This window comes from Cydia pomonella, chromosome 13, assembly GCF_033807575.1.
Source record: "Cydia pomonella isolate Wapato2018A chromosome 13, ilCydPomo1, whole genome shotgun sequence".
In the NCBI taxonomy this organism is placed as follows: domain Eukaryota; kingdom Metazoa; phylum Arthropoda; class Insecta; order Lepidoptera; family Tortricidae; genus Cydia; species Cydia pomonella.
This window is the reverse complement of record NC_084715.1, coordinates 8,137,172-8,402,943: the sequence shown is the minus strand read 5'-3', so window position 1 is coordinate 8,402,943 and position 265,772 is coordinate 8,137,172. Positions and strand designations below refer to the sequence as shown.

Here is a 265,772-nt window from a genome sequence, read left to right as displayed (position 1 = left end):
TAATATGATAATTATGCTTATATACATTAAAGTCTAATGTACGATAACTGTTTTCAGTCTTTGATGTTACCACTCGCTTTAAACAGTCTCAGAAGCCACGTTGTTAGAGCGCCCATAGAACACAGTAATAAATTGATAAGAGAATTATTTGGCAAAGCAAACATAAATCTATCCAAAACCAAAATGTTGGAACTCCATACGAGCTTAATCGTGCCTTACTGCATTTTGTCTAAATAAGCACTTTCCCGCAAACTAGCTGTTAAGAAAACTATACACATTTTTCACTTCTCGGGCTCGTAAAAGATCTCGTTACAACATAGGGGAGGATTAAATTTCTATTCTTGTCCCTAGTGCAATAATATTTTATGCCATCAAAATGAATTGAATACCACAACCATAGCCAAAGTAAAAAAGCCAAAGTATTGTCTTATGAATTTATTACTAAGTTCTAGGGGCGCTTGAGCAACGTGGCTCCTGAAACTGTTTAAAGCGACTGCAAACAACAAATGCTGATAACCGTTATCGCACATTACACTTTAATGTACGTAAGCATATATAATAGTGTTTCAAATTTCTAACGGGCACATACAACATCGATATTCGGCACTTTATGCGTATATATAACAACTATAAGTACATACAGGAACTTTATTGGATAGAACGGAAAGTTAATTTTACATAAAAATTACAATCGCAAATTCCAAAAAATAAAACTAATAAGTGTTCCGCGAACAAAGTTTTGTAAGGAACACTAAAAATGCAAACAAACAAACCGCTCCCTGCCGTCCCCGGTGCGAGGGTGCCCATGATGCTCGCAGCATTTCCACGCTGGATTATCATGGACAGCATATTTTCCAGTTGGCCGTGATTACCGGCAAAGCTGCTGCTGCTGCTGGGTGAGTAATCACCGCTATAACAATAAATGATCTACTTTCACTTGATACCTATACACCGTGTTTTTATTGAATTTCGTTAACTTCGGGGTATCGGTTAGTACGTTTAAAGAAATTTAATGGCATAGTTAATTTTCGAAAAAAAAAAATTTTTTTGTTTTTTTTTACTATTTTTATTTTTATAAAAAGTGACTAAATGTTGCATATAGCGTTGTTGTAATACGGGCATTACATTTAACTCAACCAAACAATTGAAAACTGTGACATATCAATGTCATTTCGAACGTCGATCGTCCGAGATAGTACTTACGTTTAGTAGCAAATGTATGAACTCGCACTAGACACTAATCAATAAGTAAACAGGCCCTAAGGCAAGTGTACACGCTCGTAAGGGCCTTATAAGATAAATATTAATGATTGATTATCTCCGAAATGGAGTTAATTAGAATATCGGTGTCTTTGAGAAAATTACTTAATTTAAGCTCAGGAATGCACCCTCGAAATTAACGCAAATAAAAAAAAACACGGTGTATAACAACATACGGTATATTTTTTTAAGGATATAAGCACTTAGGTAACATAATTTACCGATATTAATACATACGAGAGGAATAATATTATATTATACAACTATGGGTGGACAAGGAATACAGTCAATACAATGATTACACACTATAATTTACTCATTTGAAATAATTTCTAGCGGTACCTATATATTACTTTCTTACTAATATAGTAGCTATCAGATATATCGAAATTCTCAAAAATATCTGAACACATACTCTAACGTATCAAGACAATAGAGGTATGTTCAGATATTTGTGAGCACCTTGGCTGCTCCGATATATCTTTTGGCGACTAAACAGTTATGTAGAAAATACGACTTAGTGACATGTTGTCAAAATCACCTTCGCGGGACTCCTTTTTTTCCGCTCTCAGTGACAAAACTAAACAAAACACTCTGTGGTTTGGCAGAAGTATCTTGTAAATAAATATTTATAAGGCATGAAACGTGAATAAACGTTTTTTTTTTTTTATAAATACGAACCTAACCAACTTAAATACTGATTTACTTGCTCATTTAGACATTGGGATATATCTGTTGTGTTTATTTGGCTAACCTATACCATTGCCTAAAACCTTACCTATGCCCGCAAGTTGAACTGCAAATGTGAAATCGATATCAATTTGAGATTAAAAAATTTCTTACTTTGTCCGACTGCTACGAGTAAGCTTGCTAGCGCGTGTGAAATAGTCCATTGTGCAACTTAACCCCCTAGGTAAGTGAAATATTGGACACGAGGGAATCAAAGACCCGAGTTTGCAATATTCTTACCCCCGGAGTTACACACAAAGTTTTTCATCACACTTGCGAAGAAAAAACTAAATTTTAAGCTAAATAATTCTTAAATACGGTGACATTTCCAACATTCGTCCGCCATATTGTCATTGTTTGTCAGGTTAGGCATCGAAGGCACGGATCTATCTGGCATTCAGCCACGATTGAAAATTGTGTAAACATATTTTAAACGGCTAAATTAAATCTGTTTAAACATGAATTAAAATATTAAATAATATTACATTGGAAACGTCAGTATTTTATACGTAAACTTATATGGTTCGTATGAATTAGTGACAGAATTATAAAAAAAAGCTCATTATCATCATCATTATTTATTTGTTGTAAAGTCATGTACATAATAAATCAAGATGCTATACAATAAAATATAAGTCAGACCATGACACCCTGTATTTTATTTATTTAAACTTTATTGCACAATATAACAAATAAAGTACAAATGGCGAACTTAATGCCTAAAGGCATTCTCTACCAGTCAACCATCAGGCTAAACAGAAACAGTAGTACGTGCAGGCATTAAACAAAAAAAAACAGAATAAGTAATTTTAAACAAGCAAAATAGCGATAAATAATATATACTAACGGCTATAAACTTACATAAATATACTATAATTAAATATACATACATATATATTAATTTATGTACCCAGTGCAAAAAATACTATGACTACGAAGGACAATTAACCAGAGAGCTTGTCGAAAAAGTGCTTGCGTAACATACGCTTAAACGAGAGCTTGGTTTGAGCTTTTCTGATGTTGAGTGGGAGATCATTCCAAAGCCGGATCGCCTGAACGGTAAAGGAGTTAGAGACAAAACCAGAACTATGACAAGGAACAGTAAGCTTGAGACTACGGGACTCGCGAAGGGTGCAACCTGTTCGGGCAGTTATAAAATGAAATTTGGATCTGAGATAGTCGGGTGCTGTTGGATCGAATAAAACAGAGTATAGTGTGCACAAAATTCGCAACGATCTACGTTCACGAACAGGGAGCCAGTTAAGCCGACGGCGATATGCAGATATGTGGTCATATTTACGGAGTCCGAAAATAAATCTGATGCTATTATTAAGAAGCCGATCTAGTTTGTTCAGAGAAACTTGTGTGATATTCGTGTAACATACATCAGCATAATCTACAATAGGTAATACAAGAGCCTGAACAAGGAGCACCTTAGTGCCAATCGGAAGGAAGTGCTTAAGCCGGTATAGGGCTCTAAGTGTGTTAGTGACCCGGCGACATACGTCCGACACCTGCGGTTCCCACGTCAGGCCGCTGTCAAGAATCAACCCCAGGTTCCTCACCTGTGATGCCAGTGGTACAGGAGTATCCTCGAACACAACAGGAGGCAAGTGAGCAATGTCGGCCATGGAGAGTAAGCGGGGACTTCCTAGAACAATAGCCTGGCATTTGGACGGATTCACGGAAATGCCGAAACAACGGGACCAAGCAGAAATGCGATTCAAGTCCTCGTTGATTTTCGCTATAGCAAAATCCAGATCGTTAATACTACTATGGGTGTACAATTGCAAGTCATCGGCGTAAAGATGGTAAGAGCATGCAATGTGAGACGCAATCAAATTAATAAAAATGGAAAAAAGAAGTGGAGATAGTATTCCGCCCTGCGGAACACCAGACGTGAGGTCACACCAGTCAGAAAATGCATAACTGTCAACGCGAACCATCTGACGTCGATCTTGAAGATATGAGGCGAACCATTCAGCCGTTGATGACGTAATATTCAAGTGATTCAACACAGCCAACAAGAGATCGTGATTAACTGCATTAAATGCGTTTGAAAAGTCAATCAAGACCAAAACCGTCAGCTGCGTTGACTCCATAGCTAACCTCACATCTTCAACGATCTTAAGCAAGGGCACACAACATTAACTTACAACTAAACAAAACAAGTCTTCTCATTTAAAAATGACAATTAATAATATTACAAAAAAAACATGTTATTAACTATCGTCATTAAGAAAATCCTTAACCGAATTAATAACATTTATCAATTAATAATTTTTCTAATTTATTTTTAAATACTGTGTTTCGAGTTTCTAGCTTAATATTATTGGGAATTTTATTTGTTATTAAAACTTTAACTTTAACTCCATAGGGAGTTTTTTACAATCCATAACTCCCGCGGGAACAATATAGGCCTTTGTCCTCTCGTACACCTACATGAAATAATATATTTTTCGAGCAAGTGTGGTGAAAGTAAAATAAATGGGCTGTACAAATTTTCAACGAATATTTATTTTGTATTAATATTAATTTAATATATTAAAGTTCATGGTTCTTCCGGGATCAAATAACTTTGGCAAGATAGACAAATAAACAAATAAATTTGGTGTTAGGTATGGTTTTGTTAAGGTTACTTGGAATTGCTTCAACGATAATTTAAAGACGAAGCTCTTTTATCTCGGTTCCCCCAAAAACGTCAACAACGGTTTATTTTAATTTTCATATTTTCTGCGGTAAATTACACGAAAATCTTCAGAGATATCTTATCACTTAAACCAAGATTAGATATGTAACTCCATAATCTTGATACAAAAGTAATAATGGATTGCTTTAGCAAACACGATTTTTGGGTAGATTAGGAAATGTAAATTTGGCTATTTTTGGCAGTACATTTACCCTAACCTGATATAATTAAATTGTTAATTCTACTTATATTGTATGAATTGTGTGGTGCGAAATTGAAATTCAAGAAAATTGGCTCCCCATTCCATTTAATTCTATTGTATGATCCGATCCGTCAAAATCTACCGATCAAATCAGGAGGCGCGGACGCAACAATGACAAATTTTCTATGCTAGTATGAGCGTTTAGGGAATGTTTTGAATTTCGAACGATTGTCATCCTAAATCAAAAATTGTTGATCAAATTTTGTACGTGTGGCCGCTAGATGAGATTCAAGTCAATGTAATTTCTGATTTATTTGTCAATTTGATTGTCCCGTCTGATATTTTTATTGAATAAAGTTTAACCAACAAACGACACAGTTCTATTCTAAATACACAATCATTATGCAGGATCAAAAATAGATATAAGTAGGAATAAAGCGGGCTTTTCCTTGGCTTAATTTTTAGGGTTCCGTACCCAAAGGGTAAAACGGGACCCTATTACTAAGACTCCGCGGTCCGTCCGTCCGTTTGTCACCAGGCTGTATCTCATGAACCGTGATAGCTAGACACTTGAAATTTTGTCAGATGATGTATTTCTGTTGCCGCTATAACAACAAATACTAAAAAGTATGGAACCCTCGGTGGGCGAGTCCAACTCGCACTTGTCCGGTTTTTTCATTCTTCACGAATCTGGCTCACTGATTCGCCTCGGCCCGGATGATTTGAATCATACATTATACATAACTCACAGTAAATCTCAAACGAACCTATTACCTAATACTCAGAAACGTGATACATAGGCGATGATTTGTCAATTAGATTGGACACTTCTCCGCAATCGCCTCCTCGCGCTACTAATGGGAATATCTAAAGTTGGGCTAAAAACAAGCCATCAATCATCACGGCCGTAACGAGAGCTTTATGAAAATTAGGGCTGGATGGGCGAGGAAGACTTTTAAACTGGCGTTCAGTTAATCTTCTTAAAGTCTAACATTTGAAAAAAGTCTAAAAGTCTTGAAAAAGTTTAGAGCTATTTTCGGGTACGGCAAAAAATTGAGTTTACATTAAAACCGCAACTACAAGTACAACTGAACAGAGGGCCTACCACGAACACCAAAGTTCTCAAATTGCGGACATTTTTGTCTTTTACTCCAATTAAGGGCGTAATTATAGTGACAGAGACAGATGCCCGCAATTTACGAACTTCTTTGTTCGCGGTAGGCCTTCAGGGCATCGCCTCTAACAATACGTCTGCTTAGAGAAAAATAGTTTATTAGCAACGCCGACCATCCACGGTAAGTTTGCACTGAGGACTTTTAGCAGTGATAATATATGGCTACGCCATACTTCAAACTTGGCAGTGGACTTAGCGTGAACAAACTCCAGTATTAAATACAGGTGATTCGGGAGACGTGGGATCAAGCCTGCGCATTCATTAAGTTTTAAGTAAGCAACTGTTTCGTACCAGTATGTGTGAGATTAACGTAATTTATTTTTTACTGTTCAAAAAAAGGGATTTTAATTCATTTACGACATTTATGGCCACCCTCTTTGTTTTATCTAAAACAAGTGACAAATTAAAGATCATAAGAGTCTGATTACTGTTGAAAAATCCAATCTCAATCAAGTGTGACATTTTATTTTCTTCATAATCCAAGTGCTGTCGTAACTAATAACGGTTAATGAGGTTCTATCTTTGTTAATTAAGTGTTGTAGTGTGTCCATGATTGCTGACAATCGAATTTGTCCTTACCAAAAAGTTAAATAACAGAAAAAAACGTGATTGTTTTACTTAAATGTGATGGTTAAATGTGGTCGTGTGATGTGATGGACGATTATGAAGGCTTAGTCCTGCTCACGTCTCATGAATCACCCTGTATACTCGTAAAATCTGAAGTTAAGACTGCAATAAATAAAGTTAGCAATAACACTATAAATCTAACATTTGAAGTTTGAAGTACATAGTGCGGTGCCAAATATATTGCATTGCAGTCATTCTAACCTGCTTTGAAAATGGTTTATACTTATTAACAAATGCTTTAAAATCACTGTTCAGAAAAGTCGCTTAGGACAAATGTCTATACAGATGTACTATAAAACTTTTCCAACAGCTTTGGTTTCAAAATAATACTACCAGCAAAACAAGCATTATTTCAAAATCCTGCGTAGCGTTGGTGCTCTGAAGTTGAGAGTGTTGAGACATTGAATTTGTAATCTAGTCAATGTTGCCTAGTCTTCTAATCAACGCGTTGCCATGTTACTTGCATGTGAACTAGGAGTTAGTCTAGATCAAAATATATAAGTCAGCAACTCATGTGTCCTAGTAGTTACATATGTATCGTTTAAAAGTGTATGCATGATCCATTTAAGTGAAAAGTGGATATGTGTCTAGTAAACTGGTCCAGCTTGATGCACATCGGTCCAAAAGCGTATACGTAGTATAGCGTAGCGGTACCTGCAATGATCGTAAAAATAAATCTTAGATAGTAAAATCTACTTCTTTTTTACGGTTTTAAAATAATCAGGTCACGTCAACGTACCTTATTAAATTGATATGCTAACTCCGTGACTCGAGTCTCGAGCTGCCGTTTGTAGATTTTCTTTTATTTGGATATTTTTGTAAGCGGATACTGTAGAGTATGGGTAGTCCTAACTGCGATTTAAAGGCGCATTGCCGATCGATTTATATTATGAACATTAATTATGTTGACAACAACTTACTACAACAAGTGCAAAATGCCGTGAATGAAGTAGTAAGAAACGGGTAGTAATCGATTATATCATGACCGGTTCTCAAAATCATTACCGAAAATTATTTTGCCAAATGTCGTTTCATAATCAATTATTCGAATAACTTGTGAGCATGTGGCAATTCCACACAATAATTCGTATTTTTTCCCAAGCTATCAGCAACTGTATGTTTGAACAACAACTTAAAAATACATTTTTTAAAACGCAATGTTTTAGGTGGCAGAATAACTTCGTACGTCTTATACTATACAAAGTTTATTTTCCAAATTGTACATCGTTCGATGCAAAAATACGGTTCTGGCTTTTTGATTGCACACTGTTTGGTCGCAGTTTACCTAACATGCACCTCCTCACTTCGCGCGCTGTCGCACCTATCGTGATTCTGTAAAATTACTAGACGTTATCATATCAATAAATATTAAGCCAATTGAATGATTTGTCAAAAGAAATTTATTCCAAATGTTGTATCTAATAATAATAAAATGTGAAATTCGGACAAAAAAAAATTGGCGAAAAGGCAGAACACCATCATGACCTAAAATGGATCCGAGATAATCAAGCACACTAGTCAAATATTATTATGAAGTATAATTGATGCAATTTCAACGGATTTGGATTTTTCACGTCTGCCGAATTATGTTTATTTTATTTTATTTTATTTTGATAGGTACAATAACACAATGCAGGCAACAACATTTTAAAATATTCCATATATAAGTATCTTATACACTACCCACACCACGATTACAATTGTACACAACACAACCACGGAACAATTATTAAGCTAAATACAATTTTTCACTATAAAATCTTGTTATTAAAGGCAGTAAAGAATATAGTAAAATATAACAAACTGTTAGTACGATAAAATTATTTACTTACAATTTTGGGACAGCAAAACATTTTTGAACTTAGGTAAAGACACGTTCAAAATATCTAAATCAATATCTAAATTATTATATACACGACACATTCTAAAGACAGGCGCATTATTGGATACATTGTTATTAGAAACCATAGGCAAGGCAAACAATTCTAGATTCCGTGTTCTCTTATTGTTGGCTCTAAGTGAAACATAATCCATGAGGTTACTGTCGAGACCACCATGCACAATTTTATGAAGTGTAACCATATCAACGACATCGCGTCGGGACGATAGTGATTGTAAATTATATGCTAAAAGTCTATCTGAATACTCAGGAAGCGTTCGGCGTGTTTTAGTTTTAGTGGAAAGATATCGTAAAAACTTTGCCTGTATTGATTCCAATCTATCAGAGTGTGTCTTATAAATTGGTTGCCAAACCGACGAGCAGTATTCGAGCGTAGTTCGAACTAATGAGGAGTATAGAACAATTAGGCTATTTGGCCCTTTGAAAGGTTTAGCAGTTCGCTTGATAAAACCAAGCATGCGATTACATTTTGACACCATATGCTCATAGTGACAACGGAACGACAGTTCACTATCCAATAATACTCCTAGATCTCTAATGGAAGAAACCCTAACTAATCGTTTGCCATTAATATTATACTCGTGATTAATCCAGTTTTTTTTGTGAACGTAATTGACTGACATTTTTCGATATTCAAAGACATGAGGTTAGTGCTGCACCAATCAGATATCAACTCAATATCTTCCTGGAGCATAAGGCAATCATTTTCCGTATTAATGACTTTATAGATTTTTATATCATCTGCATATGCGAGACATTGTGATTTAATCCTATTTAAAAGATCATTCACGAAAAAAACAAATAATAATGGGCCCAGATTAGAGCCCTGCGGCACGCCTGATCCAGCCATAAAAGGAATTGAGTCATAACCGTATATGCTAACAATTTGTGAACGTCGATAGAGATAGGATTCAAACCAACGCAGTAAATTTCCATGGATTCCAAGATGATTCATTTTTTTCAACAGTATGGCATGGTTCACCCTGTCAAACGCCTTAGCGAAGTCTGTATAAATGGAATCGACCTGCTTTTTAGCTTGAAAAGTCAAACACAACTCCTGCACGTAAGTAAGAAGTTCTTTACAAACCCATGTTGGCACGGGCTAAGCAAATGGACAAAGTGATTATATACCTGAGTGAAAACGACACCTTCAAATACCTTGGCAAAGCAGTTTAATATGCTGATAGGGCGATAATTTGACACCTTGCTTTTATCCCCACCTTTATAGATAGGAGTAATTTTCGTCAGTTTCCAGAGATCGGGAAACGAACCTTCCTCTAACGATTTACGGAAAACAATGCACAAGGGTTTAGCTAACGCTTCTGCACATGATCTAATAAATATAGCCGGCAAACCATCTGGTCCGGCACCTTTATCAGGATTTAAAGATTTCAGCCTGTTTAGAACGTCCACTTCCGTGAATGCAATTGTGCTCATACAACAATTACTCTCCGGAAAATCAGGTTCGTAGGTAAGATTATCAGAAGTAGTGTAGACAGAGGAAAAGTAGTTAGCGAATAAGTTGGCAACGTCTTCACCATTCTCTGCAGTTGTTTCGTTATACACAAGACGTTGGGGTATCTGGTTAGTGGCCCTCTTTGATTTTGTGTAGCGCCAAAATGCTTTTATATTATTATTCAAATCATTTTCTATACGTGATATGTAGGAATCAAAACAGATAGTGACTAGTTGCTTAGCTCGTTGTCTGAGTACAGAAAATGCGTCATAGTCTCTTGGATTTTTATATTTATTGTATTTCCGATGTAACCTATCTTTCTCTTTAAATAATCTCACCAGATCTTTTGTAAACCAATCCGGATACCGAGTATTTCGAGTTCTAGCCTTAGGAACATTATTTTCTATGGTTAACCATATAGTATTATAAAGCAACTGCAGAAAACTGTCACAGTTCAAATTTGAATGGCTATCCCAGTCTACGCTAATTAACTCCATCGAGCATTTAGTAAAATCGGCTTTACGAAACAGGTAACGAGGAAATGACGCATTTGCCTTAAGTGTGCGTTGCTTTAAGACTGTAATAGCAATATCAAAAGGCGGGTGATGAGAATCAATGCGACTTAAAGGGTTTGTTTGATTAACACTGATATTAATATCCGAGTGAACCAGGGCCAAATCAAGAATGCGATTATTCATATTTTTAATAGTATTAATTTGAACCAGTTCGGTTGCAGCCATGAAATCCCTTAACGCCAAACACTTCGGATCATTTGTTAAATGAATATTTGTGATATCAATGGAGCCATTCTGCCATGTTATATTTGGTAAATTAAAGTCACCTAACACTATTGTTTTAGAATTATTATGAGATGCCATCACGTTGCTCTCGCAATTGTTCAGAAAACATTCAAACAGATCAAGAGGGACGTAAGACGGCAAATATGCCACACAAATGTTTAGCTTCATACCATTATGGTTAACTGTAACCCACAGATCTTCTATTGATGACTGCCACTGTTGCTTATGTTCAGAAGCAAATTTAACGGATACTGCTACAAGGACGCCACCACCATGTCCCTTCGAGAAGTAGTTTTTAAAACTAGCACAACGGTCTCGACGGTAAACCACATATCTATCATCAAATAGTTCATTAGAGTTAATAGATTCATCTAGCCACGTCTCAGTTAGACATATTACATCATAGTTATTTATTAAAACAGAATTAAACAGATCCAAACATTTTGTCCTAAGTCCACGTACGTTCTGATAGTACACAGATAGAGCCACCTTACTTAATAATGAGCGGCAGAGTACAAATCAAATTTACCTAAAACCTACAAAGCAAATATAAATCAAAATTTAACTTTAAAGCGAGTCCAAATTTGACAGATTTTTAATAATTATTGGTGGCGATGATTCGTTTTTCCTGACGTAAATTCTAGCGTTCCGTACCCACACGAATTTATATTGGGCCTCTCGGCATTTAATGCGAGTCGCTGCGTGCAGTCTCTTATTTGATGGCGACAGATGCTCGGACACGAATACTGGTGACCTCTCACCAGCCAGTCCAAGATGGGATGTGTTTAGCTTGTCAGATGGGTGGGCCTTGTTAAATCTGGTAACAGCCGAATAAAACTCGTCACGGCTTAGTCGATTCTTCAGTTTTAAGATCACTGTACGTGGCTGCTTGTTCTCCCGATTCAGCTTTGCCACGCGAGTACAATGAACAATGTCCGATTCCGAAAGCTGATAAGAAACCGTTTCAGCCACCTGTAGAATCACGTTACTCAGTTTTTCACTTGCGTACTCGGTTATGCCGTGAAACTCCAAATTTGATTCACGTAGCTGCTGCTCAAGGTCGTTAACGCGATCCTCGAGGCTCTGAATTGTCGGCTGAATTTGGTTGACAGAAGATCCAATTGTTTCTACTTTCAGGTTTAGCGAGTTCAGAGATTTTTCAAACTCTTCGTGCCTATTGCTATTGAAATCAACTGATTGCTTTAGTTCTTGCAGGTCCTGTCGAATTGGTGCTAGTTCAGTTTTCAGGATGCCTCTGATTAATATGGACACTTCAGTCTTAAGAGCGTTTCTTATTTCAAGGCGGATTGCACTGGTAACCTTTTCGTCCAGATAGACGGTTCTCCGCGCCTCCGGGGCCACAAGCGAGTCCTCGTTCTCAGAGTCAGTGCACGTTTCTGTGTTCGCCTCAATCGCCGGCGGGTTGGCAGTGTTGGTATCAGACGCCGGTCCTCGTGCCGGCGTGCTAGAGTTGTCGCCCACGCGCGGAATTTTTATGGTGCAATCAGGGCAGAGCCAATCAGCAGAAATTTTACTTGCAGGAAGAGTTAGAGTTCCTTTGTAACCTACACACGATTGGTGAAAGCTATTTTTACATTTGGGACATGCTACTCGCAGTCGTTTTATTTCTTCATTATACCCACCACAAAAATACGGCATTATGTTGGGTCGCTTTTTTTTTTGGTGTGCAGCGCTGCAAGCGCTTTAAGGTAAAGCGCGCAAGATTTCAACTCGAACAAAGCGGGTACTCAGCCGACGACTCGCCGGTCAGACGAGAAATTCGTTTTTAAATTTATTATATTTACTCACTGATTACTGGTCCGTTTTGTACAGGGTAAAAAGTATTGAGTAGGTCACTATACACACTACAGATTTTATGGGTAAAATTCTTAAAAAGTCACTTATTTACATTATTTTACAATTAAAAACAACGGAGCAGATGAACAAGGTGTTGTCTTAGCTTTAGCTTGACGGTGACGCCAAACGGTGTTGCCAAAATTGACGGAAGACACACAATAATTTGAACCAATACATATAAGCCACTTAGCAAAACGATCAATAGGTGGCATCAATGAACGTATTTATCAACTATCTTCAATATCGTAACAGCGCTTAAAACTCGCTTTAATAAGCGTCGTAAGCAGCCAATCGCGATTTTCAATCTTACGTGTTTTACAAGCGCGATCAATCATATCGGGACTTCATTAAACGGTTTTCTAAACACCATTATATATATATATATATATATATATATATATATATATATATATATATATATATATATATAATACCATAATACCATTATATTATTTATATTTTGTCTTTTGTGCAATAAAGAGTTTATACATACATACATACCATTAGTTATTAAATCATACCAAAGGTAACGTGGGCGTGTAATGTAAGAAATTATATAGAAATGTCTTAGATCATTATGACCAGGTACGAAATGGTACTGAAATTAAATTCTTTGACTGTACATTCAAAGCGTACGTTGTTATAGTGGTAATAATTTAGTGGTTAGTAATTTAAACAATTAGTAAAGTTTTTGTATGTCCTAGTTTAAGTTAGAGCACTAAAAACATAACGTATCTCTTGCTTTATGTAGTGGTAAACAATACAAATGACATTACGTATTAATTTTGGTAACCCGACTGAAATTAAATAAAACAAATAAATTAGATTTACGGTTGAACTCCCGAATTTTACTCACCGGCTCACAATATTTTACTTAACGTCTACCTCGGTGGCAAAAAAGCATACGGCCCACCTGATGGTAAGCAGTCTCCGTAGCCTATGTACGCCTGCAACTCCAGAGGGGTTACATGGGCGTTGTCGACCCTAGCATCTCCCCCCTCCACGTTGAGCTCTGGCAACCTTACTCACCGGCAGGAACACTATGAGTAGGATATGCCTTATTTGTTTGCCTCAAGGCGAACGGTTCGGTAAGCCTTGTTAATAGCAGCCGAGTAATTAACAAAATATTCTGCGCCATATGCGAGTGGCGGGAACGAAACAAATGACGGTTCTGACACAAAAAACGAAACAAGTTCCTTTAGTGTCTCCTCAATAAGGCGAAATTGGGACTAAGGTTAAACAAAGTATTATACGCTTGACATAATAAAAGATGTAGACTGAATGAGATGGTTGTTATAGCAGTCGTGGCTCACTCCGCGATTTCACCGTACCGCTATAAGTACATGCGCCCTACACCAATTTTGGTGTCTAGCAGTGGTTACCGCGCACCACTACGGAACGAATCATTTTTGATACAATTTTATATAGGCAAATTTGATAGATTTTTTATTTTTATTTTTCATTTTGAAACTGAGATATTATTGCAGTCGGCAAAAATATTTGCCTGCCTTTCGAAAGAGCTCCGCACGTTTAGGCACGTTCTGTCTACCTAAACAGGAGTTTTGTTAAACAGTGAACCTCTAGTCTGTACGTAGTACTATTATTTATTCCGTGGTTATAGTAAGTATACAACTTTAAATAAAACTCACGGAAATTAATACTTCGTTTTTTCTTTTGTCTTGTTCGAGTCTCCCTAGAAAAGTGGGTTGTGTGGGTTGTTGTGTGTGTGAAACTTACAAACAGCTTTCAGCTGCTAAAACCGTGGCTAGAAAACCATACACCATTTTCTACGTGTTATTATCCTAATACTAACTTTAAAAAAATTCTCTTTTATTTTTAAATTAAAATATCATTGGCAGTCAGTTAAACGAAATAAGTAGGTACTTGAAGTATACGCTTTTACTCTTACAACAGGAAAAAAATTAGAATCGAGAAATATAATACTATCCCTTTTTCGGAACCGGGTAAAAACAAATAGGTAAATAATGGAGAGATAATATTGCCTTCGCAATGGAAGCAAAAGACGAATGATTTCATTACGAACAGGAGCATCAATCAATCAACGTTCTGCTTCGGTTAAGAGTTCAAGAAAACAAAACAAAATTGTATCGGGCTGATATGACGAAACAGGGTAAGATTTAATAAAGACAAATTGTTATTTCAACAACAAAGAAAGAAATGAATATGGCAAAACAGAGTACAATATATGCGCAAATCTACACCTTTTTGTGATGTACTTCATTTTCTTACTTATTTACATCTAATTAACCTAAGTGCTTTGCTGGTGAATATGGGCCTCCTCACCTCACTTCCCAATAACGGTCAGTGAACCGTTATTCTCTTTATTGAACTGAAACTTTTACCAGTTTGTGTGGGCTATCTTGCAGTACAGTCTGTCTAGTTAACTGGACCTACATGTTTTTATACTTTAAATTTGACCTCTCTGCGTCCCAGAATCTTAATTTGAAACCAAAGACCAGAACGTGTGGCCAGCTGTTTTACAGCACTGAGACTCCCTCACAATGGGCCCAATACGAAAGCGGAGGTCGTACAGAGGGCAAATAAAAGGGTCGTCCTCAGAGCCCACGTAATAAACTGGCCGATAATTGATCAGAACAAATGAAGCGATCATTGCTCGGCCGATTGGGCTAACACATATTAGTATTTAGATTGATGGTACAGTCAAGGTATTAAATATCGACACGGACAAAGTGCCAAAAATATGTATACACGACTGTATTGCCTATACATTAAACTAGTGTGTACACATTTTTGGCACTTTGTGTCAATATTTAATACCTTGACTGTACAGTTAATCACCATTTATATAATTTTCGATGGCAAGTCAGATGTTTTGAAAACGGTTTATTGTTTACCTTCTCTAACACCCATATTGTTGGGAATGTTAACACTTATGCAATTTCATCTTATTTATTTATCTTTTGTTCTTCTCGTTAAATGTTTAACTTAGTCTCACTCTCAAGCAACATAATTATAAGCATAATAGTTATTATTAATTCTGCAATTTCGCACGTCATGTACTTTATGCAGTTTCTACCTGTGGAAACTTGTAATTGGCTTACTGTTTTTATTTCGAAACCTATTTTGTTACATTAGCTGTAAGTTTTCCCAAGAAATCAAATAAAAAATAAAATAAAATATTGGTATTTCGCGACTGCGGTCGAGGAAAACGGTTGTTTCGGGCTACGAGGAAAATCGTATGTGAGATTGACATATTAGGTTAAATCGTTACGAAAATGCACAACATACCTAAGCAGTTTTAAGGTGATATCCGAAAGTAGCGTTGCTAGTGCAGCGCTGCGTACACGTGAAAAGAAAAAAAAATTAATTAAGTAACGGATTGAAAATTTTAAAGCAATGCAGTAACGTCAGAAACGCAATTTATCAAAGAAATCTACAGTGATATCTCACACGCCAGCTCTGCAGCGCTAACGAGGTAACAGTTACCATTGAATGCAACCATTACGAGAGGAAATGATGCGTGTTTTTAAGATTGCTAGCAATGATTGCCAAGAGTGGAACCGAAAAGTCTTGTATTACCCGATATACTTCCTAATAACTACATAGCACTATATCCATCAGATTCATTGGAGTGGCCAAAGATCTTACACATATCTGAACACGCTTCTAGGCGTCAAGTCAAGGCCTTAGAGTGCGTGTCCAGATATTTTTGAGTACCTCAGATGCTCCCATATATCTTATGGCGTGTACTACAATACTATTCGATTTCTCGTATATATTATATTATAATGCGATATTATGCCGTGCAGATCCTAAACCCCATCCACAGTATCTGGCAATTTTCCGATTTTTGGTTTTTTCGTGATCTATAATCAGTAAACTCAGCTACATAGGTATCTTATTGTATGCAATCGGCTTTCATATACATTAAGAGACTAGTGTTTCCTTCGCAATACTGATTGAAACGCAGTAAACTGCCCTACTGCTACGAATTTTGGGACAATGCAGACTAAAACGTAGTACAATTATGTATAATTTTGCAAACGCTTCAATCTATATTCTTAGTAACATTTGTAGTGACAAAACGAATTAAAATGAAGTTTGCATGTATCATGTCCAAATACGTAAACTGCATTAAGAACCCTTTTGGTTTTTACGTAAAGGTATTTACTACTTTAAACGCAAAAAACAGTTAAATTTAATTTATTAATGACACGCATATTTTCTGCGGTAACTAACTCCCGTAGCACTAAAATTGAATCAAAATACTAGCTAAATCACAGTAGATGGAGCTCTGTTACTGCATTTAAACTGTATATAGCTAAAATTGTTTAAAAGGGTATGCAAGCGTGCAGTAGTTGGACTTTATACTGCGCTTAGTTAAATTACACCTCCTAGGATTGCGGAAACTCGGGATACACCAGTGGTTACACGCATTTAGGGCCAAATTAAGGTAATTAAAACAATTTTCAATTTGTTGGGAATTAATTCTTCGAAAAAATCTAATTTGTTTTTTTTCAGATTTTGATGAAATTTTGTGAATAGATAGATTTCCCTATTCTTCCCTAGAGTTATGAAAACGTATGACATTATCGTAATTCAACAGTAAATCACATAAGTCAATTTTTTGCCCATTATGGAATTTTGTGTTTATTCCGCCCAGAATGAGCAAACTTACCAAATTTTAACAAAATCCGCCAAAATAAAATAGACAACAAAATAAAAACGGCCCATTTATACATATAGGATAATGATTACTAATTTCAGCGTTACCGTTCGGTCTGTAGTAAAACAGGCGTATTTCAATTTTATTCAGTCTCAGTGTAACTCGATTGCTTTTCAGTAGGGTGAGACTGAAAGTATCAAATTAATTTCAAATCAAAACATTTTTAAAATTGGAATGCGGCTTCTGCTATTCTAAAGGCTGAATAGCCTGGTGTGGTGTACGCTACGTGCATACACGAGCTACGTCGGACTATTGTTCCATTCAAGAGTAGCGTAGCGTAGCGTGTGCTGTATTAGCTCTGTACATTTTTATATGAAGCAAACTCGGCCCCTGTAATTTAGGATGTGATTCCGATCGCTTGTCGGTCGCGGAAGAGTGATATTTTGGCTACGATAGAGGAGTTGACTGACTGATTTCGGTGGTTTCAGGCCAGCAACCAAATAGCTGTGTTATAACTATTTTGACGTATAATCTATAATACAACCCTTTTTACAAATACGATTATTGGAAACACACTTCTACTAGTAATAAAGGTCATCATAAAAATGATCAGATGATCCTGATGTCCACGTGATAACTAAGACAAGACTTACCTAGCGATATGAGCGTGATAACTATAATCAAAAAAACTTATCCCAATAAGGCATAGTTTCCCCACTGGGTTGAACTTTGTTATTATATAGTTGCCTAGTGGACCCCCGTATGAGCCATGGCAAAAAGCCAAAACAATGAACGGAAGATTATGCCATGATCAGTAAATTCTAGCATATTTATCATTAATGAACCAGACAATGCGCGCAAGATTATATCATGACCAGATAATTTCAGGATATTTATTATTGATGAACAATACAATTCGCTTAAGATTATATCATGACCAGTACGTTTCAGGATATTTATTATTGATGAACAATACAATTCGCTTAAGATTATATCATGACCAGTACATTTCAGGATATTTATTATTGATGAACAAGACAATGCCTGGAAAATTATGTCATGATCAGTAAATTCCAGGATATTTATTATTGATGAACAGCTAACATCTTTAACTAAGTGACTAACCATTGTCTAAAAGCATTTTCCGTTTTATCTACAGAAGTGCTAGGTTATTGTTATGTATCTCGAGATTCTCGTGGGCACATTACACTGGATTTCACCCCTTACTGGTGTGTGCTTGTATGGTATAAAGAATACGCATCCTGTCCGCCTGTAATCGAATCACGGCCTATAACACGATCTAATGCTCACTAACCCCCGGCATCGCCATGCGTCGTATAGGTATATGCATTAATGTACGTATTATTTTTGGAATTGATAAATAACGATAAGTTTTAATTTATTTGGTTTGATTAACTGCTGACACAGATTTAATTATTGATTATAATATTATGTGTTAAGCCTGAGAAAAATTGAGCCCTAGTTTTTGACAAGATGACGCTCTACGGAGAATAGGTAGGTACATAGACTTATGACAACTAAAGTTGCCTTATAAATTAATAAGTTGTCAATTTTGAAACATTAATTTGACTAAAGTCAATCTAAAACAATCAATGTTTTAATAGGTATTAGATATTTAGTTAAATTTAATATTGTGTGCCCTAACAGGGTGTCCTGAACTGACTAAATTAATTGTAACACCTTATTATGTAACTTCATGCCTGCAATAAATAAATGATAAATGTAAATGTAAAACAATCAATAAATATTTGCTGATATACAGGTGACACTTAATACGTAATACAAAATATGTTTTTCGAACACATTTTCCTGGTGTTATAAACCCCTGCTAGGTCTCCTGTTGTTAAAGTAATCATTAACATTAACATCATTGGTTTAATTTTATCTCTTATTTTTAGGCTCAGTCTAAGCGGCTGGTCTAGGCGGCTAAGAATTGTATAGATTTTTATATTATGATATCGAAAAATGTTACCGAGCTCACGGGATCTGCATTTAAATCGGTTTTTAAAGAAATAAGTAATTTTACGAACATATCATTACAAAATACGATCGATATAGGGGAGTCTGCAATAATATCATTCTTTATAAGAAGCCTACTGCATGCTGCCTTGCTGCCTATGAACGAAGCCGATGGTTCTGGGTTAAAATCCCGGTAGGGACATTTATTTGTGTGATGAGGATATTTATTCCTGAGTCTTGGGTGTTTTCTATGTATTTAAGTATTTATATATATATCATTGTATTAGTATCCTCAGCACAAGCTTTTTGGGGCTTAGTCAATTTGTGTATTGATGTCCTTATAATATTTATTATACATTTATTAATGATATGATATAATTATGATATATTAAATAGTCCCGATAGGTATCTTGCGCCAAAAGATTTACAGTCCTTTTTTGACATTCACAAGTTTAAATATCGTACACAAATCAACTTAAAATTACGAGGAAACTAAACTTATTTGTGATTATTTTAACTTGAAATAACTAAAGTAGCCACATTAAAAATCATATAATAATACTTCAAAGTCATTTATTTGTTTATTTTATTTTGTAAACAAGTTATTGAAATAAACGCTCGCCTAAAGTCGAACTGGGATTCATTATTGGAAAAGTTAATTTCCTCCTATACCAGGAAACGACAAATTTTCGTAAATATTCGGTTGGATGCTCAAATCTATTTGATTCAAATTTAATTATCACAGCTAAACGATATTACTGATCTTGATAATGTTGTCGCACAGATATGCCAATAATTTCCATTTCAATTGGTATCGGCAGAGGCTAGTATATAGAGAAGACTGATAACCATTATACAACACCACGTATTTAACAATTATAAATCATATATAACAATCATAAGTAATACATAAGCAGAGGGTTAGATAATACATAGGTAGGGTAGAAAAGGGGTTTCATTAAAGCTTATTAAATTATACAACACCACGTGAGTCATCATTGTTGCAAGTGGCCTTATTTACTATTTTTACATTTTAGCTTTCTATCGTAAAAACTAGTGCCTACGCCAAATCTTGGGATTAGTTGTCAAGCGGACCCCAGGCTCACATGAGCCGTGTCAAAATGCCGGGACAACGCGAGGAAGAAGAAGCTTTCTGCGTATAAAAAACTGTCATCTTACTGCTATTTATGGCTTGAAACGTAAAATTGGACTTGCCTCGTAGCAGAGCTGGCATAGATATGATGAATATATAAATATTATACGCACATTCTTACACAAATTGACTAAGTCCCACGGTAAGCGCAAGAAGGCTTGTGTTGTGGGTAACAACACAAGACTAGACAACGATACGAGTAATAATAATATCGGTAAGCAGCTTGGGCCCTGCCCCGCTGCTGGCGGCACCCTAGGTTGGGTTTTTAGGGTTCCGTAGCCAAATGGCATAAAACGGAACCCTTATAGTTTCGCCATGTCCGTCTGTCTGTCTGTCTGTCTGTCTGTCTGTCTGTCTGTCTGTCTGTCTGTCTGTCTGTCTGTCCGAGGCTTTGCTCCGTGGTCGTTAGTGCTAGAAAGCTGAATTTTGGCATGGATATATAAATCAATAAAGCCGACAAAGTCGTACAATAAAATCTAAAAATTTAATTTTTTTTAGGGTACCTCCTTTACACGTAAAGTGGGGGTGAATTTTTTTTTTCGCTTCAACCCTAGAGTGTGGGGTATCGTTGGAAAGGTCTTTCAAAACTAATAGGGGTTTTTAAGAAACATTTTTTGATAAAGTGAATATATTCGGAGATAATCGCTCCAAAAGGAAAAAAAAATGTGTCCCCCCCCTCTAACTTTTGAACCATAGGTCCAAAAAATATGAAAAAAATTGTGGAAGTAGAGCTTAAGAAAGACATTAAATGAAAACTATAGCGGACATGATCAGTTTAGCTGTTTTTGAGTTATCGCAAAAAAGTTTTCCCTTCATAGTAAAAAGACTTACTTTAATTAGGTACTGATTATGCAAATTTGCCTATTTGTTTAACTCGGGTGAAAGGTACCATTTACAACACTTTAAGCTCCAGTTTAGCTTATTGTGACGGAAGAGTAACTACGGAACCCTACACTGAGCGTGGCCCGACATGCTCTTGGCCGGTTTTATTTTATATGTTTGTATGTATTTTGTATTATTTTTGTATTTTGCTTTTATATCCATATTATGAAATCCTAGCCTAAGATAAAAGAAAAATAATGAGCATAATATCGGTAATAATGATAAAAAACTAAAAAATACTAATATCTTTATTTTGCATAAAATATGGTATGCAAGATGGACTTTGTAAAGAAGCACATGCATATTTTACCAGCAACTGGCATGCAAAAACACAAACACGCATACATCTATTAACTATGCTAATAAATCTAATATTATACATGTCACTTCTTATAGTTAACAATAATAATTCAGCCTATATACGGCCCACTGCTGGGCACAGGCCTAATCTAAGATATGTAAGTTTATATAGAATAAAATAACTAAAAAGTCTAATTACTTAATATTAAGCACAAATCTACAATAATACGATTCTCATCTTCAGGGTGCCAGTCTTATCTTTTTACTAGCCTTTCGGTATCGAGTGTTAAATAATCTGTTATCGAGGCGCTCTTGGAACAACAGACGGAGACGGAAATGTTATTGTAATATTCCATTTGATTGCCTTAGGTAATGTAAATATAGATAGTGTTGAAAATATGTGCGAGAGATCAGATTGGCTCTAGCTTTTAGTGCCGACGTCAAACCACACATATTATATTTTCGTAAACACTTACTACTTATAAACCTCTTCAATTAATTGATATGGCCCTTTGAAATGTGGAGTACATAACGTATTCATCCATATTCAAACATTTAAAAGACAACATATTTGACAATATCAATATACAAGGTGTAACATAAATAGTTGGGATTCGTTTAAGGGCCTATTCGGTACCATTTTCTGATCAAACAGTCCATAAAAATATATTCATGTCAATACAAAAAAAACATAATACAAACAAAAAAAACGGTTTTGCGCAAATTGCTTTAATTATCAGTATAAAAGTATTTTCATTTATGTCGTAAAATACAATATTCGTTTATTGCGCTATCGTACACAAACATGACAATTTATATTACATTAAAAATTTAACACTCCAGAACTATTAAAATTATTTATGTATACCCATAACACTATGTAGCTGCATTGCCTATGTACTATGTACAGGGGACATTCTCTTAATAAGAAACTCGGAGGAATATGAATTCCACTTTTATCTATTACATTTGTACATAATTTTAATAAGCTTTCGTTTCGCCATACACAATATTAACAATGTCAAACTGATATATTCGCTAGGGTCTGCATAAGTTATTTTCTATACATCTCTCTCCCTCTAATATGCGAGTACGAGCGAGATGCACAGAAAGTAAGTTACGCACACAGTAGCAAATATGTCAGTGTCAAACTGGCGGTAGCCGTACTTATTCATATGCTCGTAAGTCTTCAAGTGGCATTAATCATTTTTGAGTTGTTGGATTTTTGATTTTAATGCAATTAATCAAAGTTCAAATTCAAATGACGTAATCGGTCGGGAGCCGACGGCCTACCACTCCAAGGGTTATATGAAAACAAATTATCATTCGCGATTTGTTTTGCGATTTTTCATTAAATGACAACCCGCATACTCGTACACGCGTCAGTTTTATAACGAGCCGCGCCGAACACCGGTATGAACTTTTTTACGCATATTTACTCATGTTCACGTAATTTATCTAAATCGTTTATTTAACGTAAGAAATAATGCGAAGTTTACGAAAAAGGTACTGACGGCTGACCGAGCGAAATGCATGATTAATGACGATCAAATACCCTGGTTACAGATTACACAATACTTACAGTACCCCTAGTGTAACTTTGATCGACATCATAACCTGACGAACGCGTTTGCGTTAAGTCTCATTTTGTATAGGATTTTGAGTTTCCAAAACGTCCCGCTTGGCGCGCTCTTTCTAAATCCAATACAAAATGAGACTAAACGCAAACGCGTACGTCACGTTTCGAAATCGAATTTATTTACACTAGGGGTACAGATCTACAATGATGAATGTATGCTTGCCCCTGTTTGACTGTTTGCCCGAGTTTTTTTGTTTGTGTAAAAATTTGGAGCAAAAAACAGATTCGTAGAAATTTTTAATTGCTTACTCTTATAATAATTAAAGATTATAAAAATATCTATCCTAGGGGCATAACTGTAGATGATATATAGCACAAAGTGTCCAAATATTTTTAATTACGGCAATATCCAGAGAGGAAAATGACGACTAAGTTTGTGTATACTCTTAAAGGTAATTGAAGTGTGCAAAAGATACCATCGCGTATACAAACATTTTATGAGTGCGAAAGAGACAGGCAACAAATTCAAAAACATAATCACTTTTAGATTTCTGCAGTGGCCTAGCAATCTGCTTGATTGCACCAAAACTTAAGAGTCCGCAGCAAGCTCGGTTCTCCTTACAAACGTAGTTACGCTCTCATTTTAAAACGACTAACTAGATTGCTGTGAAACTTTGTGCATCTATGCCTATAATTAGTTTATGTAGCTTTAGGTAATATTAAAAAAAATACAGCGAAATGACATTTTTCATACAAAACTCGTTTTTCATACAAAGTTTGTTTTATAAGCTGGAGCTATATAAACTAAATTAAAGGCACATATACAGGCTGATCTATTCAAAACGGTCAGTATGGAGAAGTCAGAAACTATGAGAGATAGCCACATCTGTTCTTAGGAAACATGGAATCGATTTTAAATTTAATAATAATGACATTCAATCTTTTTTTTTTATAATCACTTATACTTTCAGGATCAATTATGCAAAAAAATACTATTTACACGCGATTACATAAAGATTGACCAGGTTCAATTCCCGGTTATGTATGACAGATTAAAAAAAGATTGAATGTCATTATTCTTCTCCATACTGACCGTTTCGGATTGATCAACCTGTGTACCTCATGTGGTCGTATTTGCAAAGTTTCATTATCCAATACGCAGTTTTAAAATGAGAACGAAACTCCGTTTGTATGGGATGGTGAAATTCGGCCGAATTTGCTGCGGACTTAAGAGTTAAGAGGGAAGTACTTATACCACGTGATTATGAATACAAAAAGAGAAAAAGTTTTCACTTCTAAATATTTTCCATTCTTCATGATTGTTTTGTATGTTATTTACACAATGAAAGGAAAAACTACGTTTATAGGTTTTCCTTTAATTTAAAATTTGGAAAACAAAAAAAACGAAACGTATAGATCTAGAATTTATTATAATCAAACGATCGACATCAAAATCAAAGTGATTTGGTTAGTGGAAAACGTATTCTCCCGAAATGGAAATTCATAGAAAAAGTGCTGTTATTTCGCTAGGATCGCAAAGCTAATCCCTCTTAAGGTGTTAAGGTTGGCGGACTATACTACACTGTAACAAAGACAAATACTAAACGCATATAATTCTAAATTTCAATAAGTACTTCCAATGACACTTGAAATTATTCCAATTTTAATCATTGTCGAGCAATCCTGTACAATAAAATATTAAAATAGGAAGCCACTAACGAATCAAAACAAATTTATTTCCAACAGTAGCGAAAACAAACACAATTTGTACTTTCTTACTCGACGCGACAGGAAAATTGATTTTGACTCTTGACTTGTACTCGTATTGATCTGATAAATTCGCAAATATTTGCAGTATTCTTTGGAGTTTGATTCGTTTTTCCGTAACGTAGCTTTGTCCAGTGTTTGATATGAATAATTTATTCAATACTTCTTGTTTCTATGTGGTAGTATAAAACAGTTACAAATTTGAAAGATAGTCACTTCTTGATCCTATGTAATGTTCAAATAATTAAGGTTCAAAAGTGACAAACCTTCAAATTCCGTGACTGTACGAGGGCTGTACTGAAAATTTTTAGTTAAACAAAAACTATAAGGAATATAATAAAACTTTATTTACAACTTTTCAAAGTATTCCCCTGCTACATTAATGCACTTATGCATTCGGCTGAACCAGCTTTCAAAACAGGAAAAAAACTGTTCTTGCGGAAGGTCAAAAAAAAGTCGCCTAAATTCGTCCACTGCTTCATCCGCCGTCGAAAATCGTCGTCCACGTAATAATTTTTTTAAGGTGGGGAACAGAAAAAAATCACACGGAGCCAGGTCAGGACTGTACGGAGGGTGTGGTAGTAGTTGCACACCTGATTTGCTCAAAAAGTCCATGGTTCTGGAAGCCGTGTGAGCCGGAGCATTATCTTGATGAAAAATGATGCCCCGAGTTCCAGTACTTGGACGACTGACGTTCAGCTCTTGGAAGGCCTGTGGCAAGCAAACTTCACTGTACCATTGGCTGGTAACTGTTTTGCGATCTTCAAGTGGAATTACGGCTACAGGTCCACTGCGTCGAAAAAAAACAGCAACCATTTTTTTGTTGACGCTTCGGCCGCGAACTACTTTAGTAGGTAAATCATCTTCTTCAAAGACCCATTGTGTTGATTGCTGTTTTGTAAATGGGTCGTAACTATATATCCAAGATTCGTCAGATGTCACAATGTAGGTCACTTGTTGAGAATCGCCATTATCGAATTTCTTCAACATATATTTGCACCAATCGACACGACTATCTTTTTGCTCTTGTGTGAGAAAATGTGGTATCCACCGAGACGAAACCTTCCGAACTTGAAGGTGGTCATGCAAAATGGTAGAAACTGCCCGGGATCCAATCTTCAGTTCGTCCTGAATCTCTCGGTGGGTAATGTTTCGAGATTCCTTTATTAACCACTCCGCCTTGATAACATTTTCTGGAGTAACTGCCGTTGGCGGTCGCCCCGGTCGAGGCTCATCTTTGATGTCGCTCCGCCCACGCTTAAATTCACGGAACCAGTAACTGATAGTGGCAAGAGATGGGGATAATGTCCCAAAAACACTAGTTAAATTTTCATGAGAATCCTTGTATGTTAGCCCTCGTTTATAATCATAATATATCATAGCACGAAATGCTTCCCGCGTTAGCTCCATTTTTGCGAACAAAAAGTGACAGACATGTTTTTTTCTGAAATTCATAAAAAAATTACTGATTGTCACTGGCCAGTGACATTTATACCAAAAAGTTTGTAATGAAATTTGCCTTTAAGCTACAGTAAAATTAAATAAATACAGTTAATAGTACGCCGTTGACTAACTATTAACGGAACAACCCTCGTACATGTGGTTGCTAATATAATGACAAGTGACTATTAATACGACTTTTAGGTTTTAGGTCTCCTTCCTAGGTGATTGTCCCTAACAGGCTGGCAGTGTTTCTTTTTTGAACGGCCAGGCTTAGCCGCTGGCCAAAGTAGCTGCCAGTCCTCTGGTCATCGGACGTATCATAACGTTAATTTTAATATCAATTATTTTATTATTCTATACTAAAATGGGAATTCTAGGTTCCCAATTATAAAATATAAGATATCAGACCTATTTGAAGCATGCTAAGGGAAAGCTGTGTACCTACTATTATTATTATAGTATAGTATCTGCTATAGACCTATGTAATCTGTACCCTCGATGAATCAGCTAGCGCTTAGTTTAAGTCCACTTGCTATAAAAAGGTAGCTACAGTAACAAAAATTCAGAAGAATTTGAACTCTCCGCCTCTTGAGTAAGAATCAAACTGAAAAGTCGTCTATATTTTTAATGGAACCTTATCTTCAGTTCACGAGATAACTTTATTATAAGAAGATGAATTTGTGCATAATGTTATTTAGACTTGATTAAGTGAATAAGGTAAAGGTTGGCCGGTTTCTACAAAAAAAAAAGAGTCACACGACACACCAGCTTTGCAACCAAAGTTCAATCAATGTTTGGTTTGTGGCTCCATCGATATTGTGTTGCAAACGCAATGTATTGAGAATTTTGTTAAAATGTTTTTAAAGCGTGACAAGTAACGTCAAAATTACACTGATAATGGCGTACATTGAAGATAATATTTATTTCGTATGAAAAAGTGTAAGGACTTCATAATTTTTAAAAGGTATTGAATAAAAGTGTCATCGTTTGAGGAGTACAATTTATGTTTAAATTATTTGCTCGTGTATCAGGCCATGGTATAGACTCTACTAAGACTCAAATGTAAGACCTTTATGTACCGATGAACATGTTAAAACAATGGATTAAATTAATATGAATATAAATATATAAGACACCAGAGCCGTCTCTGTGCTTCTGGTGTCTTATATATACCGGGTATATATACAGAGCAGTCAAGCGACATAAGGGTGGTACCCGATCGCACCTGGCACATTTACACAATCATAAAAGACTTACTGCCTTATTTAATACTGTTTATATACCTAACCTGCAATAGACTCAATGGCAATTAATAATAAGCAGGGCCTACCGTCATAAGGGGCTTACCGTTTGCTCGCATACCAAAATTATGTAACTAGGTTTTGGTACAAAACATTATGAACAAACGGCCTGAAGAATTGCTGGAGCAGAATCGCTTTTGAGTGCGGACTACAAGTCGGAAATTCTCATCACAAGAAACCAGAATTTAGTCAAGAAAACCGAGGCCATAGTGAGACCGGTCGGCGTAGAGATCCTTAGAGAACGTTTCATATGATATGACTGAAATCCGTTCTAAGGTTCATTCTTCTATGTGAGTTTTGAAATACGTGCCTGAAATAAGCAATTCGCTTTAAGAAATCTCGTTTCTTTACGTATTTTCTTTTCCCAAGCGACTTTCAAACTTTGCATGCTACTAGAAGCACTTAGTCCCCATTCACTAGAATCGGTTTGAATACACTAAGGCGAGATTTTAGAAATTCATGATATTTGTTATAAGATAAAAAAAATATTCCACTGTCTCGGGGGAACACGCAGCTCAAGGAACCTTTTGGCAGTTCAGAAGGTAGCAGTGAGCGAGTGATACAGGAGGCTTACTCAGATACCTACATATTTTTTGTTATGAAATGGTTATGGATATGACCTGTCAGCTGTCAACAGTGACATTTTTTCAACCAGAATTTTTTTCATAACATTTGCATAAAGATCGATCTCCAGACTTAAAACTGTAATAATAATATGAACAAATCATTCCACCGAAAACATTTTCATGTAAAATGTTACAAAGATGAAACCATAAGGCTCGCACTGTCAAAAAGTTATCAGATCTCATGTAGAGCCAAGCTTCTAACTCTACAAGCCCTAACTTCATAAAATATGTGGCTAGGCCGCTTTTTTACTACAAGAACTATTGTATAACAGAAAAGTAATGAACAGTGAATACATTTTTTTCGCCCATGTGATGGTTCGTTGTCAGCAACGAAATCGTTTTTTTTAGATAGCAATGAAATTTCAAGTATAAGAGCTTATGCAATTGAAACTTTTTATGTTTAATAGGCCCACTATTGACATATCCCGAGAATTTTGTTTATCTGGGATAATCCAAACCTAAGTTATGAAGGTAAAAAAAACCGACAAAACGTTTCGAGAAAATGTAGGTAGCGCCCTTGCGCTTCGCTTGGATCGTATTGGCGATTTACAGAAATAGGTCAATTTTTTTCTCTCGGAAATTTGTTCTGCCACAAACTGTCTAGACATTCCATCATGGTTAAAGTAAAAATCCTGCATTTGGAAATCAATATGTCGGCGGCCGACTGTAAGATCAGGCAGATTGTGAAATTTCTAGGCATATCGTGAAACGTGAAAATCTTTGTCTCGTTCCCCAAGTGTTAAGAGCTACGCGGTGCTTTTATTTCTGGACAATTTGCCCTTCAGGCCTACCAGGCCAACCTATCCTAATTATCTATTGGTTTAATGTGACTACCATCAAAACATTGCAAAGAAACGATCGGCCGTCGACAAATATTTGTGTAAATAACTCAGTACGCCCGTCCTCTTTGCCAAAGGGCACGATTTTTTTATTTTTTTAATCAACTTAGCGCAAAGCAATCTGTAGCCCGTAATTAATTATCATCAGACGCCTGATTTATAACAAAACTTTCTTCTTGCCTTGCCTTAGCGCATTTATTAGGGACTAGCTTTTGAAAGATCGAGCTTAAATAAGGCCTTTATCGTTTATAAGGCTGCTTTGAAAAGCTTAATTCATATTGTTTGATATTTGAATCGATGACTTAACCTGCAAACACAAATTTTCCCTTACTTTATTTACTTGATCATTTCTTTTTTTTATATTCGTGTACATTCGGCAGAACTTTAACTTGAACTACGTAATGTTCATAATTATTATTTTCCTTAAATGTCATAACTTTGTTACGTTAATTTACTGTTATACTAAAAAAATAGTGTAATTAACTAAAATTTTACTGAAGGAGGATTGTGACGTTGCGACTTGAATCGGACTTTAGAACTTGGAAAAATAGATACTCTATGAGTTTCCTAGAATAGCGGATTTACTGAGAGCGACTGGGCCTTATTCATTAACCTACCAATTTACGCTTGACCTTTGATTACTTATAATCACTAAGGATTTAAGGGTCAAGTTCCATTTGCTTGCAGCTTGCAGTGCGGCTATGATTGTGATGAAACGTTTTGTGAAGTTCAGATCACTCACGGAAGTTCTCAGGAAGCAGCCATTACGGTTTTCCGTTGTTTGTCCTCTCTTCCAGGGGCACAAGTGGTTTATTTAGGTTGCGAGTTTTTACTAGTAAACGAGAACGTTAGAATGGACTAGATGGAGACTAGAGAGACGGTAGGGATAAGATGATAATAATAATACAGTATGTTATCTGAACGTAAAGCAATTACGTTTAGGTCATAATGAGAAACTTTTACTACGGGACCTGACCCTATAATTGCGAAAAAAAATTGGCTGTTTCATACTGTTCAAATTCCCTATGGGAGAGTCAATTTTTTTCGCAATTTCGGATTTGGTCCAATAGTAAAAATTTCTCAGTATGACCTTAACATTGACGGGTTTGAGTAATTGCTTTGCGTTCAGATACATACTGTATATCGTAAGTTTTACCTACTGGGAGAAATACCGGAACGTCTTATAAAAGGTAAACAAAATATATTTATCAGGATACAATAATATCTAGTTCTTTCCAAGTTACATTAGAAGGTGCGTTAACTAATAAGACTTTTTGCTCAACATAATTAGGTATTGATATTATATTCATATATGACATTATTCACGATAATAAATGATAATTAAGAAATTTCTCAAACAGATAAATCTTCAATTTAGATTTCTTCCCAGTAGGACAGACACTCTGTTTGTTATTAAGCATGTAAATATGCTAATTAGTTACGTAAATACAGAGTGGAAACAGAATAGTTAAAATGGTAAAGGGCTATGAAAGAGATTCCTCAGTACCTAATTAATTAGGCGTTACTTTGTAAATTCCCAAGTAAATGCTACAAAAATATAATTAGTTTGATATTCTCTAATGTTCTAAATATTGATTAATAGGCCAGGTAATAAGTAAAGAAATAATAATCAAAATCTTTAAAAAAATCCCTTAACTCAATTATAGCTAGTCATTGTAGAACCTTTTGATTATTTTAGCTGTTATCAGTTAAAGTTTAATTTCAAAAATTTAAAAAATATTTCCACAATATTTTTGTATACATATATGAACTTGATAATACATATACATATTAATTTAGAGTTATATTCAGTAGTCTACGGCACTCAAAAAATTAGTAAGACATAAAATTTTGTAATTTGCTGAATGAAAAAAACAATAAGAATGAAATACGTACTCATAAAGGTACTAGATATGAACAAAGGCCTAAAAGCAATGATGTATTTATGTATACAAACAAAATGTAAAATTATGTCAATGTGACCCAAAGATGAACGCGTAGAAGATGGCGTCCAATATACTGAATTAAGGGTCACTTGACCCCAGTGGCTAATTGCTTATTAGTTATAAGTGTTATTACCTAAATCCGTCTAGTGTAAGTAATTGTCATTATAGCTTAGTAAATGCCTCTGAAGCAGATATATTGTGGAATGGCGATTAAATGTCATCCCATCAAAAACATTTTCATGTAAAATGTAGCCAAGACAAGACCATAAGGCTCGCAGTGTCAAAAAGATATCAGATCTCTGGTAGAGCCAAGCTTCTAACTCTACAAGCTTTAACTTCACAAACTCTACTCCTTGAAATCTTAGCGCTACCTATAAAAAAAATACCAAAAGTCAAAAGTCAAAATATTCTTTATTCAAATAGGCCTAGCAACAAGCACTTTTAAATCCATACATGCATTATACCATTCCATTAGATTAAGCTAAACAGGAACTATTAGTATAATGTACATTAACATTATAATCATAAGGGCTGTCTTTGCACGTCCTTTTACTAAGAGAAGAGGACTTTCAAACACGGCTGGACCGATCATGTTTGCTGTTCGCTATAGTTTTACTTTGAAAGTACTTGGTACACTTTTGATTGAGGTATTTATCATATTTTTGGACCCATGGCTCCATCCATGGAAGGAGGGGGGGTGGGGGGCACATATTGTTTTTCTTTCGGAGCGATTATTTCCGAAAATATTCACCTTATCAAAAAATGGTAGTTGGAGACCTGTATTCGTCTTAAAACACCTATCCAACGATATCCCACACTATTGCATTAAAGCAAAACAAATTAAAATAAGTAACACGTTTTGTATGTAAAAAAAACTTTACTTATTATTTTACCCTTCTCTTGCCAGGCATGATTTATGTATCCATGCCTAATTGCAACATTCTAGCACTAACGATCCTAAAACAAAGCCGCGATCGGACGGCAGACGGACATGGCGAAACTATAAGGGTTCCTAGTTGACTGCGGAATCCTAAAAATGGGTCATAAAATAAGCGTCTTCGATGTTGCTTTCACCTGGTCGTATCTCCTCAGTAATTTAAACGTTATTTAACGTTTTACATTAATTAATTAATTGTAATTTTATGTAGTTCAATTTACAGTCAGTAATATTTACTTGTCTGTGGTATGATTTAATAACAAGAAAGAAATCAACAACCTAGCATTATTGTCAAGTAAGCTTATGAATGTCACACTTAGTAATGATTTAGGGGAGGCTCCCAACCCCTAAATCATTACAAAGGGTTTTCCTACACGCCTTCATTTCCGCAAAGCCCGAGGCGACTCTCGACTTACGACACGCAAAAATAGATAATGTATAAATACAGGCTGTTTTTTACGATTCCCTTCATTGGACTTATGTCGTCTACTCTCACAAAAACAAAGTTATTCGTTTGTTTTTAAGAATAAAATTTTGTAATTGGGCTCATAAAATAATTATTACGAGTTAGTACATTGGTTAATTAAAAACTTTCAAGCATTTGAAAACCAGTAGCAGTTAAAAGCTATCAAAAAATAGACGGGCCGTCGTACTTAATTTCCGTATGTGTTTTTTTTTTTATTTTATTGCTAAAATGACTAAAGTAATAAAAATGGTCAAATAAATGCTCCACTTATTTATTACAACAAGCGGTTGTTACTTAATAAATAAATATGTATAATAAGTCATATTCTTAACGATTTTATCTCCGACAAAATTCGCTGTTTTATTTATTTATTTTTAAATTATAAGTAATATTTACAGTTTGATACTTTTTTATTTATGATTTAAGAGGCAAACGAGCAGATAAATAACCTGCTGGTAAGCAATTACCGGCGCCCATGGACACCTGCAACATCAGAGAAGAGGGGTAGCAAGTGCGTTGTTGAACTTTAAGATGGGGGTACGCTTTACTTGATCATTTGCATAACTCATAATATTTAATCATTTCTTCAAATTGTATTTATGTACGAGTATGTAAACATTACACTATGTACTCGTACACTAAATAAGAGACAGGTAAATATATAATAACAAAAATGAATGTTGGCAATGTAGGTACATAGGCGATCTTACCCCTATAAGAGGTTTCTTCGAGTCAACCATTGAGCAATTGAGAGTCAAAATTAAAACATGAAAGAAAACCGAACACTATCTACAAAAAAGCGGCCAAGTGCGAGTCGGACTCGCCCAAGAAGGGTTCCGTACCATTTATGACGTATTAAAAAAAACTACTTACTAGATTTCGTTCAAACCAATTTTCGGCGGAAGTTTGCATGGTAATGTACATCATGTATTGTTTTAGTTTTATCATTCTGTTATTTTAGAAGTTACAAGAGGGGGGGGGGACACATTTTACCACTTTGGAAGTGTCTCTCGCGCAAACTATTCAGTTTAGAAAAAAAAATGATATTAGAAACTTCAATATCATTTTTGAAGACCTATCCATAGATACCCCACATGTATGGGTTTGATGAAAAAAAATTGAGCGTCAGTTCTGAGTATACTTTATTGTTTTTACCCCCATAATTTATTGTTTTTTTTTTTTCTATTTTTGTGTGAAAATCTTATTGCGGTTTACAGAATACATCTAATTACCAAGTTTCAACAGTATAGTTCTTTTCGTTTCGGAAAAAAGTGGCTGTGACATATGGACGGACAGACAGACAGACATGACGAATCCATAAGGTTTCCGTTTTTTGGCATTTGGCTACGGAACCCTAAAAAGTCAAATTTTCATATTGAGTGCGAGTTACAATTAAATTAAATTCAATACTTTATTAATAAAATAAAATATTGTGCTTATACCTAGGTCTTAGAATTTATTATTGCATAGTTGAGAGGCAAGGCTAAGTTAGCGAACTAGTTGTTTTTTTTTTATACATAGTTTTACTCACTTGGTTATCACTTGGTTGGTTGGTTGGTTGATGTTTGGTTGGTTTGGTTGGCTGGTGTTAGGTCTCGTACGAAATACAATGCCTTCGATTTTTTTGTGAAGTAAAGAACACTCTGTACATTACTGTATATTACTATGAAACATATGAAATCTGGGCTTCTATTTAATATGCGGAGAAACTTAACTTTGGACTGTTCTACATCTGGTATGCAAATTATATTAAGACTTACTTCGGAAAGATGACAAATTATATTAATTTATGTGCATCCATTACTTTTAGCCGCCTTAAATTAAAGGTACAGGTGAAATTCAAATTATTTACTATTTATGCTAGGCATATTGTAGTTTTTGAAAATTTCATATATAGTTTTCATTATCTGTGGGCCAATTGACTTAAGAACATGACCTTAGGCAACTTAAGAATTTCACAGGTCGGCTACGACTTGCCACAACACAAAAGTAGCGATATGTAAGCCATCAATACGTCATCCGTCATCACAGATTTCTTGAATCAAGTGAGCCCCTATTTTAATATTTTTTTATCTCTACATCGCATACTTACAATAAACACAAATCATTAGTTAAAAGAAATCACATACCATATAAGTAAAAACATCCGTTAGCATGTAAAGATATAGCCCATTGATGATGCAATATGTCGTTGACAAAATAAGGAAATGAGTTTTTTATTCTAATTTTTTGGCACGTAAAAACAGTCGGTTTTAGTCCAGAATTCATTTTCATTTCCTTCCTTATAAATGACTGGAATAACTGCTCAAAATAATATTTGAAAGATGTCGAACCAGAGATAATATTGGTAAAATATCCTCAAACAGACGATAAGATCTTGTAGAAATGTCGTGTACAAGTTATCGTTTGACCTTGCTCCAATATCGTGATAAGACAAAAAAGGGAACGGAACGTTGTGACTTTGGCAGCGTAAGAAGAAAATTCTAATGTAGGTAATATTTGTATTAACCGTCCAAATAAGTAGGTGGCTATAATTATAACGTCATGTAATATCGTGTTTTTATTATTTACACACCTTTGCTTTGTTTAAGAAAGAACTTGTAATGAGTGCGATTCATAGTTAAGTAGGTAAGTACCTATATGAATTATTGATCTCTCTTTAATTTAAATTGTATTGTAATCACTTCATTTTGCACCTATGAGCCGTTTTCAGGGCTTTGTCAACCTAGCCAAGTTTAACACTATAAAATTACTCTTGTTTTGCTTTGGAGCAGAAGTCAGTCCATTTATTGTATACACGTGGGATTCCTTCAAATGCAGATATGAAAACAAGAATAAAGACTATCAACTTACGAATTTTTAATGCAAAATTGTTCTACATAGTCTCGCTATGGTCTTTTAAGCGTCATAAAAAGTAGTTTTATCACTACCTAAGCACCGGAATGAACGGACTGCTCGCCGGGGGATACTTCAGATAAGAACTAAAGGGCTTTAAGTTGCAGTTTCCTTGTGCGATACCAAGCCTCACACAGTTTTTATTTTACAAAATATTTGATGAGCACGTCCGTACTTTAGATATGTGGTTGGGATCTTACTAAGAAATTCAAATGTGATTGTTGCGTTCCTCTCCATTGAACTAGCGTGGGTTTATTATTCTACTCGTGAGAGGTGGCCTGTATTTAGCAGTAGGATGTTTAAAGGCTGATGATGTGGTAATTATAAGCTTCATAATATATCCGATCAAAATTTATTTTAGGGTGTATTACACAGTTCACATTTAATATAATTAGAGCAAGCTCTAATGGCATTATGGCAGGCCACGAGCCATAATCAAAGTACAACCTGCTGGACAAAAGCCTCCCTTAACCCACTTTACGTTGCCATAATAGCCACGCTTGATAGACTGGGGATCGCTGTAATGATACACCGTACTTTAGGAATATGGCCCATCCTTTGATGGCTGCCATGCGAACAAATTGCTCTTTACTGTCGCTTTCGGTCGCTCGGTATCGTTTTCTTCCATGGAGGTGCCCAATTAAGAGTTTTAGTTATTGTACCCTATTTTGCTGGACTTCATTTGCTTTTGGCAAATATAATTATAAAAAGACGCGCTGTGATTTCAATGCCAAGTCCAAATCAAAAATGTGAACCTATAAATATGTGCTATAGAATAATTTAAAAAGCATACCGTTTTCTACCTGATGGTCTTAAAAGAAGATTAGCGCTGGAGTCAACAGCACCCAGGTCCCGGGGTTTAGCCTCGGATACATCCTTAAACTACGTCCAAAAGATAGGTATGGGCATTGTGAATATCATATTGTGTGGTAGGGTGTGCCCTACACACAGCGGATGTCATACCAGATCTAGAGCAGAACCCAACCGGGGAAGTACCTCCACCTTACAGAAAACCGCAGCCAAATAACACTAGACCCTATACTCAGTGTTGTGTTCCTGCCGGTACTCACCACTCAGGTTGCCAGAGCTCAACGAGGGTGGGGAGTGTTAAGGTCGGCAACGCGCATGTAACTCCTCTGGAGTTGCAGGCGTACATAGGCTACGGAGATCGCTTACCATAAGGCGGGCCGTATGCTTGTTTGCCATCGACGTAGTATTAAAAAAAGCATCATACTGACATGAGGCCACTGCGCGACACTTTTGGCTTTTCTATGTTTATATTTGTGTAACTTTTTCCTTTGTGTTAACGAATAAATGATTTATTACTATTCCTCCTTTTACACGATTGGCGCTGAAAACACAAATTCACAAAACCTTTGTCTAATATTTTAAGGAACAAGTTTGTAAACCGAAGCTCTTTTTGCAACCAAAATACCTACCGCTACTGGAGACAAATGACGGCGTTTTGTCTCTCCTTACATAAAAACAAAACGAGCATTTCATGGCATGGAGGATAGGAATGCTTTGTTTACGTCGCATTTCCTTTAATTTATTATGAAATGTATATTACAATAAACAGGATATATAGTCTCAAAGTATACATAGAAAAGGAACAAAATATATGTTTACAGTACACGCACGCGTGCGAGAATGAGCACTTTCCGTGCATATGTCGAATCTTTAAAGAGCCAAACGTACTCTAAAACGTTGTACGATACACGTGCGAATAGGTAATTCGCAACTCGTGTCGATTTAAAACACTCCCTTCGGTCGTGTTTTAATGATCAATGTATCACCACTCGTTGCGAATTTCCTATTTTCTGCACTTGTATCGTAAATAACTACATACTGGGACAGCAAATATAAAACGATAAATGATAGCCTTAGAAACGATGATTTTTTCTGCGTAAATTACTTACTTACTTAAAGTACCTAAAAAAAAATACTGAAATGACTGCCAGGACTATCAAACCAGCAGAGGTAAACTATTAGATGGACTACTCCGATTTTCTCAATGTTTCCATTTTCACCTAAGAGCAAACGGTAAAATATCAAATGATATTTTGTACTCATGTCTCAAGAAACTTCATACTAACTTAGGTCTCCAGCGCTTAGCTGCAATACTACCAGACTTTAATGAGAAAGTATTTAATAAATTTAAGAAACTTGTTCTGTACCATTTACTATACTTTTATGACGCTGCAAATCTCTCAACAAATTACATAATCATTTCCTTACAATGGAAATTTGTCAGGTAGGTACCTAACCGAAGAGCCAATAAAACACCTTAAAGCTTTTATTTCTTTTTGCGTGAAAATTGCTCACTACTTAAAAAAAATACACTTCGTAAGTACTATCTCAAGATCATACCCGGTGCGAATTGCAAACGTGTCATTTAGGTACACCTTTTTATTAGTCTGATAACTTGCGTCCCGTACTTACAAAGGTACGTGACGTGAGTAAGAGTAAGTAACATTAGCAAGCTAATTGGCTTGCTAGGTAGGACGGTGAATTTAAGATATTTTTTGTGCAATCGTCTAAGGGTCATTCTTTTAGGTTTATTAAGCCTTTTATCGTCGGACAGCTTAATAAAATACTATCAAAATGTGATAAGACATGTTTTGCTATAATACGACATACATACAAATAACAAAAAAAAAAATTAAAAAGGTGGTTCATTGATATTAACACACACACACACACACGCACGCACGTACGCACAAATTACAAATAGTAGTGTATGTAGATATTAAACGACAATAGATATATTTACGAGTACTATTACGTAATAGCCGAATGAATAATAATTATGTACCGAAAGAACGGGTTATCCTGATAGAAGCATAAAATATTTACTTATAAATTAAATGCTTTAAAACTGTTGTGTAACCTAATAAATAGAGAAAAAAAATTTTGGGCTCTAAATGGAGGTGTAAAATAAATTAACACTCACTATAGCGCGTTCAGAGTAGCGTTTTGCTCACGTTTTTGGCAGCATCTTGCTCGCTCCAATATAAGTTTACGGTATTTTTTCAACAAACACCGTGACGTGAATCTTTGAGTCATTATGAAATTACTAAACGACGTTAACTAACCAGGTCGACTCGGGACTCGACAGTCATCAATATGTTCAGGTAACTTTTGATGACGATTTCGAGAGAAGTCATAGAAAATCGTTTATTATGACACGACTGATTCATCTCGCAAAATACGGTCTGACCACTTTAGGACTTAATTGCTATTGTAGCCTTCAGTCAAAAATCCGAAACCTGACACAACTAAACGAAAAAATACCAGCTGCACACAAGATGTAAAATCACTTTGTATAATCTGATAGTCGTGATTCTTGGGATAGTTTTGGAGACAAGTGGACCACAGCGGTTGAAACACTGATAAAAAATTTTTTTACGAATCGCCCTTTTCTGTCTCGTCAGCTAATCGGGCAACTTTGTTAAGCATCCTTAAGTAGTCTTAAGGATGCTTAAGGAGTAGGGTAGTCCCTACTCACTAACTTTTTATTTCGTTACTCGCTCTTGTCCTATTAAGATGAGTTCTGTTGTTCTTATTCAGCGTACTAACTGAAGTTGGGCTGTAAAATGTCGCCGTGAACTTCTTAAGTAATATGTATTTACTCTGTTTTTTGTTTTGTTTATACAACTGTGTTAGGCTCAGCGCAGACGCAACAAGAACGGGACAGTAATTTGTCAGATCTGCCTTATCTATAAGAGCTGCCAAAATTAGAGATTCTGAAACGTCTGATAAACAGTTTACATTTCAACTTGGCCGGTACCATGTTAACTTTACACGTGGGTATAGCTTAAAACGAGAAAAACCGGGACTTTACTTTAAAGATTACCTGCATAAACAAAACCGTATAAAATGGGGTATCTACATACTGGGGTATCTCGTATACAAATAGGATCAACCCGATTCTAAAAATACTCGCATGAAGTTAAATTGTCGTGTGAGAATAAGTGTGTTCGTATACACGAATCGAACTTTTTTTTCTTGTGCCTCTCTTTAGATGTAACATAATTCACATTATTATCACAATTCATAATATACAAACAAATCGACTGATCACTAATGTGTTATTGCCATTAAGGGGAAACATTAGTGGTCATTTTTTTCATACAAACGTTCTCGACATTTTCGCCATAGATGCATATTTTTATAAGAGTTCAATATTACCAGTATCTGTGTCTGTACGTTTTTTACACATATTTTTGTTTTTATAAGAACTAGGTTATTTAAAAAAGCGCTAAAACGGCCAAATAAATGCGCCGTAAACAGACGCCTCGCATACAAAATTGGCAAAAGTAAACACAATTAAACGGTGAGACACAGATTTTCTTTTTCTCATTCCGTTCCCAAAATTTCGTTACGATTGGTTAAGTTTTAGAAAAGGAAAATGTCGAGAAAAAAATACATTTCCTACATCCTACAGGATGTTTACGTGATTTTGCGCCTAAGCTGCAGTTGTCCTTATCGCACTAATTTTAGAAGCCGCCCTCGTCAGTGCGACAAAGGTATTCACCTTAAGTCTGAGAAAGGGCTCAACTGGTATTTGTTCTTAAAACTCACTCCATGTACATAAATAGATCTTAAGGATTGTTATAATTATTTCGACCGTGACATGCGCCCAACAGTATGCTCCACTAAATTATTACTTTATATGAAATTCAAACTTGATACAAAGTGTCGCCCTTTGGCCTCTCGTTCCGAAACTCAATAAATAAACGGGAAATATTGTCGTCGCTAGAATTAATATACGCCAGCCATAGATCACAAAAGGGTCGTTTTCATCAGAGGCAGGAATTATCAGTATTTATGACGTCAAGCCTAGTCAAGCTTTTGCGAGGTGTTTCTACACACTTTAGGCAGTCGCGCGTGTCTTATTATTGTATTGTATTCCTTATTTCTGAAGGTCGTGACTTCTATGAATTCCCTTATTCCGGGTGCGAAGTTATTCGGCACGATAAGCATCTTAAAGAAAACAAAATATTTAAAGTTTTTTCTTTATCTGACCCCGGGAGCGGCATTCGGGTTTCAAAAATCCTGGCAATAAGCGCTTGCGAGATACACTGCGAGTTATGAATCGTAAATCAGTACGTGAGTTAACACTTGTATTTACCGATGTATCTGTTTCAGGGATCGGAACCGGTTTTTTGCAATGACATCGAAATAACCATATATTTCGGTTTTTTTATACTCTAAATGTAGGACTTGTAGTATATTCATAAATATGTATTGGTGTGGGTAGGTTTTTAAAAATAATAAATCAGTCTATATCCAGCTGTCTTTGTGTTTACTTCATGGTGACAGCGGTGCTCGGAAATATCGAATAAATTACATTATTAAGTGTCGTGCGGTGAACTTTTAACTTTAATACAAGTGCACTGTTAGTAAATACGTGTTTTTAACAATGGAGCACGCGCGTCCTCCTACGGAATTAGCTTTAGAAGGCGGCCCGGCGAATCGTGCTGATTCATGGCGCAAATGGTTAAAGCAGTTTAAAGTGTTTTTAAAGGCATCTGGTGTATACAAGGAACCTTCGGATGTACAAGCGAGTTTATTAATAAATCTTATCGGGTCCGAGGGATACGACGTGTACACAACGTTCAAGTTTGATAAAGAGGAGGATCGCGACGACATTGATAAGTTGATTGAAAAGTTTGATCAGCATTTTGGCACAAAAACAAATGTTATTATGCTGCGATTTAAGTTTTTCACACGCAGTCAAGAGCCGGGTGAAGGCATCGATGAATATGTAACCGCTTTGAGAATCATTAGTCAACAGTGCGAGTTTGATAAACTCGAAGATGGCTTGCTACGCGATCGCATCGTGTGCGGGATTAAGGATAGCGTAGTACGGGATAGACTCTTGCGCACAGACGGGTTGACATTAGAAAAAGCTATACGAATATGTCAGTCTGGTGAAATAACGAGTGAAGAGAACCGGGAGATCGAAGGCGTCAAGAAGGAGTCAGTGAGTATGTCGGTAGATGCGTTGAGGAATCGCTCGGGCTGTGGGCGTGGGTCGGTGCGTCGTGGCTGGCGCGGAGGCCGCGGAGGCGGCGCGCGCGCGTCCGGCGGCGGCGTCGGCGGCGCCGGCGCGGCATCCGGCGGCGCGGGAGCGGCCGGGAGCGCTCGGGAGCGATTATGTGCATCGTGTGCTGAAAGCTATTGTGACGGCGGGGCTCGTTGCGCGGCTAAAAGTGTTAAGTGTTTTTTGTGCGGAAACAGAGGTCATTTTAAAAAAGTGTGTCCGGCGCGTAAATCGAACAAAGTGTATCAACTACAGGAGGACAGTGACGACCTGTATTATTTGGACACTATCAAAAACGTCGACCACATTGAGGACTCTGAGTGGTATGAATCATTACCGTTACTTTGTTCAGATAGATTAGTAAGTAAGACATAAATTTAAGCTGGACACTGGTGCAGATCTCAATGTAATATCTAAATCTAATTTTGTGAAATTAGGCTTTAGTCTCTCGGATATAAGCGCCGACAATATAAAAGCGCAATCATATTGTCGCAATTATATTCCCTTTATAGGCTCGTGTATTATTAAATGCATATACAAACAACAGGAATTTATGTTGAAATTTATTATAGCGGAGGGGGAATATCAAAGTATTCTTGGAAAATACGCTCTGAGAGAATTAGGCCTAGTAAAACGTGTCTATTCGCTAAACGTTGACGACTTTACTGATTTGTTCAGTGGCCTAGGTAAACTTCCAGGTCAGTATAAGATACCTATTGAAAGCGACGCGTGTCCATGCATTTGTCCTGTACGCAAAATACCGTTAGGTGTCAGGGATCAGCTGTTGACCGAGTTGACTCGCATGGAGAGTTTAGGTGTCATACGTAAAGTTACGCACCCCACCTCGTGGGTAAATGCTATAGTTATGGTTGCTAAAAAAGATGGGAGTTTTCGAGTGTGCCTCGATCCACGACCATTGAACCGCGTTATACGTCGTCAGCACTACCCGTTGCCTACGGTAACAGAGATAGCGACAAAGTTAAAGGGAGCGCGTTATTTCAGTAAGTTAGATGCCAGGTCCGGGTTCTGGATGATCCAGTTAGACGATGACAGTGCCGATCTGTGCACATTTGGCACGCCATATGGTAGGTATCAATTTTTACGCTTACCATATGGAATTAATTCGGCTTCTGAGGTGTTTCACAGTAAAATAAGACAGCTGCTGGAGGACCTCGAAGGTGTCGATTCGTTCGTCGATGACGTTATCGTCTGGGGAGCCACGGAGGAAGAGCATGACAGTCGGTTACGAAGTTTGCTTGAAAGAGCGAGACAAGTAGGTATAAAATTTAATAAGGAAAAGTGTGAATTTTGTGTGAGTGAGGTAACATATTTAGGTCATACTTTTAATTCGGAAGGGGTTAAAATCGATGACAAAAAATTAAAGGCTATTAAAGAAATGCCGAGCCCTAGTGACAGGCACTCTCTAGAAAGGTTTCTAGGTATGATCAATTATGTTGCCAAGTTCATTCCATGTTATTCGGAACAAGTAGCTCCACTTAGAAACCTCCTTAAAAAAGACAGTGAGTGGTGCTGGGGCGAGTGCGAGGAGCACGTGGTGCGCGCGTTGAAGCAGGCGCTGTGTGAGGCGCCGGTGCTGGCGCTGTTCGCGCCGGATCGTCCCTGCGTGCTTTCCGTAGATGCGAGTAGCCAGGCCCTAGGAGCTGTTGTCCTGCAACAGGAGCGTCCGGTTGAGTTTGCTTCTGCCACGCTCACCGACACGCAGCAACGCTACGCGCAGATCGAGAAGGAGATGTTGGCGATTGTTTTTGCTCTCGAGAGGTTCCATCAGTATGTATACGGGAAATCAGACGTGGTAGTTGAAACGGACCACAAACCCTTGGAAGCGCTGTTTAAGAAATCCCTGGACGCTGTACCGGCTCGGTTGCAGCGTATGATGTTGCGTGTTCAGAGGTATGATTTTTCTGTTGTATACAAACCCGGAAAGTACATGTTCATCGCGGATACGTTGTCACGTGCGGCCCTTCCAGACTTAATGAGCGATAAGATCTCACAGGAAGTTGACGATCAAACCTGTTTCCTGTTGCGGTCGGTGCGCATAAGTGATAACAAGATGGATACAATAAGACAAGTCACTTGCAAGGACAAGGTATGTCAAGTTTTAATAAATTACATCAAAAACGGGTGGCCAACCTCAAAACACGAGTCTGATGAATGTGTGCGAGCATTATGGGACGGCAGGGAATGCTTTGAATACACAGACGGCGTCTTATTCAAGAATAATCTGGTGTATATTCCGACCGGTCTCCGAACAGAGATGGTATCGCGGGTGCACGAAGGCCACCTCGGCATAGACCGGTGCAAGCGGCGCGCCAGGGAGGTAATGTGGTGGCCGGGCATGTCGCGTGACGTCGAGCGCGCCGTGCGCCGCTGCCGCACCTGCGCGCAGCACGCGCCCGCGCCGCAGCGGGAGCCGATGGTGCCGCACCTCATACCGGGCATACCATGGGCCAAAGTTGGTTCGGATATTTTTGAGTACAAGAGTAAAAACTACTTGCTCTTAGTCGACTACTTTTCAAACTTTGTCGAGGTATGTCCCTTAAGATCTATAAACTCAGCCGCTGTAGTGCTAGCACTAAAGGATCAATTTGCCCGACACGGAATTCCAGTGGAGCTCATTTCAGATAACGGCCCAGCCTATGCGTCGAGGGAATTCAAGAAATTTGCAGAAGTCTGGGACTTTAGGCACTCCACGTCATCTCCCAACTACGCTCAATCAAACGGTCGCAGCGAACGAGCGGTAAGGACAATGAAAATGATTTTAAAAAAATCATTGGACACGGGTTCAGACTTTTATTTAGGTTTATTGAATTTTAGAGCCACTCCGCGGGATGGCATCGCTAGTCCTGCACAACTGCTAATGGGCAGGAGATTAAATACGCGATTACCAATTCATGAGGATAAATTAGTACCGGATAGGGACAACACGGTCGATTATGATAACATAGTGCGTAATCAGGCGCGGAGTAAACAATGGCACGACAAGCGGGCGCGAGCGCTGCCGGAGCTGCAGCCGGGTGATGACGTCATCGCACTAGACGGCAGTGGCGGCCGGAGGCGCGCGGCGCGGGTCACGGGGCGGGCGTCACAGCCGCGATCGTACTTCGTAACGGATGCCTCAGGCAAGCGTCACCGAAAAAATAGGCGGCATCTGATTAAGCTGGAATCCGAGATTGCATCTCACGCATCATCTCATCACGAGATATTGGACGGTGAAGATGCAGGGTGTTCAAGCGATGACAGGGTTTACGACGACGTAGGAGAGTCACTCGATACGGCCCCCGACACCGCGGTTCAGGATACGCGTTCTCAGACCGGTCAGCCTGTTGTCTCAGGGCGTAATGAAAATAGCTATCAACGCTTGCCGAGGGCTGCTGCTATAGAGGCCAGAAAAAAGTTAAAGCAATAATAACCCATGTTAAATATATATAAAATAGGTATATTACATATTTACCTATGTCAATCATGTATATCGTAATTGCAGTTCCTCGTGTTAGCAAATATAAACCTTATGTATATGAGAACTTTTATATATGAACGATTATTGCATGTAATAGTTAAAGTATGTACCTAAACAAATAATCTTAATGTCAAGTTGGATCTGATACAAGCAAATTTAAAAATATCTAACTGTTTTAATTTCATTTCATTTATTCCTTGCTTTGTTATTTTAACACAAGTTTGCAATTAAGTTTAGGCATACGTATGATCAAAACAATAATTCATATGGATAGGAAGGATAAACATTATAAATTAGTATGTTATGTTCATAACTGTGCGGCGGAGATTAAGATTATAGATACTGCATCTCACGAAGGTAAGCTGTCTAGCGAAATTAAACTTTGATAACATAGTAATAAAAGTGAAAATCAAGGCTCTTCATGAAATGTACTAGCTATAATTATATACTGTAAGGACTTAGCATAATTACTGTAATCCAAATCGGTTAAAACTTGTAATAATTGGATTACTTCATCAATTCATTAAGAGGGAGATGTAGTATATTCATAAATATGTATTGGTGTGGGTAGGTTTTTAAAAATAATAAATCAGTCTATATCCAGCTGTCTTTGTGTTTACTTCAGGACTCAGTTGTGTTTTCAGATAACGACTTCGTATTATTAGATTGCCTAATTAGAAATGAAGTAATTAACAAAGAACGAAAAAATACCGTTTTCGTTCCCATACAAAAAATACCGGTTTCCGATCCCTGATCTGTTTAATTAAAAATATAACTTTAATAGCTATCAATAGAGTTGATATATATGTAGGGCTTGGCATGCGGTAAAGAGTTAAATAGATAATAATATAAATTGAATTTACGTATAAACTACCTATAGGTAGCTTAATACATAATTATTACAGGAGGCTCGGCTGCCAACAAACTACTCTGTGAATAAACGTTTATTTATTTATTATTTTTATGTGCTGACGATGAGTTTCCGAAACATGAAAAAGTTTCAAAACTTGTAACATTCCCATTTCCAAAATAGAAGTCTCTTTGATTTATGTTAGAAATTTCTGAGAATGCGACTTACAAATCTATAATTCTCATTTAAATGTCGGGCAAAACCGTCCAATATCACGATGGAAGATAAATCTATCAAGATCAAAATTTAACTGTGTGGTGTAACGTTTAACGACAGTTAAAATACTTGTAAAACCATAAATAAGTATCGATATTTTTATCCACAAATTACGGAAAAAAATATTTTGTCCGTAATTACTTAACGGTTTTACGATCCCACTCACCAAGTTTCAATTTAATAAGTTCGAATTTTGTCACATCACTCTTCCGTCGTTTGTCTTCTAATATTAGCCACGCCGACTGGTTGAAGTATAACCATAAACACATTAGCGTTAATGCGACACATTACGACCAACAACTAAAGGGTGACAGACTGCCAGACAACTTTCTCTTTGAGCTCTTCAGTAAATCACTTTTGACAAAGTTATGACGGTCATGTGTATAAGGTCGAAATTACTTTATTAATGGCTTGTACAGTTGACTCTCTCTCTAGGATCAAATTTAAATATGAAGTGGTCAAATATATTGTCAAATGTCTAAAGATGATTGATTATAAACCTGTCCTCTGATCTGTAAAATAAAAATTTGTTTAAATTAAATTTGTCAGGATTTGGCATCGGATTGCCAGCGGTTTATCATACTCTTCTTCTTCTTATTCGTGTAAAGGGATCAAACTTTCTAAACTCAATTTTTGTCTGCCAATGCTTTGCCATTTCTAATCCTGTAGCCCTGGTGTAGCCCTCAGGAGATCTTCCTCGTTGCACATCGTTGACCACAAGCACGCACAAGGAACATTGTCTCATGTGTATTGTGTACTCCACACTCGCAGAATGTGTGATACATTGTCTTCGGTCAATTCCCAATCTCACAAGATTATCTTTTGACCGACCAACTCCCGTCTTAAGTCTGTTAAGGGCTTTCCATAGTGCCCATTTTTCCTTTCCCCCTGAAGGCATGAGTTCCGCAGCCGGTATACGATGTGTCATTGAGTTGTGAGTTCCATGATTTGAGGTGAGCCTCCTGGGGAGCTGAATTTGTAACGAAGCTCTTCCGGGACTTGAGCCTTGCAGTAACTGGTTTGTGGTCGTGCAGGGGGTGACGCGGGTTGTTTTTCGAGCTCCACAGCCACGGCTACGTCTCTGCGTATGTCTGGTGGTGCAATTTCACGTTTGGTGGGTTGTAGGCATCCGGTTACTAAGCGGCAGGACTCGTTGAGAGCTATATCAACCTGAGCAGCGTGTGTAGAATTTTTTTTAGACTGGGCATGCATATTCTCCAGCAGAGAAGTTGAGTGCGAGAGCCGTTGTGCGTAGGGTACGAGGGGTTGCCAGTATTCTTCTGATTCTTCTTCTTCTATCATATATTTTATCGAATGTGATTGTCACCATTACTATAAATATGTAAAATTTTAAAAATAATTACCAACACTCATAAAATCCCATGAGAACTCTATTGAAACTGACATGATTGTGAACTGATTGCGCAACATTAGCTGCACACCTAGCGGAAATTTCTAGAGTCAGACCAAGCTAAGTTGGCAGCGATTTTGATAGCCCAGCCTGTGCAAGTGTTAAGTAGACGCCATAATTTCATAGAAGTATGACATTTAAAATAACACTTGCACAGTATATGCTATCAAAATCGCTGGCAACTTAGCTTGGTCTGACTATACCAATATTGCAAACTTTTTTAATAATATCGATATGAAGAACTCTGGCCAAACTGTGGTAATATTTGTGCATTTTGACTGGTCAATCTAGTCCGCCAAATTAGTGAGCTCAGTGTACGATACCAGAGTCCCAAAATAACAGTTTCGCAGTATCACAGAGCCTCAAAATACCAGATTCGTCGACATCAGAGTCATGAAAATCTAGATTCACAAATCAGAGTCACTAAATACCTACCAGAGTTGGAGGTCCCCAGAGACGAAAAAATTCTAGACGGCTTTCCACATTCTATCAGTTACTATTTAAGATTATATAAACCTTTCGCTCCTAGGTAGAAAACTCCGCTTTAATCCTTGCAAAGTCTGAGTTAAAACTCAACCCACGTAAACGTTTAGTATTCCTCGTATTTGTTTAAAGGGAATCCAAGAGAAGCAACATTCAAATGGAGTGCAAGTCACTGCTCGGTTTCTTGAAAGTTTCCATTGTCGTTGTCTTTATTTTATTTCCTGAGTTTGTAGAATGAAATTCAGAGAATATTTGCATCGCAGATGGATTATATTTTTACTAAAATCCGAAAAATATGAGACAAAATGCACAAAAAACTGAGACAAAGTAGTCAAATATCCACCATGCACGACACAGATCGTCCATTCAACAATCAACATAGCGAGTTTAGAACATTAAAGATCAGGAAATTGCACGTGTCACCAGTAGATTTGCATGTACTCATTGACCATTAGGTTAATTTATCTAACCAAGGAACACATTACCATTCATTCGCCGTGTTGAGTCATCGTGAAAAGCCTTCCTAACATTAAATTTCTTCTTATTCAAAATGTACTCATCCCACAAGATATATTAAAATACCACAAAACTCAATGTCACTATAAAACCTCGACGCTACATTAAAGAAACTAAGAGCAGTTAATCCCTGACCAACCTTAAAGCCCTAGCACCCCTAATGGCCCATCACGACTAAAACATTAACCGTTTTTGCAATTGAAATAAGGTCTGAATTCGTATACATCTTTATGACCAGTTACGGTACAAAGCTAGCACTGCAGACATTCTTCGTTTAAAAGGAAAGTGGAATCTCCTATCGGTGTCAGGGCCTCATGATTTTAAACGCAAACGGTGTAAAAATAAACAGAAATAAAGCGTAATCGCCCGCGAAATAAGTTCTTCGCTTTATGAGCTTAGCGTTTATACTCCGTTTCAGTTTTAACGATCACTGGTCACAGGTGAAATGGGGAGGGACTTTTCACACTAACATTTCATATTAATAGCCATAACAAATTGATTAAATTCAAAATCTGTTATTAGAATCAGAATAAACCTCCGTCGCTAACTAAGCTGCATGTTCTTGGATCGAATGCACATTTAAGTATTAACATAAAGCTTGCAATAACATTTATTTTATGAACCAATAAAACTTATATACTTTTCAATAAGACAGCTATTTATTCTCATACTCGTACTTATGCTAACACGACTAGATTACAGTTGACTATGCTCTCTGTTGGTCTGTGCAAGACCAACTCAACTCGTGAATATTTATTTTCGTCTAGGAAACTGGTTCACTTTGTCATTCTGTTGCGGAAATGCTTACTAACTAAAACAGAATAAATTTAATAATTGTTAAAAGCACGACTGTTCAAATAAAGATCGATGTTTAAATTTAATAGCGTTATGGCTTTATTTTACACATCGATCATCTCGAAAGTTTTTTTAAAATTTGAAATAATCAGGCAACATCAAAAGACACAAATAAATCCAACATTCAACATTATTAGGTTAAATTAATATTTTTGCTAAATTTGCTACTAGCTATCAACGAAATAACCAATGTCCATAACTTCCGGTAACTCAACAATTTTAATTATATTTTTTTAAAGTAATAATTATTCAGAGGGCTTTAAGCAGTTGAATAGTACAGTTACATACTTGTTTCACTTTAACCCTCATTTTATGTATTATAACGGTAAGCGCCTGCGGCTAAGGTTCCTATCAGAATAGTAACTGTCATGTTGATGTTTCTAATGCCGCATAATGTCCCTTACACCCGCAGACCAGTATATAAGTAGATCATTCAAACCTGCACAGCGTCTCTAAAAATATATACTGCTAAGCACCGAGTCACAGAGATGCACGAAACGGTATTTATTTTGATAGTATTTATATCTTTACTCGTATTGGTTTGCTTAATACATTTTAACAAAAAATGGCAGAGGTCCTTGCTAATTCATAATTCAGTTTCGAGAATTTTTTTAATACTAGACAGAGTTCCCTAATTATTGTTCAGAAATTAATTAGTCGTGTGGCTTACAGTTCTCTACTATTTTTTAACATCATCACACTTTAGGTAGGTACCTCTGCGTATGCATTCTTCAATAGGGTTTAAATATCTACCGTTCTTCCGCTTGATGATGGAACACTTAGGTGGTGTACTCTCAGATCCGGATCGCCACTCTGGCATTCCGCTGACTCACACCATCCCCATTTACACTACAAAAATGCACAACTACCTACGCCTATTTTAATTCGGTTTAGCAGACAACGAATGCGTCGAGGTTCCTCAAAGTCTCGCCCCAGCTTCAAGCTCAAATAGGTCCCATTCCGCAATCCGTTGTCCATGAATGTAATTATACATATCTGGTTCTAGTTCGTGATATATTTAATACTGCGGGTACTCGAGACTTCAGTCCGTCGAGTTCCTGGTTAATGGGCAAGTCTTTGTTCGTGATTTTATATGATCGAGGTACTTTTCTCGTGAAATATTTATTATTATCAAATTCGGAAATGAGCTTTATAAATGTAAATTTGTGCGCAAGATAAAAAATGTAAAATATAAAGGATAGGAATTGGTTACATACTATTAATAATTTTCCCAAGTACTTAATCATACGAATGTCTTGCGACGTCTATTTTGGCACAAACGTTTGTCTGTCCTCATACCACATAATGTCTTTACCGCGACATGTTATCGCCAACTGGGACCCTGCAAAGTTCTAATCGCGGTATTTTCAACTCCCCAGAAATGTTAAGTTTTGACAACATTTTTCACTTCTTTTGTTGTTGTTTGGTTTTATAAATTATGAAGTGTATACTCGTATTATTCCAGAACAATTTATTCCTCTTTTTCTCTGTGTATGGTACATTGTCCGTGGGTGGCATCATTAGGCGTGTACTCGTAGTAATAATAAATCCTTTGAATTATTAATATGACGATACTTATGAGATACATATTTATGAGATTATTATGAGAACCGAATTAAAATTGCCTTCCGCGTGAAATTGTTACTGCAAAAAGTGCGTCAACGTTTAAAACTAGACTTCGAAATTGGCTCCTTGAGCAGACGTTCTATGACCACAAAGAGTTGTTTATAAGTAAACCTACATCATAGCATAAGAATAATATTAAGTAATACCTACATAATGTAATACCTATTTGACATGTAATTTTATATTATTAATAAATGATGATTATGATTATGATTATACCTTCTTAATTTGTACGTTGACATGTTTTACATTGGTTTATTTTTAGTATTTTGTAATTACAAAACACCTTAACTTATTTTGAAAGTTTATCTAAAACTGGAATTCAATTTGTATAATCAAGCAGAGATTAACGAAGTTTATGTGTGTGTGTTTTAACACAGAAATAATGAAACAACAATACAATACAAATATTGTGTGTGCAAACATAAATAATATTCTTGCGAATTTTTAGGTACACGCCGTTTCCATTTACAACAGAAATGAAAATCATGCCAGGACGGTACATCGCACAACATATTACGTGTTTGTGTGCACACTGTAATAAATTAAATGCAGCCGGGTTAGGAATTTTCTCTTTTATCCCTTACGGAATTTAGTTGAAAACATTATTACATTATTGCGGGTCATAAATTAGATTCAGAACCTTTTGTAATATTCCCAAAACTCCAATGACCTCCAGGCATGTCTATAGACTGAATTCCGAGCTCTTTCAACTGCGAAACAATATTGTCAATTACGTTTATGAAACGCGATTGAACGTCATTGGTGCTCTCGGTAGAGTGAAATCTAAAAAAAGATATTGCATTCCGTACAGTATCTATAGGTGCCTACTGTACGGAATGCAATATCTTTTTTTAGATCTCACTCTACCAAGAGACACCAAAAACGTTCAAACACTTTTTGCCGAACCGACCGTACCGAACCTGACATACTTACTCGTACTATATAGGTACGCACCATTTGCATGGTTAAGAGGAAAGATTTGTGGTAATTTTTTCATACAAACGTTCTCGACATTTTTCTCTGTGGATTTTTGCCCTAGATGAATATATTTTTATATGAGTAATATTACCAGTACAGTGTCTGTACGTTTTTGATATTCTTATTTTTATAACAACTAAGTTTAACATCGGAGATAAATGGATGGAGGAATGGAATTCCAACCTGCCTACAACCTGCAGCGGCTACAATCCCACTGAAAGACCCAAAGGCTTCTCGGCCCCAAGACGCGAATGGTGCCAGCTTAATAGATTTCGCACAGAGCACGGCCGATCTGGCGATTTCATGTTTAGGTGTGGATGGAAAAACACTCCGGAATACGATTGCGGAGCGCCTATACAATCTATCCACCATATTATTAACGAGTGCCCGAACCGAATGTACCCTGGTGACCCTTTGGACTTAATAGCGTTTAGTGAGAACGTAGCCCAATGGGTAAAGAACTTAGATATAAATCTGTAAAAATAAAACTGGAGAACGACTCATAATCATAATCCCATACGAATAAATAAATAAACAACTAAGTTACTTTGAAAAGCGCTAAAAACGGCCAAATAAATGCACCGCGCCGTAATCAGTCGCCTCGCTTACAAAATCGGCAACAGTAGACGAAAAAATCAAAACGATCAGACACCCATAATGTCTTTCTCATTCCGTTTCTAATTTCGATTGGTTAAGTTCGATTGGAAGTTGTTACAGGAGGAAAAATGTCGATAATGAAACCTAGATTTCTGAGATTTATACGTAGGATTTTTCGCCTAAGCTGCCGTTGTCCATATAGTACTAATTTAGGAGCCGCAGCTTTTAGCGCGATAGAGATATTTTTACATAAAATTCTAAAATCTGAGAAGGAGCTCATCAGGTATTTCCTCTTAACGCTTTCTGTATCTGACCCTAGATCCAGCCACCTAACGAGTCTTTCTCGAGACTTTCGCTATAAGACCGTTCGCTGACACGACTATCGGAACATTCGGAACAATGATCGCCGTATGGGGATTTTGGAGTTTAAAAAACCGCAACCTTCCGCATTTCCGTAGGATGTACAATCTCATAAATTACGAGCCTGGGTATAGGAAACGAAGTGCGGTGAGCAGTAGTCGGGTTAAATATACTAATAAAATGATAAATTTCGTTTATTGACATCTTCTTCTTCTTTTCGTGTCGAGGCTCCTTTTTTATACGATGGAAGCCCAATAGGCAGCGGTGTTGATAGCCCTGGCTGTCGCGTCCCTCAGATCCAGCTCCGAGCAGTGATGCGGGCATGTGGGGCACGCCAGTAGATGTGCCATGGTTTGCGTTGCTGTGTCGCAGGTACATTGAGTCGAGGAGCTACGGAGCAATCCCCATTTGGCCATATTTTGCTTGCAGCGACCAACTTGGGACCTGAGCCTGTTTAAGGACTTCCAAATTGGCCAAGGTTCTTTATGGCCAGGCGGTAGTTGCTCCAAAGCCTGCACGTACACGTCTGGTGGAGGGCACCGGGTCTGCCACAGCAAGCAGCGCACATCGGCCGGCTCACCCTGCAGGGGGCTGGTGCTCCGCATAAAACTCCTGCGGCTTTTAAGACGAGCAGGTGCCTGGCGGGATGTGTCCATGCAGGGGGTGCCGCTGGTCGTTCTCCTGTTTGTGCTTTTCAATAGCGCAGGCTACCTCTCTGCGTATATCAGGGGGAGCCACTCCAGCTAATGGGTAAAGCTTGTTGAGCGGGGTCGGCTTGAGGCAGCCTGAGACGGCGCGGCAGGTGTCATTGAGCGCGGCGGTTACGATGCCGGCGTGCGGGGACCGATCCCAGACTGGGCAGGCAAACTCTCCAGCAGAAAAGCACAGAGCTAGTCCGGTTGTATGCAAGGTGTGTGCGGTTGCGCCCCAGCTTGTTGAAGTTAGCCTACGCAGCAAGTTGTTTCGCGCACTAACTTTCATGCGTGTGTTAGAACAGTGCGCCCTGTAGGTTAGCGCTCTATCCAGCGTTATTCCCAGATATCGCGGGTGGGGGCAATGTTCAAGCGTCGCTCCATCCCACTCTACGCGAAGGGGTCTGTTTGCGTGATGGTTGCGCAGGTGAAACGCACAGGTCTGAGTTTTGCTTGGGTTTGGCCGGAGGCAGTTAGCCGTATAGTAACTTCCGAGTTGCTCCAATGCCTCAGACAGAGTCCCTTCCACATTTTCAAAGGAGCGACACTGAGCTGCGAGGGCTAAATCGTCTGCGTAGAGGAAACGTTGAGTCCCCGGTGGGCTTGGCTGATCGTTCGTGTATAGGTTGAAGAGGGTTGGTGCCAACACGCTGCCTTGGGGTAGACCATTCTTTTGGCGTCGCCATCGGCTTTTCTCCATGTTGACGTTTATTGACATTAAAATTAAAGTCAAATGTAGTTAGATTTATTTATTTAGCGATGTCTCGAATAAACTTTATATAAAGTTTTGCAATTTTAAATCTTCTTCAATTGACAGGCCAAAGAAAACAACTTCGATCAAAATGATATATAAATCATGTTTTTTTTTTATACTATGTCGGTGGTAAACAAGCATAAGCGGCGTGTTATTTAATTTTCGTGCGTCTCGCAATTTGTTAGTTATACATACGTTTCTCAAGTCAAATTGGGCACCCGATATCTTGCGACCTACCCAGATGATCTTACTTTGTCAAACAAAATCGTTGAATAATTCATGAGAAGTAACAACCTCCATTCATCCTGCAATAATTTTACTTCCTTTTTACGATTCGCGGTACCATAAAGCGCTAATGCTATGCCGAAACATCACCAGCAAACATTTATCTTGTATTTACATATCGATTGTAACAAATCATCGTGTCTTCATTGCGTGTGGTCTACTTTATGTCAAGTAGGATTCAGTTGTTAGGCTGCAATGTAAAGCAAACAATTTGAATAACCATGTAATTTGTAAGCCTGTAGTGGAGGAGTTCTCACGTGGTTCAGTTATGGTCCATAAAAGTTCTTTTTGCGTCGCTCTGATCCTGCTAGATACGTACTTGAGTGTCTTTTTATATTTTTATTGTAGTTGTAAAATACTAATATCCTCTCATTGCATATTTTTTATTTCCTTTTAATAATTAAGTAATTTTATCGTAATTATCAGTTATTGAAGAGACTAAGGTCTTTAGAACACGGAGCATAAGCGTAAGAGACGCGTAAGCGCTAGAACGAGAGCACTACGAGCACGAACAACTTTAAACAAGTCCGCACACGAAGCGTCGTCGTAGCGTAGCGTATGAGATTTCTGTCGTCAGTACGACAGGCGTAGCGTAATATAGACGTAAAAAACAAAACTTCTGACATAAAAAAATAATAAGAAATCTTCTTCATCTGACGAGAAAATAAGATCGTCGATCCGTTAAGGACATCAGTACCCCTAGTGTAAATATTTTCGACAGCGAAACGTGACGTACGCGTTTGCGTTAAGTGTCATTTTGTATGAGATTTTTGACTTTCCAAAACGTCCCGCTTGGCGCGCTGTTCAAAAACCCTTACAAAATGAGACTTAACGCAAACGCGTACGTCACGTTTCGAAATCGAAATTATTTACACTAGGGGTACTGTACCTCTAGTGTAAATAAATTCGATTTCCAAACGTGACGTACGCGTTTGCGTTTAGTCTCATTTTGTATTGGATTTCGAAAGAGCGCGCCAAGCGGGACGTTTTGGAACCTCAAAATCCTATACAAAATGAGACTTAACGCAAACGCGTTCGTCACGTTATGATGTCGATCAAAGTTACACTACGGGTACTGATGCCATGATTTCCACTAATTCTATTTTACTTAAAAACTCTACGCGTCTCGTACTCGTAACGTTTTTATTTTACGAAACGCTTATGCGATGCTTACGCTTACGCTCCGTGTGCTAAGCAGTGTTGGCCGAACATTAATTAGAATTGAATAAATATAATTAGGTATGTAACAGAAAATGAATAAAAAGGAGAGCCAAGTTCAATATAAGGTAAGGATATTGCATTTATTGCTATTTTTCCGAAAACATTTGAGATTATTAAGTCAAGTTCGGTAGACAGTGTTCTAATTAATGAAAATTATCATAGATAGTGATATCATGTAATAGTTTTCTTAGTAACGTAGGAAGCGTTAGCCCTATTTTAAGTTCATTTATTTTAGACATATTTTTTGTAAAAGGCTGTCTGTTTTCTAAATAAATTAAAAATAAAAATATTTTGAAAATAAGTTTGGAGAAAAGGGCTTTTTACAAAACTCCTGAAAAAGTCGAGGCAATAATATATCAAACATGTTTCCTGTTACATGTTTTCTTTTCCTATTTTCACGTAGTGAGTAGCGCTGAATGGGTTAACGACTGATTTAGCTTAGTATAGATACTTGTTGGAAGTGACAATGCCTGCGAAACTAGTAGGTTCGGATTTCACTAACGGCGTTTATTGGTGTTATGTGTCACCGTAAGTTTAGGTATATCGTTAAATTAACACCGTTGGTAAATATTATAAAGGAGATGAACGTGTAACATTGTTTTGTTGTGTAAAGTACAAATATAATAAATCAGTTAGTAAACCCGAACTAGTCCTCTCCGAAGGTCGTACCTGGGAAAGGCGGAATTCTACTATTAGTTTTTTTATGTCAGGGACATGTACCAAAGATATTTTGATTGAGTATTAAAGATGTGTATAATCTATGACAATTGCGTGCTTCGAGTTTGACTGATAAACGAGATGGCGCTGTATAGCATTCTACACAGCAAGATACATTTTATTAAATTTATTTAGAAACTAAACAGTCGTATAAACATATCAACAATGCAATACAAATGATGTACCACAAAAGAAAAATACAACAAAAAGACATGGAGGTTCATAAATTATAAATTATGTTCACTGAAATAAATATAGTTATGTAGCTAATGCAAATTTTTGAATCAGATAGAAAAGTAACTGATATCTGTACTTATGCACTAAAACAACTTACGTTTAATCATATTTTTTAGACTAGCTAACGAATTTTGAAAGCAATCTACTTCGAATAGATGTTTATTATAGTAACTAGGAACTCGTCTGAAAAAGGTATGCCTGGAATAGTTTTTGACCGAAAAACTAATATGAAACAGCGATCGAGGGCGTAAGGGGTGATGCGGACAACTGAAAGTAACTAATCTTAGTGGATTAGGACAATTAGTAATATTTTTTAGAATTTAAAAAAAAAACATAACGTCTAAGTATATCCCATAGTTAAAAAGAGAAGGTACCCCAAAATGTTTCGCCGCCGACGTTGAATTTAGAAAATAAGTACCTGTTCTATAACTTAACGATTTTAAGAAAATGTTTTGATTTCTCTCAAAAAAGTCAATATGGACTTGGTATTGTGGTGTCCAAATTACACTCCCGAATTCGAGGATACACCGAACTAAAGAATAAAATAATAATTTATAAGTATTTGGCTGTTTGAAGGGCTGTACGATACGAAGAATCATTCCTAACCTTTTATATGCACGTTTAAATAAATTATCAATATGATCATTATAGTTTAGTTGCGAATCCATAGTGACACCTAAGTCCTTAATGGAAGAACTCGTACTATGTTATTATTAGACAACTTATAATTATAAATTATCGGGTTGTATTTCCGATTAAAACTAATAACAAAACATTTTTTTGTGTTTAAAAACAAATGATTATCAATATAGGACGAAATTATCTAAATATTTTGCAATAATAGGCAATTTGCTTCCGAAGACAAAGCTTTGTAAATCTTTGTGTCATCAGCATATATAAGGTGTTCAGAGCTACGGAAACAAGCCGCCATATCATTGATATACAAGATAAAAAAATAAAGGACCAAGGTGTGATCCCTGAGGTACTCCAGAGGGGATGGGGAGAAAACGAGATGTGTACCCTTTCAAGGCCACAGCTTGACTACGATTAGGCAGGTAAGATTTAATCCACCTCAGGAGGTCACCGTGTATACCGAGGCCGAGGAGTTTCTTGGTCAAATTATTATGATTAATTTTATTAATCAATCAGTTAAATCGGTATACACGACATCCACCTGGCCCCCAGAGGCTAACCTAATAAAAATAAAATCAAAAAATGTAAGTAGATTCGTGTCAACACTTCTATCTTGGCAAAAACCATGTTGACTGATGCGCGATATGTTGACAAAAAGCAGCTGTAATTTTGTTATACAATATTTTTTCTAATAAAAATTTAAATAATTAAATCTAAATTTTTCGAAAATATTTAATGTACTACTGGCCTATACTTTGTAACCAGGTGAGCATCCCCGCTTTTGTAAATAGGCTTAATCAGAGCTCTTTTCCATACCACAGGGAAATAACTCAAATAACCACCTGACAATGATTTTTAATAAATTTTAGTTAGGGGTGCAGCTAACTCTTGGGCACCCATAATAATGAAATAAGGATGGATCATGTCGGTACCACTACCCTTCCCAGCGTTTACTCTCTTCAAAAATCCATAAACACAATCCTCTGTAACATCAATGCAACTAAGATCTATAAGTGAGTCCTCAGGTACAGGTAGACAGTCAGGAGCGACAGAAAGATCAGGCACAAGAACTGAGTTAAAAAATTAATTAAAGTAATTACTTATAGTAAGACCATTGTTGGATGTATCGCTTAGGTAAAACATTTGATCAGGTACATGATTTCTTGGAAATTTAGATTTCATAAAAGACCGAAAATATGATGGATTACTATGTATTTTATCTTCAGTCAGTGAAATATATTTTTTATAACACTCAGTTATCTTATGCTCCCTGGATCTTAAGAGTACAAACTCCGTCCTATCAAGGGGATTTCTATACTTTTTTCATCGCTTATGTACTGATAGTTTTTGTTTAAAAAGCTTTAGAAGTGCACAAGAAAACCAAGGTACCCATTATTCGAGTTAAAACATTTATGTGGAATATAATTTACAATAAGTATTTTTAAAACAGATTATAAACCTTTTTACGGATAGAATTATAGTCGCCGCGGCGGAAATTAGGCTGTCAAACTAAGAGGCATGTTTTTTACCTAGACTTTACCTCTCCATTACAATCAATTCCCTTTGTACGTGAGGTGTGTGTAGTAGTGTAAGATATAGATATACATAAGTTGACGATGTATGTTAGTTGTTACGATGTTAGTGTCAGCGTTTTCGCCGCCTCAGTGTTAGCGTGATTATTACAATATGGGCTGCGTAAGCGACAGTACTGCAGACTATTAATACGATTATGGACAATTTTCGTGTAGAAAAAATACAGTAACTCAGGCGTGATGGGGCAAGGATACAGCAAACAGGAGGAGAAAGAGGTTGTGATCACCCAGAATGCGGTTGGATCGAATGATGCGACGGGCACGAGCGAGCATCACACAAAGGTCAATAACATCCTTATAAGCGTTCTTTTCGTCGTACTCGCCCTCATCGGTTGCTGCGTCCTGTACAAGTTTTTCAAGAAGGCACAGCAAAAATACATACACAAAGAAGTCAGGAGAGAAGTTTGGGCACGATTGCAAGCTAGGCTGTCCATGAGGAAGTCAGTTCCGGCCAAGGACGACGAGGAGGAAGGCGCATAAGCGGTGGATGAAAGCGCGGCGTTCTACGTATAGTGTGTGTGTGAAGTGAAAAGTGTCGGGAGTGAAAAGCGTCGGAAATGTTAAGGGTATGAATTTAGAATTACAGACTATATATAATAAGTTAGAAAATATACGCATACACCTACGAAAATTAGGCGAGGCTAGAAGGCAACTAAAACAAGGTCAGGAAAAAATTGACAATGCACAGTTGATATATGAGGACTATCGATCTTTAATCACTTCTGTTAATTTAGATGATCTGTCTGAGTCCGAGGAGTGTTATATTTTAGAATTATTATGTGAAAAAATAGATAAAGCTTATAGTAAAATTTTACAATATAAAGTTTTAGAGTGTGTAACCGAAAAACCAATTAAAATGGAGAAAAAATTCGAAATAAAGGAAGCGAACAGCTTAATACCTATTTTGGACGGCAAGGAGGAGACCGTGGAAAAAATGATCTCCGGTATTGAAATGCTAGACAGTATATTGAACGAAAGTTGCGAGAAAAAAATACTAATTTCATTTGTCCTTAAAACAAGAATTAATAAAATTGCGCAACTAAAACTTAAATCGAGTTATGAAACTGTTGTCGATTTAGTGACTGATCTACAAAAATATTTGTTGCCGAAGAAATCCGCAGTCTCTTTACTTGAACAATTAAATAACATAATACAGCGCGATATGTCTATTACTCAATATGGTGATAAGATCGAGGAGTTGTTCATTGGCCTAACGATAGCGCAAGCCGACGGGAAGCCCGAGGCGCGCGATGTCCTTAGACCAATCAACGAGTCCTTAGCTATAAAGAAATTCACGGACGGTTTGAGGAACCGCCGTCTTAGTACCATTTTAGCAGCCCGAGAATACACAGAATTAAAAGAAGCTGTCAGAGCTGCCCAAGACGAGGAGCTGGCGCGACCCCAGCCCGAGCCAGTAGTCATGAACATGAACTACGGCTACAGAAGAGGTTTCCAGCAGCCACAGTGCTACGGCTGGCGTGGGCGCGGGCCCACCAGCTACCAACCCAATCGAGCCAGAGCCTACCACAGCCCATGGATACCACGCTATCCCACTAATAGAGGTACTGTACCTAGTAATAATTTTCACAGGGGCCGTGGACAACGTACGAATTTTAGGGGACATCCCAGTACTCGCAGGAGTCGTGGACACCGCGGAAACGTGTATACATATACACACGAGCCGCAGACCCCTCATAGTTCGACAAGTGACGAGACAGACAGAGTTCAGTTTTTTCGAGCATAAAGTTTTAACTATATGTGACGGATTAGACTATGTAAATTTTACTGTAGGTGGAAAAAATCTTATTCTTATGATTGACAATGGCGCAAGTATATCAATTTTACAACAAAGTAACGTTCCCACAGAATCGCAGATATATGAGAAGGGTACTATTATATCAGGAGTAGGTGGCAGTATTACTAGTAAACAAGTGGCGGACGTGACTTTACATGACGGAAATACGATACAGATTAGGCATAGGTTTCACATTTTGCAAGATCAGGATATGCCGTGTCATGCGGACGGAGTACTTGGTTTAGACTTCATGCGAACTTATAATGCGATCATAGACTTAACAAAGGACGAGCTTACTTTGCATTATGGAAATCAAAGGTGTGTGTTACGAATACAAAGAAGTAATGAAAACGAAACTTGTTTATCTTTGCCAGCGAGAAGTGAGTCTATACATTTAATTAGAGTAAAATCATTCGATTTAGGAAAGGATTACGTTATAAACTCCGAAAAATTGGCCGAAAATGTATTTTTGGCGGGAAGTATAAGTAGAGTTAAGCAAAGTAGAATACCAGTGCGAATTTTAAATACAAGTGACGAAAACATAAAATTACCTATTTTTGAACCTATTTTAGATAATTTGAGTGATTATAACATTTGTAACTTTCAAAAATGCGACAACGGAGTAGAAAGGGTTAAAAGGTTATTGTCGTCTTTGAAGTTAAATCATTTAAATGACGAAGACAGAAAACTTATAGAGTCAATATGTGCCAAATACGTCGATGTTTTTTATTTAGACGGGGATAAATTAGGAACTACGAATGTATCGACCCAAAGTATCACTGTGAAACCGGACACGAAACCCATATATACGAAACCGTATAGGTTGCCAGCGTCAATGAAATCGGAGGTTAATAGGCAGGTCGATCAAATGATTAAAGACGATATAATTGAAGAATCTAAAAGCGATTGGAATACTCCGATACTATTAGTACCGAAAAAGTCTGACAACAATACAAAGAAATGGCGTTTAGTCATCGACTACCGAAAAGTAAACAATGTTATCCAGGACGATAAATTTCCACTGCCAAATATTACCGATATTTTAGATTCTCTGTCGGGTGCAATATATTTTAGCCATCTTGATTTACAGCAGTCTTATTATCAAACAGCATTGGACGAAGACAGTAGGAATATAACTTCGTTTTCATCAGGTCAAGGTCAATTCCGTATGAAAAGGCTCCCAATCGGCCTCAAAATCAGCGCCAGTGCATTTTCCCGGGTAATGTCAATAGCAATGTCAGGACTTTCATATGAAAAGTGTTTTATTTACATGGACGATCTAGTTGTTTTCGGCAGAAACATGGACCAACACAATAGAAACTTAATCGACGTATTAGAAAGATTACGTAAGGTCAACTTGAGAGTAAACCCCCAAAAATGTGATTTTCTGAAAAAACAACTACTTTATTTAGGGCATGTAGTATCAGCGGAAGGCGTGTTACCAGATCCGCAAAAAACTAAAGTTTTAGGGAATTACCCAACACCAACAAACAGTGATGAAGTTAGGAGATTCGTAGCCTTTTGCAACTACTATAGGAAATTTATTCCAAATTTCGCAGAAATAACATTACCATTGAACAAATTATGTAGGAAAAATATACAATTTCAATGGACAGAGGAATGCCAAAATTCGTTTAATAAATTAAAAGAGAAACTCATTACTCCCCCTATCTTACAATACCCAGATTTTTCATCAGAAAATGAGTACATTTTGAAAACAGATGCATCCTCAAGGTCAATCGGTTCGGTACTATGTAACAAAGATCAGAGACCTATAGCTTATGCTAGTAGACCCTTGAATAAAGCCGAGTTAAATTACCCTGTCATTCAAAAGGAGCTTTTAGCAATCGTCTGGAGTGTACGCTATTTTAGACCTTATTTATTTGGAAAACAGTTCACAATAATGACGGACCACAGACCACTCTTATACCTATTCAGCATGAAGGATCCGTCAAGTAGATTAATTAAATTTAGATTGCAATTAGAGGAATATGACTATAAAATAGTATATATAAAAGGAAGTTCGAACGTAGTGGCAGACGTGTTAAGTAGAATTTCAATTTCGTCCGACGAATTAAAAAGTATGAGCGAACAAGTTACAGTTATGACAAGGAAACAGAGTAAAAAGTTGAGGCAAGAGGAGGAGTTGTGTGACGAGAGTGTAGGAGATCTTAGTATACCCGAGAATTCAAGGTCTGATCAGCCGAGAATTGCGGAAATATTAAGAAAACCTAATGACTCAATAGAAATGTTGTTTGAATCAGAACACGAGTTAAGAAAATTAAGAAAAAATAAGTTAATAACTAGAGAAAAAGATTGTTTCGCGTACGCAAGGGATAAAAAACGTCTCTACATAAACCTTAACTATATGTCTCATTTCACGCGAGCCGTATTTGTGAATATGTTGAGTGATTTCTGTAGAAATATAAATATAGACGAGTTATGTATGATAAAAAATGATAATAACGCGTTATTTATAAAAACATTGTTAAATGAAATAAAAACGATGAAAGACTGGTCCGGACCGCGAATAAAAATCCTAGGAAATATAATCCGAATAGATGACAAAGACGAGAGACGAGTTATCATTAACGACTATCATTTACTACCAACCAGCGGACATGCCGGCGTTCGCCGAATGGTTAGTAACATCAAGTCTAAATATTATTGGTCAACTTTAGAGAGTGACGTCAGAGACTTCGTGAAAAAATGCAGTAAATGTCAAGTAACAAAGTACTCTAAAAATATACGACAACCTATGGTTATCACGACAACAGCGTCGTCAGCATTCGAGAAAATATACCTCGACTTGCTTGGACCGCTAGACACCGATACGGAAGGTAATAAGTACATCCTAACGTTACAATGCGAGCTAACGAAATATATTGAAGCTTACCCATTGCAACGCAAGGATGCGATTAGCGTAGCAAAAACTCTAGTTAGTAATTTTATATTAAGATACGGTATTCCAGGTATGATATCAACGGACCGAGGTACCGAGTTTATGTCATCCACTATGGAAGAAGTATGTAAGTTACTAAAAATAAATAAGATTAATTCGACCGCTTATCACCACCAATCGATAGGTGCTTTGGAAAATATGCACAAACATTTAGCCGCTTTTATGAGAATTCAGTGCGATGGTCACCCGGACACATGGTGCGATTGGCTACCGTTCTGGTGCTTTGCATACAATACAACAGTACATTCAATTACAAAGTATACCCCATTTGAATTGGTTTTCGGAAAGAAATGTCAAATCCCTAGTAATCTGATTAAAACTGTACAACCACTGTATAATCCCGATAATTATGCTCTAGAATTAAAATACAGACTACAAATAGCTCATAAGGATGCCAAGGAAAATTTGTTAAAATCTAAGGAATTACGAAAAAAATATTATGATAAGTTATCTAACTCAGTGACTTATAAAAAGGATGATCTAGTTTTGATTAAGTCAGAAACTGGAAAAAAAATTGATAATCTTTTTAAAGGACCTTTTAAAGTGATTGAGGACGATGGAGTAAATGTTAAGTTAGAAATAGATGGTAAGATCGATCTTGTTCATAAAAATAGGACTAAGATTTTTAACCAGTGACTCATGTGTCACTGCTCTTTTTTTTTTGTCATGTTGTGTTAACATTAATAGTTTGACTTTATGTAAACATATTTCATAATTGTGTTTTGTTGTACTATCGATATGTTTAGATTTCTTTAAATAAAACAAAATGTTTGATAGTGTATACATAGTTTTATATAAAAAAAAAATTAATTTACATCAATTTTGTTTTCTCAACAACCCCCCAGATGAGGTGTGTGTAGTAGTGTAAGATATAGATATACATAAGTTGACGATGTATGTTGAGTTAGTTACAATACAGACGCTCGCGAGTAAGCACTTGTGTTTGATTTCACCTCTCAGTCCCATACATGCCACATACGTACATATGCCATACGATGAATAAATAAGTCCTCCCCAATGTTCACGTAGTCTGCCCCTAGAGTATTTTTACAAATCCAGAGCCACAGAGAGAGTGCACTTCCTGCCCGCCGTATGAAATGCATGCAAGGCGAGCCGAGGGACTGAAGCTAGTCGCCTCAGGCGACCATAAAGATGAGCGTTATGAAAAATCTTAACATCTGACCCCCAAACTATGTTCTTTTTAGGGCTCTGTTTCTCAGTTGACAAAAATGGAATGCTTTTTCGCAGGAACACGTTAAGGTAAACAAGCTTATAATTACGAGTATGAATATAAGTGGGAATCGAAATGTTTAGTTTTACTTAGGTACCTAATTTGTACGGAGCCCTAGGTGCGCGAGTCCTACTCACACTTGACCGGTTTTTTTTTATTTGAATTCAATGGAAACTAGCAAAAATTAAGTAACCAACAAAGAGTAGAATGGCTCAGGTGCAGGTATTTGTTTGTAACACTACTTGTTTTCAACTCTGCAGTTCTGTTATGTATGCATTTCTGATAAAATGTCATTTAAAAACCGCCCTCGTGTGACTGAATTTGAGTTAGGAATAAGCAATGTCAGCAAGAGACACAAAGGGGCCAATTTTAAAGATTCGAGCGCTCGAAATCGAAAGCGAGTAGTCGAAATTAATCGCACACGAAAACTATCACGACTTTTTTCGCATTCACTTTAAAAATAGAATGGACAGGAATAGGAAGCCAGTAATCACTATGAGAACGCCCATGAGCCCATGACCACTTTATGATCAACCCCATGATCACCCTCCATGACCATTTCCATGATCATGGATCGACCCCACGACCAACCTCATGAAGATTGCTTTTAGTTTTAGGAAGCAGATGGGCTTTTTTCCGACGGTAAAAAAAGGACATATACGTGTATATTGTGGATTTGGCCGCATTGACCTTAGTGAATATGTGAATAGTAAGTTCAATACCGATCTGTGTAGATCCGCGCGTGCAAACGTCAGTTGTATTGTATAATATTATTGCGTCAGTTGTCATGTAGCTTGCGTTACGGGCCCAACGCATTACGCTGTGGGTTATTACTTAGACAGGCGATATAATATAGCATAACATTCATACCGGCATGTACACAGCAAGCTGGAATTGTGCAGCAGCATTACATACATGATTTTGTTCCGCCTTTACAATTGTAACATGTTTCTTTCACTGAATAATATACATCACAAAGTTCTAAATATTTAGGTACTAAGTTTGACATTTGACGCAATAAATAACAAAACTATTTTTGCTCAAATTACAACGTTTGTTGATGAAATCCGTTTTGGAATTGGAAAGGCTTAGGCAATAAGCATATCGACAAAAGGCGACATATTTTCCCTTCAAAGGTTACGCAAAGAAATAAATCAAGTTGTACGACATTGTAAATCTCAAGATTGCTGATGAATAGAAGGAATTTCAACATTCGTTTGAACGCTGGAACGACAAGAACGGGTTGATTGAAGGTAAATTTTCAAACTTAATTCTGATTTGAATTTATTCAAATCGTACTGGTAATAAAAATATTTTTAGGTACTCTGTACTCCTAAAGAAATAAAAATGAAGCGCTCGGAAACCGGGGGCTGCCGGCTGACCAAGCCCAAAGAATAAGGCGCCGCAAATACTCTTTTTCAATGAATGTGTATGAGTTTGCGGCGTCTCTCTATCTGTCACATCCTATTTGATCCGAAACTATACCGGACTCATTAAGTTGAAATCCAAGTCAAGTTAAGCGTCAGTTGGACCTAAGATTTTTTTAGTTAAAACTGCGTAGTAGACTTGCATTTGGCCGGTATTTTACAAGTTACAAGCTTTTATTTTACTTCAGGGTGGGTAGCCAACATGCTAAACGTTTACGCTCCGTAGCGAACGAAATACATCTGTTACTGTCGCACTAATATGGAAGTGTGATATCAAATATCAAACATTTATTGAGCAAATAGGCCACAGGGGCACTTTTACATGTCCATTTTTACAAGCAATAAAAATTACAAAGAAAAATTACAAATATGGAATAGATAGAGAGACTCAAAGCGTTTCGTTATGGTAGCGCAAGCGATTGTCACTTTGGCTAGGTACCCTGTTAGAATGTTAGTATGGGTCAAATTTTGGAAGCTGAATTTGACCCCCTTCCTAATTTTCGATATTGAGATTAAATTTTACATACTCAACTTCTGAGTGCATATAATCGTTCTAATCTATTAATCTACCAACTTTAAAAATAAGCTTATATATCATTACGCAGATTCTTTGAAAGCATCTAAGTACTTATTTATATGGTTCACTTGCAGAAAGTACCTTACCCACACAAAAATCCCCGCATGAGTAACCTGATTGAATTGGGATTAAATTAAGGCAAATAGACGGGCCAAGTTTTCAAACAGAGTTGTACATGTACGCCAGTTTAAAACTTCAAATTAACTTGAACCGGATTGTTATTTCAAATTGTTGTTTCAGAACTGAACGTCGCAGATGTACGATTCTTCCACACTGCTCGTGTGACTGCGCTCAACTAGCAACGAATGAGAATACACGGTGGACTAAAAACGTCAGTATTACCAATAAACAGTTTTTCATTTGATTTTAAATCTAAAGAAAACATAAGTTTTGGATAATTTTGTATTGGATACAAATAATTTCGTTATGGAACAATTTATGGGTTTTTGTATTACTTATAAGTAATACAAAGTTAAGTCAGAAGTACGTGTATTTGATGGCGCCAAAAACTAAGTAATAGGTCCCATAAATATATTATCATAACTAAAGTGCCCATTGAAAAGAAAAGAGAACATTACAAACGGCTCCACTCCAGCGGCCATTGTATTTCGTGTGTTGTATCTCGTTTAGTGACGTAAATATACAGTTACACAACTAAGCTAAGTTCTTTGAAGAATAACATTCCCAGCTAATCTGGAAAACGGAATATGCGGTGGAAACCGTGGAAAGCAAAGCTGAAAGGTATTCATGTTAATACACTGCAGTGCCTGCAGTGTCGTTCAGATTTTTCCTCAAACTTGGTCACATTGTTATATGTATTTCTGGGAACACACTGTAGACGGCTTCCATCTTTACCTTAAGTATTCTTTATATGGCAATAATACAAATCTTGTCCGTGTACTTATATGCATGTGATTGGAAATTCCGGTTTTGTAGCATTTGATTGTGTATACCTATATTTTTAATGATGCTGACACTTACGAGACCTTTACATCTCCAAGTAAATTTAAGTTAATTTAAGCTAGTAATTTTGTGTAGCTATGCCGTTTTTATATAACATACATGCATTAAATTTTGTGTCTCACCGCTACATGTTATTACTATTTAAATATTAAAATACCCCGTTAGCTTGAACATGTCATGCTCGCTTAAAAGTCTTTGCTTGCGGTGGCGTCATTGATCGGGTCGCCACTTTCCCGAATGAAGGTTGAGGGAGGCGATGGCTGAGATACGCGTCATACTCGTGAACGGGTGCTGTTTGTGGAGACTGGTCTGTTTAAGCTAACTTTATTTTTGAGTATAATTACAGTGAGACACCTCATTCGGTTCTCGTATGTTTCTTTTATCCTAACGAATGTTTTAATTATACGGAATTTTGACTCTTAGAGACTCTATACATCTCGAAGGATAATTTAATAGAAGTTTTATTATTATTATTTTAGTTATTTTTTGTAATTCGACATTTAGAGACTTTATAATAAGTAATAATAATAATTCACTTACTTTTTCTTTAAACGATAATACTTTTAAGTAGTTTGCATTAATGTTTTCAAGGAGTAGTATTTTATAATTGTTGATATGCTTGTTTTTGTTTGTATGTAAATTCCATGTTGACGTGTAAAAGTGCCCTTGTGGCCTATTTGCTGAATAAATGTTGAAGTTGAAGTTGAAGCAGCGTGACTAAAAAGGACTCTTATAATTCATAATTAATTTATTTCGTATAGAATATGGTATATACAATTTTGGTGTCGTTGTTTTTTTTTCTACAGAACAGCATATTCTACCATCACTGGCATAGAAATATATACAACAAGAAATAGCAATCGCAAGTAGTATGCAGGACGCTGATATCGTGACCTCTGCTCATGCAGTGTTAGTGCGTAAAATTGAATTAATATTAGTATGAATTACGACAGTTTAATTTCGACTCTTATAATAATGGCTGGTTTATGCGTCGTTGGACTAAAAGTAAATATGGCGATGTATAAAAATGTCTACATATAAAATAAAAATTGGTCCGAGTATTAGAAAGCCAATACTTCAAAATGTTTAAGTCTTATCAAGTCGGAATATAAAAATGACTACTTTCAAAGTACATTGAAACTACTACATATTTACTTTTAGTCTAGTGCCGCAACATATTTATATTTGGTCTAATGTACAGATGCACATTTTTATACTTCGTCCAAATTATATACGCACGAACTTATGCAAGTAGACATTTTTATACATCGTCATATTTACTTTTAGTCCAACGACGCATAAACCTAATGGCTCAGTCATCGATATTGAAGGTATTACTAAAAAAAATGTGTTGCTCTCAAAACCGAACACTTTATGTTTATAACGCCCGTTAAATTGATGCAAAAAATATGATAGTGAAGATTCGATTTCCTACAGATATCTTAAGTCAAACCCGTTTAAAACTCAAATGTTGACTATTTTTATTAAGAAGAGAGACTTACTAGAGTAGTTTAACAAACTGAGTCCAGTTTTAAAAATATGAAAGCTTCAAAGATTCGAGTCTTTGAAAATCTTCGATTGCTTGAGACTTCGACTCGCCTGTCCCCTGAAAGCAATAGGAATGATCCTTACGTAATAAATACACAGAGTATTGCCACTGTTAATCAAATCTAATACATCAGCCTTGAGGTCGGTATAGTAATAGGTACGAGTATTGTGTACAGGTACCTGTTGTTCTACTAAATCGAAATCTAGTTATAATGTTTGACAATCCAATTACTAGAAGGCATGGTGCCGCATAGCGGCGTTTACTCCAGCCTGTCAATTTGTGTCTTTAGGTGGATAGGGGACGACCGCCTCTCCATACAAACGTAGTCCCTATTTTCCTCCCTGGATATCGACATTATGATTTTTTTACACGATTTATTGTATATTAACCTTAGCTTGTATATATCCCGTCACCTGCTTGCTTTGTCAGACCCGGTGCCCTCCACCGGACGTGTACGTGTAGGTTTTGGACCAATTACCACCTGGCCATAAAGAACCTTGGCCAATTTGGAAGTCCCTAAACAGGCTCAGGTCTCAAACTGGTCGTTGTAAGCAAAATATGGCTAAATGGGGACTGCTTCGTAGCCCCTCGACTCAATGTACCTGCGACACAGCAACGCAAACCATGGCACATCTACTGGCGTCCCCCGCATGCCCGCATCACTGCTCGGAGCTGGATCTTAGGGACGCGACCGCCAGGACTGTCAACACCGCTGCCTAAAAAAGGAACCTGAACACGAAAAGAAGAAGAACCGTAGCTTGACTTTTGACGATTTCTTAAGGTGGTTCGACTAGGTTACCCAAAGCTTAAACCTCACTAGATGGCGCCACAATTGCAAATTTTGAGTTTTAATTTTTTTGTGGAGTAGTCTTTGGTATTTCTATACTGTAAATTATGTTTAGCGCACTCTTTCAATAAATATTGAACTATTAAAACAAACATTGAACACTTCATTGTACAAAAACTACCCCTTAATGTCGACAGAATGTTTCTTGACTCTATTTCTAACTATCACTCACACATTCAAACAGTCGTACTGGGATCCTTGTAGTAGACAATTTGGCACAGCGTGAGTAGGCTTCAATAGCGTTGCGGTATGTACGTGGAAATACATGCAAGAGGATGTGGGTTCGAGACTCATTAATTTTTTTTTTGTTATCAGTATTATCAAGTAGTAATTTATTATTAATAAATTATTTTATGAGAAATATGAGCGTTTTTCCATAAAAATATTAAAAATCTGATTCTCACACATGATATTTTTGGGTTCTTCCAACTCAGAATCACTAGCATAATCAATCCTCGTCCTATAAAAACCCGAAAACTTGTATTGAAATTTTAGTTTTACACTGAAATTTCTTTCACACTAAAATGTGACGTAATGGTATGGATATTTTAGGATATCTTTTTTTAATGTGAAAGTCCAAATTTGTAAGTCAGATTTTCCGGTATTTTTTTCAAACAAAAAACGCTGTTTTCCCTTACTGCCCAGCCTTTAAAAAAGGAGGTACTATTTTACAGTAGAATTAAAACTTTTTTTTACGATACATTTAATTAAATTACAGTGAGTTACAAAATTGCATGGCCTTCTATTTATAACCATTATAAAAAGAAATGAGATATTTACCATCTTTGTTTATATTATTGATTTCCCGATATTTTGACACAACTAGAAGTTTCACACAATGCCTAGGGATAGAAAATTATTTATTTATTTTATTTATTGTCAATTTCATTCAACGGATCACATCATATCCAATTTATGTGTTTATGTATTGCATTGTTTTCTACCTAGTTGGTTATTAAATTCTGTTACTGCAATAATCTTTATCTACATAAAATATACCAACGAAAGTTTAATAAAGTATATATTATAAAATAATAAGTAAAATGAAGTACACAAAATCAGGAATCACATATGACAATATCATTCAAAATCACCTCCTCTGGCTTTGACACAGGCCCTGAAACGACGAGGCCAGTCATCAATAGCGGCACGCACGATTGTCATGTCTAATTCCGTCACTGTCTTAACTATGGCCCGCTTGAGGGAGTTAAGATTTGTGTGGGGTTTAGCACAGGCTTTCTCCTCAATAACCTGCTATATGGCATAATCCAGGGGGTTAAGGTCCGGGCTGGAGGACGGTCAGTCTTCGTGGGCAATAAAGCCAATTTTGTTCCTTGGAAACCAGGCTTGAGTTGTTTTTTGCCTTATGTGCAGGAGCTGAGTCTTGTTCAAAGATCCATGGCTGGTTTTGAAATAGGGTGTGGCTTAAGGGCTTCACTATTGGTTCGAGAACGGTTTCCAGTTTCCGGTTTTCACACCTTTTTCACAGAAATGAATCTGTGTTAGCCCTGAGTATGACACATCCAAAATCATGTTTGGCGGGTGCCCACATTTGTGCAACGCAATAGGGTTGTTTCCATCTACAAATCTTAGGGCATAATTGTATCCCAATAAATTCTCTTGGATTGTAAGAACACGTTAAACTACTTTTAGGGGACCTGTAATGACCATATTTTTGTAAATATTGAATTTAAAATATCTTTTGGCACACGTCACGTGACCAAACTTGAAACGTCATTGAAGATTCTGATGACGTCACAACTCTCGGATTGACACTGTTGACAGTTAGGCGATTAACAACAAATGACAAATATCAGTTGACAGTTCGTATCTTCTACGTGTGTATGTAGTTACGTGTCAAACTATAAACTGTGACGTCACACAATTTTCAAAGAGCGTTTTGGGCGCGAAAGCATTTGTCAAAATATATTTTGTTAATTTAACATATTTAAAGCCGTTTTTAGTATAAAAGCTGAATTTTAAGGCAACTTTTAGTTAATATAGAAAGTAATACAAGCGTTTCAAAAAATTGGAATACGATTCTCTTTTAGGCCCCAATTCATTATAGATACGACGAGATAAGCGTTATGTGTGGTATATAATTATAGCTCACAAATCCACCACATTATGTCATTTTTTATTTTTTCGGTAGCATTTGTTTTAACGGGAATAAAGAGGTTGCAAATCGAGTAACAGAACTTCAGAACAGATATCATTTGATATTTACCAGTCGCTTTTCGGTGAAGGAAAACATCGTGAGGAAACTGGACTAATCCCAACAAGGCTTAGTTTTACCCTCTGGGTTGGAAGGTCAGATGGCAGTGGCTTTCGTAAAAACTAGTGCCTACGCCAAATCTTGGGATTAGTTGTCAAAGCGGACCCCAGGCTCCATTGAGCCGTGGCAATATGCTGGGACAACGCTAGGAAGAAAGAAAGAAATCGAGTAACAAAACTTAGTAACCAACTAGGTAGGTATAATAGTTATGATGTAAATGTCCATATCATGTTGGAGTCATATATTAGCCAACTAATTATTCAAGATCAATACACTTAGCTCCCTTAGGTATTCGCCTAAGTACAATCTCGGGCAAAATTGAGTTTTATAAAAATGAACTAGTTTCTAGGTCATATTATTTTCTATGAATTGGTCATTTTTGTAGACTCCAATTACAGTTACACTTTTCCTGGTTTTTCGCGGACCAGAATATCGATGATTTTTGTAACTTGATTTAGACGTTGCTATCATTTTCAATCCAAAAACACATAAAATCACAATTCAGAACATGCGGCAGCGTTGTTTTCTATCAAGTACGTCAAGCACCAGGGCGGCTACCGGGAAAATCGAAATTCGTCAATTTCGGGCATTTATCTCTGTCACTCTAATTACGTCTTAGTGAGAGTAAAAGAGAAAGATCCCCGCAATTTGCGAATTTAGGTTTTCGCGGTAGGCCCCCAGGTCCTGTCAAGTTTCAGCAGAGTTGCCAGGCGAGCGGAAGAGAATTATCGTACTTGAGTGTCAATATTATTGTACCGTTGAAAAAAATATCGTACGCCAATCAAAAAGGCAGCCCCTAAAAATGTCTAGCAAAATAAGCTTAAATTTCCAATTAATAATAAAAAAAAGACAATTTTCGTCTAAATTGCGCAAAAAATCTGTTTATGTTTGTGTATTTTTGGGATAGACTCAAACGGTACCTATACAGGAAATTGAGACATTTTAAACTTTAAACTTACACCAAGGAGCCGAACACCCAAAAGATACTAATTTTAGCCTATTTCTGAGAGAAAGTGTCATATTTTGCTTCAAATTACTAGACTTTTAAGGTGGCATCATCCAAGGGCTGAAATTATAGTACTTTAGTGTACGATAATGCTCTTTGGAACATTATGTCATACCGGGGCCCAAATTATCGTACATGTACGACAATTATCGTACGCCTGGTCACACTGAGTGTCAGTGTCGACAGAGTCAGCTAAAAACGCGTCAAACATCGCAACGTCGCGCCGATGGCCGTCCGAAGCATGGAGTGGCAACGCCGCAATGTATTTGTACACGACATTTGTCACACACACATGAGTAAAATTTATAAAAATATAACGTTCATTATTGCATGATTTCTGTATGAAACAAAGTTTTTCTATTAATTTAGCGCAAATGAATATTGGAAAGTAGATAGATGCGCAATTATTTATGTAATAATATTGTGTAATTAATTAATTAATAGCGATTGTTTTTTGTTTGAGAATCGAACCACCTTAATTATTATTAGAATTAGAAGCGAAAAATAAAACTTTTTATAAGCTCCTACAAGTTAAAATATCAATAAAACATCTATGAAAAACACACGAAGGGGCATTATTGTGGTTATTACACATCAAATTGCGACTTTTTTATACACAGTGTTTTTATTAAATTCCGTAAACTTCGGGGTAGGTATAGGAGACGTTTTATACTAAGTGGCATTGATAATTTTCAACTAAAGTTTTTTTTTTTATAAAAAGTAACTACGATGACGGGACGACTTGGATGCATTCTATCCAAAATGGTGGGATAATGCCAACGACAGGGTCGAGTGCCGAAAACGAGAGGAGGCCTTTGCCCAGCAGCGGTCGTTGTCGTCGGGTGTAGCTTTAACTTAACCCAACAATTTAAAACTTTGACATATCAATGTCATTTAGAACATCGATCGTTCGAGATACTTAGGTTTAGTAGCAGGAGTGTTAACTCGTACTAAACACTAATCAATATGTAAACAGAGTTTCCGGCAAGTGGCCTAATCAGAAAAAAAAAATATCTCCGAAAAGGAGTTAATAAGAAGACCGGTATTTTTAAGAAAGTTACTTAATTTAAGCTCAGGAATGAACACGGTGTCACGGTGAACATGTCAATATCCAGAGAGGAAAATTGGAACTACGTTTGTATAGAGAAGCGGTTTCCCTTTCCTTTTAATATTATGTGCAGCACTTTACGACTCTTACTTATTTTAATTTTCTCGTATCGTAGTCTACGAGTATACACGTATTTGATTCGTGGCAGTTGGACCATTTTTAAATTTATAATAGCCAAAATGAAAATGGATCATGATTTATACCGGAAAAATTTCGGCTTATTTAAAGTCACATGTGTGGGGTTAACCCTAATTTGGTGGTTGGTTCCAATGAGCACATGCATTATGTATCAGCTAGAGTACAGCCTGCGTCCCGAACATGTATTACCTCCCTAAGACCCCACGTTGTGAAACATAATAATACGAAAATCAGCTGTCACAATGCGACGCGTTTACATAGTAAAGTACTTAACTGCTAGATCTCTTATCTACAAAGTTTATTTGTTAACAAAAAGAAGAAGAAGTAAAGATTGTTCACATTTTTAACGCCAGATGAATCAAGTATCGTGCTTTCAAACTACTAAGTATTAATAACAAACGAGAGTCGTTTTTACGCAACCTCTGAAGTACGAATGTGCATGTAGTACGCTGTCAGGGTCGTTATGATGTTTCGTTAACGTTCATATTTTCAGTAAATCATGTCAGTGGTTAAGGGTTAAATGATCCATCTAGTGTCTACGTCATCTGTGGGCTACCTCTATGAATAAATTCCGTGATTGAAACCCTTCGGAATAACCAATTTTTTCCAGAAGCCAGGCATTCACGGACAGATTGCTTTTAGGATTCCTAAGGCGTTGTAAAGGTCTTGGAAAGGTGTTTTCATCTGAGTGTCTACATATGAATAATATTGGAATATTTTTCGTAAAGAAAGACAAAAAAACGAGAGTTCAAAAGAATTGCGCACGAACAGACAAAATAGAAAATTAATTGAACGTCATACCTACGTTCTTTGAAAAGGCTACAGACTCTCTCAACCATAACTATTTTTAGGGTTCCGTAGCCAAATGGCAAAAAACGGAACCCTTATAGATTCGTCATGTCCGTCTGTCTGTCCGATTCTGTCACAGCCACTTTTGCCGAAACTATAAGAGCTATACTGTTCAAACTTGGTAAGTAGATGTATTCTATGAACCGCATTAGGATGTTTACACAAAAATAGAAAAAAAACAATAAATTTTGGGGGTTCCCCATACTTAGAACTGAAACTCAAAAAATATTTTTTCATCAAACCCATACGTGTGGGGTATCTATGGATAGGTCTTCAAAAATGATATTGAGGTTTCTAATATCATTTTTTTCTAAAATGAATAGTTTGCGCGAGAGACACTTCCAAAGTGGTAAAATGTGTGTCCCCCCCCCCCGTAACTTCTAAAATAACAGAATGAAAAATCTAAAAAAAATATATGATATACATTGCCATGTAAACTTCCACCGAAAATTGGTTTGAACGAGATCTAGTAAGTAGTGTTTTTTTAATACGTCATGAAATTAACCTTTAACTGCCGACCTGGTTTTTACGTAGCACTTACACCGATGTGGTGTCTGAGAGACGTACATTTTATTTATACTGATTATTATAATACAATTTAGATGCTACTTTTTTTAGGTTTCTTATTGCGTGAACACTTATTAAAGGTAATTAATTAAGGAATAATATAAATAATACCAGCTTTATTTTGAGAATTAACAGACTTTAATAAAGAGATCACAAAATCTTAACGCTAAATTTTAGGAACATTGATTAGTCTCCATATGTCATATAATTATGAAAAATCTAACAAAAAAACATTATAAGCGCTTACTTCTTGAACTAATTAACATACTGAAAACATAAAATCACCTCTAAATAAAAACATTTAAAAAATGACAACGGTCAGACTTGGCACATTTCATGGCCCAATTCGCACTGCATATCTGAAGGCGGCACGTAAGGCACATACCTAGATTTGTTGCATTTGCATCAAGAGTACTTCGTACGTCTTTTTAGGCGGCTTGGAGATATTGCACAAGTTTTGCGAACCTCTGGTTCCATATTTATGTCGTTTTTAGCTGGGGGCTCGGGCTATCAGCGGGTCCAATGAGTCGCTCTATAGTGAGTCGTAACTCACGGGTCATTCTGTTATTATATGCCCGTAATTTCATCTTAATTTTTTAAGGCCTTACTCGTTTTGGATACCTAGGAGGTGCTCGAGCTGCTTTTCGTTTCCTAGAAATGCTTTGCTTCCTTTTAGGCATTCTGAAATAATAAAAAATACCATCAAAACCGACGTAACGTCAATAAGACACTATGAGTTTGTGCACTAAAACACCGAGGTGACGACTAACTGACGTGCATATTATTTATACATTAACACCGTACTTACGTCTCCCAGACGGCGACAGCTTCCCTAGAGTCACATATGCACTCGCCGGGCTCGTGGCGTCGACTGCCGGCTAGCAACGCGGAATGGGGAAGGTAGCGGGAGGGGGAGCACCGAGAGTCGCGTAGTTTTAAAGTTAAGTTCAAATTAAAAGTAATGACGTCTGTGAGACGTATAGGTCGTCAGTTAAAGGTTAAAAAAAAAAATTTTTTTTCATCATACCCATACGTGTGGGGTATCCATGGATAGGTCTTCAAAAATGATATTAATGTTTATAATATCATTTTTTTCTAAACTGAATAGTTTGCGCGAGAGAACCTTCCAAAGTGAAAAAAGTGTGTCCCCCCCCCCCTGTAACTTCTAAAATAACAGAATGAAAAATCTATAAAAAATATATGATATACATTACCATGCAAACTTCCACCGAAAATTGTTTTGAACGAGATCTAGTGAGTAGTTTTTTTTAATACGTCATAAAATTTTAAAAAAATTTTTTTCATCAAACATATACGTGTAAGGTATCTATGGATAGGTCTTCAAAAATGATAGTTAGGTTCCTAATATCATTTTTTTCTAAACTGAATAGTTTGCGCGAGAGACACTTCCAAAGTGGTAAAATGTGTGTCCAAAGTGGTAAAATGTTGAACAAGATCTAGTAAGAAGATTTTTTTTTAATACGTCTTAAATTGTACGGAACCCTTCATGCGCGAGTCCGACTCGCACTTGGCCGCTTTTTTCTAAAGTGAATAGTTTGCGCGAGAGACACTTCCAAAGTGGTAAAATGTGTGTCCCCCCCCCCGTAATTTCTAAAATAACAGAATGAAAAATCTAAAAAAAATATATGATATACATTGCTATGTAAACTTCCACCGAAAACTGGTTTGAACGAGATCTAGTAAGTAGTTTTTTTTTTAATACGTCATGAAATTAAAAAAAAAATTTTTTTTCATCATACCCATACGTGTGGGGTATCTATGGATAGGTCTTCAAAAATGATATTAATGTTTCTAACATTATTTTTTTCTAAACTGAATAGTTTGCGCGAGAGAACCTTCCAAAGTGAAAAAAAGTGTGTCCCCCCCCTGTAACTTCTAAAATAACAGAATGAAAAAACTAATAAAAATATATGATATACATTGTCATGCAAACTTCCACCGAAAATTGGTTTGAACGAGATCTAGTAAGTAGTTTTTTTTTTAATACGTCATAAAATTTAAAAAAAAAATTTTTTCATCAAACCCATACGTGTGGGGTATCTATGGATAGGTCTTCAAAAATGATATTTAGGTTCCTAATATCATTTTTTTCTAAACTGAATAGTTTGCGCGAGAGACACTTCCAAAGTGGTAAAATGTTGAACAAAATCTAGTAAGTAGATTTTTTTTTAATACGTCTTAAATGGTACGGAACCCTTCATGCGCGAGTCCGACTCGCACTTGGCCGCTTTTGTTTTTTTTATTGTGGAAATGTTACCAAACCAAAATTAACATTCCCAAAACCTAGCAAAGCTAAAACAATGGATACTACTACTACCCTCCTATTAACTCCTGTGAGAAATTTAAACACGTCCTAAGAACCCAAAAAGCCAAACAATACCAACCCATTTTAAAACATAAATATATAAAACAGTGTCTATCGTGAATTTATTCTGTTACCTTTATTTCCGACGTTTCGACGCAGGTTTCATACAGCAGCAGCCGGTTTGCAGGTTGGTTTAAAATGCGATCAAAACGCGAAGGTTTTAAATTCATAATACCAACCCGTGTCATGAATAACATTAAACTAATTCTACGGATTTCACTCACGTGTTTTGAGTCACTCGCGCGACATGTTTCGGAGAGCCTAGGTCTCCTTTCGCAAGCATTATCGAAGCCAGTGAGTGTGGTAACAGTGTAGTAGATATAGTGAGTTTGTGCTGTTTGTCGCTACAAGTGTTAGGTGACCCAAACATAAACACCACACTATGCCTGCCTTTTTTTTTTTTTTTTTTTAAAGAGGGGAAATGCATTACGCATACCACCCAGGCGCGGGGACGGGCCTGGGGTGGTTATGTGGGACTCCCATATAGGCTGATGAGACCCATGGTTTACCCACTAAAACCCCTCTGTTGCCGCGTCAGTGCTATAGGGCGAGGTCCCAGGGACGCCGAAGTACTCTTCCGCGACCTCGCCAGCGACCGTCCGTACTCGGACTCGACTCGTGGAATCACCCCTCCACCTCAGTGAGCGCGTTGATAAACGTCGCGCCCGCCCACGCAGGGACCCTAGTGTAGGCGGCAGATGTCCCCGAGCCTGCCGCCCACAGGTACCCTTATGGGGGTAATCGGCGGTCGTATGCCAACCGCCGCCGCCCCACGCGCTTGCGGCGCATTGGCTGAGAGGCCGGATCCTCCTCCCTGCCGCGCTCCGCCGCCTCCTTCTGCGCCATCACGTCCTCGCAGAAGGAGGCTACAGCTTCCCATCGCCTCTCCCCACCAATCATGGCTCTTACCACCGCAGGCAAGGAAAGGTCTCTACCTACTACAGCCACGAGTGCGGCCCGCTGCTCTGCCCACGCTGGGCACACCGCCAGCGTGTGTAACGCCGTATCTTCAGCGTCGCCGCAGTCGTGACACTGCATTGTCGGTTCCCGTCCCGCCCTCCTACACAGGTATCTCCCGAAGCAACCATGCCCCGAGAGGACCTGGGTAAGGTGGAAGGAGAGGAGCCCCCCCTTTCTTCCGATCCATCTCTCCAGGACAGGTCGAATGGCTTCGATGGTCCAGTGGCCGGCGCTAGGCGCCTCCAGTCGCTCTTTCCACTTCTGGAGGAGCACTCGACGGGAGTCAAGTCTCCACCGTCTGACCTCCTCCAGAGGTGGTTGGACCCCCCTGGCCCGCGCCTCGGTGACACGCCAATAAATATCAGCTAACACCGCTGCGTCGAGGTCCCAAGGCGGAGTCCCCGCCAACACGCACGCTGCCCCGTGGGAGACGCTGCGATACGCCCTCGCCATCCTGACCGCCATTACCCGCTGCGGCCTTCGCAATTGGGCCTTATTTTCGGCGGTCAGGGAATCGGCCCAGATGGGCGCGCCGTACAGGGCCATCGACCGCACCACCCCCGCGTACAGTTTCCTACCGCCCACGTTCGGCCCGCCGACGTTGGGTAGAAGTCGGCTAAGAGCCGACGCCGCCCCTATTAGTTTGGGAGCAAGGCCCTCAAAGTGTTTTTTGAACGTCCAACGGCTGTCAAGGACTATGCCCAGGTACCGCATTGTCGACTTGACCGTGATGGACGCTCCCCCCACTATTAGGCTAGAACCCGCCGGAGGGGCCTTCCGGGGCCCATGGAAACACAGGGCCTCAGATTTGTTCAAAGCCACCTCCAGCTCCAGCCTCCTAATTCGGGCCACAACCGACGCCACTCCCGCCGTGGCCCGAATTGATGCCTCCCTGAAGGTGCTGCCGCGAGCCGTCACCAGAGTATCGTCGGCGTAACAGGTCACGCTGACCCCCGGCAAGTTGGCCCCCCTCAACACCCAGTCGTATCCGATGTTCCACAGGAGTGGTCCTAGAACAGACCCCTGTGGAACGCCACACGACAGCTCCTTCTCCTCCCAATCACCGCGCGCAGGGTACCTGACGGTTCTATCGGTGAGATAATCCTCCACCGTCTTCCGCAGATACTCTGGCACGACATGGCGCCTCAGTGCAGCCTTGATGCAAGCCCAAGGCAGGGAGTTAAATGCGTTGGCGATGTCAAGAGACACCGCCAAAACCACATGACCCCGGGACACTGCTTCGTCCGCCAGATCCTTCACTCTCGCAATTGCGTCAATGGTGGACCTGCCCCGACGGAAACCGAACTGATGGACACTGAGGTCCGGACCCTCCCCCTCAAGATGACGTACGAGACGAGCAGCCACCACGTGTTCCAGAAGCTTGCTAGCCTCGTCCAGTAACACTATCGGCCTATAGGCCGAGGGTGAGTCTGGTGGTCGCCCCTCCTTCCGCAGAAGGACACTATGCCTGCCTACTACGACAGCGCATGACCTCCCCCAACCAGTTCTCTCAGCGCGCACCCAGCGTGCGAAGCTCGCATTGTTAGTGCTCGACAAAGGAGACCTAGGCTCTACGAAACATGTCGCGCGAGTGACTAAAAATACGTGAGCGGAATCCGTAGAAATAAGTTTAATGTTAGTATGTCTCACGACAGTTTAAATTTGATTATTGCAAACCCTTACGAGTAACATGTTTCAATTTTTAAACCTAACTATTTATTTTCTAGTACCGTAGTCTATGCACGTATTCAATACGTGCAGTTGGTGCACTTTAAAAATTTATAATACCTAGTACCGTTGACGGCGTGCACTTCAAACTAGATTTTGTAATGTTTCCGCTATTCGAAACGGATTTTCCGGTCACAATGAAGCGCTATTAACGACCGCAAAGGGGTTAAATTAAATAGGTACACGCTTAGCGGACCATTGTAGGATAGTGCACGGAACTATTGTACGAGAATTCCGGTTGTTCCGGAATTACTTTTGTGCCCGGAATGTACTTATCTGTATTAATGTGAGAATAGATTTAAATTTTAATTAATATCATGAAACTACGGACGTTACCACACTAACCGTTTCCAAATAATATAATTGTTTTCGTCCGATGAGAATTGACTTTAGTCTTCTGCTAAACCTCTCTACTCCTAAACCGCTTAACTGATTTGAGTCCCGGATAAGCACAGGATACTTTTGTCTACGCAGACGATGTCGTGGGAAGAAGCTAGTGCTATCCCCTTTCTAGACTTTACAACGATCTATCAGCCGACAAAAATGAAATCCTTAAAATGGTTATTTATACCGTTTACCGCTGTAAAGAAATAGTTGCCGTCTTCTTATTCAAATTGACGCCAAACTCGTGCACAGCATGCAGCGTCAGACCAGTGACATGCCTTTATCTTCGTGCTTGTATGAGACAAATAATTTTAACATCATAGTAAAACTAAAATCACCTTATTATTAGTGATAGCAACGTTTATTAAAACATTTATACAATATATGACAATAAAGTTAAAAAGATAGAAATCTGCTTTCAACGAAGCTTTAATTTTAATTCTCCACTATGTTCGTTCAAGATCTTCGTAAAAACCGCGATCTAGAAACAAGTTAAATTAAGTTGTTAAATATTGATGATTTAATTCAAACCACTAAGAAAATTTTCTTCACGAACAGCATCTACAATTTAAAATTAAAGTAGTATTCAGTTGCAACGAAACTGATGTAAAGGAAACTGCAAATTAACTCCAATTATTCCAATTTCTGCTTCGTTACTTTCGTAACATTCAACACAACAAGGCAGATTGGTCGCTCTTTCATTAATGCTTTCTTTTATTGTTTTTAGAATATGGCTATATAAGAAACGAATATTCAGTACTAATGTAAGATAAATTTGATACCAACATTAGTGCATCGCTGTCAACATCACTTATTAGTCCAACAAGACCATTTCGTGTTTTTCAATAATAACATTTTAGTACGCGTTATATTTATGAAGTATAAACAGCAGTGAAATTTACAGGATTTATTTATAAAATAATAATAGAATAATTCGGTGCTAAATTTATATCGGAAGGGATTAAAATTACTCTTCCCTAATTGAAATTTGATAAGGAAAATCCTTGTTATCACAATAACAAGTTACAGTAATACAATGCGCGTGATATTGATGAAGTATAATTAGCAGTAAAATTTACAGGATTTATTTATATAATAATAACAGGATAATTTGGGGCTAAATTTATATTAAAAGGGATTAGGATTATTCTTCTCTAACAATAACAAGTTACCATACAGATTTCCCCGACAAAATGCATGGCCTAATAGTAAATTACGATACAAGCAAAGTGTAAAGTAAGTATATAGGAAAAGAGAGCCCTCTTGAAGCATTTTAAGGAAACTAATTTCGAAGCGCTATCTCTATTTTGTATCCGAAACTAGCTATGTATGTGTGCGTGCACATCTACATATGCATCTATATGTGTAGGTACTTTCGTACTACATAATATTAGGTCTACTTGGGCGGCTTACAAGTTAATTTTATGTTTGATTTATTGTAACTTGCAGTTTTTTTTTACAAGATATCAAACGAAACACTAACTTGTAAGCCGCCCGAGTAGACCTAATATTGTATAGAAAAGTTTAAAAAGAGTGGAATTAAAAAAGTACATACTTTATAGTAATGCAAGTATATGTTTATTGCTTTCAATTTGGTATACAAGATAGTAATAGACTAGGTGTTGTAAGACTTGCAGCTTCTGATTCTGTTTGGAATTGTTCTTCTTTTTAATTTTAATCCTCCAGGTTTTGTAACATTGGAACTATTGGGATTCTAATTTCCATATTTGAATTCGACTCTTGTTTAATGCTTGCTCGGATTTTAAAATACTTTGAAATTAATAGAGAAATAATAAGTTCATATCAATCATATCTTTGTTTACATTTTTTGACAGTAAACAACAGTTACTAGGTAACAACATTATGAATAAAGATCGGTCATGAGGTCATGACGTACGTGGTACGAGTATATGCAACCTTCTTAATGTTGTATTCATCATACCTTTAAATTGTACCAATTTTATAGTGATATCTGGTGATGTAGTTTGTATGATCGGTAGTCAACGTTACGCAAAAGTAGGTTACCGGATCCCATTAAGGTGGTTCGATTAGGTTACCCAAAGCTTAAACCTCACTAGATGGCGCCACAATTGCAAATTTTGAGTTTTAATTTTTTTGTGGAGTAGTCTTGGTATTTCTATACTGTAAATTATGTTTAGCGCACTCATTAAATAAATATTGAACTATTACAACAAACATTGAACACTTCATTGTACAAAAACTACCCCTTAATGTCGACAGAATGTTTCTTGACTCTATTTCTAAGTATCACTCACACATTCAAACAGTCTTACTGGGATCCTTGTAGTAGACAATTTGGCACAGCGTGAGTAGGCTTCAATAGCGTTGCGGTATGTACGTGGAAATACATGCAAGAGGATGTGGGTTCGAGACTCATTAAATTTTTTTTTGTTATCAGTATTATCAAGTAGGTACCTATTATTAAGAAATTATTTTATGAGAAATATGAGCGTTTTCCATAAAAATATTAAAAATCTGATTCTCACACATCATGCTATTTTTGGGTTCTTCCAACTCAGAATCACTAGCATAATTGTATTGAAATTTTAGTTTTACATTGAAATTTCTTTCACACTAAAATGTGACGTACCTAATGGTATGGATATTTTAGGATATCTTTTTTTAATGCTAGGGTGGAGAAGAGTCTAAGTAGAATGAACCTAAGAAAGTCCAAATTTGTAAGTCAGACTTTCCGGTATTTTTTTCAAAAAAAAACGCTGTTTTGTTCTAAAATTAAAGCAATCCCTTACTGCCCAGCCTTTAAAAAAGTAGGTACTATTTTACAGTAGAATTAAAACATTTTTTTTACGATACATTTAATTAAATTACAGTGAGTTACAAAATTGCATGGCCTTCTATTTATAACCATTATAAAAAGAAATGAGATATTTACCATGTTTGTTTATATTATTGATTTCCCGATATTTTGACACAACTAGAAGTTTCACACAATGCCTAGAGATAGAAAATTATTTATTTATTTTATTTATTGTCAATTTCATTCATCGGATCACATCATATCCAATTTATGTGTTTATGTATTGCATTGTTTTCTACCTAGTTGGTTATTAAATTCTGTTACTTCAATAATCTTTATCTACATAAAATATACCAACGGAAGTTTAATAAAATATATATTAAAATGAAGTACACAAAATCAGGAATTACATATGACAATATCATTCAAAATCGCCTCCTCTGGCTTTGACACAGGCCCTCAAACGACGAGGCCAGTCATCAATAGCGGCACGCACGATTGTCATCTCTAATTCCGTCACTGTCTTAACTATGGCCCGCTTGAGGGAGTTAAGATTTGTGTGGGGTTTAGCACAGGCTTTCTCCTCAATAACCTGCTATATGGCATAATCCAGGGGGTTAAGGTCCGGGCTGGAGGACGGCCAGTCTTCGTGGGCAATAAAGTCAATTAAGTTCCTTCGAAACCAGGCTTGAGTTGTTTTTGCTTTATGTGCAGGAGCTGAGTCCTGTTCAAAGATCCATGGCTGGTTTTGAAATAGGGTGTGGCTTAAGGGCTTCACTATTGGTTCGAGAACGGTTTCCAGTTTCCGGTTTTCACACCTTTTTTACAGAAATGAATCTGTGTTAGCCCTGAGTATGACACACCCAAAATCATGTTTGGCGGGTGCCCACATTTGTGCAACGCAATAGGGTTGTTTCCATCTACAAATCTTAGGGCATAATTGTATCTCAAAAAATTTTTTGGATTATAAGAACATGTTAAACTACTTTTAGGGGACCTGTAATGACCATATTTTTGTAAATATTGAATTTAAAATATCTTTTGGCACACGTCACGTGACCAAACTCGAAACGTCATTGAAGATTCTGATGACGTCACAACTCTCGGATTGACACTGTTGACAGTTAGGCGATTAACAACAAATGACAAATATCAGTTGACAGTTCGTATCTTCTACGTGTGTATGTAGTTATGTGTCAAACCATAAACTGTGACGTCACACAATTTTCAAAGAGCGTTTTGGGCGCGAAAGCATCTTTCAAAATATATTTTGTTAATTTAACATATTTAAAGCCGTTTTTAGTATAAAAGCTGAATTTTAAGGCAACTTTTAGTTAATATAGAAAGTAATACAAGCGTTTCAAAAAATTGGAATACGATTCTCTTTTAGGCCCCAATTCTTTATAGATACGACGAGATAAACGTTATGTGTGGTATATAATTATAGCTCACAAATCCACCACATTATGTCATTTTTTATTTTTTCGGTTGCATTTGTTTTAACGGAAATAAAGAGGTTGCAAATCGAGTAACAGAACTTCAGAACAGGTATCATTTGATATTTACCAGTCGCTTTTCGGCGAAGGAAAACATCGTGAGGAAACTGGACAAATCCCAACAAGGCTTAGTTTTACCCTCTGGGTTGGAAGGTCAGATGGCAGTGGCTTTCGTAAAAACTAGTACCTACGCCAAATCTTGGGATTAGTTGTCAAAGCGGACCCCAAGCTCCATTGAGCCGTGGCAATATGCTGGAACAACGCTAGGAAGAAAGAAAGAAATCGAGTAACAGAACTTAGTAACCAACTAGGTATAATAGTTATGATGTAAATGTCCATATCATGTTGGAGTCATATGTATTAGCCAACTAATTATTCAAGATCAATACACTTAGCTCCCTTAGGTATTCGCCTAAGTACAATCTCGGGCAAAATTGAGTTTTATAAAAGTGAACTAGTTTCTAGGTCATATTTTCTATGAATTGGTCATTTTTGTAGACTCCAATTACAGTTACACTTTTCCTGGTTTTTCGCGGACCAGAATATCGATGATTTTTGTAACTTGATTTAGACGTTGCTATCATTTTCAATCCAAAAACACATAAAATCACAATTCAGAACATGCGGCAGCTTTGTGTTCTATCAAGTACCTCAAGCACCAGGGCGGCTACCGGGAAAATCGAAATTCGTCAATTTCGGGCATTTTTCTCTGTCACTCTAATTACGTCTTAGTGAGAGTAAAAGAGAAAGATCCCCACAATTTGCGAATTTAGGTTTTCGCGGTAGGCCCCCAGGTCCTGTCAAGTTTCAGCAGTGTTGCCAGGTGAGCGGAAGAGAATTATCGTACTTGAGTGTCAATATTATTGTACCGTTGAAAAAAATATCGTACGCCAATCAAAAAGGCAGCCCCTAAAAATGTCTTGCAAAATAAGCTTAAACTTCCAATTAATAATAAAAAAAAAGACAATTTTCGTCTAAATTGCGCAAAAAATCTGTTTATGTTTGTGTATTTTTGGGATAGACTCAAACGGTATACAGGAAATTGTGACATTTTAAACTTTAAACTTACACCAAGGAGCCGAACACCCAAAAGATACTAATTTTAGCCTATTTCTGAGAGAAAGTGTCATATTTTGCTTCAAATTACTAGACTTTTAAGGTGGCATCGTCCAAGGGCTGAAATTATAGTACTTTAGCGTACGATAATGCTCTTTGGAACATTACGTCATACCGGGGCCCAAATTATCGTACATGTACGACAATTATCGTACGCCTGGTCACACTGAGTGTCAGTGTCGACAGAGTCAGCTAAAAACGCGTCAAACATCGCAACGTCGCGCCGATGCATGGAGTGGCAACGCCGCAATGTATTTGTACACGACATTTGTCACACACACATGAGTAAAATTTATAAAAATATAACGTTGATTATTGCATGATTTCTGTATGAAACAAAGTTTTTCTATTAATTTAGCGCAAATGAATATTCGAAAGTAGATAGATGCGCAACTATTTATGTAATAATATTGTGTAATTAATTAATAAATAGCGATTGTTTTTTGTATGAAAATCGAACCACCTTAATAGAAATCGCCGCTATTTTTACTAATGTTAACTACATTTCTAAGTGTCGCTCCCATGGATACAAGTGTGAAAAGTAGGAAATTCGCAACAAGTGGCGATAAATTACAATACGACCGAAGGGAGTGTTTTTAATCGACACGAGTTGTAAATTACCTTTTCGCACGTGTATTGTACAACGTTTTACAGTACATATGGCCCTTTCAATTTTCGGCATATACGCACGTTTAGTGCTAGTTATTGCACTAGGGCGGTAAATTCGCACCATATGTAGTGTAAAATCTATTATGGACTCACACTCATGTGATCTAAACCTATCAAATTCAGGGAACCAATTTTTGATGTCACTTTAATAAGTTATGTGTCTATTTCAGAATTAGGGTTCTTATCTAAAACATTTAATAATTTTAAAGTGAAGCATCTGTTATTTTCCACAACATACTTTTTGTTTGTGCTGGTAAGCGTATTTTAATTAAAATGTAACAGGTTTTTCAATTACTTTTTTTAATATTATGTGCACTGGCGCAACGCGGAAAGTTCCCTAACAAGGTAGACCAATGATCTGGTCAAAATCGCAAGACAGTGTTGGATGAGAGTGTGTGTGCACACTGCCGGTTGTTGTTCAGATCCTTAGAAAAGTTAAGCAATAAACCTAGGTCACATTATAATTACGATGTGTCAAAAACGTCACTGTATGAAATAACATATTTCGAATTTATCTGTCACTGAAACTGATGGGTGATGGCGGCATACAGCAATAGTTGTGTTATGATATAAGCAATAGACAAAATATGAACATGTCTTGAAAGAAACATTCATGGGCAAAATACAGATATGGTCTTGGTTCCTCAATTTGAGTCCCACACGATCTACGAGGGCACTCAGAAACCAGATGCGATAAAGGACTAACCTTTCAACCAAGGCAATGACGGGGATAACAGGTTCCACTGATCTGAGTGGTCATGCACTTTCCTGCAAAATTAGAGGCACGGGCCGTTTTAAAAGTTTAAAAAGGTTACCACGTGACAAAAATATGCATAAGCAAGATAGAGAACTTACCTCACAACCGAGGTAAGTTCTCAATCTTGCTTACACAGGTGCACCTCCTGGCTAAGCTTGGATCCCACAAGGGCCGCGTGTTCACTTGCGCTCTAGGAAAAGATAGGAGAAAAGGTTTACCTCACAGCCGAGGCAATGACGGGGGCCACAAGTTCCACTGATCCGTGTGGTCATGCACCTCTTGGCTAAATTTGGCGTCGCGAGCGGGCTGAGCGCGCACGTACAGAGCGCCGCGGCACCACGCGCCCGCACCGGCGGCTGCCGCTATGCGGACGCAGCCTTCTATTGGTACTGGGGCGCCTGTCCACCTGACGATGAATCAAAACATTGAATTTATGTCGATTGCTCCCTTCTGCCCATTGCCTCTTGAAGAAACTCAGGGTCCTAAAAAAAGCTATTGAGAACAACACTACAGTAGCGTATTAGTGGCGTAATATAGAAGTGACTGATATCTGGCTGTTTATACAGTGTGTATTTTTGATATAACCGTAAACTTAAACTATACGTATGTTTTAAAGCTGTAAAACAATTCTGAGCGATATTTTTAATTTAATATTAACCACTACTAAAATACTAATAATACTAGAATATTTCGAGCGGCAAAGTAACTCGTACATCATGGTCACTTGTGACAGTTGTGACCACGCGTCATTAAATGCATCGTTTTGAGTTTTAGTGATACATTGTTTACTGAATATTTATATATGCTTTTATTTTATACAGCATAATAAAAATCGTCCATTTTTTATAAAACCTATGAAAGTGTATTACAGCCTACTCCTCATCCTGCCGACTGCGCCATGTTTAGTATGTAAGGGCACAGGGAACGTGAGTCAAAGACGAGCACTGCTTTAACACTGGTTTATTATTTTTCTCCAACAACCCTCCACATGCTAATATATGACAACTAACTACCCATTGATTATGCGGTCGTATCAAAAATACACGCCGTATAATGTATTATTAATGTCAGACTTTCGCACATGGTGAAGGTAATGACTGTATTGTCATGTTCTTGATACTCACGCAGCAGTGTACTGGAGGTAGACACGCTCGCGCTTCCCCGGGACGACACGTAAGTGGCGAGGATACAGTCGCAGTTTCGCACTACCGTGCCACATCACACCTAGTGTGATGGTTGCGCTTACTGTAACAACATAACATATAGACTCAATGAACTAACATTAAGTAAAACTGGGCTATTCATATGGATGCATTCTACCACTGAACTACGCTGTTGCATATTGTTCATCTTCACACCAAGGAAAATTGATTATCGCGCACAATGCGGTATCAGGAAATTTCATTCTGCGAAAACTTCGGACGTTATATGGCCTGCTTAGAATTTCTCATATGCATAAGGTTTGACAACAGATATTTATCATTCCTAGAGTTAAGAGGCGTCTATTTACGGGAACCACTTACCATCAGGCCAGCTGTATGTTTGCCATGCTCAAACAATTCAAAACTTCAGTAAACAAATGTACGAGTAAAAGTGAACGACTTTATTACACCTCCTCTCGGCACTCATTCATCCCTACAACCATTGCATCGTATATTATTCAACCACCACCATTTCATTTGGGGCTGTCATTTCAAATGCTTGCCGAGTCAATCACTCGGATGAATCCAAGGAGCTAGAATAACTTTAGAAGTCTGATTAGGGTTAAAAATAACTTCACGGGTTTTGTAATGTTCCGGTAGCGACTCAACAGTAAAAGGCACTTTTGACAACGCCAAATATGATAGAATTTTATTTTTAACATATCAAAATGTTTATTTACCAATCATAACTTTTTTTAATAACTGGAAATTGTTTATTGCGTAATATTAAAAGCTCAGGGCGGAGTATATTTTTTTACGAAGAAGGGATGACTGTCTGAATGTACAGAAGTAGTGAATAATCCTTTGCCATCGTATTTTCTAGGAAAAGTTCGTATTTGTCATGCTACTTCATTTAAATTTAACACTTTTTGTACTGAGGCCGACTAAAATAGCATAACACGAGGAATGTAACGTTTCCGTCCGTGAAAATACGATGGTAAAATATTTGTTTTTGGAGGCAGTTTGTAATGAGAGGTTTTTTTATGATAAAGGAGGCACACGAGTAGACAAATCGCCTGATGGTAAGCAATTACTGTCACTCAAGGACACCTGCAGCAAAACCAAATTTGTTCTAAGTGCGTTGCCGGAATTTGAGTTGGGAGTACGCTTGGGAGTCTACCTATTATATACTCGTAATATTCCTTCGGTGGGTGAGCTCTGGTTATGGATCTTAATGTCAATTAATACTGGTTGCGTCAAGAGCTCAGTAGGCTACTCTCTCTATACCAATGAGAATTCAGGCCATTTGTCGAGAAAAGGTATCAGAGTAGGGATTTAAAAATTTAAGGCAACCGTAAATAACCACCCTGGCTCCGAAATAATCGTACGGGTGACATGGGACTCAGGGAATTTAGGATGTAAAAGGATATGGGTAATATACAGTATTTTTATTTTATTTATTTATTTAGGAGGCGCCCAAGCTTTGGGGGCCTCCAAACCAAAGCCTGATTAGTGATTACCGATAAAGTGGCTTTGCATTTTTTTCTCAATATGTATATGGGTAATACTTAATGTTTCTATAATGAGCCACTTCGAGATCACGCAGTGAAAGAAAACGTTTATTGTTTGAAAAATACAATACATTAGCGTTTGCGTTACTTAAATCCGGTAATTCTGTTTTTGCAGACTTCTTTATGTATGTATGTATGCATCTATATACTTTATTGTATATAGAAATAAAAACACGAAAGACATAGTTACAGAATAAATTAAATACAACAAAGGCGAACTTATCCCTATATGGGATCTCTTCCAGTTTACCTTTGAGAAAATGAGTAGAACAAAAGTAACAATGAAAGAATGACCAACAAAAACAAAAGTGTACAATCACTAAAATTCATGACATATAGGTTTCGAACACACATTGCTACATAGGTATATACAAACAAAAATAGAACACAGCAATATCGGAATAACAGATATATAATTATAACATAAATAAAAATAAATAAATACTCAATATTTAATATAAATAAATAGGTATTATGAATACAAACCAGAAAATTGATAAAGACATTAAAGAAGTACTCAATTGAGGTAGTATAAGTCGTTACCTAAGTATTGGAAAGCCACAATTTTCTAAGCTTCTTCTTGAGTGATGCTACAGATTGGGATTTCCTATGTTTGTGGTTGGCCTAATGAATAATCCATGAATAAACCACGAAAATTTTATTTATTTTATTTAGCGATTATCACCAGATGTAGACAACCTTAACCCTTTTTTGTTTATTTCAAGGAGATAAAACAGAAGCATATAAGTGTATACCAATATAGGCAGAAAATACGTAACTAGTACAATATAGATTATGATGATAAAAATAGTGTCTTGCGATAAGTGGGCCATGTACTTTCCAAATTGATCCCATGGTTAAGATAATTTGAACGCATTGTCAGAAAGAGTTAAGAAAAGCGATAATGAAACAAAATGTTCAAATTTAATGAACCCGAGACACCTCTTGTTGCCTTAAAAATTAGAACGAACTCTAATTCTGAATGAGGTTGAATGAACATTCCATTAAGGTTTACTGAATTTTCACGTAGTTTGATTAAAAAGGAAAACTTTATTTAACTTTCATAGAGGAATAATTCCGAGAAAAAGTTGATAACTCGTGAGATAAAGTAAAAGAAATATGAACCTTATGTAATTCTATTTTAAGTTAAAATTTCTTCAATGTTATATCTCGAGTTATCAACATCTTCCCGCCGTGTACCGAATCGTCTTGTGACTTTCACTTTGTGACTGAGGTACGTTAGTTTCTTAAACTCGTTACCTATGTTTCTTCGTTGTGTCCCCAGATGTATGGAATGTGATTAACTTTGTTCATGAAATGAACAAGTAGACTTTTCATTCAATGAACTTGGCTATAAGTTGATGACCTAATATCGTCTGATATGAACCTATATAGTTACAGAATAAGTAACAATTTTAAGTATCACACAGAACGGACACGCACTGTATGATACTTACACCCTGTACTGAATGGAATTACCTCACCCCGCGGCACGCGGCAAATCGATGACGGAAAGTTCAAAATGCCGGTGTTATGCCAAGTATGGGTAAGCACCCACAAGCGTCAATTTCAAATAATTAACAAATTTTACCTAAAACGATGTCCGCCAATTGACGTAGTATCGCAAATAGTTGGAACTCCACAGTAGGGGTTTGTCATCAAAGAATTTTGTTATAGGTACTTCTAGAATGATTAGTAGTTAACCTAGAAAAAATATCTTAAGATCTTACCATTACCAAAAATGCGTGTTTGATGCAATAAAATCCCATTTCAGTGATGCTATTTTACATTGTGACCCAGGTAACGTAACGGTACGTAACGATCGCATGACAATTTTAACATGTGCGTCAATACAATAGTTCAAATATAAATTACAATCAAAATCGTTGCAACTGCCAATTCATAAAACAAACAATTAGAATATTTTGAACGAGATAGAGAGAAGCAGTTACCGTTAATCGTACAGTTATTGAGGATATATTATTATCTGTAGTCTGATTGACCTCCATTGCGCTGAACCAAATCCAAGCAATTTCGTGGAATTTTATTTTACACTCGCACATGCAATATGCATTTGGATATCAAATATGTATCTCCTTTTATATGATTTAAGTTATCATGGGCATTCGCTTTTAGAAAGGTGGCAGTTAAACAATATTGGTTCTGAATGGGCCAATATTTTTAACGATATAAGAATATAATATTGTAGAAATGTAGACAATATTATATATCACATTATGTAGGTATACAGGTAACTTACGGCTTGAATGCCATACTGAAAAGTAAGTCTTCCGTGTGTCTCCATGAGTGACGAATCCAAAATCAATGGCTTCTGGTTCGAGAGACAGGCGGGGAAAGTCCACATCTAGTATCAGTGGCAACGTCTGGAGGCATAAATAAAATTATTATTAATATTTTATTGCTTTGCCACTACTTTGTCGATTGGCTGAAAATAATTCAGAAAAGTGGAAACTTTGTCGAACCTTCCTACTTAAAAAGTGGAAAAACGGCGTCATAATCTGAATTTCGTCTAATAGGTATACTGTGTTTATTGCAAATTTAGGCATGGTAGTACTTTTTATTGGCTGGTGTTAATATTCACGCACCTCCAAAATCCCTTCCTCACAGGAGAACACCATTTGACCGGTGACCTCACGTTTAGGGGGATAGCTCGAGAGTATGCACTTCTTGTCCACGTCATTTGCCTCTTCAACTATCGGCCACATTTCTGCGGTATCCACCGCCACCTCGACGCACATCTACAGGAAGCGAATGAGAACATTAGCAGAAAAACCGCCCTCACCTAAAGAGCTTTTGGAGCCGCAAAAACCCGTGAAGGATCACGCGTTGGCATACTCAAAGCGCCCAGAAAAGTATATATTATTTATACTGTACATTTTTACATTTATTTTTTGTTTTTTGTAGGTAAGTAATAATGATATCGGTGACTGCTTGTTAATTTTTCTTGTTGCTGGATATAGATTCAGCGCTAGTTATTCAATAAGATGATATTTAACATGATATAGAAGGCAGGATATAAAAAATCTTGGTATTATAATCTCCTCATGACCTCGGTAGTGACTAGATGCCTTATTCACTGAAAATTAGTTCTATGTACATACAGAACACGGCGTTCATTACATCGGTCTTTAGAAAGAGACAGTTGGCTGTTCAGTTAACGACGATTTCGCAACTTTAGCGACCGTTCATCAATCATCGTTTTTATTAAGTGTCGTTTCATATCAAATAAATACTGCACTTTACAATATTAGTAACCTAACATCAAAGGGGATAATTGCACAAAAAGTCGAAGTGTTACCGCACGGGAAAATCATAAGTTAACCTAACGTCAAATCGATGACATGTAAACTTTAAATATGATATAATTTGACAAAAATCTCTACGGTATTTTGTGACAACACTCTACGCAGCCGAAATTAGCCGAGTCTCTTTCCAAATATCGATGAGCAATATTTATCGCCGGGTACCATAACATACAATATAGATCTCAAGCATCAGTCTTACCGAAGTCGAGCTCCAGGGTTCCACCATTAGCTCAAACTCGTCGTGCCGTTCACCCAGCTCATGTTCGCAGCCACATTCACAATCGTTGCGCTGCTTGTTAACGACGATCTGCCACGGGGCCTCCGTCACACAGTGCACCAGTAGTGGAGCAGTGCCGATGTTTCGCATTCGAAAGCGCTTGCGAACCCTAAACACAAAAAAGTTGATTTTTTGCTCTTGAAAGCTTAATTTTCTCTCGGGATATTAATTTCATAGGGAACGGTTGGAGGCAAGAAAAATAGTGTGTTTACAAGTTATCTTTGTTGTCAAATTACCATTGCAGATAATGCTATACAAATGATCACAAAAATTTTTTAAGGAAGTCATTGAACTTTTATAAATATTATATAATAAAGAAGTACGTAAACAGGATGACCTAACTAATCTAACCATACAATAAGCACCAATATGTATTATTATGGCTTTAGTTTATTACTGTATTTTCATATACTTGTACGGTCAACCAATTTGATTCCTAGGCCACTATAGAACCATGTCAATGACTTCTACGACAGTGCTTATTGAGTGATGCATGTCATGTATAGAGTAGTTAAAGCGACAAGGCTCTATAGTGGCCTAGGATTCAAATTGGTTGACTGTACATAAAAAGAAAATAAATAATCTTAAATCTGAATCTCATGTAGGTATATGTAGGTTGCATGCGAAAATAAATAGAATACAATAGAACATTAATAATTTATTTGTAAGCACAAACACAAAAATAGAAAATTATACAAAACAGAGAAACATAAAAAGGAGAAAATGACACGAAATGTTCTCATCACGAGTACGTTGACAATCAAACCGCAAAATTGCGAATTGTATAATTTGTTGACAACCACACGTTTAACGTTAATAACGTTTGTAATCGCTGAGTAGAATGTTTGGATAACCCAGTGATATTAAATCCTTGAATCAATTATGACCTTTCATTTATTTACTCAAATTACATATATTATTTAGATAGTATGGCAGTTTAAATTCATAAAGTCAGCCTCCTGTATTTACAAATATAACGTAACTAAGACTTTTTTGCAAAATGCATCAGCATCTGCATTATAACATCAGCAAATCAATCTTATCAGTGTCAGCAGAAGCACTTAACGACGCCTCGTACTCTGCTGGTAAGAGCGTTGGCATCGCGCTGAGTACGTGCCACGACTCAAAGTCAGGCGTGGCTTTTGACGACAATGCCTTGCTGTTAATAAACGCGGAGTGCTCTATTCACTCCATTCCTAGGACTCAATCTCAATATTTTTCACGTGCATATCAGATTATAAGACCTTGCTTTCTTGGTAACATTTAAAAAGATCGCCGGGATTTGCTCTATTGAAATATGCTTGTGTTCAATTAAGTTACTTTTATAGAATAACTAGTCGTTCGGTATTAAGCAGAAGAGGCGCTCTCATTGAATCAAGTAGTTTATGTTCAAACACTTACGTAGTCATTTTCTTGTAATGTTGTTATACTAGCCCACCTCCTTGCATTACAAATGAAGAACCGACATACGCATACGCACGTAGGGCGAGTAATTTTTACTGTATTAGAGAGCATAGTTAAAAAAATTGCCATTTGGTAAAGTAATTAATTACTGCAAGTGTTTTTATTTTATTTTTAGCCATCATTTTACCCCCTCCGGATTTGTGTTGAAGTTTTCCTAAAATATAGCGACATTGTAAAAAAATATTTGTTTTGAGTAGTTTTTCTTTCAATTTATTAGCGTGGAACTTTTACCAAGCTATTGGAGCCTATAATGGCATATCTTTTTAGCTATAGCTAGACAATACATAGATATACTCCACAGACCATACAAAATGTATTACCAATGAAATGATGTGAAAACTTTGAAATGGCTCTAGAGGCAGAAAAAGAATTAACAATTATTATTAACAATTTGAAATGCTGTTTATTGGCATTATTACGTAACTTTTTATAACTATGCCCAATGGACAACTAATACCTACTTTATTTTATCCATACACGAGTTACCACCTTAAATGTAGCCCATTTCGCACGCTTAACAGATTCACTGCTGAGCTACTACGGTCGTAGCGCTACGTTGTAGCCGATAACATAAGTCTCCCGGTATGTTGCAAAAAGGCTTTGTAGAGACAAAACGTATCGTGATTAGCGCTGAATCGCGCAATAATAGTTAATACTAAAGACTTGCCTAGCAATTTCGTTGTAATGTAGTTCTAGCGCGCACATATGCGCGCGCACCTCCCTACACGAAAGCCGTAGAACCGGCGCGCGCGGCGCTTGCCGGACGCCCACCCGCGCTGGTGCTGGCTCCCAGCGGAACCAGTTGTTCCTGTCGGAAGGGCAAGGGAGTAAAATTATTATTATGTATTCACTTAATTTAATAAATTGAGATAGACGTTGAAAGTGACCTAGCCGTCCAGTGGCCTCCGGCTTTGGACACGGGAGGGCTACAGTACTAAGGTCACTTTTTCACACTGAAGTGACATTTATTTCAGTCTATTTCTTATACATAGTAGTGTGACTACTTAAAACACAAATACAAATATTTAATCAATAATTATTAATAAATCCTTATTGTGTATTATTTTTAGTTGACTCCGGTGACATTCGAATTGTTGTGTGAGTTGGTGTCAAGGGCTCTTTAAACCATAACCCTGCTTTATGTCATGTTCATGTGTTTCATCTAAATAATTAAACTATAAAGTTTTGTATTTATTTTAATAAATAGTTACGTCTTTTTTGTGCAAATAACTTATAGTTTGTTTTCGTATAATCAGATTTTCCTATTTACCAACGATTCATTTCTCTAAGGAGGTCTAACAGCCTGTCACCAACAGAATCAAACTGCTTATCGCGAAATTGGAACTTTGACAAAACTTTTCTCTTTAAAATAGTTGATGGCATGAGCTGGAAATTGAAAACCAGCGACAAGGAAATGTCCGGAGATTTTAAAATATTTGTTTCGCTTGGAGCGAAGGCAAAGTGCAACTGTGAAACCGAAATGAAACGAGAAATCCAGTGTGGTTTATCCTATTAGATTTATAGTTTTGTATAGCGTAGAGTGAAACGTTATACAATTTTTTTTTATCTTACATAAAGCCTAATCCAATATAGTCTCTGCTTTCTTTCACTTCAAACTTGGCAAACGTACCACCATCAAGTTCAAAGCTTACGAAAGAAAAAAAAAAACAAATATTTGTGAAGTTTGTTGGTTTTTTGTGTTAAAAGAAAAAAAGGCCATATCCGCATCTATTTTTTAATATTATTAAATTTTAGAATGTTTGTATGGCTAAAGCATTAAGATATAGAGCATAAAGAGAAAGAATAAAATACACGAAACTGGCATTTAGAAAAAATATATATTTGTCAATTTCGCTCTTTTGGCTTAAAAAAAAACAAATAAATGATAAATATTCGGGTGGACAATTTTACACAAATCGACATAAACCCAAATTAAGCAAAGCTTGTATTTTGGATACTAGGCAACGATATACATACGTATTTAGATAAATACATACATATTTTTTTTTTTATATGATAGAGGAGGCAAACGAGCAGACGGATCACCTGATGGTCAGCGATTACCGCCGCCCATGGACACCTGCAACACCAGAGGGGTTGTAAGTGCGTTGCCGGCCTTTAAGATTGGAGTACGCTCATTTCTTTTTTTATAAACATCACAATTTTTGGTACTAATAACTTGATTAAAAATTATTTTAGCCAGTCCGCAGAATCGAGATCGACGTATTATATTTTATAGTCTTATATTGGACGAGTGCAAGATATTGGATGCGATACCAATACAAGTACCGCGGTTTTGGCTGGTAACAGAATATGTAAGTTGCTCATTTTTAATGGTCACGTGACTCAAGATAAGCACGTAATTCAAAAGCGCATGGAAGGTCTATTACAACGTGCGGCGATAAATGGATCACACTGTGGCATAATTTGGGTGAAGGAAGCCGCAAGGTTGATCGTGGTAGAAATCCTCTAGGCAGGTCTTAATTCGGTACCCGTTCCACCTGTCTTGTACGTGTTTCGGTTCATACGAGTGGGGTAATCTTTTAAGCAAACATGCAAAGTGGAACCTTACTCTCGGTCATCAACTGGAATAGTTCTTAGCAGCACCACTCCAGGTGGCGCAGTCTCTCCCCCCACCAAGGGGTTTAAACTCACGCGCCACTCCTTCCATTCTCCAGGCGCCACTGAACAAATCCGTGGTTCTACCTGCGTTAAACAGGCAAAACTGCTAACACCATATCAAAATCACGAAACTTGGAATATGGCAAATTGAATAATGGAACTATACATTGTTTAATTTCGATGTGTCATCGTAAAAACTGCTACAGACCACAAATCAGCTTCGTAGCATTATGAAAAGTATTTACAAAAAAATAACCGGCCAAGAGCATGTCGGGCCACGCTCAGTGTAGGGTTCCGTAGTTACTCTCCCGTCACAATAAGCTAAACTGGAGCTTAAAGTGTAGTAAATGGTACCTTTCACCCGAGTTAAACAAATAGGCAAATTTGCATAATCAGTACCTAATTAAAGTAAGTCTTTTTACTATGAAGGGAAAACTTTTTGCGATAACTCAAAAACAGCTAAACTGATCATGTCCGCTATAGTTTTCATTTAATGTATTTCTTAAGCTCTACTTCCACGATTTTTTTCATATTTTTTGGACCTATGGTTCAAAAGTTAGAGGGGGGGGGGGACACATTTTTTTTTTCTTTCGGAGCGATTATCTCCGAATATATTCACTTTATCAAAAAATGTTTCTTGAAAACCCCTATTAGTTTTGAAAGACCTTTCCAACGATACCCCACACTCTAGGGTTGAAGCGAAAAAAAAAATTCACCCCTAATTTACGTGTAGGGGAGGTACCCAAAAAAAAATTAAATTTTTAGATTTTATTGTACGACTTTGTCGGCTTTATTGATTTATATATCCATGCCAAATTTCAGCTTTCTAGCACTAACGACCACGGAGCAAAGCCTCGGACAGACAGACAGACAGACAGACAGACAGACAGACAGACAGACGGACATGGCGAAACTATAAGGGTTCCGTTTTATGCCATTTGGCTACGGAACCCTAAAAACAATTCGCAAACGCCTATGAATTAATTATACATGAATGCTGTCAGTTCTAACTCTCCCCGTATCAAAAAACATCTTGTATTTACTCATGGAATTACTTTTTATAGATATTTCACTAAAGTTTTATTTTGCCTGCCTTTGCTAAAGAAGAAATTAAATGGACTCCAAATTTGGAGTTCTTATTATAAGTTACAGATAATAGCAAAATAAGAAATTATTTTGTAGAATTCTATGATATTGGAGTTTCTTTTACTCTACCTAATATAATATTATTTTATAGTCAATTTTGATTCTATTTTCAACTTTTATGTATTTGTGTCTGTATTCAATGTTATCTATATTCTGTATTCAAAGGGATATCTGATCATACCTTATAATATTCTTCGTCCTGTAGACCGAAATCTTCTGCTAGATACACTTCAATACCAGTATCCATCTTGTCTGAAAACGTGGAAGCTTCCTCGCTAATGTCTAAAGAATCGCCTGGTGGTCAAAGTATTCTAATTTTAAAAATAAATCGAGTTAATAATTTAAATACTATTAAAAGTATTTTTAATGCGAGAAAATATTTTCATGACATTCATAATGTAGGCTATCAAATACGTAGCGCGCCAGCAATTAATTTACTTACAACATTAGAAATCTAGGCCGGCATTGTATCAGAGTGCGTCAAGATCGGCGCTGTATTTATAACTTTTAAGTAATTATTGGCTTTTAGGTTTTATTTCCATGTTTTTTTTTTGAGAAAAGCGCTTTACATATTTCAGGCGGGATAGGAATTATCACATTATTTATAAAATGGCGTCACTTTGCTCGCTCCTTAATATCACACTCGGCAGGAAATTTTCCCGGCCTTTATAAACTGATATAAACGAATGAGACATGTGTCCCTATAACCAAAGCGTTTTTGCTTTTATTCATTTAAAAGCTCATACATTCCCAATAATTTCAGTCTTAATTTTTTTTCCTTAGATAATTAGTCAAATTACAACTAATATTGCATTTCATACATTTTAAATGTAAAACTACAAAGAAATTTTCAAAGAAAATGGAACTAGGTAACAACAGGCGGCGTTGAAAAGCGATCTCAAAAAGACAACGTTTGAGTAGCGGGAAAAGTCGAACTCATACGAAAGTCAACAGGTTTTGCAAAGAGCTAAATATGGAGAATAATAGGTACGTGCCAGTTAATAACTGTTATAGCTGTAACGAACTAATAGCTAAATTAATATTAAAATAATTTGATATGCAGAAGACGGTGTTTTGATACGTACCCTGGGCACTGGAGGCCTTGATCACTTGTCACTCAAATATATAGAGTCTGTGCGGAAAGAGAAGAGTCGTGGAATGTATGGGGGCCAATACATTCCACGACTCTTATCTTTCCGAACAGACTATCAATTAATACTTACTAGAAACATTTTCGGAACAAGGGCAGATGGGCTTCAAATTATCCGTGAACTGCATGTACAGCCGGAAGGGCAAAGTGTCTTGAAAGTGTTCTGAAAAATATACAAGAAAAAATCATCTAAGTTTAAGTCTACGTGAATTAATATTAATGAATCATGTTCAATAAAATAATATAAGAAACAGTATAAAGCACAGTATTTTTTTTTTTAACTTGGGTGCTATTAATAAAATTAGTAGTTTATAATTGAATAATTTCAGCGTGTTCGCTTTGACGACTTAATTGGCGTTTTATGTACAGTTTTTAAAAGATTAAAGAAGTATTTTTAGGTCTAAATAGTTTTATTTAATCTCAAATCGTTATAACTTTAGTGTCAATGAAGCTTTTTGATTTCAATTTTCATGTAATGATGATGTGATTTAATCTTGATTTTAATTGAGTAAAATCTGCAATAATGATACATGGCTACCAATTATCTGTATCGTATAAAACTGTGTATCATATATAAATGGCTCAATTAGATATTTTATATAGTTAAAGCGTTTGTTTATTTAATTATAAAGCAACAATACTTGCATAAATATTGGATACACCCTTATTGGTATATTTGTTTCGATACACTTGGCATATTTATTAAAATATGAATTCATAAAATTCCCTGTCCTGAATATCAAAAAAATACTTGTCGACGATAAACGCGAGTATGAAAGGATATTAAATATATCTTATGTAGGTATCTGATTCTATGCTAATAAACAAAAACGTAGGCACCAAAAGCCCAATTTTATCCTTTTAGATCGTCAGAATCCTACTTAATCAGCTTTTTATCTAACATTACTTGTTAGATAAAAAGCTGATTAAGTAGGATTCTAACGAATCGAGTTTTATTTTAATAATTTCAGTTCCTTTAAAAATTGGCTCTGACTTTAACGACATGCTATATAAGTTAAATTAACTTTTATCTTACAAATTCAACACTCTTTTTAGATGTCTTGGCAAGTATTCAAAAATATCTTAGTTTTAAAATGCGGAACGTTTATTCGAGTGGGCGAAATCATACCATTTTTTCATAAATTAGTTCATTCACTATGTGTGAGGGCCTTCTAGCCTTCTAGTAGTCCTGGGTACAAATCTACTTAAGGGCATTTATTTGTATGCATATTTGCAAATGTTTGTTCCTGAGTTATGGATATTTGCTATGTATGTATTTACTCGTACATATAACTTTAAATCGTATATATTCGTCTAATACCAACAAAACAAGCCTTATTGAGGTTGAGATTACTTTTGAACTAGGTCGGTCCGTGTAAAATTATCCTATAAATAGAAAAGTCGTGGAATATAAGGAAACCAATACATTATTTGACCCTTCTTTTTCCGCATGGACTCTACTCATTTTGCTTACCACTGGCAGACAACAATCGGTTGAACGCAGGTTCTCGGAATTAGAAAGATTTTCCAATTTTGCAGGGTGCGTAGACAAGATACCAATCGTTAACGACAAATGAAACGCAACTAGTCTCAGTCGCACTAATTTGGAAGAGTGATAGAGAGATACGATACGGAGCGTGACCGTCATCTTGTCTACACACCCAGAGCTTCACCTCGTAAGCAGGCAAATGGTGCTCAAAATATTTAACGATTCCTATACAGACGAAGTCGCGAGCGAGTCTAGTAAGAGTATATGTTTCCCATCTATGGTCGTGGCTTTATATGAAATGTCTAAAAAACTCACCAACTTTATATTGCCAATATAAGTTTCAGATCCATAGTCATTATTTGTACCGTAATTCATGTCCATAGAAGTAATATGGCCGTTTTTAAAAACCGCAAACCTTATAGTAAACCGCAGCCAAATAACACTAGACCCTGCACATAGTGTTGTGTAAATAAGGTTCGGTATCCGTGAATAAGGTTGCCAGAGCTCAACGAGGGCGCGGAGTGTTAGTCGGTAACGCGCATGTAACACTTCTGGAGCTGCACTATAGGCTCTGGAGACTACCGATGGGCAATTTCTGAAACATTTTACATATTTCCTTAACGGTGACACATTTCAACTAATGAAAATTACATAATTGATAGGAAATGTTTCTGATAGAAATGTTACCGAATAAATTCACTTAAATTTCATGTAACCTATCTGATACTTCTGACGTCAGTAGAATGGATTGTCATCAAAAAATTGGAGATAATGTGACAGTAGCCGCGTGGCTAAGGGGTAGTCGTAGCCGGTTGTTATACGATGGAATTGAAAGTTCAAGACCACGCCCGCCGCGCCCTATTTTTATTTTTTTATTTTATTTTTTAAACATATCTGCTATTTGTTTTGCTTCGTATTCGTATAAAGAGATATAATGTAGGTAAATTATATGTTTAATCTCTTTTTAGTCTCTCACACATGAAATTTCATTTTACTGTCTCTGCTCTCATATTCGCTATCCTAATAAAACAGTATATTCGTAAAAATTTTATCGAGCATTATAGACTCCGCTTGGCGTTTCATTTTATTTGACACACTGTTAATTCCGATATATAATGTTTATGCTTTGAGACAAGAAAGCAGCCAGAGCTTTAATTATATATCTAAACATAATATTAAATCATAGTCACCCCGCCGCGCCGCGTCTATGTCTGTTCGCTAAAAACTCGAAAACTAAAAAAATAAAAGAAATATAAGCGAAATCTTTGCTTTCTCGTAATTTATATCATAGCAAAACATGAAATAACTGTTATATATATGTATACTTAAATTATTACGTCGAATAAATTCAACCTACTTGAAATTACTTCATGTTTCGTTTCTAGATAAAAGTCCCTCACGCGTCATTTCATTAATAAACAAGTTTCAACTATGTAGTGTTTGAAGTTGAGAGACTCCAGAGACAACTCTACCTTTCGTAATACCCGGTTTCATGTCAGAAAACAGAAAATGTACTTTAGCAGTTCTTGTTTGGAAAATTTAACACTAAAACTACGTTAGTCCACACTGCTGAAGTTTGCACAGAGTGTTGTTCAAACTTTTCTTACAAGGACATCACTCTGTGTCCAAGTCAGAATCAAATATGCCAAACAAGAATGATATTGAGAGACAACTACTCGGCATGTTTTTTTAATTAAAAATAAAAAGTCTTGTACAAGAGCATGCGACTTGCGATCCGGAGATCGATGGTTCAATCACCGGCTCATGTTTTTCGAAACCAATCAGTTTTTCAGAACTGATATACGAAATATCATTTGATATTATATTGAATACCAGTCGCTTTTCGGTGAAGGAAAACATGAGTAACCCGGACTAATCCCGATAAGATCTAGGTTACCCCCTAGCTTGAAAGTCAGATGGCAGTCGCTTTCGTAAAACTAGTGCCTACGGCAATTGGCGTGATTGCTAAGCGGACCCCAGGCCCCATGAGCTCTAGCAAAACATACCGGGACAACGCGAGGAAGATGATTGTACAAATTAAATAAAATGTTTGTGTGCAGTGTTTAATTTTTCAAAAAAAAAAATCATCAACAGCTTACACCGCTGCCTCAACGGCGACACTGGTTTGTCGAGGGACCGTTTTCATAGTAATTTCTGTTCCATCTATTATTTTCAATTACTGAAAATAATAAATGAAAATTTGAGGTTATGTTTACTAATGAAAATATGTTGCAATTAAAATACCATTTCAAATTAACATTAATTTATTGTGTACGCACACACACTGTGGTCTAGAGCTTCCGCATGCAACATAGGCGTTTGACAGTAAATCGTTAGATAATATTAATTATACACTGGTTTGAGATGGTAAGAAGAATTTTAATTAATAGAACGGTAGACGAAGATCAATGAGAATTAGAAATAGAGGTGAATTGTCAAAGAAAATTTTGTAGCCACAGTAAATTTATTGCTATCTTTCGACACATGATTACGAGTACAACATTTAGAACGCTATTTGACTTTGATTTTTAATCTTTCACTGATATGTGTTAAAATATCAAAAAGTGGCGCCATCTTACCGGGCATCGGCTAAAGGTTGTGGCGTCCTCGCTCGTAACGATGCCACTATACCTTCCTATTGGAGGTTGTGGGTAGGTTCTTATTATTCTTTATATGCATGTGGGTAAGGAGATAAATAAAGGAGTGAGTCTTGATCCGAGCACGTAGTTTTATTAACGCATTCCAATACGTTTACATGGCGCAGTCGGTAGGATGAATCGGAATGCACGACTTTGAAGAGTTTGATTGCGCGGTTTGATAAGTTCTTTTTGCCGAAGAAAAATTTAACTATAGAACGGCACAGGTTTTTTACACGTTGTCAGCATGATGGTGAGTCTATCGAGCAGTATGCTTTCGAGCTCAGGAAGCTGGCTGCCACTTGTGAGTTTGGCACACTAATGCAGGATTTGATAAAAGATAGGCTGATTTGCGGCATAAAAGAGGACGCACTTCGGGAACGATTGTTACGTGAGCCGGATCTGACGTTGAGTAAATCTTTGGATATTTGTAATTTGGCCCAGATGTCTAAGATGCAAGCGGGGGCTATAAAGCAAGAGGCTGTGGAACATAAAGCGTATGTTGTAGAAAATAATCCCAAGCATAATACGGAGTATAATTGGATTAGTGAAGGTGGTCAACAGAATCAAATTTGGGGGGTAAGTCACCGAGGAGCGCCGGCGCATCGTGGAACGGCGAGGAGTCGGGGGCGCGGTGGCCGTTATCAGACCCCCGCCCGCTACCCCGTGACCCCGCGCCCGGGTCTTGCTCGGCGAAATCAACTGTTTAATCGACAAGTGCGTGATGTCAATAGTGCTAACAACAGCAGTGCTAATTTATCGTGTTCGCGATGTGGTTTGCCTCATGGCAGTTCAAGGTGTCCTGCCATCGGCAGAAGGTGTTTAAAGTGTAACAGTTATGATCATTTTTCGCGTATGTGCAATGTATACGAGGTGCGAGCTGAGGAAAACAATGATCAGGTAAAAAACTGCTGTACTAGTTCGAGTGATTGGTGGGTCGATTTGTTGTTCGAAAAGGGAAAGATTAAATTTAAGTTGGACACTGGGGCCGATGTAAATATAATACCACTTCGTTTCTTGAATCAAATTGGTATGAATAAAAACGATTTAAGCTCACCAGGTGATACATTGAGCGCTTACTCTGGCGGTGCTCTCATCGTAGTAGGAAAATGTAGCTTAAAAACAAAATACAAGGAACGTACGTATATTTTAGACTTTACTGTTGTAGACACTACTTCACAGCCGATATTGGGTAGGGATTCGTGTGCGGAGCTAGGTATAATAAAGTTGGTTTTAGATATTGAAAGTAATACCGGTAGTGACATACAAAGGCATGTGTATAGGGAATATTCGGATGTGTTTGAAGGAGTTGGGTGTATGCCGGGAGTGTATAAGATTGAATTAAACAAAAATGTTAGGCCAGTGGTACACGCACCGCGAAAATTGCCGGTAGCTTTGAAAGATAGTGTTAAAAATAAGTTGGATGAGATGGTTGGTGATGGGATTATTGCGAAAGTTGAGGGGCCTACGGATTGGGTCAATAGCATGACCGTTGTGAGGAAGGCTAACGGTGACATAAGGCTATGTTTGGATCCAAGGGACTTGAATCAGGCGATTAGGCGTGAGCATTTTAAATTGCCAACGTTGGATGAAATGTCTGTCAATTTAGGAGGTTCCAAATATTTTAGCACCCTTGATGCCAAGCAAGGATTCTGGCAGCTTCGACTTCACGAGGATAGTACCGATTTAGTTACCTTTAATACGAGTTTTGGAAGGTATAAATTTTTGCGTTTGCCGTTTGGAATAACTTCGGCGTCAGAAGTATTCCACAAAAAAATGTACGAACAGTTTGATGATATGGAAGGTGTTTGTTTATTTATTGATGACCTACTCATTTACGGTCGCACGAAAGAGGAGCACGATGCTAGGTTGAAACGAGTACTAGATCGCTGTCGTGAGATTAATTTAAAATTAAATAAAAGCAAGTGTAAGTTTGGCCTATCGGAAATAAAATATTTGGGACATAAGATTACCCCGAATGGCATTTATCCCGACAACTCCTACACGTCGGCAATAAAAAATATGCCTTGCCCAAAAAACACAAAGGACCTTGAACGATTTTTAGGAATGGTCAATTATGTAGGTAATTTTTATACCCAATCTGTCCGACAAGAATCATGCACTTAGGCAACTGCTTAAAAAAGATATCGAATGGCATTGGTCGGAGTCGCATGATAAAGCTTTTAATATGTTAAAACAGTGTTTGACGAGTGTACCGGTTTTACAGTATTACAGTTTAAAAAAGCCCGTAGTGATTTCTGTTGACGCTTGTAAGAATGGGCTAGGTGCTTGTTTACTACAAGATAATTTGCCCGTATGTTATGCCTCGAGATCTTTAACGAAGGCTGAACAAGCGTATGCGCAGATAGAAAAAGAACTCCTCGCATGCGTATACGCCTGTGAAAAATTTTATACTTATATTTATGGTCGAAGTGATGTCACGGTTGAAACCGACCATAAACCATTGGTAAGTATTATTTGTAAACCGATCGCCTCTGCTCCAGCCAGGTTGCAAAGGATGCTCCTGCGTTTGCAACCCTACAACTTTAAACTTGTATACAAACCAGGCAAGTATATGTATATGGCGGACACTCTCTCTCGTGCGGTGGATCCGGCGAGTACTCCAGATGTAGTGCCGCGCGACCAGCTGGACGCGCGCGCACAGGTGTGCGCCGTGCTGCTTAGCAACCCGCTCGTCGACTCGCACTTTGTACGTATACAAAAGTTGACCCAGGACGACGGTGAGCTTCAGGCGCTAATAAAATATATTACAGAAGGCTGGCCGGAGCATAAGCAGGATGTCGATGACCAGGTGACACCCTACTGGGGTTATCGTGATGAATTGACGGTCGCGCATGGTATGGCATGGAAGGGTGATCGGATTATTATTCCAGTAGCTATGCGGAAGGAAATGTTAAGGCGGGTGCATATTGGGCATTTAGGGTTAGAGAAATGCAAATTAAAAGTGCGTGAATCCATATTTTGGCCAAATATAAGTAGTCAGTTAGAGGATTTTATTAAAAACTGTCAAGCATGTCTTACTTTTAAAAACCAGAATGGAAGGGAATCATTGATACCACATGAGATACCGGACAGGGCATGGTCAAAGGTTGGGGTAGACGTGTTCCACTTTAAGGAGAAAAAATATTTATTGATAGTAGATTATTTTAGTAAGTTCTTGGAAGTTCTAGAGTTAAATTGTTTACAGTCTGGTCATATTATTGAGCAGTTAAAAATTGTTTTTAGTCATCAGGGTATACCTGACATTGTGATGTCAGATAATGGCCCCGAATTTTCCTCGAGTCAATTCAAACTATTCTCTCAGCAGTGGTGTTTTGAACATATTACTTCTTCTCCATGTTATGCCCAATCCAATGGGCAAGTGGAACGGAGCGTCCAAACGGTGAAAAATATACTTAAAAAAACTAGTGTGGAAAAAACCGACTTCAGGCAAGCACTGTTAGAATATTTAACCACTCCCATCACTAATCAGCTAGCATCTCCATCAGAGTTATTGAATAATAGAAAGTTTCGTGGAATCGTACCGTATGCACCCCAACTTCTTCATCCTAAAATCCAAATTAATGTCACGGCAGAGTTAGAAAAGAGACAAAATAAACAAAAACAGCAGTACGACAAGTCGGCCCGTGATTTAAAGCAATTGATGCCCGGTCAAAAAGTTAAGGTTAGAGTAGATAAGAAATGGGTTAGTGGCACAATTTTGCATGTTAGAGGTATCCGATCATATTTAATTCAATTGATGCAGGGTGGTACGTTGGTGAGAAACAGGCGTCATCTTATATTAGATTCGGAATATCGCCCGGAGTTACCTGTGTGTCCCCGATCTTATGACGATATCACAATGTCGAGTGATAATGATAACGCATGCGCCCGCCCCGCTACCTCAGTCGCACGCGCAGCGTGCACTTATCGACACGACCCCAGTGTCCGAAAATGCTCCAAATAATAATTATTATGTCACTCGTTCTGGCAGGGTGGTGATTCCTCCTGATTGGTATTAATTAGCAGCCGGGTCGAATAGTATGTGCAGTTTCGAAGATGGATTTTTATATATAACTAAACAATTTGATAGGTACCTATATAAATAATGTGTAGCCGTTATAATGAAATGTTGGCATTGTTTACCTACCTACCTGTAACTGTCGCAGGTCACAAAACACATTAATGATTATGAATGTGTTTTAATAAAATAAAATAAATTATGAAATGTTTGTTGTAAATTTTCGTTTATTTCCTGGTGAAAAGAAATTAGTTTCAATTACATAATGTGTTGCATGATGTTTCATTAGTCATTGTTATCAAATTAAGGATGAAAATAAGCATCTATTTCCGATGCCTGCATTTAAATATTAATGAATGAATGTTATTGATAAGTATATAATCTTTATATAATAAGTATGAAAAAATTATTACAATGATATGTCGTTTTGTATTCTGCCTACCTATATTGCTCAATAGTTTTGAATGATTATTTACTATGTAATAATATATCTTTATGAAATTATTAACAATCTATTACACTGGAAAAGAAAAAATATATATATTATATGTATATATATTTTAACTTGTTCTAGCGATGACATTAAATTTCTTTCAACCTATTACCTAAAAGAACCTACCATAAAAAATGATAATGTAATTATTATAATTTTTTATTGATAGGTTTTAAATATAATTAGTGATTAAAATATTACTATTCTTTGAATGCCTGATTTCTTTTATCTTTAATACCATCACTGTAATTTTGCGAAGTATATATTGTAAACATTAGCGAAACATATTTTTTTTTTTTTTTTTTTTTTGTGAAAAAGAAAAATGTGTAAGCACTTACCTACTTATATTTGTTCTTGTGAATAAAATGCTTAAATGATAATTTGAACCAAATACAAAAATTGTAAAATGAAAAGTATAAAAGGGGGTTGTGGGTAGGTTCTTATTATTCTTTATATGCATGTGGGTAAGGAGATAAATAAAGGAGTGAGTCTTGATCCGAGCACGTAGTTTTATTAACGCATTCCAATACGTTTACAGAGGTTTTTTAATCGTTTCAAAATTTTATTTCCAGATATATTATATAAATTATATAATTGGCACCTAAGGTAAGTGATACCGGTATCCAATTAGTTAAAAAAATTAAATCTGTGACATAACAGAAGAGTCAGTCTAAGCTAACTGTTCACCGACTCGTAACAGAAACCTATATTTTTTTTTATATATAAATATGACATTAATGATGGCGTTGCCACACATTCTCTTTGAAAATGCCATGCAATAGTATCAGACTCTAGTAACGAAATAAGGCTTAGAACTCATTGCGATCAATATTTTTCGGTTTCAGAACCGCAAAAAAGTGTATCGTACGGTATTCTTTATAAGCGCACGCACTTGCAAGGCAGAAACCGCAAGAAATTAATCGCAGTGCGCTCTAAGCCTAATGCTACAAATCTGACGCTGTGAATATAGTAGTGTGTAAGGCTTAGAACGTACTTCAATTAATTTCTTGTGGCTTCAGAACCGCAAAAAGTGTAATGTACGGTTTATAAATGCACGCACTTGCAAGATTGAAACCGCAATAAATTATTTCCAGTGCACTCTCAGCCTAATGCTATAAATCTGACGCTGTGAACATAGAAGTGTGTAAGAACGCACTGCGATTCATTTCTTGCGGTTTTAGAACAGCAAAAATTGTAACGCACGGCATGCTTCATAAGCGCACGCACTAGCAAGACTGAAATCGCAAGAAATTAATCTCAGTGCATTCTAAGTCTTAAACACTATTATGTTCACAGTGTCAGATGTATAGGATTAGGCTTAGAATGCACTGCGAATATTTTTTTGCGGTTTCTGTCTTGCAAGTGCGTGTGCTTATGAAACATGCCGTACGTTACACTTATTTCTGTTCTTATACCGCGAGAAATGAATTGCAGTATTTGCAGTGTGTTCTAAGACTTACACGCTACTATTTTCACAGCGTCAGTTTTTTAGCATTAGGCTTAGAGTGCACTGGGTTTCAGAACCGTATGCTTTATAAGCACATGCGCTTGCAAAATAGAAAACGCAAGAAATTAATCGCAGTGCGTTCTAAGCCTAAGGAAAGATGAGTACGCGATATATTCTTACCTCGCGTCGTACGCTTTGGATCTGACATTGATATATCGTTGCATTGTCCTATCTCTGTAAATAACAGCTAAGTTCCCGTATTCAAGCTGTTTTAGTAATGAAATATGAAGTAGCACTAGAAATCTGATGTTAAAAACCCACTATTCATCTTCAAATGACACGAAATTAGTTGTTCATTGTATGAAGCAACTAGGTATAACCACAGAATATGTAGTACTACCGTTTTTTTTTATATATATACTACGTCGGTGGCAAACAAGCATACGGCCTGCCTGATGGTAAGCAGTCTCCGTAGCCTATGTACACCTGCAACTCCAGAGGAGTTACATGCGCGTTGCCGACCCTAACCCCACCCCCCTCGTTGAGCTCTGGCAACCTTACTCACCGGCAGGAACACAACACTATGAGTAGGGTCAAGTGTTATTTGGCTGCGGTTTTCTGTAAGGTGGAGGTACTTTTACCCCAGTTGGGCTCTGTACTAGATCTGGAATGACATCTGCTGTGGTGTGCCCTACCACACAAGGCGAGATGACATTCACATTGCCCATACCTCTCTTTTGGACGTAGTTTAAGGACATACCCGGGTCCAAACAGGGGTCCGTACAGAAAAGAGAGCGCTGGTGGTCTAGCGGTAATAGCGTGCGACTTGCAATCCGGATGTCGCGGGTTCAAACCCCGGCTTATGTACGAAATATCATTTGATATTTACCAGTCGCTTTTCGGTGAAGGAAAACATCGTGAGGAAACCGGACTAATCCCAACAAGGCCTAGTTTACCCTCTGGGTTGGAAGGTTAGATGGCAGTCGTTTTCGTAAAACTAGTGCCTACGACAATTCTTGGGAGTAGTTGACAAGCAGACCCCAGGCTCTCACGAGCCGTGGCATAATGCCGTGAAATTTCCTACAAAACCAAAGTTTGACAGCGATTCGGCTGCGAATCATGCTGTCCCTTTCTAATGTATGGCCTTTCCCTTTCGGATATTTAGGGTTGCCAAAAATCAAGTCATTATCTTATCTGTGGTTGGGCATGCACATCAAGGTGTGCCAACCTTAATATGCTGAGCTGAACGGAGTTGAGAATGCCTGAATGGTTTTGTCCCCCTGGTATATATTACTTTTGTAAAGCGCGTGAAAGCTTGAGTCTATCAGTAGGACGTAAAGGCTAATTTGTACCTGGTTTTGATTTTCAAGATGAGGACTAGTTCTCACCATGTTCGAGAAGTGTGTAAGCATGTACGGTAAGCCGAGAACGCGATGTGTTCCTTACTCGCAGCGTGCGCTGTGGATCCGATGTTGACAACCTAGAGAAGAGAGTAAATAAGTGTTTAAACTGAACAATATTTACAAAAGTTTTATTTATGCAAGCTAAAGTTGATTATACCAGATGATGGCTAACATGTAGCCTGAAGCCGTTAACGACACCTATACTCAAAGAGAATTTGAAAGAGGTGTATTGTCAAAGAAAACTTTGTAGCGACGTAAGTATACTGCCATCTTTCGACAAATAATTAAAACTTTTAGAACACCATATGACTTTGATCCTTAATAGGCCAAAGGAGCATCGTATCGAGCGATGGCGCCATAACCTTTAGGTAGTGCCGGGTAAGATGGCGACACTTTTTAGGGTTCCGTAGCCAAATGGCAAAAAACGGAACCCTTATAGATTCGTCATATCCGTCTGTCTGTCCGATTATGTCACAGTCACTTTTTTCCGAAACTATAAGAGCTACTACTGTTCAAACTTAGTAAATGGATGTATTCTATAAACCGCATTAAGATGTTCGCACAAAAATAGATAAAAAACAATAAATTTTGGGGGTTCCCCATACTTAGAACTGAAACTCAAAAAATCTTTTTTCATCAAACCCTTACGTGTGGGGTATCTATGGATAGGTCTTCAAAAATGATATTGAGGTTACTAATATAATTTTTTTCTAAAATGAATAGTTTGCGCGAGAGACACTTCCAAAGTGGTAAAATGTGTGTCCAAAGTGGTAAAATGTTGAACAAGATCTAGCGAGTAGATTTTTTTTTAATACGTCTTAAATGGTACGAAACCCTTCATGCGCGAGTCCGACTCGCACTTGGCCGCTTTTTAATATTTAACAAATTGAACACATATCAGTGGAAAAATAAGGATAGAAGTCAAATGGAGTTCTAAAAGTTTTAATTAAGTGTCGAAAGATGGCAGGAATTACGTCGCTACAAAGTTTTCTTTGACAATACACCTCTATTTCAAATTCTCTTTACTCTCCGTCCTTAAACTACGTCCAAAAGAGAGGTATGGACATTGTTAATGTCATCTCGCTTTGTGGGGGTTGGGGTACCTCCACCTTACAGAAAACAGCAGCCAAATAACACTAGACCCGACTCATAGTTGCAGGCGTACATAGGCTACGGAGACTGCTTACCATCAGGCATATCGTATGCTTGTTTGCCACCGACGTAGTATTAAAAAAAATCATCAAAATTTGTTTCCACATATAGAGAACCATCAAAACAGTTGTTAGTTACAATTGGTTGACATAAATGTAGTAGATTCTGATCTACTGACCCAATATATTGTGAGGATTTCATAAATTGATTTACAGCCATAGTTTTATATAAACGAGTTACCTGTAAAAATAGGTTAGCATGATTTATAAAGGATAGAAAACACATAGTTTCTCGGAATTCATTAACTTTTGTTGAACATACATGGAACTCAAACCTATTATGCTATAGGCTATTAAGATCCTCTATCAGGCCAATTTGAATGTACACTGACATCAGAATGATATCAGAATGATGTCATTTAGTATACCGTGCGGCTCGCTCGCGCCAATACATGTACGAACAACTACGAGTGAAATGCATGATAAGTTATCATTGATAACTGAATGACATCATTTGATGTAAATCTGATATCAGTGTACGTTCGAATATAACACCGTGTGTGTGATATAAGAACTTTACACTGAAGCTGCACAATATTTAGAAATAGATTAATGTTTTACTCTCGCCGTAGATTAAACGTTTAACTATCGTAGTCTGATAAATAGAGGGGCCCACTGATTAACAGTTCGCCGACCGATATCGGCCTGTCAGTTATTCGTGATTGTCAGCTTTTGCGAATAACTGACAGACCAATATCGTCCGGCGAACTGGTAATCAGTGGATCCCTTAAGACAAAACTTCGTGTAACTTCGTACCGGCGGCGACACGAGTATGCTCGGTGTAAAGCAGTTAAAAGGTTATACAGTTACAAAATTTACTTAACAACTAATTCTTGCTGGAATAAGATCTAGGAATAACAATAACTAGTAAATATTGGTTTAAACTTTGAACAGGAAAGCAAAATCGCTATAATTCATTCTGGCAAAAGTTTCGATTCGAGCGGTAAGTTTTAAACTGCGTCGCTCCTTGGAGCGTTATTCCCGTCTATAAATTTGAATTGTAATATCGAAAACGTATTAAAGCTCTCTCTTGAGCGTATTTTTATATATATAAATTCATATGCGATGGAGAATCGTATTGAATTGGGACAATATTGCCATTGATTATTCGTTTTTCCACTTCGATGCTAACGCTGAAATTTCAATCGTCTTTCAGTTTATCGCTACGCCGTTCCAATTAAATTGAAGAGACAGGGTTTTCGTGTCATACTCGGTAACCTACTGGTCAGCGTAGTATCTACTGATGTACGTTTGGGGTTGTCGTTGAGATTCAAAATGGCGAAGACGTCTCGAGAATATTTTTTTGTCTTTTGCGCATTAATGTTGTTTAAAGTGTAATATTTATAGCTTATTATGCAGTGAACTATCGTGGAAGTGAGCAGCTAATGAAAAACGAATCTTGAAACGCGTTTAACCATGTTTTAATCAACACCCGGCAATCCATCGTGGCTTTTAGTAAAGTCCAGCTATCTCTTTAATAAAAGCAAGAACAACGTCATGCTCTGTGAGCACACTTAAAAGTTACTACTGAACAACTACACTTGACATTGGCAAAATCATCATAGATTTGATGGAGGCCATATGTTTAAAAGAAGAAGATATGCGTTTCAAGACCCGCTACTCCATCGGTGTTTGATTATGATTAATCCATGTTAATGCGTCTGCTACATACCTGTTGTTGTGTACCTGGTGTTGTGTTGAAGCTTACGCTGGCAAATAATTGAAATGGTGAAATCAAATGTATGGGATTCGCCACGAACAGCGTCAACGTCTAACAAATTTTGCCCAGAGCATTCGTGTGTTAGTAACAGAACCCGTACATTTCATGCCGTTGACAGAAAAATGACGTCAACGCTACATAGAGTATGATTCCAATTAGTATTTTCGTAAAAATTAATAATTTGTTAACCTCTTTGGTTAGCTGATACATATACTTGACAATCAGTACAGAAACGTCTAACTAACTTTCATCTTATTATCACTCGACGAATTAATAGATTATTGATGTATTAAATAATACATATTTTTGTATTTTAACAGCGTATTTCACGTAAAAAGTATTTATTTTTCTACGCGTCAAAGTAATTTATCTAAATTTGTAGTGTTGTAAAAAACTGACTGTATGTTAAATTACGTCATTTTGCGTCAACGGCATGAAAAGTACGGGCCCTGGTTAGTAATATAGCGATTTCGAAAACGATAAAGAAATGACGAATTAACGTCAAAATCCAAAACACATCCGTACTGTGACACCACAAATGTCATCGGCATAACTTTGATAAACTCAAAATAGATATAATTTCTTGTTTGAAATTGTTATGGAGTTGATCTGTCACCTGTCAACAGTGACATTTCTGGGCCAGGAGATGCGTTAGTTACTAGAATAATCTTCGGCAAAAATTTCAGTTTTTTTCCACAGGCAACTAATACTCATCGAGACAATTCTAAAAACCCCAAACACAATTACGTTGCGTTGTTTTATCACAGAGTTCCTATGGCTACCTCCTGTCTCCATCATCAGATCAGCTTGATGGTACCATAATATTGCATTGTCACCCGACTTACATATGTATGCAAATTTGTACCTTCAAATTGGGTCAAATTTAACTTGTAAGATTTGTCCCATACATACCAACAGAGCAAGTTAAATAGAAGCTTGTAAAAATTCCGTAAATCATAGTACTTCACTACACTTCTTTAAAAAAATATGACTTCAGTCCAGTGGGACTATAATATTTCGCTATTATCAAGGTATTGGTAGCTTTGTACGGTTAATACAAGACAGTGTACGGTGATTTTATTATCTTCATCATCTTCTTTTATAATTCGCCAGTAACAAGGTATTATGAGCTTCAGATACGACTAAAATTTTACGGTTAGTACGAGACAGTGTACGGTGATTAATCAGCACGTTTAAAGCGTTAGCTGGACATTACAAGTAGCACGTGGACTACCGGACGTTGACTCCAAAATGGTATTTGAACGCGTTTCAAGATTAATTCTTCATTTACTGCACACTACCACATTAGATTACTGTTTAATAGGCTATTGATATTACACTTTAAACAATATAAATGAGCAAAAAACAAAGAAATTAATCACGAGACGCAACCATTATGCATGTTGGTAAAAAATTAATGAGACTTGTTGACAGTGAAATTGTTGATGTATCCCATAGATATAACAATTATGCGACTATCCCAATATAAATTATCTATGAAAAGTGACCTCAGATTAAATGTAACGAATCTAGTATACGCAACCTAGTACGAGGAACGTATTACAGGATTAGATATTGCTTGGCTGGTTGGAATTATTTCAAACAGGTGCAATCAGCAGGCGTGCAGTGTGGTAGGATTATTGTGGAAATCATTGATTAAAACTCTTTGGTAATTCTTGCTACTGCTCCATACATTTTTGCACATTAAACTAATTTTACGGTTCACAATAGTTTAAATTCGACTTCTGCACATATTTCCTCACCATAAATAATGTTTTCAAATAAATGTACTAAGCCAAATTTATACTATTCAAGAACTTGCATGGAATATTCGATACATTGCCAACTACACAGCACAGTGAAATCAGTCGATCGACCAAAATTCCGCAATTTAATGAAAATCACATGAAAATTCTTTAACCATATAAATGGAGCTTTAGATACCATGCAATGTTCAAACAAGAAATTTCGGCGGACACCCCATAGTACAGTCGTCCGTCCGTCCATTCGTCCGATACAAACGCATTAATGTTTGTTTGAGTTTTAGTTACATCTTTTGTATACCCACCAAATTAGGTTAAGTTAATATATTATTTATCACTGTTGTAAGTAATATTAAAGCCTTGAACCTGGTAATGTTAAATTAAAAAATAAATAAACTATTCTGGCTTAACCATGGCAACATGGTATTAAGAAAAAGTTGTAATTTATACTTTGCACCCATACTTAGGCACGGTACATCGGCATTTTGAACTTTCCGTCATTGCGTCTAAGGTTATGTCAATAAGCTAATAACATTATATTTATAATCCAATAAGCGTTAATTAATTGGTATCAATGTAAAAGTTATAGTGGTATTTTGATACTATTATGATTTTGCGGGATTTGGTTTTATTTATTTAAATTTAAAGTAATTTGGTTCTGGTAAAGCGTGAAAACATTGGACAAGAATTCATAGGTATGGTGCAATAAAATAAAATAAAACATCAAACATGCAAATAAAAATATATAACATTAAATTTATTATTTAATCACATGCGTATAGACGTTCTCCAATTTGCTTCTTAGATAAAGAACCCTTTTCCTTTAACAATGAATGTGTGATTTCGTAATTTGATTCAGCTATTTATTTGGCGTATTTGCCCTCTACAAATAATAGTGTGCTCAAGACTACTTCAACCACTACTCGAATTGTTCTTACCTGACCGCATGTAGCACACAAGCAAACTCAACCCTACTTCCAATAAATACATTTACTATTTAATTAAAGCTATCCTATCTCCACTAAGTCGGCGCTTTTAAATTGAACCTTATAATACAAATAGATCATGGATTACATTTGAGAAAACATCAAAATTACGATCTTTTACAATAACGGGCCGCGCATTAAAGCCAAAATTTGAGGAAAAGTCTTACATAAATGAAGAAAACAGTTACATCATCAAGCACTTAGAATAGTATTTTATGCATCAGTTGTATAAGAAGGGTCAAAAAAGGCGAGTGGCGTGAGTTACAATGTGAGCCGGAGCCGAAGGCGTAGGCGAACATTGTAAAGGAATACGCCACGAGAATTTTTTGACCTACTTATACAACGTTGCATACAATATTTTTCCTACGAGTCAACAAAAATAAATCTTAATTTAGGTAAACAAATTACAGCAAAAGTATATAGCCAAGACGCGCGAGCATACCTTGTTACGCGCCCGGCCCGCCCCGGGCCGCGGCCGGCCGGTCGGCGACACCTCCTCGTAACTCATGAGACCCTGGTACTTGCTACTTGCTAAATTAATTTTTTGACAGTTTTTTCTCAATTTTGGCCACCGTAGCCTACGGAGACTAACAAGCAACGCTAAGCGGTCTTCGTAGTCTATGGGTGTTGCTATATTACGGGTGTCACATGCGTGTTTCTGACTTATGACGTAATTATTTTTACTATGCAACCAAATGAATATTTTGTAAGTTGGCATCAATGCACTTAGTTTAAAACTGTATTCGTTTTGGTTTTGTTAGGTTGGTAGCCATTAATCGCAGTAACATTATAGCTTATAAAAGCACAAGAGCTTTTATGAGGAATAGACAATATAGACTTTTCTTGAAATCTTTTATGTATGTTCTTATATTCGTGTTAATGAATGCATAAATGACAGATAACAGTAGAGGAGTAGGAAAATAATATTTAATAGCACTTAGAAATAAGTTTAGTAAGGTTGTGAGGTTGTGAAGGTTTGAAAGGATCTCGGACTTCGTTAATTCAATTATCTCTGAGTTAGGAGAGGTATGTTTGCGTAGGACGCTTTCTGTTCCTTTACCTATTGGAAGTAGCAAAATTAATTTAATTGATACAGACCTTAACGTCTGTCCGGAAAAATTGCTTTTACACCCTTTAATTAGAAAAAACGTACCTGCTACTTTTGTCCATCGAATTCCGAAGATGGTTTTCATGTCGTTAAGGAAACTCTTTACAAAAATCACCAACTTGCGAATGGATCAGATTTTTCCTGTCCCCAAAAAGGCGAAGTAATTTTTCTTAAAATCAATATATATATATATATATATATATATAGTGAAACATGGTGCAAAATTAACTTGTAAAACTATTTCCCAAAACTATAAGGACTTAACTACCGCCAGTTACTTCGCCAACAGCTAAGTTTAACAAGTCTCTAGCGCCCACAGCTTTAAGTTTCTTTGGAGCTCATACATGCGGGTAAATTTAATAGACGAGAATATATGACGATTCAAACTTTTAAGTCGACAGTACTAAAGTAGACGAGGGTTTTCACCAGACGGAGGAAATAGAGTAATATATTTCATTTCTCTATGTGATACATTTCTCTATGTGTTTTTATTACATTTGTGCGCTACTAAGCCAAGTAACATGCCAAGCAATCATTAAATAATAGCGTTTTCGTCCGTTTTGCAATAATATATTATTAGTAATAACAATATTAAAATAATCATATTACTTCCAGTGTTTATTAAGTTATTCAGTTTTATACTAAGTACGTAAAACTTAGTTATTCAATATAATTCTCAATTTAACCCCTAATTAGGACAGGTGGAACACGTGATGCAAATGTATTGATGGGAACATAAGTTAACGTAACTGGAGTGATCTGCTTCTGGCAGTGGGTATAGCTGGGCAGCCAGCGATGCTAAATGTGTAGTTATTCGAGCGTCGTAGAGACTTGAATCGAAAGATAGGAAAAAAAAAGTTACATAATGTTTTGTTTTCCAATTCGGGGGCTTGGTGGAGGATTAAAAAATCGTTAGGTAGATTGTGAATTTAGTTATTTTGGTCCAAATTAATGCTATAATTTTCTTTTCACATAATCTGACAATTATTTATACGTATTTCCCTACAATTCAAAACTATTTTCAGATTGTATCCGACAGTTTAAAAATGCGCACAAATTATTGCCAGTATATACTTAGCACGATTATAGCATTTACTAGGACCAAAATGACCAATTCTACTTAACGATTTTTTTAACCTCTTACTAATCCTCCAGCTCTCCACTAACCAGCGGATCAAGATAAATAAATAATTAAATCAATATTTGGGGACAATCTTACACAGATCAACCTAGCGCTAGATTAAGCAAAGCTTGTACTAAGTATGAGTACTAGGCAACGATATACATATGTACGTCTATAGATGACTCAGGAAAAAATATCTGTGTTCATCACACAAATAAATGCTCTTACCGGGATTCGAGCCCGGAACCATGGGCTTCATAGGCAGGATCACTACCCACTAGGCCACACCGGTCGTCAAATATAGACGGCTAAAATTGGTTAAGGTAAACTTTACGGGTAGCAATGTATCACTCATATTTTAATATGACACTCTCGAGTAACTACGAAAATTTCCTCTTGCGCTCCCCTATCACTACATAATAGCCGGAATGTTTCTTAAAACATTGTCAGATTTCATAAAATAAAAGGAATGAACGGCAAATTTCGCTTAATTGTATTGTATTCCGGTTTCCTGTAATTACAGACCGGACTTCAATTATTTCATTAGCTTTCAACCATTTACGCCCGGCAACTTTTTATTTGCCAGACTTGCCCTCTATGATTCCGGGACTAATTAGTTAAATCCCTTTTATGTGACGTGCAAAGGACGGTAAAATGACGCACGCAGAAAGAGCTCGTTAGTCGAGAAAGAAATAACCCAATAAACATCCTATTTCCGTTTCAGGTCTCTTAAATCTAAACCTTAGCTCAGCGGTGAAAGGTAAGATACGGGTCTGGAGGTATTTGTGAAAGGTATTAGCCGGGGTCTATGGATAATCAGCAGGTGTTCCTTTTGGGAGAAAAATTGCTTTGGCCTTTTGTAGCAAATATTAGTGTATAGTGGTCAGGGCTGTTATTAACAAAGCGTACCGAACGCATCACTTAAGGCTGACTTGTATATTTATTAATTTATTTTGAACTTTATAGCACATATAAAGGTATAAATGGCGAACTTAGTGCCTCGTCTATCAGCCAACTATAGGGCCAAACAGAGAAATGTTAAGTTGGTTCGACTAGGTTACCCAAAGCTTAAACCTCACTAGATGGCGCCACAATTGCAAATTTTGAGTTTTAATTTTTTTGTGGAGTAGTCTTGGTATTTCTATTCTGTAAATTATGTTTAGCGCACTCTTTAAATAAATATTGAACTATTACAACAAACATTGAACACTTCATTGTACAAAAACTACCCCTTAATGTCGACAGAATGTTTCTTGACTCTATTTCTAAGTATCACTCACACATTCAAACAGTCTTACTGGGATCCTTGTAGTAGACAATTTGGCACAGCGGGAGTAGGCTTCAATAGCGTTGCGGTATGTACATGGAAATACATGCAAGAGGATGTGGGTTCGAGACTCATTAAAAATTTTTTTGTTATCAGTATTATCAAGTACCTATTATTAATAAATTATTTTATGAGAAATATGAGCGTTTTCCATAAAAATATTAAAAATCTGATTCTCACACATCATGATATTTTTGGGTTCTTCCAACTCAGAATCACTAGCATAAAACCCGAAACTTTGTATTGAAATTTTAGTTTTACATTGAAATTTCTTTCACACTAAAATGTGACGTAATGGTATGGATATTTTAGGATATCTTTTTTTAATGCTAGGGTGGAGAAGATTCTAAGTAGAATGAACCTAAGAAAGTCCAAATTTGTAAGTCAGATTTTCCGGTATTTAAAAAAAAAAAACACGCTGTTTTGTTCTAAAATTAAAGCAATCCCTTACTGCCCAGCCTTTAAAAAAGTAGGTAATATTTTACAGTAGAATTTAAACATTTTTTTTACGATACATTTAATTAAATTACAGTGAGTTACAAAATTGGATGGCCTTCTATTTATAACCATTATAAAAAGAAATGAGATATTTACCATGTTTGTTTATATTATTGATTTCCCGATATTTTGACACAACTAGAAGTTTCACACAATGCCTAGAGATAGAAAATTATTTATTTATTTTATTTATTGTCAATTTCATTCAACGGATCACATCATATCCAATTTATGTGTTTATGTATTTCATTGTTTTCTACCTAGTTGGTAATTAAATTCTGTTACTGCAATAATCTTTATCTACATAAAATATACCAACGAAAGTTTAATAAAGTATATATTAAAATGAAGTACACAAAATCAGGAATTACATATGACAATATCATTCAAAATCGACTCCTCTGGCTTTGACACAGGCCCTCAAACGACGAGGCCAGTCATCAATAGCGGCACGCACGATTGTCATGTCTAATTCCGTCACTGTCTTAACTATGACCCGCTTGAGGGAGTTAAGATTTGTGTGGGGTTTAGCACAGGCTTTCTCCTCAATAACCTGCTATATGGCATAATCCAGGGGGATAAGGTCCGGGCTGGAGGACGGCCAGTCTTCGTGGGCAATAAAGTCAATTTTGTTTCTTCGAAACCAGGCTTGAGTTGTTTTTGCCTTATGTGCAGGAGCTGAGTCCTGTTCAAAGATCCATGGCTGGTTTTGAAATAGGGTGTGACTTAAGGGCTTCACTATTGGTTCGAGAACGGTTTCCAGTTTCCGGTTTTCACACCTTTTTCACAGAAATGAATCTGTGTTAGCCCTGAGTATGACACACCCAAAATCATGTTTGGCGGGTGCCCACATTTGTGCAACGCAATAGGGTTGTTTCCATCTACAAATCTTAGAGCATAATTGTATCCCAAAAAATTCTTTTGAATTATAAGAACATGTTAAACTACTTTTAGGGGACCTGTAATGACCATATTTTTGTAAATATTGAATTTAAAATATCTTTTGGCACACGTCACGTGTCCAAACCCGAAACGTCATTGAAGATTCTGATGACGTCACAACTCTCGGATTGACACTGTTGACAGTTAGGCGATTAACAACAAATGACAAATATCAGTTGACAGTTCGTATCTTCTACGTGTGTATGTAGTTATGTGTCAAACCATAAGCTGTGACGTCACACAATTTTCAAAGAGCGTTTTGGGCGCGAAAGCATCTGTCAAAATATATTTTGTTAATTTAACATATTTAAAGCCGTTTTTAGTATAAAAGCTGAATTTTAAGGCAACTTTTAGTTAATATAAAAAGTAATACAAGCGTTTCAAAAATTTGGAATACGATTCTCTTTTAGGCCCCAATTCATTATAGATACGACGAGATAAGCGTTATTTGTGGTATATAATTATAGCTCACAAATCCACCACATTATGTAATTTTTTATTTTTTCGGTAGCATTTGTTTTAACGGAAATAAAGAGGTTGCAAATCGAGTAACAGAACTTCAGAACAGATATCATTTGATATTTACCAGTCGCTTTTCGGTGAAGGAAAACATCGTGGGGAAACTGGACTAATCCCAACAAGGCTTAGTTTTACCCTCTGGGTTGGAAGGTCGGATGGCAGTGGCTTTCGTAAAAACTAGTGCCTACGCCAAATCTTGGGATTAGTTGTCAAAGCGGACCCCAAGCTCCATTGAGCCGTGGCAATATGCTGGGACAACGCTAGGAAGAAAGAAAGAAATCGAGTAACAGAACTTAGTAACCAACTAGGTATAATAGTTATGATGTAAATGTCCATATCATGTTGGAGTCATATATGTATTAGCCAACTAATTATTCAAGATCAATACACTTAGCTCCCTTAGGTATTCGCGTAAGTACAATCTCGGGCAAAATTGAGTTTTATAAAAGTGAACTAGTTTCTAGGTCATATTTTCTATGAATTGGTCATTTTTGTAGACTCCAATTACAGTTACACTTTTCCTGGTTTTTCGCGGACCAGAATATCGATGATTTTTGTAACTTGATTTAGACGTTGCTATCAGTTTCAATCCAAAAACACATAAAATCACAATTCAGAACATGCGGCAGCGTTGCTTTCTATCAAGTACCTCAAGCACCAGGGCGGCTACCGGGAAAATCGAAATTCGTCAATTTCGGGCATTTTTCTCTGTCACTCTAATTACGTCTTAGTGAGAGTAAAAGAGAAAGATCCCCGCAATTTGCGAATTTAGGTTTTCGCGGTAGGCCCCCAGGTCCTGACAAGTTTCAGCAGTGTTGCCAGGTGAGCGGAAGAGAATTATCGTACTTGAGTGTCAATATTATTGTACGGTTGAAAAAAATATCGTACGCCAATCAAAAAGGCAGCCCCTAAAAATGTCTTGCAAAATAAGCTTAAACTTCCAATTAATAATAAAAAAAAGACAATTTTCGTCTAAATTGCGCAAAAAATCTGTTTATGTTTGTGTATTTTTGGGATAGACTCAAACGGTATACAGGAAATTGTGACATTTTAAACTTTAAACTTACACCAAGGAGCCGAACACCCAAAAGATACTAATTTTAGCCTATTTCTGAGAGAAAGTGTCATATTTTGCTTCAAATTACTAGACTTTTAAGGTGGCATCATCCAAGGGCTGAAATTATAGTACTTTAGTGTACGATAATGCTCTTTGGAACATTACGTCATACCGGGGCCCAAATTATCGTACATGTACGACAATTATCGTACGCCTGGTCACACTGAGTGTCAGTGTCGACAGAGTCAGCTAAAAACGCGTCAAACATCGCAACGTCGCGCCGATGCATGGAGTGGCAACGCCGCAATGTATTTGTACACGACATTTGTCACACACATGAGTAAAATTTATAAAAATATAACGTTGATTATTGCATGATTTCTGTATGAAACAAAGTTTTTCTATTAATTTAGCGCAAATGAATATTCGAAAGTAGATAGATGCGCAACTATTTATGTAATAATATTGTGTAATTAATTAATAAATAGCGATTGTTTTTTGTATGAAAATCGAACCACCTTAAGGTGGGTGTAGTGAGAACTGTTTAGCAGCAAACAAGTAAGTATTACAGAATACAAAAACTTTATCTATATCATAATGTATACCGTGTTATTTTTGGTTTCCGTTAATTTCAAGGTTGCATTCCAGAGCTTAAATTAAGTAACTTCCACAAAGACACCGGTATTCTAATTAACTCCATTTCTGAGATAATTTATCTACGAGCGTGCACACTTGCCTTAGGGCTTGTTTGCATATTAATTAGTGTCTAGTACAAATATACGAGTATACATTTGCTTGGAAATTATATTGATATGTCACAGTTTTCATTTGTTTGTTAAATGTAATGCCCGTGTTACAACAATTAAAAAACAATGCAACATTTAATTACTTTTAATAGAAATTAATATGTTTTGTGAAACTATGCCATTCAGATATTTACCTTAATCGTACGAGTACTTACCCATACCTCAAAGTCAACGGAATTCAATAAAAACAATTTTATAAATTCGATAAGTATAGTTCAGATTACTGATTGGGCATACTTGTTACGAAAAGAGGAGGACGCAGTCACGTAAGACGATACAATTGAAGTACAATGTTTTGTGAATTAGATCAGTTAATACTTAGAGCGTGGTAAATTACTGAAGTAAAGCAAAGACACGAGTATAGTTGTTTTAGTTTTCCATTTTCCAGCCTTTATTTCAGAAAAATAATGAGCAAAGCGATTTCAAACGAGCATAATGTATCAAAGAATAAGTTTCCCATCGAAATTGAAAAATAAAATATATGTTCAATTTATAGATACTCAACGGTATTTGAACAAACCTTTCAATGACTGAGCCCCTAGTGTAAATGTATTCAATAGCGAAACGTGACGTACGCGTTTGCGTTAAATCTCAAAATGAGACTTAACGCAAACGCGTACGTCACGTTTCGCTATCGAATAAATTTACACTAGGGGTACTGATTAGCAATTCAAAAAACGTTTACCATTCATCAAATGCTACAAAGGAGCTGACAAAAGTTGAAGATCTAACTGCGTATACAATTTAGTTGCTAAAGCAATTTCCATGATTTTGGAGTCTGTAAAAAGTTATTTCACGTAATAATGTAGCCGCTTTTTACTTTTTTTTCATTTGAGATCTTTTATTAAACTTTGGTTTTCTTACAAAGGCTCAATAAGTATTATAGCAAAGAAATTTATTTTTAGACGAAAACTTAGTAGGTTTGTGTAAGATTGTTTTTATGACAAAATAAGAATGTAGGTGTAAATATTTGAGTATGACGGAATGATGGATAGTTTTCTAAATAACCCGACATTTGGAAATAACAAATAATAATGCGGAATACCCGAATACACCTAATGTATTTTTAGCTTGTACCTATGTAAGTGTACTGTGTTAGTTAAGTGTCGACGACCGGTCTGACCTAGTGGGAAGTGACCCTGCCTATGAAGCCGATGGTCCCGGGTTCAAATCCTGGTAAGGGCATTTATTCGTGTGATGAGCATGGATATTTGTTCCTGAGTCGTGGGTGTTTTCTATGTATTTAAGTATATATAAATATTTATATATTATATATATCGTTGTCTACGTACCTTCAACACAAGCATTATTGAGCTTACTGTGGGACTTAGTCAATTTGTGTAATAGTGTCGTATAATATTTATTATTTATTTAGTGTGGGTCAAATCTTCGACAAAATTTGACCCACTTACCGATTTCCGACTGAACTGAAAATTTGCATACATATGCAAATCGGGTGACTATTTAGTATTATGGTACTATCGAGCTGATCTGATGATGGAGACAGGAGGTAGCCATAGGAATTCAGTGATGAAACAGCGCAATCTCATTAGGTAGCGCTTATCATCGAGACAATTCTAAAGACCCTTTATTTATCCTGTTTTTAGAATTGTCTCGATAATTATTAGTTTCAGGTAGAATGCACCGAGGATATTATTTTGTGACGTTGTACGGGTAAATGTACCTTATGGTGGTAGCACCGTATTAATATTCGAGCGTCGAATATTAATAGCGTAAGCACCGACCCCTATATGGTTCCTTTACCCTGGGTACGTCACATTAGCTTAAAAAATGCTGTAATGTGAGCTTTTGTCATGGTTTGGATAAGAATAAATTTTGAATGATAGAAAGGAGATATTTCACCTATTACGACCATGAATATTTTTAAACATGAACCATGGAGTAAACACACAGTTGAATGTTAAAAAATATTGAATGAAGAGAAGTTAATTATTACCTATTTAAATTTAATTTTGTACTCACACATAAGTTATGTAACAACTTGTAACAATTTTGTGCCATCACAGATATCTGCCCCTACTCCTGTAAATGTATAAATATATTTTTTGCTTGGTATACTTACCACATAGTTGATTCAAATTCCTGCACCGTAGAGGGAGTTGCAAACTGCACTACCGGCCCAACCACTTCAATCCACACGTCCACAACGATGGGTTCTATGTGGTCCACCTGTGAACAAAATTATATGTAATGTTATGGTTATAGTTCAAAGTTACTTGAGTAAAAAACTTCTGAGTCTTAAGTTAAGACTCAGAAGTTTTTTAAGCTCTGAGTCTCGTAAAAACGAGTCGAGTTCTTCAATTTAGACTCAAAAGACTTGAGTTCCTACCAACACTAAGTGACCCTGACTATGAAGCCGATGATCCTGGGTGGAAGCGATCAAATCCCAGTAAGGGCGTTTGTTTGTGTGACGAGCACTGATATTTGTTCCTGAGTCATAGGTGTTTTCAATGTGTTTAAGTATTTAAATATATTAAAAACGGGTCCCTCACTCATGAAACATGCCGAGCGTTTTTCGACTTAAAATAAGTGGGTTGAGTGACCCGTTTTTAATATTTTTATATTTATGCCTGTGTCTCACGGAAGTGTTGTATTAAGTACTTGTGTACGGATGTCCTATAATTTGTGTAAAGAAGGATGTACCCATATTTTTCGAATACTAGCAACCTTACTGTTGATTGCAGTATAGCCTTTAGTCATAATCATAACAGGATTTGCTCGAGGTACCCGGAGAACATTAGACAAAAATTTCTTCAGCTACAGTTAAACTTACCATCAGCATGATCTGGTCATAGTATAGGCCCCAACTGTCCGCGTAAACTTGCACAAGTATGTCCACGTTTTGACCGACCATGCAGATTCCTGTAGCCGGGGAACATTGAATCACAACGCCCGGTGCCCGCACGTCGCCTGCCCATCGGTCACCTCCTGTCATACAAAATAAAACGTATTGACTGTACTGTTTTGTGCCTCAAGCATCAAGACGATTAATATTTTTTTTTAATAATATTTCCATCTCCCGTCGCCAATGTCTGACCCGAAGAACTATATCAAGATAGAAGAAAAGAGTTGATTGACTTGTAAGGGGACCGAGCGTGTAACATTTTGCGAAGACACATTGACGTCACGAGTGACATTAGTGATGGGAAACATAAGGCGCGTGAAAACGATTTAAACGCATCGTCAAACGAAAAAAGCATTAATGATAACTTAAGTTACCAGATACTTAAAAACATTTTTTTTTAATGTTGTTGTTAAAATGTTGACTAATTTTTTTAAATATTCATTTGATTTGATAAATGCAATATACTCGTACCTACATGTAACCATAACCTGCCTATTAATTATATGTATCCAAGGCCGGCAAAACGTTCCACTTTCTTGCTCGCCATAAGCACGCATAGTCGCACACATTTCAAATTCAAAGCCTAAATTTATTTTAGACTAAAAAAAAGAAACAATAAAATAAATGAATGTTTGGTAAAAATACAGTAAACTTAGTAAATCATTTCATTATAAAATGAAATAAAACATACTAACGTAATATTTTCCAAGTATCTTAAATATTTTTCTTTAGCTTAAAATTATATTGAGAGCAATAAAACAAGATTATATTTGCACAAATTTTTTAACATAACATTTAAATGGCAAAGACTTTGATAATAAGTACTTACTCTCCTATTGTTCAATAAACATTATTCCTTCAAAGTCTGTAAAGTTTTGTCAAAGTTACATAATAACTTATTATTTTGTTCTCAAGTAATAACAAAACTCCGACGAACAAAAACTCTACATAAGCCATCCAGTTTGAGCCTTATAGGGAACCTAGAATATAATTTTAATTGCAACTCAAAATGACTCGAGCCTTCGAGTAAAGACTCCGTCAACAATTTTGATCTTACTAAAAGTAAAGAAAATAAGTGTTATTGTACGATTTGTGTACCTTTAGTCGGCTGGAAATACGTTTGTGCTACCTATATCCATTTTTGAGTAAATTATTTTTTAACTGTTATGTATGCATGTTTGTGTGTGTGGCTGCGCCCACCTTAACAGTTACCGCTACAATAAACCAGTGCCTTAGAGCAGCCCGTGGTTTCACTCGTGTCCTCGTACGAATATGTTATAATTGACTATAATCGGTATAAAATTAAAAAAGTGCTATATCCACATTTTGCTATAGGCAAAGATAATTTGAAATGAAGTTTTTTGTTAAAGAAAACTTTGTAGCCACGTAAATTTACTGCCATCTTTCCCCACATGTTAATACTTTTAGAACGCCATTTGACTTTGATCCTTATTCTTTCACTGATATGTGTTAAATATCTAAAAGTGGCGCCATCTTACTGGGCACAACCTAAAGGTTTCATTTCATTTCATTTCATTTCATTTAATCCATTGTTTTATCATGTTCATCAGTACATAAAGATCTTATTTTTAGACTTAGTAGGTACATGATACCCTGTTAGGGCATACAATATGGGACATGTTACTTAATCCTAAATAAAAATTACAATAATAAAATTATCATGCAACACTTGGTTTAAACTAAATTTAAACATGAGAGCAATTACTAAGTTAGTTGATAATTATAACAAGTCGTGCATGTCAACATAATTACGTATATGAAAATTCCGCTTCTATCGTTTTTACATCTGTGTTGGAATAGTATCACGCGTTATGGCACCATCGCTCGAAACGACTACACCTTTGTCCTTTGATCTATTAGATGGTGCCACTTTTTGATATTTAACAAATTTGAATAAATTTAAAAGTGGAAAAAATACTGTCTTGGGTGAGACTTGAACTCACGGCCTCTGGATCAAGGCTCACCCAAGACAGTATTTTTTCCACTTTTGTATTTATTCTTAGCTTAATAGCATCGTTCGCAGACGTTTCTGCTTGAGAAAAAAATAATTTAACAAATTTGACACATGGCGTTCTAAATAAACGTTTTAATCATGTGATTGAGATGGCAGTAAATTTGCTGTGGCTACAAAGTTTTCTTTGATAATCCACCTCTATTTCAAATTATCTTTGTTATAGAATAATATTATTATACTCTGTTAACAAAAAATTCTCAACATATCCAAAACTTTGTGTCATGTCATACATTGTACGTTTAACATTACTCGTCAAATATATGGATCTGAAAATAGTAAAAATGCTTTCATTTAATGATTACCACTGTATTCAAAATATTTTTCTGATACTATAATGGTAAACATATGTGCCTAAATGATAAGTAAATTGAATATTTCCTAAATATGAAACTTTTGGAAAAATATTTACATTTGCTTCGTGTCGCTCTCCTGCAAACCAATGTAAGTTGCGTATGGCACAAACGTATTCTCACCGGACGGTATTATGACTTTTTTTTAACTCAGATTGTAAAAAAGAATTAGTTTTCGGAAAAGGACTCCATTCCCTACAAGGGACTCGAGTGTTTATCAAGTTGAAAAGAACTCGAGTTTGAACTTAATTAAACAGTCTGAAAAACAGAGTCGAGTCGTAAAAAGCAGAGTACTCAGGACTCGAATCTTAACCAACATTAATAGCGGGCGATGTGATACTATTCCAACACAGATGTAAAAACGATAGAAGCGGAATTTTCATTATAAAATTTGCTTAGGTTTTATATATTGATATGATATGCTTGCGCGCGAGATGCACTGCGAGTCGTGTCAAAGTCGTAACGTAACAATCAATAATCAAACTTGTATTAATCAGAATACCGCTCAAAACACATTATGAACAAAATTACACATAACAACAACATATGCACAAAAAGCCAACGTTCCAAAAATATATTTACACGCCTCTAGACACTTAAAATAAGATCGTGTAAATATATTTTCGGAACATTGGCTTGTGTAGATATTTGTTAAATTGACCGTACACAAGATCGGGTCTCTATTGTTTCCCATAAAGTTTTACGTCATAATGTATTGTTTGTCCGCATTTTCGTTAGCCATAATTTGGTTTTTCTCAGAATCGCGTAACTCTTCAGGATTGCCATAAAACAAACCTAACCTAACATAACCTATGTATAGGATAACCTAAGAAAATTCTTAAAAAGTTAACGGTTTCAGAGTTATAACTAATGATAATATGACTATCATTATATTATGACTTTCAATAGTTATGTCAAACAAAGGGATCCGCACAAGATCTCAAGAGGTAAAAAGTAGTAGAAGTAAAGGACACAGTTTAAAAGAACTCTTAGTTAAAAACGTATGGGGGCTTAATTTTAAGAGCGTTTTCACATTGTCCAATCCGATATCGGCTGTCGGAAGAAAGTAAATTGTAAAATACATGTGCTTCTTTGTGTTTATTTATGCATTTGCTAAATCATTATTACTAAAAAACGATATATAACGCAAAAAGACGGTATTCATGCCATATGGCACTCTCCCACAGCTTTTTTGTCATGAACACCTTCCGACATCTGATATCGGAAGGTGTTTCCGACAGTTTTCGCTATGTCGGACGATATGTTTTGTTTGTGTGCGTGCATTTGTAGCAATATGTTTCTAGTAGACTGCGTGATCTGAAATGACCGACAGGGATAGACTTATGAATCTTTTAGTATTGTTGGTCCTTGTCTTTTGTAGGATCCTACATCCGATATCGGATCGGAAAATGTGAAAACGCTCTTAGGCTGATGTGTATGGAACACATGGTGCAAAAAGGTTTACATATTTTGGGCTATTGGAAATTATGTACAACCTCGTAAGTAAAGCATTATATTATAACTATGCTTCCAAATAAACTTAAAGTAAGAAGGAAAAATAAACTTTTTGAAAGTGGACTAATAATAAATGAACCCATAAAAAAATACGTTTTTTTAGACTTAACAGTAAAGTATTGTACTAATTTACTATAATCTGCCTCGAGAGAAATAGGAAAAGTTACGATATTTGTTGAGATATTATCGTCATTTTTCACCTACTTAAAATTCATAATGAGCTAAGATTCCCGAATAACTACAAGAAGATCTAGATATAAAGATCATTGAGGTTTTTGAGAGATAAACCTCGTTCACAAAACCATCAGGTATGAAATCTGAGACAAAATATGATTGAACATTTGCAGAGATCTAATAAGTCGTTAGAATTGTGCGTTCTCTGGTGTTCCCAATCTTTCTCTATGGTTGTGAGACATGGACTAAACGAGCAGATTTGATCAAGCGTATCAACGCGTTTGAGAGTTTGGTATTGGCGCCGGCTTTTACGGATACCTTGGACAGCTATGCGTACTAATAAATCCATATTGGAAGAGCTACGCATAAAACACCGGTGGTCAACGATATGTCAGGACCTAACTCTCATATACTTCGGACATCTCTCCCTGGATAGCCTAGAGAGAGTTGCTATGACGGGCAAAGTTGAAGGCACGAGACCTCAGGGCCGTCCCCCTACTAGTGGTGTGCTCAAATCACTACACCTATGCAATTAAAACTGCACGAGGCCATGCGCTTGGCGAGGAATAGAAGCCTATGGAGGAATCTGGTCTTCAACAGAAGGGCATGGTTTCACGATCCTCAGCATTGAGGGACCGACCGACGAAGAAGAATAAGTGGTTTTTGGAACAATCTCACAAGATCAGCTTCAAATTAAGCAGTTTGTATTATGGGTATTAGGCGACAATATATTAACTTAAATAGATAAATACATACTGCACCTAAATAGATAACATGCATAAGGAACAAATATTTATAATACACACACAAATAAATGCCCTTACCGGGATTTGAATTCGGGACCTCATGCTTCGTAGGCAGCGTACCTATCGACTAGGCTAGGAGGCTGTTAAAAGGTGGAAAGAGTAGGATTGATAATTTCCAACAACTTCTACACCACTGTTAACATAATAATACACAACCATTACTAAATATATTAAATAAACTCCACCATTCATACAAACGTATTTCCAGTCCGATTAATGCACCATTCCAAACGCAGTTATTTCACACCAAAAATTCACTTTAGGTTTGCAGTTACTTATCATAATTATAGCCATCAAGCGAAAAGTCCTCGGGGCTTTTCGTTGTTTTAGGCATTACTTTAATGGCTCATAGTAGTAGACCATCAAGGCTAAAACTTGTACTGTTTCGCCATAATAATGCACTTAAAAGTTGTTAAGAACAACACCAGCTTACTTACCATACAGACACATAGACAATCGAATCTGTTTTATTAACTGCTTGCACTTTATGGTCTAAAGTCGTTAAGCATACTTCACCACAGGGAACATAATACACAATGGACGTAAAAATTACATAACATGGTAAGGAAGTAATAAAATATGGTTTTTATGTCTTTGTCATAAGATTTAATATGTAGTGGCGACGAGAAAGAATCCTGTGAGCTGTAATGGCCATTGTTATGACTTGCTCATTATTATGTTTCTAAGAAGGTTTTCTTATTATACATGGTGTAATGTGAGGAAACCGAAAGATTTTAACAGTGTATTCCTGATCACATTTAGAAACTAAAAAGTCATATAAACTATTCTGTATTTCGCCTAGTTTCAGAGTTATTAGCATTTAAAAAGACAACATCTTTTTATTGTAACTTAGTGTAAAACGACTTTTGATGGCAATGTTGGCATTATAGGGCGTAGTCTAAATATAAAAAGTGACAAATAACCTTTGCAAAAACTAGGTTTTACAAAGAAAATCGTCAAAATTCATTTTCAGTGCCAGTTTTACCATTTACTTTTAATATATATGTACAAAAACATTGAAAAATTTGAAGAAAAAAATAAAACAATTTTTTTTGGCGAAAGTTTCTTAAACTCATATAACATTTTTTCATAGTACAAGGAGTGGGAAAGTAGGTTATCTTCACCCGTTTCCCAGTGCGCCAGTCGGGGCTTTTGTTTGAGTGTGCGTGCGGCGACATAAAGTTACTACGGCGCACACAAACTCTTTGTACTATGATTATTTCCTTCTTTTGGCCTCAGAAGTGAGTGGTTAAAATCTTTCGATTTACTCATGTTACACCGTGTATATATTAATTAATGAGGGGCAATTACCTCGCTTTCATTACAACCGCTGGAATCCTAGCTTATTTTATCAATGTATAAGTAGGGTAATAAAGGTACACTCAAGTGTTTGACAAAGTTTATTCAAGGAATGTTGTACAGTCAGCGTCAAATACTTTGTAGCAACCAAAGTAGCCAAATAGTTCGGTACACCATGTATTTAGTATGGTGTACCGAACTATTTGGTCACTTTGACTGCTACAAAGTATTTGACGCTGACTGTAGTACAGCTCCTGCTTTCTAATTGCGATGAGATCAAAATAATGAGCGCAAGCAATTCTCTTAGGTATATGAGTATATAGTTTCAGGGAACTAAAGTTATTTTATTTTATTTGTGAACCTAGTTTCCTATTAATGTTAATTACACTTTATTTTTGTGGAAAAGTACGATTTACTGTTTTTCTTTTATTTTACTTTATTAAATTCTCTTTGTAAGAATAGGTATTTTTCAAATTATGTGCTCTGTAGCGTTCAAATGAGATATCCAGTTGCAATTAACTTTTTACTTTTAATTTAATTAGAACTTCCGTGGTTTTTGCCTTTCACCACTGCGCCGTAGTATGTAATGTTAATGGTTTTCTCTTTAGCTAATTTAATTAACTAACTTCTGGAACTAACAAATTTAATAAATATGAAAATTAATATGTCAAAATGCATAAAGATACAATGGTAATATTTTTTTCATCACAATTGCTCAAAAAAGATCTTATTTCATGTAGGTATACTGAAGAACAAAGGCATGTATTGTTTCCGCGGGAGTTATGGATTGTGAAAAAAGAAGCTATAAACTCCCGAGGGATTAAACCGATGTTCCAAAAGCGGTGATTCTATTTTTCTATCAATTTAATTGCAAACTTAAGACAATTTAGTTAACAAGCAGTAATACAAACAATCAGATTATACGACGTAGTAGACGACGAAATGCAGGAATGCTTGGTTCCGCATTCCACCTCGCCTGTAGAACAGGTTTGTAATGTAAACAATTGTGTTTGTTTAAGGGACTCAATCTCTTGAGTGTATATTCTCGAACCCAATATAATGTCTAATGTTTGTCGTGTGTGACGTTGTTGTCGAAGTAAAGGAAAGTTATTTTTCAGAAAATGGTAATTTTAATAATACATAAAACCTTCAGATTTCAGATTTAACAACTTTTATGGATCATGTCATTTATGACGTCGCGTGCCTTGGCTCGTATTGTTCTGTTATTAAAGGTTAGATTTGACAAATCAGCATGTCATCGTGGATGACACGAACTATCCGGTGCTGGTCTTATCTTGAAACGGCTTTCAAGATCGCGCGTGATTAGTGCAACGCACGCCAACCACCAAGACGATCGTCAAGGTCGTATCAAAACCAAAACAAATTGTTAAATTTGAATCGATCTCCTGATTCAAATATCAAACGGAAAGCTAGCAGCATAAATCTTACTTACTTCGAATAATAAGATAGATTGGTATTGGAACACTCCATGTTTAATGCCCATAATTCAAGAAATAGCCGTACTTCGATCGAAGAACACGCCGAAGGGAGTTTTCAGAAAATAGTGTACCCAATTAGGTAGCGTGAGTTGTTAAGAAAAGTTAATCACTGTCACTTTTGTGGCGATATTTCAGCATTAAATTTCAATAAAAAATTGGTGTTAGTCTTCATTTCGTAAGCTATAAGCGATATTACAATGTAAAAGGGGTAAAAAGTTGAGGTCCCAAAAAGATTTCATGCTAAATTCTCGTCAAAAAAACTGACAGCGATTAAATTTTCTTAAGTACTCACTCTAATTGGATACATTATATTTTGAAAACTCCCCGAAACACTATTAAACTAATTTGATTGGTATTAAAATGTCAAAAAATCTGCCGTAGCTGCTATTCCTAGGGGGGCACTCAAACATTATGAATCGGATTTTAATTATTTTCTTGGTTCGGTTTTTAATTCTTACGAGCGAAAGGCGTAAACGTCAATAACGGATTAAAATGAGTTATTTATAGTTCAAACCTTCGTACTACCATTAATTCCATTAATTTACTTTATACCCATTCGGCGCTAATCTCTTAAGTGAAGTTCAATAGAAATTGTAAATAATGTAAACAAGCCAATTTACCTTCAATACTTCGTAATCTTGCACTTTTTTAAGGACAACCATACCCTTATCAACAGTTAGTATACTTAAATAAATATTGAAATTGAAATATTTTATGAAATAAAATTTTATGTATGAAATATGTTAGTTATTAATATATCAGTGAAAACAACCTTCGTAAGAATTTTAGGTTTTATGTCAAATAGTAACAAAATCTGTCATTAAATATTTACATTATTTGAAATTTCTATTGAATTTTACACATTAGTGCCGACTGCTACGAAATGTTTACGCTAAAGTGCACGGACTACGGCTTTCCGCTACGAGCGTAGCATAAACAACTGTTGACGACCGAAATCCCAGCGGTTCGTAGAGCTGTTAATATTTATCACGTGTGTTAAAGACATCGCGAGAAGCCAATGTTAAAATAAACAAACACTTAGTAGACGTATACTTCGTACTCATACTCTAAATATTTATACATTTTGATTTGAGTCAAATATGGCACAAAGATAGTTTATAAGAAAATTAGAAAATTATATAGGTTACTTTTTATCCTGAAATTCATCTCCTAAAAGGGTAAATAATAAGGGTTGCAATTTAGTGTCACAGTACCTACATACACTACACTGACAGAAATTAGTTCACAATAAAATGCATTCATTGTTGTTTTCAAAATACACTTGTGGATAAATAATACGGGTCAATACGAAAAACTAGAATATCTCCTAAAATAATAAAGCTATAATGTATACCATAGTGATATAATCAAGCTTTTTCAATCTCGTACCTTACTTAGGCAACTCAGCAAGCTTCGTGGGCTAAACACGGTACTCGAATGAAAAGCTCTATTATATCACGATTATATAAAATACTATTCGCTTTATATGAATAAAATAATAAAATGATAAATCGTGCAAATTCTTCCTGTTACGTGAAGTCCCTATAGCGACATCATTCAAACTTTTCCTATTATACCGGGGTAATCTTTCATAACAAAAGTGACAATAGGTAACTTAACTACGCTATTATTCAGCTAAGTTATTTAGGATACATAAAGGCTCAGAATGTTATAGAAATCAGTTTTCAGTATGGGACCCGGGTATGTCTTTAAACTACGTCGAAAAGAGAGGTATAGGCATTCAATGAATGTCATCTCGCTTTGTGTGGCAGGAACAGAACAGCGGATGTCTTTCTAGACCTAGATTGGAACCCAACTGGGAAAGTGCGTACCTCTACTTTACGGAAAACCACATCCAAATAAGACTAGACCCTACTCATAGTGTTGTGTTCCTGCCGGTGAGTAAGGTTGCCTGAGCTCAAGGAGGGCGCTGAGTGTTAGGTCGGCAGCGCGCATGTAACACCTTTGGAGTTAGGCGTCTACAATTTACGGATTGCTTACCATCAGGCGGGCCGTACGCTTGTTTTCTATCGACATAGTATAAAAAATATGGGTAAATCAACTTTTTAGTGTCACTATGTCTGTAAAATAATCTTAGGAGATTATGAGATAAGTAGTGCCCCCGCCAAGACGAGCAAAGCGAAGCCTGTCAAATGTAACCTGCCTTTTCTCGAAGCGCTTCGTCGTTTTTTTGAACCCCCATAACTTAGGTTTGGATTATACCAGATACCTAAACAAAATTATATAATGTCAATAGTGGATTATTAAGCATAAAAAAAATCAATTGGATAGCTCTCATAAGTACTTGAGATTTTATTCATATCTAAAAAACCTCGATTTCGTCACTAACTCACTCACTCACTGGTGATCATCAATACCCTAAGGGTACTTTCTGAAGTCCTAGGAAGCTGAAATATGGTATGTAGGATAGCATTAGTATACAAACTGCAAAAAAAAATCAAAAAATTGAAATTATTAACCCCTAAGGAGGTGAAAAGGGGGTGGAATTGTGTATGGAGAATATGCAGATAGTTTTTGTTATGGGGAAGGATATCGAATAGTTTCAAACCCCAAAATCACCCCGTAAAGGTGAAAAGGGCGAGGAAAAGTACGCTAGGGGGAAAAACGGGTTGAAGATTGTATGGGGAATCAGTAAAAAAAGCAAATCCTGAAATACAGAAATGTATTTCAGGATTATTCATAGTAATACACCAACCCCAACCCTTTAAATTAGGGGATAGCAGATTGTCATAAGCAAGTTACAAAAAGAAGTGAAATCCTATCAAAAACACTTTCATGTAAAATGTTGCCAAGACGAAATCATAAGGCGAAATCATACTCTACAAGCCCTAACTTCACAAACTCTTACAATGCATCACAATAAAAAAATAAACATTATTTTATATATAAATTAAATCTAAATTACAATGTTTCGCATGTCAAGAAGTCGGAGATTGAATAAAAAGATTTGTAAATAAGTAGGTAGATTTGCGAGCTCTTTCCTAAATTAATGTATTAGACATTTGTTAATATACATATTATATTATTATTGGCGTAAAAAGATGGAAACACAATGGTAAACGTAACAAACGTATCTTTTTGACCCAGTGGTGGCAATGAATGCCTCAAGGCTTTAAGTCCACCATTTATTTTGTACTTATTATTTTATGTGCAATAAATTATAAATAAATAAATGCCTTATTTTCCTACGAATTGGGATACAAACAAGGTCCACTAAGTTACTGTGAAAATGTTTATAAAAGATATTTATTGAACAAAGCTATCGAGATTGATAGTCTGATTTAGCCTCTTTCTCCATCACAAAAAAGCATATGAATGTAATGACCATGTATTCTAAAATTTGCATTAAACTAAAAAAATGTAAAAACTGTCTTATGTATAGCAAAAAGTAGAATGACCCATTTATTCTGTTTAGCTGACAGGTTATATCCATAATAGTTGCAGGGCAAAAGATTAAAAGATCATTTCATCAAGATTCAAGGCCTATTATTATGAATTTGTGATCCCTGAGTACATAAAGATATTACTATTCTAACAGGTGTATTTGGATTTTAATAATTAAATCTGGATCAGTTGTGGATCAGATTTGTCAGAGACAAAAGTGACATTTCTTCAACCTTACTCTTAACACCTTTTAACACTGACAGATCAGACCCATTGATCCAGATCTTATAATTAAAATCTGAATACGCCTATAAATCAAGGCTATGCAAAATATTCCAATCCCCACGCGTAACATATTTTTATTGGGGCATTTAACACGTTTTTTTCTGAACGAGTTTTATATCAGAACCGTTCAAATATCGACACAGAGAATTGGATTTGGGATGTGGCGTCTATAAATCCTTCACGATATTGCCAGTTACGATTGGCCATGCCGTTAACAGCTCAGGGTTGTCACTTTTGTGATACTTCTATAAGGACTTGGCTATTGAAACAACGACATATTGGAAGTATTTTTATTCGTAAAGCGCTATTTCACTCTTACCTTGTTTTTACATGTCTATCCTTATTACTCTAGTGGTGTTATTAGTGTTATTACATTATCGAATGGGACTACTATGGTTCGACCTAAATATCGACTTTGCGCTTACACTCCTATACATCACTTTATAATGGTAACTTTATACATAATTTCTAGCGTACGCATTATGAACAAAGAGGGCAATGGAGTCGCCTAAGTATATTTTATGATTAAATGATTGATTTCTCTAAAACATACACTCTTTATTCAGTAGTGCCAAAGTTTTAAGGATTTTTTTTTTTTCATATTATTTCTCAATTTACTTAGGTCAAAGCAGACCCACTTATAAGAACTACAATAGTTATTTACGATACAAGTCCAGAAAATAGGAAATTCACAACGAGTGGTGATCATTTAAAACACGACCGAAGGGAGGCTTTTGTTAAATCTACACGAGTTGCGAATTACCTATTTGCACGTGCATCGTACAACGTGCATAATTATGGCTCTTTAAAGTTTTGACATATGCACGGAAAGTGCTCATTCCCGCACGCATGCGGGATAGTAGCACCATATGTACTGTAAATATAAATAACAGTTGTCTTTTCTCGACAAGCATCACATTATATTGTCGTACATATCTATAATTTATGAATATTTGGCCAGAAGTGCTGGTTTTAAATGACTAGGAAATTTATTGATTAAATGTGGGAATAAAATTGTTAAAGAAATAGAATAGCATATGTAACACAACATTTCCGGCATACCTTGTATTTGATATATGAGTTTTATTTATTCAATCATAAAAAAATGTAGATAATGATGACTCCATTTCCTTCTCTGTTCAGATTGCCACCACACGTTCGACTGTCCGTAAGCTAATTTCCTATTCATTAATAATGTGTCTATGCAATTTTGCTGTTCGCTGTAGGTACGTACAAGTAGTTCCGAGTTAATTGAACTTTTATAAGACTACGTATTAAAAAAACAAGCTACGATTGTACTTAATTTGCCAGATTTGTATACTGACTTTATAAATAAATAAATGAACGGAGATCAAATACATTTCTAAAACGCTACACAAGTTAAGTAATTGTATGTATTAATTAATTTAAGGATAAATAAAGAAAAGCAGAATACTAAAGGCGCTTAGCAAGTTTTCCGAAGCACATAGAAGAAATTTGCAATAGCACAAAAAAATTATAACTGCTACCGTTTGATCTACTAAACTGCAACACTTAGTAGTTACAATAGTGATTAGTAAAAAAAGCGGCCAAGTGCGAGTCGTACTCACCCATGAAGGGTTCCGTTCCATTTATGACTTATTAAAAAAAAACTACTTACTAGATCTCGTTCAAACCAATTTTCGGGCACACATTTTACCTCTTTGGAAGTGTCTCTTGCGCAAACTATTCAGTTTAGAAAAAAAATATTAGAAACCTCAATATCATTTTTGATGGCCTATCTATAGATACCCGTTCTGGCCTATCTATAGATACACGTATGAAAAAATTTTTGATGTTTGATGAAAAAAAAATTTTTGAGTTTCAGTTCTAAGTATGGGGAACCCCCAAAATTTATTGTTTTTTTTTTCTATTTTTGTGTGAAAACCTTAATGCGGTTCATAGAATACATCTACTTACCAAGTTTGAACAATATAGTTCTTATAGTTTAGGAAAAAAAGTGGCTGTGACATAAACGGACAGACAGACGGACATGACGAATCTATAAGGGTTCCGTTTTTTGCCATTTGGCTACGGAACCCTAAAAAAATTGTTGTTAAATAATGAAATGAATGTTGCAACCCTAGTGTTCACACGCCCCATCCAGTTTAATTATGCGGAACGATTGAATGGATTTCTTTCAGATCAGTCGGTCGTCCGTTCATTTGAGGTTTTTTCCGACCAATATTTATATCTTTATCGTTTGACATTTAACAGTTCAATTCTTGTTATCATTTAATAAAACGAGAGCGCAACAAATTAAAAACAACTGGAGTTAACACGTTTTATGTCAAAAATTTCATTGATGATATAAGCTTTCATCGCTGACTGTACTTTTCTTTCAACAGTCAACTTTACTAATACTCATCAAAACGATTCTAACGAACCCAAACACGCATTATCTGCCACGCCTGGGGAGCCTTGGGTCTGCTTGGCAACCATCCATAGACTCTGCACTTGTTCTCGTTTTTGCGAACACGACTGCCTCCTGTCATTATATTCAAGGGATGTTCCGTTCCTTAACGTTGTCTTCACCAAACTTTCTTCACCGAAAAGCGATTGATTGGCAGCAATTGGTATAGTTTTGAAACATTGTTTTGGTCAACATTTTTAAACATTTTTTACCACCGAAACTGGATGTAGTTTAAACGCCATTTTCGCACCTACATATTAGAGCTAGACTACAGACGAAACCCGACTGCAATTTGTAAGGGAACTTCACGCCGACTGTACCGACCCTTACAAGCGTTAAAGTAAACATTACGAGTATCTCTTAATTTGTAAACGATTCCTTTTTTTAGCATCATGAATAATTTATAAGGATAAATTAAACACCACAGGAACTTTTAATCCATGCCCGTTTAAAGTTTTCTTAAATTAAAATACTTCCCAAGCAATAAGTACCCCGAAATCGAGTCGGTTCTTGGTAATAACTTTAATGGTCTTAATATTTCCAGTTAGTGGAGTCATAATTGACAATTTATTTGCATAAATTCTTAATTAGGAAGACTCGGGTAGGCAGTGCGAAAAGAGTAAGGTTTATGTTTATCAGTGACAACAATGAATGAGACTTATTTTCTCGGTTTGTAAGGTGGTCTTCGCATTGGATGCTGTTCCGGACGACGTATTTCTACGTGATTATGAAAGGATTAAGCAATCGCCGGAAAACAACCAGCTAGGATATTAGGTTTAAGAATAATCAAGACACAAAGTGATACCAAATATTTTAAGTCTAGAATTTCGATTAGAATCGTTTGAATCTCAACTCGTAGTTTATTACTACGAGCATGCATCTTGGAACGTATGTACGCGAAAATATTATTTGATGTTTACAAATTAACGTTTCGTTGAAGAGAAACACTGCCATGAAACTGAAATAATAACAACAAGGATTAATATTCTGCCTAGCTGAAGAGGTCAGATAAGTACAAACCCAGTAGCTGTGCCGTGTTTAGGATAAAGTTGCAAAGTCTACTCGAGGCCGGGCTCCTTTAGGATGCAACCGGAAAAAAGTCAAGAGAAGGAAGTCCAAGAAAACGTTCAAGTTTAGTTTAGGACATACGTAATTACACTTAAACGATATAACGTGGCTTAGAATTATAGCATCCTTTATATTCTTTAAGTAAATAATCATGTTCAGTAACGATCAAAGCGCTAATGACCTCGCAGGCTGCGCACCGTCGATCGTAAATTATTAGGTAAGTCGTGATTTCGCAAGGAGGGAGGGGTTGAATAATAGCTTCAATACCTACAATCAGAGCTATCCAAATCTGTAATTAAAATCGCTTCGCAAACCGCCCAAATATCAACCGAACCAGAAAAAATGCGATCTTTGATAACTAAAAGTTTTTACAAATATCAAGGTCAAATTACATTTGTTCTTCCCAGTATTGAGCATGGCCGGTGTCTTGCATCCAACGGGAGTATCTAGGTAATAATCAGTGCGTGACCTGTTACTAAATTACACAGTGTTGCAGTGATATTACTCTAGTAGAAGAGGCACGAATTACATAACTTGTACCTAATTTTGGGACAGTGAGTGTTAGAATTCCGCGAGTGCTATGTATTTGAAATATAGTTCATTGTGAAAGAAAATTTTGTAGCCACACTAAATTTACTGCCATCTTTCGACACATGATTAAAACTATTAGAACGCCATTTGATTTTGATCATTATTTTTTACTGAGATGTGTTAAACTGGCCACAAAGTTTTCTTTGACAATACACCTCTATTTCAAATTTTCTTCGGTAGGTACGTTAGTTTTTATTTATAAATTAGACAACGATTTTGCTGAGGATTTAGAGAACAATATTAGTCGAAAAGAATAGCTATATGGTAACGGCACCAGTCATGGGACATTTAAGAGCAAATTTGTAGCATTTGTGTCATTTCCCTGATACATGTAAAAATTCTACTCCTTAGCGTGTTAAAAGTTGAATGTCCTATCCGTCTTTATGTTTCAGGCGTACCTATTGTACAAAAGATACTACAATTCGTTTCCACATAATCAACAAATTAAAACTATGTTTTTTATCTCCAATCATGGACCACAAAGCTCCAGTGATGGAACCCCAGTAATGGAAAGGAACCAGTGATGGGTCCCCTATAATGGGACATGAGTACATGACCCTTGCGATTTGAAATATTAGAATGAGAATAGGGACAACGATATTAACTTAAATTAAACGTATCCTTAATTAATTAATTCCACATTTCAATTTATTAGGGCTAATTTAGACTATATACTATAATAAACACCCTAACCCTAAAAACCCTAAAGACCCTAAAAAACGAATGAAAACCAAGCGAACTCGTTTGGTTGAGCCGTTTTTGAGTTTTTTGCAAATAGCCTCCCCTTCGTAGTAAAAATGCTGCTCTCTTTTGCAGGTTATACACAGGATCCCACTTATACCTGCCGTTCAAGGAAGCCTAGTTCAAGGTAACTAAGGAACCCTACACTGAGCGTGGTCCGATTTTTTTTTCAATTCAATGGCTTCTGTCAATGGGACTATATAGCCAGTGTCAAGGTGTTGGGAGCTATATTATATATACGACGAATATTGTACGGTTAGTACAAGAAGTGTACGGTTATTTATTAGCTCCTGTAAAGCCATAGCTGGACTTTACAATGGTCCATGTGGGTAGCCTCGCGTTGGCTCCAGAATGGTGGTTACACTCGTATCAAGATTAATTCTTCATTATCCGCACCCATTCATATTGGCTTACCTGCATAATAGCTATCAGTATTATACTTGAAGCAACATTATTTAAGTAGTTCGTGTCATCCATGATGACGCGCAGATTCGTCAAATCTAACCTTTAATAACACGACATTACGAGTTAAGGCACGCGTCTTCATGAATGACACGATATGTAATGAAATGAGCAGAAACAAAGAAATTAATCACAAGCCGATGTCACCAAGATGGCGGTCGACAAGCTACCGCAAAACTGAGTGTGAATGACATCTGGATTAGTTATGGATCTGATCTGTTAGTGTCAAAAGTGACACTTCTTCAACCAATAAAGTCACTTTTGACATAGACAGATCAGATCCATAACTAATCATTAACAGTATACGTGGTACTGGATTTATTGTTGAAGCGCTTCTATATTAAGCAGTTTAGTTCTCTAGGTGAATTATTAAATAATACTTAAAAATAAGAAGATTGCTTGACAGCTATTTATTTATAGACAAATACAAACGTTAATTTAAATTTTATGACTACTTTAGACTTTATTTTAATTTATCATCGTTCAAAAGATTTGAACTAATAAGCAATTATTTAAAAAAATATATTGTAGGTATATTAAAGATTACAAAACTAAAGATGAAACATTCGGTAAGAAAACGTTTGGATTTAATTGGTATCTAATTGAGTATGTAAAAATGAATACGCACAGTCGGCATCAATATTTTTGGATGAACAATACGCTTTAGAATGGTAAATACTTTTCATGCTAACTGTACAGTCAACGTCAAATACTTCGTAGCAGTCAAAGTGGCCAAATAGTTCGGTACACCATACGAAATATATGGTGTACCGAACTATTTGGCTACTTTGACTGCTACGAAGTATTTGACGCTGACTGTACAAGTAAGAATGCTTCAAAGTAGCTTTTGCAAAGGTTGCAAATTTGTTGCAAAGAAATAAAATCGGCTAAACTGGTACGTGAGTAAAATACACCTTCTACATGGTAATTTAGCGTGCAAAGAGAGATCTGGCAGCAAAATACCAATCCATACGGGGACACCCGACCAGGATAAACTGGGACGAGGGTCAAAGAAAAAAAAGCACTAAATTCAGTATGTTCTCAATGATGCGAGCCTCAGCAAATAAAATAAAGAGAAAACACCCTTTTTATTTCACTGCAAGGAATTTTTAACCAATAACAGTTTGGGGGCTCTAATGCCACTAGGGAGTTGTTCTGTCAAACCCTCATTAGAGTTTACTTTCGCTTTCAAATGGCAATAAATGTTTCATCTATTCTTTATGGAGAAAATTGATACAAGGATATTTTTACACAAATGTTATGGTACTGGTTTTTTTTCTCCAGTAGAGTGACGGAAGATAAACTAGGTATCTACTTTTTTATTGCATACTGCACACACATGTGACTAGCAGCTTTAATGATAGTCATACTATAAGTTGACTACTTATTCTCAGGCAGTTAGTAAGTAAGTTGCGAGATTATTTTATACTAGAAGTTAACTGAGTTAAGAGACTAAATAATAGATTACAAGACTGCTACAAAATGAAAAACATTAAAATACGAGTGCAGTCTTATGAAACGATTGAAATGAGTATCACAAATGAATCACATCAGTATTTTAATGCCTAATTATGTACAGGTACATACACTACTTTATCTACATCAATATCATAAGCTTCAACAAAACAAAGTAATTTTATACTTACAAACTAATTAAAACGTCAAAAACGTGTTATTCACCTGACTGTCTGTTGTCCTTGAGTTAATAGTGAATTCGCCAAACGCTTTCCATTCTTCCTACACCTTGCAGTGTACAATAATACATTAGATTTTCCAAATTATGTAACTTTGATGACTTCTCATGCTCTATCTTCTCATGGCTTCTTTCTCAGTCTTAAGATCAGACAGAAAACATCATTCATACTTAAGTAGCGTATACATACACCCATATACACACACACACACGCACGCACACACACACACACACACACACACACAAACACACACTCACACTCCACTCCTTAAATATAAATAATTCCACTTACGCATGTCCTTCCTATATGATTACTTTTTGATTGTATTTTTTGTTTGTATTCATTCTGAATACATTTTTTGTACTTGAATTATTTTTAAATTTGAGATTTTAATTCAAAAAACGGCTATCATATTTTATTTAGAAACAAGTATGGCTTTTAAAATCTGATCTGATAATATTTAGTATTTTTTACCACTTCATCCACACTTTTACATCACACTCACCACGTAATTTGGGTTCCGATAGAATACCAGTGCTTTGCTTGAACGAGTGAAATCTCTCAGTGAAATCTTTTTTCTGGTTCCCGAGATACAGGCTGCGCCTAGTTTGGGGCCGACGGATATTTATAAGTTTAATTGTAAAATCGAATTTATGTTAAGTTCAATCTGTTATGTCAGTATATAAAATCGTTTGGTAAATAAACGATTTGTATTTATAAAAGACAAACTAAACCTTAAATGGCGGTAATGCAAACTTTTTCGTGAGAAAGTATAGAGTCGAGAGCCGACTGCCATATTGTTGGATATCAAGTGACATTACGATGCACCCGATGATAGATGCATGTTTGTTGATATATGTAGGCCGTTAGCTTATTTATGTCTGAATATATTAATATTGTAGGGAGGTTATTATATGGATGTAGATAAACTAGTTTATATATTACATATTTGCTTACTTAACATAATACAAATCAGATTCATGCAGCAAAGGCTTCAACGAGTCCATAGCTGGTCATAATAATTTGTTACCAAATTCAGCCGCACAAATTGATGACTATCTGCCTGCTCTAGGCTATTTGAGAAATTGTGATTCCCAGATGGATACACAGCTTGTAACTGGCGATCCGTTATCTTATGTTGGTCACGTAATCCAGTTCAACAGAAACTTCGCAGCTTTAACGAGCTTTCAGAACTGTGATAACATCGCTCAGTACTTTACTACCCTAAGCAAACCATTATATGAGTGGTCTCCGATTCTGTACAATTTTGATGGCTCTCTAGATCATAGTAATATTGTTTCTTAAGTAGTTTCGTATAGCTGGTATGCAAAGGGAATAATGGGCTCGTCGTAAGAATCACGTAATCACAATAAAATGAAAGATAATCGCCGTAATGGCTCGTTATTAGACACGTAATTTGATAATGTCTTCCTGTCTTAAATCCGAATTGTATTAAATTAAGTAAAGCATTTTATATTTTCTATCAAAAAGGGGCCAAATTAGGATTTTGTAAAACCCTGTATTGTTTTTTCGTTAAATTAAAGGTAATAAATCAATGACCACGGAGATAGATTCGATAGAACAATTACTCTTTAATCATTACGTTATAGCTATAAGATAGAGAAAGAAAATCAATAACACTTTAAAAAAAGTAAATTAAATAAGACGCAATTACGCTCGTCGGCAATCGGATTCCTAAAATCCTAGGCGCACCACTGCAAGGATCAGAAGTCAAATTGCGTTCTAATAATTACAGATGTTTCCACACAACTGTGTTGTATGTATAATTCTAGAACTGGAGATCTCTTGAATATCTCTAGAACTAGAGACCTCTTGAATATCTCTAGGCCTAGAGATCCTGTAATTTGTGATTTTGTGTGTTTAGGTATGATTATGTATGGGTAATTAAATTTGAATTATAATGTGTGTGTAAGGTAAAAATTTTCCTACCCATATTGTCGGCGAAAGGTGCTGAACGTACAGGAAATGTTACCACCTAATGTGTACCACATTTCTCGCAAATAAATATATTTCTATTTCTCTTCTATCTATTATATGACATGCTTACAAAAATCTCGAATATATATGAACACCCAGTATAATTAATTTCATTTGCTCCGCTATAATATCCGATGGATACTATATTCCCATGTTTTATTGCAAAATCGTATCCAATCACATGAATTTACTAAAACTCCTTGTCACAAGCAACATAATAATCGATCAAATTTAATCACACTGACAATAGGGAAATTACTACTCAACTCTAATAATCATTTCCTTTGATCCCCGTCCGCAAACTCCTAAGTTACTTCGGAAGCAGTATGTCAGCCGGAAACATAATTTTCGCTCCAGTTGACAGAATACAAAGTTTTTCCATAATATCGAATAAATACATGACCGTGATCTGATATCGACCGAAATCTTCAGCAATAACAGAACTTTTATAAGAATTAAATATCTGCATATTTAAGCCGGAGTTCACCTGAAGACAGTCAAAAGAATTCATTTTTTCGACAACTTTATTTTTCTGATCTCTAACGGCACTACCAAGGTATTCTTCACCACCACACAAATAGGAACAGGTTAAATGGCAGCCTAGGGAGGGAGTTAATCTGCAGCCGTCAGAACATTTACAGACAGAATTTTCTCTGAAATTGCATATTGGAAAATTCGTGCGATTGAATGTAAAATGAGCAAGATTTTATATTTACCGGATTCACCTGTGTTTTGTATATTACGGAGAATTTAAACATGGTGGTAGATTTGATTTTGTGATACAATTACCACCAACAAACGGAGCCAGATTTAGATATTTAAAATATTGGAAAATAATATCAATCGATGTGAGTCTCGCTCGATAATATACTGGTTTGATATGAATATATAAAAAAAGTATAACATGAATATAAACTTTGTTCCACAATAAAATAGATACCTAAAATAGGTTTTGCCGTGTAGTACCCACACGATAGGTTAAACCTCCAACTTTAAGCAACACGAGCCTAATACAACATAATTTTTATGAAATAACGACACAAGTAGATACTGCATACGTCGTAATTTAATTCTTATCGTATACGAAACTGAGTATAATTTTAAACGGATTGTTTCTATATAATACACATTTTATTTGAAAAAGCGGATTAGTTCCGTTTATAAACTATAAAACTAGTATTATAGAAAGTTATAATGGCTCACTAAAGGGTAGAAACTCTAAACGCCGGCGGCAAATGTGATGGTTGAATGATAAAACACAAGATTAGAACAGGAGAGACCTTTTCAGCAAATACATTTACATATATACACGGTGTATCACAAGGAACCCGAAAGATTTTAACCACGCATTTCTGAGGCCAAAAGAAGGAAAACATTTTATACGAGTTTAGGTCAAATTCGTAAAAAAAAAAAAATTTTTGTTTGAGTTTGTTAGTTTCTTTTTTTTTATGTATTTGTAAATAAAAATCAAATATTAAGTAGACCTGTCACTTAAATGAATTTTCACTTTTTTTCGTAAAACGTTGTTTTTGCAATGTAATTGTCACTTTTCTACATCTATCAATGAAAATATGTAGACTACGTCCCATAGTAGCAACATCGCCATCAAACAAGCGTTTAGCACTAAGCAGGTAAATTGCCAATATTTTTTTTATTTATTGGCATTAACTCTGAAATTAGGTGAATTACAGAAAAGTTTATTAGGACATTTTAGTCTTTAAATATGATCACGAATACTCTATTAAAATATTTCGTGGTCCTCGTGAAACACCATGTAAATATAACGCGTCCGATCACACTAGTGGTTCGGAAAGTATGGCGCTCATATGAGCGAAGTATGCATTGGCATTGCCAAGTCAATGCAACCTTGGCGTGGTCGGAGTCTTCCGATTCACAGTTGAACTGAAAACATTATTGCTTTTACAACGGCTACTGTGTAAAAAAGCTTTTTTGATCCGCACTTAATTTAACACAAAATTATATTCACAACGGATCTAAGTATTTACAATTATTATTAAGTACTATGTATTTTTCGTAGTATCCTGATTCTCGTAATTACATTTACCATATTCAATAACACACACGTTTTGCGAATCTGCTATAACGTATAATTTTAACGTTAAAATATGTACATACACAAATATTCAGTACTGCGAAGTTATGTCACATAACAAACACAATAAGGCTCGACTTCAAAGCAAATATCGGTGAAAACTCCAAAGAGTTCCAAGTAAATTCAGTTCAGTTGCTACCCGCAAATTACTCAGTTTGGTCAAGGTTCCGCAATATGAAAATGAAAAAGCTTTTTGTTGAAACTCGGGAAAATGGCCAGAATTAACTTAGATATATTATCAGGTGAACCGAAACTGAGGTAAACCAGCATAAGTGAGCTCTTCCTACAAGTACTTTAACAGATAGTTGTTACAAAGAGACCAATTCGAGCATACATTTTGATATGAAAATTATATCATTTTGTTGTCTTTTGCGGGCGCATTTCGCACGCACTTACGTATGCACTTGTCCGTACATGTATTGGCGGAACCAAGACACACGGGCAAATTATAATAAAATTATTATTTTGATGTCAAAATAAAAGCGAGAATTAAATTAAAATTAAGAATAAATTCATAGAATTCATGGAGGCAAATGCTCGGAGAAGGCTTATAATAAATACCAGTAAAATACCAATGTACCTATATAAATATGACTCTTAACTTGTTCATGCGACGATGTTATAATTTAAGTAGGAACGCAATGGAAATACATAGGTATATCACTAAAAAAAACCGAAAGACTTCACGTTTCAAGTGCTTATTTTTTATGTACAGATATTTTATTATCAAAGGTTATCATCAACAACCGGAACCACATTCCAAATCGGAATTGAATTCGACATTATGATCATTAACGATTTTAATTAGAAGCTTTTCCCAAACGTTACAAAGCAAAAGCATTACGCAAATGCAATGATTAAACGCTAACATATTTGAGTAATTAGTCCAAAATTGCAATGCTTACGTGGTTTGCATTCAAATGTTCATCAAACTGGGTTGGAGTTTGATTCATGAAACTGGATATTTCAGTAAATTTTTAAAATTTAATTATTTTGTATACTTCTAAGTAATTTGGAAGCTTTTGGCATATTATTAGAATATTAAATATTTTATGGCAAAAATACTTTCTTGTTACAAGCTTGTATCGCGGATTGTATTACTTTTCTTTCCACAGGCAACTCATCGAGACAATTCTTATAAACTCCAAACACAATTATTAGGTTGCGTTGTTTTATCACAGAGTTCCTATGGCCACCTCCTGTCTCCATCATCAGATCATCTCGATGATATCATAATATTGTATTGTCCCGATAGACATATGTTTGCAACTTTTCAGCTCAATCGGATCTTAGGAAGTGGTTGAAAAATGGTTTGCAAGATTTGAAAAAAAAAAAGCTAGTTACCCACGAACAGGTAGAGTTAAATAAAAGCTTGTAAAAAAATAGTTTTGCCTTAAATACTCTGTAATTATTAACATTGACATAGTATAGCTATTGACGTAGTATAGGTAGGTTATTAACATTGTCATTTTTTTCAACATTTAAAAAATTCTACTCTGCTCATAATAATTTGTTGTACTCTGTTCATCATCGTTGTCATCTTAACAACCACGTAACTTATCCTTTCAAAATAACGTTTTCTGAAACTTACCAAAAGTTAATGCGTCTATAGTGGCCACTCGATTCTTCAGGCGTGGCCAGCGCCGGATCACCGTCCGCCATCGTGCCGTCACCTTGCCATCATTGCGAAGCGTCAGCCTCCGAGATCTCACTAAATTATAAGATACAAGAAGCTGGTTGTAAGATTGCTTATTTAAAATATTCGTAAGTGATTGCGCTTACGATTGAGATTCAATTTGGGAATCTTTTGTGGCTCGGGTATCAATATAATTATTATCTCGAGAGATTGAACCACAACTGGATTCTGGATTGGACAGCGGTTAATTTGTTGATGATATCGAGTCTGTTGTAAAAGGAAAAGCTCTTTTGTGACTACATAAATGTAAATGTTTAATCAATATAAATACATTTATCATGGCAATATTCTATAAAATAATGATATAATTTTAACAATACAAAAACTATTACATTACCAATTACTCTAAAAAAAAACATAAAAAAAAATATTTATTACATAATATTACATAAAATTACAATCTAATTTTTTCATTGTGATTGACATCTGTAAGTATATACAATTTATATAGGATGTGACTACATATTTTTATTAAAATGAAAGTAACGTTAGACAATGTAAAACAGGTACAAAACATCTGTTTTTCTACTCAAGAACTCTTATTTGTTGATTAAATGACTGCTAGTGAGATTAAAATCAACTTCATAAGAAGCGTGGCGCGCGGGGCGGCTGTCTGTAGAATCCTAAAATCAGTATTCTTAGGAATAATAACTAGGCTTGCGACTTTTAAACGCTCGCCGTGGTTCTAGAATCCACGGAGTGGCCATTATGTTATAATATTTTTTTCGAAGTCAAAGTTAAAGTGTAAAAATAAAATATTATATTAGATGTCATGATTTATGCTTTTATATTGGTAATACGTATGCTGCTAGATAAATTTTGTCGTACTTACAGAGTATTTACTTTTATTAAAAGTGATTAATTAAAAAAAAAGTAATACTAAGTTTAGTTTTGTAAGTGATTACTTTTAGCAGCTTTACAAGCCTTCATACGCTCGAACCAAGTGGCAAAAAACTCCTTCCAAAAGGACGGTGGAATATTAGAGCATTTTTTTCAAACGCTCGTAGTAACTAGGTAATAAAAAAAAAACGCCCTTTCAACTGCTTCTGTACGTAAGGGATCAAAGAAAAATTACATGGCGCTAAGTCTGGGCTGTAGGGAAGATGGCTGAGCAATTGTATTTAAGACTCCTCCAGAAAGCTAATTGTAGAACCAGCTCTATGTGCTGGAGCATTGACGTGGTGTAGGAGCCAAGAATCGAGTCTTGACTTAGGTCGCTCATCATTGTTCCTTTGAAAGACCGCGACGAAAATTATATAACATAATCACCCGAACATCTCGCCGCGTAAGCTGAGCCATCACAGTGATTTATTTATTTTTAATTTAGGAAACCACAGTACGCGTATCAATTACTATCTGATAGTAATCTAATGAACTAAAGATTATAACACTACCCTCAAACAAACCTCGTTTCCGATCAAGCATTCCTCGATCACGCATACGACAAAATTTATCTAGCGGCATACGTAAATACGTTATTATGTCACAGTCATAATAACGTGTTTATTACCGTTATAACAGCATCAATCATCTAATATCATATTTTATTTTTACACATTGACTTTGACTTCGAAAAAAATATTATAACATAATGTCGACTCCTTGGATTCTAGAACCACGGCGAACATCCAAAAGTCCCAAGCCTAATAATAACTGTTTACTTTTATTCTGACTTCTGATTCTGAGGCAAAGATCTACAAACTAATATTTATTTTGATTTTATTTATAAGCTTTAGTGTTTGCTGTCTTAGAAAAACATAGGTACATACATAGATAGGTCTTACAATTCAAGGACCGAAGTTACAAAACAAAGGCCCGAGAACCCTTATTATGCACGGTCAACCAATTTGATTCCTAGGCCACTATAGAACCATGTCATAATGACTTCTACGACAGTGCTTATTGAGTGATGTATGTCATGGATAGAGTAGTTAAAGCGACAAGGTTCTATATTGGCCTAGGATTCAAATTGGTTGACTGTACCTGTTGCAAAAAATACTATTACCTGATACTTAGTACAATTATTACCTGTTTTTATAGGGATGCTTCTGAACTGTAAGCAGCAGGGTTCTTCATGCTCAGGAAGTACTGGTTTTGCCTTGCCGAAGCACTCGCAAACTCTGGTCAACGAAGGAGGCGAAGTCACTGTTGTAATTGTTATGATTACCAATAAGGTTATCAAGGAGTAAGTATTTGAAATCAATCATATTATTTAAAACTCTCATGTTTTAAACACAACTCAAGTCATAATTTTTAGGAAATAGTCCAATTCGATGTTGTTTTGCTGTTATTAAGCTACCTTTTTCATAGAGTTTTCGTCGGGTAGTTGCACAGATTTTTGTTTTGATATTTTGCTAGTATACCACCCATCAGTCACGCATCAATTTTCAACAATTAAATTTACCGTAAGTGCATAATTTCTTAGACTGACTGAAAGAGCATAACACGTTTGTGAGTTTCCGTGAAATACGATGGTCAAGGATTATTCACTACATCTGTACATAATATATTTAAGAGTAATTAAGTGAAATTAGGATACAATTAGTAAACAGATTCCTTTCTACTAATTATAAGTAAGTACAATAAGGTTTCTTACCTACTTCTGTAGAAGAGGGTACAGATGACGGTGGGAGAAGAGGTTTTATCGGTGGAATATACTTCAACTCAAATTTACAGTGGCATATGTTTTCTGTAACGAAAGAGTTATAACGAATATTAGTGCAAGCGAGATGGACTGCGATCGAGTTCACGCAGTCGCTAGCATAAACGTCAAATGTCAACTCATGGTAGCCGTACAGTTTGGCTCTATCATTTAATATATGTAATTTTTATGATAAAGAGATAGATTTTTAGATACAAAAGTTACGTCTCTACGTATTTTTATTATAACAATGCAATACTCTTTATTGCACAGCCCGCACAGTTTAAAATATATGTACGGGAACATGAACAAAGACAATTGGATAGAGGGCTTTCTACCTCCCCTTTTCATCCCCCTAAGAGATAAATTCTCGAATAAAAATATCCTATATCCTACCCTGGAATCAAACTATCTCCTTACCAAATTTCATCTAAATCGGTTTAGCGGTTTAAGCGCGAAGAGGTAATTACAGATTTACTTTCGCATTCATAGTCTCAAGTCATTATCGTCAACATTAAGTTTATTATTTTTAGTTATTTATTTGTTGCTTCACTTTACCGTGAAGATTTCAGTGTCAGTGTGGGAATCGTGCTAGATTTGGTAATAACTCGAGTCTTTTAAGTCTACATTTTAAGAACTCCAGTCGTTACTACGCGAATTTGCGCTTGAAAAACTTCAGAGTCTTTTAAATCAAGAGTCGAGTCTTTTTTTTTAAGTGCAACCTAGAAGGACTTAAGTCTTCGAATAAAGACTTCATCAAAAATGTTAGTTTTATCTACGAGTAACACAAGAAAAAATTGTATTTTTTTAATGATTTGTACATAACCCATGTGAATGTGGAGACAATACCTATTAATAAACTTTTGTACATAATTTGAGAGTTCTCTTCAAAGGGCTCAGGTCTTTACAAAAGACTTAGGTCTCGATAAAGACTCGAATTTCGACTTAATGACTAGAGTCTAACAAACTGAGTCGAGTCTTAAAGCAGAGGACTCAAAGGGCTTGAGTCTTAACCAACACTAAATCGCACAACTGAATGGATCATAAATTTTACCTACACAAAGCTCGTTTATATTGCACAACATGTTACGTTACGACTACGAGTAATAAATAAAGAACAGCGGTCAAGTAAAGTAATCAATTACTAGTGGAATAAACCATGTCTTAGTTACGTGGCTAACTAACTATTCAAAGATGTCTGTGAAGTTGGCTTATCAAAGTCTAGCAGATCACGTTTTTATTGGAGTTCTACATATCATATCATTTAGTTACAAATGGAATAAAAAAAATTGTATTGCCTTGTCACGTGATAACAAAGAGTTCCTGACACAAAAAAGACATCTCTGAGACCATTCATTACAATTATTAATTATTTTTGAATACAATGATATGCTAACTTCATACGTGTTATGCTGATGTAATTTAACAAGGCACAGACATATATTTGGTTTCAAACGATAGCTCTTGCTCTATTGTTCGTAGAACTCAGGAGTTCTCGGAGTTCTCGGTTCTAAATCAAGCGAGGGAGCCAGAAAAAACTTAACTTTAATAATATTCAATTTTAACAAAATTCATATGAAATATAGAAAATTCAGGTGTGATCTGCTGAAACATTTTCAGGAGATTTAGGCTTGAATTTGATCTTGAATAATAGCTGTTAGTCAGTAGTATATAAAACAGCGAAGTTCTAGGCAATCGATACACTATAAAAGTAAAATAAAAATTTAGTTTCAAGTTTCGATTTCGTCAATATTCAAAGGTGAACTTAAAAGTATTGGTCGGTAATATTGTATTTTACAAATGTTTGCCAATATGGTTACATGGTTCAGATAAAAACCATTGCCAAACGTTGTAATTACCCAAAAAGTTGATCGGTACGAGTGGGTATTCAAGATGCAAAAGTGATATCAAAAATAAACTGTTCGTTTTAGTGAAAAAATCACATCTGCCGTAGCTATTAATTTGAAGAAACAGTAAATTTACTGAACAAGCGTCATATTAGAGAGGGTGAGGTATTCAAAAGTATCCAAGCACAACTTTGATGTGATGTTGAAATAAAAGAATTAACATCATACCTTAAAATAACTTAAAAGAATTTGAATTATTCTAAGAGAAATTAAAAGCTTTCATTTGAATTCGTTACGACGGTCGGATAATTAATTTATTTAATAAAATAAATGAACAGGAGAGGACGTTTTTACAACAGTCTTGCCATCACGAAAAGGTTAATTGCGGATTTTTAAATACCGCTGTATCGTATTCCGTTCCGTTAAAATAATGATAAATTGCAAATGATTCATTTATTTCATTTTGTACAACATTCAGACATATTTATAGACCTTATAAATAATTCATGCAACATACTGAAATCAAATTAGGTAATAAGTACGTTTCGTTAACGATGAGTACTTTATTTAATTTAGTAAATCTTATTGAGATTGTTTCTAAAGTCAAAAACTACAACAGAATAGCCAGACTTTCTTAAGAATCTAAAACCCAATTGTTCTAAAAGCTATAAAACATCATTCATTTGAAGCGACCTATTTTTTACGTGGAGTTAATGTATTTGATGGGCTAATAGACTTCCTCGTAATATTGTTTCTTGTATTAATAAAACACTTTTGCCAAATACTAAAACTGCTCCTCGGCTATATATTTTTGTTATAATACGTCAGTGGCAACCAAGCATACGGCTCGCCTGATGGTAAGCAGTATCCGTAGCCTATATACACCTATGGTTGGGAATGTATGTATATATACACAATAATAATGATTAAGCCCATTCTTTGTGAGATACTTCCTAATCCTGACAGTTAATAATAAACACAATATATAATTAAAAACATTTGATAGTTATCGAAACGCAAGATAAAACAAAACAGTTGATTTTTGGAACGTATATCTGGAAATAAATTCAAATTGGACAATATCACAAACATTTAAAATGACGACTAAATCTGATTTGTTTCGTTTGATCCGAAGTCAATGAATGGATACGTAAGGACTCATAAATTATAATTTATTTCTTCTGTAGGCACTTAATCTAAATTAATATACGCTCACAGATTCGTAGAATCTGCTTTTCAATAAGCAACCTTAATTTGGTTGAACGCTTTTCCAAAAAGGACGTCGTATTTCATCACTTTCATCGGTCGCTTGATCTTTACAAATCTTCTATAAATATTTCACGCTTTTAATTAACTTGCAATGTTTGTTTATAATATGTTTGTTCGGGACAAATCTTGCAAGCTATTTTTTTTTATGTCACCACGGTGGCAAAAAAGCATACGGCCCGCCTGATAGTAAGCAGTCACCGATAAATTAGATCCAATTCCCATTATTCGTTTGATCTAAAACTTCACATTCCTACCATAATATATCCTACCATTTGCACCACGCATAAACTTCTTCCAACATGTTTCAGTGGTGTATCTTAGTTTTAAGTTCTTTGTGTGATTTATTGTGATATAAATATATATATATATATATATATATGTAAGTTGGGTGACAATGCAATATTACGGGACCAGGAGCTGATCGCATGATGGACATCGAAGGTGGTCATAGGATCTCTATGATAAAATAACGCAAGCTGTTTGTGTATGGGTTTGTTAGAATTGTATCGATGAGTAAATGCTGACTGTTGAAAAAAAGTACATTCGGCGATAAGATCTTGTATCAAAAATGTAATTTTTGTCAGAAAACGTATTACATTTATAAACAAAGTAGCGTTGAAATAAAATAATAAATAAATAATTATCATAGGCCATTATAACACAAATTGACTAAGTCCTACAATAAGCTCAATAAAGCTTGTGTTATGAGGACAACGATATATATAATATGTGTAACATATAGAAAACATCCATGACTCAGGAACAAATATCCGTGCTCAACTATTCATCTCACAAATAAATTCCCTTACCGGCGTTTGAACCCGGGACCATCGGTTTCATAGGCAGGATCACTATCCACTAAGCCAGACAGATCGTCAAATACTGACCAACAATGTTTGTAGTATTTCGAGCGAGTTAGTCAATAGCCTATGGCTATATCAGCTATAGCTGACGTATCCCACACAGCGGACAACTTAAAAATGGAAGAGCGCTGGACAGTAAACGCGTCTACCGTAAAAAGGTAAGTCTTATAGGCTATAACAGCAACCTCATGGATCCCACAAAATCGAGCCTAGCGTCGTGGCATACCACGAAAAGGATAGAAAGGACCAGATCATAAAACTTGCCACTAATTATTTATTAGAAACTATCCAGCCTCAGAGCTGCGGTTACGGCAGCCAATAATTTAGAAACTTTGCGCTATTCGTCTTAAAGCATGATTGAAATTTTAATAGAGAACAAGAACTATTTGAGCTATTTCAACAGCCAGCTAACAAGAGTTCATTGTAAATAAAGCACGTTTGAGTTCAGGATAGAACTAGCTTCAACTTTGGTTTTAGTACCTAGTAGCAATATATAGTTTGATTTACTGAGAGATTCGAAAACACTGTGCTAAACTGTATAATAACTAAGTAGATATTCTACGGGCAATTTAGGTATATTTGTCTGGCTATATTATTATGTCACAGTATTGTCATAAATTCATTATACTCATTATGTACAGTCAACCACTTTGAATCCTAGGCCACTATAGAACCTTGTCGCTTTAACTACTAGATACTTGACACGCATCACTCAATAAGCACTGTCGTAGAAGTCATTATGGCATGGTTCTATAGTGGCCTAGGAATCAAATTGGTTGACTGTATGTAGCGAATATTAAGATTAGCTGTACTAATTTATTATAGCCCTCTTTTTTAGTCGTTCTTTGTAGTATTAAATTATTCCTTCGCCTGTGTTCAGGGTTGAGGCTCGATAAACTTTTAATTGAATAAAGTTTGTCACCGAAGGTAATCTGTTTAACAAATAGATTTTAAAGACTTGCTTACAAGGACAATAGGTCTACTGTTTAAATTACGGGAAAGTAAATACTAACAAATAATTCATTAAAAAATTTAACGTTTTCTTTTTTAAAGAACTGAATAGAACTTCTTTCTTTTCTTGTTATACAGGCTGTCCGGTAATTATGGACAATCTTCTTACCACTGACAGGGCGCCTTAGGGAGCCCAGAAAATGGACTTTTAGGCCTAGGAAAAGTTTTGTGGTTTTCGAGATAATCTATTTTCTGTATTTTCAATAGCCAGCACTCTACTTCACTTTAATGACCATCTAGGCCATTTTAGGGTTCCGTGGCCAAATGGCAATTTTATTTGTAAAGATGTAAATATAAAATGAAATGAAAATGAAAATTAAAAACGATAGGCACTGCCTTTTGCCCTTTGTCTCGTCTTGGCGGGGGCACGGCCGTGCTTCTAGATACCCGAAAGATTCCAAGCGTAGCGCGTGTTTCGTGAAGTAGAATCATGAGCGTTGCGAGTGTTACAAGGCACGAGGGTTAAACAAACTTTGTCTCCGAGTGAAACAAAATTTTTCACCACAACAACTATGAAATACCAAAAAAACCAAATCAAATCAAAAAAATGTATCATTTAAAAGTCAATTCTACAAGCTAACATAAGAAAACAACTCAAAATTTGCATCTGTTTACTTTGCCCCACATGTGGATAAAATGAAAATTTCTCATTCACAATCAAGAGGGCCTTTAAGTACCAGTTGGTGTGGTGAAAACATTTTTTTTAAGTTTTTTTGTTGTCACCTCGGATTTTTATTCATACTTCGGTGCGGTGGTTAGAAGGTTATCCAGTAATTACCGGACACCCGGTATATGCTACGCCAGCAACACTAGGGTAGCATTAATACTTTAAATCATGTGTGTATATGTATGTATGTTACTTTATTGCACATACAGGTTAACATACAAAAGTAAACAAAAAATAAATGTTATGTACAAAAGCGAACTTATCCCTAAAATGGATCTGTTCCAGCTAACCTTCTTAATCATATTGTGGTTATAAATTTATGATTCTGATGTTACGTTCGCTCGTGAATATTGTTGCGCTCAAACCTACGAGTGGTGTCAAAGTCGCACGTGTCATAACAATAACAAAACAAGTTACCAATATAACCTTAGAATCCGCCTCTAGCATCCTAAGGCCCACACATACAAATCAAAAATCCAAAATTTGCCAGTGAATTTTGAACCTATAGTTGATTTTATTTCATTTGCAAATGGAACGATACAAAACAACTCTGTTCCAATTGAATCTGATTTAAATTTTATCGAACTGAATAAGTCCTATATGGGGCTTTACGAGGCTAGAAACGCAGCGCACCTAAAACCTAATATGAAAACATACATTTTTTTTTATACTACGTCGGTGGCAATCAAGCATACGGCCCGCCTGATGGTAAGCAGTGTCCGTAGCCTATGTACGCCTGCAACTCCAGAGAAGTTACATGTGCGTTGCCGACCCTAAACCCGCCCCCCCTCGTTGAGCTCTGGCAACCTTATTCACCGGCAGGAACACAACACTATGAGTAGGGTCTAGTGTTATTTGGCTGCTGTTCTGTAAGGTAGAGGTACTTCCCCAGTTGGGCTCTGCTCTAGATCTGGAATGACATCCGCTGTGCTGTGCCCTACCACACAAAGCGAGATGACATTCGCAATGCCCATACCTCTCTTTTGGACGTAGTTTAAGGACGTACCCGGGTCCACATCTAACAAACACTTCGTAACTGTCTGTAGCATCAAGTCTCTAGAACTCATATTTATAATCCGCTTGTACAAATACCGCAAGATGTTATTTGCAGAAATGCAATCTGACGCTGCGCAGTACAAAATAAACATTACCTAAGTCACCAGACCGCAGTAATGTACCACACCCGAATTCAGAAGGTATACACGAAATTTATGTTAGTTGTGACACACAGAAGATTAAATATTTAACCTTGATATCCACTACGATAACCTTTTGTCATTATAGATAACCCATTACTTTATCTGATGGTATACGTACCTAATCAGAATATTATGACAAACACAGAAGGTACTCCTCCTCTATGTTTAAATCGATATTCACTTCTGTTTGTACTTTCACTAGTTCGATAAATTTAAAAGTGGAAAAATTATCGCCTTAGATGAGTTTTGAACTCACGGCCTCTGAATCGATACTCTAGCGCTCTGCCAACTGAGCAACCAAGACCTCATCCATAGCCGGTGAATCTTTCCACCCTCAGGATCTAGGGGAATTAAAGCTAAGCTTCGAGCAACTCGCGGACGTTTCTGCTTGTTAAAAAGAATCAAGTTAGACATATTCTAATTTCAATGTTTAATGTTTATATTACACTAATATATACTAGGTTTTTTATTCATTCCTTACTTTTACTGATATAGAACACAACACTTTTGTTAATATTATTCGATTTTAATAAAAGTTAGACGTGGTATAATTTACAAGCCTTTCTTACAAATAGGTACCTAAGTCAAAATGACAGAGCCTTTATAAAGCAGAGGGAATATGATTTTAAACTTTATTTTAAAGTGATAGGGTTCAATTTTGCATGAGTCCTGACACCATTATGTCTTAAAAAGGGTAAATAGTAAGCCAATATTTAATAATTATATATAAATATATTTTTAATAATAATAATATTTACAGTACTTATATGGTGCTACTTTACCGCACTAGTGCGAATATTAGCATATTACGTTACTGTGTCGAACATTTAAAGGGCCATATGTACTGTAAAACGTTGTACGATACATGTGCGAATAGGTAATTTTTCGCACTTGTATCGTAATGTACTATTTTGTACGAGGTAACTCTTAACCTTCTGGCTGTATCTCCCTCGTTTGCAATAACGTTAGAGCGATTTCAATCCGCCAGTTTTATGGCCTTAGAGGCGCCTTGAGCACAACTGTATTATTCAACTCCATACAAAGCCCATATTCAGGACCTAAAATTCAACAAAAAACAAAAAAACACACCAATTCATTATCGGACATCAATGGGTCACACTCGAATAATTGAGCCCGCACTCCAGAGCGAGAGAGCGCACGCAGTCAATAAGTTTTTCAATATCATATTGTGCGTCATTTGAAAACAATGGCTTTGAGGATAAAGTCTATTCTACTTATACACGGGTTCAACGGAAACATGTGAAGTGTTTTTGTGACAACGTCATAAAGATAGAAGCTTCTAAATAAATGTCGCATGGGACAAACATATACATACTATATAGATGTGTGTATTATTGTCGATAAGAAGTTAATAGACCTGCAACAGTATTTCACATAACGAAGCCGCACAAATATAATATTATACTTTACTTCGCTGTCTGCCGGATGACAATGACAGGCAGAAATCTCGCTCCACATAAAACCAACAACTGCGTCGTCAAAATGATTTTATATTTTAAGATTTTTATTATTATATGTATGTTAGTTTGTAAGGTATATAAGGGCCTTTGTTGCTTGAAAATAAATGATATTTAATTTTTATTTATAATAAAAAACTAAGTAAAATCAGATCAAGAAATATATGTACCTACTCGTAGTTATAAACCAAAGCGTTTTAAGTGCAAAGGAAAATTAATTTTCTTCAATAAATTCAAAACGTCGTGAATCTAATATTGGTTATGTTTAGTGTAGAATTACAAAATATTAACATTAGTTCAACATAAACAATTATAAGTTAACTTAGCAAAGACTATTTGCCAAGTAATCTGACACCGCACTCAGCCAGACTTGGCTGTCGGGACTATCAAGCGAGGTTTAGGCAAGCAGTAAAACTAGCAAGCTGACTTTAGGTGGAAACTAGAATTGTGTAATTAGTAAATGCAGTAAGCTTCAGTACTGCACGCAACAGTTCCTAGAAAGGTCTTACGTACGGTCACGTCTGAAAATATTGATACGAAAAAAGCGCCTATTCCACCTATCCCTACTGCGATATCCCCACCAGTGTGGACATATGGAATATTTTTTCCATTTAGTTCTACTGGTAGGGATACATGGAATCGAGTTGTCCATCTGTCCCTCCCAGTTTTTAATGGTAGAGCAAGATGGAATTTATTCCATTTATCCCAATCACTTTCCCCCTAGTAGGGATACATGGAATTTCTTCCACTTAGCCCAATCACTTTCCCCCTAGTAGGGATACATGGAATTTCTTCCACTTAGCCCTACCTAATTGCTGTTTGGTAGGGCAATATGGAATTTTCTCCACTCAGCCCGACTTTACTTGCTGTTTGGCAGGGATACAAAAAAAACGGCACCCTGTTACTAAGACTTCGCTGTCCGTCTGTCCGTCCGTCTGACATGTGACTGTATCTCAAGAACCGTGATAGCTAGAAAGTTGAAATTTAGATTCCCAACCCATCTCAACAGGTTTTTCATGATTAGTGCAAATAAGTAAGGGCCAAAAGAGTTAATATATGTATGTTTAGATATTTCAGATATCAGTTTTACTCTACATATTAGACTTAACTGACGATGACGCGAAATAAACACTCTAATTTATATAAGTAGGTAATAAAAAGGTTTCAAGTAAGTGCTGATAAAGAAATATGGCCAGTAATACAAGTACGTCATTTAAAAGTAGATAAACAATAATATAATTCACATACTGACAGATGTCATATCGTTTAATGGAAATTTGTATTTATAGAAACACGCATTTTATGTACAATGCCTAGGGAAATAATAATATTACAAAGGGGTCGGGGCGAAGTATTACTTAGCGATGGTTATCAATATCACCGTAAAAAAATCTACAAAAATGCCGAATACTGGAAGTGTGTAAAGACTAAAAGTACAAAATGTGTCGGATCGGTAACAATTAAAGTAAGTTTTTATGAACTCCGTTTCATCTTATTTCGTTATGGTTTTTAATTGTTTGTTTGCTTGACTCAATAAGTTACTTGTACGCTTCCTATAAGTAAAGTAATGTAAACCTTTTTATTCTAGGAGCGGACTATTTTAAAAGAAGTGGCTCATTCGTCATGGTGTTTGAAAGACGTAGCGAAAAATGAAATTGACATACGCCTAAGTAATTGTAAAAAAGAAATTGCTGCAAGCCCTGAGATTCCGGTTCCGACAATATTTGAAAACATCGTCGCCGGGATTGAAGACGACGGGTTAGACTTGGTAGGAAATATTCCGCAATTCCAAAATATTAAATCAGCAATGTACAACCACAGAAACAAAGTTGCAGGAACAAGGAAAATGTTTTTCAACAACTTGCAAGAATTAGAAGTACCTCCTGCATATCACAAATTCCTCATTGCTGATTATCATCACAATGGCGTACGAATAATTATATTTGGGGGTGAGTGGGCAAAAGATTTGTTGACGGAGCGTAAAGTTTTTTTTCTAGACGGAACATTCAAAATCTGCCCTAAACCGTTTACCCAACTGGTAACAATGCATTGCGATCTTGGAAGTTCAATGGAGTCAACATTAATAATTCCGACGATATATGCATTATTACCAGACAAGAAAACAGAAACATATAAAATCATGTTTAAACTTCTTAAATCTGCAATCCCAGCTTGGAATCCTGCGCAAATAATGGCAGATTTTGAACCAGCTATTACCAAGGCCATGGAGGACGTATTACCAGGCATTAAAAAGGACGGATGTTATTATCATTTTACAAAAGCTATATGGAAAATGGGCAAGGAGCTAAAATTAACTAAAAATAAAGAAATGAGACGTATAATATCACTATCAGCTGCGTTGCCATTGCTGCCCTTTCACAAAATCAAGGGAGGGTGGTCTTATATTGAATCGCAAATGAGAAGAGAACTGAAAATGGAAGATTTCCAACATTATTTTAAAACATTTTGGCTCAAAAATGATAACTTCATCGCACAGTGGTGTGTATTCAGATATAGACACAGAACCAATAACTACGCAGAAGCGTGGCATTTTAAAATAAACGATAAAAATAACAGAAAAATTAGTTTGTATGCCCTTTTAAAAAAACTGTACAAAAATTCTGTTGTTAATAGAAACACCTATTTGGCAATTACCGTACAAAAAAAGGCACCTAAAAAGAGAGGAATGAAATACATACTTCGAGATCAGTTCATTGAGAATGCTCAAAACCAATTAGTGGCAGGAAATATAACAGTGGGCCATTTCTTAGATATGTTAAGGTAACTGAGGTAACATGTTAACTGTGTATAAATAAAACTATTCTTTTGGTTTTGTTTCTATTATTTCGTTATATGTATATAAATGCCTGTTAATATAGTTGGAAATAATTCCGCGAGTCCCCGCCAGGTAGGCAGTCAGTATAGATTGTTGGAAATAATTCCGCGAGTCCCCACCAGGTGGGCAGTCAGTATAGATTGTTGGAAATAATTCCGCGAGTCCCCACCAGGTAGGCAGTCAGTATAGATGGTTGGAAATAATTCCGCGAGTCCCCACCAGGTGGGCAGTCAGTATAGATTGTTGGAAATAATTCCGCGAGTCCCCACCAGGGGGGAAGCCAGTATAGATGGTTGGAAATAATTCCGCGAGTCCCCACCAGGTAGGCAGTCAGTATAGATGGTTGGAAATAATTCCGCGAGTCCCCACCAGGGGGGAAGCCAGTATAGATGGTTGGAAATAATTCCGCGAGTCCCCACCAGGGGGGAAGCCAGTATAGATAGTTGGAAATAATTCCGTGAGTCCCTACCGCAGTGGATTTCAGTAGGGATAAATGGAATAATATCCCTACCAGTAGAACTAAATGGAAAAATATTCCATATGTCCACACTGGTGGGGATATCGCAGTAGGGATAGGTGGAATAGGGGAAAATTGCGCCAAAATATGTATACACGACTTTATTGCCCATATATTAAGGTAGTGTATACATATGACATATTTTTGGAACATTTTTCGTATCGATATTTTCAGACGTGAATTAGTCAGCGTCAAATACTTTGTAGCAACCAAAGTAGCCAAACAGTTCGGTACACCATATATTTAGTTGGTGTACCGAACTATTAGGCCACTTTGACTGCTACGAAGTATTTGACGCTGACTGTACGTAACAGAAATATAAAATAGAAAATATTTATCACCGCGGCCGGCAAAACGTCCCACTTTGTCGCTTGCCATTAGGACAAGATTTGCTTGTATCTGTATACGAATAACCTGTCAATGCGTCCTTATGGCAAGCGACAAAGTGGGACGTTTTGCCGGCCGCGGTCACATTTTCTTATAAATAGTGCCACGAACGGTTTTAATAACTATAATAATAATATATAAATTACCTCGCTGGCTATCACTTTCTATATTACACACTACCTATGCGTCTTTTATTTATTTATTAGTGACGAACCATCTTACGTCGCGTAGTACTGAATTAATATTGTAGCGTTATTAATAATAATAACACCGTAAGCGCCGACCGCCATAATGTACCTTTCCCTAGGAACGTCACATTTTTTCATCATCCCGGAATTTCATTACACTGTCTTTTAGTGAAGTGCCGTAAGTTTTTTAATACAATGCAAAAGATTTCACGAAAATCCATTCAGAATGCTCAAGGTTCTTGTTTTTTGCATTTTTATGTATGACGACCCTTCACTACAACAATACATACAACATGCAACATGTTATATACTCGTACATACAATAGATTTAGATTTCTACAAAAAACCTCAAAAACTCTATAGGAGTCTTAAGAACAGAACTTCCAAAACAGGGATAAGTTTCGTCACCCTAAGGGCTATAACTAAGATATAGTACCTAAAGTTAATGTTAAGAGGTAATAACGTCTAAGACGGTTACTTACTTCAAGGTAAATTATGATGAAGTACCGTTTCTGAAACATTCTCGCCCTCAGAAAAGAAAACGTAAACACAACACCTCATTAACTAGAAAGTAATTCGATTTTTCAAGAAACTCATTAGGAGGCCAGAGGTGAGCGATCACAAGGGAGGGGGCTGCAGAGCCAGTAATAAATTAAATCACGAGATGGCGCTGGTCTATACCGATCCTCTAGCAGCATCTATTAACGATAAAATCGAATATGAATAGAATTTTTGCCATCATATTAACCACAAAACTGTCCTATTTGATCAATCCCTAGTGTATATTTTTAGCTACTGCATTATTTTCTAAGCAATAACTACGTAGTTCATAACGATTACAACGCTCAGTCTAGCTAGCTAGCTAAATACATGTATGCCTTTTGTCCCGCAGGCACAGTACTCACTTCGAATTTTCAAAGCCATGTAATGACCAAAATGTTTGCTGCTGAATCAAAGTGTTCTGTTGGCGATGACCTTGGTGCCATAAATGGCACTTAACGCAAACGCGTACGTCACGTTTCGCTGTCGAATACAGTTACACTAGGGGTACTGAATCCTATTAGTTCACTATTTTTGCGAGTAGTACTTAGCAGAAATATATGTAAGTAGTTTATAAGAAACTTGATGTACTGGTTTCTTAAGAGGGAAGTATACGACGTGATCGTCCATACAAAAAGGAAAAACGTTTTTCCACTTCTAAATATTTTCCATTCTCCATGATTTGTTAGTATGTTATTGACACAAAAAATTAGGTTTATAGGTTTTCCTTTCTTTCAAAATTTGCAAAACAATTTTATTTTTAAAAGCGAAACCTATAAACTTAGAATGTATTATGCTGAAGCGAACGACATCAAAATCAAAGTGTTTTGTTAAGATTTAGTTAGTGGAAACCATTTTCTCCCGAAATGGAATTTCATATAACAAATACCGTTATTTCGCTATGCTATTCTTCCCTCTTAAAAGGAAAAGCTTCGTTGCCAATCCAATTCATATTCTATTACAGTTTTCTAGGAATATATGTAGGTAAGTTGGGAAAATTATGGCAAAATGGAGGAAAAAACTTAAGCAACTTATTAAGTCAACTTTTTTAGACATAAAATTCACTTAAGGTAGGGGTCACTCGGGCGGGTGCTTGTTTATAACTTTTGAAACCAAAGTTCACATCATTCTGCTCAAGTAAATTTGTATAAGTTTTTATTTAATTTTAGGTGGTCTCATGGTCGCTTTTTAGGGTTCCGTAGCCAAATGGCAAAAAACGGAACCCTTATAGATTCGTCATGTTTTATCACTTGTCATGTCATGCATCAACGTACTTATTAGAACGTGACAGGTCATTATTTAGGGATGATAAAAACCGACCATCTTAGCCCTACTGCAGTACCAATCGTTTATAAAAATCATGCAAGTTTGAATAAACTGTTATGGATTACAGTTTACTAATTCCCACCACAGCACTTAATATGGTACACAACAAGTACACACAAATGCTGTGTGTAAATTTTGTCGAAGGTGCCCTCTTTGTGGATGCTAACAATAAGTTAAGTCAAGTGTACGGCATGTACGGTTTGCATTGCACCAGTTTTCTCGATCTAAGGTCGTCAAACGAACAGGACTATTAACACACTTTGACTCCCTTTTGAGCATAACACGAGGAGAAATGAGTAAGAGAAAGATTACCTTGCACTATGGCTCTCTTGCGATCTTCGGCCTCAAAACACTCGTCTGGTGAAGTGGGTTTATTGGTGTTGTCCCATGGATATGTCTCCATCTGTAGACAACAAATACCTACTATATCCATATCAGTTAATACCAGGCGGTAGTAGAGAATATGCAAGTTACGGAGAATTCCCTAAATGCGGGAAATATTATTAGGAATTTATGGAAAAATTCTTCTTTTCCTTCCTTGCATTTGTCCAGGCTTATTGCCACAGCTCACGGGAACCTGGAGCCCGTTTTTCACTTAATCCTAAAATTGGCGTACACGCTAGTTTTTACAAAAGCGGCTGCCATCTGACCTATCAACCCAGAGGAGAAACTAGGCCTTCTTGGGATTAGTCCGGTTTCCTCATGATGTTTTACTTCACCGAGAAGCGATTGATAAATATCAAATTATGTATTATACATAAGTTCCGAAAAACTCATAACTATTGTTAATAATCTATTTTCTCCATTATGTCAATATCCAGAGAGGGAAATGGGGATAACATTCATATAGAGAATCGGTCGTCTCCTTTCCTCCCAAGAAACCATTTCGCAGCCTATTTTATTTTTGGTATCAGTACCACCGATTCCATGAGGAAGGAAAAAAATACACAAATAGAACACGAAAGTAATGTATGAAATAAAGTTTAAAACACGTATCGTTAATAAGGATCGCATTACAGAAAAAACATGAAAATTCTTTTGGCTTTATTTTAGTTTTGTCTTGATAAGTAGTATATAACAAAAGACTGAAAAAAAAGAGAAGCAGGGGAAGACCGAGACGAGCGTTTATGGACCAAGCCAAAGAGAAAATCAACGTAGTGATGTATAAGGAGCTCAAAACAGAGGTAGAGAGAAGAACAGCTGCATGCTATGCAGTTTGGCAGATAAGTGATCATAACCGATGTAACTTCTTTTATAAAAAAAATAATTTAAATAAAAAACAGAATGGCGGTTACTACCGACAAGAACCAGGCTCTTAAATATTATGATGATGATATAACTAGACTATAGACTTTTGTGTTTAAACAACTCATGAAGCCTCTTTTAAAACGGACGAGTGAATATTAATACCATTAACAATCGTTTATAATCCTGCTATCAAGAAAGTTAAAAAAACGTTCCTACTTTATTCTTTTATTCATAGTCAGCACTAACATCCAAATCACTTTTGAGAAGATATTGAATAATACTTAAAACCTGCCTTGAGAGCTGCTTGGAGCTTGAGTGCACTTCAACAATATCGTCTAAGACTTGAAATAATTTTAATACTGTTAACTGTGGATTTTGCGAGTCTCCGACGATTTAGACTAATCAGCTTATAGAGAACAACAGCATCACGTTTTATGACTTGGTACAGTTGGACACAAATAAGATACTCGCGTCTAAGATAGCCCGGTTCTTAAGCTTGCCTGCTTTAATATTTCAATAAGCGTGAATGGGTTCAAATTTTCAACAAGTTCACATTCAAAAATAGAAAAATAAGTAATAAAAATAAACATGGGCCATCTTAGGCTTTATTATCGTATTATCGATAAAATTATTTCATAACATCGAAAGAGACGTGATAGTCAGAAACTTTGAAGAAACTGTCTAGAGACCATATTATTGGCTAAAAACTTCTGATTAAACTTTAACATAATGCCTAGACTACCGGTCCACCGAGATACGCCATCTTCTAACACAGACGAAGGAATATTATGATTGTCATTCGGTAATCAGTCTACGAGCAATCTAATGACTTAATAATATAATATAATAATATAAATTCATTTATTTCGACCAACTTAGGATCATATTACATTTAACTTATTATATTTAAACGTAAGATTAAAATTTAACTTAAACTAAATTAAATTAAGTCAAATATATCTACTCATATTTTAACCTATTCTGGAGAGGCTTGGACACCAGTACGTGAATCATATGACAGTGATTCAGGCACTGGCAGTCAAATCTCTCCGCAAACGCTCTCAAGATGCCGTTGGAACTAGCCCGCACCCTGCGCACCAGGGATGTGCAGCGTTTCCTCATTGTAGTGTAGAAACAGTCTACTCTGGCCTCCGCGAACATCCCCGACGCACTACAAAACCGAGGTAGTCCCATCAGCACCCTGAAAGCGTTGTTATACTGTATACGAAGAGCGTTTAATGACGTATTAAAAAATTTGAAATAATTGTAATTTGATAATGTAATATACGTCAATTCGTAACGGGCGTTTATCATTCTTAAGTGGGTAATTACACAAAAGAATACTATGGGTCGAAGTGTATCTGCATGGGCTCCCGAAGTTATAAGATAAGATAAGGTAATGGTTCTGTTAAAGTAATGGTAATATTTTATTTTATTTTTATTTTATTTTAACAACAACAAAATTACACAGCATTACAGTATATACTAATGCACTGCGAAATTTTGGACAGAAAGTATATAAATGCATACACATCAGGTACAGAATACAATCTGGGACTAAGTAGGTAGATCATTAAATTGTGTTATACATAAAAATAGAATTACAAAACACAGGAGAACCTTAATAACTAACTGAGGACGGACGGTCATCCATTGCCTCACAATGGTTTTTGCATTGCTCACAAATTTGCCTCCAATTACTGGCAAAAAGATCGCAGTCTGGAGCCGACTGGAGAAGTGCGTTGATGTAGTGCAAAGCACGAACCAGTGGTGATTGCCTGTACGCCTTCGTGCGTGCTTTAGGAGCCGCAAGTAAGTCGCGATTACGAGGCCTAAAATTGAACTTTGCGACGGACAGAGAAGGGATGAGGAGGCGTACCAGCTGTGAGACCAGCTGAGGGCAGTCTGAATCTCCACGTAATATTCTGCACGCGCCGATCATAAGTGCATAATTACGCCTCACTTCTAAGGAGTTAAAACCCAGAGTTCCAAGTAAATATTTTGTCGGGTAAAGGAAAGGATAATACCCATAGACTTTTTTAAATAAAAATCTTAGAAAAGTCTTTTGGATTTTCTCCAGAAGCAAAGCGTAAGTGACCTCATGGGGGTTCCACACCACAGACGCTGCCTCCAGTTTACTCCTAACTAGAGAGGTATAAACAATCTTGATAACAATCGTGTTGTCAAAATCACGAACGTTACGGATGACAAATCCCAATCTCCGATAGCATTCGGTAGCTAGGGTTCTCATATGAGCATGAAAGTTAAGATGCGGGTCAAATATGACACCTAGGTCTTTAATAGTGTCAACGCGGTTAATTAATTTCGTTCCTAACATGTAATTACCAACTAGCGGACTACGAGATCGGCTAAAAGACATCACAGAGCACTTCTCAGGGTGAAAAATCAGTTTGTTTGAGATACTCCATTCATATACCCTGTTAATATCTTCCTGGAGCGATTCAATGTCAGAAAGTTGTTGTAGACCATAAACAAGCTTTAGGTCGTCGGCGTAAAGAAGACATCGCGCACATCCAGGGAGAGACGCCAAGTCGTTGATCATAACGCCGAACAGAAAAGGGCCTAGAATTGAACCCTGGCTTACTCCGGAGCGAGTATGGTAGGAATCGGAGACGAAGCATCCGTGCTGCACGTACTGCTGCCTATCGCGTAGATAACTCGCAAAAAACCGGAGCAGTTTTGGCGAGAAACCGATGTTACATAGCTTCCTCAGTAGTATATCGTTATCTACGCGATCAAAGGCTTTTTTAAAATCAAAGTACAGCACGTCTACCTGTATCCCCCTATCCAAATGCTCAGAGATAGAGTCTACTAGGGTTAAAAGGTTGGTCTCGACAGAACGCCTAGGCCTAAAACCATGCTGAGCGTCACAGAGATAGGGCTGCACTTGGGAGGCTATATGGTTGTTTATGATAGATTCAAACAACTTTGCAATAGAGGAAAGAATCGCTATGGGACGATAGTTTTCAACCTTGGTTGCTTCGCCTGACTTTGGAATCGGCCGTACCCGTGTTACCTTCCAGTGACTCGGGTACTCCCCAGCACGTAGGGCTAGGTTGAAAATGTGACATATAGGTTGTGCTAGCCAGTCTTTGCAACCCTTTAGAATGTACGCCGGGATAGCATCAGGACCCAGTGAGCTTTGAGGCTTCAGACAAGCTATGCCAGATTTTACATCCTGAAGGGATATTGTGCCGATATGAATCAAATTAGCAGTGTTCGACCGATCTTGTTCAATGGTTTTAGAGGGGTCAAGTAATGGTACACAAGGAAGGAAGACACTCGAGAAGAAGTTTGCGAAAGCCTGAGCCGCCTCTACACCCTCATAAGGCTTCCCATCGCATAACACTCGGTTTTGAAACCCACCCTTACATTTTAAGTTGTTAATATGTTGCCAAAAAACACGAGGATTACCAGTGATGTTGGTCTGAACACTGCCAATATAGCTTTCATAGGCTTTTGATGTTCTCGACTTTATATCGGCTCTGAGTTTGGAAAATCTGGTATATGCTTCTGTTTCTCCAGTTTGTTTCCACTTTCGGTGAAGAAAAGCCTTCCGTTGTATGTCTCTTATAAGATCAGCTGTAAACCAAATCGGATACCGTCTACTGGGCTTACTGGACCTTCTCTTCCTGGGTATGCACAAGTCAAAAAAGCCGTACGAATGATATGAAACGAGGAAATTGGTTTTATACGAACAGAATATTACAATAATTAGAATGTTAAGAATTATATTATTGATTGAAAGCCACATTTGTTATGATAAGAAACATTATGTAAATATCGTATTTTTTTTGGAGGTCGGTTGACATAGAGTATTCAACGCGAGAAAGCTCTTTGTTTTATGCGTTCATAAATACGATTACTTATAGCACCTTTGTAATTTTACGAGCCCTGCATACGAGGTGCTTGTTATGGCTGGCTCATGCCACACCGATCCGAGCCCTAACTGATTTAGTGAATTACCTATAACTAGTATGTTACGCGTAAAATTAAAATAAGCTTACATTGACAGAGATTGCGCATAAAGGGTCTAGCAGGCTACGCTAATAAGAGTGGCCCCCACGAGGAATTTGGTTATACTTTAAGGTGGAGTAGTGGCTGGACCTAAGAACACTGTATGCTTAATATCAGCCTTCGATCTTCTTTTGTTTCAGATTTATTCACAATAATGTCAAAAAATCAAGGTAATATTTAAACTTTTTTTTAGCTAAACCAAGCATGCGAATGAAACCGAATAAATTCAGAATTGAGGAGGATAGAATGGGGTTAATAATGTAAATATATATTATTACTAACCTTCATGTCCTTAAACTTAGATGAAAAAAGAAACTATTCTTTTTTTCGCTTCATTTTTTTTCCACTTCTCGCGGACACACAACTACCAAAAAATTACTTGACAAGTCATAATTGTCAGGTACGTCATGTCAAAAAAAAAACGAACGTATATTCACTATATCATATCATATCAATAGAGTAGACATTTATTGTGAATAAATTTGAAACAAAAGAAGATCGAAGGCTGATTAGACCGCGGGCCAGGAGCATATTTCGTCAGTCATCGCCTCCCGGCTGATACTTTGTCTTAGATGCTGTTTTAAACTAAAAAAACCGTCAGCCGGTTTTATCGCGGAGCATGAAATGTCCGCCAGCTGTAAAATGAACATGTAAAAAATATGCGCCTACCACTGCAAAGTATGCGTAATGTGTAAATTGCGTAATCCGTTGATGGTTTTTTACGCGATTACGCCTGATGAAATGCTACATGCAAGGTTTCATGATTTGTTTTACATATTAATTTATTGTAAAAATGGCTGAGTCTGATAATGTTTCGTGACACTTCTATTAACACCTTTTATTTCAACACATTTTATGATTTACATTTTTGACGTCTAAATTTCATTGTCGAATAATAGCCAAATATTAGCGTTGGATTTAAAAACAAAATGCATCACCCATTTTCTCATTCAATAATAATAAATTGGTATCGTACTATATGCCTAAATTAACACATTAACAGTAACTATACGTTACTGCCTACAACATAAATATGCGACGCACGTAATTGTATAAATAGCATGTAAGCAATATTAGCCTATAAATAAGTTATGTTTAGTTTTACCCGCGCTCTTTATACTTGTAAACCAAGAATACAATACATTTTCGGCAATGTTTGAGTTTACTTAATCTCCATTCGACCCTCCTACTATCAACCTATTCGAGTATAATGCAAATTCATTTGTTGTTAAAATAAAATAAGTCTTGAAGACGGTGCGGTGTGAGAATAGATCTGTAGCAGATTGTACGGGAACCCACATTATATATGCCGGAAATGTCTTTAAAACAAAGTATGATGAAATTTATGAACTTCATAAATACAATAAGCACCATTAGTATCGTTTGCCACCCATAAATTATTGCTGAACTATTAGAGAATGCGTAGTTTGATCCACCATGCCGACTGTATCAACAGCAACTACCATAAAAAAGATCTTATTTTCCTCAGGAAGGTGCCAAAAATAACATTTATGTGTAAGCTTAAAAGCCATCATTTAACAAAACAAATGATTTCTTCCTGATCTCTGTATTTTTAGACAAATGAGAAAAGTTAAACGTAAAAATCTGATTGTTATAGGTAAACGTAGGCCACTTTACCAATTACGTAGCCCCAATAAGGCATATCTATTGATGTGGGTTGAATCCTACTGGGTTATTTTTACTAGTGTCCGTTTGTTTAATACTACTAACTGACGTTTTGTATTCTTCGACAAGGTGTACTCGAACAAAAGCTAAGGCTAAGGCCAAGTGTTGAGCAAATTGATCTTTGCAGAAGCTACTATTTAATACCTAATAACCTTGCTGTACCCTTTGTATATAACAACACTAAGTTATTCTATTCTGGGTGGAGATTAGCCTGAGGCTAAGATTTAGAGGTAATAATATAAATGAAACTTGTCCTTTTCAGCTGTGTCGACGAATTATAGATAAAGTTTAGGTCTTCGTAGAATTTATAGACTACCTTCTATGGACTTTGCATATAGAAGCGTTTACCACACATATTAGGCGCTGCGCTCCAAGCACATATTCCGCATATGGGATAAAAAAATACTATACCTCAAAGTTTAACTTTCAAAAAGGAGAAAAATATGGCTCCATTCGATTTCTTATATTTAATAAAAAATATTGTATAGGTTCCTATATTATATAGGTATAGGTAACATAAACGCATTATTTTACCGACAAAACCGCATTTTCCTTGTTTTCCATACATACTTCAAGTCGGCTTCTCATAAACGATTGCTTAACGAGTTGTTAGGAGTGTTTCGCGAGTAGAGTACGCTTGTCAGACGTTGAGTTCCATTTCTGACTTTTGTTTGCTTTAACATCACACACGCACACATCGCATTCACATATTGGCATTTGATCCTTAAAACAAACCTGATCGACTGATTCCATTAATTTTAACTTTGTGTGTAATTTGTCACCCGGCAACGACAAATCGCCGTAAATTGCCAGTCCAGCAAGCAACTTTTTATGGTAATTACCCTCGTTACTTATCGACCCAGAAATTATCAGTGTCGGATGTCAATTTTCAGCGTCGTAAAATAGACCCCCGGAGTCACGACACGCTTCGCAGAAATAATCGGCCAGATTCGAACTTTAAGATACGTTTATGACCAGGACCCGTACATTTCATGCCGTGACGGAAAAATGACGTCACGCTACATAAAGTATGATTCCAATTAGTATTTTCGTAATAATTAATCATTTCTCAACCTCTTTAGTTAACAGAACAGACTTTCATCTGACTGTCACTCAACTAAATGAAGACTATTATTTTATTAAATAATTCATATTATTGATCTTTAGTAGTGTATTTTACGTAACAAGTATTTATTTTTCTACGCGTCAATAGGTAAGTTATCTAAATTCGTAGTGTTGTAAAATAACAGCTCTCTATATGTTAAAACCGTCATTTTTGCGTCAACGGCATGAAATATACGGGCTCTGTAGGGCTAATATGGTCGGTGTTTTATCATCTGTCATCATGTCTGTCACGTTCTAACAAGTATGTTAGTGCGAAAGTGACACAAGACATGACAAGTGATAAAAATGCGACCATGATACCGCCGCTGGTTATGACGACTGGTTTTGTTTGAAGAAACATCACTTTTGATATTGACATATCCAATCCAGAGGAGTTACATGCGCGTTGCCGACCCTAACAACACTACGCACCCTCGTCAAAACAACAACAAAGTCCAAATGATGGACTACTAGTACACTTTGAGATGAAGATCTTCTTACAGAAAAGTTTATTTTTTCTGGATAACATGGGTTTATAATGTAAAGCTTTAATTGAAAATAATAGGCAAGATACAAAATTACAATTATATTGCACACAACTGTAGATGTAATTTGATAGTTTTAATCAAACATCATCATCATTCTATCTTCACGCAGATGAAGTCGCAGGCAGAAGCTTAATATCTTCATAATTTCATTAATTATGTGTATTACTTAACTGTTTTTTGGACGTATCTGCTTGTTAAATAATTGCTTTAATATGGTTTAGCACATTGTTATTGGTAAATTCTCAATACAACTCCTCTCTGACTCTCATACAGACTCCGATCCTGTTAAAAGATGTAATTTCGGAAGATGTCGCTTACAGCCAAAGGCGTGTACCATACATAAGGGAGGGAAAGGAAAAATTTGTGAGGTTCTGGTGGCTTCCGTAGCTCAATTGGTTAAGACCACTGCACGGATTGCAGAGGTCACAGGTTCAAGTCCTTCGTGTTCCTCTAATATAAATTCAATAATATGCGGCATCTAGTTAGGGGTAAGTGACATAACTTTATGACTTGCTAAGAATCGTCAAGTAGCTTTGTCCTGGCATGAGGCCAAACTATACAGCTAGTTTCAGTAGTAAATTCTCCAATACAATAAAACACAAAGTCCCATATTGTTACTTGACAACTAATTCAAACTTCCATATTGAATTCAAAGTGATGTTATTTTGTTATCTTTCGCCCGTCCGTCTCGCTCACACCAATACAAGTACGGACAAGTATAAGCGAAATGCTAGAGCGATTGATTTCAAAATTACATCATTTCGATATGAAAATGTACGTTCGAATTGACCTTAAACTGTATTGGCTTTGGTATGGTTTTGTAGTACCAGTCCACGTTTTGTAGAGAAAGTTTCTAGTCACCGTGTTGTCACTGGGAGAACTTTGTGTGACCGGGGATTTTTTTGTCAAACTCGTAATACACTAGGAACAGTATGCAGTAGCCATGTGGTATTTGCAGTTTCCATCCGATATACTTATACGAGAGTCTATCTCGTATTTCACTCGGTAGCAAAGTTTGCCTGACTGCCGTGCCTCGAAACCCTCGCAAGTTTCCACTTTTAAAATGATTCACTTCACGAAAACGAGGGAAAACTATTTGTAGAATATTACAAATGAAATCCAAATAAACGCTATTAAATATAATTCATTCGATATCATCGTTTCTATCAGCAAACATGAGGAAACAACTAACAAATTTGCATCAAATTACTTTGCCACTCTTTTAATGATTTCTGACGAATAAAGAGAGCCTTTACAAACTGATGTTGTGAAAATAAATTAGGCAAAAAAATACAAATTAATTCAAAGAAAGCAGAAAACGAAGAACGGCATTGGTGTGTAAAGTTCACGTGCCTAGTTAAAAAATATAGGTAATGTTGCTTAATTAATGGCCTCATTCGAACTTCGATATACGTCCAAAATTAGCTATTGATACGATATGGATCTTGTCAGGGATCCCCATGAAGCAAAATATATCCTAAGTATACAGAAAATACAGCGAAAATTTACTAGGTTTATATACAGACGTAAATATGGATACTACCCCTATATGTATCCGTCACTATTTGTTTCAGCTATGGTGAGACTCTGGAATTGAGAAGGAAGTTCTTGCTCATAGTGCACTACTATCTTCTCAATTATAGAGTTGACAATCCGGGTATGTTAGACCAGACAGGACTGCACGTCCCCGTTCTGTTCTGAGGCGCAGAGGTGGTGCTGCGGTGGAGCCGCGGCGACGCCCGCACCCGTTCACGCGGAGCGTTGCGCGCACTCGACGGCGTGATAATGCTTCGACGAGTAGAGCATTTCTGCTGCTGAACAATTTGTACGCGCAGGTTCTTCTTCTTAGTCGTATACTCTTGTCAGAGTAGTCGTGGTCATTGCGGTCGTTGTACGGCTTTTTTCGCTGTTTCCCGCCATGCTTCTCTATTTATTGCCTGCCGCGCGCACAGATTCAGAGGTGACCCGGTGAGAGCTTTCCCTTGGTCGGTCCATTGCATTGAGGGCCGCAATCTGAGTCTTGTGCCATCCACTCTGCCCTGAACAATAAGCCTCTCCATCGCGTCATCTTCCCTGCGCGTAACGTGACCGTAGTAGCTAATAAGGATGCGAGAGTGAACGATTGCCGAAAGTCTTTGTGTAACTTTGAGCTCCTGGAGAATTGATATATTAGTGCGCAGGTTGCTGATGCGGATATATTCCACGATAGTATGGGTGTTTTTGTGAGACGTGTTAAGCTGTATCTTAACAATTGTAGAGCACTATATAATGTAATTGTAATGTAATTTATATAAAATTATTATATTTAGAAATAAGATTTAAATTATAGTTTACATGCATGAATTAATATTTTTAATTTAATTTAATGATATGTTATATTGTAATATGTAAGTGTTTTGGCTTAGAACTGTAAACTTGCATATTTGGAAATAAATAATAATACTGTCAGCATTAAAAGTGACGTTTTTGTTTGAAGAAACTTAATTTTTAGGGTTCCTTCATTTATTTCGACCAACTTAGGATCATATTACATTTAACTTATTATATTTAAACGTAAGATTAAAATTTAACTTAAACTAAATTAAATTAAGTCAAATATATCTACTCATATTTTAACCTATTCTGGAGAGGCTTGGACACCAGTACGTGAATCATATGACAGTGATTCAGGCACTGGCAGTCAAATCTCTCCGCAAACGCTCTCAAGATGCCGTTGGAACTAGCCCGCACCCTGCGCACCAGGGATGTGCAGCGTTTCCTCATTGTAGTGTAGAAACAGTCTACTCTGGCCTCCGCGAACATCCCCGACGCACTACAAAACCGAGGTAGTCCCATCAGCACCCTGAAAGCGTTGTTATACTGTATACGAAGAGCGTTTAATGACGTATTAAAAAATTTGAAATAATTGTAATTTGATAATGTAATATACGTCAATTCGTAACGGGCGTTTATCATTCTTAAGTGGGTAATTACACAAAAGAATACTATGGGTCGAAGTGTATCTGCATGGGCTCCCGAAGTTATAAGATAAGATAAGGTAATGGTTCTGTTAAAGTAATGGTAATATTTTATTTTATTTTTATTTTATTTTAACAACAACAAAATTACACAGCATTACAGTATATACTAATGCACTGCGAAATTTTGGACAGAAAGTATATAAATGCATACACATCAGGTACAGAATACAATCTGGGACTAAGTAGGTAGATCATTAAATTGTGTTATACATAAAAATAGAATTACAAAACACAGGAGAACCTTAATAACTAACTGAGGACGGACGGTCATCCATTGCCTCACAATGGTTTTTGCATTGCTCACAAATTTGCCTCCAATTACTGGCAAAAAGATCGCAGTCTGGAGCCGACTGGAGAAGTGCGTTGATGTAGTGCAAAGCACGAACCAGTGGTGATTGCCTGTACGCCTTCGTGCGTGCTTTAGGAGCCGCAAGTAAGTCGCGATTACGAGGCCTAAAATTGAACTTTGCGACGGACAGAGAAGGGATGAGGAGGCGTACCAGCTGTGAGACCAGCTGAGGGCAGTCTGAATCTCCACGTAATATTCTGCACGCGCCGATCATAAGTGCATAATTACGCCTCACTTCTAAGGAGTTAAAACCCAGAGTTCCAAGTAAATATTTTGTCGGGTAAAGGAAAGGATAATACCCATAGACTTTTTTAAATAAAAATCTTAGAAAAGTCTTTTGGATTTTCTCCAGAAGCAAAGCGTAAGTGACCTCATGGGGGTTCCACACCACAGACGCTGCCTCCAGTTTACTCCTAACTAGAGAGGTATAAACAATCTTGATAACAATCGTGTTGTCAAAATCACGAACGTTACGGATGACAAATCCCAATCTCCGATAGCATTCGGTAGCTAGGGTTCTCATATGAGCATGAAAGTTAAGATGCGGGTCAAATATGACACCTAGGTCTTTAATAGTGTCAACGCGGTTAATTAATTTCGTTCCTAACATGTAATTACCAACTAGCGGACTACGAGATCGGCTAAAAGACATCACAGAGCACTTCTCAGGGTGAAAAATCAGTTTGTTTGAGATACTCCATTCATATACCCTGTTAATATCTTCCTGGAGCGATTCAATGTCAGAAAGTTGTTGTAGACCATAAACAAGCTTTAGGTCGTCGGCGTAAAGAAGACATCGCGCACATCCAGGGAGAGACGCCAAGTCGTTGATCATAACGCCGAACAGAAAAGGGCCTAGAATTGAACCCTGGCTTACTCCGGAGCGAGTATGGTAGGAATCGGAGACGAAGCATCCGTGCTGCACGTACTGCTGCCTATCGCGTAGATAACTCGCAAAAAACCGGAGCAGTTTTGGCGAGAAACCGATGTTACATAGCTTCCTCAGTAGTATATCGTTATCTACGCGATCAAAGGCTTTTTTAAAATCAAAGTACAGCACGTCTACCTGTATCCCCCTATCCAAATGCTCAGAGATAGAGTCTACTAGGGTTAAAAGGTTGGTCTCGACAGAACGCCTAGGCCTAAAACCATGCTGAGCGTCACAGAGATAGGGCTGCACTTGGGAGGCTATATGGTTGTTTATGATAGATTCAAACAACTTTGCAATAGAGGAAAGAATCGCTATGGGACGATAGTTTTCAACCTTGGTTGCTTCGCCTGACTTTGGAATCGGCCGTACCCGTGTTACCTTCCAGTGACTCGGGTACTCCCCAGCACGTAGGGCTAGGTTGAAAATGTGACATATAGGTTGTGCTAGCCAGTCTTTGCAACCCTTTAGAATGTACGCCGGGATAGCATCAGGACCCAGTGAGCTTTGAGGCTTCAGACAAGCTATGCCAGATTTTACATCCTGAAGGGATATTGTGCCGATATGAATCAAATTAGCAGTGTTCGACCGATCTTGTTCAATGGTTTTAGAGGGGTCAAGTAATGGTACACAAGGAAGGAAGACACTCGAGAAGAAGTTTGCGAAAGCCTGAGCCGCCTCTACACCCTCATAAGGCTTCCCATCGCATAACACTCGGTTTTGAAACCCACCCTTACATTTTAAGTTGTTAATATGTTGCCAAAAAACACGAGGATTACCAGTGATGTTGGTCTGAACACTGCCAATATAGCTTTCATAGGCTTTTGATGTTCTCGACTTTATATCGGCTCTGAGTTTGGAAAATCTGGTATATGCTTCTGTTTCTCCAGTTTGTTTCCACTTTCGGTGAAGAAAAGCCTTCCGTTGTATGTCTCTTATAAGATCAGCTGTAAACCAAATCGGATACCGTCTACTGGGCTTACTGGACCTTCTCTTCCTGGGTATGCACAAGTCAAAAAAGCCGTACGAATGATATGAAACGAGGAAATTGGTTTTATACGAACAGAATATTACAATAATTAGAATGTTAAGAATTATATTATTGATTGAAAGCCACATTTGTTATGATAAGAAACATTATGTAAATATCGTATTTTTTTTGGAGGTCGGTTGACATAGAGTATTCAACGCGAGAAAGCTCTTTGTTTTATGCGTTCATAAATACGATTACTTATAGCACCTTTGTAATTTTACGAGCCCTGCATACGAGGTGCTTGTTATGGCTGGCTCATGCCACACCGATCCGAGCCCTAACTGATTTAGTGAATTACCTATAACTAGTATGTTACGCGTAAAATTAAAATAAGCTTACATTGACAGAGATTGCGCATAAAGGGTCTAGCAGGCTACGCTAATAAGAGTGGCCCCCACGAGGAATTTGGTTATACTTTAAGGTGGAGTAGTGGCTGGACCTAAGAACACTGTATGCTTAATATCAGCCTTCGATCTTCTTTTGTTTCAGATTTATTCACAATAATGTCAAAAAATCAAGGTAATATTTAAACTTTTTTTTAGCTAAACCAAGCATGCGAATGAAACCGAATAAATTCAGAATTGAGGAGGATAGAATGGGGTTAATAATGTAAATATATATTATTACTAACCTTCATGTCCTTAAACTTAGATGAAAAAAAAAACTATTCTTTTTTTCGCTTCATTTTTTTTCCACTTCTCGCGGACACACAACTACCAAAAAATTACTTGACAAGTCATAATTGTCAGGTACGTCATGTCAAAAAAAAAACGAACGTATATTCACTATATCATATCATATCAATAGAGTAGACATTTATTGTGAATAAATTTGAAACAAAAGAAGATCGAAGGCTGATTAGACCGCGGGCCAGGAGCATATTTCGTCAGTCATCGCCTCCCGGCTGATACTTTGTCTTAGATGCTGTTTTAAACTAAAAAAACCGTCAGCCGGTTTTATCGCGGAGCATGAAATGTCCGCCAGCTGTAAAATGAACATGTAAAAAATATGCGCCTACCACTGCAAAGTATGCGTAATGTGTAAATTGCGTAATCCGTTGATGGTTTTTTACGCGATTACGCCTGATGAAATGCTACATGCAAGGTTTCATGATTTGTTTTACATATTAATTTATTGTAAAAATGGCTGAGTCTGATAATGTTTCGTGACACTTCTATTAACACCTTTTATTTCAACACATTTTATGATTTACATTTTTGACGTCTAAATTTCATTGTCGAATAATAGCCAAATATTAGCGTTGGATTTAAAAACAAAATGCATCACCCATTTTCTCATTCAATAATAATAAATTGGTATCGTACTATATGCCTAAATTAACACATTAACAGTAACTATACGTTACTGCCTACAACATAAATATGCGACGCACGTAATTGTATAAATAGCATGTAAGCAATATTAGCCTATAAATAAGTTATGTTTAGTTTTACCCGCGCTCTTTATACTTGTAAACCAAGAATACAATACATTTTCGGCAATGTTTGAGTTTACTTAATCTCCATTCGACCCTCCTACTATCAACCTATTCGAGTATAATGCAAATTCATTTGTTGTTAAAATAAAATAAGTCTTGAAGACGGTGCGGTGTGAGAATAGATCTGTAGCAGATTGTACGGGAACCCACATTATATATGCCGGAAATGTCTTTAAAACAAAGTATGATGAAATTTATGAACTTCATAAATACAATAAGCACCATTAGTATCGTTTGCCACCCATAAATTATTGCTGAACTATTAGAGAATGCGTAGTTTGATCCACCATGCCGACTGTATCAACAGCAACTACCATAAAAAAGATCTTATTTTCCTCAGGAAGGTGCCAAAAATAACATTTATGTGTAAGCTTAAAAGCCATCATTTAACAAAACAAATGATTTCTTCCTGATCTCTGTATTTTTAGACAAATGAGAAAAGTTAAACGTAAAAATCTGATTGTTATAGGTAAACGTAGGCCACTTTACCAATTACGTAGCCCCAATAAGGCATATCTATTGATGTGGGTTGAATCCTACTGGGTTATTTTTACTAGTGTCCGTTTGTTTAATACTACTAACTGACGTTTTGTATTCTTCGACAAGGTGTACTCGAACAAAAGCTAAGGCTAAGGCCAAGTGTTGAGCAAATTGATCTTTGCAGAAGCTACTATTTAATACCTAATAACCTTGCTGTACCCTTTGTATATAACAACACTAAGTTATTCTATTCTGGGTGGAGATTAGCCTGAGGCTAAGATTTAGAGGTAATAATATAAATGAAACTTGTCCTTTTCAGCTGTGTCGACGAATTATAGATAAAGTTTAGGTCTTCGTAGAATTTATAGACTACCTTCTATGGACTTTGCATATAGAAGCGTTTACCACACATATTAGGCGCTGCGCTCCAAGCACATATTCCGCATATGGGATAAAAAAATACTATACCTCAAAGTTTAACTTTCAAAAAGGAGAAAAATATGGCTCCATTCGATTTCTTATATTTAATAAAAAATATTGTATAGGTTCCTATATTATATAGGTATAGGTAACATAAACGCATTATTTTACCGACAAAACCGCATTTTCCTTGTTTTCCATACATACTTCAAGTCGGCTTCTCATAAACGATTGCTTAACGAGTTGTTAGGAGTGTTTCGCGAGTAGAGTACGCTTGTCAGACGTTGAGTTCCATTTCTGACTTTTGTTTGCTTTAACATCACACACGCACACATCGCATTCACATATTGGCATTTGATCCTTAAAACAAACCTGATCGACTGATTCCATTAATTTTAACTTTGTGTGTAATTTGTCACCCGGCAACGACAAATCGCCGTAAATTGCCAGTCCAGCAAGCAACTTTTTATGGTAATTACCCTCGTTACTTATCGACCCAGAAATTATCAGTGTCGGATGTCAATTTTCAGCGTCGTAAAATAGACCCCCGGAGTCACGACACGCTTCGCAGAAATAATCGGCCAGATTCGAACTTTAAGATACGTTTATGACCAGGACCCGTACATTTCATGCCGTGACGGAAAAATGACGTCACGCTACATAAAGTATGATTCCAATTAGTATTTTCGTAATAATTAATCATTTCTCAACCTCTTTAGTTAACAGAACAGACTTTCATCTGACTGTCACTCAACTAAATGAAGACTATTATTTTATTAAATAATTCATATTATTGATCTTTAGTAGTGTATTTTACGTAACAAGTATTTATTTTTCTACGCGTCAATAGGTAAGTTATCTAAATTCGTAGTGTTGTAAAATAACAGCTCTCTATATGTTAAAACCGTCATTTTTGCGTCAACGGCATGAAATATACGGGCTCTGTAGGGCTAATATGGTCGGTGTTTTATCATCTGTCATCATGTCTGTCACGTTCTAACAAGTATGTTAGTGCGAAAGTGACACAAGACATGACAAGTGATAAAAATGCGACCATGATACCGCCGCTGGTTATGACGACTGGTTTTGTTTGAAGAAACATCACTTTTGATATTGACATATCCAATCCAGAGGAGTTACATGCGCGTTGCCGACCCTAACAACACTACGCACCCTCGTCAAAACAACAACAAAGTCCAAATGATGGACTACTAGTACACTTTGAGATGAAGATCTTCTTACAGAAAAGTTTATTTTTTCTGGATAACATGGGTTTATAATGTAAAGCTTTAATTGAAAATAATAGGCAAGATACAAAATTACAATTATATTGCACACAACTGTAGATGTAATTTGATAGTTTTAATCAAACATCATCATCATTCTATCTTCACGCAGATGAAGTCGCAGGCAGAAGCTTAATATCTTCATAATTTCATTAATTATGTGTATTACTTAACTGTTTTTTGGACGTATCTGCTTGTTAAATAATTGCTTTAATATGGTTTAGCACATTGTTATTGGTAAATTCTCAATACAACTCCTCTCTGACTCTCATACAGACTCCGATCCTGTTAAAAGATGTAATTTTGGTAGATGTCGCTTACAGCCAAAGGCGTGAACCATACATAAGGGAGGGAAAGGAAAGATTTGTGAGGTTCTGGTGGCTTCCGTAGCTCAATTGGTTAAGACCAATGCACGGATTGCAGAGGTCACAGGTTCAAGGCCTTCGTGTTCCTCTAATATAAATTCATTAATATGCGCCATCTAGTTAGGGGTAAGTGACATAACTTTATGACTTGCTAAGAATCGTCAAGTAGCTTTGTCCTGGCATGAGGCCAAACTATACAGCTAGTTTCAGTAGTAAATTCTCCAATACAATAAAACACAAAGTCCCATATTGTTACTTGACAACTAATTCAAACTTCCATATTGAATTCATAATGATGTTATTTTGTTATCTTTCGCCCGTCCGTCTCGCTCACACCAATACAAGTACGGACAAGTATAAGCGAAATGCTAGAGCGATTGATTTCAAAATTACATCATTTCGATATGAAAATGTACGTTCGAATTGACCTTAAACTGTATTGGCTTTGGTATGGTTTTGTAGTACCAGTCCACGTTTTGTAGAGAAAGTTTCTAGTCACCGTGTTGTCACTGGGAGAACTTTGTGTGACCAGAGAATTTTTTTCTCAAACTCGTAATACACTAGGAACAGTATGCAGTAACCGTGTGGTTTTTGCAGTTTCCATCCGATATACTTATACGAGAGTCTATCTCGTATTTCACTCGGTAGCAAAGTTTGCTTGACTGTCGTGCCTTGAAACCCTCGCAAGTTTCCACTTTTAAAATGATTCACTACACGAAAACGAGGGAAAACTATTTGTAAAACATTACAAATGAAATCCAAATAAACGCTATTAAATATTATTCATTCGATATCATCGTTTCTATCAGCAAACATGAGGAAACAACTAACAAATTTGCATCAAATTACTTTGCCACTGATGTTGTGAAAATAGGCAAAGAAGGCGAAGAATTTAAAGAAGGCAAAAAACGAAGAACGGCATTGGTGTGTAAAGTTCACGTGCCTAGTTAAAAAGTATAGGTAATGTTGCTTAATTAATGGCCTCATTCGAACTTCGATATACGTCCAAAATTAGCTATTGGTACGATATGGATCTTGTCAGGGATCCCCATGAAGCAAATATATCCTAAGTATAGAGAAAATACAGCGAAAATTTACTAGGTTTATATACAGACGTAAATATGGATACTACCCCAATATGTATCCGTCACTATTTGTTTCAGCTATGGTGAGATACTCTGGAATTGAGAAAGAAGTTCTTGCTCATAGTACACTACTATCTTCTCAATTATAGAGTAGACAATCCGGGTGTGTTAGACCAGACAGGACTGCACGTCCCCGTTCTGTTCTGAGGCGCAGAGGTGGTGCTGCGGTGGAGCCGCGGCGACGCCCGCACCCGTTCACGCGGAGCGTTGCGCGCACTCGACGGCGTGATAATGCTTCCACGAGTAGAGCATTTCTGCTGCTGAACAATTTGTACGCGCAGGTTGCTGATGCGGATATATTCCACGATAGTATGGGTGTTTTTGTGAGACATGTTAAGCTGTATCTTGACAATTGTAGAGCACTATTGATAGGCAATTAATATAAATTTGATGTAATTTATATAAAATTATTATATTTAGAAATAAAAGTTAAATTATAGTTTACATGCATGAATTAATATTTATAATTTAATTTAATGATATGCTATATTGTAATATGTAAGTGTTTTGGTTTAGAAATGTAAACTTGCATATTTGGAAATAAATAATAATACTGTCAGCATTAAAAGTGACGTTTTTGTTTGAAGAAACTTCATTTTTGATAATTATGATTATATCCAATCTATATCGTATCTATTGCTAGTTTCTGACGTATATTTAAGTTCGAATCAGGCCGTATGTATATTTGAGATGCATGATGGGTTTTTCTAATAGTTTAGCGAACGGAGTTGATCACTCGGTAAAACAATTTTCTAATCCTCCCAGGTCCTACCTGTAGGACTTATTCAGTTTGGGAAAATTTAAATCATTTTCAATTGGAACAGAGTTACATTTGTTTTGTTTCGTTCAATTATCAAACATATATAAAATCAACTGTATTCCCTGCACTTTAGGTTCAAATTTCTGTGACAAATTTTTAATTTTTAATTTGTATTGTTCTCAGGAGTTTATGCAATATAATCATTGTTGAGCGTTTCAATTTAAAGTGATTAGCTATAAAATATGGGTTTTAGGATACCTAGGAGTACATGTCAGATGTTCGGTTCGTCAAATATGCGAAGCGACTATAACTATCTCGTGTCCGCTAAAGTTTGAAATAAGTTTTTATTGAATTGAATTGAAATATTTATTTCGAACTTGACGTCCATAGGGTTAGGTAACAATGACTTATGTATCTAGAGTTAGTATTACAGTTAATTAGACAAAACAAACAATTGGACAAAACAAACAAAACAAAACATTACATAATATTTATAAGTTTCGCGGCAGCACAGCAACAGGTGAGTGTAGCTGCACGTACCGCTTGACTAGGGGCGAGTCCCAACGCTGCGCCAGCGTCCTTAGGATGCTGTTCGTGCTGCTTCGGCTGCGAGTGAGGAGTGACGCGCATCGCTTCCTCATGATGGCGAAAAAACAGTCTGTTCGTGCCTCAGCAAACATCGCTGAGGCACTACAATACCGCGGCAACCTGAACAGCATCCTAAATGCATTATTATATTGGACACGCAGAGCGCTATACGCCCGCTGTGTAAAGTTGGCCCACAAACCGCACGTGTAGAAAGCTTGACAAAAAGCTTTGAACAATATTAACTTTACTTCTTTACTAACACGTGCAAACCTGCGGGACAACATGTTACAGCGGACACACAGCGCCCGGCGCTCCCGCTCGATGTCCTCGATGTCAGACAGTGTGTCCGTGACCCAGTGGCCCAGGTACTTAAATTTCTCCACTCTTTTTAACGGAGTTCCACAAAGCTTAACCTCCTGCATTTGGTAACTTTTGTTACCTGATTTAAATTGCAAGAGCTCGCTTTTAGACGCATTGTACCTGAGCCCATGGGCCTCAGCATACGTTTCACAAATGCCTAACATTTTTATTAGACCCCCCATCGAGGGGCTCAGCAGCACCATATCATCAGCATAGCTCAAGTTGTTGACACACATGTCCTCTATGTGACATCCGACACAAGCGCTGTTGAGCTCCTCGATGAGACCATTCATATATAGATTGAACAATGTAGGAGAGCTCAATCCACCCTGTCTGACCCCGCACTGCATTATGTACTCCTCAGATAAGGCGCCTGCCCATTTAACACTGTTTTTCTGGTTACCATACCAGTGCCGAAGCAGTGAGATTACGTTACGGGGGACCGTCGTATCCTTGAGTAATTTCCTCCATAATAGGTCGTAAGACACCATGTCAAACGCCTTTGACAAATCCAAAAAACAGGCAAATATCGGCGTCTCACGTGACGTATAGTAATGGACGGTCTGCTTAAGACAGAGGATTGCGCTTTCAGTCGATAAACCCGGCCTAAATCCGAATTGAGCATCATTTAGTTTAATATTTTGTCCTAAAATGTCATCAAGCAAACCGTCCAATACCTTAGCCACAACAGTGGCGAGAGATATAGGCCTGTAATTGGATATGTCAGAGGCGTCCCCGGTTTTATTTTTTATGACAGGTACAACTATTGTTTTCATAAGTTCCTCAGGTAAGTAACTATGACTAATACATAAGTTATAGAAATTTGACAAGACTACCGGTAAATGCACACCCGCATGCTTGAGATGCTCAATACTGAGGCCGTCGTGTCCAGGTGATTTTCCCCTATGCATCTTACTAATTTTACTAGCGACATGCTTGGCCGAAAATCTAACGAGCGGGGTACCGACTTCAGCCTCAGTATCATTACATCAGCCTTATTACATCAGCTTGATTTTTTTAAATATTTTACATAAATTATTTTTTTGCCGGGCTTCCATTCCAACAATTTGAAATTTTGTCGTTCTTTTGTTAGTCCTTTTTGACGCTTCGGCGGAAATGTCATTTTATATTCATTAGGTATAAAGTGAAGATAATTTCAAGTGCGTAATGCTTATTGTCATTTTCAATATAATGATAAAGAAAATCTAAGGTAAACGCTTAAGTACGCAGCACAATGGAGTACACTCATCATATCTCTGATCACGAAAGACATCGCATTGTCGCCTTTCATAAAGATGGTTTACCAGTTGCTGAGATTTTGCGTCGTACAGGTGTTACCCGAAACACTGTAAAGTTGTGGATAACGCGATGGGAAGCGAATGGCAATGTGAGTGTCGCTCGGAGAACCGGACGTCCTCGGTGCACTACAGATTTACAAAATCAAGCAATTGTGCGTCAATTTCAAGCCAATGGATTCACGCGTGTTAGGAATGTTGCAAATGAGGTAAATGTGTCTACGGCCACGATTTGTCGGCGGTTAGAAGATGCAGGATTGCATTATCGTCATCCGGCACGAAAACTGAAACTTACACAGCGACTCAAAGATGAACGATTAGATTTTGCGAGAGAGTTTGCTCTAGTTTTTGATTTTGGAAACGTGGTGTTTTCTGATGAAAAACATTTTCATCGAGTAAATGTAGTCATTTGACTCTATATTGGATGAATAACACTCGATATGAGCAGAGAAACGTTGTTGAGGACAGATCTAGCGGGAGGATAAATGTTGCCTTTTGGGGTTGGTTGTCTGCTGCCGGGCCAGGGGAACTTGTAGAAATCGGTGGACGTCTAAACAGCTGAAAATACTTGGATTTACCGAACGACACTCTAGTTCCGACGATGAAGATAGTCTATACAAATCTGCCTTTCCCATTCGTACAAGACAACAGTTCTGTGCACACGGCTCGCTACACGAAGGCTTATTGGTTCCGGGCAAATCGCGGTAACGTCACGCTATTACCGTTTCCCCCAAAAAGTCCGGATATTAACCCCATAGGAAACCTATGGGGTTTAATGGTTCAAGCTTGGGAGGAGATAACACTTCGGTCAGCTCGAAATATTAGACAGCATGTTTATGACGCGTGGGAGTCGTTTAGAGGAAGCAACCATTGCGAAAACATAGTGCGATCAATGGGAAGCCGTCTCCAAGATATTATAGATAATGAAGGCGGGCATACACGTTATTAAGTGAATGTTATTTTTGTTACATTATTTAAGTGTAAAGTATCTTATTTAGTTAACTAGAAGTAATATATTTTTTATTTTTAGTCAGTTGGCTAATACTAATAACTAATAAGTTGGAATCTACAATAATAGAATTTTTATTTAACTATATTAAAAACCCTTCTCAGAAACGAAATCTAACGCGAGTCACGATTTCATCGCGTATTTTTTGTTATTGACGCAAATTTAATTATTCGTATAATTATTCTCTTTCATTCTTCTAAGATTGACATGTAAATTTGCATAATGAATTTTTAGTTTAATTAATTAAAAAACACGCAATAAAATCAGGACTCGCGTTACTCAAAACAGCTGGAAAGTTCTGAAAAAAAAAAACGCTTTTGCTGATAACTGCTAAAAGTACAGTCAAGTGTCAAATATGGATGATGATGGCTGCATTAAAATACTCAATATATGTCTCAGTGCTCTTTACGCGGTTCTAATAAAAACTTCGTCACATTTATGAAACGATTTATTTGATACATATTTTTGCACTTGACTGTACTTCATTCTGGTGCTTAGGATGTTGTAAGATTGTCTTAAATAGTTGTATTATTCTTTATTGAAGTTTCTAGTACAGACATAATTATGACATAGTGTATATCCTTGGATTTCACGGGCCTATAAATCCCGGTCTTTTGATAGACTTGCGTGGGAATATAGATCCAACACTTAGAGGCCTCTTGAAGAGCTTTAATGTCATGTAGAACGCCTGCTGGAACCTGTTCACAGGCCCAACAATAGACACCCATGAACCGGTCGCAGCAGGCATTGGGACTATTGTAGTAAAAGTGAACAGTATAACGGTACATAGTGTATTATTACTTCGATTTGAAACATTGATTTGTCACTTCGTTTCTGTGTTGAGATGTTGTTATAATCATTTTCTTTTGACTAATAAAAACTTCAGCTAAAATTGGTACTTTGGTATAACTTGTTATATTTGGGGCGTCATGCTAGAAGATCTTTTGAAATGTTGATTTTGATCACTTACTTTTGACGTTGACTTACCTAAGATGGACGACTTACCTACCTAATACATATTTGTACCTATGAACTGCTGTAAAAAGTAATGAAATAGACGTATTTGTATTTGAAATGACAAAAAATGTAAAGGATGTTCTTGGTAGCCTTTGCAAGGATTTGAGATTTTGTACCCATGCGCCAGTTTAACGTTACATCGATTTTTACTTAAGAGGAATGGAAATGTCCGCTTCTCCATACAAACGTAGTCCCCATTTTCCTCTCTGGATAGACATTAAGGAAAATATTTTTACATAATTTGATGGTTATTAACCATAACTATGCCCCTGCGTTACACGTTTTCGATTTTTTGATTATTGTATAAATTTGTTTCGTAAAACAGAATTCATACAAAATTTGAAATGCTCGTAACTCTAATAACTAAATAAATAAATAAAAATATATAAATAAATAAATACACAAATAAATAAATAAATATTATAGGAAATTATTTCACAAATTGTCTAAATCCCACAGTAAGCTCATTAAGACTTGTGTTGTAGGTACCTAGACAACGATATATAATTATAATATATAATTATAAATACTTAAATACATAGAAAACACCCATGATTCAAAAACAAATATCCGTGTTCATCACACAAATATATGCTCTTACCAGGATTTGAACCCGGGACCATCAGCTTCATAGGCAGGGTCACTACCCACTAGGCCAGACCAGTCGTCAAATAATAACTAAAAATTCGAAAAAATTCAAGCGTAGGGCGCATAGCTGTGATTGATATACAAGAAATTGTGTCAAAATATTTTCAATAATCTTAATTCGAGTATCCAGAGGGGAAACTGATGATTACATTTGTATGAAATGGCAATTTCGCGCGGGTTCCAACTTTTTTTTTTTTTAACTTTCGTTATCGACTCGCTTTTGCAAACTTAAGCAATGAGAACACACAGTTGGTCAAAGCAAATTTGAATGTGTGGGAGCCGCATACATATTTTATGTCTTGCGTAAATAATTCATTTGGGGGAGCCTGCCACAGGCAAGGGAAATAAAGAAAATGAGATGTTTACATGAAATATATTTTCTGTTATTTATTTTGTTTATTTGATCGCGACCCATTGATGTCGGCTGTATTAGGTTGCTATGAGAATGTAACATCGACCCGAGGGATTAGTGCGGTTGGTAAATATCAAATGATATATCGTTCTATGTTCCGAAAAACTCATTGGTACGAACCGGAGTTTTAACCTGTGACCTTAGGATTGAAAGTCGCATGCTACCCTTACTCTTAGGCTACCCATTTTTTTTTTCAATTGCGATACCACTTGGGTCTCTATTGATTCCCATAAAGTTTTAAGTCATAATGTATTGTTTGTCCGCATTTTCTTTAGTCATAATTTAGTTTTTCTCAGAAACAATTAACTTCAGGATTGCCATAAAACAAACCTAACCTAACCCAACCTAACCTATCTATAAGATTACCTTACAAAAATCCTGAAACGTTAACGGTTTCAGAATTATGACTAATGATTATCTGACAATAATTACATTATGACTTTTAATAATTATGTCAAAAAGGGATCCCGATGCGACTAATGTAGTTAAACTATTTCGGTGTTCATTATTTGTATTATGTTTTCTATATTATGATTGCACCAAATATTTTTTATTCACGCTAGAGTTAAAACACTGGTCTAAAGTATCCTGTGACCAACATTAACGTAAAAGGGGTTTAGGCGTTCCGTTTTGCCCAGCTTTTGCAATGGTAATGAGTGACTGAGTATGTCATTCAATCACGGAACCACGTGGCAACCTCATTTTACTCTCAGAACACCATGGAAACCGATGGGAGTTGCTTACTTAAGTAATTAGAAAGTTAATGGACTTTAGTTAGTTAAAGTTTACGTTTAGTTAGTAAACAAGTTGTTAATTACTTATCTACTTTCTAGAGTTCCGTATTTTAGTGTTAAGCACACTAGAAATTAAGTTAAAAGTAACAGTGTATTGACCAATGTCTGAAATATATATATATATATATATATATATTTAAGAAAACTGAACTCTTATTTATAGGATCACTTGTAAGGTTGCATATCTGTTCATCTGTCTATTAGAGTAAATTTGTCCAGAAATTACTGAAGCCATATTTGTACAAATGTAAAATTGTAACCAAAAGACGGGTTTTGTAAATAAACAAATTGAAATGTCACTTTTGCTGGACAAATAAGAAACATGATAACTTCATTGATATACATTTTTATAATTTTGTGTACAATATAGTCATACAAGAAAAAAGGCTAAAACTAATTTTTTTTTTAATATTCTTATGTAAAGAGGATTATCTATTTGTTTTGACAGTACCCTAATACAAATCAGACCCAGCCACGAACTAAGCGTATCATGTTAAGTATACGCGTTTTTATTTGCAGCATTTATTTGTGTGTATCCACAAATATTTGCTCGTGAGATATGGATAGTTTTTTATGCATATAAGTATCTATATATACAACTATATATTACATTTATCATCGTCTGGTAGTGCTAGATTAGCACCCACAATACAATTAAGTTTTATTGAGCTTACTGTGGGACTAGGAAATGTCTTTGTAAAATTGTCCTACATAATATATATAATATTTATTATTTGTTTGTCTTTCCCATCACGGAACAATAGTATTCCGGACATTTAGGTGGCGTGCGTGGAGCCGAAGCCAACACGTAGAGGATCTTTTGACACTTTAATAAAAAATCTGGGGTATTTATTTAGGGTCTCTGTTGTTTCCCATAAAGTTTTAAGTCATAATGTATTGTTTGTCTGCATTTTCGTTAGCTATATAATTTGGTTTTTCTCAGAAACGCGTAACTTTTCAGGATTGCCATTAAACAAACCTACCTAACCTAACCTATCTATAGGATAACCTAAGGAAATTCATGAAAAGTTAACGATTTCAGAGTTATGACTAATGATAATATGACTGTTATTACATTATGACTTTCAATAATAATACCAAATAAAGGGATCCGAGTTATTTATTTCACAAAATCAAGGTTAGGTTAAGTTAGAAAGAATGCCATAAGGCATTGAGTCCGCCATTTATGTATTATTTTTACATTTGTGCAATAAAGTTAAATAAATAAAATTAAATAAGGTTGACATTTTCATGTTTATGTGTATGTAACCTAAATAAGAAACCTTTTGAACATTACTTTCTTAGCATTTATCAGTCGCCATTTGAAATTAAAATCGGCTACAAAAATGAAAAAAAGGCAGGAAGACAATGCTCGCCCTAATTTCAGATTTAAAGTCGGCTCTTACAAAAAATAAAGCGTCCCATTCAGAAATAAAAATTTCAATCTATACTAACAATCAACTTATTTTTTAAGCTGTCTGTCGTGTTTCCGCTTTCAATCTGTTTGTTTGTTGTAGAAAGCGCACTTAGTCAACATGTTTTCAGTATCATTATTTGACCTGGAATACTTTACGAATGAGGCCAAGGTTTATATCTGTGTAAGCCGATCATAAATTTTCGCGTAGTATTTAGCTGGTTTTATTATTTGAGGGTAGTCTGCGAGTCTTAAATGAGCTTAGTAATGAGCGTCGTGAAGATTTACTATGTAATTTTAAGTTTGGTTTTTTAATAAGTTGCTTTTTCAAACCGAGTAATTTGACAAAGTATTTTTATTGTATTGTAACCGGGAATACCCAGTTCCGGTACTGTACTCACATTTGTATAGAAAACGAGTACCGGAAGTAAAATATTTTTTTCTTTTATTCAATCCGTAAGCGGATAAAAATGGAAATGCTTGTTAGTTGCGACTTCTACGCGGTCAAAGTCGCGGGCGATGGCTGGTTACAGATAAAAGATATACGTGTTTTTTTCCAATAAATAACTGTCTTGGTGAGGTCATTTCACCCTACTAATAATAAATATAAATATAATAAATATTATAGGGATATTCCTACACAAATTGACTAAATATTTGTGCTCATCGCAAATACATGCCCTTACCGGGATTCGTACCCAGGACCATCGGCTTCATAGGCAGGGTCACTACCAGCGACGGACGGTGATTAAAAATTACGGGTGTTCACTTACATTAAAGAAAAACTAAAACTACACAATCATTAAACGTCGCAAAATACATATATAGATATCGGTTTTCGTCCACCCGGTCATTGAACTCTCTTATAGATTTTGGGTAAGTACCTATGTGCAATGGAATATAATGCTTTACGAATATCTTGAATGAATATATGTTTTTTTTTTTATGGAAATAGTGCTAAATTGTTAACACACCAGTTTCGGTCCAAACATTTTTACGAAAATTGAAGATCGTCCTTTTGTATCTAACTCGAGTCAATTTTGTCACGTTACATTCATTCATTTTTAAACACTTTACCACAAACAAATTATGTGCACTCACTTTTTCAATTCTTGTCTAATTATTAAGAATGAAAACTGTCAAAATTACATTCCCGCGCCTATTTCAAAAAATACTAAGTAAGAGAAGGCGCGGGGCGCAAGGTCAAATGGGCTAGGTCGCGGAGCGCCGCTCCAATTTTACGTCTTTCTTCATAGAACATCTAGTGTTTCACGTGCGAAACTGTGACGAAACTTCTCTTTCGCTCTTATGGAATTTCCTATTGATTCAATGTACTAAATCTTTTTTCATGAGCGCAATCCAAAGCGCTCCGCTTCGCGCGTTACGTATGAAATTATAGCAGTAGGCGAGTAGTCATATGCTAATGAATAATAATTACTTATTTAACTATTATTGACTTGTTTACGTTAGAAACATTAATTATGAATAAGTAGTATTTGTTACATTGATTAGGTATTATAATTTCATTATGATTATTTATGGGAGTGCACTGCACAAGCGCTCCTAAGGCGGGCCGCTACCGGTCACTACCCACTATATAATAAGCCAGACCGGTCGTCAGTACGTTAGTAAGTTATATTCAGTATGCCGCTGTTTATGCAGTACTCTGTGTTTAGTTAAAATCTGTTCTGTTGCCAGAGTTGGAATGACGTAGCGCAAGTTAATAAGCTGGCATTTTATAACGTTAGGTACAATAAAATTTAACGTTAACAAAATATGCATTTCGAAACTCAAAAATTTGAGAGTGAAAACTCGTGATGAAGAGGTAGCTAAAGTTTATTATTTATTTGCGTAATTAATATCTAGTACGAACGATCACCAGAGAATGAAGATACCACGAAAACCTAAACAGGAACATAAAACATAGCTTAAGCTTTTCGTCACATTTACATTCAACTAACTAGGCAACATTCAGACGGAGTGATGTTCTCACCGCAAACTCTGGCGTACTCACAAAATAGAACAGCCATTATAACTTAAGTTGTAAATTCACTTGAGTGTTTATGTCGGTATTACCAACAACCGTCGAGAATTGCAATTAGGCATTGAATAATGAAAATTGATGGGACCATCTTTGGGACCAAGCTGACCTCACCTGGGCATTGTACGAAAATACGTTCTGTACAACGGACTAGGCTCTGACGAAGGCTTTCCTCTTTTTTATACCACGTCGGTGGCAAACAAGCATACAGCCCACCTGATGGTAAGCAGTCTCCGTAGCCAATATTACCTTGTCTTTCCAGGAGGTCATACGAAAATCATACGGTCAAAAATTTCCTTATAAACATTTGGCAAAAATACTTGCTTTTCTAAAAGGAAGAAATTTGGAATCAGAAATTTAATCCAATTGAAATTGTTTGTGATTCTTGCGAACAAATAAATATCAGAAGTCATTCGGGTCGAGAGGTTTGTTTTCTCGGGCTCTGGAAAGTAATTAAAATTGTTTTTAAAAAGAATTCATGAGTTCATAATTTCAAATGCAATGTGACCCGTACACTATTCTCTCGAGTGCAATTGCAAATTTTAAGTGGTTTTGGGGTAGATGCATGTATGTGCCTAACTGGATTAACTTGAAGCAACTTTTGGAACAGATTTAATTAAAAGTTTTCCTAAGGAACCTTGATCATGAGTAAACCTAGAAGTAGCTACTTTACTTATTAACAAGACTTTTAAATTTAAATTCACGAGTACCTAGTGATATCTCCCGACGACAAGGATAACGGACGATGATGAAATTCAAATAAAACTGATAAAATACTACAACACTGTTTATCAACAAAACAACTAGATGTTAAACTCCATGAATCGTTTTACAGTAATATCTGCCAAACCACGTGGCTTTTATATTAATCGCCAGTTATTAACAATTAATCATTATGGGTATATTGCAAAAGATCAATCTAATATACCCACAATATTCAAATAAAACAAATAACCTTACAATAATTGAAGGTATTACCATAAATATTCAAACTAATCTACCTTATATTATATCCTAAGGATCTTAACAGCCCAACAGTGATATTAATAAGGCTATGGGAATATGCAGATACAACTATACCGATATAATAACAAACACCCACAACTTATCGTTCCTAATTCCACAGAAGTTAACACTAGATACTGTAGAAAACGTGTACTCTCAGTATATAAAATAAATAAAGCTGCGTTTCACCAAAGTGTTTACGAAATAAATCAGGTTATCGATGTAGTCTGCATTCAGCGCCCGCCCCTTTACTGGCCGGTCACATTGTTTGCCCTTTGATACAGCGATCATTCCAACCAACGTTTATAGTACGGTAGGTACGTGTAATATTATATAGCTACCATATCTAATTTTGGTTAACACGCGATTTTAGTTCGTTTCATCCACGATGACGCGCAGATTTGTCAAACCTAACTTTTAATAATATAACATTTACCAGTCAAGGCACGCGTCTTCATGAATGATACGATCTATACCTATAGTTTCTAATTGCTTTTAGCTTATATTCCAGAGTGGCGTAAACTATTCGTGTGGACCTGAGCCACTTCAACTCTCTAGTACGAAAATTATGATAAGTTATTGAGTATCGTATAATTACTAGCGAAGTAAAATCTTACGCTCAAACCCTATTCGTGATTAAAAGATTTAACCAACCTTTCAAAAAATTAATTAAAAATTTGACTGAAAAAAAAAAGTTACCATCCTAACCAAACACAGACACTTAAACTTTTTAAGATATTTTAACCAGAAAGAGAGTATGAAACATAATGCGGCAGTAGTTTGACTTTTGAATGAAATAAAAACTAGATCTTTTTTATGGTGGCTCCTAAAATTGGTGATGATTTTTTTTTTCGCTTCAACCGGTGTGTGGGGTGTCGTTCGATAGGTCTTTTAAAACTAACAGTCAAATAAAATGGGTCTTCATAAAACATTTTTTGATAAACATTTTTAACAGGAGTGGAGGAGGAGTGGTATTCACTTCCTGCAAATCTATTCCCAGTCCACTATAACTTGGTTCATTTATTTTTAAATCGAGAGTGAATAGAACTCTTTCAGGTAAGCATGTTCCAACCTAGACTGCATCGGCACTTACCATCAGTGTAGTCAAATAGGTACTTACCTTTTTCCGATAAAAAAAAAATGGGTTCCAAAAATATTAAATAAAAAAACCCGTAAAAGTAAAGCTTAAGAAAGACTTTCAAGGAAAACTACAGCGAGCTTGATCGCTTAAGCCCTAAGACTTTTAAGTCTATTTTGACGGAATACGGAACTCTATACTGAGCATGGCGCGACCGTCGATGTTTTTTTATTCATTCAAAAATTTGTGAGAAAGTTGCAGTTAAATTACAAGAGTGCCTAATCAGATGCAAGTTTTCAGTTGTTGCGACATGTTGGCGGGTGGAATTTACTTTTATAAGTGATGGTTTTGAATGGATAAACGTTTAACAGCGTCAATTTAGATTTAATATGTTAATGTTCTATAGTTAATATTTACCTCGAGTTGGTGTGATGAAAACTTTTGTGGTTCACTCGGTAGCATAGTTTAATAACCCTCGTGCCACTAAACCCTCCCAACGCTAATGATCTCATTGAATTCTTGAATTAACTCGTTGGTTAAATTTTGGAATCCTTTGCTTGCTCGGGTATCAATATTAGCACGAGGAGTTAAGAGGATATACCAGCTGAGTACCTTCTCAGATTTGAGAATTTTAGGTTAATATCTCCGTCGCGCTGACGAGGGCGGCTGCAGTTCCTAAATTTAGTGCGATATGGACAACTGTAGCTTAGGTGACAAATCCTACGAAAAATCTCAGAAATAGAGGTTTTTTTCTCGACATTTTCCTCCTCCAAAACTTAACGAATCTTGACAAAATTTTGTGAACGTAATGAGAAAGAAATTATCTGTGTCTGACCGTTCTGATTTGTTCGCTATTACATGCTAGGCTTTGGCCGTTTTTAGCGCTCTTTGAAGTAACCTAGTTTTTATACAAACAAAAATATCAAAAAATCAAAACGTACAGACCCGTACAGAGGAAAATATCGAGAATGTTTGTATGGAAAAATGACCATTAATGTTTCCTCTCAGGCAACAACTTTGTCCCCATATAAAATAAATAACTATATACGTTTATAGTAAAATAAATAAAAATCACAAAGTAAATTATATTCTATAATTGTATAAAATGGAAATAGCTCAGAACATTGATGTAGCATTAAACTGCTGCGAATGTTATTGAAATTGTCATCAAAAGGACATTACAACAATACTTGATATGATACAAAAGCTATATTATGTACGTAGAATAGAGGACTATTACGGCTTAAGATACGGTATATTAGTGAATTCTAAATCAAAAGACAAATGATAGATAGAGGAGAATAATATGAATAGGACCTGATACATACAATATGAGTAATTGAGGTTCCTATTCGAGGCGTCTTAATAATAGCTATAGACGTAATCTAAGTAGTACTTAGTCAAACAAAGGAGGTTTAAAGGTAACCTACAATTGGACGTAGTTATGCACTAACGTCCCAACCCACAAGTCACCCGAAATTGAGTTAACACAAACAGGGCACCCCAAAGATTTCAGTGTTTATAGGTTAGTTTCTGAAATAAGTGTTGACCCAAATGTTCCAACCCAAAATTGTACTATTTTATTACTTATACTAAAACGTTTTAATAAACGCTTTTTATAAAATATTATTTTATGATGATGTTTCATTTATATTAGGAACATTTGAAAAAAATCACAAACGTACACTTGTCCGTTCAAAAAATAGTATTATAGGTAATACTTTTATACCTGCAAAAATGGTTCATGTATTTTGGAAATACATGGAACGTTTCCATACTGTTTTATCTAGATACACACCCCTATATTATATATATATATATATATATATATATATTCAAAAAATACGCAGAACATGAAATAACAAGTATGTATTCTATAATATTATAATCCATAGTTTTCGTCTGTAGTAGTTACAGGGAAAAAGTGTACCACTAAAAACGAATACATTAATTTGCGTTTATATCTTCAAAATTAGGTCACTTAGGGGCTGGAATGATAGTGCATAACTACGTCCATTATTAGTTGCGTACCCTATAATTTCGGTAAATTTTAGTTGCTAAGAGCATATAATTGCGTTAATAGAATTAGGTAATCCTTGGGACAACTCTCGCAGTAATGCCAGCTGTTAATAAAACGTTTTGAATAGAAACTAGGTCCTTTGAAGTACAGGTTTTTGTCTGTGGTATGAATGGAATGTTAAAGACAAGACGTGAACGCGTAGGTATTCTGTGAGAGCTTAGACAAGTTTGTTCTTAGAGATATAGGTTATGTAGAATATATTATATATTATTATTTAGACCGTTAGGCTTTGAAGTACTATTGTTGTCGAATATAAAATATATTTTTACTTAGCTGAGACGTCTGCAAGCGACAAGGATTGAGTTAAGTTTTTTTTTTGAAATTTGAATTCCAATCGAAATTCTTACTTCTAGGCTTATTTTCGGATCCTTATTTTAGAATACTATTTTTCACATATCAACAAATTAAATCACATTTTGCTATTTAACTGTTTTTATAATGTACCATCGGGAAACCAAACCTATCACAAATAGAGCTTCAATTTATCACAAATTATCTGTTGTTTGTCACTAGTAATCAAAGTACATATAAACAAATACGCTTGATGATCCACTATCTCCAGTTACCCCCTAATGATTCCAATGTATTGAAATTCTCCTCTACGAAGTATATCAAGATCCATTAAGTACTTCTAATTCAATATTTAACGAGGTATTGATATTTGATAATATTGTAATATCTAAACTCGCCAAATCTATTTATACATTGATAATATAACGGGCACGAAACTACTGCAGGGTATATATTATGTTTTTACGTCGATGGGTTACTCAGTTTTTTTGTTATTTTTGATATAAAAAGTTATAAGATAAGGTAAGGTGGGGTAAGAAGAACATAGTTTATTTTTTAGGGACAAGACATACAGTATGAGGATTCCATATAAATGTTTATCTTGTCCCGGTGATAGTCTTACCTCACCTTACCTTATACATAATGTACTTCTTCTTCCTCGCGTGGTCCCACATTTTGTCACGGCTCATGGGAGCCTGGGGTCCGCTTGACAACTAATCCGAAGATTTGGCGTAGGTACTAGTTTTTTACGAAAGCGACTGCCATCTCTGACCTTCCAACCCAAAGGGTAAACTAGGCCTTGTTGGAATTAGTCCGGTTTCCTCACGATGTTTTCCTTCACCGAAAAGCGACTGGTAAATATCAAACGATATTTCGTACATAAGTTTAGAAAAACTCATTGGTACAAGCTGCGGTTTGAACCGGCGACCTCCGGATTGCAAGTCGCACGCTCTTACCGCTAGGCCACCGGCGCTTCTCTTATACATAATGAAATTTAAAAAAAAAAAAAAAATTGATCAATTTTTATTTAAAATTATGCCATTTTGTTTATAAAGAATGCAGAATAAGGGTAAAATCCTTCTGAATAAACATGTACACTTCATTTACCTGGTGGATTGTAGTTATATAGGTATATATAGGACGCGTTATACGCTGTAAATTAATCCCGTACCCAGTTGTTTCATGAATGTATTGTCAATTTTAATGACATCAACACTTCATTACTTTGGAAAAGCGTTTAATTAAATGTATAAAATTCATTATATAGGGCAAACAGAATGTTACTGACAGGAAAATTAATGGTGCCAGTGACCCAAATCACTATTTATTTAATGGGCTTACACTTACAGATATATACACTTTTTAATGTTTAAAAACTTGTCCCTTTTGCAATGAAAATCTAGAAATTGATGTTCATTTGAAAAGGGACAAGTTTTCAAATAATATTTAATTGTGTACTTTGTTCTCATACAATGTTTCATACATTAGGAGTGCAGTTGAGCTGTTTGTGGGACTAGATCGATTTATGTAACTTTTCACATATTATTTAAAAATTATATATTTTAATGACATTGAAGATTCAGTAATTTTTTTGCGATATATGTATTTGATATAAGCAAATTATATTAAAAAAGCATGAGACTAATGTGCTCCACTGGTATTGAAATTACATCAAATTTTCATTTATAAATTTCTATGAAAACGTATACAGTTTAACTGTAACCCTCTTCTAGTAATTAATTTCTTAAGTAATGTTCATTTTTTTCATGTTACAATCTACTCTAAAAATGTATGTATATATTTTACGTCCAAATCTTAACTCAAGAAGAAATACCTATTACGAGTAGGATACAGCCGAGATCAGGCGGACAGAAAAGATAGACGGTGTAGAATTTAAAAGTAATAAGGGCCTTCTTTGTTTACAAAGAACGAAAAGATGAAGTTTTTGTGCTTTCAATGTCTCCGAGGTTGACGAGTCAGATTATCAATGTACACTCAAGAGCAATCAAAAGATCACTACGTTTCAGAAATTCAATACGATATGACCCGTTTTAAGTGTTCTCTAGTGAATATTATATATTATATAAATAGTGATTTAATAATAGAGCCAAAATACTCTTAATAGTTATTTAAGCAACAAGAGAGGAAAGTTTTTCTTGCGAGTGTTGATTTTGAGTCCCGAGTAAGCGAAAGATTCTATAATTGAATCACGAGCGAAGCGAGTGATCCTAAGTTAGATTCTTGAGTGTATTATTATTATTATTCTTGTATTGACTTTTTTAAAATTAGTTTTCCAGGTGACTTATGTGTAAATGGACATTCTGTTTTGACAATATCAGGTGCATGAGCTTTCTGTAATGTGACGAATCCTGCGCTTTGGATCTGTGATGGTATGCTATTTTTTGTTAATGAAAGGTTATTTATCAAATTTATATGGTTAAGTGGAAATGTTAATGAATTAGATTTTACCTGTATTCCGCGAAGAGCAATGATGGAATTTTTCCTCTCGCCTCCACCCAGAGGCACTTCGCAGATTATTCGAACACCCTGTTGCCAAAAAAGTTTTAATTAAAATTAAATTAACTGATGCATATGCATAATGCACATTAATCTAAATATTTGAAAATCATATCGGAAACAAGCCTAGAAGTTTTTTCTCCCGTGCTATAGCTCTGAATCAGGTTGTGCACAGGAGTGACTATGCGTTTTTAAGCTTTTGAACGCCAAAAACCCCTAAAGGCATCGTGTGCCGTCGTGCCCACTACGCCAAGGACAACTATAGGTGTTATGGCGGACGCTGTTAAAGCAACCTTCACACTTTCGAATAAGATCTACATTAGCTCCCTTGCGCCCTGGCTCTTGGCGGTTGAGTGATGTTTGTGTTTATAATATAAAGAATTAAAAGGGTTAAAGTATATCATGACATTGTATGTTTAAAAGTGCAAAACCGTATAAGGTGCTCGGTGCGTCGGCCACAATATAGCAACTTCTATGCACAAATAATTTGCGTTAACGTTTTTGTAACGTTGTTGTTGCGTTGTTTGTGTGTGTATATATTGGGCCATCTTAGTGTACGCGCATGCCCTTGATTAGTGATAATTTAAATTTTTGCATGATGGAGCATGAAGCCGGTCAAATAGTTATTTTATTGCAAAATTATCCTGCAAAGTGTACATAGCATAGTGCGTTTAACTACACTACAATTTTACTCATTAATTAAACGTTCAAATCATCTACGGTTCTTGACAAACGGAATACCGTGAAACTAGCCAACTTTACCTCCGGGGTTGTCCACCACAAAAAAAGCATATTTTCGGCCATTAAACTATTGTAATAGATTATTTCAAAAGTGACAACCCTAGCATATGTAAAATGCTTAGGCGAGTCTTTTATGGAAATGTGGAAAAACGGATAGGTCCACCCAATTTATTCAAAAGTGTATACACTTATCGTTAAGTTATTAACAAAGAATAATTAAGACTGCCCAAAAACTTTACGTGATACCTGAATATCATCATTATACGAACTGTATTTGAGCACCAAATTGACGTGAGCAATATTGTTGAAAACTCCGCATATCTTTGCCCGCCCTCAAAAACGTTAAAAATGTGGGTAAAAACACGTTTTAAAAATAATTTCTTCAAATAATCTGCCGCGTTTTATCACAATGGACATGCTGAGCAAAAAAAAAGCCATAAGATAGATTTTTTTTTTGCAATTACCGTTTTTTCGAAAAAACCGAGCAAAGTTGGCTAGTTTCTCGGTACAGATAAATTTGTGCTAAATCCGCTAAGAGAAAATAGTTGATTAATATCATTCATTATGAAGACGTATTTCTAAAAGAATTCCTAGGTCAGTTGTGTGATAAGGATAAAGCTGTTCGATTTTTCGCCCGCGTGTCCGAATAAATAAATTGGAAAACTAGGTCTAACTTCACCTATTAGGCTGTTTCATTTTGTATTAAATCTGTCATCACTCATTAGTTTAACGTTTCATTTTGCTTTAAACTATTAAATATAAGTTGTTTTTCAACGTTTCGGCGTATCAGATGTCGATAATTTCAATACTTAATGTAATAATATTTCGAGTCAGTCAAGGTTGATGAAAGAATGAATGAATGAATGAATGAGTATTTTTTTTTGTAATTAGTAAGTTTTGTTTGTCACCTATATATATATGAGTGGAATTGTATTCCAAGATTGTGACATTAAGGAATCCCCAATTTCAGGGTACCCCTACATAAAGAAGTGTTATGTGTATGCCACTTCTTTATAATAATGAGTATGTTGCCTACAACACAGGAAACTTAAGCGTACACCATTTCTACTTTATATTACATAATTTTTTTTTAGTTTATTTTTAGATTTATTTTAGTTTTATTTTAGATTTAATTTAGTCATATTTTAGTTTTAGTTTACATTATTAATTGTAATACATTTAATTTAATTCTATATTTATCCCCGTGTTTCTACAAATAAACGACTGGTATGTTGCCTTAAAATTGCAAATTTGAACGGCGTTTAAATAAGCGCGGGGAGCAGACATCCATTTATCAAATCAACCGTGTGGCAACTAGACTAATGGCAGGAAGGTTTCAACTCCGTATGGAAATCCGTTTGTCCATTCAAGACTGTTCTCGTGCTATTTTACTACACTCCAGAACAACCTGCATTATTTTTACGGCTTTTGATTAATTGGAAAAAGTGAAACTTCAGAGGAGAATCTACATCAGCACAATTGCTGGCAATAGTTCAGTTTCGTGTGGTTCAGCCAATTATTTATTCTGTGATTCAGCTGCCTGCGTAAGAAACATAGCTTTGATCTAACTCTGTACAGCTTCCTTTCCTTAGGTAGAATGAAACTGGTCTCGTGTCTTTTAATAGCCTACGACTCATATAAAACATCTCGGGACTCGCACATAATGACAATTTGTACACTAGCAATAAATAATATTTTATATTGTACAATCGTGATATAATACAGAGCTTTTCAGTCGTGAACCGTGTTTAGGCAATGAAGCTTGCTGAGTTGCCTAAGTAAGGTACGAGATTGAAAAGCTTGATTATATTATATCACAATTTTATACAATGCTTTATCTACGAGTCATCTAAAATAATACTTGTAGCATCGAAATGAAATCTTATAGTTCAGTGGGGAGCCTATACATGAAAAGTACGCAATTATAGTATGGTATACGAATTCTTAATTCAATCATTACAGTCGACGGGAAGAAAAATGTACTATCAGTACTATTACCTATGATCAAACGAAATTGCCATGCACGGGTTTGAACCCGAAACCATCGCTCACACGTCGCCAGGATGGATGAGATGGGCGCTAATCAATAACGGAGTGATCCCCGGAGGAAATGGCGTGGTTGAACAGAGGCATTAGTTGACACCTTTTCCTTGTTTTTTACCTGACTAACAAGAAAAAGCCATGTTTTTGTAAGCATTCAGGTATATTTTCATGTGAAAATCTTTGGAACGCATGCATAAATACACTCTCGTTAGATGAGTACAAAATTTGTGTGATATTTGAGTTTCTTTTATAGTGATTTTAAATCGTTTAAAAAAAAAAGTGCTATTTGCTTGATTAATATATAATAATCTCAGCGACTGCCGATTGGATACTATTTTTCCCGTCCTCATTTCAAAGGTTAAAAAGATACACAAATTTATTATATATTATAAGTACCTATTTCTACTTACGCTGAAAGTACTGTGAAGGTTGGAAACCTTCATGGTCTCGTGGTAGATAACTGGCAACTATTATTTGAATTATTTGATCTGAAGGCGATTCATTTTGAAAGCGGCAATCATTAATGGTAGTCGATATTTGTGTTATTACTGTTTGCAGAAAAAATATCATTATAGATTATCAGAAATCTACCTCGAGTGTTTACATTCCCCGCCGCAAATAGACCGTATCCCTTTATAGTATCTATATTGAAACACATTTTTGGCGCAAACATATCTACAATTATACATTATCCTTTTGTCAAAACGTTTCGCCGACCATTAAACAACGCCAACGCCATGTAACATAATCAGCGGCTTTCTTCCCTTGTTAGTAAATACGAGTAGAATCGGTTTCCTTAATTAGAGAGCTTAATTAACTTCCGCACATTCAGCAACATAAAATATCTATTTCGTCGGGCCAAGGAATAAAATGTATATGTTTATCCTTTGTAATGATGTCAGTATGCTTAGTAATGATGTCAATTAATTAGACAGTCAGTGGTAGGCACGTTGTAAGTTACAAGTAGGAGTAGATATATGAACGAGTTTCTATTCTCATCTGTCAATTTATTCGAATAAAATATAGCGTCAAAGAATATAATTACAATACCATTTCATACTTTGTCACAGTGACAATCAATATGAAAGTCGTGAATTTAATTTATGAGGGACATGGAACTTAGTTTTCACCCGACTATGACATTGGATTTAGTTACTTGAAAAAAAAAAATAGTAATCATATCTAATTTATATTTATTTCTTAATTTTTACCCTTTTATTTTTGATATGTTTTGTATGAGTTAATGTTAAGTTTGTATTTTTTTTTTTGTTTTAAAACTTTTATGAGACATATTACATGTAAGTACAAATTCCTTGACCGTACATAAATAAATTTTACTTAATCAGGTCATAAGTTCTGTTACAAAGGATCGTAGCAAGTGGAAATCCGTGGTCTCTGCCTACCCCTTCGGGAAATAGGCGTGATTATATGCATGTATGTATGTACAAAGGTTTTGACTGATAAAATGTAATACAAACATTTTATAAAAAAGTTTTCCATGATTTGGAAACTTGTTCTGATTTAAACGTAATATACTTAATTAGTTTAAAAATAAGATCGTGACTTTATTTATTACTTGTTTACTTTGAGACTGTCGTTAGACGCAAATACACGGCTAGATTGTGAAAAATTATACTTTTCGGAAGGGAGTAACAGTCAGTGTCACATAAATAAAATAGGTACAATAGGTAATTGTTTATGTGTATAAACCTACTTATTAGAACGTTTTTTTTATCACCAACATTTAGTTCTCCGACGTGTCTGTACTTCATCTATTACCCTTCAAACTTAGGATACTTTTCAGTGATAGGCTAATTTTTGACTGCCATCCAACGAGTAGGTTAGGTAAAGCAAGTACAGTAGAAATTTTAGCAATACAATGCAAGTGAATTTTCCATTTTAAGAAAGATAAATCCAGCTTTAAAAGCCATGTAAAACAAAAAAAAAATAGGATCAAAATCACCTTGAATAGGTCGCGAATTTTTTGCATGTTTTTTATAACATTTTTCCAAATATTAAATAGAATTAGGTATGCAAAACGGAGAAAGCAAATTACGTTAAATTATTATATTATTAAATAAGCTTTCAACCCATATACGTATATGAATCAGAAGGGATCCGTACCTATAGTGTTTTTATCAGTCAAACCTTTGTGACAGAACTTTTGACCTGACTACATGGTTTGCCGATCTTTATTGATTTGTAGAAGTAGGGGAAAGGGCGGTGTAGATATTAAAATGTCTTTATAATTGTTAACTATACCTATATAAAATTTTATTCGTCTGCGAATGCAGCGCGTTTCCGGCGGAACACATGTCATCATCGCTTACAAATAATAATTATTATGGGCTGTATATCGCGAATCGTTTGCGTTGCGTGTTCGTTACTACAACTTACGCAATACAAGCGATGTACTGTCAAGAGAGCTGCATGCGCATGCAGTGTGGACCGGCCTTAACGCTTCAGAAACTAGGCATTTATAAATATATTTTTACTGCCGATATAGGACTTTATGCTAACATCGTATGAGTGATGTCACTAAACACCGGGGGGTTACTAAAATAAGAAACCTTTATCTATTATATACTCACATCTATAGCAGTGTCGATAAGAAGATAAAGCGGCTTGTATGCATGCGCGACCTTCGCTCTAAACACGAATAGTCTGCGCCTGCACACTCGTCGAGGTTCCAAAATTACCTGAAATAAAACACATGTATGAAAGTAACGTCATTCACTTAATCCTCTTGAAGACATTACTAGATGGCGCGAAAAACTCAAATATTTTGCAATTTCTGTCCAGTTTTCTAGATACACTAACTGCATAAATAGAATGACACAACTTCTGTTTTCAGTCGGTTTCTGAAAATATGCTACTGCATCTCAAATAATTTTTATTTTTATTTTATTTTTTTATTTGATTGATATAAATGTTTACATGACATTACTTGAACCAATGCGTCACGAAACTTAGACTAACAGCAATAATAATTATACGTATTAACAATTATAAAACAATAATGGCACATTAAGGTGGTTCGATTTTCATACAAAAAACAATCGCTATTTATTAATTAATTACACAATATTATTACATAAATAGTTGCGCATCTATCTACTTTCGATTATTCATTTGCGCTAACTTAATAGAAAAACTTTGTTTCATACAGAAATCATGCAATAATCAACGTTATATTTTTATAAATTTTACTCATGTGTGTGTGACAAATGTCGTGTACAAATACATTGCGGCGTTGCCACTCCATGCATCGGCGCGACGTTGCGATGTTTGACGCGTTTTTAGCTGACTCTGTCGACACTGACACTCAGTGTGACCAGGCGTACGATAATTGTCGTACATGTACGATAATTTGGGCCCCGGTATGACGTAATGTTCCAAAGAGCATTATCGTACACTAAAGTACAATAATTTCAGCCCTTGGATGATGCCACCTTAAAAGTCTAGTAATTTGAAGCAAAATATGACACTTTCTCTCAGAAATAGGCTAAAATTAGTATATTTTGGGTGTTCGGCTCCTTGGTGTAAGTTTAAAGTTTAAAATGTCTCAATTTCCTGTATACCGTTTGAGTCTATCCCAAAAATACACAAACATAAACAGATTTTTTGCGCAATTTAGACGAAAATTGTCTTTTTTTTATTATTAATTGGAAATTTAAGCTTATTTTGCTAGACATTTTTAGGGACTGCCTTTTTGATTGGCGTACGATATTTTTTTCAACGGTACAATAATATTGACACTCAAGTACGATAATTCTCTTCCGCTCACCTGGCAACACTGCTGAAACTTGACAGGACCTGGGGGCCTACCGCGAAAACCGAAATTCGCAAATTGCGAGGATCTTTCTCTTTTACTCTCACTAAGACGTAATTAGAGTGACAGAGAAAAATGCCCGAAATTGACGAATTTCGATTTTCCCGGTAGCCGCCCTGGTGCTTGAAGTACTTGATAGAAAACAACGCTGCCGCATGTTCTGAATTGTGATTTTATGTGTTTTTGGATTGAAAATGATAGCAACGTCTAAATCAAGTTACAAAAATCATCGATATTCTGGTCCGCGAAAAACCAGGAAAAGTGTAACTGTAATTGGAGTCTACAAAAATGACCAATTCATAGAAAATATGACCTAGAAACTAGTTCACTTTTATAAAACTCAATTTTGCCCGAGATTGTACTTAGGCGAATACCTAAGGGAGCTAAGTGTATTGATCTTGAATAATTAGTTGGCTAATATATGACTCCAACAGGATATGGACATTTACATCATAACTATTATACCTAGTTGGTTACTAAGTTCTGTTACTCGATTTCTTTCTTTCTTCCTAGCGTTGTCCCAGCATATTGCCACGGCTCAATGGAGCTTGGGGTCCGCTTTGACAGCTAATCCCAAGATTTGGCGTAGGCACTAGTTTTTACGAAAGCCACTGCCATCTGACCTTCCAACCCAGAGGGTAAAACTAAGCCTTGTTGGGATTAGTCCAGTTTCCTCACGATGTTTTCCTTCACCGAAAAGCGACTGGTAAATATCAAATGATATCTGTTCTGAAGTTCTGATACTCGATTTGCAATTATTTCCGTTAAAACAAATGCTACCGAAAATAAAAAAATGACATAATGTGGTGGATTTGTGAGCTATATATAATTATATACCACACATAACGTTTATCTCGTCGTATCTATAATGAATTGGGGCCTAAAATAGAATCGTATTCCAATTTTTTGAAACGCTTGTATTACTTTCTATATTAACTAAAAGTTGCCTTAAAATTCAGCTTTTATACTAAAAACGGCTTTAAATGTGTTAAATTACCAAAATATATTTTGACAGATGCTTTCGCGCCCAAAACGCTCTTTGAAAATTGTGTGAAGTCACAGTTTATGGTTTGACACATAACTACATACACACGTAGAAGATACGAACTGTCAACTGATATTTGTCATTTGTTGTTAATCGCCTGTCAACAGTGTCAATCCGAGAGTTGTGACGTCATCAGAATCTTCAATGACGTTTCGAGTTTGGTCACGTGACGTGTGCCAAAAGATATTTTAAATTCAATATTTACAAAAATATGGTCATTACAGGTCCCCTAAAAGTAGTTTAACATGTTCTTATAATCCAAAAGAATTTATTGGGATACAATTATGCCCTAAGATTTGTAGATGGAAACAACCCTATTGCGTTGCACAAATGTGGGCACCCGCCAAACATGATTTTGGGTGTGTCATACTCAAGGCTAACACAGATTCATTTCTGTGAAAAAGGTGTGAAAACCGGAAACTGGAAACCGTTCTCGAACCAATAGTGAAGCCCTTAAGCCACACCCTATTTCAAAACCAGCCATGGATTTTTGAACAGGACTCAGCTCCTGCACATAAGGCAAAAACAACTCAAGCCTGGTTTCGAAGGAACAAAATTGACTTTATTGCCCACGAAGACTGGCCGTCCTCCAGCCCGGACCTTAACCCCCTGGATTATGCCATATAGCAGGTTATTGAGGAGAAAGCCTGTGCTAAACCCCACACAAATCTTAACTCCCTCAAGCGGGCCATAGTTAAGACAGTGACGGAATTAGACATGACAATCGTGCGTGCCGCTATTGATGACTGGCCTCGTCGTTTGAGGGCCTGTGTCAAAGCCAGAGGGGGCGATTTTGAAATATATTGTCATATGTAATTCCTGATTTTGTGTACTTCATTTTAATATATACTTTATTAAACTTTCGTTGGCATATTTTATGTAGAGAAAGATTATTGCAGTAACAGAATTTAATAACCAACTAGGTAGAAAACAATGCAATACATAAACACATAAATTGGATATGATGTGATCCGTTGAATGAATTTGACAATAAATAAAATAAATCAATAATTTTCTATCTCTTTGCATTGTGTGAAACTTCTAGTTGTGTCAAAATATCGGGAAATCAATAATATAAACAAACATGGTAAATATCTCATTTCTTTTTATAATGGTTATAAATAGAAGGCCATGCAATTTTGTAATTCACTGTAATTTAATTAAATGTATCGTAAAAAAATGTTTTAATTCTACTGTAAAATAGTACCTACTTTTTTAAAGGCTGGGCAGTAAGGGATTGCTTTAATTTTAGAACAAAACAGCGTTTTTTTTTGAAAAAAATACCGGAAAATCTGACTTACAAATTTGGACTTTCTTAGGTTCATTCTACTTAGAATCTTCTCCACCCTAGCATTAAAAAAAGATATCCTAAAATATCCATACCATTACGTCACATTTTAGTGTGAAAGAAATTTCAATGTAAAACTAAAATTTCAATACAAATTTTCGGGTTTTTTTAGCACGAGGATTGATTATGCTAGTGATTCTGAGTTGGAAGAACCCAAAAATATCATGATGTGTGAGAGTCAGATTTTTAATATTTTTATGGAAAACGCTCATATTTCTCATAAAATAATTTATTAATAATAGGTACTTGATAATACTGATAACAAAAAAAAATAATGAGTCTCGAACCCACATCCTCTTGCATGTATTTCCACGTACATACCGCAACGCTATTGAAGCCTACTCACGCTGTGCCAAATTGTCTACTACAAGGATCCCAGTAAGACTGTTTGAATGTGTGAGTGATACTTAGAAATAGAGTCAAGAAACATTCTGTCGACATTAAGGGGTAGTTTTTGTACAATGAAGTGTTCAATGTTTGTTGTAATAGTTCAATATTTATTTAAAGAGTGCGCTAAACATAATTTACAGTATAGAAATACCAAGACTACTCCACAAAAAAATTAAAACTCAAAATTTGCAATTATGGCGCCATCTAGAGAGGTTTAAGCTTTGGGTAACCTAGTCGAACCACCTTAACAAATTAAATTGGAACAGTTGAGCACCTAGCATCCATCGCCTCACAGAATCTCAAGCATTCACTATACACTGCCACCCATCGCCAAGCAAATAGATCGCATTCAGGCGTCGATGCCAGGAGCACATTGAGCAGTGAGAGGGCGCGGGGCAGGGCTTTGTCGGGTACAGGTATGGATAGAATCCGAATATTTTTTTATAAAGAAACCTTAAAAAACGCTTTCTGGACCTTCTCAAGCAGTAAAGCATACGTCGACTCGTAGGGGTTCCAAATGATCGACGAAGTCTCCAGCTTACTCCTTACTAGACCATTGTAAACCATTTTTATATCCACCGGGTCATGAAAATCGCGGAGGTTTCGGATTACAAAACCCAGCTTTTGAAAGGAGCTCTTATAGATATAATACAGTATAGATTAAAAAAATAAGGGTAAAATGTTTTTTTCCTTTTACAACAATTGCAGGTCGCTACGAGCTACGAGCTCATACATTTTAAACAAGCTCTTGTCTTCGGCATTGTTGACTGACATGAGTAAAACAGGATTTGAATCAGTAAAAATATACCCGTTTTATATTCAATATTGGATTTCATATCAAATTATTCTCTAAAGAGACTAAAGGGTTTTTGAAGCAATGCAAAATGCAGAATGCGACTTAATAGAAGCTTAATAATTCATTTTGTATTCGTTAGGCATAAAGAAATCGTTTTGACAAGATAAAAGTACCCTTTCAAGCAATCAACGTTGAAGTTCCCAAATGGTCCATTTCAGTGAGGGTTTTATTTTAGATTCCCAATGAACTTTTGAAATAATTAAATAACGTTATTGGATACTTTTTGTTAATTAAATTTAGTGGAGTGGAGTGGTCAAAAGAATTAAGAAAGAACGGAAATTAAATTATCCTCTTTTGTTTTGGAATATTTTAAATTCTGGAACTAGTTAATCTTGAGCACCTAGATATACATAGATAATTGTATATAATTATAATGTTAGCAATTAATTAAAGTAGCATTTAATATCATTATTATATTATAGCAGTTTTTCGTTGACATAATAGAAAAAATATATATTTTGTCAGAATTGAAACAGGCCTATAACTGAATGATTACGAGTAATACACGCATATTTACATAAACTATTAATTTCAAAGATATAGCGAATGAAGGAACATTTTTATCAATCTTACACTTTGCCATAGGTACACGTACACAAGAAAAAATATCACTTATTTCAAAATTCCCTCTGTTTTATAATTTATTATTAGTTGTTCACTGGGTGAATCTCGTGCTAGTCGTAGGATCTTTGGCATTATCATCTGCCCTTTCTGCAACGGTGAAACTAACGTAGAGATTTGGGGGTAGGTATGTGTAAGTTCAATACATAGATAGTGTATGTACACATCTATGTATCGTACTTATTGACATAAAATATTTTAGACAGACATACCGATATTTGTTTTTCGTTATAACTTCCGATTTCGAAATCGTTTGGTAAAAACTTGACTCTGAGATATTCTTCGCCATCTAAAAGCAAAATTAGATAAAAAATATAACATCAGTGAAATATTATTATAGATCATATAAGTAACCCTAAAATGCAAATAACATCATAAGAAATGATTTTAAGCAACTGAAGAACGTTAAGTATGACAGGAGCTGCGGTATTAGAGGGCTTTTAAGGGCTTAGTTTCCAGTTAGTTTACGAACTTAACATTCTTTCACATTTATATTTTTGATGGGGTTTAGATATAACGTACCCAGTTTCTTTAAAAAATAATAATATGTTAATACAACAAATTCAAGGGAAAACAGTTTCTCAGTAGACTTAAAAATTAAGTCGGTTGACTGCACTCCATTGATTCTCCCTTCTTAGTAACTAGCAAAGATTCTTTGTCATCTTAAGAACTCTAACTAACCTCCGGTTTCGGTACTCATTAAGGTCCAACTCGATTATATACTTCAGACCCACTCTCCCTCATAGTTCCTACGTTTTGTGCACATAACTATACATTTTATATTTAAAAGCATACACCCTAAAATTGTGTACGTTTTCTAGTAGATTTAAGTCATTTTGGATCTAAAGTCCTTACTAAATTACCTACATTAAGTGTAGAAAAGATAAAATGGCGACGTTTCATTGTGTTACTTTAGGTGCCACAAACGCTGCAAACGAGTAAAGTGTCGAGTTTTAGACGAAAAATTATTTATACGACGGAAACCAATCGATCAAATATCATCGGATACGATGAGGTGTCCTTGATTTTTGGCATACTACCTTTCTACTGCGCTATATATGCTTTAAGTATGCAAACAGTCTATTGAATTCTAAAGGCTGTCCTAGCTGATGCGGAATTGGTTTTTAGTTTCGATCCAACATTCTACATAAAATTGAAAATTTTGAGACAGACTAAAAATTCACATGTAGAACTAAGACTAACTGTATCTGCTTACCAAGGGGTGCCTCCCAACACACAGTGGTGGCTATGGGCGTAGTATTAGTTATCCGCAGCTTGTAGCATGAGCAGCAGCAAGGAGTCAGTGCTCGGCTCGGTCGCAGCAAGGCGCAACCTTGGATCTTCACGCCAGGGTCTAGATCGCACGCTTCGCCTGTAAAAAAAATCTTGGATTAGCTGAACCATAACCAGCTGTTTTTGGTTGTACAAGATGGATAGAGGCCATACATAGTCCTGACTCGAACCCAAAATATCATCTGCTTAGATTCGCTGCCATGACAACAAGATGATATATTATGAGGATATTACGACTTTACGACGATGACCGTTTAAGAAAAAGAGCTTTATAAGGAAATGGGAAACCATTTAAGATATTTATAAAAAAAACCTAGTTAATATACTGAATAGACGAAGTGCAAAAAGACCTTAGTGAACTCGGCGCCGTCGACTGGATAGAAACGGCTTTGGTGTCGGAGGCCAAGATGCACTTCGGATCACTGAGCCACAGCAGTAAGTATAATAAGTATAAAAATACGTTTATTTCTTACAATCGCCCTTCTTGTCGCCACTGCAAGGAAATACTTCTAGCACCAGCCGGGGCGCCACGACCCGGTAAGCTAGCAAGGTGGCCCTTGAATTGCATGCCGGAGCGCCCGGTATTCTTGCCGTATCAGGAGCTGTGCGGGTCAGTTTCACCAGTGTCGCTACGATGCGGTCCGTCTAAAGTTAGCAATAAACAGTTTAACTATGTAGATACGGATTCTATTAGTCAAATGACAATGGCCATAACCAGGGTTGATAATTACTAAGAAATAATAAGTTTTTTTTTTGTCAAAAGTCTGTCCATCATGTTATCTGCTCGATTGTACATTGTGTATTGTCATACCCAACTTGCATATGTATGTGAAGTTTCAGCTCAATCAAATAATGGGAAGTTGGTCTAATTTCAATTGGAAGATTTGGCCTGAATGACATATACTTACATACATATATTGTAATTAAAATAAAAACTTATAATTAAAAAAGACTAAACTAACCATAGGCGCATGGACGTTGTATTCCATCCTGGAGCGCTTGTTGTGAGTCAAGCTTCCTCTACTAGGTCTGACTAGCGAGCATGTGCAAGCGAGTTCGAGACATACATCGCATGTACGATCGGCCTGCGCACATGCTTTGCTGGGCGGATTCTCGCCCGTCCAGCGGTACGGAGTCGCCCACCAGCAGATCTAAGGGAATAACCTAGTATCACTTTTTTTTTTTCTGAATTCAAATACTTGGTACCTACTCTAAATAGAAAAATTCAGTGGCTAAAAATAAATACTCTTCCCTGACTATAGGAAGTGTTCTGATTTTAGAAATTAATGTAGCAAAACAATGTATGATGATGATGATACCCTATGATGAATGCGTTCCATCCGTGGAATCATAACTACTAAACTACTGACATAGGCTATATACATTTTGAAAATGTCGTCCGAAAATGAAACAATGGGGGAGTTGTTTTTACCATAGGTTTTAAAAAAATTTGGCTGTTTCATACATTCTGGTTGATGTGATGCCGCTGATGTCTATGGGACAGCCAAATTTTTTTTCGCGATTTCGGAATTGGGGCCCATACTAAAAGTTGTTCAGTGTGATCTATAAAGTTACTAAGCAGAGTATGAACAGTAGTTAAAATTTCATCCTGTAAGTTTAAGCTAACTCGCCACCAGTACCCCTAGTGTAAATTTATTCGATAGCGAGACGTGACGTACGCGTTTGCGTTAAGTCTTAATTTGTATGGGATTTTGAGTTTCCAAAACGTCCTGCTTGGCGCGCTGTTTCTAAATCCCATACAAAATGAGACTTAACGCAAACGCGTACGTCACGTCACGCTATCGAATAAATTTACACTAGGGGTTCAGAGCTCGCGTATTGGAAAAGTAATGAAGTTCTTGTTATCAGCAATAATAACTAAAGTTTTGTAATTTTATGATAGGCAGTAGGTATCTGGGACTCTTCCAAGGCTACAATGTTATATTTCAACTAGATACGAAAACATTTGTATTTACGTTTGTGGCCCAATTCCTTGTATCGGGGAAACTGAAAAAAATCGTCTAGGGAAATACCAGATGTTCTCCCCCCTCGGCTCTTACATATGAAATAAAATAGGTGATTGGACACAAAATGTTAATGTATACGTAATATATCTTATATAGGGAAACCTTATCTTACACCTCATAAAACAAAGTCCTCCGCCACTTCTGTATCTGTCTGTATGTTCGCGATAATCTCAAAAACTACTGAACTAAACGGATTTTCATGCGGTTTTGTCCGATAAATTTAGTGAGTCTTGAGGATGTTTCAAGTATATAATTTGTTAAGGTTTTGTGCAAGCCGTGCGAAGCCGGGCGGGTGACTAGTATTATATGGATTTCATTTCTGCATTTACGTACTACACCTTTGTTCATACGATAAGTATTTTTTTATCCGAACTTCGTTAATATAGTTAAGTTCAGAGTGACGGAGTGACATATTTATTTCGCTCCTAACAATTAAATAAATGTGAACTTCTCCAAGAGAGACAGATACTTCTTTTGAAAATTATGCAATGAAGTATTTAATTGAAAAAGAAAAAAAAACATTAATGGGATTATTATAGTTTCTTAACAAAGATATGTGAGGATTTTTTTTAAAACCATTAAGACGATAATGGACGACCGCTTCTCCATACCCCTTCGTTTGACGGATTTTTTGATTTTTTTATAAGAATTAGTAGCGAAAAAAAATTTCAGATATAACATTTTATAAGCTCCTTAGGTACGCTTATAATATTTAAAAAAATAAAAAATCCTAAAAATGGTGTATGCTAAATATGGTCAAAATACATCAAATTTTATAAACAAAACTAACTAAGAGTAAGTAACAGGTAATATACAGATTAACAATAAAATCATAACTTAAGAGTGGCTTAAGCCTCCCACTCGAGTTGTACCCGGCGCAAAAGGTACCCATCACACTAGCCGCGTTACCACGTTGAATAGCGATGGACAACCTTTGCACCAGGTACGATCCCGCGCGGGCGTCAGACCCCCTCTCCCTAATTCTACGTCCCCCTTACGTAACAGGTAAGTTTAAAGTATAATTAGACAAAACAGTACATAATTCATGCTTTGAATACCTAGAAAAAAAAAAAATAGATTTTTTTAAGATAAATGCAAAATTTACCGTCCATTTCGGGCAATATTCGAACTCGCGACCTTTCATAACACAGGTCAACTCGCTCTGATCAACTGAGCTATAGAAGCTTTGTTGTAAAAGCCTCCCTTTTTGATTCAAATAAAAAGCATAATTATAACTACGTAGGTAACAAATTTTTTAGGTTCCTTTGGGGTGCAAATGCTTTAATGCGAATAACGTACCGTAATTAATATTTAACATACAATTATTACCTCGTGGTAAACTCATCAACTCATTATTTCCCTAGAGTGCGTGTTTTAATTGGGATCGGCCAGCCAAACAAAGTTATTTGAAGAATTAAGTGCCCTTAAATCTGACCGTTTTGTTTATCCTTTTGTCCTCCATTTGTCATCAACATCAAATATCATGTTCCTTGAAAGCATGTCGAAGTAAACTTCGACTGCGTGCTAAATAATATAACGTTTAAGTGGCAATAGAAGCGGTTATTTTTCCATACAAACGTTCTCAATTGTTTCGTTCGTGGATTTTATCCCTGACGCTATGATTTATGGCACAATGGAAAATATATGACATACCTATACATGACAACTCACTACGCCTTTAATGGTTCTTTGTGATCTCATAATTAAGTCTGCCCACTGAGTAAAATTTTTTCCTCTTGATGTTAATTGATGGAGTACAATCCGTTGATCATTTACTAATCCCCAACTCAAAAAGAGGGTTTTTTTTTATAAGTTTAACGCTAATGTCTGTCTGTCTCTCTGTCTGTAGCATTGTAGCTTTCTAACGGATAGACCGATTTCGATGCGGTTTTTTAACGTAAAAGCGCGTTTTCTTGTGGTGGTTCTTAGCTATGTTTGATAAAAATCGATCCAGCAGTTTGAAGAGTATCAGCTCTTTTCCAAAATAATTAAGGCATTTTTGGCATATCTGACTTTTTGGCATTTAGAATATGTTTTTTTTTTTGAATTTTTAATTAAAAAGTTATTTGAAGTACGAGGTACCTTTGAGGTCTATAAGGATCATAGGGATAAAATCGCCTCTTAATTTTGGTTCGTCACTCGCACGCGTATTTAACTGCAGCGTTACATTTAATTTTGAATTACTTATAAATAAGTAGGGTAGGAGAAAGTATATTGTTAGTAAATTTGCAAATCAAGATTACTCAGATATAAAGCGGCGTATGATGGCTGGATCTCTGGTTCGATTTCAATTACGCTAAGGCCATTCCCCTGAAGCATTAAATCATTTCAATATTATAAATTTGGCAATTAATTATTTTACGTAAACATGGTTGACTCTAAAATAAATGGTGCTGATATCTAATTTTAGTTATAATATATTAACAATTTGCAAAAAAGGTAACTTAAACCCTACCGAAACTATAATAAATCGTAGAAAATGTAACATGTAATGTAAACAAAAATCTTTGCCGCTATAAAACGGTAAGTAATCTTCCTAAAGCCTTTTCGGAGCGTCTTGTTTGCGCTATTTGTTTAGGATTGTTTTCTTATCGTTACCGTGCAATCTTTGCCTTCTTTACATAAAGGATCTACTTATAATTTATAGGTTTAGACTCTGTACGAAATGAGAAAGTGACCCGACCGAATCATAGTAGTTAAATTAACATAAATATAAAATGTCAGAAACTATTATTAATACAACAACTGAGGTACTTCCAGATACTCTGTACTGCGTACTTTGAAAAACACATGTAGTAAGTCTTAAATGTGTTAAGAGGAAGTAAGTTATGAATGTTATTATTCCGCCACGAAGCTACTTTGTGCAATCCCTTTTCAGGGGTCGTCGTCATACAACGCAACTATGCAATTATCGAAAGATCGCATGAATTATCAAACATATTGAATTGGTCGCGCGATTGTCAATTAGGATACCTATTCAAGTTCAATATGATTGTTTGATCGCGCGTTCGTGCGAGTAAAATTCGCATGAACTTACGATAATAGTGTAGTCGCGTTAAATTAGAACGGCGTGGCGCCTCATGTACCGTGTCTCACGAACTGCCATTAAACACTACTACAGTGGCAAAAATTAAAATACTTATACCTAACGCATCGAATAATGGTCCTTACGACAGTTCATTAGGTCTTTTTTGGTTAGGTTAATATTAAAAAAATATTGAATATAGTACAAACGTACTATATTTTAGTTTTTTTTATGACAAAATTCTGCATCTTTATTTATTACCACTTTAAAAACAATCCACTTAGCATGTAAATTATCCGCAACGCAGGCTTCGTCAGGTGGCCACAGATGCATATCCGCAACATGCTTCGTCCATGTCATATTTTAGTTATTTAAATTAAATGTTACATTTAAAAAAATGTGCTAATCCTCCAAAAAATCTTTACAAACATCAAAGTGACAGCAACTTCATATAAAAATCCTATGTCATAGCATAGAGAAACATAAGTAAAGAAAGAGTGGTAACTCCAGACATCAGTTTTCATACCAAAACGCGAGTTATATCGTAGTCGACATCTAACGTCAAGTAGTGGATTTATCAATACTACTACATGACACCAGCAGTGGCAGCATGGTTCTATTTTTATCGCTTGTCACTATGCCTGTCACTTACGCACTTGCTTACTTGTTAGAACGTGACAGGTATGGTGACAAATGATAAAGAGCCGACCATCTTAGCCCTACAGATGTCACAAGTGTCGTGACTGACGAAATATGTATTGCCAAAACAATTTACAACTAATATAACAAACAGAAGGAGTTCAAAATAGAGGTCCGGTTAATACGGTTATAATATTAGCTGAAAATTGTTGAGCATTAGAGTTTTCGTTCGTCACGACATCTATTGTTAACTAGCAGTACTTATAAATTCCGCTACTTGACGACATCGATTGCGAAATAACTCGCGTTTTGGTAAGAAAACTGATGTATGTTACCACTCTTTCTTTACTTACATTTCTCTATGGTCATAGGGACCATCATTTGACGCGCGAGGCATGACATCATCATCATAACTTAAGAACTTTGCTCTTGTCGGTGGAGTATAGTAGGAACCATTGAATAATAAATATTGCACTTACATGCTGATGCAAATCTTTTGAGACATTTCGGCACGATCACGCCTGGGTTAAGGATATAATGCAACGCACTTGCTAGAGTGACGATACCTGACGGTGCGCAGCTATAGGTGTGATTCTATCGGTAACTCAAAACTTAAGAAAGAGCAGTATACTCCGCACTAAGTAGATTGTAACTGCACTATCATTTTCGTAGACATTTGTGAAGATCTACATGATGGTTCAAGAACAAACCAAGCTGCTGGGATACTGGTGGCGGTAATTCTATAGTCATGTCAAGCTTACGCGGGTGATATTAAATTTACAGCTTTATCGGTTTCCATCTTCAATATGCAGAAGTAATCCTTGGAGAAATATTTCACTTACATCCTGGTGAGTATCGTTGAAGATCACCATTTTGGCCGACATCTTGGCTCCAGGCACGACAACGCCGAGCCAATGGCGCGCCGGAGTTAAACCTGGGTGTCGTGTCGCGCATGCGCGTGTCACGTGGCAGTTCACAGACCACTCGTCCGTTCCTGCTTTCAATCTGAAGAAATATTTAAGTCATAACTCGCTGTATAAATTATATATTATTGTTTTAATTTAAAAAAGTAGGTCATGTGATGTAAGGGAAACATACTTTATTTTTCCTAGTCCTTCTACGTATGTATTTTAAAGTTAATCTGATTTATGAATTAGCTTTATTTTTAGTATGACCATTTAATTTAGTTTTTAATATTTTTAAGTAACTCTTATTCATTTTCTTTACAAGTGTCCACCTTCTCCCATAATTCCGCTTACTCCACCTGACCTTAATAGATTGAAAAAAAGGACTGTTATGTTCTAGAGGATAATGGTAAATAATATTCGAATACACTAATATCAATAATGGCGCTCCAATGGACTCCTGTAGGATGTGGTATGCATTGTCACTGTCAAATTCAGTGCAAACTAAGGGTGGTCGGTAAACTTAGTCAAGTAACATAAGTATCCATGTATTAGAAAAGATTCACCTACCAAACACACAACTGGGAACAATACGCCAATTTTTGCTCCCATTGCATTCTCTGTGGCACCGCTCACCCACCTCTATTATACAGACAAAAGATCGCAAGAGACGGCGTATTGTTCCCACATTTTAATACTTTACGTGAAACGAAAGTAAAATAACACATTGGCTTAGCTGAACATTATTTATAATCTGACAACGCATGCCCATGGCTTTTACTCGTAACATCAATCAGCACGCGCCATTTGCGGGTTGCAATAAACGTTTACCCATTCCATCTGTTTCCATCAGTTATTTTAATAATGTCAGTTTATTTTGGGGCCAATCTTTATAGCTTTTGCAATACTAATGACATATACAAACTTGGGTGACTACGGGTACAATAATGTTGGCCTTGGTATAGAGATAAAGTAATGATGATGTAAAAAAAGCAAATAAATTATACTTCGTTTTTTTAGCATTAGAAAAATAATACTGACGTGACACTTTATTGAAAAACAGTTTTTCTCAAACTCGCAATGAAATTTTTACATAATATATAGGTACATCAAGTTAGGTCCATAAACACTACGTATCCGGTGCGGTGAGTGAAGATGATTATGTAAAGGAATTTTATACAGCCTTACACACCTAGGCCTGTAAAGCAACTTTCTTTTGTTTGTAAACGTCAAGTTGCGACACAACTATCTCGCATTCAATAATAGTAGTAGATACGTAATTTGTTTTTAGCTGAGTAAACCTACAAATAAAACTAATTGACTACAATTTTTTTTCATTGTAAGTTTGAGAAAAGCACTGTACAAATCTCGTCGAGAAACGGGGTTGCCGGCCGCATCTCACTATCCACCTGTCTATATGTACTTAGCCCGCAATCCTTCGTTTTCCGGCCTACTAATTAATGTACTAATGAAAAATAAGTCACAGCAAATGTACCATATAATAATATCATGTCATTCACATTCTTTTGGTTTCATAAATCTTAGTTACTATTTTATAACCGTTTTTCAATAAAAAGACATGTCAAGATCGTGTACTCTTTTCGAATCATAAAAAAACGAGGGTATAATGAAATTAATGATGACTCACGTTATAACATCATTTTCAGGATATTCGTTGGGAAGCACCGGTAGTGGTACTACCAATTTAGCTCCAATCGTAGTAAAGGGAGAGAGTTCCAAGCCCGCTGGCAGCACCATGGAAGCTGAAGAGTGCCAAAGTGTGGAGATGTCATCCAATCCGTATAGTTGGGTCGCGCAGAACGAGACTGGAACAGCTTTCACCCTTGACAGATAAAACACGTAAGTAATCATTTACCCGACATTGAGGCATATAAAAAAGGTTCTGTCAGCCTTAAATATCGGTATGGGTTAACGGAGTAAAAATAATGTATAGGTATTTGGAGTAAGATAAGTAAAACAAGTCTAAAACGAAAACTAAACGAATTTACAGAGTCGTAATTCTATTTCTGCCCTGTTACGACAAAACAGTACTTATCTAGACAAGAAATGTGTAATATAGGGAGCGTGCATGAACTGTAGGAGGCAGCACAGGAGCCGTCAGATTTTTGGCGCGAGGCGTAAATGTGGTGTTTTTTGTTCCGATGTAGCCCACAAGATGGCAGAACCTACTATGCACAAGAAAACACGTGACGTGTACATGTGCCTGTTTATGGTTCCGATTCAGGCCACAAGATGGCAGACCCTCCAACGCGCACGGTCCCTATGATACGCTGTTTTGCTGGAACAGGGCAGATTTGAATCCTGCATGTGTATTTTATGAATGAAAAAAAAATAGCATAATGTCAATTTAAAACTGGGATAGTTTCGGATATGAAATAGGCAAAGGTGCTCAGTAATATTGAAACATGCACTTTAACGAATTGATAATTGGGGATTTTGTTCAAATATATCTGAACACCTTGCTGACTGCAGTCGACTTCATAGATTAGTTTCTTTTCTAGCGTCTGTCTACACATTTGATTTACAGATGATGTTATAGAATGCAGTCTACTTAAATATTGAATTAAATACCTTCTTGAATGAACGAGAGGTAGCATGAGCGGGTCTAGCATGAAGCGAACAGGTACCACGTTCCACCAGACCTCTACTTGAGCTTGCACGATATCACAAACTGTGCGTGTCCAAACCTAAAATTAACACACAGTGTTTAAATATAACTCCTCCACACAATGGCCCATCGCTGGACCAGCGAAACGGCCATGTGATGGTTATGGCTCCTCTACACGATGGCCCAGCGCTGGACCAGCGAAATGACCATGCGACGACGACAAAAAACCGTCACCGTCGCCATCGCATTACCATCCCACCGCATAAGCCATCCGAGACCGCTACCCTCTCTACACGCTGGCCCATCTTAGTGGACGGGTATGTTGGTCCTCTTAGCGGACCAGTATGTTGGCCCATAGTGTAGGGGAGCCATTATGTATTTGGAAACAACACCAGTCTTCCCAAAAAAACAATCGCTGAGATTTTTAGTTAGAGTTGGCAAAATTAGACTACTAATATTTTTTTACTCGAAGTGAGATTAGACATGCATATCGTTCAGGATATGGAAACAAAAACTCGTTATCTCTGAAAATTTTTAATTGACCGCTACCTAAGAGCTGTTTCCCGAAAAAAACTGGACGTTAGTAGGAAAAAGCTCTAAGGTTCATTGATGTGTAACATGTAATAAGTTTAAAACAAATTCGTGCTTCGAATTTTAATGTAGATAGCGTTCCACGGTTCCGTACATAATGCGATAACTCGACGATACTCTCTGTATTTGCAATTTTTCTTAGTCTTTACACATTTTATACAGTCAAGGAATAGATTTGTAGGAATTGTTTACTGCTTATTTATTCTAAAAACATGAAGGTAAATTACTTTTCCATCAGGACCGACTTCGTCCGCTATTCTCGTGCATACGATATTTGGTTGGCAGTCGAACTTGAGGCTTTCCATTGGTATGTTCTCCAAAATTAATCTGTAAGATAGATATACCTTTTTGTGAAATTTGTAGATTGATATGTTTAAAACGCGTTATAAACTTATAATAGTAATAATCTAATAAATATAATAAACAGGTATTGTTAGTTTCAATCTCCATAAAATGGAGAAGTATTTAGAGAACTAATTGCGCCATAATGTAAAGTAAAAAAATGCATATTTTTAGGGTACACTACATGAATAACTTTAAGTTCGACTAACACATGCTTTATTCGGTGTGTTGACTACACCCACTTCTATACCATTTTTTTGTAACTTTCCAATTAAAAACTAATTGTTGTACCTAATGTAACTCTCAGTCAACCGGTTGCAGCAAAAAATTTTTTAAAATAATATCTGATATTTTCCCCAAACATTTGTATGCTAATTTAAACGAGCAGATTGAAAATTTGAATTTCTGTTACCGGGATTCATTTGCAATTTATTAAATTTTAAACCTTTAGGCTTTTTCCGTACCAGTGAGCTTGAACATTTTGTTTCCATGTCAGGGGGTGGGAAATTGTGTGCGATATCTCTTTGTTATAGGTATTTTATATATGTATTATTTTTACTGCAATAAACTTACTCGATTGATTTAAATATAGCTGTGTGGCGGTTATCACGCTGACATCAGTATGTGATCAGTATGTCAGGAGTTTAGGTAAACAACGCTATAATAATCACTTTCTAAGTAGGCTATACGGCATTATCAATACAGTCTAGGTATTCATTGTAGAAGAAATATTGATGTAACTACTATTATATATATATATTCCTAAGGTTTTTACTAACTGCAGCACACTGCGTTGTGTCCCTAGCTGCGCGCCGGCGTCAGATACGTGAACTCGCACAGCGCACGCGCCGCGCTCGCGCACAATCGCTCTGTCCGGGAGTCGTACTCGATGAGTGTTTTCCTCCGAGTTAGGGTCCGCAAGCTGCACATAAAGGAGAACTTCTACAGGTTTTTTGAGCTAAACAGTACTGCCTATAGAAAACAGTATGGAATGCTAACTTGTTTCTTGCATAGAAAATGTATGGCGTAGCACTTATTAGTTAAAAACGGACTATAGAGTCTTTTAAGACCTTGGTACCCGTTGGCTCCGGGTGCTGTAAGCGGTTCAGTGTAAACGTTGCGCGTATTACCATAGCAGACAACGTCAAATGAAGACCCAAAGCTTTAGCATCCACCAGAAATCAACGAGGTAAAGGACCGGTGTGAGCACGCTTTTCCTTTAATGCACGCCGCATCAGTTCTTATCGCGAACTCAATTTCTCTGCTACCTTATTTAGCTGGACTGTCCTGAGTTAGTTGGCGAGGCATGTCGACTATTTGTCCCAGACGGGCGTGCGCGGTTTCGTGCTGACCGCCTGCGCCTCTTCGCGGTCCCTCTCGCCCGCACGGTCTCGCGGCGCAACTCGCCCGTTTGTCGAGCGTTGAACACGCTCAATAACCTCGCTGCTGTGCAACACTCCTGCGATTTGTTTGCGGACTGTTACTGCCCTGATTTAAATATTTAAATGTATTTTATGATATGACGAGTAGCTAATCCATAATCACATAAGTATTTATTTTTATTAGTATTTTTAAATATATATATATAATGACCTTAGTTATAAGAAATGTAATGTTTTAGGCTAGTCCTGTACATTTTGTGTTTTTTTGAATAAATTGAATAATTGAAATTGAACTGAATTGAATTAGCTCTTGTGGCTATTAAACTTTCGTATTTCTTGTCCTCTATATGTCCCAGATCATTTCGACTGTAATTTACAATTTAAAGGTTATTCCACTTATTCCATAGCAAATGTTTGACAAGGACATACGAAGGGTTAAATTTGTTATTGAGACAGTGAACTTGTATTAATAAGTTATTAATAATAACTCAATGTCAATTGTACGAGTCCTGTATCTTCTTCATAGTCATATTCACTTTTCAAAGTGTTCCTGGTCATTGTGGTCGTTATACTGCTTTTTTATTGTCTTCGGCCATGTTTCTATTTACAAACATTTATGCAAGTGATGGTTCGCACTTCTCATCGGGTCACCCTTAAACGTACGTGCAGAACGCAATACTTAAATAGGAAAGCATGACGAGTTTTGTATGCATAAAGCGCTATTTTAAATCAGATAATAATAGTATTAAAATTTTACAAATATGTTTTATTGTGATAATTAATGCTAATGATTATACGGTTTATTTATTAAAGATGTTGTAATGGTTAGTTAATTACTACGCACATTTTTCTAACAAACTTTTAAATTAAAAAATAATGCTGTTGCTTAAAGCCGCATTGTGCCTGCAACTGACACTTTTGCTTTGCAAAACCAAATTCGTATTGTTTCTGTACAGAAATTTCTGGCCTCTCTCCAAGACGTTCGCAAGCTAACTCAAACGGAATGAAACCAGGCAAATGTCATGTGCATACGATGCGGCCAGTTCTTACAGTAGGAAGGTACAGATTTATATCTTAAGACACCATGCACATTTGAAATGTAGTTGTAAACCAAGGGTCCCCAAAACTATGCTTATGAAAATGGGGAAAAATCACTAAGAGGCGATACTCGAACTCATCATTCCGAGCCGAGGCAATGGTCTTGTCCCAAATTGTTTATTTTTATTATTATTATTTCTTCCCCTCCATATCTCACAAAATCCATTTACTTAATTTCCTTGGCTCACATGTGTAACTTACCTTCTCTCCAGCCTCCTTAGCAGCTACTGCTGCCGGACACAATTGATTGCTTATTTCCTCTTGCTCCTCCAAAACAGACCCTGAAGTCAAGTGCTCCTGCCAGCACGAGCATTTCCCCCAAGGTCTTGATTTCCAGGAAAACGAGTATGAAACTGGACTGAAAACAATTGAAAGCTGTGTAAACCATACGTATTCAGGAATATACAATAAGGTATAACTTTTAAGTTCGTGTAATATTTTATGCATTTTTTGATTATTTATAAAGGTTTAGAGACCCATAATAAAAGCCCATAAATTCACACTTCTTGGAAAAAACCGATCAGACAAGAAAGCACGAGGAATCCAAATACAGTAATATTATGACGATATTGAATGTTGTTTACCTATGGTTAACGATCTGTATTGTAGTGGATAAAGGACGATTCGGAAAAGCGGTGCCCACGTTTACATAATACTCGCACTCAGGATCATCTTCGCTATTTATATCGTAATCCTTCTCGTGAGCCTGAGGAAGAAGAATTTAATTTCTAAATAATACTTTAACTAATAATTACGCTGGTAAATTACAAGTATTACTCGTACATACTTGCATTTTTATATGCATATATCATTCTTTGAGAATTTTTAATGTTTTTATCTTTGACCTAGAAGTGAATGAGTCATGAGTAGCGTCGGTCGTACAGTCAGCGTCAAATACTTTGTAGCAGTCAAAGTGGCCAAATAGTTCGGTACACCATACTAAATATATGGTGTACCGAACTATTTGGCTACTTTAGTTGCTACAAAGTATTTGACGCTGACTGTACGTGAAAGTGCATTTTGAACTAAAACATTTTTAACAGTTTGTTTGACCTGATGTTATAAAAATAAAAATTTACTCAATTTCAATATGTACATCATTGATGTATTTTACTTACATCAATGATGTACATGGTCAAAATAAATAGGCACACTGTGTCAGCACTCAGCAGCACATGGGATAATTTATTCACAGTCATAGATTGCAGGACGCTGCTGCAACAGTGGAAGCTTGGAGCTGGGGCGCAACAGCAGAGGGCACATACCAATACACCCATTAGTGAAACAAATAAAAAAATGTTTATCTATTCCAGTACTCATATTTGTCAATGTCAATGACTGCTAGTGAGATCGAAATCAACTTCACAAGAAGGTGTAGGCTCCTTGAAACAGTGTTCTTAGGAATATTATACAACAGTGTTTTTTTTTACCCTGACGTCTAGGGAAAGATCTACAAACCAATATTTATTTTTATTTCATTTATAATTTTGGGTGTTTACTGTCTTCGAAAAAAATTGAGTGCAATACTACTAAAAATTACTACTATCATTACTATTATCATTAGGTTAAGTTGCTAATGAAAATTACCTGTATCGTAATATGCGCAGGGTCGTAATACACCGAGTCAGCAACAACATGGAACAATCTAGTCACAGCCGTAGATGACAGGACTCTTATTTCAGCACTGTGGAACCCCAGTTCTGAGGCGCGACAGCGGATGATCCCGCGAACTATACCGCCGCCGGACCACCATGCTGGATGAATGGTAAATGGGCCGATATTCAAGTTTCCTTTGGCAGTTAACTCCTGTGAAAATAATTAGTAATAGAAGAGTCAGAAAAATATATGAACCTATAAGAGATATACGATCACATTTTTATAGCTTAATCATATCACAAAGACAGTCTCGTTTTAAAATAAGGCATTTTAGTAACAGAAATTGTTCCGGATCACACACTGTTTGTTCCTAATTGAACAATTCAGATTAAACAGTTAACAATATGGTAAGGCTAATAATAATAACCCGACAACATATACTTTAGAGAACACAACTAAGATAATGTGGAAATTTGAAAACCGGTTGGCCCAGTGGGTAGTGACCCTATGGCCTATGAAGCCGATGGTCCTGGGTTCGTATCTCGGTAAGGGCATTTATTCGTGTAATGAGCACGGATATTTGTTCCTAAGTCATGGGTGTTTTCTATGTATTTAAGTATTTATATTTATCGTTGTCTGAGTACCCACAATACACGCCTTCTTGAGCTTACTGTGGAGCTTAGTCAATGTACGTACGAATGTACAATATTTTTTTCATTTATTTCATTATTAATATGAAGATATTGGAGGAGTGTTTTTTGAAATGGGCTTATTTTTGTATGGTTTTCATAGAGAAATAAGCCCTTTTGAAAATACACTTCTCAATGTGGGTCGATTGATTATTTCATTTGTAACGGTACTACAAAAGAAATACGGTGCGACGACGTCGCTTTGCGAATGCCAACTTCAACAATTTGTAAGTCTTTTGACTAGTTTATTTTCGAAGGTACCATTTGATTTTACGTTGTTTATAATAGTAGGTTATGCGACAGCTACATAATTAAACGCATTGTTATACGAGTGTGGGTTTATGAAACTAGCTGAAAGCGAGTTTCATAAAAACATCACCCCAGTATTTTAATGCCTAATTATGTGCAGTTACATACATTGCTTTATATACACATTTATTATGAGCTCTTTATGTGTTCTGGAACCGCATGTTATGACCGCCATAGTGGAATGTTTATGTTCAAACACACTCAAAAAAACATCATCTCGACTGATACTAGAAATGAGGTCAAATCCTTTGTTTATCAGACACGTTCGATTTTTTAATGTCATTATCATATCGATATCGAGCTTAGCATTACGCAATAATAACATTTTCACAGATACAAAAAATGTTGTAACAAAACAGTTAATCATTATTCTGGCCATAATTTGTGATTTTTAAACGCATCTACGAGTGTTTATTAACTTTATGAGACATGTCGATACAAGTGCAAAAAACTCATTCCTCGCCCCCTTTGGTTAATTTTATCGCCACTCGTTACGAATTACCTATTCGCACATGTATCATACAACGTTTTACATTTGATATGGCCCTTTATATTTTCGAGATAGTTATGCAACTATGCAATAATTAGCTCATTATATAATGGCTAATTATTGCACTAGTGCGATAAAGTAGCACCATATGTGGTGTAAAATAAATATATGACTACTAACCTCAATATTGCATTCAAGCCAAGCGTCTTCAGTAAGGAGAAAAAATGATGCATGGGCTTCGTTGCATTGCAGAACCAATGAAGCGTAATGCTGGTCTCCTAATAGCTTGGCACCCAAATCTACAATATTCCCTTGATTTTCTGAGATTTTGAAGGCCATGAGGTCAGTGCTGGTAAAAACTGGCGTGTCCATTTTTTGCACGAAAACTATAAGGAAAAAATATTTTAATAAAAAAAAAAAACAATTAATAGCTTAACTATTTATAATAAATTACCTACATGTTTATTAGACGCGCAAATTTAATCTTTAATAGCATCACAATACAAGTCAAGGCACACGTCGTCGTAAATGACACGATCTTATATTATCATTATCATCTAATATATAAAGGTGGGAATATTTCGATGTGGCTGTCAGCGGCAGCCGTTGAAGGCTTCAATATAAAATTATTTATTTAAAAATTAATTTGAGGGTACAAAATGAAATTACATTTTTTTACATTTTTTACGAGGATGAAACCGCGGACGTAAGCTAGTGTTTTATACATATATATACAGTCAAGTGCAAAAATATGTATCGAAAGAATCGTCTCATAAATATGGTCTACGCTCTTATTACACTGGAATAAGATGCAATGGGACATATTTTTGAGTAAGATGTGTACACCCATATTTTTACACTTGACTGTACGTGTATATTGACCTATATATATGTATGACGTGGCGTCTCCTCTGTCACTGGCAACGTCGTGCCACAAGACTACAACAGATGGCGTTAGCACGTTCTACATCGCGCTTATTACGGGCTTCCAAAACTCAGTTCCTAAGTACTTCAGAACAACTCTCAGTGGACTTCGATCCCCAGGCACAACACCCGCCTGGAGAGTGTACCCTCTATTGCGCCTCTCTACTTTCTACATGCATATCTAGCTGCATGCATTAGAAACTATATGGGTTGATATGGAAAGCTTTTGAGAAGACATAAATAATACTGTAAGCATAGAAAATGCAGTGACGGAGGCTTTAAACAAGGTGTACAGAACGGCCTGACCAAGATTGTAGGAAACCGTTGAAAGACTGCATTAATGTCTTTGTCTAGCCGAGGAAGTAAGTATTTTGGCTGAAATTATAATGATGAAGATTGTAACAACTCACTGTGCAACTCGGGTGGCTCCATATAACAGGCGATTGGTACACGCAAGCCTTTGCCTAAAGAGGTGCGTATACGCAACTCATCATGAAAAGCGCGCACGTCTTTTGGGTGAAAATGTATCTGGACACAGAACAGGCAAATATAAAAATTCAGTCCCCATTTTTCTCTCTGGATATGAAAGTAATGCAAAATAAGTTTTCATCATTTGATGTATTTTAACCATAGCTATACGTTTGACTTTTTTACGATTTTTTTGTTACTGTAAAATTTTTCAAATAATTTGAATGAAAATTTATCCACAAGTAAGCTTTTATAAGCCAGAATCATATTGAATTCTAATTTATATTTATGAAGATTCAATACCCACAGCATGGTTCAACGTAATATACAAGTTCAAACACAATAAAGTCGTACGTAAGGAATCTAATTGAAAAATCTCTGAACCGCAGCTCTGCGCCGTCTCGTTTCATCTTAAACAGAACGTAAGTAAATAAACAGTTTTAAGACGAAAGGGGGTGAAGTCACGTTAACGTTTCTCACTACAAATGTAGTCCCAAATATTAATAACATTATTAATTTAATTTATGCCCTTTCTAATTTTTTATTTATTTATTATAAGAGTTAAGAGCTTTTAAGAATTTGTACTTTTCTTTTTCGCTCCTTACTCTTATATGCGCGATGATGTCGGCCTCATAATAGTACAATATGATTAATTTCTAAACCCTTTTTCGAATAGGTGATGTGAAAAGTAAATGTGTAGTTACCTTTAATTCAGTAGCTGAGCCGGCAGTGACCCGTAGACCACGAGACCCGGAAAGTTCTACTTTAAGCTCGCTACGCTTCGGCAGTGACACCGATAGACGGACTTCGAACTTCGAGACGTTGATCAATCGGAGATGTTGCTAAGGAAACCAATAATGGCGTTATTCATAAACCTTTGTCGAACCTTACAAAACGTTGATAATCGTTTGTCCCATAGATATAGTTGGTGTCATCCACGATGACGCGCAGATTTGTCAAATCTAACCTTTATTAACTTGACAATACGAGGCAAGGAACGCGTCTTCGTGAATGACACGACCTATATACCTAGTATATTTTCTATAGATGTGCCATACGCGTACGCCCGTGAGAGACAGAACCTACGCAATGCGACCAAATTAAAGACACTTTTCAACATTCCTGACATCATTCGTAATTTGGTCGGCTTCATTCACCATAAAAACGGTGTGTAACAAAAATGTCTGCGTCACTTAGGAAGTTTTAGAAGTAGGCAGAAAGGCATAGTGAGACATAAGGACAAACAATAATAGAGCCTTCTCTGGTACTCCTACTGAAAGTTGCATAAGAATATCCCGTTTGGTCATTTCCCCCCACCTCTCATGTCAGATTCAGAATTACACTACTTATTTTGGTTTGTCCCTATCCTAACTTCATTTTGACATTAAATTGTATGTTTGTTATAATGAGACAAAATATAAGTCGTTTTAAAAGAGGTTGCTAAGTTTTAAGAATTCAAAAGGGGGTTAGTCTATAATAAAGTAAATGTCTATAGTTAACCAATTGAATTCAAAGTTGAGAGCGTTATAAACTCCTCACATGGAAAAGAGGCTACTAGTTTCTGTGAAAGTTGGGCAGAAGGGGCAAATTCTGCCCGAACTCCAATACACTTGAGACACATCCAGTATTTTTTCTCACGATATTTTTTGTTCAAGATGTGCCTAGGAAAAAACAAGCTCAAAGTAAATCGCAGAAAAAGAGCCTTTCTAAGCTGTTTTTTTTTTATTCAATTTATTGTTTTAATGTCCAAAGTTATTTCATGCAAAACTTCTGTTTATTTTGAGGGCGAAGTAATTTTAGGCCACGCAACAAGAAGGTATGAGGGAAATGCTTGGAACACAATTTTTGACTCTGAACTTTTGGACTAGTTAGGTGGTGAACATACCAAAAGTCCCCGGCCGTAACCCTTGAGCCGGGGGGAGAGGGTGGTTAGAAGTTCCAATTTTTCGGTTTTTTGCTTTTGAAAAATTGCATCTTAGCGACATGACTTCTTACACAAAAAGATAGCTGATAATTGTGTTCCAAGATTTTTCCTCTATAACTTTTTTTGAGCATTCGTTGCCTGGCCTTTATAAAATATTACCAAGTTTTAAATATAACCACTTCACTGCACATGTACGTCTTGTTATTGCTATTTACTTAAAAATGTATCTTAATCGATGTTCGATAGAAAAATACTGAAAGTACTAAAGTAAAAAAGACACGTATATTGAATATTTGAAAGCTTTTAAAATTAAGTGCGCTTTTGTCCCTTTGCAGGAGTTCTAAAATGAGCACTTGTAACGAAAAACCAGCGATGAAATACAATATCTTAAGTAACGCATTAATGACCACGGTGGATGTTTTTGCTGCTTTCATTTTATACTTAAGTTGGTTGAAATAAGTTCGAATTTGGAAGCCACCATTAGAATTAAATAAGAGTTCTGTGAAGTAACTGCTTGGATAAATATTGTCATGGGCAGGGGTCGGACAAAAAGTGCGGATGACGTCAAACCACTTATAGGTGATTTCAAATAGTATTTTTGATTTTCATAAACAATTATCACTTATCATTTATCAACCTCTTTATTAAACGATATCGCCACTTGAAATGAGTAAGTACGTTTTTGACTGACACATTGTCAATCAGATGAACAATAAATTGACTTCGTTATTGTTTAGCTATTGTATCTTCACGATTATATTTAGCTAAAATTTATATTTTCTAATGTATAAGAAAACGCTCTATAATGTCATCTTTACTCGAATATTGTGGCAATCCCACAGACTTGTTCTAACTAATTTCAAATAATTATACCTTATGGTAACAAGTTTCGTGAAATTTATTTTATTCACTACATGACCCTACCACCTGTATTATTAATTCCATAGTAAATTTATTTACGATTATTTTGTTACTTCATTAATACTACTTTGTTACTACATGTCACACGGAAGTTTAAATACAAACTGAAACATCATTCTGTGTGCAAGATTACGTCATTTTTACGTCATCCGCACTTTTTGTCCGACCCCTGGTCATGGGTATAGCGATAAATTTAGAAGAAAAGGAAAATTAAATATTTGAGGAATATTGGTCGTTAAGAGTTAAAATATGGGCTTGTACAAAAATCACGCAAGGTTCGATAGGGGGGGGGGGGGGGATTGTCAGGAAAAAATCACGACAGATCACGTATATTTAGGAGGAGGGGAGGTATAAGGAGACCTCACGTATATTTTTTTATTGTGAACGAAACTAAGAAAAAGTATTTATCACAGTATGTATTTCTCGGTTTCATTAAACAGAAATCTTCACTTGGCACTTCAAAAAAGCGAGTCAAAACAAGATTTACTCTATACAATACTATTTATCTTAAAATTAGGTCGAATGATAAAATAAAAAATGCACGTGAGGTTATGTGGGGGGGGGGGGTTAGCCAAGAACCTCACCAAATATCACCAAGGGGGAGGGGGGTCAAAAAGTAGCCGAAAAAACCTCGCGTGATTTGTGCACAAGCCCTAAGTAGTATTTTTAAGGGTTTCTGTCCCAAGTAAGGTGACGGTTCATATCACACAGTACACGCCAGTACTTTAATGTAATTTAAATCAGCGACATCTTGAATACTTTGGCTTGTCACGTAGTCTTGTAGAGCACATACACCTTAATCCATTTTTTTAAACATATTATTAAATTTTAAAGGTTGACATACCAACTAAGAAACTGAGTGAGTGAGTCTGTATTGAATGAAACATCTCGTCTTTCAGATCTTAATAACATACTACATTACGCTTAAACCATTTAGTGGCGAGCATCCAAACTCGTGTTGATTCTAACGTATCCAGACATAGTCAGTCCCTTTCACGCACTTAATGAGAAGTGAGGTATTGAAGCAAGTAACTAGAGCGAAGCTCACAATAGAAGGAAATGGCGTTTTCTTGTCACTTTATACGAGTGAGACTAGGAAGCGCGTTCGAACTTTAAAATCTACTAGACACGATATTTATTTGATTTATCTTGCTTTTACGTATAATATATTTGTGAGAGATGCATTAGTCGCGAGTAATCTAAGTATAACTATAAAAGCGATAATTTATGTTACATAGATAGCGCCACACAGCGCACAGTAAACCGTGTTTTTTTCCGTTAACCCTTTTCCAGGCATAGTACGATTTATCGACCACATACGCGCCATTAGAATTTCAACTTTAGCATTCCAATTTAAGTTTCAAATTAGATAACACTTTCAGGAAATGTTACTTGTCTTCAAATGAATCATCAAAGCTTGATTAATTGGATATTTGGAATTTTTGGGAAAATGTAGATTGGTGCGGCCTGGAAAAGGGTTAAATTCAAGGGCATTCCTGAGCTTAAAGTAAGTAACTTCCTCAAAAACACCGGTATTCTAATTAACTCCATTTCGGAGATAATCAATAATTTATTTTTATCCATAAGGCCCCTACGAGCATGTATATTTACCCTAGGGCCTATTTGCACATTGATTATTGTTTAGTACAAGTTTATACATTTGCTACTAAACGTAAGTACTATCCCGGACGACGATGTTCGAAATGACAATGATATGTCACAGTTTTCAATTGTTTGGTTGAATTAAATGTAATGCCCGTGTTACAACAACGCTGAAAATGTAATTATTTTTTATAAAACAAATACGTTTAAGGTAAATAATTGGCATAGTAATTTTTCTAAAGCCTTTTTTTCATCAACTTTTTAATGGGTAAGTAGTTAAGTAAGTAACCTCGAGGTTAACGGAATTCAATAAAAACACGGTATATTCCGGTATATACTCGTGTAGTTCAACAATATTATCAAAATACTGTAGAATTCCACTAAAAGGGATGATTTGATGAGTGAAAACGGGGATGAAAGTTTTAGTTCTTGTCGTTGGAACATCACAGGTGGCGGCTAGCGTAAAATAAATATCAAATCATTTTGTGATATTTTCTAAATTCGAACTCGTCTTTAGTTTTTTTTGGGCCGCTGCCAATTTATACTTACAGTATAGGTATGTCCCAGAGTGAAGTTAACGAAGTTAATTTGTTCTGGCAAGCAGTATACGTATTCAGGCACTGGTTTTATTATCTCGACGGGTGGTGCGGGCGTTTTCCACACTGCCAGCTCGCCAACACTGAATAAATAGAATTTAAGTAAGTGATAATATTACTTTAAGAGTCACAAAAAACTAGCCACCAAATTTAATCATGTCGTTTTAAAAAATGATAGCTTAACTTCGATAGCGGCTGGTTGGTTTGATTTTCTGTGAATCTTAACTTACTATGTATGTATGACAAAGTTACAAAAGTGACTAGTAAATAAACGTTTTTATACAACTTGATGGTAAGTGCCGATGTTGTCTAAGATGCTTACGTGGCCGCGTAGCCAACGTGCAAATCGCTTACGCTCCGTAGCACCAATATAGAAAGAGTGATAGATAGACACACGTTTCGTTGTCGAAGTGATAGCGATTGTTACCTATATGCGATATATGCTGATAGATATCTTTTCTAGTTGTTTGGTTTCGAACCGTAATAATTGTAGAGATGCGTTTTTGTTTTAAAATTCTCGGTGCCGTGTTAATCACAAAAGCTGTCTCTCAGACTCCTCGTTACCGAAGTGAAAATTGAAATTGAACTTTATGCATAATGCATGAAGGTCTATGTTGCTCTGTGACGGATTAATCCGTCATTGGCGTTAGACCTGCGGTTCGGATATTTATATCCGTCGTTGACGTCGAAAAGGTTAAGCAAGTGTGTTGACTGAAGGGTTCAATGTAATTAACAATTATAATGGAAAATGTATGTAATGAAAATATTTTATTGTTATCGTAAATAATTTAAGTAGATCAATTTTAAGATAAATATTGGCAAGCTGAAATTGGCTAAACATGTGATACTGCTTATACATGTTTAAGAAATAAATCATTATCATTTATCACTAATGAGGTTCGCGAAATATCACATTACAGTACAATCTATATGTTTAGTTTATTTTGCATTTGTTAAGGTATATCGAATGTACCAAATTTATCATATTAATTTACCAGTAAGTAATTACGACATAAATAACACTCATCATTATCCTTCGTATCAGATATCAAAGAAAATTTAGTAATTGGACAAAGAAGGAACAACGTTTGAATAACGGGATACCTACTGGAAATTACGAGTCCAAGAAGAACTGTCTATTTTATGATCCTGGCATTCAAAAATGATCGACTTCGATGTCCGCTTTTGAAATATCATAGCTGTCATAGACTATTTTAGGTCTAGTATATGTAAATAAATATACCATAAACATACATACATACATACATATAATAATGCTTATTTCCCGGAGGGGTAGGTAGAGACCACGGATCTCCACTTGCTATGATCCTGACATATTTCTTTCGCTTCATTCACTTTCATAACATTCCTCATACACGTTCGCCGGTTTAGGGTGCTCTCTCTCTCTCTCGCATAACCTTATACAGCCTTTGAAAATAAGGAAATATTACTATTATTTGCCTTTTTGTTAAATATGTCACTACAGGTAATTTGACCACATCCTTATTGTTAAGCGAATTTACGACTGGGCTATAATCGCGAAAGTCGAAACTCGCAAAATTGCGGGCATCTTTCTCTGTTACTCTAAAGCTTTCATCTACATTGCAGTAAAAAAGAAAGATCCCTGCAATTTGTGGATTTTGGTTTACGCGGTAGGTACCCTGTTGTTTACTGTTGTATACGAAACTTTACTACTTACTATAAATGTCACAAAAATGTAATAATCATTTTTCCCTATTTCGTCCCCCCGTCGTCCCCTTTCGTTGAGCATATTTCGTCAGTCATCGCCTCCCAGCTGATACTTTGTCAGATGATAGTTTAGATGCTGTTTTAAACTAAAAAAACCGTCAGGCGGTTCTATCGCGGTGGACTGACCATCAAAAAAAAATGCGGCTAACCACTTTATGTGCGGCAAAGTATGCGTACTCGTAATGTGTAAACTGCGTAATCCGTTGATGGCTTTTCAGGCGTTTACGTCTGATTAAATGCTACATGCAAAGTTTCATGATTTGTTATTGCTATCATAAAAAGGTATAGCGTTTATTTTTAACATATTCATGCGACCAGCTGATGTTCTTACTACCGCGATATAACCGGCTGACGATTTTTTTAAATAACAATAGCATCTGAACTATCACCTGACAAAGTATCAAACGGGAGGCGATGATTTTTTTTTTTTGTTTTACGTGTTTCGGTGGCTGCCATTCCTCAACCCACCAACGGAGCGGCAGCTGACGTCCACGAGGGTTCATCATACCTAGCTGTTAACCACTACATGAGTTTTCAGCCTGGAGGCGATTGGTCATGGAAATCTGTTCCTGGCTCGCGGTCTAATAGATCTGCGTACGCGTACGTTCATAATATTACTGTCAAACTTGCACAGTGACATTGACAAACGGCATCATGAGCGGCAATATAATTATGCACGTGCAATAGAGATAGCAATAGGCGGGTTAATGTACGAAAATCTATCTGGAAAGCGTCTCTGCTTTATCACAAGTTTAGGGCGACATTGAGCCGTTCTAACAGCAAAATATTTTTTTTTTTCAATTAATTGCGACCCAATTCGAAGAATGAGATACGTTAACGAAAAGTTCTGGTTTAGATAAGTTCTCATTTAGATATCGTTTGTTTGTCGTATAATTGACAGAAGCAACTCGATTCGGGCGACCAATGTCACTTTGAGTTTAGAAATATCGTAGATAGATCTTATTGGGCTCAGAATGGAATCGAAATAAACGTCAATTTTGACATGTCGTTTGGTTATCGATCGTTAAAGATCTTTCTAAGGTCTTAAACGTGTCTTAATCAATCTTCGAATCGGGCCGTGACTTAGTTATCACCTAACGATACTATAGAGTCTGTTCCGAAAGGGAAGAGTCGTGAAATGTATTGGGCCCCATACATTTCTAGACTCTTCTCTTTCCGCACAGACTATCTGATTATGTTCATTTCAAACCTGTACGTTTGCCTGGAATATTCGTCAAGACCAATAGTCTTAAGTGGCTGATGCATTCTTGTGGCCACTGGTTTATCCTTGTGGATGACGTCACAAGAACTCTTGTTCAAAACATTTTGGACCCAAAGGCTCTTGTCACCTGTCAAAATAAGTATATTTACTGGGTGTAGCCTGTAACACGTACAAATGATAAAAACATAAATTGTAGTCCCTAAATGATGAAACTTTCGTTTGAAAAGTTTAAAAAAGGATAAAAGCATTATATTTTCTCTTTTATATAAAATTAAAGTGTACCTACTAAAAATGAAAAAACAAGTTACATTTAAAAGTCACTGAACAAATGTCGTTCAATTTGAGCAGTACAGAATACAGTTAAATTTTTGATTCTGTTATTGGCCATATCCGCTATAAAATAATTATACTTAAACAAAAACAAGACAATCCTACACAAATTGATCTAGTCCTCACAGTAAAATCAATAATAATAAATGATTCGTAGGCAGGGAGACCTCCCTCAATTGATCAAAGGTTAACTGGAAGAAATCCCTTAAAGGGATAAGTTCGCCTTTGTACTAGTGATGAGTGTTTTTTCCTGTTTTGTTTTTATTTTTGTAAAATAAAGAGTTTTACTACTTTTACTGCTACTAAACCTTAAATTTTGATATCTACTTAATTGATGTTATTTTCGCTCGCGCTAATCCATGTACGAACAAGTACATGTAAGAGCGAATTGGCCACGCGAATGATAACAAAATTACATCATTTAGATATGAACATGTAAGTTCAAATTGGCTACAATCTCACTGTCACTACCGACTAGACAAGGTGGCCGTTTCAGTTTATGTCGAATACCTTCCATACTTGCATTGATTTCGCTTTGCTATGCTCTTTGGCAATCTTTAACTACAAATATTGCAATTTCAATTATATTTCATATATTTATTGAATATTAAAAATTAAACTCTTTAGAGTGAAAATTATCCGAAGGGGTAGTAGGTACAGGTAGGTAGGTAGGTAGGTAGGTACTTACTTTAAAGGAGCTAAGTAATCACTATTGAAAATGTTTGCCTCAATTTTACCCGAAGCTTTAAAAGTTATCAAACTTTGTGATAAGTTTCCGGATACTAAATCATCTCATTTCGAAACAGTGTTGAGGAGACCGCTGCACTAATATGAGCTCGTCAGATAATTCATATTGTGAGATATTTTTTAATAATGCAACCATTTTCAACAGGATCCCCCAGGATACTATCTTAGCACTTTTATATTATATCCTAAAGGATGCCAGGGTTTCTCGTGTTATTTATATTAACACAAGTGCAACTGGTAAAAAATAAATCAACGCACTGTGTCGCTTTTAGTACGGATCAAACAAGGGCCAATGATAGAGCACTTCGAGATATTCCACCGATTTGTCCCCGTTGTATGTTCAGCGAAAATTATTAATTTCATTATCTTTTCGAGAAGTTCATAGTGATGCGTCGGAATTTGAACACACGCAAAGAGATTTGAAGCCGCCTACTTTGACGATCGACTACTAGAGCTCCGTATGAATACCTTTAGCCTTCGCTGCAACAGGCTATCCTTTCAAAATACACAGGCTTTATACAAGTAAGCGGGATCTCCGACTACCTTTAAGGGGAATTCGATATCGAATAAATTACTCTTCTTTATAAATATCAGAAACGTGCTTGGGCAAGATTTTGCAAGTTACTTTTTAAGTCTATTTATGAATTTCGCCTTGTTTTCCGTCTTGTGATTAGCTGGTATGTTTGGAGCTGTTAAGTATCAATCAGTTAAACTGTTATGCTTATGCACTTCTGCTGATCTATTTGTCATGCTAGTCCAATTTTGTTAGTACTTTTGTAGTGCGGTTTATAATATCATCTAAGCTTAGGCGGATGTAGGACGCAGTCCTCTCAGTACCTATTTGTCGTTTATGAATACAACACTTCACTTAAACTGTTATAAATACAATAAGTGAAACTACAAACTAAACATTCGTGTCATATTGGATAATTTAATTCATTTTATAAGGCAATGACTCCACAGAACTAGGATTGTTTAAGAGAGCTATTTATAATGATGGCCAGGACATGATGATGAATGCTTGTAGTTTGTAGTTATGTACTCGTAATTTAGGCCACTGTCATTGATTCATCATAATAATATTTTAGTTGATCAATTTTACTAACCATTTCACAAGAACTATAAAATATGTCTAAAGTATAGAACTTTCTAAGACAACCAAGCTTTATTTATTATTTTTTGCTTTCGTTTACTCTAAATGAATGTGTGTTGGGTGCGAATAGAGGAGAACATTTTAATAATTTCGATGTGAATATATCTTCATAGCTTTATTGACATACGCAAAATTTTTAACTTAAGGAGATGGAATACGACATACATTATTTGTACAATAAAACCCGGATTTTCTTTGAGGGACGTGAAGTTGCAATCTCGCCATAGTGTCAATCATTTTGTGGTGAGCGTTCCGACCGTCTAGCAAGTTTCGCCGAGGAATTTTGGCCAAAGGGTGTTAAGTTCAGGTGGTTTAACACCTTCAGGTAGCTTTTATATGTCTTATATACTAGGTAGTTTTATACGTCTTATATCCCAGAAATTTGTCCCTAGAAAGGGACAATTTTTTTTTTGTATTATTTGAACCCATATAGTAAGTTCTCACAGAGACGCCTGCTCCAAAATCGGCATAAATACCAGAGATTTCGACACCTGCAAACTAAGAAGGTAAGTAGCATGTCTAGTGACCGATTACCATTTTAAAAATTAGCAACCCACAAATCCCATATCAAAACCTAGTAAAGATGTGAGACATACTAAGTTTTGGCATGGTCATCCAGCCTTACTAGGTTTTAGAACTGGGAATTTGGTGGTAAATAGTGAGATTATTTTTTTAAAGTAAAATTTGGTCTGCATTTAGTTTTGATATAGGACAGCCGATTTAATATTATGGACCTTTACTACTTTTTATGATATGTGCCTTTAAACCGTTATTTGACTTACAGTAAAAAAAATCATTTCAGGTAACGTTGTTATTTCGTTCTAAAATCGGTAGTCGCGTAATACATAATAGGTTTTATAAGTTTTTATATTACCTGTTGCACTCTGCAGAATACTTGGCATAAGATCTTTTCTCATAATGAAGCCATCCTGCTCTTCATCTTTCTTGTCCTCAGCCCCATAAAGTTTGTACAAGTTTGGGGCAGGTTTTTTAGATATTCTCTTCGCAAATTTTTGTCTCAAATCGCCTTCGTGGTGCCAGATCTTTTCGCATTCCGAATTGTATTTTTCCAGCTGAAAAGATATATAAATCGAATCAAATCAGTCCAGTGACTAAGAAGTGAGTATATCCAGTTGTCAACTGAGTACTGAATGACGGGCCTGACAATAACTTGTGATTTGAGACATGCCGAGATCAAACATCATTTTTTATCGGCTAATACTATATTTTATTTTATTTTATTTTTGTATAGTCGGATAAATATTTTAAATAAAACCATATATTGTTAAATATGTAAGTACATAATGTTTTATGAACATAAAACCCAAGAACCTGAATGGTCGCGCACTGTGCGGTTTAAGAGGAACTTCCTCCCGCAGACGCTCCGGCTGTGGAAGTGGAATGAGTTACCTGCTGAGGTTTTTCCGAAGGTCTACAGTATGAGGTTCTTGAAAAAAGGAGTGTACAAATTTTTAAAGGGTAGGCAACGCGCATGTAACAACTCTGGAGAAACACCACGGTGACTGCTTACCATCAGGCGGGCCGTATGATTGTTTGCCACCATAGTGGTATTGAAAAAAAAAATCTATTTCAATAGATATCGTCTTTTGTTATTATTTTAATTTATTGCGTACACATGGCTCTAGTGTGGTTTTGCTGTTAGCAGATTTCGAGTATCAATAACCAGACATATGTAGATTTATGAGAATAGACAACGTAAAACTTTTAATGAATACGAGATAGACTAGTTTAAGTGGTCACTAACATTAGTGTCACACGAGAAACGTCACAAAATATACCTACATTAAATAGTTTATCTATAAAGTAAAAGGTCAGATTATGGAGTATGGAATTAAGAGGAGTGGCATCTCTTATGGTAGAAGTTGCAAAAGTGTCCAGCTGTCAGCTATAAATAATAATTCCAAATCTCTCCAGAGTAGCGCTAGAGTAGCTAAGAACCTAGGCGTTATTGACGGAGTGAATTGCGCTGTCTATGATTTGATTTTTATGTTCAAGTACTCTGGGTATTGTAGCGCCACCTATTAACGTTTTTTGATGACACTTTTTGGTACATGGAGATTTCGTTCCTTATCTCCACCTTCCGTAGGTCAGATGGTAGACGCTTCAACAAAATTTTGAACTTTCGCCTTTAATTGCTTATTAAGGTAACCGATCGATTTATAATACTCGTAGAAATGATGATGATCTTAAACTTTAAGCTAACTACTTAATAACAAAATGCGGTATCCATTTAATTCAGTCTTTTACAAAACAAAGCGTTTTACTACTCTAAAACCAGATGGCCACTTGATAATTAACTCCAACGATACTTTTATCATCCCAAGCGACGACATGTTTTGTTAATTTAAAATAGAGTAAGTTCATATTACTATCAATGATTCATCCCAGTTTTTTAGTAACAACGTCGTTTATCGGCGGCACTTCAGTAGATTCGACGACTAACGCGTGTCGAGTTCGAATAACACCAGTAAATAACGTTTTTAATAAAGCAATGTGCAAAATTTACGATAAGTGGTTAACAACAATATCTCAACCAAACTAAGTCATAAAGAACGTTTTGTATTGAAAATTCAATTCAGTTAAGCCGTTTCAACGATGAGTGTTTAAATATTACTGAGTTATTTTTGCACTCGTTACTGGCAGTCAGTCTCTAGAGTTATACACAAACAGTGCCGTCAGTTAAAATGGCCAATCAGAGTGCGGAAAATATAAATTTGACCCAATTGGAAGCAATTGAAGTTTTGCAAGTTTTCAAGACGCCTTGGCTGTTGGGGATTGCAGTGTCTGCGGCTTGTTTGATATTGCAGCTGCTCGTGTTGATTCTGATTCCAAATGCAAGGAAATACGACGAAAAAGTGCTAGTGCAACTAACCATCGCGAGGATTGTGAATACAGCGTGCGAATTTCAGATCTCATTCGAGAATTTAGAACCGGGATTATTCAATGATGTGGTGTATGCCTTATATTTTCAGTCGGATTTCGCTTTAGTTTCCTGGATGTTTATTTTCACGAAGAATTTATATGACAAAGTGGTTTTGGTGTTCGTTTACGAAAAAGTTAAATTACGAATTGTTTCATGTTTAGTTTGGTTCCTGACATTGCCTGTTGGAGTTTTGTGTCCAGTTTTATTAACATATTACAAAGAATACTGGAATACTTTCTACAAATCTTATTCTCAAGTTAAATTTTTTATGTTGATTTTGAACGCATTGATTTTTGTAGAGATATTTCATGTGGCGTGTAAAATAGGTGTTGATAGAACGAAAAATGTTAAGCATTTAGTTAAGACTTCCGTGATCGCTTTCATATTAGTGTGCATCACTAGTGCGCAAGTCTTAATAACGGATCTGCTTTCGTATTTCATAGTTGGCCATGAGGATATCATTTTTACATTTTGTGTTGTAAATTCGTTTCAAACATTCGCTATAACCATCATATTTCTCATTTTAGCTGGAAAGAAACTAAAAACGGATTCAATAGTCGTAGTAATATTATTTGAATTGAAAAAACTTTTGTTGACTACTTAGTGCAAAAAAATCGTGAGCTGATTCGAAGCAGGAAACAGAATCTATGGCCAATTCAGAAGTTATGGCCAGTAAAGTATTGTAGTAAAGTATAATCGTGCTTGTTAAGAGCATTTCATTGTTACACCGCCAAAAGTGCCCAAAAAACCGTCACGTTTGTTCCTGCAGAGTTCTTTCTAATGCTTGAAAAACAAAGGAAAATCCCAAGACAATAGCGACTCACATGTAGTATAGGATTGGGCATAAGACGTATCTTATTGTAATGCTACCCATACTTACCCCTTATTTCCTTTGTTGTTTATATACACTTAAATTGAAATTGTGGATTGATTATAAGTGGATTCAAAAACATACTACAATGTAACCTACGTAACGACATAAGTTATTTATAGTTTTATATTTCATAATTTAGAGTGGTTATGTGTGGCATAAAAAGGCGAAGAAAACTTAATATTCAATGTAGGAAGATAATGCAAAGTGTGACATACTTATTACTCGTAGTTATATATGGTAAGATATAGCAATTTTAACGTATTGATATAATATCTTAAATTAAAGCCTTGTAAGTTCTTCTATGTATAAATTAAATCATAGACAACTTTTATTCGCGGACTTAAGGATTCGCTTATCTTTCAGCCTTACCCTAACTTACCGTATTGGATTAAATATAAATTAGGATGAATATAAAAGTATTAAGCAGTATTATTCATAATAATTGTAATAACTGTTTATAAATAAGTATCATATATTATGTTATTGTCAAACGTCGGAAATAAGTCGATTGCAGCTATCGGACCATATTATTAATGATGACACATTTTTTAACTGTTGATATTAGGGTGCAGTAAGTTCGTGTTCTTCTCTCACTCTCGCTGAGTGCGAGCGAGATGAAAGTGTGCGCCCGGGCCCGGGGTATCATGTTTTTCAGTTATTATTTTTTTGTCTTAAATTAACAAAAAAAAAAATAAAGAAATCGCTGAGTGCTTTCAAGTATAATATTGCTTATTTGTAGAAATAATTTTTAAGCGTTTCACTTTGTGCAAAATTTTTCATAATGTTTGAACGAAACGAAAGTCAAAAACTCAGGATTCGAATCGATAATGTCCCTAGAGTAAGGCCTCGAGATTGCTTATTAAATTTATGGCAGCCTTAATGTGATCCGAAAAAACACTACGACTTTTTTAAATACACTTTCTGAAATTACTGCCCCTTAAGAACGAATGTTACGATTATGAGCAATAAATATATTAAGTATTGTCATATATTTGTTTTCCTCATTTACTTAAAAATTTTCATTAAAATACGCATTGTCTCCAATAAATACACTATAAACATTATAAGTATGTACCCAAATCTGTCAAACGTATGGTTGAACGAGCGAGCGAACAAAGCGAAGCGAATTTTTTACATTCAACCTGGAACTCACGGCTTGCTAGGGGACGTCCAGGCACTTCAAAGATTTTTGATAGTTTGTTTCGCGATAACTTTAGTCAATTGGTCCGAATTTAAATGATATTAGGTGATAGCGCAGTTAAGGGCATTATATTTATGAATTTCGAACATGAGCAAAATCCATCAAATCTTTATATAGCTAGAAGGACTAAAAGCGATTTTATTAGGGGTCTCGCTATTCTGGGAAACTCATTTGCTCGTGGCCATAGCGTAGGAACATCAAACTACAAAAGTGCATGGCCATTTTACGAATGAATTCCATTCATAGTGTATCCATGTAATCTAGCAGCTCGTTGTAGAGTTCATAAATATGTATACATTTCTTAACCTTATTCCATTGCATTAAGGTGAAAATATGTATACATATTTATGAACTCGACTGAACTAGATAACGAAATAATGGATGGCTCGGCTGGGGAGCATACTCTGCAGCGGTACAACTTAATAGTACTCATAGATAGAAATGATAATTAGCAATCTTTCAAAATTTTCTACACATCTTCCGACCCATGACCATTTGTTAGACAAGTCTATTATGCGGTTCTAGCGGCAGCAATCCGGCGCGCGCGCTGCAGGTCGTGTACCTTCGCGTGGGTTCGCGTCCACTTCTTCACGCACATTCATTGCCATATTATTATGCAGTATTACGAGTAAGACTGAAGGCAGCGTTAATATGTCCAGTGACTTGAAGAGTGGTTTTGCAGAGCTGGTTTGTGGAACGTGCGCTGTCGCTCGCACACCTCATTTCTGGAAGCGAAAGGCCCTCTCCCACTCGGTGGCCGCTGCCCACAGCTCGATCCCATACTACAAGTGTGCGTGCACCGATACGAAATAACAGGCCCGGACCATCTCAATTGGCAGTATTCGTGACAATCTTTTTGAGACAAAACAAGCAGTTGCCAGTTTTATACACGTTTTAATTTATCTATATGACCTCTCCAGGTGAGGCCGCTATCTCAAACTGTAGAACTCGTACCTCGTACGGAATGTACTTATGCTCTTTATTGTGTACGTATTGAAAATAATAATTATTATCGATAATTAGTGAATTTATTTACATTCATATGCGTTCTGCCTCAGAAACGATTGAATACATTTGGTGAACGAAACGATTGACGAATCGCGAGTTCTCAGTTTGGTGCAAACTACTAGTATAAGTAAATATTGAATATGTTGTTGAAACACTTCATCGTCATCATCATTTACTAGATTACACATACCAACTGCGTAGTTTAGTATATAATTTTAGATGCTTTCACTTTCAGGACCAATTACAAATTACCAATGCCGACAAAACATGCACTTATTTAAGAACTAGCAACCCTTCTCGGCATACCAAATTAACCTTACCATACATCCTCAAGAATATAATCATTGTATTAATAAGTGAAAAACTCATGAAAATCCGTTCAGTAGTTAGTCAGAAGATACTGACAAACAGACCTGGCGGGGAACTATATGTAGTGATTAAATCGGCTTATGGCAGCAAGTTATGAGAGATACCTAGTTTATTTGAGTCACATTTCAAATGGATTAGGGGGTTGTGGGCTCGTTCAGAGGTATATTTTTGAATGAAAGTTAAGCTAAAAATTCCTGATATAAGTTCGATATCCAAACATTTTATAATTACCGTAAAGTGTGGTAATCAGTTTTCTTAAAGCATTCACTGCCAGGGTGAGCTACGAGCTACGTTCGTAGCCAACAACACGTTATTTTTGCTTTGTAGCAAAATGCGCCTAGCAACCCACACAGTGAATGTATTTAAATAAGTCCCTTTTCTCCTTGTCCAAGGCTATCCTTATCCCAATAAATTGATACTGATATTACCCATTGTTTTTCATCATCAGTAGCACTGCCCTTCTCCGAGATGGGAGGAAGCTGATCCTTCTCTTGAAACACTTCCCGTAAAACCGGTTTCACGTCCGCGCATACTGTTCTAAAAACAATATTAAACATAATCAAAAATTGCCTGGCTTGCATGGAAATAGGTAAGGCGTTGCTTTGTGCGTCTTATACAGTCGCTATTAGATATATCGGAGCGGCCGAGGTGGTCAAAAATATCTGAACACGCACATAAAACCTTGACAATTATTAGAGGCGTGTTCAGATATTTGTGACACATGGCAACAAACCGTCCAAAGCAGTTGCACCGAGCTGATGCAAGGCCAGAGGTGCTGCTGACAACTTCTGACAGATTTCCCAAACCTTTTCAGGCTGAGATGATCTTAAGCTCAAAATAACAAACTATAGAGTCAATTCACTACAGACTACAGGTTATTTGTTTTACAATTATATAGTAATATATTTTTTATTTAAATATTTTCTTAGTGGAACAAGTATATGTTTTTACAGTATACATGGTGCTACTTTACCGCAATAGTGCGATAATTAGCACATTATGTAACTATGTCGAAAATGTAAAGGGCCGTATGTACATAAAACGTTGTACGATACTCCCTTCGGTCGTGTTTAAATTTATCAGTGTTCATGTTTTCGCACTTGTATCGTAATGTACATACTATAAATATACTGTAATAACAAAACATTACTTGGTACAGATATTCATGTGTCATTACAAAATATATAAATACTTACTCTTTTCCGGGTATCAAAGGTAAGTTATCAGCCATGATCAATCGAAACACAACCACTATACTTATATTAGAAGACGCTAGCTTTGAAAAGAAATATACTAGAAATGATTATATTTTGGAAGTTTAGACCGATTTGTCGTATAGCCCATTTATGACAAAACATCAAAACAGGGACAAATCTATCAAAATTGACATTAAATATCAGATAAATGAAGGCTAAGGTTAAAGCATTAATACCATGAAGTTCGGTTATTCAGACAGAATATAGCAAGAACATAGTGAGTATTTTATGCTTTGGACTTGCTTTGGACCAAAGATTGATTATATGTAAAAATAATAATATATTTTTAACATGTATTCTAACACGTACTACATATTTTCTATTTCCCCTATACATCAAATATTGCAGTTCTTTCACATTATTTAAATAATGGTACAGTCGACGTCGAAGATATGTTTCCATTTTACGCCTTTAAAACAAAGCAGTAATGTGAAAAAGTGTAAACTTTGACGTCGACTGTACCAATAACATTTTGCTAGGAAACTACGCCCGGTGGCGCCATCTAGTTTTATATTAGCTCAGACCTGCCCTTAAAGCGTTGCGGTATAACTCCTACAGGTGGCGTAGTTCTACGTTCTCTCGATTGTATAAAATACGACGTCCTGAAATGTAAGTGCCTTGCATAGTTAGCGTCCTATATTCATAGTGTTGCAAAACCGTGATAGATGTCGCTAAAACATTGAAAGTTGTATGTTATATTATAAATTGTAAAACTTGGGCACAAGTCGCAAAGCAAAAATTTTGCAAGGATTTGTATTACGTTAAACAATTATTAATATATTGTTAACCAAGGGATGAAATGGTGCCTTAAATTAAACACTCAGTTAAACACTCTACTTTTCAATTCGAATACGAGGAAAGTAACTAAAATACATGCGTATTAAAAAAATGCCTTAATAAAATCTTCTTAAGGGTACTTTCAATTAACAATTAAGATGACATTATCGTTATTTATGGAATGGGGAGTTACATATCAGAATGGAAATTGTACAACAAATACATTTAAAATCAAATTTTAATTGCTTATCGTAAATAAAACCTAACTAGGATGTAAAATGCTTTAACGCAGAAAAGTATCACTTTCTGCACACTTCATAGAAAAACAATGAGTCACTTACAAAGCATGAGAAATGAACAATTATTTGATACGTTGTGAATTCTATTGCGTTTTCTGCGCTATTTTCTTATCGTTGTCTCTCTGTCATATGGTATTTTACTATGGGGTAGTGCTTCAGAGATAAATACCATTTTTGTTCTGCAGAAGAGGGCTATTCGTGCAATATATAAAATGTACCATAGAGCAACACTCAGAGATAAGTTTAAGGACATTAACATAATGACAGTGCACTGTCAATATATTTATGAGAATATTCTGTATGTACATAAAAACATTGCCAGTTTTAAGAAAAACTGTGAAATACATAATATTAATACTAGAAATAAGCATAAGCTCGCAGTGCCCTTCACTAGGCTCCATAAAATTAAGAAATCATTCATGGGTAATTGTGTAAGATTTTACAATAAACTTCCTAATATTATAACTGAATTGTCTGTTAGTAAATTTAAAAATTATGTAAAACGTAAGCTTATCTCTAAAGCCTATTATAGCACACAAGACTACATGAATGATGAAACACCGTGGGATTAAGTGTGATTGTAAAGAATGAATTATTTATTGTTATGTTATTAATGATGAAATTGATAATTCAATGTATATATATACCGTATTTTTTGACATTTAGATTTTATTCTAGAAAGGTTCTAGACTAGTATTTTTATACAATTTTGATGTATGACGATCTTTTTATGAAATTCTTATTATTAAGTTTACCATATCTATAATAGTTCAATGTTTTTTTTAGAACAATAATAACTGCATCAATAAATTGCTCTGATATTTAGATTAAGATGATATTTGTAAAATTTGACGATTTAAAAGTGCTTGTTGCTAGGCCTATTTGAATAAAGAATATTTTGATTTTGATTTTTTGATTTTGTTGAAGTGTATAATAATGTGTTTTGTTGTGTGCTAATATCGCGCTAGTGCAGTAAAGCAGCACCGTATAATAATAATAAGCCCGCAGGGCAGCTTGTGGCGAGCTGATGGTGAGTAACGATCCCACGGACCCGAGGGCTCCAGAGATTCGGTCAAAGTCTCCGTCTCCGGCGTGTCTTTGTCAGTCTGAGTGGACCCCCGGGGGATCCACAGGACTGTCAGCTCTGGCTTGCCTTCTTTGACCGTCCAGAGAGGAGTCGTTAGAGCTATTATTCTCCAGGGGTGGAAGTGAAACATGCATAAGACTCGCGAGTTGGCGCAGCGGCTGTTAACAGACACTGGGTAGAAAACGGCGAACACCGCTAGACACTCCTGGCCGCGTAGCCAATGTGCATATCGTTCACGCTCCGTGGCGAACGAAAGGCAACTGTCACAGTCGCACTAATATGAAAGAGTAGCTACGATACGCTACGGAGCGTGAACGAGTGTAACGTTGGCTACGCGGCCTGAGCCGCTCACACCGGTGTTGCTCCTGGTCGTCTTTACGACGGCAATTTAGGCCGACGCCCATCTAGTTAGCGGCGAGTCACCGCCTACCTCGATTACGTGTGCAAACTTTGTTATGGCAAGTGTCCGGACCTCTCAGCAATAGCCCAATCTTTTGACCACCCAAACTTCAACACTATAACCAGCACTCTATTTAACTGTATAAATTTAGAATAATCTCTACGCCAGCTGTGACCGATTTACGGGTGTCTGATTTGTAGTCGTCAATGGGTTTCTAGCTGGTGTATTGCATAACATCAAATATGTCTTTAAAGAACCTCTGCGCTGTTGACTTCGGCCACACGCACGCCTCCCAACGGTCTGGGACCCCATGATAAAAAGATTTATTACTTCCACAACATATACTTCAAACGAAATAAATATAGAATATTAAAATAAAAGAATGTAACTTAAAAAATGCTTGCGGGTAAAATCCAAAAGGGTAAAAAAGTAGCAAGTAACAAAACAAGTATTACAGATCTTTATTTACAAAATCAACAGAGGTTTAAAAATTTAATGAACAAGGGGTTGGTAATAAGATTCCGTTTGCCAACTTTTGCATACGGAAGCGAGAAAGTAATTATCGCTATGTTTTAGGTACACTCGGACTCAAATAAAGCGCTCAAAACGTTCTGCTTGAAAACTTTTAATTATGATGTTGACTTTCCAATTTAATCATGAAACTGTTTGCGATAAAATTAAAGATTATTTTTCATCTCCTAAATATGTATTAGTACAATGGAAGGAGGAGATTAATGAATGGTTTATTAACCCAGGGAGGCACATACAGACTTTAATTGTTGACCCATCTACGGTTCAAGCAACGGTATGAAATGTCCAATGTAAAGTAAACCCTAAATAGCTTCAACTAAAGTCCGTTGAAAAAAAGAACGTTGTTATATTTTTTTTTTAATAAGTGATTGTTTACACATGCCTGAACTATGATTCCCTGTGTTTCAGGCGAGAAATACGGCAAACTATGAATTTTCATCATTACTAGAGTCGAGCCAAACTAACTCTGGATACCTTTTGCAATGACAAAGTGTGGGTATGTCATCATAATGTCAAATTGATTTGTAAATGTGACGCAAAACTACCACCAATATACCATTGAGTTATTATTATTATAGCCTCCAGGATCCCAGAAGCGATGTTTTGTTTTTGAATTAAGAACCATGGTCTTGTTTAGTGAAATTGATGTTTAAAAATAATGTTTGGAATTTGTCCTTTATGAAGGCCTCTGGGACTCAGGAGGATAGAGAAACCATACCAAACAATGAAATTGTCGCAATCGTAATCTGAACCACACGACCAAAATATCGCTTGCGCACTTACGCGTTTAGGTCGTGACATTCGCGCTCCGCTTCTATGGTTTGTTGTCAAAACAACAACAACTCATGATGCCAAATACTGGTTCTCTATGCCGGTTCTATACATAGTAATATTAGGTCAATGACGGTTATCACTGTTTTCAGCCTTTGGCACTGAAGTCTAGTAAAGTTAAATTAAAAGTTCTCGTACAATAATAACATTTTCCAACAGAGACACAACAACAGCAAATAATTAATACTGTTAATCCCATTACGAAATTTTGTCAATTGTGATTCAGGCACTTAGTGAAGTTTATTTTATTACGATATAGGAAGTGTGGGACGTGGGACTCATTTTGTTTTATGAACGGTATAATTGTTAATAACTAAAAAATAATAATATTTTTAACTAAATGCAAAATTTTGCCAAGTGTGCGTTTTACTCACCGAACAAAATGGTGTATTTAGTTCAATGGTGGCTGATTTTGAACTCACAGATTGATCATTTTGATAACACTAGCCCTCGCATAAATTAATAATGCCGTACGTGTAATATTATTAATAACATATGTTTAGAGTTTAAATGCTCCTGGCCGTAAAAGTAAACTTACCAATACGGTAACAACATCAGAGGCAAAGCAGGAGTCGTATTGTTCTTCGATTCAATATGTAATTTATGAAACAGTGGACGTTATTGTTTACGTTATTATATTATCTTTTTTATTCTGTAATACTGTTGATTACTTGCTCATTACTGCTATTACTGTAAAGAAAGCTAAACGTAGAAATAATAGAACATCTCTTTCTATTATGTTTATGATCAATGTTACTTCTAGAAATAGATAAATACGGCACTTTCTATAGGTACCACTTTTTTGTGAGAAAAGTTTGAGATTAACAGTCTATATTATTTATCAGTCTGTGTTTGCATGTAATAATAGACTTTTTCAAGCCATTGCAGTAATTTCCGTTTCAATTAAGTCGACTTGGCCCATTAACTATTACACAAGATTAACTTAATACTGACATGGAGTTTATGACACGTAAATATTGTAGCTTACAGCAAAGCAGCCACTTCTCAGATATAATTTTTAATAAGTTATTGGTAAAAATTAGATTTTTGGTACAAGCTTTTATCGCTGACTGTGAGTACATTTCTTTCCACAGGCAACGAATACTTATCGAGACAAATCTAACAACCCCAAATACAAATAGGTTACGTTGTTTTATCACAGAGTTCCCATGACCAACTCCTGTCTCCATCATCAGATCACATGTATGATACCATACTATTGCATTGTCACCTAATTTACATATGTATGCAAATTTAAAGCTTCATCGGAAATCGGGAATGACCCAATTCAATTTAACCTGCAGGATTTGACCCGTACAAACATACTTACATACTTACAGCTACATACTTACACAGGTACATACAATATTTACATACATAGATACATACATTGCAAGTTAAATAAAAGCTTGTAAATAGAAATCTTAACAAGCTCTTTTACTAACTACTTCAAAATAGGATTATTATGGCAGTATAGCTGTAATCACTGTTACGTTACTAAAAATTCCAACTATTAAATAAGCAAACCAAGTTTACTTTAGCAACGTATTTGACTGTAGGAAAGCACAATTATAGGTTATAGTCAGTTTATTTAATTAGGCCATTGACAAGTTAAAATTGTTAGGCCATCCATAATGGAGTAGAAGATGATTAATTACTCAACTACAATATTAATTAAGCTAGTTGACCCTTTTTTTAAAGTCGGTCTTATATTATTCATTATTATCCAATTAGTGTATTATGAGTATTATGACTTAGAAAACCGCAAATAATATTTCAAAATTGTACTTTTATGTACCTAATCAGGAGAAAACCAAATTGGCCATGTTAGTCTGTGTAGATTATGTGTAGTATGACATCATTCGGGTCGAAAACAACATTTGATATTTATCCATAATTCATTGTGAACACCTTAACGATATTTTTACTCGTATAAGATTCGATATGAAGTTAGTTTCGAGTCCTATGCCGTCACTACGTGCCCAACAGCATTTTCAGAGTTCAAAATAATTAAAAAAAAACACAATTTTAAATAATTATGTAGCCATCATAGACTTTTAATATTCGAAATCGATTAAATATTGCTTTTCTGACTCAAAACGTTTACCACAAGCATCCAGAGAGGTAGGCTAGCTTAGCCATCAAGTGGATGCCTGTAGAGGGACGTGGACGGAGCAGGCCCAAACGGAGATGTCGGGATGAACTGGACAGCTTCCTGAACAACTGGCTGGAGGAAACACTAAATTGGGAGTCGTGGAAATCAAGGGGAGAGCACTTTGGCCAGGACACTCAAACAGGCTAGGAAAAAAAGTCAAATACTACAGAAAATAATCATTTATCAAATTATTTATGAGTCTAGTAACCTATTGCATGACTCACGCTGTTATATTCTATGGTTTGCGTACAATTTATGCTGGGTGGTGTTGTGAAGCCACCGAGCGTCTCATTTAATTGACAATTATTTTTATTGCAATTTCTAGGTCTTGGATAAATAAGGTTCTCTGAATTAATGTTTCTGTAGGTAGAGAATAAGTTCTATATTAGATGTAACACAAGACTACTTACTGTACTTATTATAGATGTATGGAAAAGTTTGAACAATGATCTAAAAATTAAAACACAGATAAATATACGATGTTCTACAAGTAAGTAAGATAGTAGTGTAAAATTAAACAACTGTTACAAGTGCAGGGTATTTATGCATTGACTATGATCAAACAAATATGTAAAAGGAACACAGCTAAATTTTTCTCAGGTGCCGCTATATTGCCCGCCAATAACAATCCTTTTGATGAACAATTTTGGTGTAACAAATATTTATCAAAATTACATTTATTACCACGTTTAAACGTTTTTAAAATCATTTGTTATTTTTTAATTCATTGTGTTATATCTTTATCTTACATAAAGTTATTTATTAGGTTAATTAGTATTATAACAAAACGTGGAATATTTCACCGGATGCCTTAATGCAATACTGTGGTAAAAGGCAATGACCGTATTTTTATTTAATATTAACAACTAGTATCAAAATATAAATAGTGTGATGGCAAAGTTGTTGTTCCAATAATAATAATACAAATTATCTTACATTTCTAACAGTAGTGTCAACGAAACAAATCAATCAGTATGTAAGTAAATATTCTTTATTGCACAACAAAGAAAACAAATTCAGTACAGATTTACAATGTAAATAAAGTTAGGAACATATACGGTCTCATCGCTGTAGTAAGCAATCTCTTCCAGACAACCTTAGGGTATCGGGATTAAAAAGACAAAACGTCTTAAAAACAGATAGTGCACAAATTAATTACATATACTCAAAGAAAACACTTATTAATTTGTTGAAATTAGAAACTTCACCCATGATACATCTTATTCCTATAAAGCAAATAAAAGTGCACGTACAATGGATGCTATTCAGCATATGGCCATGACTAAAATCCTTAGCCATAGTGCTGGTTATCAGTCTCATATCTATCCATAAATATCAGTAAGTACCTAAACCAGAATGGGAGTTAAGCCCTTTATCATCGGTCGTTACCGAATTGAGAAACAATTTCTAACCCACGTAAAGTTTTAATGACATCAAGATAATAGCAAACTTTACCACTAAAAGCAAAGCTTTACTAATATTGCGTAGGTATTTTGATGTTTTAGGCAAGTTTGTTCGAATGTAGCTTCCTGCTTAGTCAATTTTCGTGTGATGCTTGCTATACAGCACAACCACGGAAGATTTTGTAATTTATTTTGCAACCGTCAATGTACTTAAGGTCAATGTGGGTAAGACCTGCAATGTTTGGTTGGGAAGACCGTCATGTTTGTGACGTTGGACATTGCAGTGAGCGGGTAATATAGTATCTCCTTCCGTGTCCTGCGTTGATGAGAGCAGGATACAAGCGTTGCGCAGCGGCACTGCGCGTTTAGCGCGTAGAAGACTTAGGATGTAAACAACGGACACTTGTATAACAATTTACGACTCTAAGTTAAATAACTTTAAGGGATAATTTTCAAAGGAAATGTTTAAAGTAATAGTTCTAAAATTCTTCTTCTTCTTCACTGGCTCAGTGATCCAAACAGGATCTTGGCCTCTGACACAAGAGAGCGCCACTCTGCCCTATCCTGCGCCACTTCACGCCAGTTGGGTATTCCGAGGGCGAACAGGTCTTTTAGGTCTTCGTCACTCCAACGGTATCTGGGACGCCCAGACGGACGTTTTCCACCCGGGTGCCCCACATACGCTCTTCTCGCGGCACGATCCTCTCCCATCCTCTCTAGGTGACCGAGCCAGCGGAGTAGTGTGGCTTTGATCTTTCCAATTATATTGGGCATCGCAACCAGCTCCTCTAGCTCCCTATTCTTTCTACGCCTCCAAGTTCCATCTTCATCTCCGATAGGTCCCAGAATCTTCCGCCAGATTTTCCTGTACGCCACTAAGAGCTTGCTCTCTTCTTTCTGAGTCAGAGTCCAAGCTTCACACCCATACATCAAAATTGGCCTAGTTACAGTCTTGTAGACACGAATCTTGGTTGGTCTACTGATCAGCTTTGACACTAAAACTCGATGGAGCGCTGCCGAGCATCTTAAAGCGTTTTGGATTCGTAGATCTATCTCTTCCTCCCTTCGGTTTCTAAAATTAATTAAATAATTCCTATATACATCTACTTGGTGCAACGACGGATCGTGAAGTGAACCCCCGTATCAGTTAATAAAATAAATACGAGCACATTCATGTGTTGTTACTTTAACATATCTGAAAATTAGATTCTATGACCGCTGCTATTCAATTTAATTAACAATAGGAAACAACCCTAAACCGTGAAACGCCGTTTCCGATATGGCTCAATTTGTAAAGGCTATTTGCCAAAAATTAAAACGAAATAAAACGACTGTTATTCTACATCCGTATTGTTCCGTATTACAATTCCGTTCTTATTTCTATTTCGTCTTTATTGCTATTTTGTAAGGTAAATAACACAATGTTTGGCAGTTTAACCCTCAATCCAATAACGTCCAAATTCTGGATACCTATAATCTTTGACTATTTTTGCATTTCTTGCTAACCAGTATCATTACAACTATAATATCGAGCGCTGAGAAGATTTGAATTTTACGACCTTTCGTGTTTTGTGTTGATAGCGTAGTTTTGATACCTCCTAAGTGGATTGAGGCAAGTACCAAGTTTACTTTAAGTTTTTCACATATTTATGGTTAATATAACAATAAATTTCACGGAAATTTTATGCTTCAATTCATAATCTTTTTGTTCCTTGGAGGTCTTCTTATATACATTTTTAACAAGATAACGTTAAGTATAATAATTTTGAAATAATTATTAGTTTGTATATAATATATGTAGTTTTATATTACCATTAACCATACATAACAACAAAAAAAAAGTTTCATATTTTACAATTTTATCTTGATTTTTCAGTTTTTGTTAGTTTTCACCTTTATTCTATTTTTATTTTATATAAAGTATTAATTTTACTAAAACTTTTATCATGTGATCTTTATAGCATGTATGTGAAGGCCTCCACGGAACAAAAAGATTTCAAGATATTTATTTATATTTATTTTTTGGTTTACAATGAAGAAGGAGGTTCGAGATTATTTTGTTAATAACAATGTTCGAACTTGTTGAAAAATAATCTTTAAATATTTATACTATTTTTTAAAGTGTTCAAAATAAGCCATAATTTATCCAATTTTTTACATAGACAATTAATACCTTAATAAAATAGTCAATGTGACGTACTTGCTTTTGAAACCGCGCGCCCATACCCAAAATTACGCGCCGATATCTACATATTTTCAGCGTTGAATATAAAGTACCTACAAATAATGGAGATACAGTTCCGCAAGGATTGATTTATTAATAATATGTGAATGCGATGGCCAAATACTACTGTACTCCTAGTGTACATTTATTCGATGGCGTAACGTGACGTACGCGTTTGTGTTAAGTCTTATTTTGTATGGGATTTGGAGTTTCCAAAAAGTTTCACTTGGCGCGATGTTTCTAAATCCCATACTAAATGAGACTTAACGCAAACGCGTACGTCACGTCACGAAATCGAATAAATTTATACTAGGGGCTCTGGTCCTTGATACTTACCTTACTTACTCGTATTTTCTGCGGCGATGATGCAAAACCGTTAGGAGCGTTTATTAAATGGATGCCAGTCACAAATGACGCCTGACAAGGGATGAAATATTAAGAAATGATTACGCCAAAGCAGCCTTTCCGTACTACTTACGTAGTACAATCCAGATAGTGATTTAATATATTTGACTGATGATTACATAAATAAAAAAGTATTTGACCTCATACACCGTGTTTTTATTGAATTCCTTTAACTCCGGGTTATGGGTAAATACGTTTAAGGAAACTAAATGGTACTTACATAAAGTTTTTTTTTTATAAAAAATAATTAAATGTTGCATATAGCGTTGTTGTAACACGGGTATTACATTTAATTCAACCAAACAATTGAAAACTGTGACATATCAATGTAATTTTGAACAACAATCGTCTGAGATAGTATTTACGTTCTCCTACTAAACACTAATCAATATGTAAACCTAAGGCAAGAGTAAACGCTCCTAAGGGCCTTATAAGATAAAAAATAATTATTGATTATCTCCGAAATGGAGTTAGTTACAATATCAGTGTGTTTGAGAAAGTTACTTAAATTCAGCTCAGAAATGCACCCTTGAAATTAACGGAAATAAAAAAACACGGTGTATATATAGGGAAAGTACTAAAATACATCAATAATTATACGCAATGGGAAAGCGTGAAGATTATCTACAAGATTTTAAAAAAATATGAAGGATGGTACCTACCTATATTGTCACGCCCTCTCCAGACAAAGAATGAAGAACTTTGGAGCCGCCTATCTGGAATCAAAGGAATTATGCTACCCATGAGCTCCATCATCCGACATATGGAGATGGTCGGAAAAGCTCTTGAGTAGTTGACGGGTCTTTCCTAAGGGGGTAATTTACACAAAAGATCCCTATATGTCGAAGTGCATCTACAAGGGCCCCCGAAAACTATACGATAAGATAAGATAAGACCCATATTGGAAGTTTAAAACTATTATAATCATACTTTTTAGGGTTCCGTAGCCAAATGGCATAAAACGGAACCCTTATAGTTTCGCCATGTCCGTCTGTCTGTCTGTCTGTCCGAGGCTTTGCTCCGTGGTCGTTAGTGCTAGAAAGCTGAAATTTGGCATGGATATATAAATCAATAAATCCGACAAAGTCGTATAATAAAATCTAAAAATTTATTTTTTTTAGGGTACCTCCCCTACACGTAAAGTGGGGGTGAAATTTTTTTTTCGCTTCAACCCTAGAGTGTGGGGTATCGTTGGAAAGGTCTTTCAAAACTAATAGGGGTTTTCCAGAAACATTTTTTGATAAAGTGAATATATTCGGAGATAATCGCTCCGAAAGAAAAAAAAAATGTGTCCCCCCCCCTCTAACTTTTGAACCATAGGTCCAAAAAATATTAAAAAGATCGTGGAAGTAGAGCTTTAGAAAGACATTAAATGAAAACTATAGCGGACATGATCAGTTTAGCTGTTTTTGAGTTATCGCAAAAAGTTTTCCCTTCATAGTAAAAAGACTTATTTTAATTAGGTACTGATTATGCAAATTTGCCTATTTGTTTAACTCAGGTGAAAGGTACCGTTTCATCCTTTGGTTAACAATTTACTATACTTTAAGCTCCAGTTTAGCTTATTGTGACGGAAGAGTAACTACGGAACCCTACACTGAGCGTGGCCCGACATGCTCTTGGCCGGTTATTTTGTAAACCAATAGGAGTCTCCGTGGCTGCTGCAACGCAAGAGTGACTCCATGGAATTTTCCTCGGCTTGGAGGCGACGCAAGTTTCCAAATGACATTACTAACGCTCCAATCCTTTTCGAAAAGTACGGCTACCACGAGCTTGTCACTGACCTAACACTGATATAGTCGCTAACGTCTGTGTAACTTATTTTCTATATATCTTGCTCGCTTATGCCAAATAAATAAATAAATACATATAAAGTAAGTTGCGCACACGCTAGCGAATATGTCAGTGTCATGTCAGTGACAAGCTCGTGGTAAGGCTAGAGATTCATCAACTGAACTTAGACGTTTATCCATAGTAAACTAAAATAATATTGATTCAGTTTTCAGATAAATAATTCACGTAGTAGCGATATAACTACATGTACTTACGTAAAATCTTCACCAAAGAGGGCTTGCATGTGTGAGTGAAGTGTAGACAGACATTGCATTTTTGAAATTTGTACGTTTGGTTTGCAAAGTAATGATTGTTTGGGAGGTGGAGGTAAGAATACAATCTCCATGTACCAAAAAGTGTCCGTCAAAAAACCTTAAATAGGTGGCGCTACAATACCTAGAATACCTCAAAAAAATCATAGACAGTGCACGTACTTCACTCCGTCAATAGTACCTAGGTTCTTATCTAGTCTAGCGCTATTCTGGAGAGATTTGGAACTATTATTTATA

At 36.2% G+C, this 265,772-nt stretch overlaps 4 protein-coding genes across 4 annotated transcripts; 3 read left to right on the top strand and 1 right to left on the bottom strand.

Moving 5' to 3' along the window:
• The first annotated feature begins 40,881 nt into the window (after nt 1-40,881).
• Nucleotides 40,882-44,932, top strand: LOC133524554 (uncharacterized protein K02A2.6-like). Its single transcript, XM_061860639.1, has 3 exons — nt 40,882-41,445; nt 41,761-41,828; nt 42,184-44,932. Exons 1-3 carry the CDS (start codon nt 40,882-40,884, stop codon nt 44,930-44,932), a joined length of 3,381 nt encoding a protein of 1,126 aa, XP_061716623.1.
• Nucleotides 44,933-81,522: 36,590 nt separating this feature from the next.
• LOC133524099 (uncharacterized) lies at nt 81,523-253,388 on the bottom strand. The gene is made up of 39 exons (XM_061859943.1): nt 253,259-253,388; nt 252,491-252,599; nt 246,541-246,739; nt 243,425-243,563; nt 240,419-240,548; nt 236,127-236,264; nt 235,365-235,482; nt 234,211-234,416; nt 232,534-232,752; nt 231,531-231,652; nt 231,148-231,304; nt 229,246-229,388; nt 228,352-228,451; nt 227,497-227,612; nt 226,553-226,747; nt 224,842-225,004; nt 219,271-219,459; nt 218,782-218,953; nt 218,232-218,387; nt 217,228-217,304; nt 211,515-211,622; nt 206,092-206,169; nt 169,995-170,085; nt 155,510-155,602; nt 154,942-155,058; nt 152,809-152,928; nt 128,680-128,834; nt 127,969-128,075; nt 112,811-112,902; nt 101,410-101,499; nt 100,368-100,480; nt 98,991-99,124; nt 97,086-97,226; nt 94,877-95,063; nt 93,958-94,110; nt 93,612-93,735; nt 89,763-89,883; nt 88,857-89,044; nt 81,523-82,302 (listed from the first exon to the last, which is right to left on the bottom strand). Exons 1-38 carry the CDS (start codon nt 253,291-253,293, stop codon nt 88,858-88,860), a joined length of 5,094 nt encoding a protein of 1,697 aa, XP_061715927.1. The 5' UTR covers nt 253,294-253,388; the 3' UTR covers nt 81,523-82,302; nt 88,857.
• Nucleotides 105,609-109,568, top strand: LOC133524101 (uncharacterized). The gene is made up of 2 exons (XM_061859945.1): nt 105,609-106,361; nt 109,456-109,568. Exons 1-2 carry the CDS (start codon nt 105,783-105,785, stop codon nt 109,471-109,473), a joined length of 597 nt encoding a protein of 198 aa, XP_061715929.1. The 5' UTR covers nt 105,609-105,782; the 3' UTR covers nt 109,474-109,568.
• On the top strand, nt 247,496-249,682 carry LOC133524100 (uncharacterized). The gene has a single exon (XM_061859944.1). It carries the CDS (start codon nt 248,372-248,374, stop codon nt 249,212-249,214), a length of 843 nt encoding a protein of 280 aa, XP_061715928.1. The 5' UTR covers nt 247,496-248,371; the 3' UTR covers nt 249,215-249,682.
• Nucleotides 253,389-265,772: the final 12,384 nt, after the last annotated feature.

Bases quoted from the DNA above. Each gene is read 5' to 3' on its own strand.
- LOC133524554 (XM_061860639.1), top strand. From the start codon at position 40,882: ATGGAGCACGCGCGTCCTCCTACGGAATTAGCTTTAGAAGGCGGCCCG. The intron at 41,446-41,760 runs GTGAGTATGTCG...TATCAACTACAG, and splicing joins AAGGCGTCAAGAAGGAGTCA to GAGGACAGTGACGACCTGTA. The intron at 41,829-42,183 runs GTATGAATCATT...TGATTTGTTCAG, and splicing joins CACATTGAGGACTCTGAGTG to TGGCCTAGGTAAACTTCCAG.
- LOC133524101 (XM_061859945.1), top strand. From the start codon at position 105,783: ATGCAGGATTTGATAAAAGATAGGCTGATTTGCGGCATAAAAGAGGAC.
- LOC133524100 (XM_061859944.1), top strand. From the start codon at position 248,372: ATGGCCAATCAGAGTGCGGAAAATATAAATTTGACCCAATTGGAAGCA.
- LOC133524099 (XM_061859943.1), bottom strand. From the start codon at position 253,293: ATGGCTGATAACTTACCTTTGATACCCGGAAAAGA. The intron at 226,748-227,496 runs GTATTTAATTCA...TTATCTGTCAAG, and splicing joins CCTCTCGTTCATTCAAGAAG to GGTGAAAGCTGTTCCAGTCT. The intron at 219,460-224,841 runs GTAAGTGAAATA...TTATTCCCTTAG, and splicing joins TCAACGATACTCACCAGGAT to ATCTGCTGGTGGGCGACTCC.